Source organism: Mustela lutreola, chromosome 13, assembly GCF_030435805.1.
Source record: "Mustela lutreola isolate mMusLut2 chromosome 13, mMusLut2.pri, whole genome shotgun sequence".
NCBI lineage: Eukaryota > Metazoa > Chordata > Mammalia > Carnivora > Mustelidae > Mustela > Mustela lutreola.
Window position 1 is genome coordinate 550198 of NC_081302.1, and position 240373 is coordinate 790570.

At 58.1% G+C, this 240373-nt stretch overlaps 9 protein-coding genes and 1 long non-coding RNA gene across 25 annotated transcripts; 6 read left to right on the forward strand and 4 right to left on the reverse strand.

Annotated features, from left to right (window-relative positions):
* Positions 1-9730: 9730 nt before the first annotated feature.
* TMCO3 (transmembrane and coiled-coil domains 3) lies at positions 9731-45655 on the reverse strand. 7 transcript variants are annotated; one of them, XM_059144634.1, is made up of 14 exons: positions 45415-45654; positions 44153-44263; positions 39433-39953; positions 37323-37502; positions 35749-35940; positions 34708-34836; positions 31646-31738; positions 26714-26900; positions 23657-23774; positions 21201-21396; positions 17520-17670; positions 13412-13491; positions 12160-12309; positions 9731-10361 (listed from the first exon to the last, which is right to left on the reverse strand). In XM_059144634.1, the coding sequence occupies exons 3-14, from the start codon at positions 39874-39876 to the stop codon at positions 10248-10250; spliced, it is 2034 nt and encodes a 677-aa protein (XP_059000617.1). In that variant the 5' UTR covers positions 39877-39953; positions 44153-44263; positions 45415-45654; the 3' UTR covers positions 9731-10247. The 7 variants fall into 7 exon arrangements, with proteins under 7 accessions (XP_059000617.1, XP_059000618.1, XP_059000621.1 ...); XM_059144635.1 differs by lacking the exon at positions 45415-45654 and adding an exon at positions 44903-45018; XM_059144638.1 differs by lacking the exon at positions 31646-31738 and having other exon boundaries at positions 45415-45655.
* Positions 45656-45789: 134 nt separating this feature from the next.
* DCUN1D2 (defective in cullin neddylation 1 domain containing 2) lies at positions 45790-71667 on the forward strand. Of its 3 annotated transcripts, XM_059144644.1 has the most exons (7): positions 45793-45965; positions 51491-51856; positions 54594-54762; positions 61344-61474; positions 66811-66893; positions 68626-68722; positions 69753-71667. In XM_059144644.1, the coding sequence occupies exons 2-7, from the start codon at positions 51802-51804 to the stop codon at positions 69830-69832; spliced, it is 615 nt and encodes a 204-aa protein (XP_059000627.1). In that variant the 5' UTR covers positions 45793-45965; positions 51491-51801; the 3' UTR covers positions 69833-71667. The 3 variants fall into 3 exon arrangements, with proteins under 3 accessions (XP_059000630.1, XP_059000627.1, XP_059000628.1); XM_059144647.1 differs by lacking the exons at positions 68626-68722; positions 69753-71667 and adding an exon at positions 62718-62847 and having other exon boundaries at positions 45790-45965; positions 66811-66883; XM_059144645.1 differs by lacking the exons at positions 45793-45965; positions 51491-51856 and adding an exon at positions 53051-53234.
* Positions 71668-73067: 1400 nt separating this feature from the next.
* LOC131814035 (inactive ADP-ribosyltransferase ARH2-like) lies at positions 73068-86953 on the forward strand. 2 transcript variants are annotated; one of them, XM_059144642.1, is made up of 7 exons: positions 73068-73486; positions 77502-77666; positions 79512-79637; positions 81359-81499; positions 83549-83676; positions 84893-85025; positions 85821-86950. In XM_059144642.1, the coding sequence occupies exons 1-7, from the start codon at positions 73177-73179 to the stop codon at positions 85976-85978; spliced, it is 1161 nt and encodes a 386-aa protein (XP_059000625.1). In that variant the 5' UTR covers positions 73068-73176; the 3' UTR covers positions 85979-86950. The 2 variants fall into 2 exon arrangements, with proteins under 2 accessions (XP_059000625.1, XP_059000626.1); XM_059144643.1 differs by lacking the exon at positions 73068-73486 and adding an exon at positions 73741-73910 and having other exon boundaries at positions 85821-86953.
* Positions 86954-88056: 1103 nt separating this feature from the next.
* LOC131814091 (nascent polypeptide-associated complex subunit alpha, muscle-specific form-like) lies at positions 88057-100878 on the forward strand. The gene is made up of 5 exons (XM_059144777.1): positions 88057-88156; positions 91252-91500; positions 91945-92079; positions 93307-93427; positions 93853-100878. Exons 1-5 carry the CDS (start codon positions 88057-88059, stop codon positions 98099-98101), a joined length of 4854 nt encoding a protein of 1617 aa, XP_059000760.1. The 3' UTR covers positions 98102-100878.
* Positions 100879-109194: 8316 nt separating this feature from the next.
* GRTP1 (growth hormone regulated TBC protein 1) lies at positions 109195-127246 on the forward strand. Of its 5 annotated transcripts, none has more exons than XM_059144828.1 (8): positions 109195-109352; positions 109583-109734; positions 114971-115129; positions 117533-117657; positions 119420-119516; positions 124397-124623; positions 124709-124894; positions 126902-127246. In XM_059144828.1, the coding sequence occupies exons 1-8, from the start codon at positions 109315-109317 to the stop codon at positions 126989-126991; spliced, it is 1074 nt and encodes a 357-aa protein (XP_059000811.1). In that variant the 5' UTR covers positions 109195-109314; the 3' UTR covers positions 126992-127246. The 5 variants fall into 5 exon arrangements, with proteins under 5 accessions (XP_059000811.1, XP_059000813.1, XP_059000809.1 ...); XM_059144830.1 differs by having other exon boundaries at positions 124451-124623; XM_059144826.1 differs by lacking the exons at positions 109195-109352; positions 109583-109734 and adding an exon at positions 114689-114831 and having other exon boundaries at positions 126905-127246.
* Positions 127247-128364: 1118 nt separating this feature from the next.
* LAMP1 (lysosomal associated membrane protein 1) lies at positions 128365-146139 on the reverse strand. Of its 2 annotated transcripts, none has more exons than XM_059144824.1 (9): positions 145885-146139; positions 140253-140371; positions 138432-138648; positions 138128-138286; positions 131793-131980; positions 131053-131178; positions 129969-130035; positions 129721-129891; positions 128365-129344 (listed from the first exon to the last, which is right to left on the reverse strand). In XM_059144824.1, exons 1-9 carry the CDS (start codon positions 145934-145936, stop codon positions 129205-129207), a joined length of 1239 nt encoding a protein of 412 aa, XP_059000807.1. In that variant the 5' UTR covers positions 145937-146139; the 3' UTR covers positions 128365-129204. The 2 variants fall into 2 exon arrangements, with proteins under 2 accessions (XP_059000807.1, XP_059000806.1); XM_059144823.1 differs by having other exon boundaries at positions 140253-140374.
* Positions 146140-147358: 1219 nt separating this feature from the next.
* On the forward strand, positions 147359-150879 carry LOC131813874 (uncharacterized). The gene is made up of 2 exons (XR_009347020.1): positions 147359-147587; positions 149207-150879. It is a non-coding gene; the product is annotated as an uncharacterized LOC131813874 (long non-coding RNA).
* Positions 150880-156349: 5470 nt separating this feature from the next.
* CUL4A (cullin 4A) lies at positions 156350-199142 on the reverse strand. The gene is made up of 20 exons (XM_059144659.1): positions 198703-199142; positions 197936-198051; positions 189407-189511; positions 184146-184214; positions 182620-182693; positions 180666-180828; positions 180211-180300; positions 178946-179028; positions 175925-175992; positions 174670-174788; positions 172213-172405; positions 170807-170911; positions 170389-170499; positions 170223-170308; positions 169716-169823; positions 164990-165103; positions 163627-163732; positions 163270-163442; positions 159463-159615; positions 156350-157951 (listed from the first exon to the last, which is right to left on the reverse strand). Exons 1-20 carry the CDS (start codon positions 198839-198841, stop codon positions 157856-157858), a joined length of 2271 nt encoding a protein of 756 aa, XP_059000642.1. The 5' UTR covers positions 198842-199142; the 3' UTR covers positions 156350-157855.
* Positions 199143-199243: 101 nt separating this feature from the next.
* On the forward strand, positions 199244-219144 carry PCID2 (PCI domain containing 2). 2 transcript variants are annotated; one of them, XM_059144660.1, is made up of 14 exons: positions 199244-199383; positions 204462-204551; positions 206059-206132; positions 207727-207792; positions 208701-208742; positions 209690-209744; positions 212595-212698; positions 214753-214828; positions 215251-215392; positions 216385-216485; positions 217292-217365; positions 217463-217588; positions 218364-218487; positions 218654-219144. In XM_059144660.1, exons 1-14 carry the CDS (start codon positions 199348-199350, stop codon positions 218741-218743), a joined length of 1200 nt encoding a protein of 399 aa, XP_059000643.1. In that variant the 5' UTR covers positions 199244-199347; the 3' UTR covers positions 218744-219144. The 2 variants fall into 2 exon arrangements, with proteins under 2 accessions (XP_059000643.1, XP_059000644.1); XM_059144661.1 differs by lacking the exons at positions 199244-199383; positions 204462-204551; positions 206059-206132; ... (1 more) ...; positions 208701-208742; positions 209690-209744 and adding an exon at positions 211740-211901.
* A 6470-nt stretch (positions 219145-225614) lies between these two features.
* Positions 225615-237878, reverse strand: F10 (coagulation factor X). Its single transcript, XM_059144498.1, has 8 exons — positions 237734-237878; positions 235732-235892; positions 232486-232510; positions 231457-231570; positions 229930-230061; positions 228931-229181; positions 226951-227068; positions 225615-226220 (listed from the first exon to the last, which is right to left on the reverse strand). Exons 1-8 carry the CDS (start codon positions 237801-237803, stop codon positions 225637-225639), a joined length of 1455 nt encoding a protein of 484 aa, XP_059000481.1. The 5' UTR covers positions 237804-237878; the 3' UTR covers positions 225615-225636.
* Positions 237879-240373: the final 2495 nt, after the last annotated feature.

The following is a 240373-nucleotide window of genomic DNA, read 5'->3' on the forward strand; positions in this document are numbered from 1 at the left end:
CCGCTTTTGGTTTCACTGATTTTCTCTACTGATGTCCTCCTGTTCTCAGTTGCATTGACATCTGGTCTAATTTTTGTTAATTTACTTTCTTCTGCTTAGTTTGGATGTAATTTGCTCTTTTTCCAGTTTTCTAAGGTGAGAACTTAGTTGACTGGTTTAAAATCTTTCTGCTTCTTGGTTGTGTGCACTCACTACTGTCCGTTCCCCCCAAGCACTGCTTTCACTGCACGCCACAAATGAGGTAGGTTGTGTTTTTATTTTCATGTAGTTCAAAATACTTTCAAATTTCTCTTGAGATTTCTTCCTTCATCCATGTGTTATTTAGAAATGAGTTGTTTATCTCCATGTATTTTCAGATTTTCCAGTGACAATCTGATTTCAAAATTTATACTTAATACCAATACCTTGTAATATTGAGACAATCTTGAAGAACAATACTGGTGAAGGACTGGCATTACTAGATTTTGGTCCCACATTAAGACATTGTGATGTGGCACAGGAAGAACAGATCAAGGAGAGAGACTAGAAAATCCCAACAGACCCACGTGTTTACAGATACTTGATTTTCAGAGAAGGCATCGATGTAATTCAACAAGGAAAGGAAAGTCTTTCCGATACACGGTGCTGAATCGCCAGGATTTCTATATGGGAAAAAATAAACTTTGATTTGCACTCATACGAAACTCAAAAAATAATTTCTGAAAGCTCAATTCAAATTTCCCAGAAGAAAACAAGACCTTGACAGGCAGGGTTTTTAAACAGGACAAATGCGGCACTAACCACAGAAGAAAAAAATGTGTAAATGAGACTTTATCGAAAGCTAAAACTCTTGCTCATGGAAAGCAAGTTTAAGACACCCATGGTGGGTGAGTCTGATTAAAGACATATCCAGAATGTGCAAAGAACAATGACCAATCAGTAAATAAAACGTAGAGAGCTCTGTTAAAATTGCCACGAACTGTAAGCTTACCGTATTAAAGAAGAAATCTGAAGGGTTAAGAACCATTTGAAAGTGTTCCCAACTTCCTTAGCAATCAGGAAAATGCAAATTAAAACCATGGTAGGATACCATTTCACACCCAAAACCAAGGGGCTGGTAATAAAACCTGTTGATAAAAATGTGGTAAAACTGGGACTGTCAGACCTTGCTGCTAGGAGTAAAATGCTAAAATCTCTTTGGAAAACTGCCTGGCATTTTCTCATGAAGTCGAGCTTACATGCGCTGTGTGACCGGTAACTGCGTTCCAAGGACGCATCTGCGATGCACAAGCACGTCGGTCCCTGGAGACATCGAGAGTGTGCCCAGGAGCCCTGTGTATAACGGCCCCAGCGACGTGGGCCCAACGCCCCTGAACAGATGGAGAAGCTGCAATATAGGCACACTTGGGAGGAGCGTCCATGACCACAGGTGACACTTGGGTCAACTTCCTCACACTGCATTGAGGAAAAGCCCCCCTGACCAAAAGACTCCATTTTGTGGGAGTCCCTTATGACAAAGTACCCAGTAAGCAAACGGAAGCCAGGTGACCTGTGGCTACTCGTGGGGGCAGAAATGAATGGAAGAGGGGCGCCTGGGAGGCTCAGCTGGTGACGTGTCCGCCGTGGGCTTGGGTCATGATCCCACGGTCCTGGGATCGAGGCCCGAGTCAGCTCCCTGCTCAGCGGGGAGCCCGTTTCTCACTCTTCCTCTGTCGTTCCCCACCCCTCATGTGCTCTCTCTCTGCTCTCTCTCAAATAAATAAATAAAGTCTTTTTTTTTAAAAAAGGAAGAAAGGGGTCAAAAGCATTGCATGGAAGAGAAGACAGCTCCCTGCACGGTCTCTGGGGGCTGGCCGGGCACTTCCTGAGCTGCTGTACGTGAAACAGGTGTGTTCGGTGAAAATTCATCAAGCCGTAAACTCGTGATATTTGCACCTTTAAGTAGGTGTGTTATACTACAATGGGAAGCTTTTTAAGGTGCCATTTAGGAATAGATAAAAAATGTAAAATACCCAGGAATAAAGCTAATGAAACCCATAAGAGCTCTACACGGAAGGTCCAGCAACCGCAGAAGAGTTAAGTGGGAGCACCCACTGCTCAGAGACCGGCCGTCAGTCCGGAGATTGGCCACTAGACACACATCTGATGGAGGCTTAGTCATTAACGATCAGGGAAAAGGAAACGAAGACCCCACGTGGAAATCGGTTCGTGGCCACTCGATGTGCGGTCTGAGGGTGTCTGACCACCCCGTGCCGGGAAGGCTGCGGACGGGGCGTCCCATCTGCACAGCCAGCAGGGACGGGAATGGAGGCCCTCGCCTCTGAAAATGACTTGGCATTATTTCAGCAGGTTGAGCATTCCCATAGCCTCTGCCCAGCCAGCTGCCTCTGGGGCGTACCCAGGGCACACTCGGCATCCGGGCTTACACTAGCAGAAGCCCGAAACCGACAGGAGGAGACCAAAGTGACGTGCATCCCACAAGAGGACAAGTGGCCCCGAGCGGGGATGAGAACACCGTCCTTCATGGCCACCGGCTGCCAGTGGGGAAGCGCCAGACCTGCGGGAAGAGAAGCTTCTCTGGGGAGAGGGAGTCCTCCACAGGCTGGGGCGGTTGGCGAGGAGAGAGCCACGGAGTCGGCCAGGGCTCAGCCTTGTAACGGGGCACCAAGGTGATGTTTAGATTCTCACTTGCTGCCCAGGCCTCACGGGGGTCTGCCCCAAACCACAGAGGGCGACTGGCGGGGGGAGGCTGGGGTGGAGCCGGAGCCAGGGTCAAGGTCAGGCAGGTCTGTGGGAGCCGCGGCGGGCAGCAGCGGGGTACCTTCAGACAGCCCCAGGCCGAGCCCAGGGCACCTTCCCTTTCTCTGACTGGGAATGGCCCCACGGCAAGAACACGGCGTGCGCTCAATGACCACCTAACCCCCACCGGGACGGCGAGGGAACCCCCAGCCTCCCAGGCAAAAGGCTTCCGCACAGCCCCCTGGGAATACGGGGGCTTTAGCCAGGGGGCCTCAAACAGACCCACCTGCTCCGTGTCCTTCTTTCCACACGGCATCTGGCAGGTGATGTCCCCAGAGTCCCCAGACCCAGCAGGGCTGGTGGCCAGGGCTGCCCCCCACCCCATCCCACTAACCCCTGCTGACCACGGTCTCAGAGCCTCAGGCTGTGGGGAGGAAAGGGGTCCCCGAGCCCCCTCAGCAGCACCCTCTGGGGAGCCAGCCACAGAACCAGCCCCGACTGGTGACCAAACAGGGCCTTCCGCCGTCCCCCATGTGGCCGGAGAGAGAATGAGCTGTGTGCTGGGTGGGGGCCCTGGCCTCAGCTCCAGCTGACGGGAACTCAGCCGGGGGTCCGCCGGGGGCAGCAGGGGCTTGAGCCCCGCATGGCGAGCGGCACGGGAGGAGAAGGCGACCGGCTCGGCTGTAGCCGGGGAGGGAGAATGCTCTCAAGTGGGCTGTGTGGCAGCTGCTTCCCCCGACCCACCTCACCCTTTAGCACAAACGTCGCCGGGTCCAGGCCGAGAGCAGAGGTCACTAGGGTTCAGTAGAGGACTCCCAGGAGTTCCTAAAGGTGCTCTGGGCATTCAGCTGTTAAGGGAAGTAAAGGTGCCTTTTTAAACCCACGAGTACAGTCACAGAATAAAGTGCTTTTACGCATTTATTCTGACTGGAATGGCTGCCGGCGGCTGCTTCTGCAGACCCTCCGGGCCCTGGTCCCAGCTGAGCCTGCAGGTGGCTGGCCCTGGTCGTCCTGCAGCCACGCAGATGCAGCGCCCAAGAGGGGAGCCTGTGTCAGTGTCCTGGGGCCACGGTAACAAGGCAGTTCACTGGGAGGCAGGCCGAAGCTTGAGCCCACACGATGGGAGGAGTTCCTAGACCTGAGGAAGCCCGCGGGGATGTCACACACTTGCCACCGGGCGCTGCTCGGAGCCTCAGTGGCCCAGTCTCCCCCTGGGGGGGTCATATTCTCTGCGAGTGAGTCCAGCTGTGGATGTCAGACCAGAATAAACACGGACGACCGAGAACCGTCAGCGCGAAGCGGACGTGATAACAGAACTAGACCACCACAGATGGCAGACGCAAGTGGATGTGGGGACTGATAAGTGGGTCAAACACACCCGGGAGAAGTCAAAAATGGAGCTGTCGTCTTTCAGTGCTTGCCAAGAACTTGTTCCTGGTGCAACGAGGTGTCAGGGGACGCACAGCCGGAACACCAGAGGAGACCCTCACGGGACAGAAGGCGGACACGAGCTCGCGGGAGCAGCCGGCTCCTCTCTCGTTCCTCTGGGAAGGCTGAGGGGAGGCAGGAGCCCCGACAAGCAGGCAGGCATCACAGCCCTTGGCCCAGCCCAGAAATTTCCTTTTTGCGGGGCTGCTGTAGGTACTTTCTGGAAGTCCCTGGGGCTGGACGACAATGCGTGGCGCGCTCAGGACCACGGACGCACAGGCGGCAAAGGTGCAGGCCCCCCGTGATCCCGGCAGAGCGCGCCCCCACCCGCTCCCCCGGGGCCCAGCTCCCGGCCCTGTGGCAGCGCCAGGGCCGGCGGGCTTCCGGGTGTCGGGGGTGGAGGGCCGGTGGTCTTGCGAAGTCGTGGCTGCAGCAGAGCAGCGGCGGGGGAAGGCGGGCCGACCTGCGGGCTTCACAAGCTCCAACCGTGAGGCCAGACGCCTGCCGACGCGCCGACCACCCAACCGCCTGCCTCTCAGGCCTCGGGGGTCTGTGTCCGTCTTCCTTCTCTAACCCTGGCGTTTCTAGTAAGGGTCTGCGGGAAAGCAGCCGCTAGAAGAGAAGTCTGGAACTGTGCCTGAACCTGGAAAGGGTAATGGCCGGACCGTGGGCTCGAGCTGGCGGCCAGTCCCGGGGTGACAGACGGCCTCCCTGACCAGCCCCCTATGGTCCTTGCCCATCCACTGAGTTTCTGGGAGCTTTCCTCTTATTCTTGGGTTTCCTCCTCTCCGCTCAGGATGCACAGGGTCACGGCCGGTGTCCCGAGTCATGACTCCACAGGCACGTGGGGTTCTTCCCGGGGCTGCTGGGTCCCATCCTCTGGCGCACATGCACAGTGCCCCGACCCCCATCTTGATGCGCAAATTCACCTCCTTGTACCTTCTCAGTAGATCCTCCAAATTTTGGGGGACTTCTGTAAAACGCCAGGGAACCTGCATGCCAGTTCTGTCCTCCGGACTGTTGTGATTCACCCTGAGACCCTGGAGTCCATTTTGAGGCAAGAAAAGGGATTTTAGGGAAGGAAACACATCTCAAAATATTGTCCAACCCCCCATGTGAGGAATCCACGTCGAGGCAACACTTTGATCCCTAAAGTGGGTTGAGGCAACAGTGAGTCCGTAAAATGTCCCCACGGGACGTCCCCCAGGGACTAGCTGTCCAGGACCCATCAAGCCTCCATGACGCAGGGAGAGCACAGGGCCTGGCGCGACGGCCTCCCTCTCAGACACTCCTCGTTTTGAAATCATGATGCCCTTTTGTTTAAAAACATTCTCTCCTTTCCTCAAGCCTGCCTCCTCTCCCCTGTGTGCACGTGCTAAGTTCTTGGATCATTCCTCCACATTTAATTTTATTCATTAATCATGACGTAGTCTGAATCAACTAAAAGAGCCTGCAGTCAGCTGCTTTGTCCCGACAACTGGTGCTCCCGCAGTGGGCTGCCCGTACCCCCCACCCCAGTCCGGACGGGACACAGCTGCACGCCAGCCTTCTCTCTGCTCTGGATGCCCACGGTGGTGCCCGCCTAGCACCTGGTTGGGGCCAAAGGTGATGGAATCCAGGGTGTCCTGAGTGCTGGCCTCCCTGGTCCCCCAGCTGCTCTCGAGGTCCCATGGCCACCCCACCCCAGGAAATACCTGCTCTCTGCCCTCCTGGACCCTCTTGAGAAGAGAAAACCCCACGAACTCTCTGCCCGACACGCACCTGGGACATGCGTGTGCGTAGCGGAACCAGAGGCTCACTGTTTCCCGGCTGGGTGTCCGTGCTGCCGCGGCCCATGAGCCACTGCTACCACTGCTGCCGGCCGGACGCTGCTCGGTGGTCTCCAGAGCCCAGTGCTGCAGCGGCTCTGTTCCAGACTCTGTTCCCGGCTCAAAGGCTTTCATCTTCACCATGTAGGTTCACGTGTGCCGTCAGCAAAGGCCCAGCGAGGGCCAGCACGAGCTGGACGGCTGCCTCCCCCACGTGCTCCCGGCCCAGCAGCACCAGCCCTGCCTGCAAATGCGTTAGAAACACTCATGTTCAGGCCCCAGTCCTGACTGACAGGGACCCGGACTCCATCTGGGCAGGGCCGTGCTGGGTGGACAGCTCCCAACTTGTCCTGGACTCATGGACACCACTGGGCGTCCGCACAGCCTGTCCGTGACACAGCCGCACCCCACGGGTCCGGCACTTTCCGATGGCTCCTTACACTACCTCACCCCTGCTCTGGGACTGGCACCTCAACACAGGCCCTCGAAGAATCTTCTGCAGCTCGTGAGCGACCCGCGGAGGGGTGACAAAGACCCACCACCGCCAGGTTGGTGCAGACGTGGCACAGAGACCTGGGCCCACACCTGCGCCCACAGGAGCGCTTCTGTGTCTCCCTGCAGGAGTCAAAGACCCCGAGGCCGTGTGTGAGGAAGCCCTGCGTCTTCCTCCAAAACTACTCTGTGGTGACAACATGGGGACACCGGTGGTGACAGAAGCTCCCTGCGGCATCTTCCCGGAAGGGACGATCGCACAGGGTGAGGATGTCTGCCTGAGACTCCGCGCAGGATGAGTCAGAACATGCGGTCGCGTCAGAGCCCACAGAGCACAGCCTTCTGCGAAAGCGTTCAGGCCACCAACGGCTCCTCAGGGAAGGCAGCGAGCGACCGCGGTGAGCTCAGAGGGGCGAGGGCTGCGGAGGGAGGGGTGCCCCGGCAGCGACACTGTTTCCTGTGGCGACCACACCCATGCGGACACGGCAAGGTGTCTACAGTCAGCCCGGGCGTGGGGCCAGTCGAGCTATGGTCATGAGGGCCTCCCCCGCACTCCCCCAGGTACGTTCGCCCCAAATTTCTAAATAACGTGCATGTTTCTTGATGCTTCAAGCGACACCACTTCATGGTGTCGGCAGGTCCCGCAGGCGGGCAGTCAGGGTGCAGCCCGAGCCCCCACGAGCTCCTGGAGCAGCTGCGGACGGGCCCTGTCCTTGGCCGACGCCCGCTGGACCCTCAGCACATCCCTCCCTCGCGTGGTCCCTCCCTGAACCCAGCAAAGCCAAGGCCTCCTCACTCTGGCCGGGCGAGGACGGCTGGAGGCCTGCGGGGCAGCTCCTTGCCCCGGGAAAGACATGCCTCACTCTTTCCGGATGTGAGCGGAGACCGGCCTGCTGGCTTCCCACCATCTCGTGCGCGGGGCCTGGACCTTCCAGAGCCGAGCTCGAGGCCCAGAGCTGGCAAAGGTGCCCCAGCAGCAAAAAGCCTCTGGCAGCCAGGGACCGGGGCCCGCGGGGCAGGCGGGGGAGGAGGGAGTGCGGCCACGCGGGCGGGCCAGGCTCAGCATTAGTGAGGACACACAGAGGGGCTGGGGCTGCCACCAGGCGGGAGGGACGGAGAGCTCTGGGGCTCTGGCCCACAGGCACAGGCAGTCTGGACTGGGAGCCACAGAGTGGTGGGCATCCTGACCCTCACGCTGAGGGCCAAGGGCGGGCAGCAGCCCCATCCCAGGACCGCAGGGAGCCAGCAGGAGCCCCAGTCGCACACGGGAGCCGCCGCCCGCCCCACGGAGCCCGCGCCTGGCCTCTCCTCTCCCGTCCTCACCTGTGTGCTCCTCACCTGTCACCTGGAAGAAGCCCAGGGGGTCTCGGCCTCGCCCAGGGCCACAGCCCCACCATGCCTGTGCCCTGCAGGTTCTGGGCACCAAGGCCCCCACGCCCGCCCTGTAGCTGGTCCCGAGCCTGGGCCTCACCTTCATCCTCCCGGGCTCTGACGTACCATGACTGTTCTGGGCGCGGGAGACATGGTGTCCAAAGCGGGGGCTGGCACCCTCTGTGGGGGGGAGACACGAAGCCTTGCGGTCTCCCCATTTGGGCTCGGACAGCACAGATTAGTGCTAGGAGACAGACAAGGCCGCCGCCTATCCCCAGGGGGCTCTGCTCTGCCCCATCTGGCGCCTGGGGCCTGGCAGCGGCGGGGGAGGCAGCCTCACACACTGACCTCCGGCCCCTGAGCACGGCTAGCCCAGTGCCTTGCACCACTCCAGGGCACCCCTGACCCACTTGCTTTCTCCTGAGCGCTTGGCCGTCCCCTGGCACATCTCCCCCACGGGCCGCGAGCTCTGCCTCCACTCGGCACTCTCCCCTGCCTGCTTGTCCGCGGCCAGCAACACACAAACGCTCTCCTGTGTCAGAGAAAGGCCACCTGAGGCTGCCAGCAGGTCCAAAGCTGCGCAATACACGTGGGGACCAGAGGCAGGAGGAGCTGGAGGTCGGGTTAGCAGCCCCGGTGTGCCAGGTGACCACCCAGGTGACGTGTGGGGGCCCGGCTAGGCGCTCGCTGTCAGCAGATGGTGTCCCCACCCTCCCTTCTGCCTTCAGCTCTGCATCTCAGATGTCAGTCCACTAGGAAGACTCAAACCAGACACCACGCTCTAAATCCAAGGTGAGGACATCCCTGGCCAGCAAGAGGTTGAGTGGTCAGGCTCACGTGTCCTCTGGCGAACGGCCAGTGCACGCAGAGGACACGCTGGCGGCGGCAGTGGCAGGGGCTCACAGGAGCGGGGAGCAGAGAGCTGAGCTCCCCAGCCTAGATGAGGAGGGAGCGTGAGGAAGGGGCGGACACGGCTCTGTGGCCTCGCCGCATGGCGCAGCTGTGGACGCTGCGCCCTGAGAGGCGAGAGGAAGTTCACGAGGCCACGCACTGCGGCCGGAGCCCCGCGGGGGGCGCCCGCACACCGACGCCTGCCGAGGCCCATCCTTCTGGCGACTCCGCTCACCGTTCTGTCGGCGACATTCACGCCGTGTCCTGGGGACAACTCGGTCAGCACATCAGTTTACGTTCCCTCTCATTCACCACGACTGCGAGCTCCCGGCTCTGCCCTCAGGCGCTGGGGATGCAAAATGGAAGAAGAGGCGCCCCGAGGCCTCCGGAGCGCAGGCCGCCTGCCGGGCAACAGGGGCTGCGCAGGTGAGAGGTGTGTCCTGCCCGCGCGTCCTCACCCGGCGGCAGCGGGAGGGGAGGCACAGAGGTGCTCAGAGATGAGGACCGCCGGGCCGCAGCACTTGTCATCAATTCTCTGCGGACCCGACGCTGCTCGCTCACTCCCACAGGGAACGCACATGGTCCCGTCTGCAGGTCGTCGCAGGGGCCCCAGGCGGCTCCTCTGCGGTAAGGACGCTGGTCGAACTGCTCAGCTGCTGAAGCCCATCCTGACGGGACACTCCACTCACGGCGCCCCCCGGGGAGCCCTGTAAGGGTCGGATCTCCCAGCCCTGGTTTCTCGGAAACGGGCCATACGGGAACAAAAACATACTTTAAAAGTCAAAGTGACAGCTTGGCTTTGCAAATAGCACGGTATTCACGTGGTCTCTTAGAGAAGGACGTGGCAGGGTATAAATGATCCTGATCTTTGAAAACTGTCAAAGATTAGTTTAACACGAAAATCTAAAAAAATTCCAAAAAATATCAATTAACTTCTTTGATCATAAATGATCTTTATTGAAGCACGCATATCTTGTGATTCAAAACAAGTATTTTAAAAGAACGACATCCATAAGACAAACTGACGTGAGTGTTTTATTTAAGATTATTGTAATGAAAACAAATAGACATTTGAAAGATATTTGTTATTTTAGAAAGCAGTAAGGACTAGAAGTAACTTCCCAAACTCACTGCCAGAATTAAAATTTCACATCACAGAAATGTTTGATAACAAATATTGGCCAACAGATTACAACACAAAAGTTGAATAAATAAAAAACCTTTCTGATTTTTTTATACCAAAAAAATCATGAACTGATGAAATAACAATAGAAAATGAAGATTAATTTCAGAAAAAAAGGCACATCCAGGCAAAACCATCAAGGCGATCCGCAAAACGCAGCGTCCTACGTACACGGTGCGTGACTGACGACGCAGCGTGCTACTCTGGAAGGCCCGAAGCCGCGGTGTGAGGCCGGCCCGCCTGGCGGACGGGGAGCCCCCTCCACGGAGTGCTCAGTCCCCGAGGCGAAGGGCTCCCAGGGATGGGTGGCCGCACACAGGTCTCCCTTCTGAAGCCGCGCGTCCCCGCCGCTCCCCTCACGGACTCGACCGTCTCTCCGGCCGCGGCACACACCTGGTGAGGACGGCTCGCCACAGCACCGGGGCCAGCAAGAGGCTGAGTGTGGTCACGCTCAGGATGAGAAGGTACACCTGCAACAGGCAAGGCTGTTGGCGGCCACACGCGGGACCAGGAGGTGCCCCGCACACCCCACAGAGCCGGGGGCGCGTGCACACGTGGACATGAGCGGCAGGGAGCCCTGCGCCCTGATGGGGTCCGGAGCCCAAGGGCTCAGGCCGCCAGCGAAGTGAGCACGTGGCCTCTGGGCAGGTCTCGGACGAAGCCCGGGCACAGATGCTGCTCCTCAGCCCTCGCTTCTTCAAACCGAGCTCCATCCCACCCCCTCATGCGCGGGCACGAGGGGCCAAGCTCGGAGGTCTGAACGCTTACAGCGCGTCCCAGGCACCCGGAGGAGCTTCTGTACTCCCTTGGCCCAAATCAGGAGGCGGGTGTGCAGAGCCGGCTACTGGAGGCGGCTGGTGGCGGGGGGAAGGGGGGCTCACCGGCAGCAGGTGCCCACGGGAGGCAGGCTCGCTGTAAGCGGGCAGCAGGCACACGCCCGCCCCGGTTCAAGGCCCCACCCAAGCGGCTCACACAGGTGTGCACAGGAAGGATGAAACTAAAGTCAGGTGCGGGGGGGGGGGGGGCTGGGGTCCCGTGAGGTTTGAGTGAACTACTGAGTAGAAGCTGCCATCCGTGAGCCTGGACGTCCACATCCCCAATGGGAGAGCGGCCCGTCCCTCAGCGAGAACCGTGGGCCTGGTGAACGGGCCCCGTGGTTCCGATGCATGGGGAAGCGTGTGCGGGCTCCTGGCCCCTCCTCCACCATGACCCGACATTCACCCATTCATCGATGGCAGAATCCCTTCAACGTCCACCCTGCATCCACCGGAACAGCAGCGTCACCGGTCCTCAGATCACTCGGGGCTCACACGGGCCCTGCTCTAAAGGACCTGCCTTACCACGGTGGACGGCAGACTGTGGCCCACTGACCCTGGGGTGGGGGCCACAGCCCACAGGCCCCAGCCAAGCACCAACGTCCTGCTTGCCAAATGTAAAGTGACAACCAGGGGTCATGAGAGGGTTATCTATCGAGTTCTAACTCACGGCCAGTTTTCCAAGGGCAAACGAACGAGACTGGAAGGGAGGAGAGGCAAGAGCACAGCAGCAGCGGGCGTGCGCCCAGCCGGCCGGTGAGAAGGCCAGGCCCAGGATGATCGGACCAGAGACCAAGGGGAAGGAGGCAAGTGGGGGTGGGGGGCTCACCTTGCAGGCACCGCGAGGGGGCTCAGCACCCTGCACACTTCAGACTGTGGTGGGGAAGGAGGGAGCTGAGCAAAGACACCCCAAGCTTTTGGATCCATTGATACGCAAGAAAAACCTCCATGTATTTTATACATAGGAAGTTTCTCATCATTTCTATTGAAGTTTTCATTCCAACTCCCTAAAACTTGGAGACACGGTGTCTTCAGAAGCATCTCTCACAGCAACCCAAACTCACCTTTGACGCAGAGGCAAGTGTTGCAACGTATTTTGTGAAAAAACCCGAAACAGACCAGGGACTTCCGCTTAACAGCGTTCCAGGTCTGCCTTTTCAGCAGTCTCAGGGTTCAAACCCGAGTTCTCAGACGTAGTCCCGGGAAGGCCGGGGCTCTTGGCTGGGCTGACAGCTGTGCACGAGCTAGCGGGGAGCTTTCAGACTCAGTTTTTCTCTTTTTGCCAGAAATACCAAGGTGCCGGGGCAGCATCAAAAACGGCGTCAGCGCTCCACGCCAGGGCAGAGGCGGCGCGCCGGCCCCATGCCAGCGGCGGGAAGGGTGCTCAGACACCAGGGTCGGGTGTGTGGGCCGGGGCTCCCCAAACACACACAGAACGTGGGTGCAGACTCACCTCCCGAGAAATGATGCCCGCTCTGCGTGCTCTGCTCCCCAGCACGAAGGAGAGCTCGCTGACCTGCGCCAGCCCCGCGGCCACGATCCACTTGACGTACTGCCAGCTCTTCGGCAGGAGGAGAGACAAGACCAGAGCTGCCAGGGCAAACTGCCAAGATGTCTGGGTCACTGCCTCGGCCACGCAGAAACCAGACGGGAGCCCTTGCGTGACTCACTGGGGACACATGCAGAAGAGCCCAAGGGACAGAGACCACGCCGAGTAACACCAAGGTTCAGGCTCACTAGCAGACAGCTGGGCTTCCCCCAAACGAAGTCAACAGCAGTAGATACCGGGCAGCCCTCAAGGACACCTCACTAAGGACAGCACCGTATCTGTCACATGAGCAAAGTCTAGAGCAGCCCGGAACCCGTGGGGCAAGCGCCACAATCGCCTGGGACTCGGGCTCCTTCAAGTCAGGGGTGCCTGGGCGGCTGTGGGTTCACTGTCCGACTCTTGATCTGGGCTCGGGTCCTGATCGTGGGCTCGTGAGATCAAGCCCCCGTGGGGCCCCTGCTGGGCAGCGTCTGCCGCGTGAGATTCTCCCCCTCTCCTCCCATCCCCGTTCACAAAACCGGTATCTTCAGTCAACGTCTATCATCTACAGAGGCAGACAGCCACCGGACAGGTCCCGGGACCCCCAAATGAATGTTAACGCGGCAACTGGAGAGTCTCCCGTCACAGGGGACCGGCAGCCAGGAGGGAATCCTCAGCGGCTGCTAAATGGGACATTCGTGGGGTGCCCGGACAGGCTTGGGTGGCCCCTGCCCCGCCCCAGGGCCCTGCCTGCGGCACTTCTTCTAGCTGGCTGTTCCTGAGTTACAGCCTCCTACAATAAACCACCGATTTAGTGGGCAAAAATCTTACAATAATTTGAAAACACAGCAACAGTGAGACGTACACTGGGGAAGAACATCCGAGGCCTGGGGCCTCCTGGGACGTCCGCAAGTCACGTTCCTGGCTCTGCTTTCGTGACTCCCCATATCAAACATACCCGATTCTGAGGCCAATAAAGGAAAACAAACCCCAAGGCCCCGGTCCTCCCCTGCCCAGTGCCCAGAGTGCTGGAAGGCAGGAGGGGCTCTGGGTAAGTGGCCTCATTGGAGCTTTGCAGACTCAGTGTCACTGCGGGTCGGAAGTTAGGCTCTGTGACCCATAAATCAGAAAATGACGGGTGCTGTGCCTGCCGCAAAGCACCCAGGAGACTCCATACCTTCATGATCACCACCGACAGCGTGAGGACCATCAGGACGGTGAGCTCGTACACCACGAAGGTGGGGAACACGTGCAGGCCTGCGAGGGCAAGGACAGACACGGTCACTCTCGCGGGCCCGCCCGCCTCATCCTCCAGTCCCCAGGCCGGGACGCTCAGGTTCCTTTCTCCTCGACCCAGACAAAGCCACCCGGTGAGTGTGACCCCACGGGGCCCTGCACGCATGACTCACGCTGCTGGCGGCCCCAGAGCCGGCGGGCCGCGGGGACAGTGGCCCCGGTGCCGAGGGCTACCCTCCAGCAGACCTCACCGCCAGCACTCGGCAAAGGCACAGCAGGCAGCGGCCGAGTCACCTTCATTTGTGAAAACATTCCACGCCAGGTGCAGACACAAAGGGAGAAGAAGCCTGGCCACTTGCAGCCGCTTGCTGCCCTGACAAAACCCCCGAGAACAGTTTTCCCGCCGCGGCTGTGCCTGCTGGGAGGCTCTGCGTGCCGGGGAGCCCCTCCTCACTCGGCGGCCGGCCCCACACCCCTGAGGGAGGACCCTGGAGCTCACGTCGGAGCAGGAACACACGCGGCCCCTCAGCAGCCCACGTCTCCCCGTCTGACTCAGAAACACAAACCCAAGAAGACAGCCTTCTCGTCCCTGGAATGCAGACACCTCCGCCCCGGACAGCCCTGCTGCACCAACCGGGGCGGCTGACGAGCACCTGCCCCACCCCCTTCCCAGCAAAGTCCCTCTTCGCGGGTCTGCCTCGGCCTCCTCCCCAACCTGCGGTGCTCCCTGCGCGCCCCCGCCCCCCCCCCCCCCGGCCCAGGGCGCACCCAGCAGGGCAGGATCTGATTCCGGGGTCTTCGGCCCACTGGCACGACAGGTGCGGACCAGCTCTGGCTGCACCTGTGCTCCTCCAACTCGTCACAGTGTCACCCGCAGTAGGAATTGACCGGCGTGAGCACTCCTGTGCCCGCTTCTCCGACCATGCCGGCCTCAGATCGGGGAGCGGAGCCCTGCCCGCCCATCCCCCACCAGGCACCCTGATGCTTGCGCTGCTGACTTGCCTCAAGGTTCAGGGGCCTCCCTAGCCCGAGGGTAAGTGTGTGCTGGGCCCAGGCACACAGGCCAGACGGCAGAGGCTCTCCACTCTGGTGAGGACACTACCCACTCAGGACCTCCGTGCTGGGAGCAGAGCGCCACGTATACAAGGCTCGGGGACAGAGACAAAGTCCATGCTGAGGCACGCAGGCCACCAGTGCTCCTGCTTACGGCCTTTCACTCATTCATCCTCTCAACAGATACCACCCACGCTCCTGGGACAGCACAAGGGGCACAGGCTCCGCACGCCCACGCCAGGGCCACCCCCAACAAAGCATGGACCCCCATGAGCCTCCCGACCTCTCTGCAGATGTGAACTTCGGGACGAATGAGCAAACACGGCATGGGAACCAGAATGTGGCACGTGGTCTGCTCTTCAACACCAGCCCCACAGTCACCTCACGCGTGCACTAGGCCCGCCGATGTCAGGCGGGGCCGTCCCACCCCACCGGGGCCCACAGCGGCCTCCAGGGCACCTCCGAGAATGAGGAGGGGCCGTGCCCACTTCTGGACTCCTCTCTGTGTCCCAGGGAGGGATCCGAGAGGCTGAAATCCTTGGCGAAAAGTCTGGAACAAGAAACACGTTAAAAAAAAAAAAAAGGACACCTGGGTGGCTCAGTTGGTTGGGCAACTGCCTTTAGCTCGGGTCATGATCCCGGGGTTGTGGGCTCGAGCACCGCGTCAGGCTCCCTGCTCTACGGGCAGTCTGCTTCTCCCTCTGACCTCTCTCATGCTCGCTTTCTGTCTCTGTCTCAACAAATAAATAAAATCTTAAAAAAAAAAACCCATGTCCCGGGCTTCATCCGTAAGGTGAGAAGTGACAGGGACTCATCACTGTGGTCAGGCAGGTGGTAGAGGGCCACACGGGCCTGGTCACCTCCACTCCGCTCTGCCTCTAGAGCTGCCCTGACCAAGCTGCCCCAGTTCATATGCTGAGGCCACAAGCCCATGTGACTGCATCCGGAGACAGCTTCCGGAGGTACTAAGGGTGACAAGAGGTCACAGGGTGGCTGCCTGAGCCGGCAGGACTGGTGTTCTCGTAAGGGAAGGGGACGCGGGAGTCCTCCCCTGCAGCCCTTCCTTGGTCTCCATGTGTCTATCTCTCCACCACCTGTCTGTCCCCGAGCACACTGTGTCCCAGGAAAGGACACATGGGGACCCAGCAAGCAGACAGCCACCTGCAGACCAGGAAGAGGCCTCCTCAGCTCTATGGTCAGCCGGACGCTGGCAACCGTTTGGGCAGCCAGAGCCATGGCTCAAATACTCATCAACACAGCATGGACAAGGACGCTTCAGGGGCTCAGCTGGGGAAGCGTCTGCCTTCGGCTCAGGTCTCGGGGTCCCGGGATCGAACCCCGCATCTGACTCTCTGCTCAGTGTGAAGCCTGCTTCTCCCTCTCCCCCTGCTCGTGCTCTCAAATAAAGAGTCTTTAAAACAAAGCAGCACAAAGAAAAGGGTCCAGGGTCTCTCAATGACACAGGGATCACAAAGTCAGGTACCAGCTGTGCCGTGATGAGGAACGGAGCCAGCGTCACCTCGAGCAAGAGGGACACCGGGGCGGAGTCTGCACTGCCCCCCACCAAGCGCACCTGGGGCCCTCCTGCCCTCTGAGGGTCCCGCCATCTGGACTGAACCCCCCTCCCCGAGCGGCTGCTACCTCGGCATTCAGCCCTCGGGGGGCCCTCATTCACTCCAGGCCCCAAACTGCCCTTTGCTGGTCACACTGGTCTCACTGCTCAGAGCTCGGTCAGGCCCCTCGGTGCCCCCGTTGTGGTTCTGGGACCCCAGGGTCACTCGCCCCGCCCAGAACGGACTGTGGCCCATGGGCCCTCCAGTCCTCCAGCCCCCACAGGGCCTGACGCAGGGCAGGGGTCAGGGACCAGGTTCGTGTGCACGTCACTGAGGCATCGTCCCAAACAGAACATTTCCGTGTTGCTTAGAACGCTAAAAAGAAAGGCTCTGTCCCGAGTGGGGGGGAGGGTGCACACGCTTCTCGGCTGAACGTGATGCATCAAAGCAGAAACATGCGGCGCCATCTCGTCGTTGGGCACCTGCGATCTCTGCGGGTCAAGAGCCCTAACGTGAGGAAGAGCCCAGCGTGCCTGTCGGAGCGCGTCTGCAGGACTTCCTCATCGAGCCAGCGCACGCTGCCGCAGCCCCGCAGCCCCGCAGCCAGGACGCGAGCCACACGGGGTCAGTGCGATGCAGCCCCGGGGGAGTGCGGCCCAGGACCCAGTCAGAGGGAGCCGGCACCTGTCGGCCTCACGGGTCCTCACCGAGAGAAGCAGCGGTCGGAAGGAGGGGGCAGGATGCGGGGACCTGGGGGCAGGAGGGACAGAGACACACAGAGCCAGACACCAGGACAGCGGACAAGCGATGGGGTGGGGACGGATGGGGAAGGCAGCGTGAGGGGCACGTGTGGGCGAGAAGGTTCTCTCGGAACACCGCGGACACCCATCCCCTACAGCAGCGCGAAGGGTCTCATCTTGCCGGGTGACAGGCGGTCTCCTACCCTGCACCCTGCTCTCAGGACCGGCCGCCCGTGCTCTTCAAGGTTCTGGGTCTCGCTGGGGTGGCCCCGAGCCCGTCAGCGGGTACAGGCGTGGTGAGGAGCTTCCTGGCGGAAGGCGGCCACTGCATGGTCACGCCAGGTGAAGGCGCCCGACAAAGGGGCACTGGCAGAGCAGCTGAGTTTTCTGGCATCAAAGTTAATCTTCCCTCCCTAATGTCCCGTTTTGGTGCTGACTTTAAGCTGCTAACCTGCTGGGCACCTGTGCCTTTCCCACGGAGTTGAAGGTGGGGGTTGTCCTCCCCAAGGGCATCTGAGCACCCCCGGAGTATGGCCGCTGACCAACAAGTTAACGTTCCCGAGTGCAAATGCCCCCTTTCTAATAAGATCTCTCTGCAGACCCCAACTACTCTGGAGCTGTTCTGGCTGCACAGACAGAAATACGTGAGTAGGAGAAGTCTCACAGCCACCACGTGACTGTCCCGGTGTGCAAGGGCGGTTACCTATGGACGCGAAGAAGATGATAACCAGGAAGTCGCGGATGGGCTCAATGTAAGCCACGACCTCCTCGGTGACCATGTGGCCTTGGGAAGAGATGAGCGCGCCGGCCAGGAAGCAGCCCAGCTCCATGGAGATGTTCAGCAGCTCCGTGACCTGGGGGAGACGGAAGGGCCACATGTCACTCACAAACAGGGGGTGGGTTCACGCCCAAAGGCAGGTGTGTCGTCACAGCAAAGGCTCATCTTGAAGTCCCCAGAGGGGCCTCTGTGGGGATGAGTGGAGACACACAGAGCAAGTAAATGTGAGTTGAATCTGCCATATACAGAAAAAAATTAAAATATTTGAAGTAATCATTCAAATTTTTGAATGACAATATTTTTTAAAGTTTATTTTAAATATTTGTGGCAGATTTTTTTATCCTGACTCTGACTACCCAACTATGCCAAGAAAACAAGTTCACGTAAACCGTTGCATCTCCAGCCAAGGGCATGTCGAGGGCAGTGTGGCCAGCAAAGCCCGAGGGCACAGGACCCCAGACGGGGGCGCCCGCATGTCCAGCGGCCGGGCCGCCGCCCAGGTCCGGGTTCCAGGGCTCCTGCTGACAGCCGTCATATGCAAAGCTTCGGGTGCGCTCCTTTGCGAGGCGATCCCGACGCAAAACGGCCTGAAAGCAGCCGCGGCGTCTTCCTCTGCGGAAGCGAAGCCACACACAGAGGCCGGCAGCCAGCAGAGAGGGACGGGAGAGAAACTCGCTCCGCAACCACACCCGGGACGAGCCCCACGACAGAACGCACGACCTCACACCAAACACCACGAAGCCCAAGAAACCTGCGCAGGAGCGGCTGTGCATGGGGCGCTCACGGGCCATGGCTCGCAGGCCGGGGCCCGGGCTCTCCCTGCACCTGCACCCCTGCAGCAGCGGCTCAGCCGAGCGGACTCTGAGACCTCGCGGCTGCCGGAGAGCCCCAGAGAGCCTGGGGAGCCGGGCTGCAGGCGGGGCAAGTGGAGAGTCAGACACGTACAGGTGGACCTGCATGCCTGTGCTCACTCACACTCACACGTCCCTTCACACGAGCACACGTACAACCACACACTCGTACACACGTGTGCCCACACTCATGCCCCTGTGCTCACACCCACGCACTCACACGCCTCTTGGCTTCTGACAAGGTGACCTGCGCCCCAGTGCGGCGTGGACAGCCACATGCAGCACCAGACGTCGCACACGGCCCCGCACCCCATGTACCCCGGCCCCCCGACGGCCGCAGCTCTCTGGCGAGCAGCAGAGCAGCACAGCAGCACAGCAGGCCGTCCTGCAGGAGACACGGCCTCCGACCCGGGAAGACACAACCTGCGGGGGGCCGCCGAGCGCCATCCGTCCACCACCTGGAGCTTGGAGCGTAGGAAAACCAAGAACTTCCGTTTATTAAAAACGCTACCAAGAGAACGGACAGGACAGTCACGGACGAGAAGGTTCTAAGCAAACACACAGGACAGAGAATTTCGGCCATAAAGGAGCAGAGCGCGGAAACCCAGGGTGCCCCCTCAGAGCAGGGACGCACGGGTGAGTCCGCGTGTGCAGAAAGCAGGAGCGCGGTCACTGGGCCCGGGGGGAGGGGCGAGCCTGGGGGAGTCCGGGTTTTGGGGAGCAGTGACAGAAATGTTCAGACAGCGCGGACCGGCGCACGGTGCTGTCAACATGCGGAAAACTTGTACGCGTCCATTAAAAGGGCTAAAGTGGCTGATTCTGTTATATGTACTTTTAGTACAAAGAAGCAAAGACAAAGTTTCCCAGAATATGTTAAAAATTCCTACAAATGAGTAAGAGAAACAGCCAATGCAACAGAAAACGACCCGAGGCTTCTGACGGGCCGGCCTCAAGGAGGGGCGTCCACCAGCTCGGGAGGGACGTGGAGTCAAAGCCTTGAGGAGACACCGCACGGGTGCAGGGGGGTGCGGAGACCCTGACTGCTCCGCGGCGCGGGGGGTGGGGGGACACAGCGCGACCCTGGCGGCCTGGCGCCCACCTCAGCACCAGCAAGCCGACACCCACATGCCCAGCCGGGAGCACGCCAAGGGGAGCCGTCAACGGGAACCAAGCCCAGCAGCCAACAGCAGAGGAGGGGCTGTGTCGCACTATCTCAGGGCACCGAGGGTGTCTGAGCTGTAAGACCATCTCATGAGCAAGCCGGCCGGCACCGGACGCGCGGGGGACCCGAGCAGCTTCTCAGGAGGAAAGCAGCGGAACCTGCGCAGCCGCTGGGAAGACAGACGGAAGTCGTCCGGGCAACACGGCTTTGCCGGATGTCATTGTCAAGATGAAAATTTTTCCAGAATGGACAAAGCAATGTAAGAAAATGAAACACGTCACGTACGTGAGCAGAAGCGAATCTTAGACTTCTGCCAAGATTATAAAATACGAGTAGACGATTAAATCATACACGAGGAAACAGTTTTTGCTGAAGTCCTTTAAATTAAAATTAACCTTTTAAAACTAACCTTTTAGTTTTGAGGGAAGTGTCGATTCACCTGCAGGGTCAGAAACCGTCCAAGGAGATCTCACACACCCCTTGCCCGGGCCCCCCAGTGGTGGCGTCTTCCTAATCAGGGCACGAGATCACAGCCAGGCTATGGACGCAACACGGTGCTGACACACGCAAGGGTCCGTGACAAGGATCCTCCCCCACCCTCTCCTCACCTCCTGGCAACCGTAAGCTTCCCTCCATTTCTGAAATTCTGTCATCGTAAACGTCACATGAGTAGAATTACACAGTATGTGACCTCAGGGCTGGCTTTTCCTGCTCGGGATAATTCCCTGGAGACTCATGCACCAGCTGTTTCAGACCTGGGCGGTCCTCTTGGTGCGGCCGGACCACAGCTGGTGGAACCGGGCACCTGCTGGAGGACCGGGGGTGTCTGGCTGCTGTGAAACAGCCGCTGCGCACATTCCCAGCTGAGCTTCTGCGTGAACCCGGTGGGGAGGGCAGCTGCGGGGCTGCAGGCGACGCCCGCGCTGTGGACCGTCTGCGGGGCTCTGACAGCCTCTCCCCGTTCTCTCACTAGGAGCATATCCTTTAAGTAAGAATGCTGCTTCTGAAATGAACCTATTTTTTTTTTTTTTTTTTTCAAATTTTCACATTAAGGCAAAAGAAGCTACACTGCTGACCAGCTTTGTCGTCACCGGATGGGCCTAAAACCTGTTGTAAACGGTAGATCCGATTTCGGACACAGCTGTCCCAAAGTCTGGGACAGCGTAACGCGGGTGATGCCGGCAGTCCACGCGGCTGTCGAAGCCAGGCCGACCTCCTGCAGTCCCACACCTGAGGAGCCCTTTCCACCAAGTGCCTAATGAACGGGGGCAGCTGGGACGTTCAGTCCGCTGCTCAGGTCACGACCTCAGGGTCCTGGGATTGAGTCTCGCGTCAGGCTCCCTGCTCCACAGGGAACCGACTTCTCCCTCTGCTCCTCCCCGACTCATTCTGTCTCAAAAATAAAATCTTGAAAAGTATGGGAGCAAACAGGTTTAGCTTGTTGAATGAATACTGAGGGAGAGGAATGACTGTGCACACAAGAAAAATACGGCCACGTGGTTTCAAATATTTCAAGTACATTAAAATAAAAAGATAAAGAACTGGTCATAAGCTTCCCAGTCCGTACGTAAGTAACAGGTATGTGAGAATTACCATCAACATTAAAAAGATGAAAGCAGAGACTCCTAAGATAAGGATTTCTTTGTTTCCTTTGCCTTCTACGCGCAGTCTCCGGTAATACGGCCCAACGAGGTAAGTCTTTACAACAAGACACAGAAGACAAGCGGCCGCCAGCGAGAAGAGGATCTGACCCACCAAAGCCAGGATCCGCAGAGTCTCCATGACAACGCTAGGAGAGAAGAAAGGGGTGTTATTTCACCTCCGGAACACCCTCCCTGACACCCGACAAAATGGTTCCACTCGTTTTTCCTTCATGTTACTAAACAAACTTCCCAAATCATTTTTATTTCTAAATACTAAAAACCTATCAATCCCATTAATTCTAAACAACTTGGTTCAAATTAATTCTTTGAATCAGATATGCAAGCGCGACTGCTTTGCCATCAACTTTGAAGCAAATATGTGTTATGGGGCATGAGGACTCCTGACCGCAGCTCACACGGCTCTGTGACTAGGGACAGAACTCCTCAGCAGGAACTAACCCCCACTCGAAATTCCTCCCGGGGCGACCGTCACCCTGCAGGCTCAGCCCTCGAAGTCCAGCCACAGGACCCCAGCGACCTGCCGCCCAAGAGCCCCTTGTGGCCAAGCCAGAACCCTGAATTTCCTGTCTGTTACTTCGTCGCAGAGAACAGGATTCGGGGCTGAGCTCCTATTAGAAGACGTATTTACTTCTCGGAATGTATTCTAGATCTCAGTCAAAAAACTCCAAAGAAAGGCACTACGGCGTGTTTATTTTTACAAGAAGAACGCATATTTTTAACTTAATTAAATTTATTTTTGAGAACTTGGTTCATCGTATTTATGAAACGATTTAGTCTAGAATCCTGGTTTAAAAGTTCTCAGTGGAAGAACACCGATCTGACTACTAGGCGGGGATTCACCGCTAGTCGAAGCTTACACTTGCAGCCACGGGCACAAACGTCGAGTGGCACACGACCGATCACGTGAGGCAAGGAGCCCCAGCCGGCTCGAGCGCCGACCCGGTGGAAGGCTCCTGGCGGGCTCCCACGAGGGAGGCCAGCGTAGGGGCCGGCGGGCTGAGCCCTGGCAGCCCGCACACGATGCACATTCTGTTTCCGAGGGACTCCGACCATATCGGAGTCCAGAAGCCCAACACCCGGACAAACTCAGCAGAGGTGACGTCACACACAGCCCGTCTGCTCCGTGACCACAGTGGAATCCAACCAGAAACCAGAAAGACAAGAACAGGAAAACCTCCGAGAACTCGTGCAGGTAGCATCGGACTTCGACGTAAGGCCGGTCGGAGAGGAAGCATCGGAGGAGATGCTCTGCGGTGACTGAGCCCAAGGGGGACAGAACCGCAGTAAGTCACCGTGCCAGACCGCGGCTGCCGCCAGCCGCACGGAAAATCCGCAGCCCCGGTCGGGCAGAGGAGGGAAACGGCTGGAGTCGGTCACCGACGCCACGGCACGAGAACCTGGAAACAACCGCGAAGTAACCGCAGAGTGAGGGGCACCAAGAGGAAGAACAGGGGTAGAAACCGGCGGAATGAGAGCCGGAGAAGCAGCGGCCCGAGGCGGCCGTCGGGGGCGGCCAGAGCGCAGCGCCCGGGAGCGGCCGACGGGCCGGGGAGGACGCGTGACCGGGGGCCCGAGCGCCGCAGCGGCACGAAGCAAACCGAATCCGTCATTTAGGGAAAATCCCCGCAAAGATCCGCACAGGCTTCCGCAGGGACCCCGCACCCGCGCCCGAAGCGCTACCGCGGGACCCGGGGGGACACGCCGCGGCCGCCCGGGGTGCAGGGCTCGGCCGTGCGGACCCTCGACGGCGCCCGCGGCGGGGAACGCGCAGCCCCGGGTCCGGCCGCACAGCCCGGCCGGCGGCCCCCGGAGCCGAGACGCGGGACACGCTCCCGAGACCGCCCGGCGGGGCACCTCGCGGCCGACGCAGCCGAGTCCGCGCCGCGGCCCGAGTGGGGCAGCAGCGCGTCCCGCGGAAGCAGCGGAGGACGGGCCGGCGCCGCGCGCTCCCGGGGGCTCCCCGCCTGCGCGTCCGTCTCCGCCGCGCGACCTCCCCGCGCCCCGCGGCGACCGTACGGGCCGGACGGACGGGAGGACCCGGCGACTCGGTACCCGCGGGGACGCGACCCCGGAGCCACCGCGGGGCTAGCGCAGGCACGGACACGCCCACGCGGACACGCGCACGCACCAGCCCCTCCCGCAGGCCGCCCCCACACCCCCGTCCCCGTCCCCTGCCGACCCCGGGCCGCTCTGCCAGGCGCGCCCCCCGCCCGCATGGACGACAGCAGCGCGGGCCCGGCAGTCGGGCGGGCGGTGGGGCCGGGGCGGGCGATGGGGCCGGGGCCGGGCCGGGGTGGGGCCGGGGTCGGGGTCCGGGTGCGGGGCCGGGGCGGGCGGCGGGGCCCGGGGCGGGGTGCGGGGCCGGGGCGGGGCGGCGCGGCGCACCTGGAGTGGGAGCCGGCTCCGGCCTGGATGAGGGTGGGCATGCCGGCGATGAACAGCCCCAGCTGCACGTCCTGCACCACGAGCATCCCCAGCAGCACCGCGCCGTAGTCCGCGTCGCCTGCCGGGCGGAAAGCCAGCGGAGCACAGGGTTAGAGCTTAGGGCCCGAGGGGAACAAGCACCGCGCGGCTCTCCGGGAGTCCGACCCGTCCTGCCTGCGCACGACTTCGGGATCTCCCGGACAGCAAGCACGGAACCGTCTTACCGACTTGCTGCGGAGGAACCTCCACTGGACAGGAACCACCTTCCACTTACACAGTTACAGAGAAAACCATCGCACGAGGACGGCGTGGACACAGGAATGGGACGGGCCGGATGGCCAAGGTCACTCTGCGTCCCCAGAGCTCGGGCTTCTAAAAAATGCCTTTTTAGTAGAAGTTTTGCAAGGTTCCATGTGTTCAGTCTATCGACATTCTTTCTTTTGGGTTCTGCATCTAGAGTTCAGCAATCCTTTCCACCCTGAGGTCACGGGGCAGCGGCTCTGAAGTTCTGCCCTGCACATTGAGGGGTTAAACCCACATCAAGCTGGTCTGGTGTTGGGCTCCAGGGAGGGCTCTGATTCTCTTCGTCCTTGCGCACAACGAACTCCCACCCATCCAGCCGCCCACACGCTCCCCGTGCATGTGCGCGTCTGGCTGCCCATCCCCCTCCTGCCCCATCTGGCCTGGGCACAGGGAGCTGCCCGAGTGCAGGGACAGGACCTCAGGGACTGCCATCTGCTGCACAAGCCCCACACTTCAAATCAGTATTGGCTATTCTTGGCCTTTGCTCTTAATAAATAAACTGTAGGCTCAGCTCACCAAGTTTCAAGAAAAAACCTGCCAGATTTTCACTGAGGTAGACGGGAGTTTATAAATTTGGGAGTAGCAACGTCTTTATGTATCAAGTCTTCTCATGAGCACAGGCTCTCTCTTCAGTAACATTTAATACTTTTGTCCTCAAAGGTCACACACACATCTTTTCAGAGATTTATTCCCAAGTTATGGCCACGAAAAATAACTTGGGAATAAATCTCTGAAAAGATGTATTTTTCGTGGCCATTGTAAGTCAATGCTTTTCTTCCCCCAAATGACATTTTCTACGGGCCCTGCAGGTACTGCGTGTGAGCCTGTGAGCTTAATTATAAACATCCACAAAGCCCCAGTCTGTTGGTATGTCCACCCGCCTCCCAAACCTGCAACCCGGGCAGCACCCCCGTTCCCACAGCTCAGAGCTCCAGGCCGGCCTTCTACAAGGTGAGAAAGCCTGCCTCCTGACAGCCCCTACATAAAACAGAGGGGGCACGCTCTGGGGGAGGCGAACGAAATCTGCGAGCCCAGAAACACGCGGGACTGTGCTCCTCTGCCCTCCTCGCCCGGCGCTCAGTGCAGGGAGGGACGGGCCGCCACGCCCTGGAGCCTGTGCGTGTCTGACGACAACTTCCCTGCCACCGGCTCCTCGGTGACAGCTCTGATGGGCATGACCACCGGGCGTGGAGGAGGTGTGCGGGTCACCTGTGTTCTTGGGCAGGCGTCAAGCCCTCCCCCTTGGTCCCTGGAGCTCTGCTCTTGTACTGGAACGTGCCAAGAGCACATTCATCCTCCTGTTTCCTGCTCGGTTCTGGAGCGCGACGTTCAAGCTCCCACAGCTGTCCAAGTCTGAACGCTGACGGCGGTTTCCTCCTCTCTGTGCTTCCTGGACCACTACCGGATCCATCCTGAGCCTCTTAGCGCTTCTCCCCGCCTCATCTCGTGGCTTTCTTTTCTACGTCTTCTGTCCACACTGTGTCCTGTCTTTGTGCGAACTGAACAGGTGCAACTCCTTCCCTTACGTCTGCCTCCAGCATGCTCAGCTTACAGGGTTAGGAGACCTGACCGCATCCTGACTCCGGCTGTCCCGGGTCTCTCCTGGCTGGCGACAGCCTCACACACACCGGCACCCGGCGTGCGGGCCCTGATGCACGTTGTTTTCATCCGCCCACTTCACCACTGTCACGTGGGTCTTGTGAGGGGTGGTCCTAATCACGGGGCTATGGGGACATGGGGCCTCCGCAGACGAGACCACCAACTAGTCCAGTTCCAAGCCAGGAGGCTGTGTCCATGACCCGCTGGCTCACGAAGCAGCAGCAGACACGGGACTATGCATGTTTCCCAGCCTCCGGTGGGAAAACCCCCGGTGTCAGGCAGTGGGGTGTTGTGTGTGGCCGCAGGTGACCAGGAGCCCGTAGCCCCCAACCAATTCCGTGTACGGTGAGGCGGGTCTTACCAGAGAAGCCAGCCCCACAGCTCTAGTTTTCCTCTTTCTTATTTCCCTCTCACTGCTGTGCTGGTGCAGGCACATATCAGTGTAAAGTTACTAGCACGTTGTAACTATTTTTTTTTTTTTTACTTTTACAAAACAAAACCAGTGAACGTCACCGTAACGAGTTCACATGATGTACAAAATGGCGGTGCGGTTGAAGCCGGGCTGTGCCGCCGTAAGACAAGCTGGAACGTTCATCCCTCAGCTTCTGGGCCGGTCTGGCCTCACCACGTCCAGTAACCATCAGAGGCCAGTGTCTCACGCACGGAGCCAAAGCTGCTGCCTTCGGCCACCACTGTCACAGAAACGCGTGAGCCCCGAGGCCCAGCAGGACGAGCATGAGGCATGATGTCCGAGAGCCACTGTTTCAGGCCGCAGGTCCCAGACATGCGTGGCGACCCCACACGAGCGCAGCGCTGACCGGGCGTGGGTTCGGCTCGGCTGCGGCACGCTCACCTCCTAAGCCACTGATTTTCATTTTCCGACATGGATTTGTTTCTCTTAACCGTGGTCCTCAGACTATCCTAAATGGACAAGCACGGAAATGCCGCTTTCTCAGTCCAGTGGAGACTGGAAACGCTGAACACCATGACTGCCAGGAGCGCCCCTCGACAGGGCAGAGCTAGGACTCTAGGCCTATGAGCTAGGCCTTCGGAGTGAATCCGAGGCAACGACCCACCGGGTGCTCCAACATATACTTACAGCCCGGCCCCACCTACCTTCTTTCTCGCCCCGGGCACTGCCCATGAGGAATCTGGACACCAGCGGTGTGCTGGACAAGGACAAGCAAGTCGAGACGAAGACGCTCTGGGTGGGTCTGATCTGCAGCAGGTGTCCCCAGAACAAGCCGAAGGCGATCATCAACAGCGTCATGTAACATGGTCCCTGGAAGGCAATCTTCCACACCTGGAAGAGAACACGTCCATTTACACACGTTTAGTGACGACGTGCGGAGCACACACGCGCTGCTTGGCCACGGGCCTCGGCTGTTCAGGGAGGGGCTGTGCCCTAAACACGTCATCAGTCCCATACCCAAAGTCACGATCTGAACACAGTAAAAACACTGGCCACTCCTGTCGGCTTCCCGACTGCTCACTGCTGTCACAGGGACGAAACACGCCTCGCTCCGTGTGATACGAGTCTGTGCACATATCACTAACCCTCTCAGCGCGTCGCCACGTGGACAGCACCACCCCCCCCCCCCCCCCCGCTCCCTGCATGGAAACATGAGTCCCAAGGAAGCCAGCTCGGCTCAGTACCCCAACACTGACGAGTACCTCGGTGTTCCCCTAGCGCTGTTAGACATGATGGAAACTGTGGGAGAAATCAGGTTTGAGTCAAACTCTCGGGTTTTCAGCTGCGTGGAGGAGACACAGTAGTAAAGGGGATCTGACATTGACGCCAACAGGAACGGTAAATACGGACAAAAATCATCATCCTGAAACCCATCCTATCCTACTGGACAGCACCTGCTCATTTTCTTCTCGCCCCACACCCTCTCAAGCCCTCCCGCACCCAGGCCCTCGGGCAAGGGCACAAGGGGGCCCGGAAGAGGGGCAGAGGGGCTCAGCACAGAGGCTCTGAAGCCAACGCCCGAGACCCCACGGGCCGGCCAGCCTCGTCTGTGTGAACACACTGTTCCCCTTTTGGGGATCTGAAGGATGTGGCCTTGTCCTCCGCTGCTCTGCTTCCTGACAAGAAGCCGCACTTCCCTCAAAATCACAGCACCATCTCCCAGCCGGGAGGCTCTTCCTGAGGCTGGGCACGGACCTCCTACCACGGCTCTTCCCACGGCCGCAACCGGCAGCCTGCTTGTCCGCCACAGATTCCAACTTCCCGAACGAACTGTAAGAGCCTCCTGGCACCGTGGAGCCCAAGTCAAATGGTGGGAGACTGATGGAGGCAAAAGAACTGGGCTTCAGCCCTGAACACAGAGCCAGTCAGCTCTCTGCCACGTGGCTCTGGCCCGCCCAGAGAATGCTTAGCCCCTGAGGCTGCCTCTCCAAGGTCCGGACGCCACACTCCCTACTTATCCTGCCCCTGGCAGTGGTGATCGCTGTCCTAGCTAATGGCCTCCCAACAGCTCTCCCCCTTCCTGTCACAGCCAGGAGCGGTGGGACAGCCCGGGCGCACCTGCAGAGCTAGCCACAGCTCCTGGGGAGGCTGGCGTGCTGGACTGTAAGATTTCCAAGTTGTTTTTTTTATTTTTTTATTTTATTTTTTTTTTTTTTTAAAGATTTTTTATTTATTTATTTGACAGAGAGAAATCACAAGTAGATGGAGAGGCAGGCAGAGAGAGAGAGAGAGGGAAACAGGCTCCCTGCTGAGCAGAGAGCCCGATGTGGGACTCGATCCCAGGACCCTGAGATCATGACCTGAGCCGAAGGCAGCGGCTTAACCCACTGAGCCACCCAGGCGCCCTCCAAGTTGTTTTTTTTAAATATTGTATTTATTTGAGAGAGATGGAGCTAGCGAGAGACAGCATGAGTGGGAGCGAGGGGGAGAAGCAGACCCCCCACCGAGCAGGGAACCCAACGCGGGACTCCATCTCACGACCCTGGGATCACGCCCGAGCCGAAGGCAGCGGCTTCACCGACAGAGGCCCCCAGGCGCCCCAGCGCTCCCAGTTTCAGGCAGCCCCCCTGTAAGTGGCAGGGATATTCCTGCCTGCAGTGGAGCCCGGAGCTCAGGCTTGACTCTGTCCCGGCCAGCCAGCTGGCTGCGCACCCGGGGGAGGGAATCGTCTCTACCCTGCGTCGTCCATCTGCAGACGAAGGCCGGGCTAATGATTTCTGAGGTCACTACCACACTTTGGTCCGGAGGATGGGTATCCATCTGCCCAAGAAGCACGGTGAGCGGGGACTGTGGGAACGTGAGCAGTGCCCACAGAGGACCCCTGCTGCACACAGAGCATTTGGACCGCCCTGCGCTCCCACACACAGGCCCTCAGGCCGCACATATCAGAGCTGGCGACGCCGCAGGGTCCCCAGGCGACTCCCCGCACATCTGCACCGCAGACACACACCCCCTCGAGCTCCGTTTTCATGTCTCTGTCCACAACCCACACATGCTTCTGAAATCCCAAGAGAGGAGGCCCACAGAGCAGGGCTACACAGCTGAGCACACGGCCTCACACTCAGCAGCCACCAGCGTCTGGAACAAGGGTCTACCAAGGGGACAGATTCGGAGGAAAAACGGAGAAGACGCGGCTCGCACACAGAGACGGAATGGCCGGCGTGGGAGACAGGTGGGGAGCCGCACACTGAAGGCCGAGCCAGCGGGAAGGGAGCCAGGACACGGCCAGGCAGGGACGCAGACACTTGACCGGCCACGCGGTCAGGAGACAAAGACCGCAGCTTTGCTCAGCGACAACTACGAAGACGTTCCCAGGCCTCGGTGCCTGCAACAGCTTCTAATCAGACTTTCAGGTGGTTTCACAGGAGACCTAAGGGGGCCTTCCAGCCATTCTTTCAAAAACCTACTGAACGATTTCGCACCCTGACAGGGCACTTGGGTGACCTGAGACGTGCTGGCTACCTCGGGCTGCCCTGGAGCTACGCCCGTGACTTCCTCCGCAGAACAGGAAAGCAAACAAACGGGTCACTTGACAGCGTCCTTTACTAGGCAGAGAGAAACCTGCAAGCCCGTTGCGGGCGGCCGCCAAGCGGGGCTTCGTGTGAGAGAGCCCTGGCTGCCCCTAGACAAGGTCCCCACACAGGGGCCGGGCCCGTCCCCGTGCCCTCCCACTTCTCACACCACATCCCACGACGACCGGACGCTCCCACCTCTTCCTCCAGAGCCCTCCCCGGGGCGCCCGGCCCAGTGTGATGGTAAACCCGGCGCGCTGCAGGCCAGCCACGCTGCCGAGGGCGTGCGGCTCCGGGCTGCGCCCAGCCATGTCCACGTGCCGCCGCAGGTGGCTAACAGCAGACGCTATCGTGGTGAAAGCCAGAAACTATGAAAACGGAGAGCCCGAACAAATGAATTTTTCAAACCCCTGACCGCGCAGGAGGACACTGAGGTCCAAGGCACGTGGTCCTGCACGGAGACGGCCAGGCTCCGCCCCTCTGTCCCAAACCTCCAGAACCACACTGTTCGCCACCAGCTGCTCTCGACCGCACACCCGGAGCCGCAGAAGCCACGCGAGCGCCGAGCGGGACGGCCGTGAGGAGACCCTTCCTGCCCATGGAACCCCGGCTCCTTGCAGACCCAGCCGGTCCCCGCCAGGCCGCGGCCACACAACGCACCCATCAATACAGTGGGGGGGTGGGGCGTGCCACTGTCCTCACAGCACCGCATCTGGGACGTCCACTGCGCAGGTCAAGCCAGAAGCACACAGACACGAGACACCTGGAGAAAGTGCTACCGTGACCCGGAACAGGCCGCAAGAAGGCGCGTCTCGAGAAGCACATTAGAGGAAGCGACCGGAGGACGGGCCAGCGGAGCTTTCCCCAGGGAAAACAAGACAGCGGAGAAACGAGAGGTCAGAGAGGGACAGGATGAACCAAGGCTGACACAGAAACACAATGGCCACAATGTGGAGCCTGACACCTCGTGTGGGTTCACATTTCCAAAAACTTGTGCTTGAATCTTTCCCTTGGACGGAGAGGCAGCATTTGCACCAGCACGTTAAGGCTCATCAGTCACCCTGCTGGGCAGGCCTGGCATGGGGTCCTCGGGCACTGCAGTGGCCTGCCGGCCCCTCTGTCCCCTCCCTCCGTAGCGGGCTGCTTTCTTCCTCTGCGAGGGAGGAGCTTCTCATTAGCTGCCTTCCCCTCTCCGTCCTGGCGGCCCCCGGAGCTCAGGGCCAACGCGCTTCCCGGTTTTCATGTTTCCACACACGCTCAGTCCCAGTGGCGACCGGCCTTACAGGTACTGGCACTTTACAGGGATCACAGTTTGCCACTCGTTTAGGAATTGAAGACCTTCTTCTAGGGTCACACACTGAACATCTGATGCTTGTGGCAGTTCAGCCTCGAGCAGTGTCTGACCTTTTTGGAAGGACCCCATTATGTGATCTCAAACACGTCACTTCTCAGGCTGTTTATGAAATCAGCCAAACGGAAGCTAATTTTTTTTTAAGATTTTATTTCTTTATTTGACAAACAGAGATTACAAGTAGGCAGAGGCAGGCAGAGAGAGAGGAGGAAGCAAGCTCCCTGCTGAGCAGAGAGCCCAATGCGGGGCTCGATCCCAGGACCCTGAGATCATGACCTGAGCCGAAGGCAGAGGCTTTAACCCACTGAGCCACCCAGGTGCCCCACAGAAGCTAATTTTTATGCATTTAATTTTTCACCTCTTCTAGCATTTTTTATCTTTCTGAATAGTATCAAACTAAAACCTACCCTAAAATGTTTAATTTCAGGAGTGCCCAGGTGAATCAGTTGGTCAAGCATCTGCCTTCGGCTTGGGTCAGGATCGCAGGGTCCTGGGATCCAGCCCCCTCTCGGGCTCTCTGCTCAGCCTGCTTCTCTCTCTCCCTGGGCTGCTCCCCTGCTTGTGACCTTTCTCTCTGTGTGTCAAAATAAAATAAGTCTCTAAAAAAGAGTTTAATGTGCTAACCCAATCATGAACCCACACTGAAAGGCAACAAACTGAAACCGTACGAGGATTAAATTGGGGGCAACGTCACAGCCTGATGAAGCCATTACCTTTCTCAGCCTTTCCGGGGAGAACTCCAGGCCAACGAGGAACAGAGTAAAGAACACACCGACCTCTCCCAAGGTCTCCACCTGCACAACAGACTGCAAACACAATGGTAAAACCACACAATCTGATGTATTTCACATGGGAAGTATGTGTCATAGAATAAGCTGATGCTAACATAGCCAGTGGGACCATCCCTACAAAGCACAGGGTGTTTTTTATTTTTATTTATTTTTTTAAGATTTTATTTATTTGACAGAGAGAGAAAGATCACAAGCAGGCAGAGAGAGAGGGGGAAGCAGGCTCCTGGCTGAGCAGAGAGCCTGATGTGGGGCTCAATCCCAGGACCCTGAGATCATGACCTGAGCCGAAGAGGCTTTAACCCACTGAGCCACCCAGGTGCCCCACACAGCACGTGTTTTAAACCGACTTTGAGTGTGGTCCGCGCCCGAGATGACCTGACCTTCCTGACTGCACTGTTCTTTTCCATTTCCTCGACTAGGGAAAGACTCGTATCTTTCTTCCTAAGAACTGGCTCACGAATCCCGTTTCCAGGCTCAGGAGCCGCTGCTGCTCTCTCCATTTCTGCCTGCGCTCTCCCTGGAGGGTGGCGCGGCACCGAGCCCCAAGGGCCTGCTCTCACGCGCCTCTGCACACGACTACGTGGCCTTACTTTCCCCGGGGCGCCACAGCTGGCCACGTCCCACAGGTTTCGAGATATCGTGTTCCTGTGTTCCGTGTTTGTTCTGGTTTTCCATCTGCGATTAGCTTTCTAGGACGACACATGGTAGCCGAGAATGTTTTCCTGCCTGCTCTACTCGACACCACCTACATCCCTTACACCGGTGGTTGCCGGTGGAGCTACAAACCAGACGTCTGAAAGCAAAGCACAGGCCTCCCCGCGTCTACACGCACCCTGAGCCTCCGCGCAAGGTTGCGCACACCACGCGTCCGCCAGCCACGGACAGGACGCGCCCCACCCTCTCTCCCGCTGCCGTCTCTCTGCTTTCTCTTCAACTTTCTTACTCAGTTTCACCGAATCCTGCTTATGGTACATTTTTCCTGACACCACCAGAAACTTGTATCTTTCGGTAGGGAAGCTGATTTCACTTCTACTCATCGTGGTAACTGATTTCTGCTCCCACTCCTTCGTCTTCTGGCTTTTCCTTACTGCTTTTACTTTTCCTCCCTTTTTAAAACAAAGCTGTAACCTATGGCTTCAGATTAACACACTTAAACCTGTTCTTCTACCCATAACGAGCACAAGCTTATCAACTTCCTACTATTAAAAGACAAATACTCGGCACCATCACACTTCTTCCGTGAACCGCCTCCCACTTCTGACTGGTTCGCCCCGGGTCTTCCCCCTGGTCTACTGTAATGACACTGTTTCCCAAAGTACAGCACGTTTGTTAGGAACTGTAGCATTTGTAGCTTCCAATGTAGTTTTCACCTTACTTAGCCTTTACTTACTATTTAGGCTCAAGTCTTACAAGCAATCCTTGCTATGAAGAAAACATTAAAAGAAATGCATCTGTATTTGCTATCGTTTGTAAAAACTCTGAGAGGGAGGGATAGGACCAGGGCAGGAAGAGATTTTTCATTTACAAATAATTTTTTTTTTTTTTTTACCCACACCATTTTGTTCTCCAACACATGGAGATTCCCTATTCTGAAAACTGAATTAAAACCATTCTTTCCAGGGGCGCCGGCTGGTTCAGTCAGTGGAGTGTCCAACTCTTGGTTTTGGCTCAAGTCACCATTAGGCTTAGTCACGATCTCACAGATCGGGCTTTGCACTCAGTGGAAAGTCAGCTTTACTCCTTCTGCCGCCGCCCCCACTCCACGGTGCCCTCTCTAATACATAACTCTTTTTTTTTTTTTAAGATTTTATTTATCTATTTGACAGAGAGAGAGAAACATCACAAGAAGGCAGAGAGGCTGGCGGAGGCGAGGGGAAGCAGACTCCCCACTGAGCAGGGAGCCTGATGCGGGGCTCGATCCCAGGACCCTGCAATCATGACCTGAGCCGAAGGCAGAGGCTTAACCCACTGAGCCACCCAGGTGCCCCTCTAATATACAAATCTTAAAAAAAAACAAACAAACTCAAAATCATTCTTCCCACATGCCACCCTGCCACGCTGAGCCCAGGCCATGAGAGTACCTGCCATGAAGGTCCTGGGCTTTGAGCCCGAGCACAGCCCCCATGCCCCTGCCAATGAGACCCACTGTTAAGATTACTTGGGGATGAGGACTTTTTTCACATCTTCTACTGTTGTCTGGTCTAGAGAAGCTGCAGCACACCTGCCCGGCAGGGTGTGTCCATTAGCCGCAGGGGACAGGCCACTAGTGGAGTGTCCACACCTCTCCCTGCCTGCCTGCCCCTGTGCTCCTCCTGAGGGCTCTGCCCATTCCTTACCACCCCATACGCTCCTTCCGTGCGGGACACATGACACTCCTTCTGGGCATTCTCTGTTCCTTTTGTCTGAACTGTGTGTATCTAGACGGCACACTCGGGAGTCCACAGAGTGCCGGCGACACAGGCTGAAGCTCACAGCCTCTACTGCCACAGCCCCTGCTACAACAGCCTCTACTGCCACAGCCTCTGCTACAGCCTCAGCAACAGCCGCCTCTACCCCAGCACTCACAGTCTCCCGGGGCTCTCACAACACCCCACATTTGGCTTGTTAATTTGTCACTACTTTACCAGCTTCACCATATGGTACAAATATTTGAATTACGTATTGAATCCAGCATTTTGAGTTGTTTTCAGTGTCTGAATGATATAATTCATACTATTACTGGACACAAATTCTGAAACTAATAAAATTTAAAGACCTGTAACAGGATTTTTTCTCTAGTCAAGTCATCCATTCACTAATGAACAAAATTACTTCCTTATGGTTTAGAAATTTCTTATGAAACTATTTTATAGAGCATCTTCTTCAACATGGTTGATAAGAAACTGCTATCTTTATTAATTCAAGTTCAAAACGTCAAAACCCTTTAGTCCACGCTTCTTCGGTGTTCTGTTAAAGGATACTACACAGTTAGACTCTGCTCTTACCTTAATACTGTTCAGTCCCGAAGGCCCCAGAAGCACACCACAAATGATATAACCGAACATCGTAGGCAGCCCTATTGTTGTGCACAGCCAGCCACAAGGTAAAGACAGCATTCCTATGGTAACGATGTCCTGGAGGGGAAGAAACAAAAAACAGACACAGACACTTGAGATAATGGTGGGCAGGACAAGAAGGGGCTGGCGGCCGAGAAAGCAGGCGCCCTGCGGAGCCGGCCCCTCCCAGTCTCCCTTGGCGGCAGCGAAGGCAGGTGACAGCTGGGCGGACTTTCCAGGTTTGAGCCCCCCCACCCCAGGCGTCAGCCACTCCCAGCACTCCTTGGGGGTCAGGGACCTTCCTCTCAGTGGGTGCTGCCATCCTCCTGAAGAGCAGCACGGATCCGGCACCTGCGAGGCCGCTGGAGACCCAGCGGGGTGTCCGGAGCCCAACAGCCTTCCCTGAGCAGACTGCGCCAGTCACTCCTAACCGGTCACCCTCGCTGGTCCAAGCCCAAGCAGCGATGTCCACCCACAGCACTGTCAGCTGCAGATCTTCCCATAATCCCGTCTCTTCTTTACCCCACTGGCTGCCCCAGAGGGCACAGACGTGAGTCCAGCTCAGTCTACAATGCCTGTCACCTCTGGGGGAGCCGGACCTCACCCCGCACCCACGTCTACACGAAGCCGCCCACAGCGCCGGAGCCGCAGCCTCCAGGCCTCATCCCAATGCTCCCTCTCAGGGCCGAGCTGGAGCCCATCAGAGTAGCTCCTGACTTCACAGACTCCCAAATTCCCAAAAGAAAAATTAATTTTCATTTTAAATATTAAAATGCCTTATTCTCTTATTCTTTTGGGAAAAAAATAAAGATGAAGAGAAGCTGCTTCAAGTCACAGAAAACATGGAACGCCAGTGAAGTCTCTGTGGGGAGGAAGGTCGTGCATCCTATGGTGACACTCGGGAAACAAAGCTCCGTCGCACTTCACGGGAACACCAGGAAGCGGGAAGGAGGAGTGGGGTTGTGAGAGGGGAGAAGACAGACAGACGACCTTCAGAAAGTGGTGATCTGCGCGTGGGATGGTGGCGTCTCTGGGTTTGGTCAGGATGTACCGGTTGTTCTGGGAGTCGATCAGCATGCTGAGGCCCAAGTCATCCTCCGCTTCCCGCTTTGTGAGGTTCTGCTTGGGATTAGCCTCGTCTTCCTCCACTCTGAGCACCGCCTCAAAATTGACCCCTTTCACCTGCGAGGATAATCAACACCGTGTCACTGGAAACAAGGAAAGGGTCTCAACTTTTAGAGCAAAAGTTCCATAGAGAAGTGACAGGAAACGTCTCGAGTATTCCGTCGTGTGATGAAACACGGACACGTGCTCGTGAACACATGTGCGGAAAATCACTTCAAGTACAGATGATTTGAGGCTGCAAGTGTTTAGGGTTTCTACGGCTTCCAGACACCTGCTCTACCTGACTCAGGGTACACCTGTACCAACAAACTGGCATTTGGTGCTCAGCCCCCTTCCTGGACGACCGTGCCCACAACCCACGTGATTTCCTACGTGTGAGGAGAAACAGGAGCACCTCGCGGGTGCTCCGTAGCCTCACCTAGCTCAGGGCAGTGGGGTCATTTTTAGGAAGCCACTAGATCCCCACAGGACAGGGCTGCAGGAGGGAAAGGAGCGAGAGACTGAGCTCATCACAGGCCCACACGGGGCGGCTCCCAGTAAACCCTGACGTGGGGGCTCGGAGAGCATCCGACTGGGAGGAGGGAGCCGCCCCGGCGAGCGGGCGAGTGGCATCCACTCTTCACCCCTAACACCTGGCTGTTCCTCAGCTGCGTCCTTCACAGTGCCACCGTCACCCAGCAAAGACACTGTTTTCCTGGGCTCTGGGAGCCCGAGGAGAGGGCTGTGGGACCTCCAAGGTGAAAACCTGGAACCCGTGACGGACCTCTGAAATGGGGGAAGGGCTGGGCTGAGCCCTTGTCTGCAGGGTCGCACAGACCCAAGGTGCCGGGGGCAGAAGTGCACTGGAGGGGCATGGCAGGGACAGCCCGATGGCCAGACACGGAAGACGTCCCTCCAGAAGACACTCACGCCCCTCCCTGCCAGGGCCGGCGATGTCCGAGAGCGGCCTGCGCCATGCTCACGCCCGGAGCGGGGTTCCCACCTGCTTTCCTACCACACGCTTTTCAACGTCCTTCTCAGGACTCACAACCAATTTTTGGCATTAATGTCATTTTCCCCAGAGAATCCTCAACCTGTCACAGCAAGCGAGATGTCTGAGAGCCTGCGTCGGATACGCTTCCTACAAGGACTTGACGGCTCCCCTGGGCAGATCCGCACTGAACCTGACTGTCCCAGCACAAGCTTTCTTGAGACCAGAGTCCCAGTCCCTCTGAAGGCAAAAGCGGGACAGAGACAAGCCACTGGTGGGGCACTGACAGAAACGCACGGCGAAGTCAAGGGTTATCTAGCGGACTCCCACGTGACACACCGGTCTCCTTCTGAGCCCGGCAGGTGTTCGGGTCCCGTCTTCACTTCCAGTCCACACCGCGACAGGTGCGCCGGCAAACTCAGCCGCACGCAGCCGAGCGGAGAGGGCCGCGACCTGGACTGCTACTCACTGACTTGTTGTCATCGAAAGCGTGTTCCTCTATTTCCTCCTCGAGGCGATCGGCGGCCTTTCTCACATCCTCAAGGATTTCGTCAAGTATGGATAAGCTTCTGTTCTGATGCTGCATGTTTTTGAGAGCTTCGACCTGATGTTTTTCCGCTGCCAGAAGTTCCACATACTCTGTCTCCTCCTGTTTGTTGGTGAGAAATGAAATCTGGGTTTAAGAGAGAGGCCAGGCCAGGGGGCGCCTGGGTGGCTCAGTGGGTTAAAGCCGCTGCCTTCGGCTCAGGTCGTGATCCCAGGGTCCTGGGATCGAGTCCCACATCGGGCTCTCTGCTCAGCAGGGAGCCTGCTTCCTCCTCTCTCTCTGCCTGCTTGTGATCTCTGTCTGTCAAATAAATAAATAAAATCTTAAAAAAAAAAAAAGAAATAGGCCAGGCCAGGACTTCCCTCCGGGTGCCTGGCCTGGCCAACGCCACCCAACATGCTCTCGCTGCCAAATCTGCTCGTAATCGTGTGTGTGGCTCCGGCCCGTGAGAAAAGGTCGAGCGCCCAACATCACTGGAACGTCAAGAGCTCAGCAAAACGTCAGGGAAAGCGATGTGATGGACACACCAACGAACATGCTACAGCCCTGGAGTAAATTCTGAAGGTCATCTACTCACGCAGAGCCCCTCACTGGATAGACTCTACCGCAGACGCCACGCCGACCACGTACGGACGGCCGCACTCCAGAAACACCTGCGGTCCTGGACCACTGGCAAGGCAGTGGCATCCGTTCAGATGAGAGCATCGAGGTCTGTTGCCAACATACAGTCAAACACGCTAAAGACACATGCTCCTGCGTCAAGGGGGCCGAAAACCCTGACCCTGACTCAGCCATCTACCCATTACCGTGTTTCTACCAACTAGACCGTTGGTAAAGAGAATTCAATAGTCTGTACCCTCTCTGCTGTTCAAACTGCATGTTAATACCACACGCTTTCTATGAAAATGAAGTATTTCACATACCAATGGTCTCTGACTTAGGATGGCTGGACGTAAACTCCTGACCTCTTGGTGTGTGAGTGACGCACGCTCAGTAGAAACCGCACCTGGCATTCTGATGTGATCTTTCCTGGGCTACCCACAGGCAGCGGGATCCTCTCTCACGATGCTGGGCCACGGCCTGGGGCCACAGCTGCCCACCAGCCAGCCACCACACGGTGCACAGCGGCCACAACGACAAGCACTGTGCGTTTCCGCTCAGTACAGAACCCAACAGAGCACGTGACGTGCTCAGCGCATCACTGTAGAGCGGGCTTCACGTCAGGGAACACTGCCACAGCTCTGGGCAGTTCGGTGACTTAAATGCATTTCTGACCTGCTGTATTTTCAACTTGCGACGGGCTTACTGGGACAAAACCCCATCATGAGTCAAGGAAGATCAGTATTAAAGTGTCTGACATAACAGACAGCGTGAATAACGGCTAAAAAACCAGACAGAAATACCACATCCCACACAGCAATGGTTTCGTCTCTCTGTTTTAAAAATACACTTTGTCAAGGGGCGCCTGGGTGGCTCAGTGGGTTAAAGCCTCTGCCTTCGACTCAGGTCATGATCTCAGGGTCCTGGGATCGAGTCCCGCATCGGGCTCTCTGCTCAGCGGGGAGCCTGCTTCCTCCTCTCTCTGCCTGCCTCTCTGTCTGCTTGTGATCTCTGTCAAATAAATTTAAAAAAATCTTAAAAAAAAATACACTTCGTCAAAATGCTGATTTCAAATGCACATATTGTTGAAAACGAACTTTAGTATTTGAATCTTCAGCAGATAATACTAAAGACAGCCAACGTTCACACTAAAAAGAACTGCCGTCAAACTCAAATGTTGACTGTGGTTCCAAATCTACTTACTTCCACGTCGGTTTATAGTCACTGTTTTAATCCCCTGGGAATTTCCAGAACAGAGAAAAGCACCAGAACAAACTGCTGGAAGTCCTGAAAGGGAGCTGTGCTAAGATGTCCCCCACAAGGAAGGGACACTTCCCGCACACGCTCTGCTGCGAACAGGGGCCCGAGCAGCCACCGCCCTCTCCCCGGACCCCCACTGGCCCTGCCCCCGGCTCAGAGCGGCCGCACTGACCTTGATGGCGGCCTCTCGCAGCGCCTCCAGGCGCTGCCTGCTGCTCTCCTTCATGTTCACGACGTCCCGGTAGTCCCCCTGCAGGGCTCTCTGCAGGCCGTGGATCGCCTGGAACACTGAGTTTTCACTTTCGTTCAGCTCTTTTTGGAAAATCTCGAACGTGTGCACCTGAAACAGCTTCTCTTCATCTGACAGGCTGCTGTCTTTCTCCACCGCTCTGATCGCACTTTTCAGTTTGTTAAGAACCACAGTCTTTTGGCGAAGAAGCCCGGAGAGCTTCCTGCAACCGTCCAGGACCCACTGCTTCCTCTGTGCGCTGGCGGCTCCCCGGCCTCGGTGTAACTTGATGGCGTGCTTCGCCACCTGTCCATGTTCCGCAGCGCTGGCCGCCAAACGGAGCAGTGCAAGCAGCATCCACAAGTAATTTCCTTCCAGCACCTTCATGGTCCAGTTTTAGAGGACAGGGCACGGTCTCAAGGCCTCCGCCAACGTGAGCTTGCATTTTACACACACATTTTCAGCTGAAGAAGAGATTTACTGTCACATATAGTTGAACAACGACTCATTCCCACTGAGATCAGAGTGAAACGTATTAAATAATTACATCCAGAAAGCTACCACTTTTTTGAAGAGGTTACTTTGCCTAGATAAACAGTAATCCCTGAACCTAACAGAACTGAACACTCAAGTACGGCGCCTGGTAAAGAACTGGGAGTCAAGGTTATGCCAAATTTAAGGCAATTTTTCTTTTTAGAGAAAACTTAGCTTCATATACCTACTAAACGTACTGTGTGCAAAACACAAAACCCAACTCGACTTAAGAGGGTCCACATATTAAAGGCCAGAAAATGCCATCAACTTCCGCTACCTCAGATCTGTGAATCACGTGGAGGAAACACGCTCCACATTTCTGAATGAAACCCTCTGAGCTACTGCTAGCTTACTCCAGCATACTGTGTTCTTACCAAAATCATTAGATATTTTGCTGAATTTCCAAAGTCACAGATGTCAAATGCAGAAAAAGAAAATCACAAAACACCATCACACCTGGATCGATACGGCTTTACTAAATGTTCAAACATTCTCTATGATCCAAACGTAGGCTCCTTCTCTCCCTCTCCCGAGGAAGTGCCCAGGCACCCCGAGGGCACTGATCCTGGCCACGGAAGCACAGACAGGACCGACCGTGACAGGCGCAAGTTTCACCACAGGCTGTGCCGTGGGCAGCAGTGGGTACCGCGGCGGTGCTTCCCGGTTACACCAGGAGGGCAGGGCTGTGTCCTCCAGGGGAGCGAGTGGTCAAGAAGCAGTGTCAGCAAGACCACCAAGAAGAAATCACCTCGGAGGTAGGAAAACGGAGAACAAAGGAGGAAAAAGTAACAAACACAAGACAGGCCAAGCAAGCTACGCCCTAAAAAAGCAACCACTGAAACCTGGTGACTAGATCACCAGGCACAAGTGCTTGCTCAGAAGAGAAAACAAACCAAACCTGCCCTTTACACAAGCCTCACAGTTTAAACAAAACGAAGCACAAGTATGAACGGATCGTCCATAGCAGCATCCCACGGGCCATTCCGTCCCGTGCCCGTCGCCTCCCTTCCTGGGCATCTGCCGACTCCAACACGCCGCTGTACCTCAGTGTCACCGGGAACCCCACCGCTCACTAGCGTAATCTGCTTTCCCAGGCAAAACAGATCAGAGGCAGCCAAAACGAGACTGTGACGTTTCTGGAGGGAAAATTCTGGCGATACCAAGAAAGGAACGCCAAGCCAAGGTGGAGACCCAACAGACCTTCTGAAAAAGCAGCGCAAGAGCTCTGCAAAAACAAGCCCCCCAGGGGTTCAGTGAGGGCTGACCCGAAAACACCACTACTGGAGGACGGGAGGGACACCTGCCCATCAAGTCACCAAAAAAAATTATATTCTGGCCAGAAAGTCAGGAAACTTCTCAGTTTCAATACATTTTTGAATCCCTCAGCTCCTGAGGTCACATAAAAATCACGTACCTACAACAGTTCACTTCCTTCCAACGAGGCAGGACACACGAGAACGTGCCACTTAAGTCACCCAACTTTAGGTTACACTTTTAATGTAACTTTAAGTAAATGTTACCACCTTAAAAGTAAATAAGTGATTAGTCATGGTAATGCCTAGCAACGTACTTAATCTGTCATTTCAATGACTCATTTTCCGGCTAAGCTTCTATTGTCCCAGGGGACAGAAAGAATTCAATCACTACTTCAGAAGCGCATGCTTTTTCAGAATTTTTCAGAACCAAGAGAGAGATTTCCAAAGCTCGTCAGTGTTTCCCATTTTCCCTGAGAGATCTAAGAAGGCGATTCCTGTACGGATTCCAACTGCAGGCAAATAACCGGCCGCACAGTTCATGACCGACGCGCTTCGCTCATCTCTGCTTCCTTCCCCAGACCAGTTGCTGAGGTTAAATAGCGTGATTCTACCCCACGACACGGGACGGGCTATTAATTTTTATGAGAAATCATGGAGAATTTTAGTTGTGGTCATACAGTATTTCCACCAAAACAAATCTGTATCATGAACATGGAACTGAAATTATTTAGACTCCGAAAACATAAATCACTCCTTCTTCATAAATTCAATTTCATCTAACCTTCAAACGCGGCTACCAAGTCCTATGCACTACTAAACTGCCACACGCTTTTTCTTGAGTAAATAATCAACATTTTTATCTCCAGTGTTTTATTATACTACCTTCAAATTATAAAAGATACACTTTGGATTTATTATGTTTTTAAAATGAATTTCTAGAATTTCCATACTTTTTTTAAAGATTGTATTTATTTATCAGAGAGAGAGAGAGAGAGAGAGGGAGAGCACATGCAGGCGCACGAGCAGGGGGAACAGAAGAGGGGCAAGCAGACCCCTCACGGAGCATGGAGTCCAAAGCGGGGCTTGATCCCACGACCCTGAGATCATGACGGGAGCCGAAGGCAGACACTTCCCCGACCGAACCCCCCAGGCGTTCTAGAATTTCTGTATCTTGATTCACTGATCCAAAGTCAGTGGATCTCAAGAGTGCGTTGAGGACAGCCTGTCACACGGGCCTCATGACTCCTTTTATACAACACTGCGGAGTGACACTCTGCGGAGGGGGAGAGCGGACAGGGGCTCTCCGGGGTCGGGGAAGGGAGCGGAGGGACCCTGTGGATGGAAATGGTCTGTGTCTTGGCAGCGCCGGTGGCCCCGGGAATCCAGGCGTGACAGAGTCGCACAGATCTGAGCGCACACGCGGGTGCACCAGAGCGCGCCGTCTGCGTCGCTGGGAGGATTGGACCAAAGCCGCCCTCTACTTGCACCATAGGGTTTGTCAGGAGCTGTCGCTGGGGATATCTGGTGAAAGACCTAGGGGACTTCTCTGTATCAGTTCTTAGAACTGTGTATATGCTCTCAAAATACTTATCTCAAAGTAAAACTCTAAGAATTGAACGTAGAGGCTTACCCTTTCCCACTAAACCCTCCTCATGTTTAATGATCACCATTTATGCCGCAGAACAAGGAAAATGTATCCACAACCAGGAAACACCCTCAACCAGAGCCAACGGTTTTTAAGATGCCTCTGCTGCGGTAAAACACAAGGCCAGTTTTCGTTCAGAGCAACACCAGAATCCGTGCTTTGAACACGGCCCACCCCCAAAGGTTTCATTTATACATATTTCAACTTTAATTACAATGTATCTGCACAGCCTAGCCAAATTTCTAATGGGTTTGCTTGCTTGATGAATGCGGAACACAATTCCCAAAACTTATCTTAAAATTCATGAGATTACTTGATCAAGAACACAAGTACTTAATAAGGAGTTATTTATTTAGGATGAAAAGGCAAAGGGATTCACCAGTAAACCCACTCAAAAAAATCAAAAACAAGAAAAACTCCCAATATCTTTAGGGGTGCCTGGGTGGTTCAGCATCCAACTCTTGGTTCTGGCTTAGGTCAGGATCTCAGGGTGGTGGGGCGGAGCCTGGTGTGCGCATGGCGGGGGAGTCTGCTTTGGACTCTCCCTCCCTCCCCCTTGTCGCTCCCCCAGCACGCACCACTCTCTCTCCAATAAATCTGCTTAGAAGTATTTCTGATGCCTTTAATTCACTGTCGTATGAAAGTCACTTTACTCGCTTCCACTTGAAAATCTTCAGTAATTTGTAAATGCTGCATCATTCACTGGATGAAGAGCTCAAAAGCAAAGCACCATGATGTCTGAAACCAGGCTTCGTCAGAGCTGAGTCACCCGAGCTGAAGATTTCTCCCACGCGCCCCTAACTCTGGGCTCCACGGACCGCAGGTACTAGAGGGACCACTTCCTCAGACATGGATGTGAGACAGAGCCCTAGAGGCTGGGGGTTGCTCAAGTCCCTCCGGGGAATGGGCTGGGGAGGCAGATGGGGAGGGGAGCTCCTCTATTCTCTTCAATGTTCTACGAGGTCTGAAACGTGAGAACCTCAGAGCTCTGCCTCCCAGCCTCCTGCTCACATGCAGCGCAGGGTGCCGCATCGTCCTCTGGACCTACCGGACCCACCTTCTCCAATTTCCCTGATCAAACAGCCGAGAATCTCGTCCATTCACCGCAGCAGTACAGGGGGCCGCTGACTGTCCGGCCGAGGTCACCCCAGCCGGGTGACAGCCCTGCAAAGGAACCAGCCTCGTCCAGTTCCCCCGAAACCGAGACCTGACCGCGGGGCGTACTGACCTGGTCCCACAGGCAGTGCCCGGAGCCACAGGCAGGAGATCCCAGAGCGCGCAGTGCAGTGCGGGGAGGCGGGAGTCCAGTCAACCGGTCCCTGCGGTCATTCGGCTTTTTCTGAAAGAGGAAAACACGAGGATCATTTGTAGCGAACAGTTTATCATCAGAATCTCTTCTCTTTCCTTCTAGACATCACGTATTTATTCCCCCCCCACGGAGGTCGCCAGCAGACGGAGGGCAGCAGGGTCCCCGCCGAGCAGAGAGCCGGACGCGCGGCTGGATCCCAGGACCCTGAGACCGGGGCCGGAGCCACCCGGGGTCACCCTGTGACACCAGCGACACTTCCCGATGCAGCATGACCAGGCGCCGCGCAGGACGGGAAAGGTCCCAACTCCCCGAGGGCAGCAGCCGCCGGGGTCCGCGGGCGGCAGCTCCGGGCGCCCACGGACGGGGCGGCGGAGGCCGCTGCTCGGCCGACAGCACGGACGGCCTCCCGAGCAGCACCTCCGGCCGTCGGTGACCTCCGCGGCTGCGTTCCCGGGCGGGCAGCGAAGGGAAACCCGCCGCCAGGGCGCGTTCGCCGCGGACCTACTCCGGCCGCGGACGCGCTCCTTCCACAGCCGGGGCCACGGGGGCGCCCGGGGGCTCGGGGCACGGTCTCAGGGTCCTGGGACGCAGCCGCGCCGGGCCCCGGCTCCCCGCACCCCTGCCCGCTCCCGGCCGGCCCTGTCGCTGCCAACGAGCAAAATCTCTTACAGGAATGATCGAGGACAGAGCTCGAAACGAGTCGGGGTCGCAGAAGGGCGCTCGGAGCCCGAAGACGCTCCGACCCCGGGGCGACCCCACGAACCCTCGCCGACGCGAGGCCGAGCCGGCGCACGACCCGGCGAGCCCCGAGGGCAGTGCTTCAGGAAGGCGCCCGCGCTCGCGGGGACGCGACGGCCGCTCCGGGTCCCGCGGGGACCGCCGGCCGGCGGGGGTCGCCGCCCTGCCCCGATCCCGGGCCGCAGGGACGCACGAGGGGCTCCGGCCGCCGCGCGGGGTCTGAGGCGGGAACCTGGGAGCCGCGCGGCGACCGCGGCGGGACGCGAAGGGGCCACGCCCCAGGGGGCCGGGCGTGCGCGCGACCCGGGACGGGGGAGCGCGGGGCCCCGGCGGAGGGCGCGCCCCGGGGCCAGAGAGCAGCAGCGGCCGAGGGGCCGGGGAAGCGCAGACCGCCGCGGACCGAGCCTCGAGGCCCCCGCGCCCCGGCCGCAGGCGCGGCTCACCTGGGCACGACCCGGCAGACGGGCGTCCTGGGCCGCGCTCTCCGGCGCCCGCAGCGGAGGAGCCGACAGGGGCGCGCCTCAGCCGCATCCCTTTCCAGGGCGCAAGGCCGCCCCGGGGCGGGGACCCGGACACGGTCCTGCGCGGGGAGCGTCCCGACGGTCCGACCACCCTCCGGAGCGCCGCCGCAGAGGACGCCGCCGGCCGGAGGGGCGCCCGCTTCGGGGGGCGGAGCCTGAGTCCCGTCGGCCCCCGGGCGGCGCAGTGCACGTTGGGATTTGTAGGAGAGGAAGCGCTTGGGTCCCGTAGGATCCCGGGCGGCGCAGTGCACGTCGGGATTTGTAGGAGAGGAAGCGCTTGGGTCCCGTGAGCCTCCGGGCGGCGCGATGCACGCCGGGCATTGGAGTTCGGCCGAGTGACCCGTCGCGGTCCCCGGCGCCCTCTCCGGAGCGGGTGTCCGGGCGCAGACGCCGACGACCAGGACCGCTCGGCCGTGGCGGGGCGCGAGCGCAGACGGCCGGGCCGGCGGACGCCGGAGGCGCCGGGGAGCAGGGTAGGTGGCCCGCGGGGTCGCCTCCCACCGGCCCCTCCTGCGCGCTGCGGCCGAGGGAGCGCCGGGGACTGGGGCGCGCGGGTCACGGGAGCGGCGGGGTCTCCGGGCGGCCTGGGGCCGGGGGACTCCGCGGGGCGACGCCGCGCGGGGCCGGGGCGGAACCGCGGGGCAGCCGTCGTGCAGAGGTGCGGCGGGCGGGGCGGCCGGCAGGGGTCGCGGGGGTCCGCAGACGCGCGGCCCGGGGCGGTCGGAGGCCGAGGACTGCCCCGCAGGGCTGAAGGGGGGGCGCGGCGACACCGGGGCCCGGAGCGGCCGACGCAGGGGGAGCTGGCGGCGGGCGGGAGGCCGCGAGGGCCGGCGCGGAAGCTTCTGGAACGAGACGTGGAGGCGGGGGCGGCGGGGGTCGCCCGGGTCCGGCGAGTTCGAGGACGCGCGGACGCCGGGCGGGACGGACGGGCCGGGGTCGGGGCCGGGACTCGGCGGGGCCGGTGAGGTGCCCGCGGCGGGCGGAAGCCTCGGGAACGGGGGACGCGGGGCGCGGGCCGGACGGTGCGGGTCAGCGGGGCGCGGGGACCCCGGCGGGGGCGGGGGCGGGGACGGCGCGGGGACCGGTCGGGCCCGGGGCGCAGTGTCCTCGGGGCGCGCGGCCGGCGGGGCTTTCCGAGCGGCGGCCGCGGCCCCGACGGCCGTGCGGGGAGGGTGGCGGCGTGAGGGCGAGGGAGGGAGCCGCGAGGGGGACCGGAGAGCCCCGACCGGGTCGCGGGGCTTGGGACCCGGCGGGCGGCCCCGGACGGCCCCGGGGCGGCGGGAGCGCGGCGCGCGGAGGAGGACGGAGCCGCCCGCGCCGGCGTGAAGACCCGGGAGCGCGTCGGGGGCGCGGACCGACTCCGCCCCCGCCGGCTGTCCGCGCCGAGGGACCGGTCGGCGTCCCGGGCCGCCCCGCCGCCCCAGCGGACGTTCTGTCCTGGTCAGAGCCTGGGCGGGGGCGCCGGGGGCTCCGTCGGGGAAGCGTCTGCCTTCGGCCGCGTCATGATGTCGGGGTCCTGGGGTCGGGCCCCGCGTCGGCCCCGCTCGGTGGAGAGCCCGCTTCTCGCTGCCCCTGCGAGCCGCTCCCCTGCGTGTGCTCTCTCTCGTCAAACGAATAAAAACCTTTAAAAAAAACAAAAACACCTTTTTTTTGTTGTTTTTTTTTTTCATTTTGTGTCTGGGCAGTCTTGGTGCCCGGGTTCTATAGATGATTTTTCACAGTTGAAGCGTTTTAGACTTTTCCTATACTTCAGAGATTTAAAAAAAATCTTTATTGGGTTGTCGCTGTTTTCACTCGGGAGTTTTATGTACCTTGACAGAGTGAAACAGAGGAGCGCCACGACCCCGAGACGCTGCTGACCTTCCTCGACGGCCTCGGGAGAGGGCTGTGAGCTGGAGGGCAGGCCTGGGCCGGCTGCCCCGGCCGGTCAGAGCGCGTTCTGTCCCTGTCATTTTCTAGCTTATGAGACGTTCTTTCTTTCTAGAAAGCTTTATGCCGGTTCCTCTTTCGACCAGCTGCGACGTGTGAAGCCCGCGCGGTCTCTGTTCGGAGCCGCCGGGCATCGTTTTAGTGGCCGCGACTTTCTGGAGAAACCTGGGAGGCGTGACTCGCGCTGCTGTCCCTGTCGTGAGAATCCCTTTCCTGTTCCTTCTGGCAGCAGACGTGTTACGGGCTGAGCCTAGACCCAGGGCGGCTGCTGCTCACACCGAGCCAGTGCCCTGTGCGGCGAGGCACTTGGGATGGACGGAGAAGGGCGGCTTGTCTGGCTTGCCCCCACCCACTTGGTAACAACACAGTAACGATTCAAGCCACTTGGCGGGGCTGGGTCTGTGTCCTCCTGTGCCTCTTTTTCTAGAGTGTCCAGAGTGTGTTGTTCTTTACACCGTTGGTACAACCGTTTGGTCGTGTGGTACAAGTTCTAAGAGGTGTTAATCAGGGAAAGTCCCTCAAGACCAGACACGAGATCTTTCAGGCGTCTGCCAACATTTACTTGGTGCAGATCCGTCAGCCGCGTGACTCGGGTGCAGCACGCTGGCTCCCTAACAGCGTGCCGGACTGTTGATTCGTCCTGGAGGTTCTAAGAGTGCCACACTGAAGGTTTTGTGGAAGCAGAACCCACATAACATAAAATCGGGTACTTTCAAGTGTGTGATCCAGTGGTCTTGAGTTCACCCACAGTACTGTGCTACCGCCACCTCCGCTGAGCTCCAGACCACTTCACGACCTTCAGGGAAACCCCACACTCATTGCGGGGTCACTCCCCACTCCGCATTCCCCGCCAGGCCCCGGACAGCCACTGCACTGCTTCTGTCTGGAGACTGGCCTGCCCAGGTAGTTCCTGTAATGGACACAACATCTGGCCCTGCAGGTCTGACTTCTTTCACTTGCTGTAACGTCTTCAAACTTCGTCCACATCGTAGCGTTTTTCAGTATCTTGTTCATTTTTATGACTGAGGTTCATTGTTTATGGGCACCAAATTTTATTTTACAACCATGACAGAAATTTAAAATCTAGCGCAGATGCGATTTGCCTCGTACTGATGCTACGAGCGTTGCTAAGTGGCGCGCGGGGTGGGTGTCGGACATCGCTCTCCACTGCGGTTTCTGAGGGCCTTGGCATTACCTACGCTCCGTCAGGGAGGCCGTCGCCTTCAGCAGAGATGCCGCTCTCCTTTTGTCAGCCTACTGTCAACGCATATGAGATCTGTCCTGATTTAGCTAAATTCGATTGTACCAGAAAATACAACTTCAGGCTCTTTGTCTAGTTCTTTCCGTTGGCTCAATTTCAGGAAATAACGTACAGAATATATATTCTATATATTTCCCTAGAATCTAGATTAGGGTTAGAAAGTATAGCCCACAGACTCATTTCCCATGTGTGTAAATGAAGTTTTTTTGGTACACGGCTCCCCGGCCGTTGGCGCGTTGCGGAACTGGGTAGCTGCGACAGAGACGAGCCCTCATCTGCCTTACTGGGCCTTCTAACTTAAGGCTCACCTCCCTGCTCCTCCGAAAAACCAGTCGACAGGCTTCATTGCTCTGTGAAAAACCCCAAGTTTTATGCAAAACCACATGTTTTGCTGGAGAGAGGATCTGAGATTTTCTCCAGTTTCCAGAAGGGACCCAAGACCCCAGGTGACCAACAGCCCATGCTCCAGGCGGCCCGTGTTCTGCCTCCTCGGTGCTTCTGAGACCTGCTAGAACAGGGTCCTCTGGGTACGTTAAAAAATTGCTGGAGCCCAAAGACTTTTTGTTTACGTGAGTTGTAGTCATTGGGATTTACTGTTTTAGAAGTGACAATGGAAAGTTTAAAAACATTTGTATATTTAAAAACAACAATAATCAGCACAATAACAAAATAATAATCACATATTTGTGTTACATTTTTGCAAAGATCACAAGTCACACGTGGTCTCCACTGTGTTCCAGCGAGCATGAGAAAGGCAGATAATGACTTGGGATTGTTGTGAAGGGAGTTTTGTCTTGGTGTAAACCCCACGATGCCCAGAGCGGACCTGGGCAGCTGCGTGGTATTCTGCTGAGGTCCTCTGCTCGAAGAAAGGGGTCCTGTCCAAAGAGGCTTTGGAAGCTTGCCGTGCCATTGCGGGGTTGGCCTGGCAGAGGGGCTGTTCTGCTGCAAAGGGCGGGAGGGGCACAGGGCGGTCACCCTTCCAGGAGTGACCACAGGGGCCACTCCTTTGGGTTTCAGTGCCGGGAGGAGCTGGGTCACCTCTGGGCCACTGACAGATTTCTAAATCTTAGGAAAACAGAATCCTGTTTTCATCTTTGGTTTGGCAACTGGGAAGCTCAGAGCCAAAGGGTTTGCCTGCGCTCAGCTCTTGGATGTGCTGTGTGTCTGAGTCTCACCCGACTTTCCACAGCAGAGCGCTGTGAGCTGTCCTTCACTGTGTGGCTCTGCAAACCCTCCGGTCCTTAGCTGAACAGGAGTAACTGTTGCAAGGACCTATTTAGCAAGAGGTTTCCATTAAGGTTAAACAATGACCTTGTGGAACCCTTCAACTGTCGCTGCTCCCCTTCCCCCAGGGGACTTAACAACAAGTCCTGGAAAGCAGCCCCAGGTAACAAAGCTGGAGTAGAAGGGTGGGTCAGGGGGGTGGAGACATCGGATCAGTGGGGGCACACACTGTCTCCCTAGCTACCAAGGAGTATGGGCCCCGCCCTTTGGGCACCTTTTGGGCACCGATTCTGACCAAGGTGATGGGTTGGTTCAAATGTCTACTAGGGTAAATTGTAATTCAGTTGGTCACCGAGCATGACTGTGCAGCTTTCTCTGCGTGTTACAGTCTCATTGGCCACCTGTGTGCGGCCAGGCCCAACCGCATGGCCTTTGCCCTTAAAAGCTAGTCTGTGGGACACCTGGGTGGCTCAGTGGGTTAAGCCTCTGCCTTCAGTGCAGGTCGTGATCCCACGGTCCTGGGATCGAGTCCCGCATCGGGCTCTCTGCTCAGCGGGGAGCCTGCTTTCCTTCCTCTCTCTGTGCCTGCCTCTCTGCCTGCTTGTGATCTCTGTGTGTCAAATAAATAAGTAAAAATCTTAAAAAAAAAAAAAAAAAAAAAAAAGCTAGTCTGTGAAACAGAGAAAGGTCACTCTCTCTTGTAAGAGGCGTGGCCCTGAACGTTCTGTTAGATTCTTGATGCTTGGCGCGAAATACAGCGTTGCTTGACCTTCGCTTTATATTAGTCTCGCTCCTTTAATCAAGGACCCATTTTGGGGGGGCATAACTACTGTAAATCCGTTCAAGTGAAACTCTCCCTCCCGTATGGCCGGTGGAGTGTTTCAGAGCACTGGATCTGGTGCATTCGCATCTGTTGATTCACGAGGCTGGTGAGTCACTTTGATTACTGCTGTCCTTCCCCCCGGTCACCTGAGACAAGCCCAGACCTGGCTGGCCCTCTCTGGAAGTCCGGGCGCGGTCTTCCTTCCTTACGGTCTAGATATAGTACAGAGACTCGGCAGTTCTCTTGCCTACAACCTCCCACAGCCTCTGCCCTGTTTCTCCGTTTATCTCTGCTTCACGTGCTCAGATGTTTCTGCGCTCCGTATGGTCACCTTTAACCCTCACGGGCTTTTTGTGGCCGCTCAGGGACCGTGGTGAGCAGCGCCCACCACTGTGGTCAGTTACCTGCGTATGTTCTCAGCACTGTGGCTGCTGATCTTAAACAGGGAAGACCCAAGACACTGATGTTCACACACTGTGCAGCCCTTCTGCTCAGTAGAGCCTGGAATCAACCAACGCTGAAGAGGACCCTACAGTGGGCTTTGGTCAGGGGCCAGGCCTGGGTCCGACACCCACCCTCACTGCGTCCCCGGGGCTCCTGTGTAAAGAGGGATTTTCCCGAGACTTAGGGAAAAAATAATGTGTTTTGTACAAATTGAAGGGTAGAGATCAAAGTGTACTTTGTGATAAAACACTGAATCTCATAATGGTTTGAAGGTCGCACTTTGCATATTTGTCTTTCCGTGGCTGTCATTTCAGTCTTCAGAAGACCCTGTGGTCTTCCCAACTGATGAAGAGCGAAACGTGTCGTCCCCGAGTTCTGTGGTGAGGCTGACACAGGGGAAACAGCCAAGTCCAGCAAGAGCACCAGCAGCAGTCATGGGATGCTGAAGCTCTGGTCCGGTGGAGTTGGCTTTCCTGCTGCGTACACAGAGGTCATCTCGGAAGAGCAGGGGCCCGGGTTTATGGCATTTCCTCCCCGTGGCCTGCCGCATAGCGCAGGATGAGCGGAAAGTAGACGTGGCCACAGACGACTTTTTGCCGAACCAGACTCTTGCCTCCAGGCACCCATGAGAAGCGGGGTGGACAGGAAGAAGCTGGAGCAGCTGTACGACAGGTACAAAGGTAAGGCGGCCGGGGAGCGGGGGCAGGCGGCCGCAGCTCGCCCGGGAACGGAGGGTGTAGTCTGGCTTCTTGTGCTGAGTTCTCAAGACCTCCAGAAGGTTCTTCCTCCTCTTTCTGGACTCAGCTGCAGCATCCAGCCTGTTGGAAAGGAACGTGGACCGGTGACGGAGAGCGGCGGGGCTGGGGTGATGGGACAGGGGTCTGGCGGCGATGGGGCCGTCCTGGGCGGGGTCCGTGGCGCGCGCGACGTGCCGCAGCACCGTGTCCTCGCCGTGCGGGGTGCTGTCCCGGGCACACTGCTGTGTGAGCTGGAGGGTTCTGGGGAGGAGGCAGGTGAAGAAGTAACTCCGGCCCCAGGGTAAAGTCACCTTTCTGCTCACACGTGCAGCCGCGCCGTGGTCCCGGAGCCCCTGCACTGTTGAGGAAGCGCAGGGGAAAGCTGCTACCAAGGAAACGTTGGCGCTGTGCATTGGGGACCGGTGCTGTTTCTTTGAAATCAGCACTTGGAGTGGAGCTTTCCCTGTCAGAGCACGACTGACCGTGCTGCCGGAGTCGGTCCCTGCCACGGGGCTGCTCGCGTCCGAGCCCCCGGCGGGACGTCAGGTGGCGTCTCATGTGTCCGTCGGCACTGGAGTCCGTGGCAACAACTAGCCAGGGTTTATCTGTTTTTCTTTCTACTGGTTCCTGAGGTTAACCTTCTATTAACAGAATTTAAAGACAAAAACAAAAACCTCATTTAAACAAGTATTAACCCAAACAGAATAACTCCTGGGCTTTAAATTCTTATTTATGTATTCTTTTCTTATTTATTTATTTACAAAGATTTATTTATTTATTTGACAGACAGAGATCACAAGTAGGCAGAGAGGCAGGCAGAGAGAGAGGAGGAAGCAGGCTCCCCGCTGAGCAGAGAGCCCAATGCGGGACTCCATCCCAGGACCCTGAGATCATGACCTGAGCTGAAGGCAGAGGCTTGACCCACTGAGCCACCCAGGTGCCCCTCTTTTTTTTTTTAAAATCCTTGGCACAAAAACATACTCTGATAGACCAGATTTGTTTGAAAAATGAAAAATCATTGTTTTTAATAAGCTTTAATATGCTTTAAGTTTTTTTGGCTAAGTTAATTGTGGAGCTAATTTTGTGAATCATGTGCTATGCAGATTCCTGAAGTGATTCATTTTTTTTTTTTTGACAGAGAGAGAGAGCACAATCACAAGTAGGTAGAGAGGCAGGCAGAGAGAGAAGAGGGAGCCCGATGCGGGGCTCGATCCCAGGACCCCAGGATCCTGACCTGAGCAGAAGGCAGAGGCTTCACCCACTGAGCCACCCGGGCGCCCCTCCTGAAGTGATTCAAATATGTCTTTAAAAGAAATACTTAGTGAGAGCTGCTTCTGTAGTTTAAGCAGCATCTTTTTATCATTTAATTTTATTCATGCACTTTCATTTAAAGTAGACACATTATGCAGTCATCTTGGGGTCTAGAAATAAATATGTTGTTCAAAGACTGGAGAAGATGAGTCCGTTGTTATGTTAATGTATGCAAATGAGCGAGCATTTCCGCAGCTCCTTTAACATAGTTCACAGTGCACCTGAGATTTACCAGCGGCACTGAGGGCAGGTGTGCCCTTGGGGGCATCTGGGACTGTGGGAGCTCTGGGCTATAGGAAGGGTGAGGAGCAGAGGCCGCAGGATGGCTGTTCTCTCCTTATATGGGCAACAGGCTGCAGGAAGCCTGTGCTCTCGTTTGTTTAAATTACAGCATACCTTTTATTTTATTTTATTTTATTTTATTTTGGTGACGACATGTTTATAAAAATGTAGCATATAGTGCTTAAGTGACCACAGTTAAATTTTGTATGATGGAAGAAAAGTGTATCACATTTAATCTTCATTTGAGCAAAGAAGCTACAAATTTTCTATTGGTACCTTCCGTACAGCTAACAGAATTAACACGTGAGTCATTCTGTTGGAAATTACTCGTCCTAGTTTAGTGAGGTCTCACTGAGATTTTTCTAAGAGATTTTACTATTTGATTTTCTGATAAAGAAACTCTAAATTCCTTAATTTCATTTCTAAACCAGAAATGGGAAGTGAGGAAGTCCTGAGTTTCTAAGCTATTAAATGTGGATGCGTGAACTAAATGATTTTGCAACCTAAATGTACAGTAGCACTAAAATTATAGCAAATGAAATCACTTTAAAAAGAAAAACATCAGTTTCTTGTTTTGGCAGTGTTGTGGCAAAAACTTCCAATATTGTAAACACTTTATAGATGCAGTATTTTTTTTTTTATTGCAGATTTTTAAAAATTTCTAAGTAATCTCTGCACCCAGTGTAGGGCTCAAACTTAGGACCTTGACCTAAGAGTCACAAGTTCCCCACCTCGGCGCCCGCAATGCAGTGGTTTTGGTAGAGTTTGCCTTTGGGCAAACTAGAATTGTGTAAACCGGAATTTGTATTTTACTTTACGGAAATCAAATATTTTTGAAATGATGAAGTCTTCTCAAAGAAGCTGCAGTACTCTTTTTTCCTTCTCCTGAGTCCAGTAACCTTGATGTTTAAAATAGGGCTTTTATCTGGGTAAATTACTCTTTATTGCTGTTCCACGCACAGTAAGAAACCGTGTGCCATCGGTTGACGTCTCCCAAGACACGCTTGCTCGGGCTGGGACTCCAACCACCCGTTAGTGCTACTTTTCAAAACAGCACAATTTCTTTCTCTCTTGATTTTAACTGTAGACCCACAAGATGAAAATAAAATTGGAATTGACGGGATTCAGCAGTTTTGTGATGACCTGAGCCTAGATCCTGCCAGTGTCAGCGTTTTGGTCATAGCCTGGAGGTTCAGGGCGGCGACGCAGTGCGAATTTAGCAAAAAGGAGTTCATGGCCGGTATGACAGAGCTTGGGTGAGTAAATTGGTCTTGGTTTAAATGTTTTTAAAAAGGATGGTACTTTCAACATTATTTTTCAACAACCTATAAACATTAATTTCAAATTAATTTATTTTCTGTGCGTATCTTATAAATTTTTTGTGCCTCTAATCTGTTCTATTAAGCCTTTCCAAGTAAAGTTTTATTTAATACTTTAATTCAGATTAATCCCTTTTGTAATTTACTTTTTTCTTTTTAAATTTTATCCTTCCAGTTTTGAATGTACAGCAGACATCAGGGTGTTTTTGTTTGTTTTCAGCCATTCATTTCTGGATTCTGTGTCCTAAATGTATTATTTGTGTTGCTATGTTAATCATCAATAAAATATCATTTTGGTTTTTTGCTTGTAACACTTCTCTGTTCTACTCACAGGGTGGGAATAAAAACTTCATAATAACTTAAGATGTTTCTCACTTGTCAGTTAAGTCGGAGAAGTAAGCGAAAGCATGTGACACAAATGTCTTCTGATCGTTAAGCTTACTGAGCTATCTCATAGGGTAGTATAAATGCCAACGTGCTTGCCTTGCTGATACTGTGATATTTCAGTGTTGACAGCTTAAACTGGCTTATTTTTAGCTGCTGAAGGAGCTGGAAAGTCTAAGTTAAACATGTTCTTAAGGCGTGGATTATACAGCATCCCAGGGGAAAAAATAGAACATTCATTTGTTCTACTAAACTGATGCATGTGTGATATTTCTCAGCCTTGTCTGTGAGATGACAGACATTTGCAGGACTTACCCTATTGCCGCTGGTTGTGTAAGACCAAGCCGAAGACGTCACGGTGACCCGCGCGACAACATGTGGCTTATTGTTCTGTGCGCCAGGAACGCCGCGGAAGACTCAGGGAATGTTGGGATGGAAACACCTGTTAAAGCAGCATTCTCTCGGCCGGGCTGCCCTTTATCCCTTCTGCCGGGAGCTCCCCCAGGTGGGAGATTTGGGAATTAAGTGCTTCTTCTGGAAACACTTACTGCCATTTCTTAGGCATTATCTAGAAATACGTCGTACAGGTAAATTTATAAAAGTCCTATTATCCTACTAAGTGTTAAAAGTTAAAAACATATTTTAAAGATTTTGAGTGTGAATCTTCCCAAAACGTGTTGGACAAATTCATGCCTCCCTATGCGGAGTACACAGAGTATGACTGAAGATTGTAAGTTAGCACTGAGCAGAGGGGCTGTGCTCCGCGTCTCACAGGGCAGGTGAAAGGGACGGCCCTCTGTAGGCCTCTGTAGACCGTGTGCGCAGTGCAGTGCTTAGTATGTCGTAGAGACATCCTCGGTGCTTTTAGGGATGTAAAAGGTGGTTGTCATCTCAACAGCACTAAGCCTTAAAAAATATTTTGGGTTTACGTCGGCTCCGTTACTATTTTTCACACATTTCCAACAGTGGTTGGAACACCTGCATTTAACAGTTGATGCTACATCCTTGCTCTGGAGGCTTGCAGATTCGTAAGTGATCTGAGTAAATGTTAAGAGATTCCTTGACGTCGTCGTGAAAACAAGAAGTGGACGCGCTGTGGACCCGCTTCTGGACTGCGTTGTACTCGGTGGGCCTCCCCGTGGCCCGTGGCACACGGGCTTTGCTCCTGTGGCACTGCACAAGTCTCGAAGCAAAGTCGTGGAGTCTTCCTACTTCCATCTGAAGATTGCTTGTCGGTGTTTGTCATTCCGATGGGGAGAGAAGATTCCTTTTAGCCGCTGACACTGAAGTTACCGGGTGAGCCTGAGACCATGTCTGCTCGGGCCCCACATGCAAGCCTGGGCCATGGCTAGAGATCGTGCGGGCTGGCTTGCACTCCTGTACAGGACACGGAATGCTCTAAAGTTTTCAGCAAAACGTGGGAGAATGTCTTTATTAAAACCCAGATCAAGGGACAGATTTTTAGAGAAGGGATAACAAGCACTAGCCGTAACGGATAAATGGCTGAGTTGGGCTTCGGCACAATTAAGAGCTCTCCTTAAGAAAAGACACTATTAAAAAGGCAGAACAGTGGGAGAAAATACTTGCTCTCTTTGTGTATGTTACAATCATTATAAAAATGGTAGTGTGTAATTTATGTCTAATTCCTAACAGAGTAAGAATAAAGTGATAAAAAATTCAACCCAGAAGAACATGAGATAAAGAACATAAGGAAAATCAGCTGCACGTAGGACAAGCAGCAAACGCACGGCGGAATGGAGGCTTGGAAGCTGATGGGTCAGCATTTACCTGATCGCATGAAATGTGGGTGAACTAAATCCTGGATGGATTTTAGAAAATAACTATTGTGGATACGTTTACCATAGATGTGGTTAAAACATCAGGACACAGAACAATTTGAAGGATAAAAGTTGATGGAATTTGCAAACATTTAAGCAATAAAAAGTGGTGTGGCTATGTCAATATTAAAATAAGCTTTAAAACAAGAAGTAATTCTAGGGATAATGAAGGACGTTTGATTATGGGGAAAGGTCTATTTCACATGGAAGGCAATGAATTATTTAAAGCAAAAATAAGCACTAAAGAGAAAGATACAAATCTACAATCAGAATGGGGAATTCTCACACACATCTTAGCAACTGATAGAATGAGGAGTGAAAAATCACTAAGGAAATAGGAAATTTGGGCAGCGCTACCAATGGCCTAATGGACATACTTGGAACATGGCTTTTGATATTGAAGAACACATACTCTTTTCAGAAGAGGAGTAGACAGTTTATAAATATGGATTACAAACTGTACTGTAAAACAAGCTGCAACAAATTTCAAAGGATTAAAATGATACAAAGTATGTTCTGACCACAATACAGTTAAGGTAGAACAAAAAGATAACTTGATAGGTTGAAGTGTGTGTGGTTATCCTATAGTCCTGAACAACCGTTGGGAGTAAGAAGATATTACAGTGGAAATTAGAAAATACTTTGAATCATGAAGAAAATGCTACACGTGAAAACTTGCAGGATTCAACTTCTTAAATGCATATTTTAGAAGGAAGAGTTGAAAATCAGTAAGAAAAGCATCCATCTCAAGCAGTAGAAAAAGAACAGGAAAATTAAACCCAAAGAGTACAGAGGGAATTAATTTTCTTAAACAGGCAGTAGTTTAAGGAAATAGAAATGAAACTAAAAGAATCTATAAAGCCAGAAGGTTTCCATTTGAAAACACTTACAAAAATATTAGGTAACAAATAACCAACATGGAATGAGAAAGGAGACATCCCCGTAGATCTTATAGATGGTGCCATGTAAGAATATATCACCAACAGCCCTCTGCTAGTGAATGTGAGAAACTGGGTGCAAGAGAGGAGTTCTCTTAAAAATACAATTTACTGAAATGGACACATAAGTAGTTCTGTAGCTCTTAAATTTGAACTTGTAATTTAAAACCTTCTCAAAAAGAAAACAAATGGCCAGGATTGGTGCACCAGCACATCCTACAAAACATTTAATGAAGAGAATACCACCAACTTTGTCATGACAAAGTTTGTTATAGCCCAGGATTGTGAGACTTGTTTAACATTACAAAGTCAATCAGTGTCATGTATTAACAACAGAAAAGGGAGAGTTATCGCAAATCCATAAAATGGGTTTGATAAAATTCAATTCCATTCATAATTTTTTGACTTGAAAAATTGAAAAAAAATTTTTTTAATTTAAAAAAGAGAGAATTTGGCACAAACCAGGAATACAAGGGACTGTCCTTAAGCTGACCTCCAATTCCTGCCAGATCCTATAGGATATATATGTAACTGGAACATGAATGCCTACTTTTATCAGCGTTGAACAGGAGGAGTTAGCTGGTCTGATCCATAGGTAGAATGTTCGAATCAATAAGTGAGTTTACCCAGACTGCAGGACCAAAGATCAGCAAACAAAAATCAGTCTTATTTTAAGAATGCTGAATGCAACAACACAACGAAGCAAAGTGAATGTAAAAAAATTTTTAAATTGTTTTCAGTAGCATCAGAAATACAAAACTCCTAGGATAAATCTGATTCAAGATGTGTGCTACCTCCAGAGAATAAATAACTCACTGAGACGCAGGAAACCTGAATGAATAGGGACATGAACTCATTCGTAGATTGGAACAGTCAGTATTTTATCCCTAAATTTGTCTTTGAACTCAGTGAACTATCAGTCAAAAGCCCAATAAGTAGTAGTTTGTGTAATTTGACAGATGGATTTGGAATGTGTATGAAAATGCAGGCAGGACTAGTCAGCAGTTCTTAGCAAGGGGAGGGTTTGCTCTCTAAGCTGATTAGGACTTTTCAAGCTACAGTAATTAAGACTACAGGGCACTACTGCGGAGGTAATTGGGCCAGTGGGACAGGGCAGGGAACAAGAAACAAATCCATGTACACAGGCACCCAGACGTATCGCCAAGGCAGCACTTCAGAGCAGTGAGGAAAGAAACCTTTTCAGTACACATTTCTGTGAGCCTTGGCTACTCACGCGGAGGAAAACTTACCCTGATCCCTACCTCACGCCGTGTGTAAAAAATCAGTTCCCAGTGGATCGTAGTTGTCTGTGTGAAAGCCTAAAGGCAAAAGCCAGAAGCCTCTGGGAAAATCAAGGAGGAGACTATCTTTGGTGACCATGCTATAGGGAAATCTGAACACAGCAAGCAGACATTGAGGAGAGGAAGACTGATAGGATGGACGCTAGAAGAAAGAACTGATCGTCAAGAAACACCACCAAGGAAGTGAAAAGGCAGTCCGTGTTCTGGGAGAGAGAACTTCAACCAAGCTTAGCTGACAAAGGCTTGTATCCTTCATATGTAAAGAAAGCCTGGGAAACAATAGGAAAAAGATACCTAACTGAAAATGGGCAGGAGACTTGAGAGGCACTTCACAAAAGAGAATTTCCAAGTAGCCAATCACAGCACAAGGCTTACTGACGTACGGGAAGTAGAGGTTAAAACTACAGCCGACTGTGAAACGGCTAAGGTAAGACACAGTCACACGTAACAGCGGGAATGGGGCGAACAGGAGCCCTGCTGTCCTGCTGGCAGAGACGTGAGGCGGACAGTTTCTGGAGACAGTGTGATACCACATCCCTGGAGGTTTGTGGACCTGGTGACCCAGCTGGCCCACTGGGGTTTGTGCCTAACCCAGCACATGTACGTGTGCACCAGGATGCATGTACGGAGACCCTTTTAACAGCCAGAAAACTAGAAACAGCCAGAATAGCTACCACCAGTGGGACACGTAAGTTAGGAAATCTGAATGCAGGGCCGTGCGCCTCAGCACAGAGAAGGACTCCCCTGAGCCGGCAGACTGGGGCCTCACAGACTCGGCATGGAAATCACACCGTGAGTTCCGTGACTGACAGTGTCGGGGCAGCTAACTGTTAAGCACTGCTCGTTTGGGGGTGATGCAGGCACGTGGGAGGGCCTGGAGCAGCCCCCCAGAGGGAAGGTCAGTGCTGGGAAAGGCGCTGCCCCAACCACCCTCCTTGGGGGTCCCGGGAGCTGTAGGCCTGCACCTCCTGGGCTCATGGCCACTGCCGTCCGGCGTTCTGCCCCCTGCGAAGCCCCGCCAAGTGGGGCCACGCATCTCCGCGGCCTGCTCGTACTTTTCTGTGCCAGGGAGTCAAGCTACAAAGACAGATTTTACGGTTTCTTATTCTAGACTTCTGCTCTAAAGGCTTTTTAATTCTCTTATAATTAAAAAAAAAGATTTTGTTTATTTATTTGAGAGAGAGAGACATGGGACAGGGAGAGCAGGAGTGGGGGAGGGGCAGAGAGGGGGGAAGCAGCTTCCCGCCGGACAGGCAGCCCGATGCGGGGCTCGATCCCAGGACCCTGAGATCATGACCTGAGCCGAAGGCAGACGCTTCACTAAGCCCCCTAGGCGCCCCACTTTTTAATATTCTTAAAGGTTGTTGACTTCTTGGAGGAAAATCCAGTTTTATTATTTATCTATTTACTTATTTTAAGGGAATTTATTTTTTAAATTCCAGTCTAATTGATGTATTGTTCTAGTAGTTTCAGGTGAACCATGGAGCGATTAAACAGTCGTGCACCTGACTCAGCGCTCCTCCTGATAAGTGCCCGTGGTCTCACCCCGTCGCCACCTGGAAAAGCCAGTTTTCCAGCAGTGGCTCTGTGTCCCATCATGCTCGGAGTTTTGAGCTGAGCCGGAAGGAAGTGACCCCAAGCGGAGGAGCTCGAAGGCCGGCCCAGCGGCTCGGTGCCATGGGTGGGCGGGGGCAGAGGGGTCCGCCCGAGGTGCCCCTCTGTCGTCAGGGCCTGGGCCTGCGTGTGGGTGAAAGCGGGCCTGTGCTCCAGCTCGCACAGGGAAGGCAAGCAGTCGTGGGCTTTGTTTTTTCCTTTATTTCTAGTTAGGGTGTAACACGTAGTGTAGAGTTCGTCCACTGCCGCCTACAGGTTGGAGGGTCGGTGTCTGAGCAGAGCTGTGTGGCCGTCACCACAGGCGGTTCTGGAATGCTGGGGTCCATTTCGCGGGGTCAGGAAGCCCGCCAGCGGTCTGCCTCCCCGACCCGAGCCTCGGGCCGCTGCAGCCCGTGGGAAGGCGCGGCTGCCTCGGCCACAGCGCGCTCTGTCTCTCCCCGCAGGTGCGACAGCACGGAGAAGCTGCGGGCCCTTCTGCCAGGACTGGAGCAGGAGCTGAAGGACCCGGTCAAGTTTAAGGACTTTTATCAGTTTACCTTTTCCTTCGCTAAAAACCCCGGGCAGAAGGGTTTAGGTGAGTGTCATGTCCACCGTCACAAGAAGTCACATCCTCGTGAGACCGAGAGGGGTCCGACCAGCCCCGTGTCGGTCCTGCCCCGCAGGGCTCTGCCGTAGCAGTCTCCTCCTGGCCCGCGGGGCCGGGGCACCCCCCACCCCCGCCACGCGGTGGTCACTCTCCACTTCTGGGTGTCAGTGTTTAAATGTCAAAATGTAAACTGATTTGCAAATGCTCCCTGTTCTGTTGCATTGACTCGCGGGTCAGAGAAATCAATCGTGTTGACAGAGTGTTTGCCTCAGGAGGTGCGTGACCTGCAGAGTCCAGGACCCAGGAGTCCTGTCCTGGTCTGGAGGCAGAACACGGTTCTGATGGGCCCCGGGTCACATGTCCATGCTTCTTGCCGAGTCGAACAGTTGTGCTGTAATATAACTTATTTTGGGAAATTCCTAACTTAATTTTCAGTCTGTTTTGGTTTTTTTGAGGGCTTTATTCTGCTTATTTTCATTTGATTTCCTCCTGAGTACCATATAATTTATTTCTGTTTAATGTAACAGATATGGTTAGTTCAGTAAAATGTCTTACAGGTTTAGAGTGGGGCCTTACGTGGTCTTTAAATAGGCTTCAGCAGGTGCATTAGAATGTTTTGAAGAAGCTGCTCTCAAATATAAAGCACTATTATAAAGTAACCAGATTTAAGTAGGAAACCAAAAGAGGCTTGAGAATCCATGGATAGAAAATCCCACTGGAAACCGCTGATCTCAGGGCCCAATTTCACTCGTGCACCTTTGCAGGCGTGTGAGCCGTGTGCGTGTGAGCCTTCTGGCCCCGTGCGTGTGAGCCTCCTGGCCCCGTGCCTGTGAGCCTCCTGACCCCGTGCGTGTGAGCCTCCTGGCCCCTTCTGTCTCGGACGCTCTTCCTCTCTCAGCACGTGAAATGCAGGTGCACGTTGAGAGGGTTTCTGTCCCAGAATGGGGGGCGCTCTTCTGTGCCAGAGCCAGGGTGGGGAGCAAACTACTCTGTCCCAGAGTTGGGGAGGGGGGAGGCTCTTCTGTCCCAGAATGGGGGTGGCAGGCTTTTCTGTCTCAGAACAGGACGGGGCGGGGGAGGGCGGGCAGGCTCTTCGGTCCCCCGGGGGAGGGGAGTGGTGTGACTTTGGTCAAGCTCACTGTGACCATTGGATGGTTGGAACATGGTCTTGCCCTGTGCGGTGGGGTCTCGATGACATCAGCCCCTGCCTTTTGCTCTCGCTCTGACACAGACAACGTTCGCCTCCTACCTGCCTGCCTCAGAGCCAGCTGGAAAGACTCCGTCCGTGGCCCTGGCTGTCTGAGGACACTTTGCACCTCCACTTTGCTTTCGTCTGAAAGATCGCGGCTCTGTTCCCAGCGGTACAGACTTACACACCCGGAAAATTCCGTCCTCGTGGCTGTTACCACCGTGGCACCGTGGCAGGGTCAGGGGGCCGCCAGGGAAGGCAGTGGGGTGTATATGGACGGCTTCCGAGGTGTGCATGGCCGTCAGAGGGGCCGTCTGCAAAAGAGGCAGAGGCGGGGCGAAGGCCAGGGGTCCCAGGCCGCTTCCTGAATCACCTGCCCTGCCATCTGGGCTAGCAGGCCTGGACGGCCAGCCTCTGGTTTATCCAACAGAAGGAGTAGTGTATTTTAATTATGTTAGGACAGCTAAGAAAAATGGGTAAAACATTAACTGCCTCCATGACACCCCATAAGGTGGCTGGTCCGCTGTGCGGTGGTGCTGGTGCTTGCCTGGGGCTGTCCCAGGCCGGCGCGCGCCTTCCGGCCTCCGGGGAGACTGTAGGCCGTGAGGGCCGTCTGCGTCGGCTCGCCTCGGCCAGCTTCTGTTGGGGACGCCCGCCGCTGCTTCTGTGACTGCCCACATCCGTCTGCCCGCCGTGGCCACCTCGGTCGTTCTGTCACGTCTGACGTGGAGGACGCTGGCGAGGCGATGCGTCACTCCCAGCGGCACGGCTCATCTAGGGACGGCCGGATAAGCGCTTGCTTCTGTGCCTCTTTCCCAGGCCGAGATCGCGGGCCGCTTCCCCGGCGTCCTTGGGAAAAGCCTCGCGGCTCGCGGCTCACTCTGCCGCACGAGCTGCCTTCCCCGTCCGCCGCTTTCCCTCGAGCCACTGCCCGTCGGGCCTCCTTGCCGGGTCCTCCTGTCCTAGCTCTTTCCGAAGCCGCCGCTCCCGCTTCCGGTTCCCGAGCTTCGTCCTCGCCCGCGTCTCCGCGCACGTGGCTGTTCTCCGCGCCGGTCATTTCTGGATCTCTGTGCCTGCTTGAAACGGAAGGTCTCGCTCTCCTGGAGTGACCATCTGTTTGCAGTATCGTGTTTTCTTGGGATGAAGTGTCATGCTTTTTGCTCGCTCATTTTTATGTGAAATTACTTTCTTGGGCTTCTGAGATGCTGGTTCAGGGCAGCTGTCGTCACCGAGGGAGCGCCAGACCCCTGCCCCTTGGCGCCACCTGCTCCCCGCCTGGTCTGTGCGGGGTCGACTCACGGCGTGTGACCTTTTGTGGCTCGTTAATTGCTCTTACGATAGTGTTCTCCAGACTCCCCATGGCTGCGTGGTGTCCCTCCTTCTGAGGCTGAAAGACGGTCCCCACACACGCCACGTTTTGCTCACACACTTCTCCACGGCGACACTCGGGTCGCGTCCGACTCTCACCCGCCGTGAGGAGCGCTGCCGTGCACGCAGCTCGTCGCTTGGCTGCTCGAGTCCCTGCTTCTCTGCTCCGGGCCTTGTTGGCACACGGGTGACTGCGGGCTGTGCCACGAGGCCATGCTGAGGTTCCCGAGGAGCCTCTTGACCTTGACGCTGGCCGAGCAGTGGCGCCGTCTCCACGCCTTTGCCCTCACCGGTTACTTTCTGGGGGTTTCGATGTGGGGTTTTCCCAGTTTTTACGGTAGCCCTAATAGGTATGCCCAAGACTACTCTTTTATGGGCTGACATTTTACTTGTGGAACTAAAACTTTCGCTTTACCATCTCTGTTCCGATCCATTCCTTTCTCGGAGGCCGAGGCGAAGCAACCGTTAGAGTTTACAGACTGTGGCTAGCGGTGCTGTGAGTGCATCGGGCCCGGCGTTGCCGGGCTTTTCTGGAGACCGACGCTCGGTGCTGGAGGGTCTGGCTGGGCTCATGCTCTGCCCGCGGGCACCTGTAAGAAGGCCCCTCGATTGGGAAGGACTGGCGCCCTTTCTGCTGTCGGGCAGGATTTCTTCCTAAGCTGCTTTTCTTCTCCTGACTTCTCTCTGTTTCCTGCTTTTCCCTGTGTCATACTCACCGGAACCAGAAATGCTCCTTCCACGCTCTCCTCAAATTTGGCTAACTCAGGTCTGAGCTAATTATTATGCTTCCAAAGGGAAGCTTTGGTAGTGCTTTGTTTTGAGCAGCTTAATTCTTGGATCTTATTTCATTTCGGTTTTCAAAGTGATGATTAGTTTGATCCAAATTTCAAAATGGCAGCAGTTACTCTTGGCCGTAAAATGGTGGCCCTTGTGTCTGCTTCATTCTGTCACCGTAGGGTCTTCAGCGTAGCTAAGTTTCCGTTAGAAATGTTTACTTGTGCGTGTTGATACTTTGCAACATACGGGATTCTTCCCTTTTGATGTTCAAAGGAAAACGGCTGCGTTCACGGGCAGGGCAGGTGCTGCTTGCGAGAACGTCTGTCTGACGATTGCCGGGCCACCTTGCCGGGGCAGAGAACCAGGACGGAACTCGCCCAGCGTGACTTTTTATCTTGGGCCGTGCACAGCGAGATCCACAGACCCGCAAGCCGGCATCACCTGGGGGCCCGCCGGGAGTGCGGGCTCTCGGGCTGTGCCTCACACGTGCCCAGCTCCTCAGAGCGTGGTGGCCTCCTGCAGCGGTCATCTCTTGTTCCGCCGGATTCTCTGGGCCACAGATTTAGGCAGAACTCCGCCCACGGCTCTTCTGTGCCAGCGTTGGCGAGGAGTTCACGGAGTGGTCTCCTGGCTTGCAGGCCCTCCCCGAGGGGAAGGGGCAGAGATGGAGGCAGGGCAGGGCCCGGGGTAGGGGGGTGCATCTCTGTTGACAATCTTTCAGAGTCACGAGGGTCTCCGTGTTCGACCGAGGGCAGCAGGCAGGGCTAGCAAGCCATCTCCTCTGTCCCGTGCGGCCAGTCTGCAGACTTCCTGGCCATCTCTTTCTCATTAAGACTCCAGCGTATTTAAGACTAAGAAAGTCTGTATTGACTTTAAACGGGGGGAATGTAGGCTTTTTATTTAAAGTTGGTGCTACTCATACTTTGCTTTGCGTCTCCTGGGCACCTCAGGTGACGGCTTCACTTTCCTGTCTGACTCTTGTTTAACCCTGCCCCGCGCGGCGCTCAGACTCGCAGCCCTGAGACCAGGAGGCGCACGTTCAACCGACTGCGCCGGCCAGGTGTCCCTGCACTCCCGCTTCAGTCAGTTGCCAAGTGGGGCCAACCAAGAATTAGATGAAAATTTTCTGAAAAGTGGCTAGTTGGGTATTTTGCATTTAAAAGAATCCGTTACCTTAAGTTTTTATTTGTCTGTTTTTCACATTAGTGCGTCCTGATGTTTGGACGTAAACACGTAATTAGGAAACCGTTTCATCACGACTGTGCTTTGTTGTGCACCTGAGATGAAAGGTTGTCCGCTCCAACGGGCAGGCTCAGCTCAGCCTCTTAATGCACTTGCTACGTCAAGCGTGCAGGAAGAAAAGATGTTTAAGTTACAGTAAGCAGAGAAGAGTCAGTATCCAAAAACTGGGGCTTAGGATAGCATTTCCTACAGTCCTAAACTTCAGCAACCCTGTTCCGTAAGACACCGTCTTCCCCGGAGCCGTGCAGTGAGGGTCCGTGTCAGGGAAGATGGACAGTGTGGACTCTGATACCCAGGCTGGAGCTAAGTGTCCGTCAGTGGACATTTTCTCCCCAGCCGTGGCCTTGAGAAAGGTGGAGACCTCGTAGCGCGCGGCTGACCTCTGAGTCTGACTCTTTCTGCTCCTGTGGTGGCGAATGGCAGGGCCACTTGGGAGGTCCTGGTAATAAATGACGCGTGCAAACGGTGTCCAGGCCGGTGTGAGGAAAGCCTGACGTATACGAGGATGCGTGTCTCCGGCACCGCTGTGATGACCGTTCGCACGTCTGAGTCACGGACGCGTAGACCCCCGAGCTCTCACATCACCGTTGCAGGAACATCTGTTCCGTAGGGGTTGGGCCTCATCTCACCCTTGGGGGAGAGTGCGGCGTTTTAGTGATTGAGTACCAGTGTGGTAGGAAGTGGTCATGTTTTGGGCAGTGGAAAGAGAAATTGGAATTTATTCACTGCTCTTTCTCTTTTTTGCCAGATTTAGAGATGGCTGTTGCATACTGGAATTTAGTCTTACCTGGGAGGTTTAAATTCTTAGATCTCTGGAACTCCTTCTTATTGGTAAGTGTCCTCCTGGCCTTTGCTGTGTGTGCCCAGTGGGAGGGGTCAGCCGATCACGAGGCTGTGTTGTCTGATCGAGGTGTTCCGGACGGGTGCTGGGTCATGGGAGTTCCGAACAGTGGCCACAAGGCCACGCTGCCATGCAGAGCACCATGGCCATGGAGCTCCAGGCAGGGCTGTCCCAAGGTCGGTGTCCGATCAGTTCAGAGAGCCACGCACAGACGCCCCAGGCAGGCTTTCAGATGCTCTACAGACCTGGGCTGTCCCCCACCCGCCACCTTTTCTGAGGGGCACCAACTAATCCTGTGCTTCCTCCGAGAAGCCTGGAATTGCTGAAGAACGCATCAGGCACACACGCCCTGGACGTTGACCCTGGCCCCAGACTGGGCTGTTACCCGGTGTGCAGCACGCTCGTAGTCTGACACTTTTTTTTTTTTTTTTAAGATTTTTTATTTATTTATTTGTCAGGCATAGAGGGAGAGCGAGCGAGTGAGCACAGGCAGACAGAGAGGCAGGCAGAGGCAGAGGGAGAAGCAGGCTCCCTGCCGAGCAAGGAGCCTGATGCAGGACTCGATCCCAGGACGCTGGGATCATGACCTGAGCCGAAGGCAGCCACCCAACCAACTGAGCCACCCAGGCGTCCCAGTCTGACACATTTTTAAACGTGGTTTTGAAGCCCAGAAGGAAAAAGGAGGGCTAGCGGGCCCCTTGGGAGACGGCCTGTCTGTGCTGGAGGCGGGCCTCTGAGCAGCGCTGGGCCTTAGCGGGGCGGCCTCTCCTCGCCAGGAGGAGCACGGGAAGCAGGTGTCACGGTGGGAAGCGTGTGGAGCCTGGGGTCTTGCTGCAGGATAGTCACATGACGTCACTGTGCCCAGACCTACCGTGTCACTTCCTCCATGAACGTGTGAGGGGGCGGGCCTTCTTGCAGCACAGACCCCGGCCCAGCCGGGGCCCAACCTCCCCTAGGGGTCCCGTGTGATTAGGGGCCTCCTTGAAGCGGCGTGGGGAAGCCAAGGCGCCCATCACGTTGACTCTGCTCCGCCAATTACTAGTTTGGGGCCCGCAACCTCCATGGCCGACGTTCCCAGAGATGGGGCGGCAGGCGGCACCTTAGGAACGTGCCCAGAGCCCTGACAGGAGAGCAGGTAGAATCTTGGTGGAATGCTCCCAGGGCACGGGGGCTGCTGCTGAGTCCAGGCCTGACGTGTGGCTTTAGAGAAATGCACAAAGACGGGGTGAGCAGGGTGCGGGGTCCCTTGAGAGGGGAGCGCTATGCAGCCCGGGGGGGGGGTCAGAGAGGACCATGCCTGCTGGGCGTGTGGGCAGGACCCCCGGGGGCCGCCTGCAGCTCAGGTATTGAATCTCATGCTTTTAGACCATCCCCCATCCTGGCATAGAGGGAAATAAATCGTGTTCAACTGCAGTTGCCTCTTGTCCTGCCACTGGGTCTGAACCAGTGGGCGTGAGGTAGGCATGGAAAGGATCTGATTGAAATATAATCTTGGCATTTTACATGTTTATTCTGTTTTTAAATAAGTCTACTCTTGCCTGTCTGCCCGCCGGCCCTGTGTAGTTCCAGATTCATCCGGAAGCCTCCACTGTCCCTAACACCCAGCAGCGCGTGTGGTGCTGCTTGGTCCGCGCCAGACTGCGGACCCGGCCAACTGGACGGTCGGACTCTGGAGGGTCAGGTCTGTTTCTCACATCTGCGGTTTTTTCTCTCACGTATTAGGAACATCACAAACGATCAATCCCAAGGGACACTTGGAACCTTCTGCTGGATTTTGGAAACATGATTGCAGATGACATGTCTAACTATGACGAAGAAGGTACGGGAAGTCCTGCGGTTTCAGATGGTGGCCAGAACCGCAGCCGTGCGGGCTGCCCGTCCCTGCCCCCGGGGTGCCGGCCAGTGCCCCCCCACCCCCGGCTCCGTGCAGTGGGGGTGACGGCAGTAATGATAGCCCCACTCTTGTGCGTCCGTCAGCCTCACAAAGGAAGAAGAGGGCTTCAGATGCGGTTTCAATCCAGAGGAGAGCGTCCCCTAAACTAAAGCATTTCCAAGGGGGCCGTGCGGGGGGGTCCTGTGGCCAAGCTGCACCCCCCCCCCCCGACCACCACACCATCCTGTCTTACCTCCCCTCATGCTGCTGACGTGGGTCTAAAGATTCCAGCGGGAACTTGACACACCCACGACTCCGTATCTCGTGGTGCCTCCGCCACCTGTCTCAGGACAGCCCATCAGGGAGCGCTTGCGGGCCCGCCATCCTGGGTGCCGTGCCACACTGGGGAGGGATGCACAGTCTCGGCGTCCAACCTGGGGGCGGCCTCTGGGGCACCTCCTCACGTCCCTGCTCTTGGGGCTGCTCAGTGAAGGCTCACCGCCCAGGCATGCATGTCTGGTTGTCCTCTGCCCGGGCACAGAGCGGCCTCTTGTCGACCGTGTGTGAGTGGACGGGTGCATGGTTGGCCATAGGCAGAAGCCCAGCTCCCGGGAGCTTAGCTGCGGTGGCGAGACGTGGCTCGTGTGCAGAGAAGGAGCTTACAGTGAGTGCGTGTCTGCCGGCGGGGGGGGTCCCAGAATCTGGGGTGGTCCGGGCCACGGGGGATGTGGGGGCGGCCCGGGCTGGAGGGGGATGGCCCCGGGAGAAAAGGACACCCAGCTCTGGCCAGAGCAGGAAAAATGGGTTTCACTGGCCGATTCCTTCAGAGTAACAGGCTGGGACACTTAAAGTCACTTGAGCTCTTGGAATGCAGACATCGACTGTAAGAGAATGGTCTGAATATAGAGCTGTTGGTCTAAACTGTTGATTTAAAAAGAAAAAAAAAAAAAAAACCTGTGTGTTTGCTTTCGTGTAGGAGCATGGCCTGTGCTCATCGATGATTTCGTGGAGTACGCACGGCCGGTCATCACGGGCGCCAAGCGCAGCCCTTTCTAGGCAGAAGATTACGATCCGTCGAGATCCTGAGAGGAGGTGCTTCCCACACGGGGACGCTTCGCCGGTCACTGTGCCCAGGACGCTGGCCCTGGCAGTCTCTCTCGCCAGCCAGGGCGCTCGATTGACCTCCCCGGGCTGCAGAAAGGGCTGAGAAGGAGCACCTCAGAAGACGCTGCTTTGGACGCCAGCCGTGGCGTCCAGCCCGCTTTAGGAGTCCAGTTAGTCAGTCCCCGTCCGTCTGATGAGGGGACCGCTGCATGGTCTGTATGCTACTTGAGAAAAAGGAACTGGAGCTGTTTGCAGAGTGGCCAGACCTTCTGCTGTATTCGTGATGTACCATATTGCCAGCGGTGACCGCGGCTCCTGCCGGCTGCCCGTCACCCCCGTCACCTCCTGAAAACATGCGACCGTGTCCTTGGTGGTGCCGTGCACTTCTGCTAGTCAGAGCTGGTGCCCGGCTGCCCTTACGAGCCTCTGGCAGGGCTGCCAACATTTTATAAACCTACCTGGTGCCGGGAATTCAAGATTTCTATTTTCTGAATTACCAAATATCTAGATTTATTAGATCTATTTTTATTCTAATTCCCCACAGATGCTCACGTGAAAGTCACTCGGTGGTTCTTGGTGTGTGGCGGTTTGTGCACTGACGCACACGTGGGCTGTGACTCCAGGGATGCAGTTGTCAACTGCTGACAAGTCGTGGGTCTTTTCCTTCCAACGTCATTTGAATGAGTTTCCTAAAAAGTTTTGTAAAGTATGTTTTTTAAAAAAATGTATTTTATAACATTTAAAAAGACATTTTTCCATATAAATTTTTTCTTTCACAAGCAATGGGTTATACGTTGGAACGGCACGAGGGTTGTTTCCCTGCAGCGGTCTGGGAGGCCCGTTGCCCACCCCAGGGCTGCGTGCGTGTTGCCAACGTCTCGTCACCTGTCACCCATGTGGAGACCTCCACCTCGTTTCCGCCAGAAGCCCGAGCTTGGCAAGCGCGGTCTGACTCTTCGTTGTCTGCTGGCAGAGGAGACTGTCCCACGAGGCCCACAGCCGGCCGGCCGAACGTGGAAGGCCCGTCTGGAGAAAGCTGCGTGTTCTAAAAATCACGGTGTGGACCCTGCCTCGCGCAGAAGGAGCTTCACGTCACAAGTTCGTGGGGCAGACGAGTTGGTGTCACTTCACAGGAGGGAGGACATTCACTTCGGGTCTTCCGTATGTGGACAGTGTCCTGCCATGTGTGCTTGAATTGGCGTTTCCAGAAGCATCCGGGCCAGCGGGGGTTTGCACACCCGCTGTGTGTGGACTGGGTGTACTTTGGGAGAGGAGTCTTTCACAGAGACAGCAGGCTGTGGAGGGGAGGAAAGAGGGCTCGGGGCCTGGATGCCAGCGTCAGGGCCGGGGTGGCCCCTCGTGAGACTCACGACCGAGTCATGCAGCTTCTCCTGGGCCTGCACATCTGCCGCTGCACGGGGACAGACAGGGTCGTCTCTGCTTGTGAGCCGGGGTTTCTGAGAGAGCACTGGTTTTGTAGAATTATCACCTCCTCAAGTTTAAGGCATCCTTTGGGGTCGCGGCTTCCTACCAGGTAAATGTTCTGCTCCGACGAGGCCGCGGAGCATGGTCATCTCGCACAGACCCTGGGTCCACGGCAGCTGCTACTTCTCAAGACTCAGTGTGGCAGGGCTCCCGTGGCTGCTCGTGGGGACGCATCCGAACCCTAGGACTCAGGCAGAGGCTCTGCAGAGAGCTGGCTGCTTTTTCTTCTGTGTATTTTAAGGCATGCTGTGTGCAAGTGCCAGGAGCTTCAGAAACATTAAAATAAATTATTTTCTCTGGTGTGGGGAGGTCTGTTCTTGGTTGCTCAGATGCTGGGTGCCCCGGGACCCCCAGGAGCCCAGCCCCTCTCAGGACACCCCCCGTGTGCGGCCTGCACCCCTGCTTAGATGGTCGTGTCCCACAGCGGACAGCCAGGCCAGGTGCTCCCCTTTCTGTCACCAGAGTGTGCCCACTAAGTGCTTGTTTCCATTGAAGATGAGAGAGGCTTTCCCTGAGCTATGGGCTCCTGTACCAGAACCCCGGGAGCGTGGACTGTGAACGGACGGGAATGCAGCGAGCAGCCGCGTGTAAGAGGCGTAGTGAAGACACAGAGGACACGGGCACGTCTTCCCAGTCAGAGGCACTACTGAGCGCGGCAGTCCGGCTGCGTGGGGGGCGCGTGCCTGCGGCTCCGTGAGCTGCCGCAGGCTGTGGGCAGTGCCCACACGGGCCGGACAGCGTGGGGCCACTCCTGGCCGCTTCACAGAAGGTTCCCACGGCCTCAGAGCCAGCAGAAGGGAAGGGCCACAGACCATGCTGCCCTCTAAGGACGTTCCTTGGCCTGCATGTCTGGGATGTCCGGTCCCGCTAGGTAGGGAGCACACAGGCTTCACTCCCCAGGACCCTGCTCGCTAGAAGAATGTTCCACAGCCTCCTGGGTCCCAAGTGCTGACTGAACCGTCCCCGGGCTCAGGTGCGGCTCAGCGTCTTGTTAGTGGAAGGAGTGCTCTGGTTCTCAGACGCACTCCTTGGATCCAGGGCTGATGGGCCCTACATCTGGTCTGATGACTGACCTGGTCCCGGGGCCAGCGGCGGGCGGGGACACTGCTTCTGAACTCCCAGCTTCAACCCCAGGGCCTGGTTCGCACACTCACACCGCAGCCTCCCCTCCTGTAGTGCATCCGCCCCGCAGACCTGGGCACGTCTGCGCACAGGCTGGGGTCTGGAGCCTGGCCGCCGCACGAGAGCCAAGGGCGAGACCCACACCCACAGACATGCCAGGCGCTTCTCTCCTTGGCCTGCACATTCCCTAGGTTTTCTGACAAACACTGTGTCATCAAAACAGTTTTCCAAAAAGTGAAACTGCATGGAAAGAATGGAATGCGACGTGATGCCATCAGGCCACAGAGTGCACGATTCCATTTCCCTGAAATGCGAGAAAAAACCAGGCTGTCGGGGCAGAGCCCGCAGGAGCAGGTGCACAGAGCAGGAGGCTGCCTGCCCAAGCCTGAGCCTGGCGCGCCCGAGGCACTGCCCTGGGACTCGACCCCAAGTTGTGGAGGCCAGTGCTCGCCTTCCCCAGCTCTGGCTCCGGCTGAGCACGGAGAGTTGTCGCTCCGTGGGGAGGCGGCTGCAGCTGTCACGGCTCAGAGCTCCTGCCCCCCTGACGCCTAAGGGAGGGCTGTGACCACGCGGCTCCTGCACAGGCGCCCGGAGCAGCAGGGCCGGAGAGGTTCTCATTGGTGCCACCTGCCGAGACAGAGGGGCGTGCCTGGCCATTCGGGGCTCCTCCCAGCGGCACTGTGACCACCATGCGGGGCGGGGGTTGGGGGGCACTGAAGGCCACAGCCGTGAAGCACCAAGGCTGGGCGTGGGGCAGCCGAACCGCCAGAGGAGCGGCCTCCGCGATGGAGAAGTTCAAGGCTGCGATGCTGCTGGGGGCCGTGGGGGACGCGCTCGGACACAGACATGCCCACAAGGACAACAGTGCCTCCAGAAAGAAGGTCCAGGAGGGGCTGCAGACAAGCGGGAGCCTGGACCAGCGGCCACTCTCCCCAGAGACATGGCCAGTGAGTGACAACACCATCATGCACCTGACGACAGCCGGGGCCTTGACCACAGGTAAGCCGGCCACCCGCCTTCAACCGCAGTCCTGCGGGCGCCGAGCGTCTCCACCGCGACGACCCCAACCCTGGCCACCAGCACCCCTTCTCGCCGCCTCTCCGGGTTGTGTCACTCTGCCTGTCTGCGGTCGGCCTCCGAAATCTGACTCGGTTCACGTCTGTAAACGTGTCTCCAGAGTTAAACCAACTGAATGTCTCGCTTCGGGCTGTTTCGCGAGAGGGTCCAGCTTCTCCCTGTAGGCAGTCGGCCCTCCAGTTTTACTCTGAAGGAAGAGAAAAACAATAAGCCCACTGGAAATTTGGGCCCATTAAGATAACATTGTTTGGGGATTACTTATAATCCCAAAGAGTTTGAGTCTAAATGCCATCTCCCAAAATAGGACTCAGGTATCTGCCTAAACCGCTTGTCGGGAGGCGACGCGGTGAGTCTGGCCGCTGGGGCCGGGGGCGTGACGTGTTCTCTGGGCAGCAGGTGGACGGGGGTGCGTGTCTGCACGACTTTCAGGGAAGCAGCGGGGGGTGAGCACAGCTCCTGGGCCGGTTCCGGCTAACAGGGTGCAAGTCGGGCGGCAGAGAGGCAGGGAGGCCTAGGCCCCGTGCCGGGGGCTCGCCCAGCTTAGCTCTGCGCTCACCGGGCAGGAATGCCGTCTGCCGCTGGATCCAAAATAGCCCAGGCGAGGCCTGGAGCCGCACAGATAAGATAGCTCAAGGGCGCCGAGCGGGGGGCACCTCCCTGAGTCTGTGCAGCGGGGACGTCCGGTGTCTCCGTGTCTCCGGTGTCTGTCCTTGGGCTGACCCGGAGCAGGACGCCCACCCTCCTCAGGAAGCCGCGCCCGAGCCCAGCCCCGGCCCCCGGGTTCGGGCGGCGCGGCCGGGCCTTGCTCCCAAACGCGGCTCCCTCCGTGGCGTCTGTGGCCGGGCGCCCCGCACGGTCCCCGTGTCCTCTCCGCGCCCACCCCCGTGTCTCGTGACGGTGGAGCCCACCCGCCGCGCGTCTGCAGCCGCCCCCGGACCGACGGGCTCTCTGAGATTAGCCTGAGCCCTCTTGACAGAAACGGCAGAATCTGCCTGATGTGAAATGGAGGAAGTGGGGGGGCGTTCGGGGCTTCGTTTCTGAGCCGAGACAAGCCCCCGCCTCCGGCCGGGGCACCGGGGGCCGCTGCGTGCCCAGCACCGCCTGGCCTGCCAGTCTCCAGGGGTCGCTGGAGAAGAGCGCCCGACCCGGAACCTCCGCAAAGCGCAGCGTGGTTCTTGTTCAAGTCACTAACAATCTAAGGGGAAATTTATTCAAATCTAGTCCAGCAGCTGGATCTTTTATCAATGAATAGCGAGGTGTGGGGCGCCTGGGGGCTCCGTTGGGGAAGCGGCTGCCTTCGGCTCAGGTCATGATTCCAGGGTCCAGGGATCGGGCCGGGTCGGGCTCCCTGCTCAGCGGGGAGCCTGCTTCCCCCTCTCTCACTCCCCCCTGCTTGTGCCCAGTCTTCGTGAAATAAATAAAATCTTTATTAAAAAAAATAGCAAATTGAAAAAAAAAGAGAGATAAAAAAAAATAACAAATTGCAGCCAAAATGGAGCCTCTGAGGCCCGTCCACGGGCCCCACCAGCCCCGACGTGGTGCTGAGCGCAGCATGCTGTGTGCTGACCCCGCCTGTGTCACCGTCTGACCCTCATGTCACCCCAAAAGCTGACGTCCTTACCATTGCTCTACAAAAGAGGGACAGACGCAGAGAGGTCAGCTGACTCGCCCCAGGGCCCCACAGCCACGTGAGGTCTGAGCAGGGACGAGACCAAGTAACTCGCGTCCAACACACAAGTTCCTCGCGCCATGCCCTCCGCCTGCAGCCAGCGGCCGCACGGGGACCTCCAGGACCCTGTGGACGCTAATTCCTCAGACCCACACACAAACTGGGACCATGGGTTGGCATTTTCAAGTGCGTCCGCCATTCTGCGCTGTGGGGCCGCGAGGTCCTTCCTGTTGTCGTGAGGGAGACACAGGGTCACAGACGGCCTGTGTGACCTGCTCCTTTGGGCTGCGTCTCCGGAATGTGCGGAACTGGGTGAGATCAGTCCTGGCCCCCGAGCAGCGTCGCGCTCCCTGCAGGCCGGCGGGCAATCCGGTGTCCGCAGCACGCCGGCGGGCTCACGGCCCGCAGTCACCAAAGCTGCCTTGTGTGTGCAGCCCTGTGCCCGTCGCCCAAGGGCGCCTCGGGGGCCCTGGGACCTGCCACTCTCGGGCCTCAAACTCGTGAGCTTGGTTTCCCTCCTGCTCTTTGGGACGATGACGCCTCCGGCACAGGCTTACGTAGACGAGGTGGGGGCGCGGGCACGGGACGGGGGTGCGGGACGTGAGCCCACCGGGGACCACAGCAGGTGTCTCGAGCGTGTGTGTACCCGCAGGGGAACGGGGGGCCTGGCCCACGCGTGATGCACCCGGCCTGTCCAGACCCAGCTCTCTGTCCCCTCTGTCGCCGGCTCCCTGGTGGGAACAGCATTTTGAAAAGCTGACATTTTTACTACAAAACGAGTTGCTGTGGGCATTCTGTCTTCTTTACGCTGACGTGGGCTGGGACACGTGCGGGGGTTTCGTGAGTGGACTTGTCTTTGCAGAGACAGAGCGGGAAGGCGGAGAAGGGTGAGCCCACAGGCCGTGTCACAAGGTGGCGAGAGTCCGACGAGGCAGCACGGCGGCTCCGGAAAACCTGTTTCTGGTTTGGATTCTAGCCTGAAACACAAGACTGTTGCTATTTTGTTTTTAAGGAGGTTTTTTTTTCCTTCAGAAGGATGTAATTCCAGAATAGAACGGATTACCTGAGGGATTCTGGAAGGCCGACTCCCTCACCCCACTTCGAGTTAAGGAAGGCTATTTGTTTGTAAGGGAGGTCATCTGGATGACCCCGGCAGCTGTGTGCCCCGTGAAGCCCACTACCCCCCCAACCCGGCTGGCCACACACTCTCTACACACCCCACCAGACTGCGGCCATGCGTGGCGCGTCCCACAGGCCGCCTGCCGTGTGCAGCTGGGGGCAGGAGGACTGAGGACCAGGTCCCGTCTCGGAGCCACAGCTCGGGCGCGAGGGCGGCAGGAGCTTCCCTCCTGGCGCAGGGAGGGGCTTGCCGAGTGAACCTGTCTCCCTGAAGCCGGGGTGACCAGGACGGGGTCAGGGCTCCCTCCTGACACCACCCCACGTCGGGGTGTGCACCCAGGAGAGGGGCGGACATGCATTCTGGGTACGGAGTGAGTCTGTTGGTAGCTGTGCAAGTCCCACTGGCGCCTTGCCCCTGCCCAGCTGGCCTGGCACAGCGGCCTCTCCACCACCCCGCCCTGCTCTCTGATGGAACAAAGAAACTGGACCCCACATTTGGAGCTCTGTGGCCTCTACCCACCAGGCTGGGCTTTTAATGACAGCGGTGCTCAGACCTTGCCCTCGACCTCTGGTTACCATCATCTCTGGGCTCGGGCAGGTCACGTAACCCACGGAGCCTTCCCCATGACCCAACAAGACAAGCTGGCGGTGCTGGGGGCACCTGCAACTGTCGAGGGGAACGGCCCCCCGACAGCTGATGGGCAGCGCTTTAGTTACCCTGCCCTCCATGTCCGCCATCCTCAAGGGACGCCCTCACACACTGGGGACAGCTTGGGACAAGCTGGGGCTGCCCTGGGCTGCTTCCCAGGAGGGAGACGGCCGACGGAGTACGGAGGCTCTGCCTGCCGCACAGAGACACCGGCTCGCAGAAGCCCAGGGAACAGGCAGATTTCAGGCCAGTCCTCACGTGGGTAGAACTGTGGGTTTTGTCTGGACTCTGCTGTGTAGCCAGAGTGAAGCCTGTGCAGGCTATACATCCCCAGGGAGCCACGACTGTGGGCGGTAGATCGCCAGAAGCTTCCTCCTCTTCCGCGCACGTGGGGCCACGAAGCTTACTGCCACCGGCCTTGTCCCTGATGCCCTGGGGCTCACAAGGCCGCTGCCCTTCCTGCTCAGCCTGACCCTGTTCTCCTGCTCTTTCATTCCCAGACTACTGGTGCCTGGACGACCTGTACCGGGAGATGGTGAGGCGCTATGTGGAGGTCCTCGAGAAGCTTCCAGAACACTGGGCGGACCCGGCCACCCTGGAAGGCTGCTCGCAGCTGAAGCCAGATAACTACCTCCTTGCCTGGCACACGCCTTTCAACGAGAAAGGTCAGGGAGCGCTTTCTTCTCCCCATAAAGCGCATGTGGGACAGCAGCCTGGACACTAACCCGTGTGCCGTTCACTAACCAGCAACACCGCAGGTTTGCGCAGCACAGGGGGACAGCTGGGGCTCCCGGGTGCCACGGCCGACACCCAGGCGTCCATCCACACCAGTCCTGGGTTCATCTTAAGGATCACTCTCGACTGCCTTCCCTTTAAGCTTGTATTTCACCAAAGTCAGGAAAACACGTACTAGCAGCATGTGGTCTGTCCCCAGGATGCTCCAATGTGTTCAGAGGGGCCATATTTACGTGACCAGATCTCTGCCTCCACGGCACCAGCTCCTGGGTCCTGGGCCTGCCCTGCCAGGTTTATAGAGGACAAACGTGCCCCTTTGGGTTTATACTGGGGACGGACCCCACTCTGGGCTTATACTGGGGATGGGTCCCCCCATCTGAGCTTCTACTGAGGAGGGGTCCCCCTGTCTCTGCTTCTACTGAGGACGGACCCCACTCTAGGCTTATACTAAGGACAGGTCTCCCCATCTGGAATTATACTGGGGGACAGAACCCACTGTCGGCTTATCCTGAGGTTGGCATCTAATCATGGCATCTAACGCGGCATGAAAGAAAGGAAACAGAATCTATCACGGAGAGAAAAGTCAATCATCAGAACCCATGAAGCCTGAGGCAGCTGTTCGAGTCACCGAACGGGTGTAAAGCTGTAGGTACTCCACAGGCTGAAGCAGTTACTTAAGGACACAGATGGACACGAATCACATTTTCAGAAAAACATTACGACGTCTGAGTTTCTAAATGCACTGGGTGAAATTATAGTTTTCAGAAGAAAAACTTAGTGAGTCTGAAGGCACAACAGTAGAAACAACCCAGAGTGGGACACAGAGGAAAAAGAATTCGCGAATAGGAAAAAAGCACAGGCGACTTACAGTGACCTCATGTGCCTGTGGCAGGGCCCCGTAGAGCGAAGGGCAGCAGAGAAATGATGTGAAGGAATAGTGGTCAAGTCTCAGAGACGGGAGCAGACTCTTCTCCGAGGAGACTTCAGACGCCAGCAGACACGGGAAAAGTCGCTCCACAGCACTCGGCGTCAGGGAAACCCCAGTCAGAACCACAGTGAGATCCCCCCTCACGCCAGTCAGAAGGGCTGGAATTAAGTCAGGAAACGACAGGTGTTGGCGAGGGTGTGGAAAGACTGACCGTGAGGCCCATCGGGGGGACACAGGACACGACCACCCAGCTCCTTCCGAGGTGACCGCTCACTGCTCGGAGGAGCTGAACGGTCCCTCCGGGGTGTCCGCCCCAGAGAAAAGAAAGCATGTGCCGGGACCAAGGTTTGGTTAGGAGAGTTCACGCTGCTGTCACCACCCCCCACCGGGGGAAATGGCCCAGGCGTCCGTCAGCATGTGGGAGGGCAGTGCGGTGGCTTGTCGTCACACCCTGGGACCCCGGGACCCCGGGACCGCGCCCTCGCTCCGAGGCAGGCCGCTCAGCGGAGCTGGCTTCACAGCGAGCCAACGTGTCCGGCTACAGCACGCAGTCTCTGCGGGTCTGTGCCCAGCGTCTTCCCGGGAGAGCGCGGGAGTGCGTCCCAAGCCACCCAGAATTCTGTGTCCGATGCCGGAGCAACCTTCCGACATGCAGAAGCTTTGCCATCCACGTCCTCTCTGTGTGTCAGGCACTTGGGTCGTGGGCCTGTCTGCCACTCCCTTCATGAGACTGGATCGGTGCTCCCTAAGTGTGTGTCCGTGTCCGGTCACTCGTGGAAGTCCGGCTACCAGAGGCGGGGTTCTCGGAGCCAAGTCTGAAACTGGGTGTACTGTGTGTTCCTCCCAGGGTCAGGGTTCGGGGCCGCCACCAAAGCCATGTGCGTCGGCATGCGGTACTGGAAGCCAGAGCGCCTGGAGACACTGGTGGAAGTGAGCGTCGAGTGCGGCAGAATGACACACAACCACCCCACAGGTGACGCTGTCCCCGGGGTCGCTTGCCTGTCGGCCGGCACGCACCGCGTACGCTATGTGGTCGACCTAAGAGCCGGCTCGGCGTTGAACGTGGCAGCTCTGGAGAGGGTGAACCCGGCATGTGTGGCGCCGTGTGCGCCGGGGGGAGGGAAAGGAAGCTGCGCCCCGGGCTGACGTCTCGGGCGGACACTTTGTGTCACAGAGGTCGGGCATCTTCTGCTGAGCGCCGCGCCCGTCCCCAGCCGTGCCTCTGTTTCCCCACCTGTCGCGGGGATGACTGTGGCACTGGGAGCCAGGCCAACTTGCACAGGAGGACAGAGCATGGAGCCCCGAGCTCTGGGCTTGTCCTCCTGGAGCCGTGACGCCGGCTGCTCCCGGGGTTTCCCACCGCAGGTCCGTCACACAGCATGAGGGCAGGCGGGGCCCCAGCACTGACCATGAGTCACGACCTAGAAGGGCTGTCGGCTCCTAAGTTTAAGAAAGATTGACGTGGGCGCCTCAGTATCTCCGTCGTTAAATGTCTGCCTTCAGCTCGGGTCAGGATCCCGGGGTCCTGGGATTGAGTCCCTCGTCAGGCCCCTGATCGTCAGGGAGCCTGCTCCCCCCCCACTCCCCCTGCTTGTGTTCCCTCTCGATGTGTCTCTGTCAAGTAAATACATTAAAAAAAAAAAAAATGACATGAAACTCGCAAACCTGTAACCACGCATTAATCAGGGCAGGGGACGCGCCTGCCTAGCCCGCCGCTGCCCTGAGACTTCCCTCTTTCAAGGCCACTTTCTTTTTTCCTGAAAGACTTTATTTATTTGAGAGAGAGCAGGTGCGTGAACGGGGGAGGCAGAGGGAGAAGCAGGCTCCTCGCTGAGCAGGGAGCCCGATGCAGGGCTCAATCCCAGGACCCCGAGATCATGACCTGAGCCGAAGGCAGACGCTTCTGGAGCCCCCCAGGCGTCCTCCAAGCCACTTTCAATGTTGCTGTAGCTGGTGTGGCTGCCCTGTGCCCCCCTGGCAGCACCCGCATGGGGCACTCACGGCAGGCAGACATGTGGAGCGGCTGGCGCTGTCCTGGCCGGCTGGGGAGGGCTCCGTGCTGAGTGCCCGCTAGCCCGTGGTGCAGGTGGAGGCGGGCTGAGCCCGGGAAGCCTCCAGGCGTGACAGAGCCGAGTGTCTGCCGACAGTCTGAGGTCCACAGGACTCCAGGTCTGCAGTCCCGACCTCTACAACATTGGCTGATGGACTGTCCGCTCGTATGAAGGAAACGCGTGACACAGTGTGTTTCTGCGGAAAGCCCCGATGAGACACGGAGGGTCTGAGGGCCCGCAGGCTACTCCAGGAAGGCAGGGGCTCCTGTCCAGTGTTCCGGACACTGCGGGCTGCAGGCATCGCAGTCGGATTGCGGTGCCCGGCCTGGAGGCTGGATACCCCTGGGGGAGGGCCACGGCAGGGGGTCAGGATGGTGACAGGTCTGAGAACCGGACACGGACTCCCAGCCTGCAGCAGTGCCTCCCAGAGTGGCCAGCGAGCCCCAGGGCAGTTCCGAGACGGCCATGCCTCTCTCTGAGTGGTTGTCCTTTCCGTGAGCCTCGGGCAGGCCTGGCGGGCATTCCTGTGTCCCCACCACAGCCCTTTGTGCAGGAGATGGAAGGCCAGTGTGCCCGGAGCCACGGCCCAGGACCCCGAGCCCAGAGCCATGGTTGTTCTGTTGTTCTGCTCTCTGCCCCGCAGGCTTCCTCGGGTCCCTGTGCACGGCCCTGTTTGCATCGTACGCTGCCCAGGGCAAGCCGCTGGAGCAGTGGGGCAGGGACATGGTGCGGACAGTCCCGCTGGCCGAGGAGTACTGTAAAAAGACCATCCGGCACCTGGCAGGTAAGCCCAGCCCCTTTCCTGTCGCTCCCCATCAGGCGGGCCTGATGCACACTCAGGGCACATTCAGATCAGGTTCCCAGACAGCTCGCGGTTGGACCACCCCACAATGAGGCGGGGGCCTGACCCCGCCAAGCGGGCCAAGGCACCCCTGGCAGAGGGCGACACCTGCCCAGGGGACTCCTGTAGCCAGGAGACCAGGAACAGTCGAGCAGTTGGAGCTCCACACCCCGACCCCAGCGTCCTGCTGTCTGACAGCAGCCAGATAGACAAGAGGGTGCACACCGGGCTTCGGCATTCCGGATGGTCCTAAAGTAGCCCGTCCCTGGGAAGAGGGACGCCCACACCGACATCCACACTGCTCCCAAAGCTTACGGATGGCCGGACCCAGAGCCCAGACGGGTATCTGTGCCCGCTGGTGACATAAACACCCAGAAATGTCTGTCTGTCCCAGTTACCCAAACCCGTGGTCAGAAGACACCCCCCCATGGCTGCCCATGTGGCGTCCACTGGCTTGTCCGGCAGAGGCTCTCGGGATCACGGTGTCTCTGGCGTCGGGGAAATGGCACCTGACAGACCAGACAGAGAAGCAGGCGCAGGGCCAGAAAGCCCACGGCTTCTCCTCGGGCAGCTGGCCCCGCGCAGGGCTCTCTCCCTCTGGGAGGGCCCGGAGCTCCGCGTGGCTGTTCTGAAGTTGTACGTGTTCCTCCTGGGGCAGAGGGCCCTCGGGGTGTGGGTGCAGGAGCAGGCTGTGGTCTTCTGGGCTGCCCGAGGCCGAGGTCTTGAGACAGGAAACCCACTGTCAACCTTTGACAAGTGGGGACTCATTATAAATGCTTCTGGAGAAGCTTCCAGACCAACGTGACCAGGAGAGCTTTGCCTCTGCTTCTGCCAGCTCATAGAGCTGGGAAACTTGCCCACCAGCCCATTCCAGAGGGAAGCAGAGAACCTCTTGTCCACCATGAACTCAAGTGTCCCCTATAACCCTAATCATAGAACAGAGCTCCACACTTGCCTTATTTTGCCTGGCTTGAGTCACTCAGCCCGGGCTCTCTGCAGTGGCGAGGCTGCCTGGGGCCGCGTCCTTCCACAGGGAGAGATAGGTCAATGAGGCCTAGTGCGGGCCATGCGGAGTGTTCCCGCTGCATGGGGGACAGTCCCCAGAGCTCCCCAGGCTTTTCCACAGAGCAGCCGTCAGGGGCACTCCTGGTCAGGAACAGGGAGGACTTGGATCTTTCTGTTTAATTTTAAACGTGTTCAACCTAGAGTTTTATGACCTTCTAGGACACACACCCTTTTCAGTAGAAACCCAAAACCGTCTGGAGAAAATTGTGTACAGGGCTTTCTGATTAGTGGTGACAAAACCCGTGGGCAGTACCGACACTAGCAACTCTGTTCCCCGTCTCTCTGCTTGGACATCTGTCCCCGAACTTGCTGCCCAGCGGCCGGGAGAGAAGTGGCCCCACGCGGGCCGAGCCCGGGTGTCCTCAGAGCCTTCCTGTCTGGCCTGGTCACCTTGCCCCGGCCTTCGGTGGCTTTGCTGTTAGTTTTGTAAAGTGGACTCTGGCCAGCTTTCCTGGGAGCCTGCAGGTCCCTCAGGACCCAGAGCCCCACCAACACCTGTCCTAGGGCCTATCTGTGACTCCGAGCCGTCCCCCATCCCACGGGTGTCGGCTGTGCCCCTGAGCTGGGGGCTCCCCGAGCTGGCGAGGAGGTGCTGCGGTGTCAGCCGCCAGCCAGAGGGACGCCCAGGCTCACTGTCGTCACCTGCACCCCAGCTGCATGTGTCAGGGCAGGGGTACAGGCTCAGAACACACAGGAGAACAGTCTTGGGACCGCAGGCTGGGTCCTGGGTCCCAGACAGAGTCGAGCAAGGCTTAGGGCTGCTTTGTCCCTCGTCTCCACGTTCCTCGCGGTGGTTTCAAAGCAGTGGTGGACGCCAGCGGGAGCCACGAAGCCGTGGCCGGGTGGGCTCAGCCCTCCACCTCCGGCCGCCCGCCCGGCCCCCACCAGCCGGCGGCCCTTGGCACAGCGCACCTGCTCTCTCTGCAGAGTACCAGGAGCACTGGTTTTACTTTGAAGCTAAGTGGCAGTTTTACTTGGAGGAGAGAAAGATCAGCGACGACTCGGGGAGCAAAGCCGTCTTCCCTGACCGCTATGACGCAGAGGAGAGGGACAAGGTAAGTCTGGCGTGTCCAAGGGTGGGGACGGTCATGGCCGGGGTCCCCGCCAAGGGGCCACGGCGGCCCGGCTGTGTTCCGGCTGTGTGAGGAGCCCGGCCGGAGAGGCTCCCGCCCCGCCGGCAACGAGGGGCCCAGAGCAGCCATGGCGGCGGTGGGGGGCGCTGTGTGTTGCAAACCTTCCTGGAGGAAGCATGTTTGAAACAGATAAAAGTTCATCTTCCACTTTCTCTCACTAAAAGCACGGTATGTGCTAGAAAATTTGAAAATAGGGTTGTTAAAGACGTTCTGTTCCCCTTCATGTTCTCTGGGGTTACGACTTCAAGTCGAGGCTGATGAACAAGGCTTTGCATGCCATCACCCTGCCTCGGGCTGCCAACACCCCAGCCAGCGGACGCTGTCGGCATCGGGGGCGGTAGCACGGGGGAGAGACCTGAGTCCCTGCGGCGTGGCCGAGATCCGCACGTGTTGTCCATAGCTAAGCTGAAGCCCCTTGCAGTCAGGCACTGAGCACACTTGTGGGCGGCCCCTCTGCCTGCCGAAGGCACCCCTGTGGTCCCAGCCGGCTGCCCCAGCCCCAGCCAGCGCGTCTGCGTTCCAGGTGTGAGGACGATGTCAGGACGGTGTCAGAGAAGAGGGAGGGCCACCCTTCCTGCTCGGGTGTCCTTACCGCCCCTCTGTGTGCCCCCGTGGACCTCGCCTGGATGCAGGAAGGCCCCGGTGGGCAGTCCTACAGATGATACGGCTGCCCCAGACCAAGGCTGAAGGTCCCCAAGGCATGGGGCTGTGACAGCCCATCCCCCCCTCCTGGCCCCTGCCCGCTCCCTGCTCTCGCCAGCCTGACCACGTGCGGCACACCCCACGGGGCTTCATGCAGAGCCCCCACCCCACCCTGCCTCAGGGCCTTGGCGCCCGCTGGGCCCGTGCTTTGCTCAGACGAGGGCCGCGTAGGCTCTGTCACCACAGACTTGGCAGTTGCCCCAACTCGTGGCCAGGCTGGTTTGTCACAGGAAGGCCTGCATTCATGGGAGCCTCCAAAGATGAGTCTTTCCTGTGCATGGTCAGCCCAGCGCTGGGACCGTGCCTGGCAAACACACGGTGCCCCGTAAGTGCACAGCCAGCAGGTAAACACCTGTGACCTGGAAGAAACCGGGAGCTCATGCCCCAGCCAACACTGGTTTGCTGTCGCGTGACCTTGACCCCACTCTTCCTTCAGGCTTACCGGAAATGGAGCTCAGAAGGCCGAGGGGGCCGGCGGGGCCACGATGCTCCCATGATTGCCTACGACGCTCTCCTTGGAGCCGGGGACAGCTGGACCGAGCTCTGCCACCGGGCCATGTGTCACGGAGGTGGGACTGCCTTCTTTAATGGTCTTGGGTTCTGGGCGACCAGCAACCTGTTCTCACCCCAAAGTGTCCTCCCAGGGTCTCCAAGGGCCTGGCCTCCTGCCCCCCAGAATGTGTGTCCTTCTCTGGGCGGGTGCTGCCTCGCATGGCCGTTTTCCTGAGCTCACGAGGAAAGGACTTTTGGGGAAGACGGGGTCCGTGCCCCTCCCCTCCAATGCCACTGGGCGAAGAGTGGGCATCCTGCTGCAACAGCCCCATATGGTTCTGCCGACCCTGTGGCCAGACAGGGTTCTGTGGGACTCTGCATCAGCGCTGCGGGTTTGAGCCTCGCAGGGGCAGCTGTCACGGTCCCGAGGCTGTGCAGGATCTCCCGGCCCCCCGGTGCCCACTCTCTCCTGCGGGTGTGAAATGAGGGGTTCCTGGCAAACACCAGCTCGCACAGGGCACAGAGTCTCCATGGGCATCAGAGCCCCTCGGTTCCTGGTGCCGAGGCTGAGGTGGTGAGGGCCGGTGCCGCCCGCAAACGTGGGCTCCCGGGGCACCCGGCCCCCAGGACAGCACGGGCATCTGCACACAATCGCGCGTGTCCGGGTGTGCAAGGAGAGGGTGGGAGGGGCAGCAAACCCCTCAGGTTGGGCACCTGGAGAAGACGGGGTCGGGTCCGGGGAGCTGCCCAGAGGGTCTCTGACACGAGCCCTTGGCAAGGGGGACTGGTAGGCTCTGCTAGTGCCCGGTCCCTGAGCCATGGCTGCCTGCCTCGACCCCGAGGTCCCTGAGGACCTGTGTTTTTCGTTCCAGGCGAGAGCGGGGCCACGGGGACCATTGCGGGCTGCCTGTTCGGGCTGCTGCATGGCCTGGACGGGGTTCCCGCGGACCTGTACGAGGACCTGGAGCACAGGGAGGAGCTGTTGCGCCTGGGCGAGGCCCTGTACCGCCTGTCCACGGAGGAGAAGTAAAGCCTCCCACCGCCGCCGTCGGGGCCCACGGCCCTCCTGGTGTGCGCCACGCCTCCCCGGCCAGAATCACATCTAACCCTCCCCTCCCCAGTGTCAGAACCCCACCTGCCGTCCCACGAGGATGTTTGTCCTGCCCTCGCGCGGCCCCGGGACATCAGTGGTCCCACGCCAGAGGCCCCAAGCCTCCCAGCGCGGCAGCACAAACAGCCTCGGGGACAGTCGGAGTGTCTCACTGGGTGCACCACTAATGCTGCTGGCTCCCCGGTGCCGACCACACTAACCAGGACGGCTGCGCGCGGACCAAGCGCACGTCCCCGCCTGCTCCTGGCCTCGGCGCGGCAGCCGGAAGCACGCGCTTCACCTCCGCCGGCATTTTTAATCACACTAGATCTTAGATCTTAAAAAACCAACCCCTTTGGAACGAGTGCCTGAGAAAACCGGGAAATAAAGGGTCCTCGTGTGTCCCTGCACCTCCTTCGGTGTGGTCTGCGGCTGTCACGTAGCCTGCTGGGCCTGGCCTGGGCCACCGCAGGCTCCACCGGGCTCGCTGCTCAGGACGTGGCCGGTCCCTGCCCGCGAGCGCAGAGAACGAGCGCACCTGCTCCGGCCGACAGGAGCGTCCCGCACCGTCTTTCGGAAGTAGCATCTGGTGTGAATAAAAGCCGGGGGCGTCTCGCGCTTAACATGGCTTCGGCAGCTTGGCTGGGCCGGCCCGGCTGTGGCGGCGCTCTCTTCAGGGGGCTCCGGGGCCCGCGGGGTCACCCCTCGCTTCCCAGGAGGGCGCGAAGGCTTGGCGCAAGCTGGCAGGCGACGGACGCGGGAGGCGCTGGCGAGGAAGGTCTCCGAGTCACGGACTAACGCCCGCTGCCGCTGCCGCTGTTTTGTTTTTATTTTCGGGGGGAAAGGCAGGAAGCCGCGTGCAGGGGGCCTCGCGGCCGGACCGCCGGGAGCGCAGGCCGTGGAGGTAAGCGGGCTCGTCCACCGCGGCGGCCCAGGGCCGGCCCCGTCCGGCGCCAGGACTCTAGCCGTCCTTGAGGGTCAGGAAGGGGGTCTATTCGCAGCCCGCCGGCTAAACAGCACAGATTCCCAGGGCCCCCGAGAGGAGGAGACCGTGGCCCCGTCTTGCTGCAGAGACTTGCACGGGCGGAAGACGAGGCCACGGCCTGGTGAGGGGGTCTCAGCCCTGCGGGTCTGACCCGCGCTCCCGCAGAGGTGACGCCCTCGGCTTCCAACATCCCCGAGCCGTGCGCCCGGGGCGCTGTGTGGAGAGCCGGAGGCCCCCAGCCGCGGTCGCGCTCCCAGGCCCCTCACGTGGCCCTGGAAGCCGCCTCGCGCGTGTCCTGGGGGAGCGTTTCAACACGCGCACACACCCTTTTGGCATTTTGGGACCCCGTCCTTTTGGCCACTACGGTTTCTTGGGCACTGTGGTCCAGTCCCTCGGTAGTCCCGTTCCCGAGGCAACGCGGGCCCCTCCAGCAGGGACGTCACGTCCCCGGTAGCCCGCGGCTTCGCGCCCCTGCGTGCGGGGCTCAGGCAGGGGCGCGTCCTCCCGCAGTGCAGGGCGTCCCCTCTATGCTCCACTGGCACGGCACGTGGGCGCACAGGCTCGGAAGCGGGGCTCAGGTCCGCAGCCAAGCCGACCGTGCTGGGCAGCATCGGCAGCCCCAAGCCCTCGGGGACAGGCCCCGGCTCCTGCCGCTGCTGGCCTCAGGGCGGGAGCATGTCCCCTGCTCTGCTCACACATGTGGAGACTTCGGGCGGATCTGATGGATTCGTGTCCCCAGGCTCTCTGGTTAAGAGATTTTGGTTCAGGTTTAAACTCTTGTTCCCAGCGCTCTGCATCTGGAAGCCGGATGGGAGTGGGTTTGGAAGATGCACTGTCCCCTGACGGCTGGGGGTCGCTCACCCAGGAAGTCCCCTGGCGAGACTAGAAGGGTCCATTCAGGGTCCAGCTGCACCATGGCCTCAGCCGGGTCTTCTGGGACCCACCCCTCCGGCAGGGGATTTCCCCAGTCGGGGGTGGGACAGCAAGCAGGTGTGGTCGACGCCCCCGCGGGGCAAGCGGGGGGGAAGCAGTCATGACGGGAGAATGTAAACCCAGCGGCCCTGCCCGTCTGGCCCCACCTCCGAGATGCCTGCCCGGTGTCCTGACACCTGTCCCCAGCTCCAGGCCCACGGGTACCTTCAGTAGACGGCACATGAGGCCTGGCCAGGTGTCCGCGGAGAGAACTGGAAACACACCCGTTTCTGAGGAGGCTACTGGGGACCCTGGGCCTTCTCAGGGCACAGCCTAGGGGGACACCAGGGAGACCAGGGAGACCCCCAGCCCACCTGTCAGCCCTCAGCCCTACATCCAGACGGCGCCCATTGTAATAGCTTGTTGTCAAGTACATTAAAACCCACAAAAAGCCACAAAGTGGCCCCAAAGGTTCCCTTCACCAGCTGTTCACCCCAGGCCACACTTGCCTGCTTTCTCTCTCAGTGATGCGGACGGACGCACCCAGCAGTGGCCGTGCCCAGAGAATGAGGAGAGCACCTGAGGACCCTCGGCCTGCCTGCGTTTCGGGCCTCCATCAGCCACGGCGGGGCCGCCACCCCTCTCTCCAAGCAGCTGGCCGGGGGCGCAGGGCCCCTGACTCTGACTCCCACAACTTCTGCTGCAACTACCCCACGAGCCTCTGGGCAGCAGGACCCGCCTGCTCAGGGATCCGGTCCCCCAAGCGCCTGCAAGGGGCATCTGCAAGGGCATGGAAGGGCACAGGCTGTGTGCGGCCCGTGGGAGAGTGCGCTGGGTCGGAGGGCAGCAGGGGGCAGTGCTGGCCCCAGGCTTTCCTCTGAAGGGCAGGAAAGGGTGCGTGCAGATCACCCAGGACCCAGAGCCGCCGTGGAGAGGACAAGCGGGGACGGGCACTGTGGGGGTGATCCTGGCCGGCTTCTCTCCCCTTTCTTTCTGAGGATGCACTTGGCGGGGCCGGGGCGTCTCTGTTGCCATGGGATTTGGAGGTCTGCCATATCTCGCTGAGATATGGCAGACCCCATATCTCAGAAGAGGACACGGGGGCCAAAGGACATCCCCTCGCTGCCTGAGGACATGCTGACACAGCCTGACCCATGTCTGTTGGAAAAGCAGACAGTGAAGGCCAGGCACTGTCCACTAGAAGAGCCCCACAAAGACCCCCGAGGGACCCGGTGCTGCTGGCAAGCCTGTACCTGACACCCCAGCGTTGCTGTATTTCCAGGTGACCTCTCAGTAGCCAGAGGCACCAACAGAACCACCAGGAAAGCTTATCGCGGCCGTGCTACTCAACTGGCCCCAGAGAAATGTGTGCCGGTCCTGTCCTGGCATGGGCCTGAGGATGTCCGCCTGCCTCAGCCGTCCGGGCAGCAGCCCAGCACGAAATCTGGATCCCAGACCGCCTCTGGGAAGTGTTGAGCAGAAGGGAGCCACCTGGCTTTGAGGCACGAATGACTTACCGTCCCCAAACTGTCCTCCCTGCCGTGACAGGGCCCGTCTGTCCGGCATGCTGCTCAGGCTGGGTGTGTGGGGCTCAGAGGAGAAAGCACTGGCTGTCTGCAGGTCCGGGTTGCTTGTGCACCGTCCTGCGGGAGAACTCACGCCCCAGCCATTCTGATTCCGTGACTGCAGGCCTGCTGAGGGCCATGTTGGTATCCTGCAGGGACACAGAGGAGCCTCCCCAGGACCAGTAGGGGCAGCATAACCCGGCCACTGGGAAAGGCTCCAATGAGGAGGCCATTTGAATTGGGTCATGAAGGATGCATAGGAGTTCGTCAAGACTGTGGCTGTCGTAGGAGGGAAGGCTGAGTGTGGGGCTGGGACAGAGCACAGGTGGGAACTGAGTCATAGCAATGGGCAGGGTGAGCGAGAGCCCCAGACGGGGCCCCTCCATGGGGATCTGCTGAGTGTCTGCTCCTACCAGACCCCTCTGTAAGCCCCAGGAAGGTGCAGAACAGATGGGTTTCCCGCCCACATGGAGCCAAACCTACCCTGTGCTTGCAACGGCGCACAAGTCTCAGACGATGACGATTGCTTCAGTGACAGGGACCCCAGCCGGGGTACAAGGGCCGCAAGCTCAGGGACTGACCTCAGGAGGGTCCAGGTGAAACCCCGAGGGCAGGCGGTATGAAGCAGAGGGAACAGCTTGTTCCCTGGGATAGGAATGAGCTAGGGACCAACTGATGGCCAGTGCAGCTGGAGCAGAGTACAAGGTGGGGTCAGAGGGCCAGATGGGGCAGCTCGCAGCCTGAGCCCTGGGAAGTCTGTCCCCACAGGGCGGCAGGAGCCCAGCTCAGCCACGTGGTGAGGGCGCGCTGCTCAGCCATCCTGCAAACAGAGCTCAGCGTTTCTGTGGGGTCAGGGCCTCCCCAGGCTAGAGGGAGCAGGACAGAGAGATGGCGCAGGAGCGGGCGGGGGTGAGGAGGGTCCCGTGTTTGGGCAGCGGTTACACACAAGCTACCTACGGGTGGAGACCGCGTGGTCACCCTCTGTGCTCACTGCTCCCGGCGTCACTCTGAATCTTCATCCTCTTGTGTGGCCAGCTGGTCCTGGCAAGTCCCCGGGCATCAGCCCCGCCACAGGCTGGTAGGTAAACACAGTCGGGACGCGTCCTCACTGTGCTTCCTGACACGGAGGGGCGCTCGGTGTTGAAGTTCGGCGACCCTGGCGGGAGGAATCGGGTAGCGACGGCAGAGGCACGGGGCTGAGTCCACACCGAGCTGCCCTAATCTTCGCGCTCCTCCAGAGCTGCTGCCTGTTTAGACTGAGTCAAGGAAGCAGCCAGGCTGCACGAGGCCACACGGTGTGTCCTCGGGGCCTGTGTTCCGATGTCAGATTGACCCCACAGCTATCTTAGCCATCGAGGGACTCAACCTGCAGTCCTGAAGGTGAACGGAACCCCAGCAGGGTGGCCATGCATCCCACAGGCGGTCACCAGCCCCTGCCTGCACACCGGGGCCCTGGAGGAGGCTGCGCGGTGACGGCGTCCGCCCGCCGCTCAGTCCCAGCGTGAGCTCCACCAGCGTCAACGGGCCCTGTGCGCACGCGGCCTGGAGAGAGGGTCTGGACTCTGGTGTCGGTCTGGCTGGATGAGCGCCGCGGCCGGTGCTCCAGGGGGCTGAAGCTTCTGCGAGTGTCTTCCAGAGTGTGGGTACCAGCAGTGGGGAGCCAGCTCAGGGAGGCAGGAGGGCAGCACGGGGAGGTGGAGCCAAGAACTCAGGGCCACAGCCTCACCCACAGAGTTTGGACACCGTTCTAGACCTCGTGCAGCAGAGAGGTGACCTCGTTCTCAACCTCGTGCAGCGGAGAGGTGACCTCGTTCTAGACCTCGTGCAGCAGAGAGGTGACCTCGTTCTCAACCTCGTGCAGCGGAGAGGTGACCTCGTTCTAGACCTCGTGCAGCGGAGAGGTGACCTTGTTCTAGACCTCGTGCAGCGGAGAGGTGACCTCGTTCTCAACCTCGTGCAGCGGAGAGGTGACCTTGTTCTAGACCTCGTGCAGCGGAGAGGTGACCGCGGGGTGGAGGGAAACATGGGGTTGCCAAGCCCGGCCAGGCGGGCGGCGGCTGGGCCGTGGAGGCGCCGGGAAGGCCGCGTGGGTTGTGCCTGTGAGACCCTGGGCCGGGGGGAGGCACGGAGCTGGGCATCCTGGGCGACAGCCCTCCACACACACAAGCCACCTGGACGGCGATGCAGCCCCAGAGCCACGCTCAGGCCACGAGTCTGCCCAGTGGCGGGGAGAGAGCCAGGTGAAGCGAGACCAGCCGGGGCCCTCACAGGGCACCCAGCGAGGTCCACCAGGTCAACGGCAGAGTCTCGACGAACCACACAGAAGACATGAGGCTAGCCGGGCAGCCAACCAGCTACCAGCCAGGCTAGGAAGCCACGGACCGGCGCTCCTGCGGTGCCAGGGCAGCAGGAGTGGCTGTGCAGATGAGCCCCCACAACCGCAGCTCCTCCCTGTCCCTGGGTCCCTGGTCGCAGCGCCTCGGGCTGCCTCGATGGCGTGGAGACAGAGCCCGTGGCTCTGGAGGAGGCCTGGGTCACGGAGCCTGAGTGCCCCCTGACCACCCACCTTGGTGGGAGAAGTGAGGTTTCTGATGACCCTGCGGCTGGGTGTGGCAAGGATGTCCCTGCAGTCCTGGGCGCACGGTGAGGCGGGCGTGCCGCCTGGGCGCAGTCTGAGAACCAGAACGGGAGGAGCTGCCCCTGGTCCGGGGCCGGGGCGTAGGCGGCATGGGCGCCCCGTGTGCCTGGATGGGCACCGGTGCCCGTGCCAGACCACACCCCTCTGGCCTAGGAATGGGTTCAGGTTTCTGTTTTGGTTTAGGAGCTTAATGCACCAAACACACGGTCGTCTGATGTTGGGAAAGAGCCCGACCTATCCCGCGGGTTTTCAAGGTGGGGTCCCTGGGCCAGCAGCCGCCATGGCTCTGGAGACGCGTAGGAACCCTGGTGGATGACGGAGTCCGAGGCGGTCGCGGTGCCGCCCGCAGGCAGGGTCTTCACGGTTGTCTCGTGTCCGAGGACAACTAGCACTGCCCCTCTGAGCGAACTGACCGCACCGGGTGGACTGGAGGCTCTCGGGAGCCTGCGGGGAGGCGTGTGCAGTCAGCCTCCCGAAAGAAGTACTTCCCGGTGTGGGGACCCGCTGCTGGGCTCCGGGGCTGTGGTCAGGGTGCTGAGGACGGACCACCTGTGGCCCTGGGCACCTCCTCACAGCCATTTAAGAGGACGTATGTGGACTCTCTAAGAAGAGCCCTCTTCTGGGAAATGCATAAAAGCAGGAAAAGTAACGGTGTGTGCTCCCTTTCAAGGTGGCATCGAAGTCCACATAGGGCCGTGCAGCTGGCCGCTGCGCCCACGCCATGAGCACGTCCCGAGGCAGGACGACGCTCTTCCTCCCGCCGGGACCCGATGTGCGTGAGGTGGCCCTGCGCCGCCCATTTAGAAGCTGCCGACGTTTTACGTCATCCACAGCTGTGGGAAGACCGTCTGGGCGGGTTGTGGTCCTCTGCTGGGCATGGTGATCGTCTGCTTGGGTGGAGTCGCTGGACGGCAGAACGTCAGGGCTGCGTTCTTCCAGGCACCTCTTCACAGACGCGCCTCGGCTCACGGGGGACGACCCTCCCGTGCCAGGCTATGCAGGAGGCGGGCGTCCCACCCAGTTTCCGAGACCCCACCCCCAGGAGGCCCGTCCGTCGCTGGGTTGAGGTCGAGGGCCTGGGGCTGCGTGCTGATAGCATCTCCCCCGGGACAGGGGCTCAGGCAGGGACCTCCTGGAGCATTCGGGGGCGCCCTGTGGGCTGGCCCAGCCTCATCCACTCTGCTCAGCAGCAAAGACCACTTCCTGCAGCTCCAGGGGCCCACCGCCCTCCGGTCCCACCCCACGACCTTCCCTAAGGCTGAGACCCCCATGTCGGCCCAGGGCCTGCGGTCCGCCCACCGCCCTGAGTCGGGATATAACCACGACGATCACTTCATTTCTCACACTGGAAGTCAGAGTTACACAGAACCCGCAGAAAGTGGGAATTCTGTGCACTCACTCCCCTGTTTATACAAGCCTAATGTCTCTGCGACGGAAACCGTCGAGTCCCGCTCAGGTGCGCATCTGCGTTCCAAACTATTAACACCACTTTCCGAAGCCCGTGGAAGGACAGTGGGCTGGCAGTGGGCATGAGCGGTGGCCCGAGAGGCAACACGTGTCTCTCATCTTCACGTCTCCAGGCTCTCAGGCCTCTGTCCTCCCCCGGACATTGAGGGTGTTTAAAATGCGACTGCGCCACAGGAAATGTTCTATGGAGTCTCTCTGGAAAATACAAAGATAAAATCTGTGACGACTGATCTTTTTTTCCCTGCAGCTCCAAGCACGGCAAGACTTGTGGCAGCGAGAAGCCTGTTGACGTCCAAGCCCTGCGGAAGAAGGTCAGCAGTGTGACGTGCGGCCCGGCTGCCCGAGCCGTCCTCAGCAGCCTGCTGCTCTATATCACTGACCTCCAGGACAGGCCCCCGGAGCCGCTGCCTGCCAGGAGGGCAGAGGGCGGGGAGAGCAGGGCCAGCCACTCGCCTGAGAGCCAGGACGCCCACCGGCGACCCACGTGCTTCCAGCTCCTGCAGGCCAAGTTCATGGGCACAGGCCGTGAGTTCCGCCTCAAGAAGGCCCGGGAGGTAGGGAGGCTGATATCTAAGGACAAGCAGGGCCCCGGCAGGAGCTTGGTGACCGCTACCATCAACAAGCTCCTGGACAAGGCCCGGGAGGGAGCCGGCCGCCCCATGCAGGACCGGGAGCCGCCCCCCAGCCAGAAACCCCGGCAGGGCCTCCCCGCCGGGAAGGGCACCGTGAAAAACATTCTGAAGATATTCTTGGCCGCAGAGAAGAAGGAGGTCTGTGAGGAGCCCACAGCGGCCAAGGGGCCTCTGCCCAAGCCCACCAAGAGGGGCTCCATGCTGTCCAAGCTGCGGGAGAAGTTCGAGCAGAGTGGTTGTCTTTGCTCCGAGGCTGGCGTGCTGCCGCTCCGCACGGAGGGGAGGAAGAAGAAGAACCTGGTGAGGAAAAAGACGCACCAGCCAGAGACGCGCACGCTCAGCACGGCCACCATTGCCAGCACCTGCCTCGGGACGCCGCTGGCCCGCTTCCTGGCCTGCACCGCGGAGCCTGTGCCGGCCTTCAACATCGCCACTGTCGTCTGCGGCCCCCGGAGCTGGCTGTCCCACTGTGCCAAAATCAGCCATTCCCGGCAACGGCACGTGCTCCGGGGAGGAACAGGCACGTCCCCCAGCATGGGGGTCATAGGAGATGGACAGGGACAGCCTAGTGGGGAACCCACACAACCTCCAGCACCCTGGGCCACGGCTCTTGGGGACAGCCTGGAAATGGCATTCCTGGGTGAGGGGACCAAGCCCATCCCTGGGCTAGCCCCCTCTCCTGCCTCCCACAGGGGTGGGCCCCTTCCTGGCCATGAGCCTGCGGGGTCACTCCTCAAACCAGCCAGCCCAGCGCGTGCCAGGGCAATGGGAGGCGATGGGACGGGGAGCCCTCCTGCAGGGGACACTGCACAGCACACCATGGCGCCTGGGGAAGCTGGGCCAGGCCTGTGGCAGGAGCTCCAGAACACAGGAGCCGGGATGGCCCCCAAGTTTGCCCTGACGGTTTGCAGTTCTGAGGATGAAACAGAAGGAGTGGGTCTAGGCTCGGAGGAAGACCTCCAGTTCGCGCTCCAGGAGACTTTCCCGGAACAGAAAGAAGCGGGACATATCCCGCCACTTCCAGCGCCTGCGGTCCAGGCCCTGCAGGGCACACAGTCAGCCCTGGAGTCTCCCCAGATAACTGTCACGCGGCTGGTCACATATCAAGTGCCACCAGCACCTGCCACGCCGCCCCAGGCCGTGGCATCTCCCCACGTGACTGTCCCACGTCTGGACACGTGCCAAGTGCCACCAGCACCTGCCACGCCGCCCCAGGCCGTGGCATCTCCCCACGTGACTGTCCCACGTCTGGACACGTGCCAAGTGCCACCAGCACCTGCCACGCCGCCCCAGGCCGTGGCATCTCCCCACGTGACTGTCCCACGTCTGGACACGTGCCAAGTGTCACCAGCACCTGCCACGCCGCCCCAGGCCGTGGCTTCTCCCCACGTGACTGTCCCACGTCTGGACACGTGCCAAGTGCCACCAGCACCTGCCACGCCGCCCCAGGCCGTGGCTTCTCCCCACGTGACTGTCCCACGTCTGGACACGTGCCAAGTGCCACCAGCACCTGCCACGCCGCCCCAGGCCGTGGCTTCTCCCCACGTGACTGTCCCACGTCTGGACACGTGCCAAGTGCCACCAGCACCTGCCACGCCGCCCCAGGCCGTGGCATCTCCCCACGTGACTGTCCCACGTCTGGACACGTGCCAAGTGCCACCAGCACCTGCCACGCTGCACCAGGCATCAGGTGGTGGAGACAGAAGTTCTAGTCTTCTGAGTAGTGAAGGCAAGGGTCGGGGTGGGTTTGAAAATGCTCGAGGGGTGTTTCCCATGGGGACAGGAAGTGAGAACATCCGAGCAGCCAGCACGGTTGGAGGCCCCCTCCAAGTTCTGAGTGTCCCTCTGGCAAGGGGTGCCACCAGCATGGGTCAGGACCTCCCAGCGGCAGCCCCACAACAATGTCCCACCCAGGGAATGGCAAACACCCACGGTTTTGGGGATTCAAAGGAGCTCCAGCATCCTGAGGGTCGGGCAGGAGAGGACGTGTCTGAGCCGGCCTGCAAGATGCATCAGTGGCCAGCATCAGGGGACAGGCTGGTCCATGGCAGGGACACCCCATGGCATCATCCCATGACCTCAGGGAATCGACAGACAGGGGACAGCCCCTCAGTCCCTGACCATCAGCGAGAGCTGCCTACCCAGGCAGGACACCCAGTGGGTGTCTCGGCAGCTCTGGGGGCCACCCCCAGCGACAGAACCCAGTCTGACAGTTCGACCACTGGGGAAGAGAAGATCCTGTGTGGGCACGAGCTCGGAGGGCTGCCCCGAGGAGACTCCGCCCAGCCTGGCGAGCAGGCTACAGGGAGCACCAGTCCTGGCCTCGGCAATGACAGCCCTGCCCCCCTCATCGAACGTCCCCAGCCAGCTCCCGGAGCCCCCAGGCGGGAGGCAGCCACAAGGGCCACAGAGAGCCACACTGCACCAGCAGCAGGCAGCGTTCTGAAGTCTGTAGACAGCGTGGCCAGAGGGCGGGACCTAGCGCAGGAGCCGGGGGGCTGCCCCCTGCCAGCGTTCCCCAGCCTTGCAGCCGTGGCCCTGACCCAGGCCTCTAGCCCCCCGCACAGCTCCGTGCCAACCAGGTGCAGCGAGCACCTGCTCGAGAGTAGCACCCGTGTGGGTTTAGGGCAGCGCTGGCCAGAGCCCCCCGAGTCCCCGGCCGCTGTCCCACTGCAGGCGGCAGACACCCCGCTCAGACCGGCTGAGCCACGAGTGAGTGTCGTGGCTGAGAGCAAAGCTAGCGTGGTGGCAGGAGGCAGAGGGGTCCCAGTTGTGCACGGGAGCCCCTGTGGGGGGGTCATGACCCGAATCCCAGGGGGAGCTCCCCCCACACCCCTGGGCAGTGCTGCGGTGGAGCCTCCGCCTTCTGGGAACCAACAGGCCGAGGAGGACAAGCACGTCCTGCCCAAAGAGCAGGTTCCTCCTGGTGCTGGGGCTCCCTGCCAGCCTCCACCACCTGGAGCAGCAGGAGGGCAGTGGGTGGGTGGGGCACTCCAGAAGGGCCCCAACCCCCCAGCACACTCACCGTCTGTGTCCCTCATGAGGGCCGGCGTCCAGGACAGAGTCGAGGTTGGGGACAGGCATCAACCACGGGCAGGCCAGGGAGCACTGGAGGAGGGGGCTGCCGGGCCTGTGAGGCTGGATGGTCCTCCAGACAGGGGCGTGGCTCTGTGGGGCCAGAAGGCTGGGCCACAGGCTATAAAAAAGGGTCAAACACAGCCCAGGGAGGTGAAGGTGGGCCGTGGTGCTGAGGTGGGGGCCACCGAGGTGGGGACAGGTCATCCGTGCACTGGTAAAGTTCCAGAACATGCACAGGGGCAGAGGGAGAGGCCTGCTGAGAGACCCCCTTGGGGACATAGTGCCCAGGCTGGAAAGAACCAAGAACCATCCCCCGCAGAGAAGCCGGGGCACCCAGCACAGGCCCAGGCCGGCAGGACGGCACCCCACATCGCAGCAGGCCCCGCCGACAGCTCGTCAGAAGCAGCATCTGCTGTGGGAGGGAGGAGGAGGTCCTGCAGACCGGCCCCCAGGGGCAGCCAGGCGGAGGCCGGAGCCCCACACCAGGTGGCAGAAAGCCAGCCTATGGTGGGCAGGAGCCCGTGGTCTTCTGGCCCCGAGCCAGCGCCTGGCTCCACAGGGCCCACACCCAAGCCCGGGGGCTGCGAGATGCCCTGTGCCCCAGCCCAGGAGGGACCCCCAGAAGCCCCGGAGGCAGAGAGTGGTGCGTGGGAGCATGTGCGGTGCGGAAGGCTGGCGCACTTTGCCAAGTACAGAGCCCAGAGCTTCAGCGACCAGCGGTCCTTCGATCTGTCCTTCCGACCCACAACCATCAGGGCTAATGACACATTCGAACTCCCCAAGTGAAGCCCCGGCTTCCGAACACGGACATGCCCAGCACCTCTGTTCCTGCACCTCGTCGCGCCCAGACTGCTTCCCTCACACACGCGCGTCCAGAGCGCGGCGAGGAGGACCCCTTTCGCTCTTGGTAACTGGTCCTGGGAGGGTCTGCGTCCTCGAGCTGTGCAGCTCTGCACCATCTTCCTGGGGCCCACCTGGCTTCTCCTCGGGGACGGAGCAGCAGCAGGACCAGGACATCCAGGCACTTGTCCCCACGGGTCCCGTTCTTCACGGTGCTCGAGGGTGCCCAGGTGCAACTGCTGTTTCCACACCTTTGCGCTTGCTGCTGAGCCTGTGGGCGTCTCTCCTGTCCTGCTTTGGTGCCTCAGGCCACCCGGCCCTTTGTGGAGTCATCTGCCGGCCGCAGCCCCACTGCTCGGCACAGGTACAAGAGCTGCCCGTGAAGAGCCCAAGGGGTGGGCTCTGGTGGAAGGAGCCCCGGGACACCTGCCTCGGCCCCAAGGGAAGCCGCACAGGTGTGGATGTTTCCAGACCCACAGTCCCAAGGAAACGGCCCTGTGGGTGCCGCTGGCTGAGGACGGGGAACGTCCCTGGAGCCACATCCCGTGCCCGCCTGCAGGGCTTCCCGCCTGTCCCTCCGCGTCCATGTGTGTTCTTCCTGCGGTCCTCGGTCCCTAAGCCTCGGCCTCTGCTGCGTCCACCGTCTGGAATCGTCAGGCATCGTGTGGAAGAGCAGGAAAGGAAATAAAAGGCCCTGGTAGTCACGTGGCCTTAGGCAGTTTCTCCAACTGTGGCTGCTTCTCCCTCGCTGTCTCCACAGCACGGCCACACTGGGGGCACATCTCGTGTACGGTGTCCAACTCTCAACACTATCGCCCACCAGGGTCAGGGCCGTCAGGTGGCCTCGGGCCAGCCGCCAGCTCTGGTGCAAGGGGACAGCGGGAGGGCTGCCCCACAGGCGCTGCTCTCAAGACCCCCGGCCGTGGGAGGGGCTTCCCGCGCCTCGAGCTCGCAGTGCTGTCCGCTCTGCTGCGGGTGAGCCATGTTCTCAGCAACGTGGCTGGTCCCGTAACCAATTCACCTGGTCCCGTAAATGCTTCCTTGATGCCTCCGGCTGGAGCCGCGGAATGTGACCGTGGTGCACGGAGGGTCTCAAGAGGCTAAGCAGGGGCCAGAGGGTCCACGCGGCCTGCTGTGCTCTGTTCAGCAGTGGACACACTGCTAGCTGCCCACCCCTCAGGCCAGTGGTTCAAAGTCTGGCGGATGGGCACCTTCCACCACTGTGGGGTCACGAGTCCAGGATCCTCAGGGGTTGCCAAAATGTGCCGGGCCTCCTCCGTGGAGCAGCGACAGTGCTCCCGCTGCTCCGCGAGGGCCCGCAGCCTGACCCCATGGGACAGACAGTTGCCTGTGTGCCCCGTGCTGCCCATGCCCTCATCTGGGCACCTGCGAGCCCTGGGGGGCACTTCGCCTGCTGCATCTGGCTCCTACATGGAGTTGAGGGCTGGCGGGGGACAGGGGCCGTCCCACCTCTGCCGGAGGAAGGGGGTCCCTTCCTGGGGGTTTGCAGGCTGGGGGGTCTGGTGTCCCTGCCCTGGGAGTCTCGGGAAGGCTGCATCTGGTGGGCTGGCTTCCTGGAGCCACAAACCCCGGGCAGCGCCAGTGCCCACACTCGGGTGCGGGGCCCCACAGAGCCCGGCGTCCACATCTGCTCACACCCGCTGCCGCATCCTCCGATGGGGACCACGAGCCGCCACACCTGGCAGGGCACCACCTTCTTCACTGTCCATCCTCCTGCTCTGGTCCAGAGGATCTGAGGCCATTTGGCAAAGAATGTGATGACAGAAGAGATAAAAATATATTCACTGCGTGTTCTGTTTTTAAAATAAGCGGTGGGACTGTGTTGCTATTTTTAAATAGACCAGAAAGTCCGCTGGAGAAGGCTCAGAGCGGTGTGAGTCCAAGTGGGAACCAGAGCCTCCTCCAGATGCAGCCTCCAACAGTTTGCACACCCAGCTCAGCTCCACGCCTGGCAAGCGCCGCGGGCGACAGTGACCTGCTCAGCCGGGGTGCCCTGCTCCCCGTGCACCAAGTCCGGCCTCAGGTGCCATGCCTGTGCTGGAGCAGCTCGCCGTCGCGGGGGCTGGACGGAGCTCTGTGGGCGTTCCCGCTACACAGAGCCCACGCGGGCCCAGGACCCCCATGGAAGCAGGTGCCCCCACAGGAGGAAGGCCTCCGAGCCCCCATGCATCAGAACAGTTGGTGGCAGAAGGGGGGCCGCCTGGGCTGTGGGCATCGGAACAAGGGGACGTGTGTATGAGCCGGTCAGCCCAGGGGCGCGCTGCGCTCTTGAGGAGGCCGTGGACACAAAGGCTTGCTTCAGCCTGCATGGCTCCTTCTGCGGTTTACGGACGGCTCAGGTACCCAGCCTGCTGTGCTGTTGGGGAATTCCTGCTGGTGAAAACTCCCAGGAGCCCGCCCGGGTCTCAGGTGCGCCATCTGTGAGTGCCCGTGGTTAGGATTCTGCCAACTCAGTGTCTCTTCCTTCTTTGAGTTTCGATTTTGTAATTACGTGATTGTGTAATAACCCACAGCTGTTTGATTCCCTGTTCTGTTTTACCCCTTTTGTATACAAGTATCTCAAAAATGGGTTTCTCTGGAAAAAACTACTAACTATAATTTGTTGTATCTGTTGTGTTCTTTCCTTTGAATTTTTACCAACTTTATTCAGCGGGAGACAATTTCAAAAGCAGAAATAAAAGATGTTTCCTGTCTCAGCAAGGTGGGGCCATCTTGGGGCGACTGAGGGCACGACCCTTACAGCCCTGCACACGAGGGGCGAGGCTGTCGGCTGGGCAGGCTGGGCGTGGCAGAGCGGTCACGGGGCCACCACCGGGAGCCACCACACCCGGCGCTCTGGGGCCACAGGTGAGGCCGACCCAAGCGCCCTACCCCTTGGGGACACGGCTCTCAACGGCGCCCCCGGGGAGGGGCCTTTCCAGTGGCCGGGTGTGCACGCACAGGCTTCTGCAGCCCACGAGCTGGCCTCTGCGCTAGACCTTCTGGGGCTGCAGGACAGCCTCGGAAGGGGTCCGTGTGTGTGCTCGTGCACACCTGTGGGGTCCCTGGGCGGAGGCGGTGGGTGTGCGCGCACGGCCTGCTGCAGGCTTCTCCGCCCTAGACTGAAAACACCGCACCTGCCGCCGGTCCTCGTCCTCGTGGGCACCCAGTTAGGGCCTGTGCTCTCAGCGCTCAGCACCCGGCCCGGAGCTGGGCGGGCACTGGGGGGGCGGGGCCCGTGCAGCGAAGGGCGGGGCCTGCAAGGAGGCGGGGCCTGCAGTGGGGGCGGGGCCCGCAGCGGCGGCAGGGCCCGCAGCGGGCAGGAGCAGGGCGACGGGGCGGGGCCAGCAGTGGAGGCGGGGCCTGCCGAGGGGCGGGGCCTGCCGAGCTCCAGCCGGCAGGTGTCTTCTGGGGGCCCGCAGCGCAGGCCCCGCTCCTGGGTGACAGCCGCTCTCCGACGCTGGCCTGGCAGTCCCGGGCTGCCCGCCGGACACGCGGCGACGGTCGGCTCTCCCCGCGTGGACGTAACCCTGCTCTCAGCCCGCACTCGAGGCTGCGGGAAGGGCGTGGACGCCGCGCATCCCGGGGCCTCGGAGTCCAGGCAGGGAGGGTCACCCGGCGCGGGGCCCGCAGACGCCCGCACCACTCGTTCCCCGTGGGAGCGACCACACACGCGTCAGCGCCGCCGCGGGGCTCACCTGCCCCCGGCCTGGGGGCCTTCCGATCCCCCATCACCTCCGCGTGCCACCCAGTCTTCCCGCCGCGCGGCTTCCCCGAGAAGGTACTGCAGGGGCCGCGGCCCCGGCTGCGCGCTCGGTCCAGGAGAGCCCCCAGCGCGCTGTGCACGGACCCGCCTCTGCAAACGCGCTTCTCTTCTCTGTGGCTTCGGGAAGCGGAAGGTCCCGTTGGCTCCGAGGGGGCCTTTCCTGTCCCACTGTCGCTGGGACAGAAGACCCACGCAGCCCACGGAGCCCCTGGCCACGTTTGGCCCCCATTTCCCCCGGACCACACACGTGCAGAGAAGCTGCTCCCCACACAGGCGGGCCCTCCAGAACTGCGTCCCACAGCCTCAGAGGGAAGAGAACCAACAAGACTGCGTCTTCTGGCTAAACGGGCTCCACCTGGTCAGGACCTGGGCTCCCACAGGACCCGCAGGAGGTCATGTCAGGAGAAAGACGCCGGTCACAAAAGGAGCCCCGTTCACAGTGGCTGACGGCAGGAGGGCCCCAGGGGCTGGGGGCAGTGTCTATGGGGACTCAGTTTCAGTTTGGGAAGGTGAGAAAGTTCTGGAGTCAGACGGTGGTGCTGGCCGCACAAATATGAGAACGTGTTTAGGGCCCCTGGGCTGTTCGCTCACTTAAAACCGGGCCCAGTGTTCCGTTGTGCGTAATGTATATTTTAGCACAATTTTGAAAGCGGGAGAGGTTGGTAGGAGGCCTTGGCATTGGCAGGCAGGAGCAGTGTACGTCCAGGAGTGAAGGGATGGGGCCTCGGGGCGGCTCTGAGCCTGCTGCCGAGCTGCCAGCCGGCCAGAGGTGGCACCTGAGAAAGGTCAACAGGCCTCTAAAAATAACGCCCCACCCCCCACCTTCTGCCGCTCTGAGTGCTGGTGTATTCGCTGGGCAAGCAGCGCCTCCCAGCAGGTCCCGCAAAACCAGCGCCCGTGTGACCGATTCAGCTGCTCCAGTCCTGGCACTGGCGGAGTGTAGACACCTACCTCGGCTTACGCGACATCTCCCACAGGGCGTGGAGGCTCCAAGACACTCAGCTCCAAGCCCACCAAGCCCCTGCCGCTCTTCTCCTGTAACCCTGGGAGCTGCTTCGCTAAGACCAGGGGCAGCGTCCACTTCCCAGGCTGGCGGGGGTTGGGGGAGTGTTCTCCAAGTTCAGAGGGAAAAGCACAGAAACGAAGGTGTTCTTCCTGCAGGACAGACTCTCCTAGAAAGGTTCTCAGGGAGAAAGCATCTGGTTACCCCTGCTCATGGAAGCGTGGGGCCTGGTGTTTCCACTGCTCCCAGGCCCGGCCGTGCAGAAAGCCACAGAGAACATACGCGTCGGCTCCACCTCGGTGTCCGTGTGGCGGCTGTGTCCCTGCGTGTGTGACTGTCCTGTCATGAACTGGGACATCTTTCTTGATGCTATTGCTTTTATGCTCCAAAGTGGACAAGGCTGTCACTTTTCATCCACAGGAATGTTTCTGAACATGACTGTGTTTGGAGATCCAGCCTTGGAAGAAGTGAGCAGAGGTAAGACACATTGGTAGGCTGAGCCCTACATTGACCGGTGTCCTAGTGAGAAGGGGAGATCAGGCTGCACGTGCACGGGCGACCCCATGAGGACATGAGGAGGAGACAGTGTCAAACGTCCAGGGGCCAGGACCTGGAACTTCCCGACTCCAGGACTGTGTGGACAGGAGTGCCTGCTGTACTCACTATCCGGGCTGTAGTTCTTTGTCGCCACAGCCCGGCTAACAACACTAACACAGGCAGGGTCTCTTACAAAGGGAAGAATGGGAGAGAGGTGCCTGGGGGGCTCAGTCATGAAGCATCTGCCTCAGGGTCCTGAGATCAAGTCCCGTGTCCGGCTGCCAGCGTGGTGGAGAGCCTGCTTCTCCCTCTCCGTCTTCCTCTCTCCCTGACTGGTACTCTGTCTCTCTGTCTCTCCCCGCTCTCAAATAAATGAATAAAAGCTTTAAAACATTAAAAAAAAAAAGAAGAAGAAGAAGGAAGAACAGGAGAAAGAATGATGGGGACAGGCAGCAGCGCGCACTGAGCCCGGGGCTGTCCCGAGCTGGGGGCCTCCTGCCTCTCCTGCCGGCTCTTCTCTCCGTCGGCCCAGAGGCACCGGTCTCCCACCACCGGCCTCCGGAGGAGCAGGGGCTCTTGCACCGGCCTGAGGAGAAGCAGCTTCTGCCATCCTGCAGGACCTCTGGGGGTGAGGGTAGAATAGGTCGTATCACAGTATTTTTTCTTTAAAATGTTCATTTTAGGGGTGTCTGGGTGGCTCAGTCAATTGAATATCAGACTCATAATTTCGGCTCAGGTCATGATCTCAGGGTCCTGGGACGGAGCCCTGAGATGAGCTCTGCTCAGTGGGGAGTCTGCTTCTCCCTCTGTTCCTCCCCCGCTCCACACTGTCTCTCAAATAAATAGATAAATCTGTCTTAAAAAGTCCATTTTATCTGATTTTGAAATAAAACTTGCTTATGGGTAACAGTTCCTGAAAACAGTCTCCAAAACCAAACCGTAAGTTTCTCACCATGCCCAGAACGTGCCGGATACCTGACGTTCAAAGTCCGTCGTGGGGGAAGGAGAAAAGCCAGCGAACCCCAGGGCTCTGCTTCTGTCCGCCGCCCATGAGCCATGTGCTCCCTTCAGCGTCCTGGGCTCCCGCAGCTCTTTTTCCCCCGGCCCGGTGGGCCTGACAGCTCCTGTAAAGGGCTTCGGGGAGGGAAGATTGGGGTGACTCCCCGCAGGGTTCGCAGGACTTGCTCTCCAGGGGAGACGGATGGGAGACGCCGGAGTCTGGGGGGGTCCAGAACAGAAACACAGCGCCTGGCCTTTGCCGAGCGCGCTGCGGACCCAGCACCCGTGAAAACCCTCCCGCCTCCAGCCGGATCCCCTCCGGGGATGCGGAGACCCAGCCCTGCTGGGGTCACGTGCCCAGAAGTGTGAGCTGGGGACCAGCACAGCCTCCAGGACCCACGTCCTGTCCACTGCAGTCTCAGGAAGATGGCTCCCCCAAACAGAAAGGCCCACATCCATGGATCCCAAGACCGGGTGCACTGGGTGGGCCCAGGGGTCGCCTGCAGCCCCAAGAGGACGATTCCGCCACAGCCTGGGCCAGCCCTGCCCTGTGGGGTCGGGAAGCGCGTTTGCTGTGCGAGGAAAGTGACCCGAGGACAGGCCCCACACTTGGGCCAGCCAGGTGGCCGCTCACAAGCGGTGGCTGGAGACCTCGACCGACCCAGTTCCTTAATCCACCACTAACGCCATCGTATGTGCTCCTTCCGGTTTTGTGTGGAGGGCCCTCCCCCGGGCAAGCGGCAGGGGTGCAGGCTTTGTGCACCTTGACCCCTGAGCCCCAGTGGGCCTGGGAGGCCGAGTGCTGGCCGGCCCAGACCAGGAGGCAGGCCCACAGCCAGGCTGGTGGGGGGCATAGCCCACAGGGCCCGGGGGCCCTCCTGCCCCCACTGGGGTGGGGTTGTTACTCCTTTACTGGCTACATACGTTATTCTGGAAATTTTCAGACATGCAAACCCCTCCGTGGACCCAAGGCCCAGCCTCCATCTCTGCTGTGGCTTCGTGCAACAGCTCCTTTTTTCTCTCGCTGGAAGAGATTTCAAGCCAAGTCCAGACGTCATACCGTTTCGCCCATCAATAGTCTTCTTTAGTCAAACGAAAAACACATCGGGACTTCGTACTTTATTCGAAAGGATGGTGGTGGTCCCGCTTCTGCAGCCTCTGCTCACCCAAACTAGCCGCCCCGCGGCCCCCCGCGGCCCCTGTTGAGAGTGGGGTCACCGTGTCGTACAGGTCTGGGCTGTCAGAGCTCATGAGAGATGCAGAGTCTCCGAGTCAGGGTCCCCGCCCGGGTGCGTTGTCCCGGCAGCTGTCCACCCAGGCCTTCCTGCCCGCGCCCCACAGCCTCCGCGGGAAGCGGGCACGTGGCAGCCAGCTGCCGTGGTCTCCAGGGAGCGCGGGCTCAGGCACGGCTCCCTCGCCCTCCATCTCCCGCGGGAGCCATGACTGGCCAGGGGATGGCACCCCCAGAGCTAAAGTTCTCCAGCGGCTGCTTTTCCAGTCAGGCCCCAAGAGCCGGGGCTCCCGCAGCAAGAGGCACCAATGGGATGGTGTTCGAGACCGGGCTGGCGGGCCCCCCCTCTTCCCACAGGACAGCTGGCCACGGCCCTCAGGAGCTTCAGCCTTCCCAAGGGCATAGGGAGGAGGTGCTCCGGAGAGACTGGGAACTGGCTGGCCATGGGGTGCCAGTTTTTGTGTGCTGGACGACTGTGGCTGTTAGCTTTGAGCAGGGGGGCTCTGGCCAGTAGGGCCGTGCAGGGATATCAGAGCCCTCGGCGTGGGGAGGTGACACAGGTATCCAGCTGCCTCCTGCTCCAACATGGGGGACTCAGGCAGACGCTGGGCCGAGCAGCCGTAAACCCCAGACCCTCTGGCTGCTGACCATCTTGGCCACCTGGGGTCCCCTCGTTTCTCCCCTCCCCCACTTCCCGGGGTGGTCATTCTTACCGAGCGTGCCCCACACGGAATACTTGCTGTCTAGTTTCATTGGCCCCAAAATATCCTTGGCTGGGAAGGAATGGGATACAAGTGCACACGTCCCCTGGTCTGGGTGTGCCCTGGAGCATGAGCGCCAAGGTCCACACTGCTCTTCAAGGCAGCTGGAGAAAGTGCACGGCAGGGAGTGAGGCCGGGTCTTGCGCCCCACCAGGAGAGGAGGAGAACTTCTGGGAAGGAAGGAGGAGCGTCCCAGGGTGGCTAGGCAGGCAGGAAGCTGGGCTGGTTTGGGGAAACAGGTGCTGACTACTAAAGAAGTGGGGGCAGGAGTGTTGGCTCCCTGGTAGGCACGGTGATGGGAAACAGGAAACGGGGTTTGGACCCAAAGAAGACTCAGAACGGGTGGGGATTCAGGGGGTCATTCACTTTGGTGGCAACCTGCCAAGGAAGGAAGCGGCAGAGACAGGAGGGGTGGCTTGGGGAGGGCAGGGACAGGCACCCATCCAGTAGGTGCCGTGAGGGTAAGTCACCTCATCTGCGGACTTTGTCTCTGCAGGAGAAAGGATGCTTGTTTGTCCCAAGGAGGTCAGAGCACGGACGAGGGGAGTTGTAAGAAGGGACGTGGTCTTTCAAAAGCAAAACGTGGTGAACTCCGCTGAGCTTGAAGGGTTTCGCCAGAGCCAGGACCTGTAGCAGAACTGGCCTCTGAGATTAGGTGCAGGGGAGCACTAAGTTTCCTGCAGTCTTCCTGGGCCTGGAGAAGCTTGAGGATGTCTGGGGGCAGAGTGTGTCCCACTAGTTTCCTCTCTGGGTCCCCCCGCCGGGACGGACCCCCTCTGAAACACGTCAGGTGCCGCAGGTTCCCCGACGTCTGGGAAGACGGGCAGTGGGTGCTGTCACAGCTTCACCATGTCTAGACGTGGCCCAGAGGCCCTTCCCACCGGAAGGCGCTTGGGGCGTTCCAGAAAGACACGTCTTCAGGTGAGGCTGGCCGCGGGGGCCGTGGGCTCCTGCTCACGGAGAAGTTGTCTTTCTGTTCCTGCTCCTTTTTTCCAAAACAACTCTTGGGATGAGGAGGGCTGAGGCTGCAAAGGCATCTTTTTCTTTTCTTATGATTTTATTTATTGGAGACAGAGAGAGACAGAGAGTGAGCACGAGCAGGGGGAGCAACGGAGGGAGAGGGAAGAGCCGGTCCCCGCCGAGTCAGGGTGTGACTCAGGACTCCACCACGGGACCGGGACCTCAGGACCTGAGCAGATGCCAGAGGCTTGACCGACTGAGCCACCCAGGCACCCTACGAAAGTATCTTTTTTTTTTTTTTTAATTTTTAATTTTTTATAAACATATATTTTTATCCCCAGGGGTACAGGTCTGTGAATCACCAGGTTTACACACTTCACAGCACTCACCATAGCACATACCCTCCCCAATGTCCATAATCCCACCCCCTTCTCCCAACCCCCCTCCCCCCAGCAACCCTCAGTTTGTTTTGTGAGATTAAGTCATTTATGGTTTGTCTCCTACAAAAGTATCTTAAATCTGCCCCCCACTTCTCATCACCTTTCTAAACCAAAGTGCACAACAGCTTTGGCAAATTTTTGTGGTTTCCCCCATTTGACAAGTGGCCTAGACATGGTTTTCATGCCCCGATATTGAGATCTCAGGACAGAGTAAAGGGCCGGGGACCGGGGCTGCTGTGGAGCATCAGGGGGTGCCTGACCAGCTGCTTGGGGGGGGGGGGGACCGCTCTGTCCCGAGTAGCAACCACATGGAGCTGTGTGCCTACGTTTGCCTGAGCTGCAAACAGCGCCTGGCCATGACTCCCACTCCCAAGATTCTGACTCCAAGTTTGGGAAGAGGCAGCTGAGGAGGGAGCCCTGACTTCTGCCTCCTGTGGGGAGCAGACTACATCCCGAGCTGTTAGCCTCGCGTCACCCACCCCTGGCGCAATCCCACAAGGTGGTGCATTGTACCCCCATCTGCTGGGCCGCGGGAGCCCCAGCCAGCCAGAGGTTTTCCCAGGCCGGGCTCCCCGGGAGTCGGGCGCGGCTGGAACCCAGGCCCCAGTCTGAGTCTGCTGCGGGAAGGAATGGGGCAGGCCCCCAGGTGGGTGCGGGGATTAGGATCTCATCCATGCGCTGTTCTCTTGCCGTAGACTGAAAAAGAGCAAGCGCAGAATAAGACTCGCTCTTTTCTGCAGAAAGAAAGTAAAACATGGGTCGCAGGTCAGAACGCTGAGCTTTGGACCTGCCCTGCAGGGCCCTTTGGGGGTATCTCTGAGACATCCACCTGGATTCCTAAAGGGAGTGACGGGGACTCCTGATGGCCCACCCAGCCTGCAGGTGGGCGTGCACCCCATCCCACACCCAGGCCCCCCCCCCCCGCCAAGCACCCCATCCCTCCCCCTGGGTGCCCCCCACACCCCATCCCGCTCCCGGGTGCCTCCGCACACCCCATCTGGCGTCCAGGCGCCCCCCACCCCTGCCTACACTATCCGCCCCCCCCGCCCCCCCTCCCCGCCTCGTGCTCCCAACACACCGCATTCCTGCCCCCATAGACCCCCCCACCGCACCCCGCCCCAGCGTCCACCCCAACCCCATCCCGCTCCCAAGGAGCCTTGATCCCGCCCCCAGCCTCCCACCCCGCACCCCTCCCTCGAAGCCTAACCCCTCCCACGCTCCCGGCTCCCGCAGCTCCGGACACCGCCCTCCGCGGGGGCGGCAGGAGCAGGTGCAGCCCCGCCCCCGCCCCTCCCTCGCCGCCCCTCCCCCTGCTCATCCTTTGGGCCCCGCCCACCGCCCCGCCTCCCGCGCCCGCGGCCCGGCGGAAGGACACGCGCTCCGGTCCGGCAGGAGGCCTCGGCCCCCTGCGCCGACCCCGCGGTTCCTGCGCTCCTGGGCGCCCCCTCCCCGCCCTCCCGGCATGGAGTCCGCGGAGCGCGCCCAGGACCGGGTCCCCAGGTGGGTGCGTGGGGGCCGGACGCGCCTCGCCAAGCGTGGGGTGCGGGATGGGGACCCGGGGTTTGGGGTGCGGGGCGTGTGGGGCCGGGGTCCCCCCGCTGCACTCGTCCCCCGGCCCCACGCGCGCTGGCGGCCGCGTCCCCGCGGGGACCCTGGGCAGGGCCACGGGGCGCACGGGCCCGCGAAACTTTGTCTGGGGCTCATGGGTTCCTTTCCTCCTGGGGCCGCAGGGTGGACCCTTACGGGTTTGAGAGGCCTGAGGACTTCGATTACGCCGCTTATGAGGAGTTCGCTTCGGCCTACCTGGTCGTGCTCACCAGAAGAGCCATAAAATGGTCTAAACTTCTGAAGGGGAGGGGCCGTGTCCAGAGAAGCGGCACAGGTGAGTGGGGCCCGGCCGGCTGCCCGAGCGCTCCCCGGGCGCACAGCCGCGACCTCGCTAGAGCTTGCTCTGGGAAGGCACAGGAGACCCGTCCCTCGTCCCGGGGATGGGGACCCGGCTTCCTTCCAAACCGGGGACCCGATCTGGGGTGGGGGGCTGGCCGGCAAGAAAACCGCTGTCCTGCTCTCCAGGGAGCGAGCGCGGTTCTCCCTTGGCCTGTACCCACAGGGAAGCCTTCCCTCCCGGCTCCCCTCAGGGCGAAGCCCACCTCACCCCAGGCCTTGCTGCTGCCACCTGTTCCCCCCGCGAATACCTGGCCTGCGCTGGCCTCTCTGGGCTTCTCCCCTCCTCCAGGCTTTGACCAGGATGCCATCTCCCGGAGGCCCTCCCAAGCTCCTATCTGGGATGGCCAGTCCTTCCTGTTAAACCACACAGCCCCGCAGGCCTTCCCTCTCTGGCCGTGTGGCTGGGGCCTGTCTGCTTCGGTGTGTCCCTGCGGGAGTCAGGGTCTCTGTAATAGCTTCAGAATTTGTTGAAGGAGTGAAGGAAGAAGTGTTTGTCTGCCGGGTTCCCCAGGCTGCAGAGAGGGGCCGGGTGGGACCTGCGGCCGGCGCCGAGGGCGTTGGTAGGTGTGTGCTTCCCCGAGTTCAGATAAGGGACCTTCTGAGATAGGACTTTGTGACAAAGGAGAGATGAGGGCTGACGGCAGCTGCCGGGCCAGAGCCGTGTGACCAGAACCGGGATGGAATGCGAGCGTGCTGGACTTGGAACCAGGGTTCAGTCACATGACCAGGCCTAGAGAGGCCACCTGTAAAAGGGTTTTTAAGCAAGGGGGTGACAAAAACCATTTTTGCTTGTAAAGGGATTAGTGAATAGGGCGCAGAGTGGTCCCGGTGCATGGGGCAGGTGAACAGGAGGGTTAGCAGAGACACTTTGATCTTCGGGGGTGGGGGGCGGTCGTGGGGGAGGGAGGCTCTTGCTTGACACGGGGCTGTCCACCAACACGCTCCCCCCACTGGGCCCCTCTCCTGGCTGTCACCGATGGGGGAGGGTTTGGTAAGCACTGAGGTAAGCTGGCCTCATTCCTGGAAGGCTGGCAGGGGGCGGGTGCCCCGGCAGGGGTGGGGGGCTTGGGCTGGTCCCTGTGGCCCTGCCGTGCACTGTGGAGGCCCGTGCACTGTGTGCCTCCTCCAGGGGCCAGAATGGCCACCCCCTCCTGTCCCCTGTGTTACTATGTTTCCAGAGCGTATCTGCTTTTGTTTTCTTCTTTATTTGTTCTTGAAAGTTGACTGGTCTTTTGTCCTTAAAAAATGTACAAGTGTATGAAGTACACACAATTTATGGATGGGGTAAAACGTGCAGTGAAAGGTGTAAAGTGAGCCCGAGCTCCTCTCCAGGCCCAGACCCTTGCGTGAGGCCGAGGCAATGGTCAGGACAGCGCTGTGTCTCCGCGGGAGCCCGGTGCACACACACACGCGTGCCGACAGCCACACGGCCGGTTGGCCTTCATGCAAGAGAAGGCCTCTCGGCTGCCATGGCTGGCTCGCAGGGCTGACCTCGGCCGGGGTCCGCGCCCTCACTGTCAGGGTGTGTGCGGAAGCCTGTGTTCTCATGTGAAGCGCAAACGCACCTTCATCTCCTGATCTTTGGTTTTATCGTTTGGTTCTAGCGAGTCGCGACCTTCCCTTTGAACGAGCCTTCCCATGATGGTCTACGTGGCCTCCCGAAGCCACGCTCTGTGTCCCGTGTCTGTTTTCCAGCGTCCGTTCTCTCCAGCTGGAGCAGGAGTGAGAGCAGCCGGGTGCGGAACCTTCCAGATGCTCGTCCTTCTCTCGTGGTTCAAAGGTTTTGTCCCGATTTTGCTGCTGCCTCTTTCAGCTCTGGCACCTGTCGGCTTTAAGGATGGAAGTTGGTTTCATTGAGATACTTCATTTTTGCTTTACTGTTTCTTTGGCTCGATGACGTTAGCATGTGATTGTGCTGAGGAGGGTGAGCCGCGCCGCAGGTCCGGACGCAGGAATGTCGGGGTCCTGATGCGCCTGCTGCCTGGGCCCAGGCAGGCGGTGTCCGCGGCCTGCCGTCGTCGGGAAGCGGGGCACGGGCCGGTGCGAGGCGTGTGGGCCACGCAGTTCCGTCACGCTGGGTGTCGAGGTTGGCGCTGGGTGTGCGGGTGGGGAGCTGTCGGGCAGGAGTGGGAGCGCGTGGGTCCTTCCAACCGTGAGACTCGAGTTCTCCCACCAGCTCCAGGCCGATGGCACTGTTGTCGGGCATGTGGTGTCCCGGGGAGGCGGCGACGTGAGGGGACCGGCGGGTGCCCGTTCACAGCCCGGGAGCTGTTTCAGAGCCCCTCTGGCTTCCCCTGCACACCCACTTTGGTCCCGTCCTGGGACCGAGTTTTGTTTCGCCGTCCTGCCGTGGGGTGCCGTTTTGGACGACTTTCATCTGGACGCCAATCTTCAGGTCACCAGTAACACGGTGACCTCTGGATCTTGGTGTCAGGCACGTCTGCAGAGGGCAGCCCGGACTTCCGGCTTGACTGCACATTCGTGGATGTGACGGACGTGGTGAAGGTCTGTTTTGTGTTCGTTCCTTGTGGAGCAGATACCAACTGGGGACCCTGAGACCACTTCTTCCCCCTCTGCCTAGGAACGCGCAGTTGGGCGAGCTCAGCCCGGCCCGAGGCGTCCTTTGCTGCTGCTCCTGCTCCCGCCCACGTCCCTGGGCCCAAGTGCCGGGCATTCTTCTGCTTCCCGTCTTCATCCTGGTAGCTTAGAGAATCCGCAGCATCTCAGTCAGAATTAAATTGCAAAAACAGACTTTCAAAGGCAAATACCAAAGAACACGGGGATTTGCTGCACCTTCTTTAAAGAGGTGCTGCCTGCACTCCCCGAGGTCAGGGATGGGTGAGCCCCTCTGGGGAAGGTCAGGCTCTGGGCGCAGGGAAGCTAGTTTAATTTTCTGCTGAAGAAACAGTGTGACTCCAGAGAACACGCAGCAAAAGTGGCAGAAACTTTTGTCCTTGGAAACTGTTGCAACAGCTCCGAGCCCGTGACGTCCTGGCCGGACAGGGTGGCAGGTCCCTCCAGAGCCCAGTGTCTCACTCCAGGAAGGGGTTCACGCATTTTGTACTTGCTTTTCTTCTATTTAAAAAAAGTTTTAATTTGCAAGGAGAATCACTCTTACCTCTTTACACTTCTGAGTTTAGACAAACGCACAGAGCTCAGCGTCCCTCCCAGCAAGACTGAGAACAGTCCCCCCTGCTGCCCGTCCCTCCGGGGCCTCCGAGGCTGGCTCCTGCCTCGTGCTGCTTCGGTGCCGCGTCCCCAGTGCTGGGTCTGCTGGCGGTGGTTGGGTGTCGCAGAGGAACATTCCGGGTCCGGTGACCATGGGCTGTGCCTGGGTGTGGCGGGTGGTCGACGCGGGGGAGGCGACCGGCCAGCGTTGTAAACCCCGGAGCAGGGCTGCTGGCAACGGTATGGACTGTGCGGGAAGCTGCAGCCTTCCCGCCGTGGCCACCAGCCCAGCCTCCTCCCGCCTTCTCGAGCCGCGCCTGTCACCCGCTGCCTTGTGCAAAAGGCCTTTTGGCCTGTAGGACATCGCTTCGCAACTTTGTCAGAAAGCTTGTGTGGAGCCCGTTCTGGGTTTTGTGTCCTCTGTTCCCCTCCGTGTCTGTTTCCACTAGCCCCACATGGTCAGTGTTACCTCGAACTCGGGTAGGGACTCCGGCTTCCCCTCGAGGGGAGGTTCCCTTGTCTTTCCCCGGGACTTTCGGAACCAGGTCAAACTGGTACATCAGGTTTAAAGTTCCAGTAGTTTGTCGTTGTCATGTGTGTCTTTCCCTTTTGGGGTACCCCCAGTTGTGGGCCACGCCCCCGAGCAGGGCAGCCAGGTGAGGGCAGCTCCTTCGGTAGAAGGGGGGGTGACGCCCCGCCAGACCACCTCGTGCCTCATGGCCCGCGCGTCCGCTGTCCTGGTCCCACGCCGGGAGAGGATCCCGGCTTAGAGGCTGCTGCCTTGGCGGTGGATGGGGCTTCTGGTGGCCTTGGACTTTCACTGAGCAGTGTCCCTCTGTCCCCGGCCGTGGTCGTGCTCAGCCAGGAGGCGCCACGGGCCCTCCTCTGGGAGCCCATGCCAGGCGCGCGGTCGTGGGACCCTGCGGGACTGAGCCTGTGTTCCTCTGGCGATGCTTCCCGGGGCGTGCGGCGGGCGCCCCTGGTGTTGTTCTTCCCACAGTGGACGGTGGAGCTTCTTTCATTGTAGGACCTTTTGTTTTTTCTTAAAGTCTTTAAAAAAAATTTATATATTTTCAAGTGCGTTTCTTTTTTAATAATACTTAAGGTGCTTAAAACACACCAGGAGAGGAAAACAACAATGCTTTGAGTGTTTCCTTTGAAGGTGAGCTGTTTTGAGGGTTAAGTTAAGATCATTAACAGCGTGACGTGATGCCTCCGGTCACTGTGAGCGCCACAGGTCTTCCCACCTGCCTGGGAAATGGGGGTTCGTTCGGGTAGCTCCGGCTTTGGCTTCTTTTCTTGTGTTTCTTTGGCCATTAGAAAATGAGTGATTACTTTTTCACATACTTATCAGCAAAAATATTCCTCTCAAACCAGTTTTGCACTTACACGGAGCAGGTGTAGGATAGAGGGCGGTGACCGCTGCCGCCGAAACCCCCAACCCAGTGGGGCCATGCGGACCCCAGCCCCGAAACCTGCCGGGCCTTCTCCCTTGCTCTGGCTCACGCTCGTGCTTGCCCGAGCCACCATTTGACCTCGGTCCCGTTTCCCGGTCACCCCAGGGCTGGACCATGTCCCTGAGCTGCTGTCCCCGCACACAGCCTCTCTCTGACCCTTGATGCTCTGCTTCCTGCTCTCCGACCAGCAAGGGCCTCTCCTGGCCTCTGTCCCTTCACTCAGCGTGGCCTCTGTCCCTCCGGTTTCCCAGGTGTCCCCTCCCGTGTGGATCCTGGCCTGCATGGCCCTGAGCCAGAGCTCGGGGCCTGGCCTGCGGCGTCTGGCACTGTCCGTGCTGGTGAGGGGGGAGCCCGAGGAGCTGCCTGCATCGCCTCCCTGCCTGTTACAGCGTGGGACAGCCAGTGGGGTCTGTGCCACGTGGGGTCCCCGTCTTCTCCTGTTGAACGCGCGGAGAAGTGAGCATTCTTGGCTCAACGGCCTCTGCGTGGTTTCGGAGCCCGGGCAGCGCGCACCTGACCCCATGCAGCCTCTTCTCTCCGTTTCAGTGAAGCGCTATATCCGGAAAGGCGTCCCCCTCGAGCACCGGGCCCGCATCTGGATGGGGGTGAGTGGAGCCCAGGCCCAGATGGACCAGAACCCCGGCTATTACCAGCACCTGCTCCAGGGCGAGCACGACGACAGGCTGGAGGAGGCCATCAGGACAGGTGAGCCGCCCAGGCGGGGGTGTGGGGTGGGCAGCCCCCCAGGACAGTCACGTTCCAGAGGAAACATTGTTCAAGAGGCACCTGCTGCTTTGAAGTGGAAATTTTATTTTTCTGAAGGAAAACCAAAGCTTAAGCATTCCCAGGGGGAGAACAGTGGTTTCCCTTGCTTCTGCGAACAGCAGGTAGGGACCGGGGCGAGGGCAGGACCAGGTTTCTTCCGTGGGGAGCTGGAGGGGGGGCGTGGCTGCTGAGCCAGCGGTCAGGCCGGGGCCTTAATCGGTAATCGCTTGAGGGATTTGTGCTGACGGCAGTGCCCTTGGGCTTAGACACAGTGCTGACGTACGCCGTGGCGGCCCCGGTGTCATACTCCCGTCCTTGTCTGGGAGCTGAGGGGTCCCCAGATTTCTCAGTGGCACACCAGTTTGTATACGTGCAGAGTGCCCCAGTCAATCTAAACTGAATAATTAGATTTTGAGGGCGTCTCTCTCCCTTTCTTTGTTTTTGAGAGATACAAACTTAAACACCAAATCTTTCTAATTTTTATTTAATTGTTATTTATTTCAGAGAGAGTATGCATACATGAGTGGGGGTGCAGGGTGGGGAGGGGGAGCAGGCTCCCCGCCAGACAGGGAGCCCGATGCGGGGCTCCATCCCAGGACTCTGAGACCGTGACCTAAGCCGAAGGCACAGGCTTCATCGACTGAGCCACCCAGGCACCCCACAAAATGATTTTTTAAAACCCAGTTACTCGAATGTGCTGAGAGGTGAGGCTCCCTGGTGGAGTAAGGTTGGGCTGTGTGCCCAGCCCAAGAAAGGGGTTCCCTTAGCCCTCAAGGCCGCCCCCACACCAGAGCCTGGGGCAGGAGGGGCCTCCGGGCTGCCTCATGTTGGGGGAGGCCTGGGGTCCGCGGGAGGGCACGGTGTCAAATACAACAGAATGCTGCTGCTGTCGGTTTGAAAAGAGAATTTAAAGGCTCTGTTTAGTGACGGCATTTTTGGATAAAAATTTTTTTCCGTAAAGTGTAGGTAACAGAATTTACCGCCCCGTCTTCCCAAGCTGAAACCCCGCCCCCCTGAAACAGCTGCGACTTCTCCGCCCTGCCCGGCCCCGGCCGTCTGTCCCAGCTGACTGACGGACACAGGACACAGGCGGGAGCTGCACCGCTGGGTCGGGCTCGCTAGGCTCAGCCGGGGCGTCGAGGTCGCCCGTGCTGCCGCACGTGTCAGGGTGTCCTTCCCTCTCAGGGCTGAGTACCGTGGTGACGGGCGCTCTGGTCGCCGCCTGCTCGCGCGAGTCGGCTGTCAGGCACCGCTGTCCCAGGACACCTGCTTCCCGTTCTTCGGGGGACGGCCCGGAAGTGGGACTGCGGGGTCCTGCGGTCGGAGGGACCGGGAGGAGTCCCGTCGCGGGGACGGAGGCTGGAGCTCTCACGCCGCGTGCGAGCGCAGCCGGACCGCCCCTTCCACGCCTCCTCCCGAGATCGGAAGAGAAAGGTTTCAAAACGAGGTCAAGCTCCCAGTGGAGAACAGTGTCGAAGAGCCAGCACCGTGGTCACTGCAGAGTCCGGGTTAGTGAACGACCCCGGTCCTGGGGATGCTCGCTCCGGAACGTTCAGAATTCTGGAGCAGAAGCTTCCCTGGAGACAAACACACGACGGGGAGCACCGTGCACCGGGCGCTCAGGGCTGGGCTTGGACGAGCAGGCCTCCCGTTCGGGCGCCGCGGGCGGGGACGGCGGCCTTGTCTGTCTGCGGTGGGGACACTGGCACAAGCCGAGGCGGGCTCCGGGTGCCTTCGATGGCGCAGCAGGGGGCTGAGGGTCCGCCGTGTCTCCGTCCGCTCCGGCGATGCAGCCAGTGTGCCCTCACCCCACGTGGGAGAAAGACACGAAACCGCTCCCTCCCAGCCGTGTCAGGGCTGCACCCAGGGGCAGGTGTCGGGTCTACATGGGCCGTCCGGCGCGGGGGCAGAAGGCCGGCCGGGGCATGCGAGGGGTCTGTCCTCTGTGTTCACTGGCGTCCTTCAGCTCTGCTAGGGCTGCTCCGTGGGCTTCTGTGTTCAGGATTGGGAGGATATTCCAGGGCTTTGAGCGGAGCTCACCTGGCACCTGGGGTCCTGGAGTTGAGCAGCCCCTGGCTGGGGGGGATGTTGGGGGCGGCGGGACCAGCGCCCTCAGGGAGAATGTGCTGTTGGGGCCTCCTGGGCTGTGGGGCTGCGGCTGGACAGGGAAGGGGACCCCGCCGGCACCTTTGTCTTCTGTCCTGACTCCATGAAGGGCGGTCAGGGTCACCAGACGGGGTTTTAGGCCTCCTTGGGGGTAGACACAGCGACTTCTTTGTCCATCACGGGCCAGTGTTCTGTCTCTGCCCTCTGGATGATTCTGTGTCGTGAATTTCCCTGTAGATATGAACAGGACCTTCCCGGACAACGTAAAGTTTCGGAAGAGCGCAGACCCCTGCTTACAGAAGACCCTGTACAACGTGCTCCTGGCCTATGGGCGCCACAACCAAGGTGTGGGCTATTGCCAGGTGAGCGCCGGGAAACACGTGCTGGCGGGGAAGGTGAGCGCGAGCAGCGCTGCAGTTCGCAGTGGGGACGTTCTCCTGGGACGGCTGAGCGCGCAGTCCCGCTCCTGAGCCCCCGACGCAGGCTGTGCCGTTGGAATCCGTATCGCGTCGGTTCGGGATTTCTTCTGGTGCCGACGGTAGGGAGTGGTGAGGCTGGGGAGCAGACGGGAAGTCCCTTATGTGAGCAGACGTCCGGGCCTCGGTGCAGGGAGCGTGTGAGTGCACATGCCTGTGGGTGTGTGTACACACGCTCGCGTCTGCATGCACACGTGTAGCGTGCGTGTGCACATATGCACACGACGTGGTGGGAGACCCTTCCACGTTGCTCTGGCGCCCGCTCTCCCCAGTCTTCCCCGCGGCCACAGGTACCAGCTGGCCTCCTTACCCGTCGGTGCTGTCAGGCTGTGCGGATCTGCGCAGGAAGCAGCAGGCCACGTGTGGACCCATCCTTCCTCCGAGACATCTCTCTGCCCGGGGCGTGGGGAGGGAAAGAGAGAAGGACCCAAGGGCCTGTGGGGGGACACGTGGGCCTTCCCGCGTGGGCCTGTGCTGCTGGGTCGTGTGAGCGGCCCGTCGTCAGCCCGACACACGGTGCCCGCGGCTTCTGGCCTTGGAGGGGTGGTGCGGCTTCCTGCTTCCCAAGCTCCGGCCTCTGCCATGTCCTGGTCATGCCGGATTCTCGGGTGGGAAGTCGGCCTCGGGCGGTTGGATCGTGGACAGCCATAGGCGAGGCTCGGGTGGGGGCGGGGCGGGGCCTTTCGCAGAAGCCGGGGCAGAGGTGTGCCGGTTCTGAGCCTCTGGCCCTTGCTGTAGGCGATGCCGCTGGGGAGCAGGCCCGCCTGGGCGCTTCTCACCATCATCACTTAGGGTCTTGGACGAGGACCGGCCTGGAGGGGCTGTGGAGACCTCGTGGTCGGGAAACCACCCGTCCACAGTCTGGCCTCTGTTCTTGCGGTTTTTAGAAACGGCTCCAGACTCTGAGCCACTGGGCTGAGCGTGGGTGAGGCCAGAGCTCGCAGGCCGCCGGGTCGGGGTGTGCAGGAAGCTGTTGGAGCGGGTGGTGGGCGGGGTCCCTCGGAGGCCTGCGGAAGGCTGCTCCCAGCCCCCGGCCCCTGGTGGTCCCTGACGTGGGCCTCCCACGTCATGTGGCCTCTCCGGTGTGGGGTGTGTGGGTCCACAGTCCTCTCGTTGGCTGTGAGAAGTCGGAGAAGCTGACTGGTCCCCCGTGACCGGAGAGGGACATGCATTTTCGAGAGCGTGGAGACGGTGGAGGGGGTCGCGGAGGGCGGGTCTGAACGGCTGTCGCACAGACGCCGTCCGCGGTGGGCCAGCCCCGGCCTGCAGCTCGTGGCCCCCGTGACATCCCCCTCCCTGCCACAGAATGTGTCCGCACCACGTGTCAGGCCATGTTCCTCATGGTTTGGGGGAGACTCGGGTCCGGGTCTGGTTTCCTGTCTGATGTAGCCACGTGTCTGACCGTCGTAGGACCCGGTTGTGAGCCGGTGTCCCGAGGTGGAAGGCAGGCGGAGAGACCGCAGGCTTCCAGGCCAAGTCCCCGGAGCCCCCTGACACCGAGCGGTGTTCCCGCCTCTTGTGCCCAGTGTGTCACCAGAAGGCCACGGGCTGGCGCAGGTTTCAGGGCGAGTGAGGGACAGGCAGCGCGTGGTGAGCAGCTGAGGGTCCCGGAGCCTCCAGGGGCTCAGGAGTCCTCTTCTCCCTTCAGGGCATGAACTTCGTAGCCGGATACCTGATCCTCGCCACCCAGAGTGAGGAGGAGGCCTTCTGGCTGTTGGATGCTCTCGTGGGAAGGATACTGCCGGGTACGTGGACCGCTCCTGCCACAGGCCCTCCCCGACCGGGGCCCGCTGCCCTCACGGCGGCCGCGCTGGCTCGGAGGGGCCATCCGGGAGCGGGAGGGGCTTACGGGGAGAACGGGCACCGGTGGGGCCTGTGCCGCTTCTGCGCCGCGTCTCGGAGCTGGAATCCTCAGTGTTGGCGCCTGGCCCCGGGTCCCCGCCTGAACCATCGTGGGGAGCGGCATGCGGGGGAGGCCGCCTGGCCCCGTGCAGACTTGGTCCCAGTGTCGCGACCCGTCCTCAAGAGTCCGCAGCACTGCTGCTGTTACCGAGGTGGAAATCGTTATTTTCACACGTTTCTAATTGTCTCTTTATTAACTAATTTTAACTATTTTAATTAGAGGTGAATCATTAGTTCACTCGTTAATAGACACCACTGGTTTTGGCGGCGTGCGGTGTAGATGGAGCTCGCTCTGGGGAGAGCCGTGGCGGGTGGGGCAGGACCTGTGCCCTCCGCGGCCGTGACGGGGGTGGGGACCGCGCACAGCCTCCCGCAGGGCCGGGCTGTGGACTGGCATCCCCCCGGCAGAGCGGGTCGACCATGTGTCAGTGGGCGCTGTGGCTTCTGCCATGTGGCACACAGCATGTGTCGGCGCCAGGACAGCCGTGCCGCACGGCCTGGTGAGCGAATCCATTTTACGGATGAGGACACTTGAGGCCTCCACCCCATGGTTGTGAGACCTTGGCCCGTGTCTTAGGGAAGCGTGAACCATAGTGGCTTCGGGACAGGAAGGAAGCCTCCAGATGGGGCCTCCTCTGGCTCCCGTGCCGCCATCCATGAGGGTACCAGCACCCGTGCCGGTGACCTGCCGTGATGGGTCACCTTCGAGGAAGGCACGGGCCCTGGGCATCCCGGCTTCATCGTGGGGGTCTGCGCTGTGGGGGCAGGAACAGCGAGGAAGCTGGGGCAGGACACCCGATGCTGTGGTGACAGACTGCACCGTGAGGCATGTTTGTGTCCCGGACCGGGACGTCTGCACAGGTTTGTGGAGAACCCACCGCATCCCAGCGTTGCTCCGGGGGCCTGGGCTCGTCCAGGAAGGGAGCGTGAATGGCCTGCCCTGGCTCAGTGCGTCCCAGGAGAGCAGAGCAGGTGCCAGGAGGTGACAAGCACCAGCTTGGAGAACAGGAGGAGGCTGATCCTCTGTCAGCCCGTGAGGTCATTTCCTACTATCACAAGGTGCCGCCGAACCAAACCACAGTTTGCACAGGTCTTGATTCAAAACCAAAATATCCAAATAGAATGGCCAGGACGCAAGGGGACAGGAGGCGTGGTGCGTGGGCCATACAAGCTGGGCGGCTCCAACGCCAGCGTCCCACGAGGAGTTGAGGTGGCGGCGAGGACAGACTAGAACCTCGGCCCTGCCGCACGGGCTCCTGGGACGCACGCACACACGCGCTCACACGCGGACCACACAGTGAGGACCGGCAACACGGAACAGGAGCTGTCGGAAAGGTAAGCAGACACGAAAGCTGTTTTTTTGGAAAAGCCGACAGAACAGGCAGGATAGGCCCAGAAAAAGTGGGCGAGATACTTAGAAATGAAGAGTGCTGGAGTTTGGGATTAAGAACGCCAAGAGAGTGAATAAAACGAAGAGGCCGGATGGAGGACTGAGGAAACACTCCTCACAGAGCTGACGGAGGGGCCGAGAGCGTCTGGGAGAACCCTCGGGCGGACACGCACCGTCGCATCAGACCTCAGAGGAACGGATCATTTCTTCATCGGTTTTGCAGAAAATAGAGGAAGAAACGCCTGTCCGCTCCCGACACGGGGCCCGCACCACCTCGCCCGTGTCGGCCGACCTCGTGTGCGCACACAGCGGGCAGAGCGGCAGCCCGGATCCTGACGGGCTGCGGGGTCTCCGGATGCAGGAAGGCCTAACTGAGAAGCTCGAGCGCAGCGTGAAGCCACCCAGGCTGGAAGGAGCCCCGGGCACGCGTCCAGATGCTGTGATTGTGGGAACACTGTGGGGTCCGGTCAGCGGTGGACGGCACGGTGCCGAGGCAGAAACCGGTCTGCCCATGTGCAGGCCTGCGGGAGCCGGTACGGGAGACGGGTCAGTGGGGAAAGACAGGCCGTCAGCAGCTTCGTGTGACAGCCGTCTGCCTGGAAGGAAGCAAGGTTAGACCCGTATTTCTATTCCGGGTGAACCCAGGACGTATGTGGAGAAGCAAACTTGGACCTGAGAACATAGACGTACAGTGGCTTCACGATGCCGAGCACAAACGAAGTTCTTGCGCGAAATTCTGCAGAAGATGTGATTGATAATCTCAGTTACTTGAAAATGAAGAACCGATTTTGACACGAGACGTCATATGCCGAAGGAGGAGCTACAGTCTGGGGGAGGGCGTCTGTGCCCGTGAAACCGCGCGTGAAGACCTCCTGCGCTTCAGCAGAAGCAGCTCCCTAGAAATCCGTCCGTTGGCAACACAGGGGTCCGCGTGGCTGGCCGGGGTCTCTGGCAAGCACAGGGTGGGCCCGACGCGGACGGCAGAGCCTCAGCCACCAGCGGCCACCACCCGAAGCCAGTGGCACCCCAGTTTCGGAATTGGCGTAGGGTAGGAGTCGTGTTCTGGGACGCCAGTGCGAGGTGTCTGTGCGTACTCCGCTGGGCCCTGCACGCCCAGACCTGGCTGCTCACGCCAGCGACGGGGACACGGGTGGCCTCTTCTGGGTCGTCACCACTGAAACCCAGACATCCAGCGGGCGGAGGAGGGGACAGGTGGAGGCCTCCTGGGCTTGCAGCTCCCGGGTGCTGACGGTGCTATGACCTCGGGAGGGCGGGGAGAGTGCTGTGGCGGGGTGGTGGCCTCCTGATCAGGGCTGGCAGCTGTCGCCCCTGCAGGCACAGGCAACGGGTGGTTCGTAGCCCAGCGAAAGCGAGGTGGCCCCGGGGTGGACCCGGGCAGCGCGATGGGGAGGCTCAGGGGTCCCGGGGAGCAGAGGGGCGGGCCTGCGTCCCCAGTCCCCGGGATGAACACACCGGACGGTCGCCCCCGCTGCACCTTATGGGCTGTGCCCCCGCCCGCGGGCCGGGCCTTCGCTTTCTCATGGGGCCGGAGAGCACGGGTTTTGGAATTTGATTCTGTGTGCCCGGACCCAGCTCGGCCGCTCGCTCCTCAGCCGTTGTCCCACGGCTCTTTCCCGTCTGGGTGCCCGCCCCCCGTCCCCCCCGGCTCAGCCCTCCCATGCGCCGACGTGGCCATGAGGCCGTTTGCAGAGGCGTGCCGCCCCTGGGACAGCCTGACGCGGGGCTCGATTTCGGTCCACGTCGGAGGCTCCTCTGTTCCTGGCTTCACTGAGCGTTGGGTCTTCTGCGTAGACGGGCCAGAGGCACAGGGTCTGTCTGCCTTCACATCCCAGCACAATGCGGGGACGAGGGAGGGTCTAGGCGCTCCTGCCCTGGTGACTGGCCTGGGCCCGTGGCCGTCTGGGCACGTGTTCTGCGGCTCTATTTTTGGAGGCTGCTCTAAGCCTCTCCGGGGCCGGGAACAAGGCCACTGTGCTGGGAGCTGAGCAAACCCTCTTACCGTCCAAGGCTTAACCCCGGCTCCCTCGGGATGCGGCGCAGAGAACTGTGTCGTGAGCAGGACACCGGAAGAGACAACAGAGGCTGTGGTCGTCTCGCCGGGGGGGCCGGGGGGGCGCTCAGCCCGACGCAAGAGGAGGACGGGGCAGGGAGACCTGAGGACGCCTGGTGCTTTGTCACCGACTTGGCGTCTGTGAAATCATTTCCAGCGTCCTTTATCACACGTGGCCTGGCTCTGAAGATCCATCACGGGATGTGGCATCGTGTCCGTTTCATAGGGACCCTGTTTTCACCGGGCCGGTTAATGAATATCTCGTCCCTTCGCCATGGTGAACAGCCACGGGGCGCAGGGGCAGCCCGACCAGAAACTGGCACAGTGCCACGTTCCCGTATTTCACTATGTAGATGACCTCTGGATTTCAATAGCAAAACTAAGCATTAAAATAGAACCTGTCGCTTGACGAGCTAGGAAGGATGGGCGCATCCTGGGAAGACGTGCGGTGGGAGGTGTGGTTCCGTCTCGCGGCCACAGGTGCCCAGGCCCTGGGACGGCGGAAATCCCCGGCACGTGTCATGCTTTCTGGGCTCCTGTGGCCACCAAGGAATGTCTCCAACATCAAGCCGTCGGTTTTCCTTGGGAATGAACAGGACAGACTGTAGACCTCACGCTGTCCTTCTGTAGTCAGAGGGCTCCTTCTAGAATTCTGGGAAATGTACTGTCCTGGGCCCTCGAGTGTGCAGACAGCATGTAGGCCTGACTGTGAGGGGACAAGCCCGTCGGGCTCCATGTGTAGACATCTGTGGCCAGAGGCTTGTCCTCTGCGAGGCTGCCTGGACCACGGCTGCCCTGGCTCCCGGGAAGGGGCTCCCTGTTGTGCTGTCCCCAAGGGTGCCGTGGCCCCAGGCCTGCCCTTGTGCCCCACAGCCGCCTCTAGCTGGGCAGCAGGTGGGCGGGCCCCGGCGGCTGGGTCCGACTTCCTGTGAGAGTATGTTTGTTGAGCACAGTGTCCTCGTGGTTCGCCCACATGGTAGCAGGTGTCGGGGTCCCCTTCCTAAGGCCGGGTGGTAACCCACTGTGTGCACAGTGCACCTCTCTTCCCCGCTCCCCTGGGGGCAGACACGGACTTGCGTCCTCCATGCGGTGGTCGTGGGAACCACTGCTGTGAACACACTGCGGGGAGACCCCACAGCCAGTGGACTCTCGCTGCTGCACGGCGGGGCCTCGCGGTCCGGAGGGGCTGCTCTGGGAGCCACTCCAGGGCTCCCGGCGTCTTGCCGCAGAGGCTCCCTGGAATGCTCCGCTTTCCCTCCCAGCGGTAGGGGGCCAGGGACGCAGTGCCTGGGTTTCATCTCTGGTCCGTGCGGCAGATTACTACAGTCCCGCCATGCTGGGCCTGAAGACAGACCAGGAGGTCCTGGGAGAGCTGGTGAGGACCAAGCTGCCAGCGGTGGCAGCCCTGATGGACGGGCACGGCGTCCTGTGGCCCCTGGTGGTGTCGCGCTGGTTCATCTGCCTGTTTGTGGACATCCTGCCCGTGGAGGTGAGTGCAGCATGTGCCTTGCTGGGACCGGGGCTGCCTGGGTCGCCCCACCCCGCCCCATGACATGCCGCGTGTTTCTCTGCAGACTGTGCTCCGGATCTGGGACTGTTTGTTTAACGAAGGATCCAAGATTATCTTCCGAGTGGCCCTGACCCTGATCAAGCAGCATCAGGCCTTTATTTTGGAAGGGACCAGCGTGGTGGACATCTGCGAGAGGTTCAAGGCCATCACCAGGGGCAGTTTTGTGACCGAGTGCCACACCTTCATGCAGGCAAGTGTCTGGGCGGGCTCCGCTCCGCCGCCCGGTAGTCTGGGGGAGAGCCCATCTGCCTGTCCCTGGCCCCTCTGGGCCTCTGCCAATGTTGGCCCCTCAGACCTGTAGACCCACCTCCTCCCGGAGCCCCACGACAATGGCTGCCACTCTTGCTGGGCTGCAAGCCCCACGATGGGCTCCAGGGCGGCTGGGATCCCCGTTGGGCCGGCCCAGGTTCCCCGGGGTCGGAGCACAGTGCCTTCTGATCCGCTGTCCTCTTGGAGCCCTTCCCTTGCTGCTGGTGTCTCTGGTTCTGGATGGCTGTCCTTAGCCCCATTGGGGTCGCACGGTCTGTTGTCTGTCTTCCCCCCGAAGGGCAGTGCCCTCAACAGAGTCCTGGATCCGGTACGGCCGTGTAGACCACTCATCTGCTGAATGAGTGAAGCCAGAGCTCAAAGGACTGACAGGCCTTCCAGGAAGGCAGATTTGGGGTTTCCACTTTCCCACCGAAAGGATCATTGGTGCAGGGGGGTTGGTGGAGAGTGCTGGGAAGGCCAGGGGCCAGGGGGTTCTGCCCACCGCTCAGGAGGGAGCAAGCCGCTAGCTCCGCTTGGGGCACTGGCTCCTAGCTGTTGGGCGGCCTTCTGCAGGCGGAACGTCCTGGAATCAAGGATGCTGCTCACGCACCGTGTGGAGTCAGGTAGCCCCGGGGCCCCCTGCACAGAGCTAGAGGGCAGCTGGGGTCTCTGCCCAAGGGCTCGGAGGATGGGGGCCCCCGCTCAGGCCGGCCCCGAGGACGTGGGACGAGCTGCATGTGGCTGCTGTGCTGGGGACCCTGGTCACCAGGGGCTATAGCGTTTTCTGAATGGTGGGGTACAGATGGGGAACAGGATGGCAGCCGACCCACGGCGAGGCTGGTCACGTGGGACCAGATGCCTGGTCCAGAAGGGATTCTGGGTTGTGAGCCCTTTGTTGCCAGCATTCGGGGCAGCCAAGCAGCAGAGGGCAGGGGCAGGCGTCTGGGAACGAGTCTGCAATCTTGTGTTCTAGGAGCCGCAATGCTGTCCTGAATGGGGTGCCAGGGTTTTGTTTTGGAGTGAGATGGTGTCCCCCTTAACACGAGTGATGGCTGCGGGGCCTCTGGGGCGTTCCCGGGTGTGCAGCCATCACCCCTGCACCCAGCCAGCAGCCCCCCATGTGCGTGTGGGACTCTAGCCAAATACACACACAGACACACACACACATTCACACACCTGCTCCGGGGGCAGTAGCACGGGCATTCCCAGAGCTGCCCAAGGGCAGTGCGGACGCGCAGGAGGCAGGGGGGCCTGCTCCCCCAGTGTGCCCACAGGAACACGACACCGCCGTGCGGCCTCACAGAGTGCAGACACACCCCTTCGAAGGATGTCGTTGGGGACACGGCCCTGGGACAGGGAGTCGAATGTGCGTTTCTGCATTAAAGCACGTCAGCACGGTAACAGCAGCTCATCTGTCAGTCCGCACAGGGACATCTAGAATGTTCTGGGGAATAAAGTGGTGACCTCGCACCAGCTCAGGGCGGCCATCCTGGTGTGGAAACAGCTCCACGCTGACGTCCTGGCGCCTGGCAGAGGACGCACCTGACCCCTTTGGTAATGTGGCCAGTTAGGACGCAACACTCCACCCAGACCTTAGGGCTGGCTGAACATGCACCTGTGGGAGAAATTCTGAAATTTCTTTAAAAAAAACCTTTTTAATGTAGCCTTGCGTGTGGTCTAGTTTGTAACTGAACTTCTCAGCCGTAACCGCAGAAATAATCACGGAGCATAAAGGGTGTGACGGCCTGGCCCTCTGCTCCCCACAGGCTCGGTCAGGCAGGCTTGGAACTGCCCCGGGCCCTCGGGGTTCAAGGGTCCGCACGAGCGCCCCTCCCCCGCACAGCACGGCAGCAGGGCTGAGGCCCTCCACCACCGCTGGCAAGCCCTTAACCTGGTGGGTGGGGATGTGCTGAACTGGCTTCTTAAACGGACCCCATTTCTGTTCCAGAAGATATTCTCCGAGCCCGGGAGCCTGTCCATGGCCACCATCAGCAGGCTGCGCGCGAGCTGCCGGGCCAGGCTGCTGGCACAGGGCTGACTGGGGCCCCTGCCCGCGGCCACCACGAGGCCTCATTTCCAGGGCCCACCAGCTTCTGCTGCTTCCCTTCTTTAGTGCTGTGAATACTCGAGGTCTCTACACTTGGGACTTTTTTAAAAGAACGACTTGGCATAACATCCTTCTGTAACTCCGTTATGGCCCACGACGTCCTAAATTTCTAAAACTATTTTTACTTGAGACGTTCATCCATGAAACGTGAGATGTACAGATTTGTAATAAACTGTGGCAACACTGCGAATGTGTGATTGTGTCAGCTCGTCGGCTGACCGAATGTGGGAACGGCGCAGACTGTCGGCGGCGTCACTAGCGCGGAGTCCTCTGTCCCCTCCCTGGGTGCGCGCTGAGCGGTACCCGAGGTCTGTGCACACAGCATGTGACCGCTTTAGAGGGGAGATTGCTCAAAACGGCTTCTGGAGTTACCGCGTCCCGTGAAGAAAGCAGATGGAAGGTCAGCCTTGGGGACGGCGGAGGCTGCCTTGGGCCCGAGTGCCAGCTGCAGCTGCAGTCACCCCGGGTCCCTGGAGAAGACCCCTTTCTCCCTGGTCCCGACAGCAGCAGTGGCTCTGGCTGCGGAGAGAGCTCTGCACGGGAGACGGGGTACCTGTCAGCACCCCTGTGGCTGCGGGTCATCCCTAAAAGGAAATGCAGCCGAGGCACTGAGTGATGGCGGCTGTGCCATGGCAAGGGCCCGGCTGTCCTTGCTCCCAGCGCAGCCACAGCAGAGGCCCGGCGCTTCCCTGGTGTCACAGAGGACACTGCACTGGGACCAAACTGCACGCAGAGATGCTCTCATAGGGAGGACATGGTGGCTAGGGCAGGTGACCGGAGTCTGCGGAGTCCTGGAGGCTGCCCCCTGTGGCTCAGTCCAGTGCGGGCTCACCAGCGTGCGGTGGGCACAGCTGCCCAGCAAGGCCTGACACACAGCAGCTGCGTGGCCCCGACCCCCTCCCAGGAAGCAGCTCTGGGGCAGGCCCCGGGTGCAGGTGTGTGGGCGCTGCTCCGCGACGCTGTGGTCCCAAGGCTGCTTGGCAGGAAGACTGGCGTCAGCCTCAGTCTCCATCGGCAAGGTCCACGAATCCTTGGAGGGCACAGGTCTTTGCTTTAAAAAGAAAAATTAAAACCAACCTTAGGCTTCAGCTCCTGCTCTGAAAGCGCTGAGCACAGCGGAAGGGGCCTCCTGCGGCCACCACCCAGGGGGAGATTAAGGTGGCTCATGTCGGAAGGGGTGGGGCCGAGTGGGGCCGCAGGGTCGTCCTCGTGGTGTGGGTGGGATGCTGGGGGCAGGGCAGACACCTGCCCTCCACCGCCCCTCTTCGTCGAGACCTCGCGTGACAGCAGACAGAAGCACGAGGTCCAGACAAAGAAAGAAAGACACGTTTTATTAGCATTGTTACAGCAACGCGCGACGTGCAGGGTCCTCCGTGCACAGCCGCCGGAGCGGCGAGCGGGTAGAGCGGAGCGCGATACCCAGTGTTTACACAAGTGCGGCACAGGCTCACCCTGGACCTCCAACAGAAGACTGAGAATCACTGTACAAAAAGGTAAATAAAAATAACACCCATTTATCTATTTTAAAAAAGTGCCGGCTCTCGAGTGGCAGAGCACGGAAAGGCCGGAGGCGCGGTGGCGCCCATGCCCAAGGACTGAGCCGCACGGCCTGGGGGCAGGTGGCCGGGCCTGTCCTGGCTTCTACAGCTTAATTGAAGCGTTCCAGATTTTCACCTTTTGGAGTACTTCTGTTTTAAGATCTTTCTCTACTAGTTTCTTAACCAGCCTAACACTAGCCAGCCCTCCTCAGAGGCCCTGAGGTCGAGACCAGGGACCCTCCTTGGCAAGGCTGAAAATCTCAGTCAAGAACGAAGAAGCCAAACACCAGAATCTTAAAAAGCCAAATACAGCAGAGCCAGTGCCCTCTCAGAAAAGCACTCTGACCCTCCCCACCTTAAAGTTCTACTTTGGTAAATATTAACGCTGAACCATTAGCAAAATATTTAACCCAGTTAGCAAAATTAACACCGTCATTTCAGAGTTACTCTTGTGCATAGTAAATGTTGCAAGATGAACTTCACATTGGATAAAGCAGATTTGAAAATCAGTTTGCGAGAAAGTGTGTCTCCCTTAACACCCATCTAAGCTCAGGGGAACGAGCAGAGGCGCCGTGGCGGCGGCCGGTCGCGCCTCTCGCGGCCGCGCTAGATGGTCTGGTAGCCAGCGTGGCTCCTCTTCCTGCCGATGAGGTAGGCGATGAGGACGATGAGCACCAGCCCGGCCAGTGCGCCCCCCACGGCGATGGGTATCAGCATGCTGTTCTCATCCAGCTGGCACTCCTCCACTGCGGAGACAGGGAGCGCACACGCTCGTGCCAGCTGTCCCTGCGCGACCTCACAGCCCCCACCCCCCCGCCCCACCCCTGCCCATAGCCTGGCCGGGAGGACGGAACAGCACAGGCTCATCGACCACCACCCGGACACTGCAGGCCGTGCGCCAGCATTCCCAGATCCTGCTTTCACAGGGGAAGACACGTGCCAGCTCTTAACATGACCTCCGTTCCCATGGCACTCTGTGCCCACATCTGCGACGCTGGGCCTCTCAAAAGCAAGGCAATGCGGGAAGGGGAGTCCGCTCTGCTGAGTGCCTCAGCTGCCCACCCAGCAGCACAGCCGGCAGGCCCGTGCGGAGTCTGCAACGCTGACCTCGGGGCTACTCACCCGACCCGAACTTGTCGCCTTGCACCTGGAAAGCCTGGACCCACACTTTGAAGATGTTGACGGAAAAGGCGTCCGTGACCTGCACATGCTCCTCAGCGTTACACTTGTACGAATTCCCGATGGAGGCCTGCAGGGCCCTCAGAGAGCTGTTGGAGGCCTTAAAGGTGGGCTCTGCAAAGGCAGGGCAGAGTGAGTGCTCTGGGGCGCCTGGACGGGCCGGTGTGGGGGGTGTGCTATGCGGGTCTCACCTCTGGCATCAGGAAGAGTCATATTCAACTGGATTCCTTGCAGGAAATACCGGCTTGTACTCGCGTTCTTAAAGAGAAGACAAGAGCCCTGAACCACCCGCCAGACTCCCGCGCTAGCGTCCCACCTGAAGGGTCGTCCGGGGGTACACCGGAGCCTGCGTTCCTAGCTCCAGCATGAAGCTGTGGGGTACGCCGTCTGTTAAAGGCATCCCATGTCCCTTGAGAATGAAATCTTGATTGTTCCTTCGAGACCTTTTTACAGAATCAGACTCTGCTCAAATAGGGACTGCAAGAGTCCTAGTCTATAAAAGCAGGCTTTTCCCAATGCCGTCGAAATTATCAGCAGAGGGGCGCCTGGGTGGCTCAGTGGGTTAAGCCGCTGCCTTCGGCTCAGGTCATGATCTCAGGGTCCTGGGATCGAGTCCCACGTCCGGCTCTCTGCTTAGCAGGAAGCCTGCTTCCTCCTCTCTCTCTCTCTGCCTGCCTCTCTGCCTACTTGTGATCTTTCTCTCTGTCAAATAAATAAATAAAATCCTTTAAAAAAAAAAATTATCAGCAGAAACCCAACGGCCGCTTGGCTCATCTGCGGTGTGTGCGGTCAACGCCTGCCGAGGGCACGGCTCCTCCCCCGTGTGGTTCCGCTAACTTCACAGGACGCGTCCCTGACGGGCGTAAGGGAGGGAAGGGGCGGGACGCAGAGCCGCTGCCCTGCAGCCAAGTGCCAGGGGGCGACAGTGCGTGAGGGGGAGGCTGGGCCGAGCGCGGCGGGCTGCTCCCGCGTCTGCCGTGTGGGGAACCAGCCAAGATGCTCCTAACGGAAACAGAAGACGGGGGTGCGGGCGAGGGTCCAAAACACCAGTAAAAAAAAAAAAGGCAGCAGAGAAAGCAGACTCCCCTTCCTCACAAAGGCTGAGCTGTGGATTTCCGCCCCAGCCAGCGCACAGGGCCCTGGGCCCCGCCGCCGCGTAGCAGCAGGCCAGAGGGGACGCAGAAAGAGCCACAGCGGGCGGCAGAGCGCCCGCGGCCCGACCCGACCCGGTTCTGACACCAAAGCCTCCAGGCTGCGGGGGAGCGGAAGCCTCACCATTCCAAACTGGAAGGCCAGGAGGGAGACGCTGTCGCTGCGCAGCTCCAGGGTCACCAGCTGGGGGCCGCAGCTCCCCCCGGCGGTGGTCTTATTGGGGTTGATGCCGAACACTCTTGTCACGGTCTAAGTGAGGAAAGCAGAGGAGTTACCCTGCGGGTTCCTGCCCCGGCTCCTCCTACTCTGGGAAGGACAAAAGGAATCTTAAAACAGGAACTTCAAGGCCACAATCATTTTAAACAAAAGCAGAAGGAAAACATCTGAAGTTCACTCTAGCGCAGATTTCTGGGTTCCAAAACCATTGCCCCGCTCCTCCTGTTGCGCTTTCACAAGGACGCCCACCCGGCCCTCCGCCCCATCTCGGACAGCCGCAGGCTTCACACCCATCACAAGCCCGCACAGTCTGAAGACGTGGTTACCAGCAGAGAGAATCATTATTTCAAAAGAAAAGCATAGAAAAAGATTGGAGCAGTGAAGTTTAAAGCGAAATTTAACATTCTCTTAGGGATCAGTAAACTCGTCCCAAAGAATACGCCAAACGACACATGTCTTCCGCTTTGGGGACCCCCTACCACTCCCTGATTCTGTCTCAGGGAGCAGCAGCCCTGCGTGCGGACAGATGGGTCCGGCCGTGGCTGAGAAGCCGACCACAGCTGGGACCTGTCAGCCTCACACGCGGGGTCCTGCTGCTCACGGACCAACCCTGCACACACCGAGAGGGCTCCGGGGGCTGAGCCTACCGTGTTGTCCTCCTGCCTGTAGGTGACGTTCAGCTGCAGGCCCATGCTGGCCAGCAGGCAGGTCCCGTTGGCGCCGCTCACGTTGTACTTGTGCACGGAGGGGCTCTCGGGCGTTGGGGAGGGCGAAGGGGCGGGAGGCGGCGGCGGCGCCGTTGTTGGGAAAGGCCCGTCTTGCTCACAGCGCGTCTCTGGACAGACAAGAGGCAGAGAGACAAAGTCCCGGTTCTCAGAGCTACCGGGAGCGGCGGCCCCGCCGGTGCCCAGCGAGCCCTGTACGCAGAATGTGACTTCTCCATCTGCCCAGGGACGGCACGTGCCAACGCACGCTGCATGGACAGGACAGGTGGGCGCCGCCGTCCCACGGGGCCACCCTCACTCCTGCCACCGCACCATGGCTCTGACTGGTCGCTCCTTCAGCTCAGCCTCTGGGCAGCCCTGCCCTCACAGACCTAACCCTCTGCACGACGCAACTGCCATCGTACTGTGAAGTAAAGAAAACCTTAACTGTCACCTGCCGCCGGGAACCTCTCGGGCTCCGGAGGGACACAGACAGCCCCAGTAACATGCACCAGGCAAAGCCAGGGGTGTCAGCACGGTGCCCGTGGGAGACGAACCCAGGAGGGCCTGAGAGGAATGAGCGTCTGGTGGGTCCCTGCGGGACGAGACCAGCGCTGAGACCAGGCACCAGAGTCAGCCAGCTGCGGGGGTGATCTGGAGCAAGAAGGGGCGAAGGCACCCACAGGCAGGGAGAAGGCCCTGTCAAGTGTGGGTGGAAACTCCCAGGAAGGAACCGCCATCCAGGAGTGAGGGAAGCCGGAGCAGGACAGGCCTTGGAAGAGGGCACACGGTGCCCCCCGAGGAGATCTCAGCAGTTTAATCTGGGATTTACAACAAAAATCTATATTCAAAGCCAGGGCAGACGGAACCAAAGCAAGATAAATGAACGTTCTCTCCAGGTGCACCCCGGACAGACTGCTCCTTCTCTGAACCCGACTGGACAGTCCTCGGCGCTTCCGGGAGACCGTCAGTCCTGAACTGAGCTGTTCTACCACCCTGTTTCTGTGGATGACGGAGGAGTTCGGAAGAGAACGTCCACGACTGCCGCCCAGTTCCCGCCCTGCCCCCATTCTGCTCCGCCGAGCCAGGGAGCCGGCCCACTGCTCCCAGGGCCACGGCGCCCACCGGGAAGATGCCCAAACTTCCAAGCACCAGATCGCTTCTTGCGTCAAGCTCAAAGGAGGCTCTCTGCCACTTCCTCCTCCACAGCCCATCTACCTGGGGGCAGTCGAGCTGGGGGGAGACGGGAAAGTTCACCCGTAGGAAGACTGTGACACAGAAGTGGTTCCCCACGCCTTCTGGAAAGTCCGCACACGCGGCGTGTCTTCACACGACACAATCTCGTATAGTCGGACGCCTTTCCGGCCCGGAGGGGAAGATGGAAAGAGCGCCACGGACCGGGTGTGACCTGGGCTCGTGGTGGCAGGACGAATGCCGCAGGAGACGGCCCCCTCGGGATGTGCCGGCCGCACCGCCTGCCTCTCACCAGAGCTAAGCCGTAGGCTCGGGTGACAGCTGCGCGGTTCAGTACCTCACAAAGGGTCACACGTGACACAATTAACTGTGCAACAGCAAGAGCGAGAACAGGTGGCCTCCTGATCCTGCCCTCGACACGCACGGGGGAGAGCCACCTCCACGGCTCTGACCGGCGTTTTTACACACGACCACGGTGTTCACAGCACGGGGTGCAAAATGTCAGCCGGGGAGCACGGACGGCGCACCGTCCAGACCGCGGGAATCTGCACGGATACAGCGTGCTCCTCCCCCTGCTGCAAATGCCAAGTCCACGCTCCGGACAGCCCGTCCCGGAGCAGAACGATAGCCCTCCTCGCGGAGTGCGCCATCCACGACGAGGAAATCTAAGTAGGAGGCACGGCGTGTGCTAAGTGCTACCCGCGCGTGAAGCCGCCTCTGCGAAGACCCGGGGCCCCAGAAGCGCAGGCTGCGCGCCCTTCCACGAGCCCCGTGCAGTGATTTTCAAAGGCTCCCGGCCTGGAGGCCCCAGGCGACCCACCAGCAGCCGACCTCCAGGGAAGCCCGCGTGCTCAGGCTCGCGTGGGGACGGACACGTGAGCAGCAGCCCCTCACCCTGAGCCACGCTGGGAGTCACTCCCAAGGGAGAAATGCTGCCAAACTGGGCGGGAGTGGGTGGGACGTGAACTTGGGTCAACCACACCGAAAAGTCCCTATTCTGAACGAGCGGTCCCAGAGGCGTCCACAGGTACCATGCACCACAATTCAAGACGCCAAGACGAATGAACACAAACCCTCTGCGGGTCTGGGGCGGGAAAGGCCGCTCCCACAGAGGGGAACGCGCCCCCTGCCCCCTCCAGGCAGAGCTCTCCACACTGACCAGAACGATCACCACCCACCACCCTCGCAGAGGAGAACAGATGCTGCTTCCTCGGCGCTCACCTGCCCCAGCGAAACTGACGGGACCGTTCGGCAGCCTGGGCCTGTGCGCGATACTTAAACCAGAATCTGTCAAGCACAGGCTTCTCCGATAAGACAGCACACACGAAGGGGCAGAGTGAACCAGGGTCTCTGGTCCAGGCCCCCACAACACCACACTGCAGAGGAGCGAGGCCGCAGAAGCCTGACCCGACACCGCAGTTCATCAAATAAAAACTTTACATGGGTTTTTGTGACCGAAAATTTACTAATGTTTGGATGTTATCTTTACGGAACAATTCTCTCTTTTTAAAGATTTTATTTATTTGACAGAGACACAGTAAGAGAGGGAACACAAGCAGGGGGAGTGAGAGAGGGAGAAGCAGGCTGCCGGGGGAGCAGGGAGCCCGATGCGGGGCTCGATCCCAGGACTCCGGGACCACGACCTGAGCTGAAGGCAGACGCTTAACGAGTGAACCACCCAGGCGCCCCTTTATGGAACAATTCTTAATGAAGAATCTATGAGTAGAACAAACTACAAAAAGACAAAATATACTTAACATACGTAAAAGGGAATCTTTTCCCTGAAGAAGCTTACAATTTGGGTAACAGACCAAAAAACCAAAAACAAAAAAACTGTGCCTAGGAATTAAAGAAACAGAACTGGCACAAAATGAGATAAATGATTCAATTTTAACAGAAACCAAATACTTCTAGAAGCCACATATGCTGTCGTGATACGAGTGAGAGTTGCATCAAATCTCCTGCTTGACACGGGTCCCTTGGATTGCACACCACGGTCACAAACCGCAGCACAGACCAAGAGTGGTGTGACAGGGGCTGGCTAGCCAGGAGGCTCTCCGAAGATCAGATCAAGCTCACAGAGAGCTGAGGACAGTGGGACACGCGAGCAGCAGAGCTTCAGTATGGCTCAGGTCAGGTCATCAACTACAGCTGACCCTAAATGATATGGGGGAGGGGCATGGCCCCCACAAACTCGAAAACCCACTTTAACTTCTGACTCCCCCAAAAACTTAATCATAAAAGCCTACTGCTGAGCAGAAGCCTTGCCAATAACACCACCAATGAACACACATTCTGTATGGTATAGACACTGCATACTGTTTTCTTCCCACAGAGGTAGAGGAAAACGAAAGTGTGCGAACATGTTTACAGAACCGGGCCGCACGTCCTGAAGCAGGACCGCGAGAAAGTGGGCCTGCACGGCTCACCTGTGCTGCTCAAGGCGTGCCGCGGTCATTTCTGGGAACGGTGCAGCCCCTCCCCATAGAGCAGACACCCATTCTGGAGCTCCTCCCCGGCTACTCTGAGAACTCCCCCAGTCACTAGGCCCCAGGCTACTGGAGGTCCACATCCCCCAAAATAAAAAAGATATCACGGCGTTGGGGGTACATGGGGGGAATAGGGGTGGTCCCTGGAGCTCCGCCATATTTTTTGTTTGCTGGTTTCGTTTCTTAGCACGCCAGGTAAAGACTGATCAGGGGTGACTGTAGATAATGTGACCTGATAGGGACAGGAGCCCAAAAGCCCAATGGGGACTCCTTCCCATCCAATGAAGAGTAAGCAGGTGTGCCATGACCTCACCAAGCCCGCCAGCCTGTCACAGGGGCACGCCAACTTGTACGGGACACTGTGCATCTCGGGGATGCCTCTTAGCCCCTCTTCCCAGTGGAATCACTAGGACAGCGCTCCAGCGTCTTTCAGAGGAAGCGCGTCTCCTTTCCCAAGCAAACTGATCAGCAGAGGCAGCTTTAACATAAAATGGAAGCAAGCTCTGATGAACCACGGGACACAAGGGGGGTGGGGAGTGAGGCTGAACTCTGTGAGCAGGTTTCTGATCAACAGCTCACAGAGCACAGCAGGTAGCTTCCCCCCAGGCAGCCCTCTGCAGGACAGGACGGAAGGCCTCCAAAGACGGGGCCGGCGGCAGGGATGCAGGCACAGGAGGAGCCACCTCCTTCTGGCAGCGTCTCCATCTGGAATCACGCGCATACGTCCCCTGCCGGGAGCGACATGCAGGACAGCGACCGGGAGGGACTGTGTGCGTGTGCGGACAAGGCTCTGGGAAGCCTGCACTCGCTGTTTAATGGGGAGCCTCACACTGCTCTGAAAAATAAAATCTATTCAAAAAACAAAATAACCTTACAAGAAATTAGCCTCTCAACATTCTCGCGTGTGACTTTAGCCCAGAAACCAAGCCCTGCCCCAGGAGCGGGGCAGCCCACATGGGAGGCCAGGTCATCTCGGCCTGTGGCCAGAAGCTTTCCAAGCAGAAGAAAACCAGCTGTGGAGATGAGGAGCTCCCCCCCACGACCACCACCAGCGGCCCAGGCAGCAGTGAGCTCACTGCACGGAGCCAGCAAACCCGGACGCTCTCATTTCCCAAGGCCTCGGCAGTTTCCACGCTTCCGTTCTGCTCCAGGCAGGAGGGAGAAGACTGCTGGGGACGAAACGCAGCCACCACCCGGAGACCGGAGGCATTCTGCGTGACTCAAAGCCCTGCACGGTCACTCCTCCGCTTGAGCAGGTGCTGGCTGGCGTGCACACTTGAGCCTGCTGGTTGACACGCACACACACGGCGACCCCGACATGGGCGTGGAGAGAGTGCCCGCCTAGCCCGTCTCCTCCGCTGCAGGGCACACAGACCTCCCGCCCCTCCCCGCACACTGCTGCACGTGTTCTTCCCAGTCACCGACAGCGAACGTTCTAGATTCTGGGGCTGTCTGGTGGCTGTGCCGTCCCAGCTCCGCCATGGGAGCGTGAAAGCATCCGTAGAAACGGGTGTGTGAACGAACAGGGCAGTGCTGCAAGAAACTCGTTACAGGCACCGAAACTTGACTTTCGCGCCATTTTCATGTGCTGTGAAACATTCTTTTGGTTTTTCTTCACTTTGAACTGATAAACACAACATCCAGTTTTAGCTTACTGGCCTTAGAGAAACCGGAGGTGAGCTGGATGGCCTCTGCAGGCCAGAGCAGACAGGCCTCTCAGGAGGGCCGCACCCAACTGCACAGACCGCTAACCAGTCTGTCACGCCCCTCGGCAGCAGTGACTTGGTGCACGTCAGTCACAGGCCAGCAAGCACCTCCGAGGAGCCAGTCTCACCACAGGGGCGCCGCAACCCAAGGCTCGCGAGAGCTCGGCTATGCACCAGGAGGAAGGAGGCTTCCTCAAGGCCATCAGCCCCTCACCCTTCCAGACGACGACCGCAACTTGGAAGCTGACTGGAGGACTGAGGAGAGAGCCTTCTGCGGTCACAGCCTGATGACAACACGCTTTACGACGAGCTCAGAGCTGGGCGCTGAGATAAGCACTCGGCCTAAATTTCCATCTCAACCTGACGGACCTGCTAACATGGGCTGTTCTTACTTCACAAGGGAGGGAAACAACGAGGCTGAGCACCTTACCCAAGACCACAGAGCTGGGGGGCCTGGGGCCCTGTCTTGTTGGAACCCAGAGCCCACCAGTGGAGCTGGGCTGGCGGGTGCTTCCCTGGTGGGTCATCTGCCCAACCCCCTCCCCAAAAGGCACTCGAGATCCTTCCACCATCTGCCCCTCGGCCCGCCAAGCTGGACAGAAGTTAAGCCTAGGTCTTGGTCGAAACACACTTGGCTTGAACGGGAAGAGATCTTGTGACCCTGACAGGATGCAATTGCTTTGCCCTTTTAAATCAGTATCTGTCCAACCTCACCTAAAAAGTTACCTTTTCCAGAGAAAAACACGTTCAGCAATTCTAGCGCAAGCCCCCAGCTCAGTCCTGGCTGCACGAGCTCTCACACACGCGTCCTCCTCAGACCTGGGCTCAAAGCCATGTGAGCAGCCACCGGAGCTGGGACTGGGCACCCCGGTCAATGGCAGCACCCTACCTTCCTTGCTGAAGCTGCTGTTGGCAAGATACGCTTGGATGGTGGCATCGCGGAGTGTGACGGTGACGTTGTGCATGTGGACCCGATCGGCGCTCACGCATCTGTACTTGGTATTCATGTCCGCCCTGATGTCAGTGGCAGATCCCACAGTCTGGGTACCTGTATTTAAAAAATCAATCAATCAATCAATCAATCAATCAATTTTTAACTACTTAAAGTACTAACATTTTTAAAAATTTTGAAATATTAGATACTCTCCAATCCAATTTTCTTAACTTTATAACTGGTCGGTTTGGGTTCTTACCCTTGGAGCTTGCATTGGGGAAAATCTGTGTGTCAGATAAGTTATAAATAAAAGTCATCAGCCCAACACTGTAACGTGTTGCATTTCTTGTGAAATTGAGGGCCAGTGCATGTCCTCTTCCAAAAGCGATCCTGAGACTGGGGTCCGACGCATGCTCTCCGCCGCAGGAGCTGCTATTGGATACGGCTGCATCGGACGGCAGGTCGAAGGTTACGTTCTAGAGCAAAGGATGACAGACCCAGTCAGAACCCAGGTCACAAAACGGATTCAGACACACCAAAGACCGGCCTTCAGGAGGCTGGACCTCGGCCCCTTCTCAGACGCCACCATTAGCACATTCGTTTTTAACATAAATAAAAACATAAAGAAAATCAGTATTACGTGTCGGTACGTGAAAAGCAATGTTTAAGACAAAGCTGACAATTAATCAAACGTTCTTTGCTAACATAACAACTTCACAGCAGAATTAAAACTAAAGTCATGTTGTTACACTGAAATATTTCTTATCAGGCTTCACGTAAGCTGTGTTACTTTTATTTGACAAAACCACTACTACTTGTTTGCTAAAAAATGTCGAAGAAGTCAGTCTTCACGGGACAGATGACCACTACATGTGTAGTGGGCACAGACAGCATAAACTTGGATAAACTTGTCAAATCACGAAGTTACACACCTGAAACTGACACAACTGTGCGTCAACTGTACTTTACACACAGACAAGGGGGTGTTTGCTGCAGAACTGTTGAACTGCCCGCTGCAGGCAACACGAACTACTACAAAACCACCCAGAGACCCCCCCAAAGGAACTGCACCGACTAACCAAAGTGCAGCAATGCTGTCCACTAAAGCTGCTCCAAGAGGTGACGGAGCTACGGTGATAGGAGGGCACACTGCAGCACAAGGGAGATCCCATTTGTGGAACATAATCTAGATCACAATTACATTTAAAAAATCCAAACACAAAATAGTGGTAACAACCACAAGAGGTGTTTGGACCCGTCTCTGTAACTTGAAAGGCTTCTGCGGTACAGAAGCTGCCCAGACACTGCCTCTCTCGGGTGCAAGCACGCTCATGTGGAGGACCGCACTCACGAGCTGATGAGGCCTGACCGTGTGGCACAAAGCCCCGAGTGTTCCAAAGGAGTTCTGTCCCTCCCACCAACGCGGGGCCCCCTCCACCATCCCGCGGTGGCAGTAAGATGATCTGATGCTGTCAACATTGGGGCTGGGCAGGAAAAAACTGTGGTTTCAACAAAGAACTGAAAATATTTGGTTGAGAGATACATTTAAGAGTCAATGTTACACAGACAAGTGAAATGTCCACCAGAGTAATTAACAAAGAAAGATCTACAAATGCAGCCTGTGAGAAATGGACAAATGCAAAAGGCCTTTTTTTAATCCTGCAGGAGTACAAGGCGCTTTAAGAGGACAACTGAGGAGCATCTCAGAGTAGGACCGTGCTCGCAGGCGGCTCGGCAAACAGCAGACACAGCTGCGCCCGGAGCCCGAGAGTGTGTGAGACGTCCGGGGTCCCAGGGGGACTCCAGCACACCAGGCTGGTCAGCACTGTGACCAGACAGAGGAATCGTGCACAAGTCTGGGACAACTCTCCTACCGGACAGTGAGAGCAGAGGACAGGACGGCTTACTAGTCACGACTGCAGCTTCAGGGTACACAGAGCACGGGCGACGGCCCAGTGGGGTACATGCACACGCCAACCGTGTTACGGTGAGGTCCTTCTCCAAATGCTTATTTAAAATAATAATAAAGACACCTTCACACACACCGCACACACTGCACGAAGGCCCTGGCGTTTCCTACCTTAGGCCCGCTCCCGGTGTCATAGCTGGCCGTGAAGGCAGCGGAGAAGTTGGCCATGATGCAGGCTGTCCCGCTGGCATCCTTCACCACAAACATCGCCGCTGCGCCATGTACGAGGCCTGCTAATTCCAGGAAAGACAGAAATAGCCAAAGAGAGTTGTGAAAATACAAGTGGGTGCTTCTGTTGCCTCTAGCTGTGGCAACAATGGGCTTTACTAAGAGACACCACTGGGCTGCTTAAAAGAAAGAGATACACGGGTTACCAGGCTGGTTTCAGCTGGGTCTTCTGTCCTGTCTCTCCTAGATATGAGTTTGGAAATGGTAACTCTGAGTCCATCGATGAGCTTGCCAACCTGGCTGACAGCTCTTTAATGCTTGGTGTCAGGACACTGATGGGGAGAGAGGTCACCTGGAAATTCCCAAGTCACCCCTGGGCACACGCCGCTGCAGGCTCAGTCCTCAGAGGGCCTCCGGAAGACGCGCTTGTGTCCCAGAGGCAGGACTCAGCCTAAATACTGACCTGCAGAAGCCTGTGGGAGAACTGGTGCTATCCGGTGCCACCGTCCTAAACTATTTAAAGTCAGATCGTGTTACCTCTCATGGGCCGCAGGCGTGGCAGGAAAAGCCATGGGCTCACAGATCCGAGCTCTGGGCCCAAGTTCAGAAAGCTTCTCAAGAAGTCATTCAACAAAACCTGGACGTGGCCATGTGATGTTAGGACACTGGTCACCAAGTCTAGGGAGGGCTGCTATACCCCCAGAAGAAGGAGGGGACAGAATGAAATTCTCACAGATCCCTCCAGCTCGGCAGTGATGATGGCTATTTCCTCCTTAAATTCTCAGGGTCAGTGCCACGTCTGACTTCATGACACCCACCACCCCAAGCAGGCGATCGGTGGGCGTCTGCCGGCCCAGGCACGGAGCAGCAGCTGACTCCTCCAAGCCGCGTGTATCCGTGCGCTCAGCTTCCATGGCCAGCAGAAACAGGTGTTTCCGTTCGTCCTAAAGCCGAACCGCTGGCAGCCAGCAGCGCGCATTGCAGGGTTCAGCAGTGCCTCCCTCCTTGCTGCTGCCGGTCCCTGCACACCCTCTAGCTATCCGCTGGCCACTCCGAGTGTCGATGTGCCTCAGGCACACTCTGAAGGCACACTCTCCGCGGACACTCGTAACTCTGCATTCTAAAATCCCTGTCCCTAGCAAAGTGGATGACTCCAACAAACACAATTTCTTTTACCCTTCCAACTTTCACAAAATAAAATCTTTAAAGTCAACTATTATTCAGGCACAAAGCAAGATGTAGCCAGAAACCCCACATACCTTCCTGTAAGTTTGCGGTACGAAAAATACCGAACTCTGTGTTCACAAGAAGCTGGTGCACGAGAACGAAGCCAACTAGGGCAAATAAGAAACCTGCGCAGTTTGTTTTGCTTTGCAGAATTTTAACCTACATCCCAGAATATTCAGCTAAGACTAAACTGAAGGCAACTCTGATAAATGAATTTCCACTGTAAAACCTAGAGAAAATGCCACAGCTCGTTTCTGACTCAGTAAAGGCTCTCAAAAACCAAACAAATCCTCCTCATGCCTTCAGACGACAGGTTAAGCGTCCCGGGGACGCAGAGAGACGCCGGCGAGCAGAGCGTGTTAAAGCCCGTGCGCTGAGGCCAGGAAGACACCAGACACTGACCCAGATCAGGTGTACATCGGCTACTTCGTGCACCCGTCAAAGGCTCTCCTGGGCCTGAGGCCCTCACAGGTCTGCGGGGCTGGCTAACTACAGCAGAGTCACGCGTGGTTGCATGTACGTCACGGACATGGCAGGGCGCTGCCTCGCATGGGATCATGCACAGACCACTTTTTACCACGCTGCACTTCCACAAATGAGTTCCCGAAATCATCAAAACACTTTCTACTGACTCAAAGCACTTCATCAGAATATACTTAACGTTAAATAACTTTTTAAACACAGAATCTTTTCACTTAGTAAATACTCTGAGGATATAAGCCTTCAAAGTAAAAGAAGTGCTACCAAAACAAATTTAAACTTTTACCAGCACTAGATACCCACAATTATTCTGGAGGGATCCAGAAATTTTCAGTTGTTCAAACAAGAAACTTAGCCCCAGAAGCCAGATTTCAGTCAAGAAAAAGAGCTCTACAAGAGCATCAGAACATAAAACTCTAAATGTCTGTATGCTAATGGTCAAAAGTTTCTTTCTTTAAGATTTTTAATAAATGTATTCATTTGGAAGAGATGAGACAGAGCGCGAGAGAGCACAAGCAAGGAGGGGCAGGAGGAGAGCAGAGGCAGGCTCCTGGCTGAGAGGGAGCCCAGGACGCGCGGCTCGATCCCAGGGTTCTGGGATCACAACCTCAGCTAAAGGCAGACGCTTGACCAACTGAGCCACCCCGGAGACCTTTAATGGTCTGAGGTGTTTAAAAAAAAAAAATCTGTAACAGTGATAGCTGCTTAAGAAGAAAAAAAATCTTCAATGAATTAAAATGTCGCAGTGATGAGGAGCGGGTGTCCCTCTTCAAAGCCAGCCCCCGGCCCGCTGGCAATGGCTAACCGCAGCAGTCCTCCCCGCGGGCATGGACTTGGTCATGTCTCCAGGGGTCGTGCGAAGGAGCACGTCTGGCTTGTTCCTTCCGCACACTTCCACTGGTAGTGCCCCCACTCTCTCAAACAAGCACAGCCGTCAGCTGTCAGCAGCAGGACTACGAGAGACCACTCCATCACTTACTAGTCGTGTGACCTTGGGCCGGTAGCAACTGCTGCCTTCCATTTGTGTGCCTATGAGCTGGAACAGGCGTGCTGAGCCGCTGGGGCTATCAGAGTAGGAGATGAGCCCGTGTGTGCAGAGCATCAGCACCGGTTTCACGCGCACCGACATTTATTTCGATAGAACTATTTAGACTTCAACCACCGAGTTCATCGCGGACTCCTCAGTATGTGACACAAAACGCAGAGTGTTTGATTTAACAGCACTTGCTACGTGCCGGGCCCTGCTCTAAGCACTCCGCAGTTAATTATCAGGGCAACAGGGGAACACTGTCAGGATTCCCTTGCACAGCTGCGGACACTGAGACAGGGTCCTTGACTTGCTCAAGGTCACACAGCTAGTTAGTGATGCTGAGTAATCTGGAACTGGTGCCACATCCCAACCGCACTTTCTCTCCAACACTTGCCAAGCGAGCAATAGGTTTCCAATTGTGAAACACTCATTTCTGAAATGAAGACACTGCCCTCCGAACAAACACATCAATGAACTTCTACATTAAAATTTTTGTAAGAGGGGTTAAGCATCTGACTTTGGCTCAGGTCATGGTTCTGGGGTCCTGGGACTGAGTCCTGCGTTGGGCTCCCTGCAGGGCGGGGATTCTGTTATCTCCCTCTCCCCCCACCGTCCCCCTGCTCATGCGTGCTCTCTCTCAAATAGTAAATAAAATCTCAAAAATATTTTTTTAAAGAAATACTTCTAGTCTGCCTTGGTTTGATGCTTTTAAACCCAGTATTTTTTTCTTAATCAGTAATACATAATCACCTGTGAAGATTTAAAGAAAGAAGAAAAAAAGACCACGGTTCCATCCCTCACAGGGAATCCCAATCCACAGAGGCAGGGCCCGGGTGCAGACACTCTCGAAGAGCTGACTTTAGCGCGTCTGGTGAGGGACTGCCGCTGTAACCCGGGGCGTCTGTGCGCACGCAGGGAGGACTTGCTATGTGGGAGGCACAAGATGGGCTGTGAGATGAGGGAGACGTGTAAGTGATCACAGCACAACGGAAATGTCGTTCACGTCCTCTGGACGCAGACAGTCGGGAGTGTCTAGTAATAGGAATTCGAGGCCATGGACCCTGAGCACTTCAACTTCAAATACAGCTAAGAATCTGGTCACCAACCTAAGCAACTGACCAAGTCCCACAATCAAGAATACTACTAATCAGAATAAAACGTTTCAAGCTTCCTAAGTGACGGTTCTTTATCGGGAAAGGGGAAGGAAGTCGTCTAGTTAACACCAGCGGTTTAAAGAGTCACATTATGCAACGTCACCTAATCCCAAGTACTGGACACTTTCAGTTCACCCCTGGTTTTGCTTTCTACCAAATACTGAAACACAAATGAAGCTTTAAGAATCACTTAATTGTGAATGTACGAAGAATGTGTAGTTTTGAAGTTTGAAGTATTTTTTTAGAAAAAATGCTTTCTGGTGAAATTCTGCATCAAAACCAACATTTAAAAAAGACCAAAACCCTTGGTACGCCTGGGCGGCTCAGTTGGTTAAGCGCCGGCCTTCAGCTGGGGTCAGGATCCCGGTGTCCCGGGAACAAGCCCCACAGCGGGCTCCCTGCTCAGCCCCGGGCCTGCCCCTCCCTAGCTCCCCGCTGGTGCAGTCTCTGCCAAATCAATAAATAAAATCTTCAAGGAAAAAAAAGGATCTAAATCCCAAGGAATGTACCTTTTCCAAAAGTTGGATTTCAACGGAATCTAGAGCCCGGAGGAAGCCAGTGCGCCCCGGCCAGCTCAGGACACCCACAGCTCTGCCGGCCGGCACCACGCAGGGACCAAGGCCGCTCCTCTGCAGTTTCAAGGCGAGTTTGCAAACACAGAACTCCGACACTCCCCAGTTCGCGAGCCCTTCGAGAAGGCGCGGCGCTGCCGGTCCGAGTTCCAGCCGCTGCGCCGGGAGGACGCACGCCTGCCGGGCAGGGGCAGGGGCAGAGCCCGGGTCTGCCGCCCGAGGGAGGCCGCCCCCCGGTTCCTCGCGCGGCTCCGCCACTCGCGGCGCGCGACGGGCCGGACAGACGCGGGAGCCGGAATCCGCCGCCGCCGTCCCCGCTCCCAGGGGCGGAGCGCGAACCCGCGGGCGGGCGCCCGACGTCCGCTTCCGTCCCCGCGCCCCCTGCGGAGGGTCTTCCAGACGCGGCCGCGGGGAGAACCGCCCGCCCTGGCGGGCAGCGAAGGGGCCCCCGGGAGCCTCATCAAGGGCCCCTCGACAGACTTAAAACCAAGGCGCGCAGTGACCCCCGACAGACAGCGCGCGGCCCCGGCTCCCGCGGAGACGCCCCGCTCGGGGACGCCCCGGGCACCCCCGCCGCCTCCGAGGTCGGTCCGGGCGGAGGCCGGCGGCCCCCGCACAGCAGCGCTCTCTGCACCCCGCGCTAGACGCGGCCATTGTGAGGCCGGACGCCGCCCCGCGCCCGCCGCCCCGCGCCCGCCGCCCCGCAGGCGCCCCGGCCCGACCGAGAGGAAACCCAGAGCGCCGGGACGCCTTCTAGGAGGCCGGGGTCGCCCGCCGCGGCCCTTCCCGGGGAGACCCGCGTCTGCGGCAGGACAGGGGCCCAGGCAGGTCCCGCCGCCCCGCCGCCCCGCCGCCCCGCGCCCCCGGCCCCGGCCGCCCCCGCCGCTGTCCGAGCCCCGCCAGCCGCGGGTTTCCCGACGCGACGCGCAGACAGCGAGTTCGCCGACGCTGGGCGGCAGCGGCCCCCGCGGACCTCTCGCCCCACGTCCTCCAGCAGCGGCCGGACGGCTCCGCGCCAGACCCCGGCCCGGCGCTCGCGTGGTCGGCCTCCCCCGGCCGGCGCCCGCCCGCCCTCCCGCCCGCCCCGCGGCCCGGCCCGGCCCGGCCCTCACCGAGCAGCAGCAGGAGCAGAGACCGCCGCCGAGCGCCGCCGAGGGCCGCCATGGGCGCGAGGGCCGCCGAGGCCGGAGCGGGAGCCGAGCGGGCCGGGGGCGGTTGGACCGCGGGCGGGCGGGCCGGGGGCGGGCGGGCCGGGGCGGCGTGAGGGCGAGCGTCCCGCGGTCCGAGGCGCTGCCGCTGTGGCGCCCGCGGCGAGCGAGAGACCCTTCGGCCGGCGGCGCCCGTCACGTGAGTCTGCGCCGCGCCCGCGCTGTCACGTGACCCCCGCGGATCTCGCGAGAGCGCGAGGATACGACGTCTCCGCCCCGGCCAGCGCCCGCCTCGCACGTGACCCAAAGGCACGTGACCCAAAGGCACGTGACCGTGGCTCCACGTGACCCCAGCTACGGGCCGGGGAGGGGCCTGCCGGCTTGAAGCGGAAAGAGGGCGGGGGCGGCGCAGGGGCGTCCGGGTTCCGCGGCCGGAGGAGACGCGTGGCCCGAGGGGCGGTTCCCTGCCGAGGCCCGCGCCGACCTGGGCCGCCCGAGAGCCTCGACAGGGACCGTTTGCTCCCTCGGGGCCCGGCACTGTACCGGGGGCTCCTGCGGCCGCGGCGTCGAGCAAGGCGGGACTCGAACGCGCGGACTGGACGCTGCGATCCCCGTCGGCCCCGCGGAGGACCGAGCTGCAGGCGGACCGCGGCGGAAGGGGATTCGGAGGTGGCCGCCGGCCGTGACCCTGCTGGAGGGCGGGCGCGGGCGTCGCTGCTGCGGGGCCGGAGCCTGGTGCCGCCCGGGAGACGAGCTGGCGGCCTCCCCGCTGCCGGAGCCTCCGGGGGCCTCCCCGGCGCTCGCCCGGGCCGAGCCCTTGGTTTCCCCAGCGGCTCCCCGGTCTGCGCTCACCGCGGCCTGGAGCTCCGGCCGCGCGCCCTTCCCCTCGGCCGCCGCCCCGCTTCGCTCGCGCAGCTCCGCAGACCCGGGTGTCCCGGCCCCTCCTGCTCGGCCCGTCCTGCTGCCCCACCGGGGCCTCCGCCCTCGCCGCCTCTGGAGGTGTTCCTCGAGCTCGAGAGGCGCATGTGTCTACTGCCCGCACCGGACAGTCCTCGATTCTTGGGGCTTTTCCCCAGTTTCCCACGTGCTTGCTCGTAGTAAGCTCGTCTCGCCTCCTTGTCCAGCTTCTGACCTGTCAGACTTCCCGAGGGGCCTGCCGCGGAGGACAGCGGCAGGGCCAGCGACAGTGGTGTCCCCCCACCAGCCTCCAGACTCCGTTCTTTTTTTTTTTTTTTTTTTTTTTTTTTTAAAGATTTTATTTATTTATTTGACAGAGAGAAATCACAAGTAGTCGGAGAGGCAGGCAGAGAGAGAGAGACGGAAGCGGGCTCCCTGCTGAGCAGAGAGCCCGATGCGGGACTCGATCCCAGGACCCTGAGATCATGACCTGAGCCGAAGGCAGCGGCTTAACCCACTGAGCCACCCAGGCGCCCCAGACTCCGTTCTAAACCAGTTTTCTTTATTCATGCTCAGGAGCAGGACTTAGTTCTTAAAACTACCTTGGTTACGGCTGTTGGCAAATAAGTAGATAGTTTGCAGGTGGCCCCGGGGAGAAAGAAGTTACAGATGAGAAGCGGGCGTGAGACGCACCCTGTGATGCCGGGACTGCCATGTGCCTGGAGCCTCACAAGACGGACAGTCCTGGGAATAAACAGTAGATTCGCAAGGTAACAAGGTTTAGGCCGGACTGGCAGTGTGTGCCGGGGGCATGACCTTTGCTCTTGCCCGGTGGTTCATCATACGGGCTGCACCATTTGGTCATATTCCAGTTTCGAGTAAGATACCGGTCACTTCTCCTTTGCCCAGCAAGGCTGGCGGACCCCTGCAGAAGGGTGAGGGTGGCCAGCACCAGGCCTGGAGGAGGCGGGGAGCTGCGCGGTGCCCAATCCGTCACAGCTGGGTCTGTGCCATGCTGCTGTCATTTTCTACCAGACACAAGATTTTTTCACTTCTCTTCCCCAATTCTCTTGCCAATATACCTCAAAAATACTTACTTTGGCTTAGTAATGGTACAAAGGCAAGTAGATCACGGCTGGAAACTAATTTAAGTTACAGGGTAAGTCAGTGAGGAACACGTCAGGAACACGGGCAAACTGTCAGCTTGCAAGGGAACCATGTGCTCACGGTGGGGAGAGAAGGGAGAGTCCTGTCCCGCCCACGTATGAAGACCAGCCCTCTCCTTTAGGACACTTAGACTGCCTGTGCTTGTTTGCGGTTTAAAATAATGCCACTGAGAACGTCTCCACTGCACGTCTTGTGCACACCTCTGACAACAACAGTATTTCAAGATTCCTTGAAATACTCCAACCATGGTAGTCTTCCTTTCAGACGGTTATGAAAAAGGAACCAAAAACTGGTTCTTAAAAAAGAACCAAAACACTTGCTTTCTTGGAAAACGGAGTTAACTCACACAGCCCTAGTCACTTGCAGGAGTAACTGTGTAGCTTTAATTAAGTTCATGTTTCCAGCGACACACTCACCTGGTCGTGGCCTGGGGGCCCTGGGGTGTGGGGTGGCATCACCTAGGGCCTGTGCTCGTTTGAGAAATGAAATGTGGTTAACCAGAGCCCTTTCCTAAGAGTGGAGACACAATGGGAACTGAAATCAACACTGATATTTCAACATTTGTAACCCACAATGGTGCTCAGAAGAGATGGAGCGGGTCCCACTGTAGGACCACGAGGTCACCTGTGCACAGCAGAAGGACGTTTGGGTTGTTACCAGTAAAGCTGCAATGAAAACCCAAACCCACATCATGGGGCAGACAAGGCTTTTATTTCTAGTGGGTAAACACCTCGGGGTGGAAAAGCCGGGTCTTCAGGGAGTGCATGTTCAAGAAGAAACCGTCGGAGCTCTCCCATCCTTACCAACAGCCTTGTCAACACTTGGTGTCCCCCGTCTTTCCGATAGCTGTGTCATTGTCTTGTGCTAGTCGGCATGAGGACTGGCGAGATGGAAAGGCCCTTCCATGTGCTCATCGCCATTCATGGGTCTTCTTTGGTTAAGTGTTCAAATTTTTTCCTCATTTTTAAAGTTTATTGCTGTTTGTGAATTCTAAGTGTTTTTTAAACTGTATTCTGAATGTGCTACCTCCCTGTCTTGTCAACATTTTCTCCCATGATGCGGCTAGCCCTTTTATTTCTTAATAGTATCTTTCAAAAAGCAAAACTTAAATTTAATTAAAATTCAACTTCTCAATATTAGTTTCATGATTCATGCTTTTTGTGTCCTGACAAATCTCTGCATTTCCAAACATTACAATGATTTTTCTTATGTTTTCTTCTAGAAGTTTTATGCTTTTAGCTTCTACAATTGGGCCCATGATCAAGTTAAGTTTTGGGGATGGTGTGAGATAAAAATCAGAGTTCTCCCCTTCCACGGATGGGCAGCTCTTTGATGCAAAGACTAAGCCTCAGTTCCCTTGGCGCCTTTGCTGCAGGTGGCGCAGCTGCACGTGGTTATGCTCCTGCTCCGTTCGGCTCATCTGGGTCCGTCTCTGGCTTCAGAGCGAGTCTCTAAATTAGGGACACTTAGCTCTCCAGTGGCTCTTTCACAAGTTGCTTTGACTCAACTTCCATATGCACTCTAAGACGAGCTCACCGCTGTGTGAAGGAGACCCTGCCGGAACTCGTGTGTGGGACTGAACGCACCCATCAGGGGAAAAGAGACCCTGACCTGACGCAGCTCTTTGATTCTTTGAATTGTTTTCAGCGATACTTCACGGTTTCCGGCGTCTGTGTTTTTGTGCAGTCTGTAACTCCGGCACTCCACACATTCTGGATACTGTTGTGAATGGGGTTGCACCTTTGAATTTCATTCTCCAGTTGTTGCTTGAATGTGCAAATAGAGCGGACCTTGGTTTAGCCACCTCTGCTGACTTGGCTGGGTTGGCGTACCTGCTCTAGCGGTAGCTTTGTTCTACCCACACGCTCCTGTCCCGTGTGACCACTACTTCACATCTCCTTCCCACCTGTATGCGTTTCCTTTCTCCTTCCGGGCTCAGCACAGCGGCGACCGCCTGTCCTGGCTGCGGGGGGAGAGCTTTCAGTCTGTTACATTCAGCATGTCAGCTTCAGTCCGTAGATTGCAAATGTCCTTTCCCGGCTTAGGGAAGCTCCTTTCCATTCCTAGTTTGCTGGGAGTTAAGTCAACAGTGTTTGATGTCATCGATGCTGCTGTTTTTGAGATGATTATGTTTTTATTTCTTTTTTAGATTTTTAAATGTTAAGTTAACCTTGCACTTCTGCACCAAATTGTACTTGGTTTTGGTGTATTGCGGATTTTGTATATTGCTGGATTCAAATGGCTAGTATTTGGTGAAGAGCTACTGGTCATTTTCTTTTCTTGTAATATTTCTGTCTGGGAATAATGCTGGACTCATAAAATTGTTGTGAGGTATCCTGTCCTGTGTGTCTGAAAGACTCTAAGATAGGTGTTGCTTCTTCCTTAAAAGTTTAGGAGAATTCACCAGGTACACCCTCCAGTTCTGATTTTTTTTTTTCCCTCTGAAAGATTTAAAATGTCAGATTGAACTGCTTTGTTTCTTTCCGTGTCCATCTGGACAGCTTGTGAATCTCAGGGAATGTGGCCATACCACTTTTTACCAGTGTGAACGACTCACAGCCTTCTCCGTAGGTACAGCGACCATGTCCTTTCAGTCCTGGTATCCACAATTTTCGTTCCCTCTCCTGCAGCTAGTCTGACTAGAGGCTCCTCAGTTTTGTGGGTCTTCTGTATCTGCTCGTTTTCTAGTTCTTTAATTTCTACTTTTATTATTTCCTTCCATTTATTTTGGTCTTAAGTTGTTCCTCTCTAGTTTTTAAAGGTGGATGCTTACATCAACATTAATTAAACCTTTCATTTTTAATGTAAACGTTTGAAGCTATAAATTTTCCTGTAATTCTTTAGTTGTTTTTTAAAATAAACCTTTACATGGTGTGTTTTCCTAGTCACTCAAAATATTTTCTAATTTTATTTGACTCGGGTTACTTAAAGGTGTGCCGTTTACTTACATCATCTATTGATGCTAGGATTATTGGATTATTTGTTTAGAAGTGTATTGCTAGGGACGCCTGGCTGGTTCAGTGAGTGGAGCACGCGACTCTTGATCTGAGGTTTGTAAGTTCAAGCCGCCAAGGGTAGAGATTGCTTAAAAATAAGTTTTTCAAAAAAAAAAGAAAAAGAAAAAGCGTATTAATTTCCAAACATTTAGTTATTTACAGTTATCTTTGTTAGATTTCTTTTTTTTTTTTAAAGATTTTATTTATTTATTTGACAGAGAGAGATCACAAGTAGGCAGAGAGGCAGCAGAGAGAGAGAGGAGGAAGCAGGCTCCCTGCTGAGCAGAGAGCCCAATGCGGGGCTCGATCCCAGGACCCTGAGATCATGACCTGAGCAGAAGGCAGCGGCTTAACCCACTGAGCCACCCAGGCGCCCCTCTTTGTTAGATTTCTAATTTAGTTTGTGGTCAGATGACATGAGACTTGTTAATGTCCCACCGTAGGCCTCCCTTGATGCACATCCCTGTAACTGGCTGATCATGTTTTGGGTTTGTCCAGATTTTGTTTGTCGGGTGCTGATGCCCCCGACCACAGGCACAGCTTTGTTTGTCTCCTGTTGCTCCTCTCTGCTCTGTCAGGTTTTTCTCTGTGTGTTCTGAAGCTCTGTTCCTGGAGGCCTGTGGGGTCAGGGTTCAAGGGGACAGGTCTGTCTTTTCTCTTTCTAAAGGCGGCTCTTCGTCCCTGGGAGCATCCTTGTTCTTGGGGCTGCTTAGTCTGAATGAGGCCACTCCGGCTTTCCCGATCAGTTTTCGTGGTGGGTCATTTCTCACTGCCTGCTGTACCTACTTACCACGCCTGTCTGGTGGACGATGCAGACGTCGGTCTGAGTTCTCGGCCTGGGAATTGTCTCTGCTCTTGATCCCCGTCCGCATCTCCTTGCCCTCCTGTGGGCAGATCTCATCTGTGACATGCATCGACCCCACTCAACCTTTTGTGGGGGCAGTATGGAGCAGGAGAACCTTCGCACACGGTAACTCAGAACCAACCCACGAGCCGACTAGCATTATCCTCTTCAAGAAGACAAGAAAACTGGGTCCAGAGAATCTAAGTCGTTTTCGCAGGAGCACCCGGATGGAGACGGAGCCAGGCTCGGACCCCTGAGCCATCTGACTTCAAAGTTGCAGCCCGAAACCATCTCTCCACGGACTCTGGCGCTTCACGTGCTCCATCACGGAGAAGCAGACCCAGAACAGCACGTGCGCGGGAGAGTGCCAGGTCTCAGCCTGTAAAGCAGTGGACCTGATCCGTACGTCGCTGGTGACAAGAACCCTTACAAGTCTCCTCCGGTCTTGAGCCTGTGGCTTTGCACTTACCTGTGTCTGTGACTACGTTTCCATGGTGACCTGTCTCAGCAAAACCACGCATGTGTACGAACACACATACTGGCACACGTAAACACGCTCACACACACACGCCCCTCTCCCCCAGAGCCCCTTCCTACGAGTCGGTGCACACCTGCTCATGTCCTCTCCCAGAGGAAAGGCTGCCTCGCTGCTGCCTCCACCTGCCGCTGACTGTGCCATCAGCAGGGGCCCTGGTTACACCAAAGCTGGACGTTTCCCAGCTGCTGGTGCAGGGGCCCTCTCTTCCCTCAAACCCCCTCCTTGGTTCCTGGCACCCACACCCATGTTTATTCTCTGGCTCCATCCACACTCCTGTCTCGCGGCAGTGTCTTGGTATTCACTGAATGTGTACGGACGCCAGATGCATACGCAGGGCTCATGTGCCCGAAAACTCTCCTCAAGATGGATGCGTGGAGCCCAGGGACAGTGCCGCCAGAGCTGGGAGCCGAGGCCAACCCCGTGACCCCGATGTGCCCGGAAGGCAGATCAAGGGGAGACGGCACGGTGAGCACACACAGCCATGGAGCCGGAGCTCCAGACTGCACGGCCCTTTACCAAGCCCGAGAGCCCAACAACCTGGAAACTGGGCCTCAGAGGCGCAGGACTAGATCCCGTGGCCATTAGACGGTCTGCCACTCAGCTCAGGCACTCAGGAAACCAGAAACAACTGTGCAATGCAAAAGCACACACAGCAGTGCACCCTGGGCAGGGTCGAGGGAGGCTGCAGGGCTCGTGCCGTCTGCTTAGCGTTTCTCTGAGAGCAGGAGGGACGTGGGGCGTGCGCGGGAGGGTGAGCACTTCCCAGAACAGAGTCGGCCGGTCAGCACCCAGAACTCTGCAGAGAAGACTTCAAAAAAAAAAAAAAAAAGTTTTTCAAAAAGATTTTATGGGGCGCCTGGGGGGCTCAGTGGGTTAAAGCCTCTGCCTTTGGCTCAGGTCATGATCTCAGGGTCCTGGAATCGAGCCCCGCATCGGGCTCTCTGCTCCGCGGGGGAGCCTGCTTCCTCCTCTCTCTCTACCTGACTCTCTGCCTACTCTCTCTCTGTCAAATAAATTAAAAAAAAAAAAAAAAGATTTTATGTATTTGATAAAGAGACAACCAGAGGGGGAATACAAGCAGGGGGAGAGGGAGAGGGAGACACAGGCTTCCCGCCGAGCAGGGAGCCCAATGTGGGGCTTGATCCCAGAACCCCGGGATCCTGACCCCAGCCGAAGGCAGACACTTCACGACTGAGCCACCCAGGCACCCTGGAAGACTGCAAAATTTGGGGGGAAAAATGTCCAACAGGTTGGTTACAAAATGGCAGTGGACTTTGAAGTTGGACACTTACAAAGCCTTCACAGTTCTTAGGAAACGACTGGGGCCTAGAGTTTCCTCGGCAGTCCAGTACCCGGAGCAGGAGACAGGCAGGGGTCCGGAACGAGCCTCCCCCAGGCGCTCTCTCGCAGGGCGTCAGGGCGGCAGGCAGGGCTGCGAGGGGCCCCGCCAGGCAAAGGCGGGTGCTTGGGACATGGCCCGCCCCAGCGACAGGACAGGACGCGACACATTTCGTCAGCAGAGCAAGCAGAGATGGCAGCAGAACACAAAGCCACCATTGGCACGGTGACTGGGGTGGGGACTTGGGAGTGCAGGGCGTGCGGGCAGGAGCCGGGCGGTCTGGGCACCAAGTCCGGGTGCTGAGCCTTGGCTCTGGGGGGGTCTGTGACACCGTGACCGCCGGCAAGCATTTGGCGTCCACACAAAACATGCCAGGTCTACTAACACAAACACGTCAACGTACTAGTCTCCCGACCGAGCGCTCAAAGTGGGAGAAGGCGGTGGGGGGAAATTGCGGGCCTGATGTCCTTGAGTTCCTGGTAGATTCTCCTGAGAAACAGCCGATTCAGGGATCAAGGAAATGGAGGTTCGGAAAATGACAGGAAGTAAATGACCTGGCCACAGAGCTGGGGCCCATGACGGGGGCCGGTGGGGGCACCACTCAGTTTTTCTTAATTTGTCATTAATCTTACTTAGGGCTGTTTGGACAGAAACCCCGACAGTGCGAAGGGTACACGGTGCAGAGTCCCCTCTGCTCTGTCCCTCGCCCCCCAGGACGCCGCCTGCACTCCCTCCCTCACACACACATGGCCACGTGCCGGTGGACACGGTGAATGCTGTGGTGCGACTGCGCCGGGGTGGGCGACTGCCTAGAACTGGAGGGGGTTGGGTTGAAGGTGCGGGCGACTCCGAAGCTGAGAGACGCTTTGTAGGTTTGCTGAGAGACTGTGTCCGCACATCAGCACCGAGGGCCCGCCCAGTCGGCCATGCAGGGCTCCCCGCCGTGGCTGCCGGGACACCCCACGCTGCAACCTCTGCTGGCCCGGCGCCCACATCTGCACCGGGCCTGGCTCATCGGCTCCCGCAGGAGGAGCGGGAGGCAGGGGAGGCGGGCGGCGCACCTCCCTTCTCTTTCTCTTCTCCCCTCTGGGCAGCAGGGGAGCGACCGGGGATGTCGGCCACAGGCCTGCGGGCGGCAGCCCCCCCATCCCGGTGGCGTCTCCCCACCCGCACGGCCCCCCAGGCCGTCCCCGGGCCTGGCTTTCCTGCAGCCCCGCACCTCTGGGCCCACCATCGCGAGCCCCTTGCCCTGGGCCTGGAGACGGAGTAGGAGGCTTCCCTTCCATTCACTGCCTCCTGCAGACCCTGGCTTCTCGGAAGCGCACACCTCCTGTCTAGGCCGCGGTCACCCCAGCCCCCCCACCTCCGTCTGCCCCCGCCTCCAGCCGGACCCTTCCCGACACGCACAACTCCTCACCCGGCGGCCGGCCGTCGTGGAGTCGGCTCAACCCCAGGGGCAGACCCGGCGGCCGGCTCCTGCCTGCCTGGGTGGCAACCCCCGCCGCTCCCCCCCCCCCCCCCCCCCCGGCTAGGACGCCTCTCTCCACCATGCTGCCCAAACCTCGGGGAAGCTCTGAACCAGTATGTCTCCAAAGGACCCCTGGAGCCCACCCTGGCTCCTTTCCGGAAATCGCAGCGGGTGGGCGCTCGCCGCACCCATCTCCTCCGCCGTCCCCCACTTCTCAAGCTCACGCGGAGCACGCCACCCTGCTGCACGGGCCGCTGGCCCACGCGTCCACCTCGGAGCCCTACCCCGTGCCTCGCGGACACACTGGTCCGCACGTGAACTTTCAGAAGGCCACGTGTCACTTGAGAAACGAACACGGAACTTAATTCGCGGTTAGACGTTTCTCCAGTGAGAATTAGAAGAAAACGATCTCGTGCTTCCTCCTTCTATTTATGGTCTCATTTCTTCTAACACTGAACTCTCTGAGCTCCGGCACTTATGTCGGTGTCGAGGAGGGTAACCCAACTGTGGTTTTCTGGAGGCGGTGACTCAGCTCCTGCCCGACACCGCGCCCCCCATGCTGCCGCCCCCGGGCCTGCATCACTTACGGACGGCTCGGCGGCAGGAGGCCTCTGCGTGCCCGGAGCGTGTCGTGCCCTCTCCTGACACGACGCCAGGATGGGTTTTCTCCTGCGACTCTGGGGTCCCCTGGTCTGTGTTCGCAGGTAAGGCCGTGTCACACGCTCAGACGCCGCACAGACAATGTGAGAGCAGCCTCTGGCCCCTTCTTCAGGCTTTCTCTCTGCTCCCACGTCATTTAAACACGCTTTTCCGTTTCCCTGTTTGCCACCAGAAATTTCATCATCGTTCTGTGGCTACTGAAAACATGCTTTTCCGTTCTATCTTGGCTTTCCTGCTAGTTGTGTGTTCTGATAAAAACTTGTTCTTTTCTTGGTTCTCTCAGATTTTCTGGGCTCACCACCTCTCCAGTTTTGTGGCTCCTGCCCCCCACCCCCCGCCTTCCCAAACACCCTTTGCTGGGCCGCATTGGCCTTTCACTGCAACAACACCCTTGCCAACCCTGATTCGTGAGCGGACAGGTCAGCTCCACTCCTGAGAGGGCTGCCCCGTCTACCCACTTCCGTGTTTCTCTGTCCACCATCCTGGACATGGACTTTGAGTTGCTTAACAGGAGAATGTGTCGTTTGCATACCACAAGTTTTATTAATGTAATTTTAAGGCCAATTAAACTAATTTTATTCAGAGTTAAGTCTACATTAAATTACAAGATTAACAATTTCTAGAGACAATGAACGTAAAATTTAAGAAGTAGAAATCTATTTGGTCTCTTACAGACCATGTAGTATAGAACAGACAAATGAAAATTTACAAATATAGAAATAATACTTCAAGAGTGAAGATTTTCACATGGAAACCCATAAGATGTCGTATTTTAAACACGCATGTTTCAAAAAGGGAGAGATTTTTAATAATTTAGCACAAAATTAAATTATATAAACTTGGTATATCCCAGAAAATATTGCTTTAAACACTTATACCATGATCAAAATTCCTTTGGTAGCTTTTAATCAAAATGAAACATGCTATTATGTAAAATATAAAGTACTTTTAAATGTTACCAGAAAAGTATCTTTGTTACAGTTACGGCACTAACACCCCTGCCCCTGCTCAGCCTCACCTATATACACACAACGTGAAACCAAGGTGCCAACAAAATCCTTTTAATCTTTTGACAAAATAACCTCTGCTTCACAACAGCAAGATTGAAGTCTCCTAGAAAACTTTTTACAGTGGCCCCAGCACAGAGCACAACGGCCGTCCCCGTGCAGGGCTGTGAAACCAAACTTTATTCGAGCAATTAAATCAAACAGCAGCTCCCCCGACGCAAAAACAGGGGCTGCTCGACGCAATCTGTACACACACAAGCACAACGTCCCCCAAGCCCCTGAACAGAAAATTCACAACAACTCCGTGGAAGAAGAGCAAAGACGCGCGCGGGCTCCCGCGGCAGGCACGCTGGCCCGGCGCTGTCCTGGCACACGAGAGAGGTCTCACTGAGAAACCTCGCTCTGCTCAGTCGTGAGAGCGAAAACGTATGGAAAATACAGGAAACAAACAGATGCCAGTTTGGGCTGCATGATGGATGAGCCAGTGTCTGACACCGACCGCTTCCTCCGACCACTTCCTCCTCATGCTCGCCCGCGCAGGGCTCTCGTTTCTAACCGGGCGTCCTGTCAACTGCGAGAGCCTGCCTTCAGGAGTCCGCCTGAGCCCCCTGCAGCCCGCAAATGCAGCCTGGAGGGTCTCTGCCGCTGTGCATTCATAATCACACACACACACACACACACACACACAGGCCAAACCAAACCTTCAGCTTCCTGCCACAAGAGCAACATCTCACAAAGGAAACTCTTCTAGCCAACATCTTCTCGTCCAATCGCAAGTCACCCTGCAACCGAACGACAGAAACGATCTGCACGCCGAGAGAGTAAGGAGAACTCGAGGGAAAGCTACATATGTCGTTTGCAAACCCATGAACTTCGTAAAGGGCGACCCAAGAATCATCTCTTTTCCTTCTAATCCCAGAGTCTCCGTGCTGGCTCCATGTCAGAAGTCCTGGAAACAGCACGGTGGTGCGTCACTGCTCTGAAGGTACATTCTAGTGTCTTGCTGAGACAAAAACACGTCAGGCCACATAGTGGTACTGATTCGGATTGTCCTTGTCTCTCTCCATATAGTCTCTGTCTATAAGAGATTCAATTCTCTTTTTCAAATCTCCAGGCTGAAAAAGAAAAGCAAAATGCCTCCATTATAGCAGCATTAAATTTACAAACAAAGGGAACAGAACGTATGCAAGAAGCACATGGTTACAAGCGTGTGCATGATTACAGGAGATGTACGTATCCATACGTCAACGACCATTACAAGCCAATTACAAAATGAACCCAGTGGAAGTCCCTGCACTTCAAAGACAGTGCTAACATTCTCCCTCGATCCAAGTGCTCCCCTGTGAATGGTCAGAGCAGGCCCTGAGGGGTCAAGGGGACTGCGCTCTCGGCCAGCACACACGGACTCCCAAGCACGGCAGCCCCACTCTGGGGGCCACACGTTGCATTTGTTTGTCTCCCTAAGTCCCGTGCTGTGCGAGCGCGTCCTGGCGATCTATGCTTGGGCAGGGGGGTGCCCCAGACTGCGAGTGCTCCCGTGCTGAAAGCAGACAATGGGCTTTGTGGCAAGGCTGCCTGGGAAGGGCGCCCCCGGCCCTGCTGTGGCAGGAAGCACACCTGTGACACATACGCACCAGCTTCCCCTGTGCAAGGGCACACGGTCCCTATCCAAGGCCTGGCCACCTGTTCAGCAACAGATCGTACATTCAGAAGACAAGGGGCCGCCACACACCTCGCCCCCCGTTCAGTCCTTTAACTGCGGGTCTCTCATCTGCAAAGCGGAACTGAAGCCCCGCAAAGCTAGAGGCAGGAAAGGACCGCGCCCGCAGCAGGGTCTCGTGACCGTGGAGAATGTGCCGTCTCCCGTGTGCACAGCAGCCCTGTGCCCGCCCGGGGAGACCCCTGCAGCCGCGTCGGCGTCTGCTCACTGAGCCATCTAACTGGGCCCCTCGGAGAGGACAGAGTCGGCTGCTCCTGTACCAGACCAGATGGCACGGGATCAGGGAGCCTCCACCCCTGAGGAACACGGGCCGGCCAGGCGCAGGCACCGGAAAGCCAGGTCTCGGGAGGATCTCACACCTCTCCAGGTGGAGGCTCACGTTTTCAAGTTTTCCCTAATGTTTCCCTATCCGCTGGGACCCCACATACGCCCAGGACAGCTCTCAGTCCTGGACACGCGCATGGACAGAAGGGTTCAGGGTCGACTTTCTTACGCACAGAAACAAGAAGATATTATCAAAACAGAAACGCTCTGGTGCTTGTCGCTGCTGAGTAAATGAGCTGTCTGTGGGATCTCCCTGGGCATAATCTGGAGAGCCACACTACTACTGAGAGACACCGTCTGGAGCTGCGCCACAGGCCTCCCCTCCCCAGCAAGTACAACATCCCTGCAAGGGCGAGCGTTAGCGACCTCTCATTCCTGCGACGGTGACGGACAGCATTTGGGATGAAGACTCTGCTGTCCTCACCTGCCGGTTTTTCGACACTTGGTGGACGCAAAGGTGGGCCTGTGCAGAAACGAGGCCCCGTGACGAGGGACAAATGAGTCTATGGTGTTAAGAACGGAACACGTCTTTCCAATGTTCAGCACGACACGATACTTTTCATTAAGATAATATCCACTTACCTTTACTGGAAATTTCAGCTGATTGTACAATTCAGAAACTAGAAGGTTATGACCAAGAGTCTTTCTCATCTTCATTATCCTGACGATAGCCGCGTCGATCTGATACTGCCTGTCCTGGAACACGCGCTCCGTGGTGCTGACCTGCTCCTCCACCTGCACACGCGGACACACGACGGGTTATTTCAGAGTGTGGAGTTGGAGGAGAAACTTCTGATGCAAAGAAAGGCCAACCTTTGGGTAAATCCTGTTCTGTTACGCTAGCAAAACCTAGCTTCCCAAGGACAAGACGACTTCAGTACCAGACCTTCAAAAATAAAGTTATATTTCCCTCACAAAAAAGCTACAAAACACTATATAAATCCTACATATTCTGGATTAGATCCAGTAGCACAGTAAAAACAGCACAACAACTATCAGAGATCGCTCCAGAAATGTCAGCTTTGCTCATCATCCGGAAACCCACTACTGAAACTGAACATCTTCTTGATCTAAAACACATGTTAACATATAAGGAACAATTAAAAAAAAAAACAAAACCTGAACAGGATAAAAAGTTGGGTGATGGACACTGGGGAGGGTGTGTGGCTATGGTGAGTGCTGTGAAGGGTGTAAGCCTGACGAGTCACAGACCTGTACCCCTGGGGCCAATAATACATTATAAGTTAATTAAAAATAAAACAAAGTTATTTCAGAGGCTCTAGCTATGCACTAAGAGAACTTTACTGAAGAGGAGCAGACACATAATAATTCTTTGTAGATGAGTTATAAACCCAAACACCCAAGAAAATCAACTGAAGAACGACTGAAGACCATGAGAATTCTGTAAAGGGGCCGGAAACCAGATACAGCCGCGAAGACAACGGTGTTCACGGACACGTGCGCGCAGAATGTGCACCAGCGCGAGGGTCAGCGCTGCACGGGCCCTGCTTGCCTGCAGCCCTCGGTGCCTCCCCCCGGCCTTCATGGGTGTGACCTGCCTCTCCAGGCCTCATCCAGCTCGGCTCTGCCTTTGGCAGGAAAGCCTTCCCTGACCCTCGGGATTAGACCGGCCTTCCTGGACTTCTCAGTCATGACTCTGACCTCAAGTCTAACAAGCTCATTGGAACGTAATCATCTAGCACCTGTTGGCTCAAAGTTCCCCGAGACAGACACTTGGTAAGAATGTGTTATTGTTAACAGATGAATTCTCGGTGCTTCACAGAGGACCTGGCCCAGAGAAGGTGCTTGGTATTTGTAGAAAAATCCCATGAAGAGAAGAGATTTATATCCATATATATACAAACACAGATATAAATCAGACTTAGTATGATAAAAACGAAAACTGGAAATTTTAATGTAATGCACTGATTAAAAAATGTCCATGTTCTTATTCAGAGGGCTAAGACAAAGTAAAATTACTCTCAAGCTCCCTTGGAGAATATGTTTATAGGAACAGACATATCCATTAAAAGAATTTTGAGTGCTGGTCTTAAAACAGATCAATCAATGTCACAGAACACAATTGAGAAACTGACCCATAATATGTAAACTTAATAAATAAAGGGGACAATTCAAATAAGTTGTCAAAGAATTATATTTTCAATCCATAGTTTTAGAACAGGAAAAGTAGTTAGATTGCTTTTTGATATTAAAGTAATTTCTACATTGCCCAAAGAAAAACTTAAATGTAAAAACTACCAGAAAAATATAAGTAACTATTTTTTAAATGTTGGGGTAAAGGAAGGGCTTTGTTCCTAGGCACGACCCCCCAGGTCTGAGACCATGAAAGCAAAGACTATACTTAAGAACTTAAAAAGTACGATGTGACACACAAAAGTGTCACAAATGATAAAGGGTCAGTCTCTTTAATACACACGAACATTTCCTAGTGAGAACGAATATGCCAGCAAATGTGCCAGTGATGTGAACAAGGGATTAAGTAGACACAAAAGCCAACGGCTCACCACGAAACGGCCGCAGCGACAAACGCTGACAGGTGCTCAGCCAGGAGGCTTTGTCAACACCGCGCTAATTCACACAGCCTGTGGTCGTATTAGGTCTACTTTAAAAGATGAAGACTTGGGGATCAGAAAGACTACGGAATGTGCACAAGCTATGAAGTGGCATAGAGACGCTCCAGTTCCAGCTAAGGCCGGCCAGCAGGGTGGGCAAAGGCAGGTGGAGGGAAGCCGGCCTCCGCGACGCTGGACACTGGAATCTGGTGCAAGTCCTTCCGTTCGGCAAAGGCTGGTCAAACTAACAAAAGGACACGTTCTTTGACCCTGTAATTCAACAGGGACAATTTTGTTTTATTATTTTATTTTCTTAGATTTTAAAAGTTTACTTATTGGACAGAGAGAGACAGCGAGAGAGGGAGCACAAGCAGGGGGAGTGGAAGGGGAAGCAGGCTCCCCACTGAGCAGAGAGCCCGATGTGGGGCTCCATCCCAGGACCCTGAGATCGTGACCCGAGCCGAAGGCAGAGGCTTAACCCACGGAGGCACGCAGGCGCTCCGCAGGACAATGGCTTTAGACTGAAGAAACAAACAGGCCAGGATGTCTCATGGAACGTCATTTCCCGTAGAGACGGAAGGAGCTTAAATGCCTTTCAACACGGCTTTGTCAAGCTCCCAGATTCACACAACCAACTGATCTGCTTCTGTGAAAACCCACGTCCTGACACGGCAAGAAGCCCACAGTAAAGAGTAAAAACGGGTCACAAACGCTACATACCAATGGCATACACAGAGTGATCCCATTAGAACAAAGCTGATCTATTTACAGCACTGGAGAAAGCTGCACCAGTGCAAGCCGAAGCGGCAGGAGAGGTTGTCTCACGGGGAGCTGGAGGACAGCTCCACTTTGAGATCTGCACTCTAACACGGTGCACCTTCTACTCTATCAGAAATCCCTAATATTAAAAAAGATGGATCAAAGGACATATGCATTTAAATCTTTAACAAGTATGTCAAGTTGCCCACTAAAAGCATCTTTCAAGACAAAAACATAAAGAGAATGCCTGTTTTCTCACATACTTGCCAACTCTGGATATTATCAAACTTTTAAACATTTCCTACATTGACAGATTAAAAGTGGAATAAATTCCAATTAAAAACAATCACTGATGAGAATGAGTATCTTTTATATAGTTTACTGGCCTCTCGCGTTTCTGTGTGATCTCAACTTACTTCCAACTGGGCACTATCCGGACACCCGCGGGCAGGTGACACAGTCAGTGTCTCCACCTGGGAAGCCCCTGAGACCAACGGAAGCTGTCCTGACACTGTCTGAGGCGACCTCGCACCTTCACAAGGCCACTCCGCTCACACACACGCCCGGGGGCCAGCTGGACACTCCGTTCTGTACGTGGGAAGCAGGGGTGCCGCTGCCTTCCTGGCCTGCGTGCGCGACAACAGCCCCGGGGCGTGAGGGCGACCGCGTCAGGAAGGGCCTGAGGGCAGCGGCGCAGACCCTGCTCCGGACATGAGACAGCTGGTGTCTCGTCAAAGCTGCAGACGCTGCACCTGCACAGACCGCAGCAGCCACGTCAGTGGGCCTGCGACACCCACGACCCTCCGCACTTCCTCCCCAGGCCCTGGCCGAGGCCGAGGCTGAAGGGCGCCGGGCGCAAATAAGAAGGCAAGCGATGGGGTTTTGGACACGAGCTCTCGACGCTGACAGAGTCCGCCCGGCAGGGTCTGTTACCGCGCTCTACACGCGCTTGTCTCACGTCCAGCCCGACCACGAACACCAAGTGAATCGGTGCCACACCAGGGCGCACGACCAGCACCGTGGGCACCGGGGCCCCCGCGAGGAAGTTCGTACGTACGGTCTCCTTCATCTGGATCTGGTTGATCTTTATCCGGAACAACTTGTGCTTGAACTCCCCGTTGAACGTGAACGTGTCCCCGTCTTCCACCTCTTTGCCTTTCGGACTCTTAACCAGAACTCGGGCTTTGCCACAGGCCAGGGACTGTAACGTCCTTCGCAGCTCACTGTCCTCTGCATGGGGAGAAAACCAGGCAGCGGCCGCCATCAAAGGGAAGGAGACTCAGAAAGAGCGAAGGAGCCGCGCTCTCCGTGTGGCCAGCAGAGCCCGAGCCCACATCCTCTCTTACACGAGCACAGGTTTTCACAACAAGGACATGCAGAAACCACGCGTTCATCCAGACAGCAGGACTCTTACCTATCCCCGTGGCCATTTTTATTTCTTCAAAGCTGAACGCATCCCCTTCGTTGAACATGAGAAGCACCAGCGTCTGGAAGAGGGACACTTGGAACTCCTTCTTTCCCTGAAAGAAGACGGGCACGGCGTGTGGGGAGTGGTCCGCACAGTCTAAGGAAAAGCTGAAAAGGTTCCTTTTCTCTCTCAAACTGTGTGGGGTGTGGGGCTAGGGGACTACTGACCAGCCACCAAACAAGCAGCAGCAACAGACTATACGAGAATAAAGAGAAGCTGGGCCTTGGACCTCACAGCATCTCCCACTTCTGTTCACCAAGTCCCCACGGCAGAGGCCTGCACGCACACGCACATGCTGAGCACACACGCACACGCTAAGCATGCACGCTGAGCGAGCACGCACACTGAGCACGCACGCACGGAGCTCCATGCAGAGGAAAGCTGCAGGGCTGTGGGGGAGGGTCAGCTGTGCAGAGGCAGGTCAGGGTATGTGTGATTTACACGTCGTGTACATATGTTTGCCTCATCTGCAGGATACAATGCATTAGTACGTTGTAACAGCAGCAAAGCAGAAATTTTGTCAAGTCTTTGCTTAGTGTATTCCATCAAATCTTATTTACAGAACTGAAGTCACCCAGTAACACGAAGGCACCGTTTTGTGGCCGCCTCTGTCATCATGGTACGCACTTTCCTCTCCTATCGCGTTCCCTTTACTACTAGCACTGAAACAGACAGGCTTATTCCCTGCTCTGTGCAAACGTCCTGTTAAGAGGAATTTCCAGAACCGGCACTACTGTGACAAGGCCTGTGACGTCAGAGGCTGGAGAGGCGCTGCCAACGGCCCTCCCAAACGCTCCCACGCTCCCACTAGTGAGAGGTGCTGCTCCTTGAAGTTTTAGCCTTGATCAATTCTGCACTTAAAATGTGGTATTTTACTGCATTTTAATACATGGCCCTTTCACTTGCAGAGAAGTAGAACATATTTTCATCGAACCCGATTTTCTTGGCCTTGCTTTCACGAGCCACCTCTATCCTTTGCTCTTTGTAAAGCAAAGGATGCTTCGCGGACTTGCGTGTCATCTTCGCAGAGGCCGTGCCCGCTTCTCTGCTGTGCCGGTTCTGGTCCGCGCGCCGCCCGGCCAGCTGCCCTTTGCTCCTTTTTCAGTTAGGTGAACGCTTTTCTATTTTTATTGATCTCTTATTGACGTTTATTGGTTAGAGAATTAACCCTTCAAGTATTTCATTCTATTGACCCAGAAAAGCCAGTGCTGTTATACTGACCTTTTGTTTGTTACTGAAGCTCAACCACAATTTGAAAAATGCTAATAACATGTTTATAAAAAATAAGTGAACCAGACAAAGAACTTACTTCCTTAAACTCTGCTTTGAGAACAGCATGTCCCAGTGTCGTCTGCCACTGAAGTTTCCGACCACTGTGCTTTCCGAGATAAAACGTCTTAAATACTTCCTGAAGTTTAACCATCTGCCAAGTGCAGGAAAACAACACATGTAATCACAGTAACACCGCCATCGAAGACCACGTCCTGTGCAATTCACAGAGTTTTTACAGGTTTTCTCAGCGGAAGAGAAAGATCAGCTCTGTATTCTGACCGCCGTGGTTCCGGGCTCACCTACGGCGCTTGGAGCTGTGCGCCGTCCGGCACACCAGGGTCTCCTCCTGCCTGCAATGCTGCCGGAAGTGGTACCTGATGGGCGCACAGGCCGCACTTGGCAGCGCCCACACTGCACACTGGGCTCCCCCAGCCCGTGGCAGAGACCGTCAGCACCACTGGCAACAGCCCCAGAGACGCTGGCCACAGGCCCCGCGGCTGCACCAGCTCCTGGTGCTCCGCCCACACCCCCCCTGCAGGGCAGGGCTGGGAGAGGCCGGGAGCCTGCTTGCGCAGCCTGCGTCTGTTTCTGTCCTTACTTTCGGGGATTTCCTCACACCTTCCAGACATTCTCCCAGTTCTTTACCGCTGTGACCCTGCTTCCAAGCTCCTGAGCCCCTCCTCCTTGTCCAGGGGTCCATGCGGTCTACACCCCAGCACCCCACTCTTCCTAACAGACAAGCTCTCTTATGTCCCCGACAGCGTTTCCACACGTGCTTTCTGAGGTGCCAGACGCCCCCCCGCCCTCTCTGTGCTCGGGTCCCTGGATGTGCCCCACTCTGCCCAGGACAGCCGAGTGCTGCTTCAGGCTGCAACTAGCGGATGAGCCTGACTAACAGCTCTGCACGGACGGCAGGCAGCAGCCGCCCCTGCCCTCCATGACACTCGTCGCTTAGACCTCCGTGTCTGTCTCACGTTCGTCCTTCGGAGCCTTCCTCGGTTGGTCTCCCGCCCACCCCGGCCCCCGGGGCACCGTCAGTTTCTGGCCCTCCGTGTCAGCCACTTGGCTCATTCCGTTGTCAGCATCCTTGGCTGCTTCCAAGTTCCAAGGAGCAAGAGTGAAACCCCCCCGAGGCTAGCCAAGGTCCCTCCATCTGAACGGCTGACCGCGCTGGCCTCTCCTGGCCTCCTCCACTTGACTCGGTGCACCACGCCATGCCCCCTCGGGCTTCCAGGGGGAACCCACCACCACGCCCATCACCTGTGAGAACGCCTTCCTCACGGGTCTTCTCTGGCTGCTCTTGCCTCTGGCAGCAGTCACAACGACTGGACAGGGAGCCCAGGGGCAGGGCCGCACTGCCGCACGGCAGGCATGAGGGAGTGAACCGACTCCACCTGCACTCCTCCTGTGCGTTCCCTCCAAGACACGACGCCCACCGGCTTCGTACCCACGCGGCAAACCTGTCCTCACGCTTCGAAACTATCACCCAAACCCATTACCTATCATCAACGTCAAATCCCAAACGTGACTGTCATTTCGTTTCTAAGTTTTCTAGTATGTATCTGAAAGGCAGCAACTCTGAGAACATGCATCTGATACCGTACGACCCCCAAACAAAATAAGCCAGTCCAGTGACACGCTTCTTACAAACGTTTTCCCGGAGATTAACTCCCGGCAGCAGTAAGAAGAGTGAGAGGCTAGAGGCTAGCGGCTAATTCTGGGTGACTACTGTGCGCCGGTTACAGCCCCAGGATCAAAATGGACCAGAGACCTACATGTGGGAACTACAACCACAAAGGCCTCAGAAGAAAACATACGAGTGCATTTCCATGGCCCTGGGCTGGCCATAGTTCTTAGATAGGACACCAAAAAGTAACAACAGAAAAACAGATCAGACTCTACCAAAATTCTAAAATTATCTGCAAAAATCACTATTAAAAAAGGAAAAAGACAGCTTACACAATGGGAGAAGATATCTGCAAATTGCACACCCGATAAAAGACGCAGTGTCCAAATACATAGAGAACTCTGGCGATTTAGCAACAGGAAGGCAGGTTACACAGTGTCAAGATTGGCAAAGGACTCGCACAGAGGGTTCTTCCAAGAGCGACAGTGGCCAATGAGCACAGGAAATGACACTGAACAGTTTCATTCATTAGGGAGAAGCAGAACAAACCAAAATGAGACACTGCTTCTCTGCCTCTACGGCAGCTAAATGACGAATGTGGACACGGATGTGGAGACGCTGGAGGCCCGTGTGCCTCCGCCAGGAGTGGGAGCGGAGCAGGAGCCGCTGCAGAAACTGGGGGATGAGGGCCTTCACGCAAGCCAGCACTTCTGCTCCTAGGCATGAACCGCAAATGAACTGAAAGCAGGGACCCTGTATTTCCACGCCCGTCACAGCCGCGACACCTGCAGAGGCCAAAAGCCAAAAGCAACTCAAGTATCCGTGGACGGACGGACGGATGGACGATACGTGGTCTATAACACCCCGGAGTATCACTCAGCCCTAAAAAGGAAGGAGGCTTGATACAGGCTGCAGCACGGACGGGTCTTGAAACAGGAAGCCAAGAGGAAGCAGCCCGACACAAAGGCCACAACGTGAGGTTCCAAGGGTGTTAGTTCCAGAACAGGAGACCCAGAGATGGAGGGCTGGTGGGTGCCGAGTCTGGGCTGGGGGGGTGGGGCAGGAGGGAGCGTGACGGCTGCAGGCTCTGTCCACAGTGAACTAGAAGGTGCCTCCCAACTGCACAGCTTAAAGCCCTAAACTGTAGGTACACGTCACCTCCAACTGAGTTATTTCATTCATATTGTAGGCGTATTTTCTAAAAAGGCAGAGTATGGCCAGCCTCAAACATCTTTTGCTAGTACACATCTTTTGCTTGTGTACTGAAAAAAACACACAAGCATGTAGGACAAAGGGCCTGTAAGAGAGCCAGCCAGACACAGGCCAGCGTGAACGTCGAGGCAAGTAACCAGGGGTCCGTGAGTTCGTACAGGTAAAGACTGAGAAAGCCACTGCTCGTCAAGGTGAAAGTGGCCTCAGGCAGGAACTGCCCAGCAGGAGAGTCTGTGGGGAAAGAAGAGTATCATCTTCCCCCAGATTTTCACAATTACAAAAGGAAACATACTAATCAGTCAAGACACCAGCGAACACCGTAACCCAATAACAACGTGAACCACCACCAACAGACGGGTGGTGGCCTCCTGCCATAGCGCCGAGCAAACCCGGGTGCGATTCTGGCTGAACAAGCATGGCCGGAATCGCATCACACACCACACAGAGACAATTCAAGAGAACGGGAGCCTCAGGAAAGAAAGATGATGGTGCAGGGGTGATGGAGGAGGGAGGCAGCAGCTAACTGGGCGGGGTCTGGACAAACAGGACAGGGCTCCCCACGGGACAATCACTAGAGCAGAATCGGGGGTCTGAACCGGCAATGTGCCCACCGAGGTATTAGGGGCAGGAACCCATTTCTCGCACGGGCAGGAGCGTGCCGCACTTCCACGTAGAGAGAAGGAGCGCCGGCGGCAGGGCTGGAGACACGGGAAGTCACTTCTGGGGACCCTTCGAACTATTCTTGCAAAGTCCGTCCAAATCTTCACTTACCTCAAAATAAGAAGCAAAAAACTCGGCAGCATCCCAAGAGGCACACAGCCTTGGTGGACCCACCCAGCCGGCCTGCTGCACAGTGAGGGGTGAGGGGAAGCGAGGTTTGCTGCACGGGGCTCCGTTTGGGGTATGACATACAGAGGCCCCGGAAAATGTGGGAGCTGGGGAGGCAGGGGGTGCGTGGCACCTACAAGCAGCTTTGGACACAGCCTCTGCACCTGCAGACACAGTCGCACTCCCCACAGGGCGGGGATGAGAGCCATCTGGGGTGCTGAGCCCGGGAGGTCCAAGTGTGCCCAGGCTCAGGGATGCCCAGGCTAGAGTCCGAGTGCCTGCGTGGGCTGAGAAGGGAGCTGAAGGGCTCTGGGACCGTCAGTGTCTACAGCAGAGGCAGAGGACAGGCAGAAGACCGTGTGTAAACTGGGGCGACACCAGTACGTCAACAATTAATTAAAAACAAACTAAAAACTAAAACCACAAAGGCAACCAGTAGGGTGAGAAACAAGAAAATCCTGGAAGACATGGTCTTGGAAATAACACAAGCAGCCTTCAGAGGGACTGCTTCCAACCGGGGCTCCCAGCTCCCACTACTCCATGCCTTTTTGGGCCTTTCCAGAAGGTCCTCTCGTCCCTGCTCTTTTTACTTCCGGAAACACACCAGAAGCAGCCCTCTTCCCTGTCACCTGGTATTAATATTTAACGGGCCGACGTTACGTACCCGAGCTCAGGACCCTCCTTCCTACCTGCAAATCCCCAGCAGGCCCACAGCTGTGGCTAACCTACAGATCCCTGAGCAGTGGTGCCCACGAGACCCGCCGTGCTGACCCTGGGACGAAGGACAACCAGCAAGTACTGCCTCCTAGCGCCTGTGCTGCTGCCTTCTCCCCGGTCAGCCAGGGGACTGGGGGGGGGGGGGGGGGCACAGGGGACAGAAGGAGCCGGACAGGGACACAGGCAGTCCCTGAGCATCGCTGCTTTCCAGAGACTACATGGACACTGGATCTTTGAGGGCACGATTTAAAAATCCTCTCATTCGGTATCTGGTGATAGACAACACGTCTGAGCCTGGCTGACGTGCAGGATGTCTATGGCAGTTTGGTGGCGCTGACGTACGTACGAACACAGGGCAGACACTTTCTCAGACACTCGCCTCTGGCGTTAAATGCACCTCCATGGGCGTGTACGTTGGCCAGTAGCCCATCGTAAGTATGTTCACGGTCAGATCTATGGAGCCTGGCTCGCTCTGGTTCTGCATGTACTGAAAACAAAACAAGATAGAGTAAGTATTGTAGAATATCATCAAAAACAACGAGTTCGTGAAAAGGTAAACAGTGTAATTTTCAAAATACAGCTCAACACGCGTTTGTATTTAGTCCTAAGGACACATTCCACTGAAGCCACAGAACACTTGTTCCAAAGTCACTTGGGATATTTTTCCTGCTTTTCTGGTTATGTTACCAACACGGGATGCTATTGCACTTGTTTAAGTCATATTTTTGTTAATGAATTTTTAGGGATTATTCTTCTTTTCCATTTTGAATTTAAGTGACTCACACGCGTGAGACACGAGGTGTCGTTCTGAAGGCCGCGGGCCTGACACAACGTGAATGGGACTGCTTACGCACGGCTGTTCTACTTGAACGAAAATAGAGCTTGCCTGCTTAAACTGGACCATGATGTCCTTGGAGAGCTCCATGTCCTTGAACATGCCTTCCAGCTTGCTGGTGAAAGCGGCGCCGCACTCTGGGGCACAAGCAGAGGGCGTGAGTGGCACCGGGCACGGGGCGCAGCGCGGCGGCAGACGGGCCTGGCCCCACACTTACCATGCTTTAGCTTGGACAGCATTGATTTCTCAGCATCTACTGAGGCACTTTTCCCAACAAGAAGTCTTTTTGCCAAATCCTTTTTATAAAATGCTTCAAAGACATCTTTCCCTATTTGTAACCAATTGAGAACAACATAAGACATCAGACAGTTAACACGCCAACATTCCCTCCGACTGCGGGACGTCTAGGCGCTGGCTCTGCGGCTCTAACTCGGAAGCCTCCCCGGGCGCTGCCCCCAGAGAGCACGTGCACGGCCATCGATGGGCGGCTGTCCCTCCACCCCCTGTGCTAGTGCCGAAGTGGAAATGTCTCGGGCAAGTCTTCGCCAGGAAAGACGGCCCCAGACAGAAGTCTGGACAGGTAAGCTCCCCTCCATGCTGAGTGTTAACAGCCACAACGTGGGGGCGCGTCTCACCGTGGATGAACCTGAATATGATCATGACCTTGTCAAGAATCCTCTCCAGCTCCTCGTCCGTGGCTTCTTTATTACCCGCTCTCAATTTTGAATCAACATGCTTTGCTGTGAGATCAAGAGCTTAAATTATCTGAAGAACTGATACACTTTCTAATTACAGAAAAAGAACATCGTTAACTTCCATACACAAACAGCAGGTGGCAGCACTGGAACCTTTCCAAAATGACATTGATCAGAGACAAAAGGTAGATAATCTGATTTTCTAAGATAAGTACTCTCAAATCCTGTGAGAATAAATACTTGAATCACATGCCTGGGCTCCACAACACCACCACTGCAGAAACCGGAATGGCCTGCCTTTGAGGGATGCCGCACGGATCAACCACCGGACGGGGCTTGGCCAAGAGCTGAATATTGGTCTTTGGAGAAACCACAATCCATAAAGTGGTATAAAGGCCAAACTGAACTGCCTTGTGAATTTCTTTTGTTGCTTTTTTTTTTTTTTTTTTTTAAGATTTTCTTACGTAATCCCTCTGTTCAGAGTGAGGCTCGAACCCACAACCCCCAGATGCAGAGTTGCACGGTCCACCGTCTGAGCCAGCCAGGGGCCCCTCTTGCTGCTGCTTCTATTAGTTTTTTCTTAACAGTTTTTTATTATCCAATACCCTGAACACACACAGAGGCAGAGAACCGCATGATGAACCTCCGTTCCCATCACACACTCTCAACAGTAGTAGGAAGCCCAGTCCTGATTCACTACTTTGACTCTCTCTCTCTTTGCCCTCCACCTAAAAAGTTTCACTGACTGGTCTACAAATCTTGAAATATGTTTTATATTATGACAACGTAATTAAATAAACTGATCATTTAAAAACGGTTTCATCTTAAACCATGTTATCTTTTAAGACCTCATTCGATTTTATCCCACTTTAGTCCCGATGTGAGGACACAGAGGTAGGGACTGAGTATATCTTCATGCTGAATGCGCTCCACAGATCAGTCAGGTCACCCTCACAACCCTGAGACGCGGGAGTCGAGCAAATCCTCCTCACCCAGTTTCTGGGCACAAATTGCTTGCTGTAATCACGACAGAACCAAACACGGTTTTTGCCAAACATAGCCCTGGAGCTGCTAGTGCAGGACGTGCACGAGAGAATACAGTTTTGTCCCTTCCTTCTGTGACGTCAAGCTTCATCTTCACAAAATTACTACTGTGCTCACCCTCACAGAAATGTCACATGCTTAATACAAACGTAATGCACACGTTTTTAAAAACGAGTGTCCCAATGCGGTGTAACACCTCCCCTCCTTAAGAGGAGCTTAAACATTTGGGGAAAAAAAACATCTGCTTGAGTTCCGCCTTATTTTCCTGTATTTAAAAACCGCGTGGAAGGCTGTTTTCCTACCTATCAGCTCCGCGGGCTTATTTGGCCTCTTGTTGATGAACGTTTCAAAGGACTCCTTCATCAGGTTGATGAACTTCTCATTCCTCTGGAAGCACACTTCTATCACATGGTCTACCCGATCCTTAAAATCCAGCAGATCCTGCACCATATCTTTGTCTTTCTCAGGATTGATCACAATTGTTGTCCCAAAAGTCTACAAGAACACATACACAAACTCATCCACAGGCAATGGTAACACACTTCTGCTCTCAATCATGATACTTTCATGTAAATTAATTACTGTTGGTGTTAATCACCAAGCAATTTCAAGTTTCACAGATTCACCCCATGTTCAAAAGACTAAGCAAATATACAATTAATGCTTCAGTGTTAGAATTCTGCTTCTGGGAGAATTTATCAATTAGTGTGCCCAGTTTTTATTTACTTATTTTTTTTTCAAGAGTTTATTTATTTTTATTTAAGAGAGTGACAGAGAGCTTGAGGGGGGTAGGGGCAGAGGGAGAGGCAGACTCCTGCTGAGCAGGGAGCCCAATGCAGGACTCCATCCTGGGACTCCAGGATCACCGCCTGAGCCAAAGGCAGCCACTTAACCAACTGAGCCCCCCTAGCGCCCCAGTATCCACTGTTTTTAAAAAACCTTTTACATATGAATTCCTCAATCAGAAGTCGCCATCAGCCCCACACACCCACTTGGGACTTCCTGACTGCAGAACTCCTTCTCCCCCACTGCCAGCCAGCAAGAACTCAGCCTGTACCTCTAGCCCAAACATGCCCTATCCAACATGTAATGGCTGCCCGAGGCATTCACACCCCAACAGCACAGATCATGCGAATCCAAGTCCTGCTTCGTGTGTCTACGAAGACAGAGACGGCAGCCCCAAGTGCAGTGCCCGTGCCCAGCCGCGGGCCAGCAGACCGGGACGAACTGCCTCCCCTCCGAGGAATGGAGCCCGAGAACAATCAGCAGGCTTGCCAGCACGGAGAGGTCCTCTGCCAGACAGAGCCCTGCCCTCCAGAGGAAGGTGACCTTGCCACACCAACCGCCCTTCCTAGAGCATGGTCCTGTCCGGCCCCCTCCTTGCTTATAAACGTCTGCTGGACCGCACAGCAATCCGGGGCTGCTTTCTACCTGCTGGATGGTTCACTGCCCAGTTCATGAATCACCAAATACAGCCAATGAGATCTTCAAAATGTACTCAGTCGACTCCTGTCCTTTAGTAGAAGAACACGTATGTTTCTGGAAACGTGGCATTGGTACAACCTACACATGCACTTGGGTGTCACAGACATAGTGGACAGACACCGTACGGCCAGCAGGGCTGGGACTTTCTGCTCTGGACCCTTCTGTTCTGACTGCATTTAAAAATAATATACACGCACTGCCCAGGGTCAGCTTTCCTGTGACCGACACACGCCGGTGTTTCGTCACTGTGACTGCTCATCCGCGATGGACGTGCAGCAACGGACTCGCACGGCCTAGATAGACACCTGTCAAGGGGCACCTCCCATGTTCAGTCCTGCTCCCTGCGGCTGCTCACACACCCTCGTTCTCCAGCAGACTTCCCGGACCGCGAAGCCCCCATGCTGCGGTACACATCTGGGGAGGTACGTGTGTGCCCGAGCGGTCCACGTGGGCACAGATGTGCGATTTTCAGACTGTTCCACACAGCGGCATGAAAGCCCCCCATCACCCCTTCTATTTACCGAAGTTTTCCTTGTGATAATTACAGGTTCGCACGCAGCAGAGTGAAGAGAACCCTCATACACAGCCTACCAGCTGCCCCAGATGCTAACATGGGGCCCAACGAGAGAGCAGCACTGCAGCTGGGGTCTGAGCGCTGGTACCCCGCACCCACCTTCTCCAGACTGCCCCAGTTCCACTTTCCACTTGCCCCCCCCAGCCGTGGGGGTGTAACCTATGGCCAGGGTCAGACGCTGAGCCCTCCGACACAAGCACCCTCCTGCCACCGTCCTGTAACCACACGCCAACATGGCAAGAAACGCCAAAGTGTCGTGAAAATCGCAGTCCTGGGGGGCTAGGACATGAAGCGGCATACACACCGAAGGGATACACCAAAACGCGTAAGAATTCTCATGGGCGAAGGCATGGGGTGCTTAAAGAGCAGAGTCACAAAATTGGCGACCCTTGAAAATCATGGCTGCAACTGGACCTGGAGCTCAGGGAGCTCACGAAAGGCAGACCTTCATCACAGCTGGCTGTACGCGGTGCCTGCACTGCTGGCATCATCCTTACAGACAAAGGTTTGCGCCAGCAATCTGGAAGGAAGTGTAGGACTTCTGTCTACCCATGCAGCTGTCCCACGAAAACCATGGTGCCTGCAGACCGCCCAGCTCCTCTGCCAGGCGCCACACACCCTGGAGGTGGAGTGTCCGCCCGACGTGCGGCACAGCCACAGCCACGGCACAGCCACGCCCCGCCGAGACGGCCCCACGCACCTTGATGTAGTCGCTCCAGTGCTGCAGCAGGACCTGCTGGCCACCCTTCACGCGGCTAAATAGCTGGTACATCTGAGTGAGGTCAGGCACTCTGTTCTCGTCAAGCAGGTGGTCCAGCCCTGAGGCGGCACATCAGACAGAAGCATAGTCGGTGAGCACAAGTGACGCGCGGCGCGCACCGTGAAAACCCCAGCCACTGCAGAAGGCAGGGGCTGGGGCTGCTCTGTGCGCGCAGGCTGGGCTCTGGGCTCAGACCTGACCCTGTTGGGCAGGGCCGTTTCCTGAGCACCTGGGCAGCTGTGTTCCTTGATCCGTCAGGTCTCGCTCACACCACGGCCTGACCAACGCGCCCCAATCAGCCCCATGTTACCCATCATGTAGTTTATCGCTCAGAGAGTGGATCTGTCGCGGGGCGGGGGGGGGTTGGTGTGTGTCACCATGTCTCATCTTTTAGCTGATTGTTCATTTTTCTTATAATTTCTAATTTCTGTTTATAATTCTGGGCCTTCCCATGATTAAGCTTTACGGTCTCCAACATCCTGAAGCAGATCCTGTAGCTCCAAGGACTTCCAAACGGTAACAATCAGCACTTAGACGCACTACACAACGTGCTAGGAGACGCGAGAGCCATGCCCACTCGGACACCCAGGGCAGGAAGCACACTCTGAAGGGCAGGAGTGAGCCAGGAGCACAGACTGAGCCAATCCAGCAGCCCACGGTGGCTGTGAGTCATCGATCCCCCGGGCTTATGGGCACTGTGACGGATGTGGTGGGAGAGAGCACGGCCTGGTCAGCACTGCCACATGCTCGCTCGTCCAGGAGACCCAGGATGGAGACGCGCACTCTGGTGCAAGTCCCCAGCCACATGGCATCACCCACGCAGAGGGTGTGGGGAGGAAGTCCCCGCGACAACCCAAGGGCCTGTTCGAGCAGCCTACACCCGCGGTGCTCTGCACGGGCCAGCGCCACGAGCACGGGCCCGGTGACGGAGGACGAGCACCACACGAGGACCCAGCGCGAGCTGTCTGCGGTCGGTCTTGGCCGCTTAGGCTAAGGGCACCCTCCGTGGGCTTTCTACCACAGGCCGCTCACTACTTCCCGGAACTCATTTTCCTTGAGAGCCAACATGGTCGTTATTCTCCCTGACTTCCAGCGACTGTCGTATCACAACACGTCTTTCCCTGGCTACGTCGTTTGCTTTCTTAATGTATTAAGGACTGTCATTCGGTCTGACAGGACAGTTAAGAAAACCTACCTTTGTGCAGAATTGCTGTTAAATGTTCTCCTAACAGCTGCTTCTCCACACAAGCAATCAGTGGCTTCCTGCGAGAGCAAACACCCGTGTCAGAGATGGCGCATGGGCGTGACGTCGGGTCTGTGCCCCCAGACGTCCCGGGACTCCACCAGAGCCAGGCGGACTCCACGACAGCCACTCCCTCCGGCCGAGAACAATGTCCCCGCCGTCCCAGTGGGCTCGGGAGTCTTTCTAGAAACGGTCTACCGACTGACACCAAAAGACAGGGGTTCAGGGCGGAGGAGACACCAGCACCCACACAGACAAGTGCCTGGCGCCCCTCAGTTGGCAGTTTTCCAAAGGAGACTCTGCCCTTTGAGCGCAAGGCACCCTAGCTCCCTCCACTTCCACTGCACGGCCTGCCCCGCTCCCGGCCCCACTGTCCTCTGCATGGACAGGCTGTCCCCTCCCATGACCACTTGTCGAAAACCCTACTTCTGGAAGCTCTGACGTGAGGCTCACACGGCATGAGTGCCATGCAGAACAGGCTGTGCGCCTCCGAACTTGCGCTAAGTGGCCGCTGCCCTCACAGGGACATGCGAAACCACCCTCCCTGGGTCCGTCTCCCACAGCTGCTCTCGTCCTGGCTGTTTCCAAAGATCAGAACATGTGCTTTAGCCCCAGGGTTATCATCGGGGGCACTTTCCAGAGCCTCTGTTCATAAAGAGCTTCCCGACAGAGTACCGTGACCCTCGAGAGAGAGAGGAGGGCCAATGCTGGCTCCAGCCCCCAGCTCAGGCCTCCTGAGCAGTGGAGGGAGGGAGGAGGGGCCGGCCAGCACTTTCCCAGACTGCCTCCAAAAGGGGGAGCAGGGCCATGGGCTCTGGCGGTGAGGTCAGAGGTCAGAAGCAGAGCAGGGAGGGCCAGCAGCGTCGCCAACCCATGCCCGGCCGCAGCGGGGCCGTCCACCTGCAGACTAGGAATAGCGCTGCTGTGACTACCTGTAGACAAGTTTCATGGGAACGTATGTTTGCAGCAGAACAAGGACGTCGGAAAGGCCTGTACCTCTGCGGAGCCCTTGGAGGGCCTACCAGACCGTCCTCCCCGGCAGCTGCGCACTTCCCATGCCTGCCGCCGGGGCACGAAGCTTCCGTCCCCACAGTCTCGCCGAGGCTGCGTACTGCTTGCCCTCTGTAACCACAACACCGTTCTGGTGGGTGTGAAGCGAACTGTGCTGTGGTTTCGGTGTGCACTTCCCCATGACTGCTTAGCAACTCGTCCTCTGCTCACAGACTCCGTCTCCAGGCAGGGCATGGCCTAGACTGTGGTTCTGCAGCGTGGGGAACCCCATCACAGTTTTGACCCCGCCAGTCCCCATGATGCCTGCCCTAGCCCAAGTGTCGAGGCTGGTCCCGAGCTAAGGGCAGATACTACAGACTCCTTGTGACCAAAGGTTCAGTCCTGGGGAACTCACTGCCTTAGCACCCAGGTGCCCGAAGACTGACCTCATAATCCAAAGTGACAACTAACTGATTTGGTGAGAATTCCTGCCAACTAACAGGAGATCAGCTCCTTCCCACCCTGAGGGTCAGGAGTCCTGGGGGCACACAGACGCCCTCCCTGGGACAGGGGCAGCCAAGTGACCTCGCCATGCTGCGGGTCACAAGGTGTGGCAGGAGGTAACACCCTGCTGCTCTCAGGCTCGCTCTCCCGGGCGACCATGCACCACACTCAGACTGGAGGCGGGGGCCTTGGATGGGGCACTCTGAGCCCAGCCCTAAGGCTGCTGTGGCTTGCTTATCTATCCTCAGTCTCCCTCTTCTTGCCTTGACAATGACTTTATTCTGTGATCTCTGAATCCCGCAGCAGGCGGTGCTCCTACCCACCCATGCCTGGGCCTGGATCTGAGACACCCCGCACGGCCTTACTTGGAGAACTTACATACACTCTTCTAAGCAATGTTTTAAATGTATTTTAAATGTATTAATGTTTTTAATACATTTTAATACATGTTTTAAATGTATTAATGTTTTAAATGTATTTTAAAACTGGCACGAGCGTGCTCGCTTCGGCAGCACATATACTAAAATTGGAACGATACAGAGAAAACTGGCACGAGCGGTTTAAAATAGAGCCTACGTACAAGAGTGCACCAGCACACACAAAACAACAGGAGCCCCGTGCCCAGTGCTAGCCGTGCCAGTAGCCCCGCCGCCCCGCAGCTCTCTGACTTGACCTGCGCCCTCGTCCACTCGTCCTTCCTCTCTTAGCCCGCGCCTCCCTGCTGCCGGCTTCCAGCCCCTGCGGCGCCTCGCGCTGCCCCCCCCCCCCCCCCCCCCGCTGGGACTCTGTGTCCCTACAGCACCCGCACAAGGCTGGCCCGGCTTCAGCAGGACTGTCCCCGTCTGCAGGTGTTGCGCTCCCCGGCCCCTCAAATGTCCGAACAGACCCTTCCTCTCCTGACCCTCTACTTCCGGTCTGTGCAAAGCGCCGTAACTCGGCCTCTTTCACCCCGCCTGCCCCAGGCGAGTCCCCAGGCCGCACGCGGTCCCCTGCGGTCTCTTTTCCACCTCATTTCCGTCCTTACCTCCCCTCACTCGAATCAAGTATAAAGTCGATGTGCAGAGTGAGAAACACACCTTCTCACAATTTCCCCCTTTTTACTTTTCCCCAACTACTTTCCAATTTTCAGATTACAGCCAACAAAACTAGATGAAGAGAAAATCATGGGACTTAGTAACATAAACAAAAACGCCAGCTACTGCAGAAGTCTAACAAAAGGTTTACAATCCAAACTGTCCACCATTCAACGATACCCCCGACTTAATCAGATCCCGGTCTCTAAACTCGAAGGTTGCCAAGCCCCTCCGTTTGGGTGAAATCTCACGACGCAGCACCTGTCAGAACTCACAAGCGCGGAAAGGCCGCAAGTAATACAAGCAGGACACGTGAACAACAAAATCACCCTCAGCTCCTGCGCGCCAGGCGGGGAGCGGCTCGCTGCGGTCCGGCCGCAGGGCCGAGAAGATGAGCGGTACTCACTGTGTGCTGTGGTCTAAGTACGTGATCACGCGGTCTCCTTCTTCCTCTAAGCGCTTACTTACATGGTTAAGATACTCTGGAACCTTCCAAACACAACATTTAAGCGTGTCAGTAACAAAGACTCTTTTTTCCTTTTTTCTTAAGTAACAAAGATTCTTGGTATTACCCAAAAAGCTAAAACATTGTGGTCCTTACAAAAGTTGTTTTAAAAAGCAAAATATATATTCAAGCCAAATATGAACACAGAGGAGTGGGAGAAGTGGAAGTAGTCAAGCGGGAGGAGCACTGCAGGAGGAGTACTGTGGGAGGGGCGGGTGCACAGAAGAAACCTTCCTGGGACTTGGTTCTGGAGATCAAACTGGATGTCTAGAACAAGGGACCGGACTGCATGTCGCTGCTGTGTCCAGCTCCCAGTGCAGCTTGGGGACGAGGCCACGGGTCCCCTCCCACCACCAAGGCCCCTAGGGCAGCCCCTGGGTCGGCGGGTGCAGGCCGAGCGCGGAGCGCATCTCCGGCCCACAGAGAACAGGGTCAGCAAAAGCTAATCAAAAGAGTGCGTGTTCGCTCAAGGACGCCGAACAGCCTGGCTGCAGACCTCACAACGCACTTCATGCTTCCAGGGGCAAAGGGCATTCCTGCCCTCGCCAGATGGCACGGGAGAGGCCCCAGGACACGGGTCTCTGGCATTTGGACCTAGTGGCAGGGCAGGGCTGGGTATGGGGTGTGAAACTCCCTCTCCAAACCAAGAAGAACCGACGGCCGGTCTACGCTCCACAACGACAAGGGACCTCTGGGGACAGCCCAGAGGAGCCTCCTTCAGTCCCTGCTCTCATACTTTTGAAACCGTTACCAAGATTTTGGGTTTATATTACTATTTCATGTTTTTTCCTGTGGTTTTCCGGATAATTTTTTCAGTGTCTCACACAAAGGGAAGACTTGGGTATGACGTATCTTTCCTATTTCAGATTTAACTGTTATCCTCTTGCTTCACTTTGGGTCATTTTACACATTTCAGAAGCAACTTTACTGACCTTTTTTACCTGGGGCGGGGGACAGAAATAAACAAGTTTCTAAGTTAGAAGAAAAAAATTAAATCTTCACTGTAGTAGGAATGAAGCTCATTCCCCCGAGAATTTCAGCTAGATTGTGGCTTTCAGAAAATTCTAATAAAATGTTTATGTGGAAAGACAAATCTTTAGAAAGTACATTCAGATGAACAACTACAAAACCAAAAAATGTGATTTAAAAGTACTTCCTTGTCTCACCTCTCTTTCTTGCATTAATCGCTGGCCTTCTGCAGCATATAAACAATTAGTTTCTTCCAAAAATTTCAGTTCAAATGAATCTTTATATACCTAGGAAATGACCAAAGTTATTGATCGATTACAGGAAAGAAACCTAGCTCAGGAAGAGCTGACGTACCCGACTTCCAGGGAGCCCAGTGGCGGTGACCTGCCCTGACTCGCAGCCCCTACAACTGCATCCGGGCGGCAGGGCCGGCTCTGGGCTTGGGGACCTGGCAGCCCACACCACCGGACGCACTCTCCCCTCTGGGATTGCCGAAGGCCCTCGCCCTCTCCCTGGGGCGCTGGGTGTGTGTCTGAAGGGCTCTCTTCTGGGGCTGGTGACACAGGGCTAACTGAGCTTCGTATCCAGCCCTCGACCTCTCCTGGGTCCGCCGGTCTCCGCGGGAGTAGGTGGGCCGGGGCGGGGGCAGTACCTGCAGGTCAGACAGCATACTCAGCAGACTTCTCAGTAAGCTGCGGTCCACCGCCTCGCCGTTCCTCTCTCGTTCGATTAAGAGCAGAATCCCATCGATACTTTTACTCTGAACCATCTTGTCACTAATGATGTGGTTTCTGAAGAGTTCCAATCCCATGTCCCTGTATGAAGAGTAAAAACAAAACTGTACGTTAGCTTTACTTTTTAGAAGTCCGAGGTAAAGCTACGAGCTACAGTGACTCTCACCCTGGAAGTGTTGATCTAACCCCAGATCCCTGTGTCGAGCCCAGCTCTGCTGCATCTCCGTTTTCGGCTTTCTGTTTGCTCCTTATCAAGGCTATTTCCCGGGGTGGGTCAGGCTTTTCACCGCAAAGCCCATCAATCTTCCAAACACCGTGGCTCACATCCTTCTTCCCAGGGTGGACCTGTCGCTCTCCTGCTCTCTGCCATGGGTGAGCCGGACGTCCTGTGAGCCTCATGTCCCCGCCTCCCCCACAAAGCGCTCATCCCGGGCACCGCCCGTTCCCACACAGGCTTCCTTTTCTTCAGTACCAACTCCTTCTGCCTCAGCCACATCAGCACCCCCGCTCACTCTGCGACGCTCAGGCCCCAGGGGAGGCCGGCCCTCCCTGCCTGGGCGGCTCTCGCGCACCTGCAGCCCGAGTCTGGTCCTGCCAGGAGCAGCTTTCCCGCCTGCTGCTGTGGCCCAAGACCAGCATCATCCGTGCTCTAAGTGGAGTTTCTTGTCTCTAATGACATGATTACGTTAAACTGTGTTCATGAACCAACAGTTCAGACTAGGCAGCCCAAACAACCTGGGAACAGCAAATTATGGGCACTCCCTGCCTCAGTTTCTCCATCTGTGAAACGGAGAAAACGATCATCCGTCCAGAGCCGTACTGCAGACTCGGGATGCTGGCAGGGCTGGACCTCTTAGGACGGAACTTGCACACACCAGCTGCCATGCTGTTCATGGCGTCCCCAGCACAGCACCCTGTTTCTCTGAACAAAGGCTGCCCTCTCTGCCCGGGGCCGGCAGGCTGCAGGCCCCCACAGCGTCCAGTGCCTCGCATACAGGAGCAGAGGCTAGGGAGGGCAGAGCGGCAAGGCCGACAGCGGCACCGAACAAGGGGAGGCTTTTAAGGAGTGTCCGGAACTGCACAGACGTCAGGTACTAGAAAACGAAAAGCATCCATGGGCTCTGGCAAGCAGGGGTCGGTCAGGGAGACTCAGGTCAGGGGAACGGATGCTAAGGAAACTGGAAAAGCAAGCTGCTCCTTAAAGAACTTGGGTTGAAAGGGAACAGAGAAGAGCCCAGGAAGAGCCCACAGACGCCACGAGCAACCAGTCCAGTCAGGGCAGGCAGGGCTTTGTGAGGCAGCGGCGGGCACCCCGGGGCCAGGCAGCGTGGCGGAGGGCGTCTGCACAGGGTGTGGAAGTGGGTGACAGTGCGGCATCCCTGAAAGATGCCGCACCGTGCACAGGCAGACTGAAAGGAGGCCTCTGTGCGTGTGGCCGGTCAGCGGGCGGGAGGTGTGGGGGGGGGCGTCAGGACCCTGCGTCATGACCTCACCAGCCTCGGCCTTCCTCAGAGCTTCACTGGACCACTGGCTGGACCAGCTTCTGGATGGTCACGGAGAGCCTCGGCCCCTTGCTCCCAGCAGAGGGGAGTGGTGTGCTGCTGGCCCTGGACAGCCCTGACGCGCAGCGCCCGGTGACAGAAACGGGCCTCCCCACAGGGCCGCCACACCGGCCTGCCACCTCCATGGTAATGCTCAGCGCAGGCCGGCTGGGGGCCCGGAGGGGCTCCCCTGGTGCGGCCCTGCCCAGCTCTGCCCCCGGGACTAAGGTCCAGCTGGGTCTGGACGTGTGTGCTCGTGGGTCTGGTGGACATAAAGGATCGGCCCGAAAGGCAGCTGCAGAGGCAAGTTCGACCGCCCCCCGACACTCACCAGATAGAAGGAAGCATGGAATTCTGTAGGACGTACGTGCGGTCCAGAAACAGGAAGATACTTCTGATCATGATCTGGCGAGTAGAAAAGCATCTGTTTACGTCGCTTATTAAACATCCAAGATTAGGCCTTCCGAATCGTGACTATAGCAGCAGTCTCAAATCTAACTAACAATAACTGTTTCCTGATGTTCCCCACCAAGACCCTTATGACTGATTCCCCCGTATTTAGTTGTTCTTTTGAGGTTTAATTTTCACCTCTTTTATCCAGAAAATCTAATTACACAGATTTTAAACTATTTAACCTAAGGGATAACTTGGAAATCTGGTCATCTCTTGACTGATGTGCTGTATCTCATGGGCCTAAAGAGACACTTTAAGCTTCTTTTTTTTTTTTTTTTTTTTTTTTTTGCAGGTGACTTCTAAATTCTTTTTTTTTTTTTTTTTTTTTTTTTTTTTTATTTTTTTTTTTTTTTTTTTTTAAGATTTTATTTATTTATTTGTAAGAATGAGAGAGTGAGAGTGAGCACAGGCAGACAGAGTGGAAGGCAGAGTCAGAGGGAGAAGCAGGCTCCCTGCGGAGCAAGGAGCCCGATGCGGGACTCGATCCCAGGATGCTGGGATCATGACCTGAGCCGAAGGCAGCTGCTTAACCAACTGAGCCACCCAGGCGTCCCCACTTTAAGCTTCTTAAACCATCAGTCCTTATCACCTTGACACAAGGCTGCTGGTCACGTGTCCGACTCTCCTTTGCAAGCAGAGCATGGAGGGGACAGGCTCGTCAACGGCCCTGGGATTCTCCTGTCACAGCCACCAGCCCTGTGACTAGAGCCTTCTGAGCAGACGTTCATCTATTCTGACCACCTACCAGGTGACTATGCCGGAAAAGGGGCTCATTCATTGCCCCTTTTTACCTCACTGAGGAAACAAAAGAATGCCATCCACTCAGCAAAGCCACTGGTCCCGCTTCCACTTCCGAACAGGCCACATGAAGAAACTCATATACATAAGACCAAATTAGAATCAACACGTGCACAAAGTCAAAGACTTTGGCTTTCCAGTTCTAGTAGAAACCTCATCGGGCTTGACGGTCACGCACAAGGCAGGATAAGGAAAACTTCAGAGATCCATTCAGGATTCCTGAGCTGTCAGGCTGGTCTGAAGCTCACGGTAGCAGCCAGCCCGGCCCCAATCTAGAAAAGCAACTCACAGCCTGCTTTGCTCTGCTCTGCTGTCCAACTACATTGAGCTGAATGGCGCCATTTCACCCTAAACAGAACTTCCCTACCTCAGCCCATGGTCTGGCCCACACCGTCCCCGGGCAGGTAAGGGAAGGTGGATGAGGCCACACTTTGATTAAAAAGGAAAAAAGACGCTGCATTACAAGGGGCACATCCTCCCCGCTCCCCCACTCCCTTCTGTTCGGCTACACCGGAGGGTGAACAGGATCAAGAGGGCGCGCGCAGGGGAGACGAGGCAGCACCCCACACCTGAGGCTGGGTTCGTCGGGACAGTCAGTGCACTTACCATCTGTCTGCAATGATCCTGCCAGCACGTGTTAATCTTCTTTAAAAATAAAACACTATCTAGTGAGTCTGTGCAGATCTGCTAAGGAAAACATGCCCAATGCTGGCCAATTTACTTACTGCAGTTTTAGCCCCTTCACTGCCATTCCTGACACAGACACGGCCATCGCTGAGTTGGCAGAGGACCAGGGATGTGGGTTTTCTCCGTCGCTCACCTCCCCCCAAGCTGGTGATCAGCGCGGCCGCGTCCCCTGCCTTTCCCGCATCCCTCGAGGGGTCCTGCTGCCTGAACCCGGGCCCCAGGCCTCGTGGGTGTGGGTGGTCAGACCAAGGGAGCCGCGCTACCCCGGTGCACAGGAAGCCGGCCGACTGCTAATGGCGCCGGGGACTGGCAGCTCCAGGCAAGTGGCTGATGTCTGACCGAGAGCCTCAGTGAGAACGGATGGGAAACCCCATTCATGCTCCAAACCAGGACCACTCTCAGCTTGATAATTAGAACCTATTTTCTCAGAAAGGTCAAAATAGCGTTTCTAAGAAAAAAGAAGCCGCATTATGGGTTCCTAGAGCAAACCGCGGCCGAACGTCTGGAGCACGGCTGTCCCAGGTTTGTGCGAAGTTGGGGTCCTGAGCGTCCGCCCGCTGCTGCGTGGCTCACCAAGCCCCCTTCATGCGCGAGCTCCTCGGTCTCCCCAGCCGCATGGTGCAGACGGCGCTCGGTCTCTGCGGACCAGCACTGCAGCCGCTGAGGGGGGAGACCTGCGTCGCCTGGCTTCCGTCCCTGTGGTCCTAGCTCCAGGACACTCGACCAGGAATGAGCTTCCCTGGGGTTCCACTTCCTCAGAGACGGTGTGAGGTTAGACATAAAATCCACGGCACGTAAAGGAGAAAAAGCCCACGGCCAGCGTGTGACATGTCGAATCAGACAAACATCAGTGTCTTCAGTTGGCAGGGAGGTGTGCAGAGGGCGAGGCACAGCCAGGCCTTTGGGGAGGGGACAGAAGATCAACAGTGCCCCGAGGGACTGACGGGCACACCTGCATCTCTTCACACCAGCGAGGCGAGCTGACCACAACCACAGTGGTCCTGGCCAAGCATTTTACTTCTTTCTCTCGAGACTTTGCTAGTAAGTTTTTACACAGTCCTAGGAAAGAACTACTAGTTCAATGGTTAACACCCTGTTCTCAAAGAAGCATTTTACGACTGCCCACATTTACAGCGGCATACAGTATTAGAACCTTGCACAGACAGTCTGAACAAAGAAGAGTCACACGCCTTTTAGACAGGTGCCACTGCAGCGGGGACCCAGCAGCTCTGGCGCCTGCGGCTGCACATGGGCCACTCGAGGTGTGGCCCACACGAAGGCCATCTCCACAGGCCGTCTGTACCAGCTGAGGGCCGAGGCACCAGGGAGGCCGCCCACGCTGAGACACACACCAGCCAACCTGACCGCCCCGACAGCCCCCGTGCTCTAATAGGCAGGCAGCACCCCGCCCTGCACAGGGTTTCCTTGGCAGGGAGAGGCCCATGTGCTGAGCTCATCGAGAGAGGCTTCTCCTTCAACAGCTGGCAGAGGTCAGTAACTTCTGGCCACTCCCCATGGAACGCAGCAGCAAGCGGTCGGCTGGGCCTCAAGGGTGGCACACACAGAGCTCCAGCCCTCCAGGTGTCGAAACCTAGAGCCTCACACAAGCACCGCTGGGCCGCACGGCAGGCAGCTCGCACTTCACGGGTTCCCGACACCGTCCCCTCCTGTCTGGAGAAGGACCAGATGCAAGTGAGGGTTTAAGCAGCCTACCAGCCTCCAGACAGCAAACTAATACCGTGGCAACAAGCTGACACACCACATTAACAGCTACGTGTTCCCAGGACTGCAAAGATTAAACGAAGAGAAGAAATCAGGAACAGCGCTCACGCCGGAGTAGAAACGTGACCAGGTCTGTCTGTGCCGTGTCTCCTAAAGCAGGCCACTCTGCTCCGACCACAGAGCGCGCGGCCTCGGAGCTGGCCGGCAGCAGCAGACACGCCAGGTCCACGGATCCGCTCCACACGACACCAGTGGTTCGTCATGAACAGCCCTCCCCCAAACCCAGTCTGCCCATCCGAGGGCAGAGAACTCTCGCCTAATGGTTCCCAAAGTTCACAGGTCGGGCGATTCACTTCCTGCCTCCCTCAGGCCCTCATCAGTCCACAAAGCCCACAGAGGAAAAGCACACAGCGCCCACCTCTGAACCCCAGCACGAACCTGGGGCCACGCTCCAGCTCTGCCCCCTTCCAGCTGACGAAGAGGGTGCCGTGCCAGAGCAAGGGCCCTGCACACGGAAGGCCCCTGAAAGCGTGAGCACAGAGGGTCTTCGTAAAGAAGCCCCCCGTGGGGCAGGAAGACACAGGAAGTCGTGAAGCCGCCGACTCGTGCACCTTTCTGCCCTGTGGGCTGCGCTGCTTCTGTGCAGGATTCCAGCCCCAACACCCCACGTAGGGCCGCCAGGGCTCCTGCAGCTAACCACAGCTGTGACAACGTGCAGCTCAGACTCCAAGGACAGTCTGGTTTGCCATTTAGGAAGAGGCCCTCGTGAACCGAGCCCTGGTGCGTGGCACATCCCCCCCGGTTGCACCGTCCGCCGCCCAGGTTGGCACATGGCGGAGAGGCAGCGCCTGGGGACGGCCTCCGTTTGGGAGAAGGGAGTGGGGAGTGGGTAAGTGCAGAACTGATCACACGCGTGAGCAAGCACCTGAGGAGAACCGCAGGAGGGTCCCTTGGTCTCCCCAAGCACCTCTCCTGCTACAGGCCGCGGACGCAGAGCAAGGTGCAGCCCTTCAGTCAGAGAGCAACCCAGAGACTGGAGAAAGCCGGACACGCTGACCCCGACACACGACCGCCCCAAGTGTCTGGGCATCCGCGGCAGCTCTGCCACTGGCCCCTCGTCATGCCCGCACCTTCCTCCCGGCAGGCACAGCCCCTCCCCTGCATGACTGGCCGCCCTCTCCTCACCGTGCAGTTTCTGAAATGTGTATCCTCTGCTCCTGAGAACCCTCCCCCAACCCCGGCCCAGCGTTTAAAGCTTCGTCTTCCTGTCTGTTGCCAGGACTGGAGGTCGGGGGACACTGGCCTCCCTTGTCACGGGTCTTTTCCTGCTGGATTGCTTCCCACACCTGCGAGGGCTCTCAGATGTGCAGACGATGGCCAAAGCCTCTGGAGGTACATGCAGATTCAAAGCCAAGCGGCAGCCCTGAACGCCAGCAGCCCTCCCGGGGCCGGTCGAGCCACAGTGCTCTGGCTCTCTGCGTGCATCTCGTGGCCCACTCCTTCTGGCCGGCGACACCCTGCCCTTCCTGTCCAATGCGACTCGGGTCCCCTCCTCTGGGAAGCTCCGCCCAAGCCGGCCGCCCCCTGCACTGCCGCTCCTGCCCCTGATTCTAGCAACTCGGCATCTCAGAACTCAAGGGGCCTCTCCCTAGTGGAGACAAAAGATGGCGGAGCGTCACTTGAACTTTTCTCTTCTCTGAAATACTCGGTAATTTCTATAAGCACAGTGTGTCACAGCCTCGAGGACACGTGACAAGCCCCTTGCCTCGGTCACCGCGCTGTGACTACCGGGAGGGCAGAGAGCAGGTGCGGCAATCGTCTCCCCCGTGTGCCGTCGGCGGGCCGGGCAGGAAGGAAGCGCTGCTGAACGAGTGACTCAGGAACGCATCTGTGTGAGTCACAGGCAGGGTCAGCCGGGAGGAGGGGGATTTCATCGGGCAACCCAGCAGTCCCGGACGAGGTCTCTGTGAGACCAGCTACGTGAGGAGTGAGCACACCAGTTCTCCCTCACGTGTGCCCGTCTGCAAACAAGAACTTGGGGATCTGCTGGCGGCTTGTAGAAGCCTGGGTTCTAGCTACCCTTCAGACGCCAGCATCCTGAAGTGGGTTCCTGGACTCGTCCCCAGCCTCCGGGACTCCTGAGCTGTGGCACTGAGGCCGGAGGGGTGCCTCTGTGTACCCTCAGAAGACGGCTTTGAGATGTAATGCATGCTGGCCATCTTCCATAAGTTCAACGGTGTGGTCACCGTGGTCCTGAAGGACAGAGCTGCGCCAGAAAATACCGCAGAGCTGTAGTTACAGATGCCGAGGCAAGAGGATCAAAATGGACTCTGCTCACCCACGTCTGCAGAGACCCCTTGCTTGAGGCCGCACCGCAGGGCTTCACAGCCACGGGCAATCCCGAGCCCCATCAGCAGGCATCAGCACTACGGGGGCTGCCCTGAGGGATTTCCACAAGCTCTGAGAGCTCCCATTTCTCAAGGTGAGGGTACAGGACAGAAAAGATTCCTTTAGCTAGAAAACAAAGTCAGAAATGAACAGGTTCAGGCTACCGACCACAAACGAAGAGAGAGACCCAGAAAGAGCGGCCCCAGACAGGTGCCGCAAAGCGAAGCCCACCCAGGAGGCACGAGGAAGCTGCAGGGGCGGGCTGAGGCCAGACAGCAGAGGTGCACAGGGCCGGAGGAGCCCCGCATCTGGACACCAGCCAAACTCGAAGACACCCCTGTTCCCGTGTCGTAGCCTGTAACTCCCTCTCTGGACCCTGGGAGGGCTTTGAGCATGAGGGTCACATCACACAATCCCGTCCAGCAGACCAGAGAGGGGCCCTCTCCTGCTGGTTCAGATGAAGCAAACAACCCTGGTGCCTGAGAGGCCTTGCGGTGAGAAGCCAGGGCGGCCTCCAGGGGCTGAGCAGCGTCTGTCCCGCCACAGAGGAAGGGGAGCTCCGCCCCCACCGCGGCAAGCCTGCAAGGTGGCTTCAGGCGAGACCCCGACCGGCCGGCCCCATGCTTTCAGCCAGATAGATCCTGAGCGGAGAACCCACTGAGCCCAGCCGTGATGCCCCACACACGCAGCTGAGCCTACAGATGGGTACTGGCTTTCGTCGCCAAGTCCTTGGGAACTGGAGACACATCCCAGAAGACAAGATAAAAGGATGGCAGGCAGAATAAAATTAAGACACTTTCCAGAACTCACCCTAAATACTTCAACCAGACCCAATAAATGGACACTCTATTGCTTTAAGCAGATACGTAATTTAAATGTTAAAAATTCTACTTAAAAAAAGTCTTTTATATTAGACCACATGAAACTTAAGTTAGGTTTTGTTCTATAAATGGGAATTTTAAAAGCTGTTATTTTAATATTAAGGATACTCATTAGTTCTTTATCCTACTAATGTTTAGTCTCAAAGGATTTAGGTAACGGACAGAAACCCATGAGCCAGAAAAAGGATATTCTCTGAACTGGAGGATCTGTGCTTGGACGTGATCTTCACAGACCTGGCGCAGCTGCTTGTACAGCGTTGGGGAAACTTTGTGAGAACAGAGATTTTCAACAGCCTGAAAACAAAAGGAACAAGTGAATTATTCACCGTGAATAACAAATCAGGTCTTTAAAAAGCCCCGTGTGTACACACACTAAAGATCACAGCCGTCAGAGAGGCGCCCCGCCCCCCACACGTCCACAAGCACGGGCACAGTTAGGAGCCAGTGCAGGGCAATGACTATCTGAAGCCCGGGGCCCGGTCAGGGCTCGGCAGCAACGGTGACAACAGTGGCTGTGGAACACGGTGTGACAGTCACATGGTGTGAGCGCACCATGTCTGAGTGGCCACCACACAGCAACCTTCCAACCTGGCCACACACAACGTCACCCGGGGACATCAGAGGAAAGCCGGGCGCTCCCACTCACTCGTCTGAGGCGAGGGCGCAGGAGAGCTGTGTGAGCGTCACGTGCAACGGGCCGACCCTCGTGCCCGCCGTCCAAGCGGGGGGCGCAGCCGCAGGCCGTTCCAAGGAACAGTGCCAAGGCCCAGGTGACAGACCAGGTTGTGTCGTTTCCTATTTACCGTTCCTCAAGGTCAGTCAGTGATTTACTTACGTTTGTCTCAATGAAGAAACAAGTTTTTCAGGAAGAAACATTTTTTAAAAAATATTTTTGACACACATCAAAAAAATGTTTATATATTCCCTCCAGTTCCAGTAAAATTTTTCAAATCCCATGTACAATACCAACATCTCATTTACTCCAAAGGAGATACTAAAAGCAAACGTAATTTTTTCTGACTAGTTTTGAGCCATTTAAAAAAAAATTGGGGATACATTGCCTTGAAACACTTTGGAATCTAAATTTAACTCAAAAACTGTACTCTTGAGAAAATAAAAATAACAAGTTTTTATAAAGTTATTCACTGCAGTAACACTTAAAACATTAATAGTCCTCATACTTAATGTTACACAAAGTGCTACACATTAGCCTGCGTTGAAAAATACGGTAACCGTGATGTGGAACATACACATGTTCAAAAGACTACAAGAGAGCAGAGCGCAGGGGTGGGGTGGGGTGAGGAGGTGGGGGGGAGCGGTGGCGGGGGTGACCATAAAAAGGACGACTTCTTGGCAGGTTTATCATCAGGGTACCACCACCACCACAGCAAGGTGTGGTGCTTGCTATATAGGTGTGTCTTGCCATAGAAATAAAGCCTCGTGTACATTCAGTGCTGAAATCCCCCGACTTTTCTTTTCTTTTAAAGATTTTATTGATTTATTTGACAGAGAGATCACAAGCAGGCAGAGAGGCAGGCAGAGAGAGAGAGAGGGAAGCAGGCTCCCGGCTGAGCAGAGAGCCCGATGTGGGGCTCGATCCCAGGACCCTGAGCTCATGACCTGAGCCGATGGCCGAGGCTTCACCCACTGAGCCCCCAGGCGCCCCCCCCTGATCTTTCTTAAACTCTGCGACTCCTTCACTTCGTAGTCCGGTCGGTACAACTCAGAGATCTATCCTTTTCCTTCTTAAAAAAACCAAGATGACCTGATGACAAATGCTTCTGCTCCAGTAAGTCGATCATTAGGGGATCCCACAAACATAATTATCACGAAATGTTTTGAATGTAATACATAAAACGTATTTTGTTTGGTAAAGATCCAGAGAAGCTGGAACAAGAAGTCACTGAAGGGAACCACTACGAATGTTCTAGTTCCCGAAGCAGGACTCAGCGCCCTCAAAGCCCCCTCTCTCCAGCTGTGAGAGGCTGTCACTGTGGGTTTTCCAACACTGTTTCTCATCCTATCTGGACAGACTTGCTGTTCACCTGAAGCACACAGATTCGTTCTGTATTTAAGCCTGAGGACTTGGGGCCTCTTCAACCACAGGCAAACCCAGAGGAGCCGGGTTAGCCATGGGTGCTGTCCTTTCTCGAGTCTGCTGAGTCACTGCTAGAGTCTTACATTACAGGGAGCACAGAGGGCGGCCCCACTCACAGGGCCCTGGCAGACGTCTCTGCCCAGCACCGTCACATGGAAGCCCCTCCCCAAACCGAGGCATACTTTGGATTTAGGAATGCCTTCTCTGGCCTATAGAGTACTCAGTCTGACCTGTATAGGGGGTGAGGGGGATAGGGGGTGCCTCTGACATTCCCTACTCATCTTTTCAAGTGTCCTAACAGAGAAGAGGAATTTGCCTAATCCAACGATTAGAGGTGGGCAAGTAGCACCTGTGTGAGGATAAAGGCTCCGGCTTGGCAGCAGACACTGCTTGTCTGAACCGCCCACAGCTCAGCTCTCTAATCTAAGTCCTCCAGGCCTCCACACCCAACCCCTTCAGGCTGCTGTCCGTGTTAGGACAGCCGAGCAGGGCAGCATCAAATGCCTGTTTATTTGCAGGGCCAAGCCCTCAGCCCCAAGCGACGCTTGTCCCTCGGTGGCAGAATGCCCAGCCAGGCATGCTGCGGGGTGGGGACAAAGCCTGGCAGCCATGCAGTGCGGGCACGCGGTTCTGGCCGCTGATCTGCTTCCATAAAGGCCTTGAGGACCAAAGCTGAGATCAGAGAGAAAAAGGAGTAAAACATGCCACAGTGTGAAAAATCACAAAAGTGAGAGCAGGCCGGCACTAGGAGCTGTTTAAGTAGATGAGGGGAAAATGAGAAGCTCCCCCAGCCCTGGAGAAAACCACACCTCGGGCCAACCCCTGTAAGGAGAGTGCACCGGCTGGGGCTCCCGGCACAGCACACCTCGCACAAACAGGCACGCGCAGATCAGGGCGGAAGGCGGCAGCGACCGCCCCACGGTGAGCAGTAGCCGGTCTGGAAGACGGGCCCTAAACGGCAGCCCCACTGAAAGGTGCTGAGCTCACCACCTGGGAAGAAGGCACCGACAGGGCTCTACGCCCCCAGATTTCTACCTGTAAGAAATGAGTAAAGGAGGTAAAAACTCAATCCGATCCGAGTGAGGGAGATTTGAGGAACGGGAAGTGCCAGGGCCCGTGTGGCTGTGTTTACCAGCAGACTCCCGGTCCCAGAGCCAGCCACCTCCAGAAACAACCAGCCCTGTTGAGTGCTGAGACTGCTGGCTTACGAAATCCTTTCTTTTTTAAAGATTTATTTATTTGGGGGGCGCCTGGGTGGTTCAAGGGGTTAAGCCTCTGCCTTCAGCTCAGGTTATGGTCCCAGGATCCTGGGATCGAGTCCCACATCGGGCTCTCTGCTCGGCGGGGAGCCTGCTTCCTCCTCTCTCTCTGCCTGCCTCTCTGCCTACTTGGGATCTCTGTCAGAAAAATACATAAAATCTCTTTTAAAAATTTATTTATTTGACAGAGAGAGAGAGAGAGAGAGATAGCACGCGCACACAAGCAGGGGAAGCAGCAGAGGGAGAGCGAAAAGCAGGCTCTCTCTTGGGCAGTGAGCCTGACACAGGGCTCAATCCCAGAATCCTGAGATCAGGACCGGAGCTGAAGGCAGACGTTCAGCAAACACTTAAGCGACCGAGCTCCCAGGCACCCCCATGAAATCGCTTCTATTAAGCCAAATAGATTGAAGTTTGCAGATTTTCCTGTTTTTGAATAACTTATGTACTGAGTTCACTGTTGGTTAATTTGTTACTTTCTCAAATTGGGCCATCAAGTGATGTCTGCGCGTCTACTGTGCAGGGCTTTTCACTCTGTCGCATCTGTCCGCGCCGTCCTACTAGCGCTTTCGATACCCACGTCCGCATTTTCCTTCACTTGATTATCACCAGGCGGCGTGGTTTCAGACATGAGTCGGACTCGAGACAGCAGAGCCTTCCTCAGAACAACAGGTCCCCCATGATGGCTTTGTGTCTGGGCATCAAAACTGCCAGAAATCAACATTAGCCCTTCCCTGAAACTCTTCTTGAAAACGCAGCCTTCGGTTTTCCGTTGTTTCATTACGGTAACAAAGAGGACTAAAACGTAGAGACAGGAGACACACCAGATAAACTTTCTCCCACAGGTAGTGACTAGAAGGTCTAAAGCCCAGGTCTTTGAACAGACTAAAAAGTACTATGCACTGAAAACGTTCTCCTCATGAAGACTTGCCCATCACCACTCTTGGCACCTCCCTCTTCACTAAGCAGAGTGACAAAGAAATGACAAGTGGACTATAGCTGACACCCGGGGGTCTATCTGTGAAAGGGATGCCTTGATGGGGGGATAAGAGACCCCACGTTGAGAAACACATCAACACCAAACCATCTTGAAGACGTCCTCAAAAAAAACCCAAAATAACTTTCACACTTCAGTAAGAATTGTTACTTTTGCACGAGATTCTTCGGCAAAGTATACGCCACACCACCTCAGAGAACAGACTTTATTTCGAAACAAGAGGTCAAGTGCACTGCCTCCTTTATCCCAGACCAGGGAAGCACACAGTCAGTAACTGCACAATGACGTCACTTACTATTTCTGTCCTGCTGGCTGCCCGCAGATCTGAGCAGCTCACTCCACAGCCCTGTCTTGAACCGCGCGGGGAAGGTCTGAGTGGCCAGGAGTTTGCCTGTGCCCACACCCCTGGAAAGTCAGTCAGCGGACCCCCACTGGGCCCTCCTGCGGTGCCCACACAATGGAACGTGTGATCCCATTTGAGGGGTAAGCCCCTCTGGCCCTCAGGGTCCCAAGACACCACGTGGACACTCAGGGCACTTGCGGTAGTATCAGTGGAGACCCTCACGGGACATCCTGCTGGGTAAAAGCTACTGCGAAGTCACTCTACTGAGGAAAACAACGGGAAAGAAATACCAGATTGAATATCCAGGAAAAGAGGAATCATCTGCTCTACCTGTGCCGCATGGTATTTTCTTAAACTAAAAACCTATGAGGGTTTAGATGTTTGACAGGACTCCTGCTTCTGGTCAAGAAAAAATAGACTAGACTAGCCCTTCTCCCTGAATTTACCAAAAACCACACAAAATACACAAAAGGAGCATCTGTGTGGCTCCATCAGTTAAGTGTCCCAACTCTCGACTTGGGCTCAGGCCATGACTTCGGGCTTGTGAGATGGAGCCCAGTGTTGAGCTCTGCACTGGGTATGGAGTCTGCTCTCTTTAAGATTCGCTCTCTCTTCCTCCCCTCTGCCCCTCTTCGGCAGCACCCCTGCCAAAAAAAAAAAAAAAGAAAAAAGAAAAGCAGCATCCATTTTCAAAGCACTGCACGCTGGCCTGTGACAGACGGTGATCTCTGGGAGACAGAAAAGAAGCCCCAGCACCCCAACTTCTTATATCCCCGTTTCCAGGCTGCGGAGTGGGTACCAGGAGCTGAAGTTTGAGTCTCCAAAACAAGGGTCCAGAGGGAAGAGATGCAGCCAGAGAGGAGCTTGCAGATGAGCAAGGAGACCTCAAGGGAGCCCCCTCCCCGAGGATTCAGCAGAGCGATGACCAGGACCTACGTGTGAGAAACTGTCAGATTCAGAGACAACCGTGTCTGGTGCCCAGAGAGGACCAGGAATAGCACCTTCCTACAAGCCAGAGTGGAAAACCACATGAGACTAGGCACTAAATACTCATTCAGGAAGGGTTTGCCCCAATTGTGGGACAATTAGCCTTGGACAAAATACTGCTCTCGTCCTGCCCAGCAAATCTTAGAAACACGACTCTAAATGATTAAACTGTTCCCAAATAATTTAACAGGTCTGCAGGGAAGCTCAGAATATTTATAGAAATACAAAAATATCAATCACACGTCTGACAATCAAAGATTATCCGACGTGCAAAGAAGAAAACGCAACCCTTACTGGGGAGAAAAAGAATTCAAAAGTGGCCTGGAACCAACACTGAAACCGCTATTCTAAGGCCATTCCCTAAGCTCGGAAGTTACCCAATGACAGGGAAGGCACAGAAAAGATTCCAGTGAGCATCTGGAGAGAACACCGACGCACGCGACAAAAATCCCACCAGACAGCAGTCCTGGCAGATGCCGTGCTGCAGAAGATCAGTGACCCTTCCAGACAGGAGTGACCCGAACAGCTCTACGGACACTGAAGAAATGTGTCGTTCACGAGCTCCCGCTGAGAGCCGATGTTGGCGATCCACTGGGGGTTCTCTCAAACAGCTAAGGAAAAAATAATACCAATTCTATACAACCTCTTACAAAAAATTAAAAGGAGGGACTATTTGGCACTCTGAAACCAAATGCAAATACAGTACGAGAAAACACACCACCACCTTCTGTGATCACAAATGCAAAAATGAATACAGTGTTAGCAAAACGAGTCCAGCAACATATAACAAAATAAGACCCCACTACCAAGTCAGATTTATCTGAGGTCTGCAGGACAGTCCTACCGTCTGGAAAGCCAATCAATACGATAAGCTGAGAAAACGAGTCATACAATCACCTCAACAGGCACCGAAGAATTCACCAAAATCCAAAAGGTGCTTCTGGTAAGTTCTCAGCAAACTGTGAAAAGGAGGTCCCTCAATCTGACAATGGGCTTTTGAAAAAACCACACCTGACATCATACTCCGTGATGAAAGACTGAAGGCTCTTCCCACAGGAGCCCCACAAGGACGTCGGCTTCTACCACCTCTACTCACCATCGTTCTGGAGGGTCTGAACGGTGAGCAGAGGTAAGAGAACGAAACACAAGGCAGGAAGATTAGAAAGGAAGAAGTGTGGGGCACCTGGGGGGCTCCGTGGGTTAAGCCTCTGCCTTCGGCTCAGGTCATGATCTCAGGGTCCTGGGATCGAGTCCCGCATCGGGCTCTCTGCTCAGCGGGGAGTCTGCTTCCTCCTCTCTCTCTGCCTGCCTCTCTGCCTACTTGTGATCTCTGTCTGTCAAATAAATAAATAAAATCTTAAAAAAAAAAAAAAAAAGGAAGGAAGAAGTGAAATCATCTTTGCTCAAAGGTGACATGACTTTACGTAAAAAATCTGACGGAATCTGCAAGAAGCTACTGGAAGTAGCGTTAGCAAGAGAGCACCATCCGAGAGCGACACATAAACAGTCCTACTTCTACACACTAGCACGAACCGGAAACCCTAACGTACACCACCACCTGCAACCACCAGCAGAAACATCACACGCTTATGGGTAAATCTCACAGATGAGGTACAAGACTTGTACACGGAAGTAAAAACAACCGGAAATCGAGGAAGACTAGACAGACCCGTGCCTTGTGATCAGCTGGTGGGCATGGTGCCATCGAGGCATCAGCATCCGTCACACTGATCGAGAACCTGACACAATCCTCATCAAAATCCTAGCAGACATTTCTGCGGAAATAGGCAAACAGATTCTAACATCCATACGAGAATCCAGAGGACCACTACACATGTACTCAGGAGGCTAAAGTTTTTTAAAAATCTGAAAAAACAAGTGTGAGCAAGAACACAGGAAAGCTGGTGCTCGCACACCTCACTGTGCAGCACTAGACGGTCCAGCCACTCTGCAAACGGACGACTCCTAACAAGGTAAGTGCTCACTCTGCTCACGACTCTGAGACTCCACTTCTAGGTCTTCACCCAGGAGCAGTGAACATGTGTACCAGGAGACTTGGGTGTCCACGTCTGTAACAGCCAGACCCATGACCCCCAACTGGCGATCCCAATGTCTGTGACCCTGAGGAAAGGTGGCCCGGGTCTCCCCAGCAAGGAGCCGACAAATCACTGCCGCTCAACGGCTTGACCCTCCCCAGCACTACCCTGATGGGAGGACGCCAGGCACGAGCAACTGCAGGATACGGTCCCACCATGGGGACTCGGGACGGGCGGACAGCGACAGGAAGGACCTCCGTCACCTGCAAGGCCTGGGGCAGGGCAGGGAGCAGACGTGTCCAAGCGCTGTGAGTACCCACGCGTCCCTGCCACGCGGCTATGTCCTCCACATGTGCCGTCCCTAAGCTCTGCCCTGAGAAGTCCCCCGAGGACAAGCCAGACTCACAGTAACGTAACCCAAGAGAGGGCGGATGCCCTTCCAGCTGCCCACAGCGGCCGTCCTGGGCGGTGGGAGGACGGGTGGCCGTCGCGGTCCTCTGGGCGCCCGGCTGGAGTCCCCGCGGCTTTCCCAACAAACACTAGTGCAGGCTGACCTGGGCCGAAAGCACGGGCGGCGGCGGACCCGCTCGGGGCGCTCCTCCCGAGGGGACACCGGGCCAGCCGGTGCCGACCCGCCGACCCTGCCGAGAGACCCCGCTGCTGCCCGTCGGGCGAGGACCGGAACCGGCCGAAGGGCCACAGAAACCGCGCCCAGGTCCGCGCCGGGTGACCGCGCCGCACAGGCCGGCGACGGGCGCGGGACACCGCACCGGGGACGCCCGCAGCGTCCCGCGCGACCTGGGAGCGGCGCCGTCCCCCGCAGGGCGGTCACTCCCGACGCCCTCCCGGGGGGCAGGCCCGCGGCGGCTCCTGCGGGACGCACGTCCTCGCGGGTCCAGGGCCTGGCTCTCGCCGACGGCGCACCCCACGGCGGCCCGCCCGGCGCAGGCCGCGTCCCCCCGCGCGCTCCCGCGGCCGGCCGTGTCCCGCGCGGGACTCACCTGGTAGAGCTCCTCCAGGTTGTAGCGGATGGACGTGCGGCTCTGGATGGCCCTGACGGCCTCGTGCAGCTGCTGCCACGTGTCCCGCGTGTAGTTGTCGGGCAGCCGCGGTCTGTCTGCGAACGGAGGGCCGCGTCAGCCCCGCTGCGGGGACCCGCGCCGTCCGGGGACCCTGCGCCGTCCGGGACCCTGTGCGGTCCGGGACCCTGCGCCGTCCGGGGATCCTGCGCCGTCGGGGACCCTGTGCGGTCCGGGGACCCTGCGCCGTCCGGGACCCTGTGCGGTCCGGGGACCCTGCGCCGTCGGGGGACCCTGCGCCGTCCGGGACCCTGTGCCGTTCGGGGACCCGCGCCGTCCGGGGCGCTCGGCGGGGCGGGCGCGGGCTGACGCGGCCAGAGCTGTCCCCGCGGGCGTCGGCGGCGCCGGTCTCCGGCGCAGGGGCAGCGGGGCAGCGGCTCCCGACCCGGCCGCGGGGCCCACGACGGACACTTCCGGCGGCCGCGGATCCCGCCCCGCGTCGCCCCCCGCCCCGGACCGCGCCGTCCCCGCCCCGACCCCCGCCGCCCCGGCCCGGCACTTCCGGCGGCCGCGGGCCCTGACCCCTCCCGGGGACCCCGCTCGCCGCGGCCGGTCCTTCCGGCGGCCGGAGCCCCCGCCCCGGTCCCCCCGGGACCCCGCCCCCCCGGGACCCTGCCGCCCCCCGACCCCGCCGCCCCGGCCCGGCACTTCCGGCGCCCCCCGCGCCCGGCCGCCCGCCCCGCACCCACCTCGGAAATTCTTGATGACGAGCTTCTTGGAGCCGCCGCCGCCCGGCTTGGCGGCCACGAGGGACGCGGGCTTCGTGAGGCCGTTGGTGTGTCCGACGAGCGCCGACAGCGCGGCCTTCCCGGGGGCCTCGTCGGCCATGGCGGCGGCCGGGAAGCAGCGCGCGCCCCGCCCCGTCCCGCCTCCCCGGCCGCGCGGGCGGGCGGGCCTCGCGTCAGCGCCGCCCCGGCCGCCCAACCGCCGCCCCGCCGGCCCGGCGCGACCCCGGCCCCGGCCCGACCCCGACGCCGCCCCGGGCCGCCGCGCTGCGAGGGGCGCCGGCAACAGTCGAGCGGGGGGCGGCGGCGGCGGGGCGCCGGCCCGGTCGGGGGTCGGGGCGAAGGGCGAGCCGAGCTCCGGAGAGGCGCGAACGGGGCGTCCCCGCGGAGGGGCGGCGGCGAGTCGCAGCGCAGGGCCCGGCCGTCCTCAGCCTGGGCGCGCCGCCATGCCGGCCCCGCGCGCACGCTCCGGCGCGCTCCTTCCGCCCGGAACCCGCGTGCGGGGAAGGCGGGGCGGGAGGCACGCGGGAAGGGACGGACCTCGAGCCGGAAGTGCGGCCGCCGCGGCCGGACGCGCGGCCCCGCCCATTTCCGGCGGAGGGAGCGGCCATGGCGCACATCACCATCAACCAGTACCTGCAGCAGGTAGCGGCGCGGGCGGCGAGCGGGCGGCGGCGCTGCGGGGCGTGCGGGGGCGCGCACGCCGGCGCGGGTCTGCGGGTCCGCGGGCGGCGGCTGGACACGGTCCGACGGGCCGGGCGCCCGCCAGGAACGTCCTTGCGGCCCGCGGGCCCCGAGCTCCGCCGCGATCCCGAGCTCCGTCCTTCGGCGCCGGCCGGGGGCTTCGCGGTGTCGTCCGGGCGCGGAGCCTCCGCGCGACCGGCGGGTCCTTCACGCCCGCCGCGGGGCCTCGGCCGGGGCCGCCCGCGGTCAGCGCCGTGGGCGGAACCCGCGGGCCGTTCCCGGGACGTGCGTCCGAGCGCGCACAGCGTTGGCCGTGCCCGTCCGGGTCCTGCGCGCGGCTCGATGACACCGGCGACTCCTGGCGGGGTCCGTGGGTCAGAAGCGGCAGGGCCCTCCGGGAGGCGCCCCTCGGCGCCGAGCGCGTGACGGAGGGACGGAGGCCGCCCTCCTCTGCGACGGCCGCACGGCAGGCAGGACGGGGTCAGCAGCCGCGGCCGGCCTCAGGGTGCCCGGAGCTCGGACACAGGACCGGGCTCCCCGCGCGGGTCAGCGTCCGCGAGCGCGGCCCCAGTACGCGTCTTCAGTTCCCAGGGACTGCACGTCGCACGGCCTGGTGGCCCACGGGAGACCATTCGGATTGCGGACGTGAGGAAGGGACTGATCGCGACTCCGCACGGCCCCGGCGCGATCTGTCGGATCCTGTGCGGGAAACAGGGTTGTGGTCTCTGCCAGTCGACTGTGTGTTTCCCTCGGGGCAGCCCCGAGTGCCTGACGACTGTCCCGTATACCCCATGGGGAAGGGCTGCGGGCTGTCAGCGCCGGCCCGGCCCGGGCTAGACCTCTGCCGCCGGGGCTCCTGTGTTCTCAGAGGAGTCTCGTTGGACGAAGCAGCCGGGTGCCGAGCAGTGAGCACTAGGGCTTGTTGAACGCTCACTGAGAACCAGCCGCGGCCGCGCACCGGAGCTCGTCGTTAGCACTTGTAGGAGCTGGGTCTGCCGCAAGCCCGTTTTACAGAGAAGGTTCAGTGGCTTTCCACTGTCCCTTCAGACCAGGAGATCAGGCCTTACACATGCCCTTAACAGGGAGCTCATTGCCTCTGTTAGCCTAAATCTCAGCCTCCGTGTCCTGCCCTCGTCAGGACCTTCCAGAGTGCACGGTGTTGTCACAGGGGCCTCTCGGTTGGGGCACATTCCTTCTTCCACACTTCACAGCCCCTCAGCCAGCAGCTCCCTGTGGACACGTTGTAGGTCCTTCATTGCCGTTCTCTGTGATCACGTCCCCATAGCCGTCAGGGAAGGGGTTTGGTTTTACTCTCCCTTTAAATTTCTGAGTTCTCTTGTTTCTTGGATGCAGGCAGAACGCATGCATTCCTGGGTCAGAGACCAAGGGTCTGTAGCTCAGCTCAGTGCAGCTGGCCTTGAGGGGTCAGCCTGCTAGTTCCCTGGGATCCAGTGGGCCCACAAGGGTGCCTGTACCTGCATTCAAGAGAGAAACCCAGCATTTGGGGAATCAACATATTTAGTAGTAGGTGAGCAAGCCTGCTTTTTACTTGGGGTTAGGGATGGGGGGAGGGCACTGCTTCATTTCTCAAAGTTACAAACAGCCTGAACAGTGGCCCAAGTGAAGGGGCTAGCAGTCAGAGCCTTGTGGGGCCAGAACCAGTTTGAGAGGCCCAAGGAGGGCGGCCCTTCCTAATGGCTGGCAGAGGCCGGGATGTCCAAGCTCGGCGCTTCAGCACGCCTCCGGTTTTGTCTCTGTGTGGAGAGGACGGGTTGAATTAACATGTCCCCAAGTATTCTGCTTTTAGAAATTACATTGAGGAAGAGATTAGTTTGCATGTTCTGTCGGCCCTTGAACGATGTGGGGGTTGGAGGTGCTGACACCCCGTGCCGTTGAAAATGGATATAACTTTCGGCTCACCAAAAACTTAACTGGGAGTGCACTGTTGACTGATGACATAAACGGTCACTTAACTTGCTCCTTGTGCTGTGTTCTGCACTCTGTTCTTACAACTGAGGAGGCTAGAGAAAAGGAAACGTTATTGAGAAACTCATAAGGAGGCGGAGATGCACCTGTAGCACTCTGCCGTGGAAAGGCCAGGCCAGACCTGCCGGTCGGGGTCCACCGGGCTGCCGCACAGCCGGAGCTGCTCTGCTCCGGTCTCCCCGGGCGCTGCGCTGTTCGTGCCTTCACCTCGTTCTCGTGGGACTGAGGCTCTTGTGCTCTCCAGCTGGGGGGCCCTCAGCATAGCCGAGAGCCGTAGCATCAGTGTCCTCGGCTGGTGCACTCGGACTTCGCCTCCGCCACGGTGCTGTCCCAAGCTCTCTGTCACCTGTGGGTCCAGCCGGCTTACACTGTCACCTACAGGTCTGATCCGCTCACACTCCGAGCCAGGTGGTCTTGCTGGTCAGTCTCGCATCCGGAAGAGTCCTCCAGCCAGTTTCCGGGAGTGGATTTAGACCGTGACATTTGACGTTTCTAAAATGTCCCAGGCAGTGGACTCGTGGCTGTGCCACCGTCCACCGTTGAGTCCCGGAAGTCGGTTTGGGCGAACCGGGCCAGTGTAGGCCTCTTGCAGCGTCAGGAAGCTCGCCCTGATGCCCCTACCTGCCACTCCAGCGCCCAGGACCCTTCTCCTGTCGTATGGCTTCACGACTGAGAGCCCGTGAACATCCCGCCCCACACCCTTTCAGAAGTGCTTTCGTCCGTGGTCTTCCCAGCTGGGTTATTGGGTGCGTGTTCGCCAGGCGGTGGCTCTCGCTCCGTGTGTTAGTTGCTATTTCATCTGTTAAAAATGCTTTTCCCTGTGCTGCTTTTTTTTTTTTTTTTAAAGATTTTATTTATCTGACAGACAGAGATCACAAGTAGGCAGAGAGGCAGACAGAGAGAGAGGAGGAAGCAGGCTCCCTGGTGAGCAGAGAGCCCGATGTGGGGTTCGATCCCAGGACCCTGGGATCTTGACCTCAGCCGAAGGCAGAGGCTTTAACCCACTGAACCACCCAGCGCCCCACCTGTGCTTCTTTTTAAAAGAATCATAGATTGTTGTTAATTATTGTTAGTGCCAAGTTATAATCCAGAACCAATACAAGGTTACTCTTATTTTTTTCGAAGCTCAATTTATCCCAGATTTGGCCACTGAGAGCTCCTTCAGACTGGTTTCTGGGGCCTTTTGACACGTCTGTGTCCTTTTCTGAGATCTGCTTTGCTTTCCCGCACGGTAGTACCCGGGCCGAGCTCATAGGCTCGTCCTGTCCCAGCACCGGACCAGTCCTTTCTCCAGGGAGCTCTCGCTGCTCCTTGTGGGAGTGGCGTTTCGGAAATGAATCTGGTGCTGGCTATGCTCGTTGCCCCTGCTGGGGGCTGGGGAGGGGGCATTACTTCAAGGCCTTGTTAGCAGATGGAACTGGTCAATGTATTTTTTTAAGCATTTTTAAAAAATGCTTAAGGACACACGAGCATGAGCTGGTGGGGAGCAGAGCGAGAAGGGGAAGCAGACTCCGTCCGTATGTTTAAGCAGTTACATGTTCTGGGGGCACCCACCAGGCTCAGTTGGTGGAGTGTGCGACTCCGGATCCCGGGGTTCTGAGTTCAAGCCTTATGGTGGGTGTAGAGATTACTTTTTTTAAAAGAGAAACTGGCAAGCTCCAAGGGTAGGTGGCTTCCCCTCCCTGCAGCCTCCGTCCACCAGCTTATGCCAGGAGGCACGAGGTGATGAGCAGCCGTCTGATCCTGTGAGTGCTCGGAGCACCCGGGAGCTGGAGCAGTTTCTGTGGCTGTGTTTGCCCCACGTAGGGTTACCGGGCTGGGGGGAGCGCAGGCACGGGCCGACCCAGCCGCTTGCCACCGGCAGTGTTGGGGGAGCTCCAGTCGCTCTCTGTTGTGGGCCGTGACCTACAGCTCCTTGTGGCTGAGAGGTGAGGGGAGCGCCTGGCCCGGGTGTGCCGTCCGCCCCTTCTCCGTGTCATCCTGGCCCAGAGCCTCCTGTGGGCCTCAGACGGATGCGATCCCAGGGCCGCTGGATCACGCTTCCTTGCCCGTTCGGATTTCTGTGTTCTCGTTTGGTGAATAAAATCTTCACACCTCGTTAGGTTTCATAACTCCAGAGGTGTGCCGCAGCACAGGCTGCCGGGACAGAGATGTGGAAGAGCCCCCGGCCCCCAGCCGCACCGCACGGGCCCAGGGCCGGCGTCTCTACCCAGGCTCACGTGCTGTCTGCAGTTGCTCTGTCCCCGCAGATCAAGTTGGGACTTTGGGTTTGTCTGTTTGTTTTGTTTTGGGTTTTGTGTGTGTGTGTGTGTGTGTGTGTGTGTGTGTGTGTGTTTATTTTTGCTTAACAATAAGCACCTTGAGGACACTGGCACACCTTCACCAGTGGGGCTGTCTCCTGCTCGCGACAGCCAGGTGACCCGGGGTGCGACCACGACACCATTTGTTCAGCTGCTGCCTCCCCCGTTGCCGCTGAGGAGCAGAAAGTGGCTTTTAAGTTCTTTTTTTCCCCATAAGTTTTATAGATGAATTTTCAAGTGTCCCTACGACTGAGTAAAACTAAAATGACAGGCCTCCGTTAATAAGCAGTGGCTTATCCTGCCTGTTGGCTGTTTCTGACGCTGTCACCTGTCTCTTGGCCTCTGAAACAGGTCATTTTGGAACATTGCCCTGTTGGCTGCTGCCAAGAGCCCAGCTCGCTCCATGTTGTTGCTCTGGCTCCTCCAGAATCAGGAAGATGGATTTTCTCTTCCTTTTTCCTTTTTTTTTTTTCTTTTAAGATTTTATTTCTTTATTCGACAGAGACAGTGAGAGAAAGAGCACAAGCAGGGGAAGCAGGAGAGCGAGAAGCAGGCTCCCTGCCAAGCAGGGAGCCCGATGTGGGGCTCCATCCCAGGACCCCGGCATCATGACCTGAGCCGAAGGCAGAGGCTTAGCCGACTAGGCCCCCCAGGCACCCTGGGAGGATGGATTTTCGAGGCGTCTGACGTGTTGTTCTGCGGGGGCAAGGCGCTTTGTTTTCCACTCCACTTACCTCTTTTCAAATGTTCCAGGTCTACGAAGCCATCGACAGCAGGGACGGGGCGTCCTGTGCAGAGCTGGTGTCCTTCAGGCACCCTCACGTCGCCAACCCACGGCTTCAGGTGAGCAGATAGGCCGCGCTCATGGGCGCGTCTGAAGCAAAGCTCGGAGTTCGAGTCAGGAGGAGGTGAATACTGCTGCCTGTTGAAATTTTAAGTTCATTGTCGGTGTTTGGAATTCCAGTCCCTTTTCTGAGCACACACAGGCTGAGGTGCGCGGCCCGTGCTCTGCGGTCAGCTCCTACGCGACCCTCTGAGCCTCAGAGACATGCGGAGTGTAGCAAGGTCATCCAAGGTCCTCCAGCACACGGGACCAGGCTGTGCCCAGGCCTGTCTGTCCCCAAAGCCCACCGAGGTGTCCTGTTAGAGGTAAATCATTCATGGGGCAGGTTCACGTCTGCTCGTTCCTGTGCTGTCTGTGCCACGGACGCCTAGCCGCCTGGGTTGGCAGACATCTATGCCTGCAGAGCCAGTGGTGTTTACCATCTGGCCTTTTGCAGAAAGCGTTTGCCAAACCCTGCTCTAAACTGTAAGTGTCCTTGATTTAACAGATAAATGCCATGCCAGCCCCGTCTCCCGTAGAAAGTGTTCTTGGCCTTTTGGGAAGTCCCCTTTCCTCCTTCGTTCCCACTGGAATCCTGGACTGTGGACCTGGGGGCACTTTTCCTTCTGAAAGACGTAGGAGCTCCGTGTATTGGCTCAGTGTACAGGCCGCACCGCCGACCAGAGCAGCCAGTTTGTGGAGTAGAAGCAGCTCTTAACATGGAGCGTTCCTGGGTGGCCGTCCTGTGTGACAGTGTTGAAAACCATTGCTCTAAGGGGCCCGCTGGCCAGACGCTCCTCGGCCGGCGGCCTGTGCCTCCACCATGGGCAGATCTCGGGTCACCCTTTGTGATCCAAGGCCCGTCCCCGTGCCCCTCGAGGCCGCTTTCCACTCACTGCTGGCCGTGGTCTGCCTTGGCTGCACCGCCGGGGATGGTGGGACGGGGGGTTTCGCTGCTGCCGCTCCCTTGCCGCGTTCACGCACGCGGGCATGCGTGTGGGCTTACCGCATCGGCCTCGCGGACCCCTTCCGTTCTCTGTGCTGCGTGACCCCCGTGGCTCTCGTCTGACCCCAAATCTGGCCATCGAGAGGGAAGAGGACCTTGGAAATGAATGTCGGCTAGCCTGGCCTAGAGCGCAGAGCCAGTGGCTCTGTCCCCAGGAGGTGAGGAGGGGACTCTCACTCCCGCCGCCTTCCCCACCTGGCAGCACCCAGGAGCCGCTTCACCACACGTCTTCCCTGGCCGTCTGCTAGACATGGCAGTCTCCACAGAAGTGCCCTGAGTATCTCTTGGACTGCGGTGGGCACGGCTGGTGTGTTTGTGGAGTGCCCGCCGCCATGTCACAGGCCGTGGGCGACACGTGCGTGAGAGCACAAGGGCCAGTGTGCCTGCTGCTCCCTTCACTGTAAGGGCCGTGCCCGCTGCCCGCTTCGCTCTTTGGAGACAGCCGTGGTTCAGTCTCTGCACCATGCCTTCTTTGGCTGCCTTTTAATTTTATTTTTGTCATTTTTCTACTTACCATTTAGATGGCCTCTCCAGAAGAGAAGTGTCAGCAGGTTTTGGAACCCCCTTATGACGAAATGTTTGCTGCTCATTTAAGGTAACCCCCCCCCCCCCAGGAGGAAGAAAAAGCTAATCCGGAAATTGCTGATTCATTGAGGGATTTCACTGGACCTCGTCTTGGGCTTAGGGACACCTGGGTGGCTCAGTCAGTTGAGTCTCTGACTCTTGGTTTTGGCTCAGGTCAGGATCTCAGGGTCATGAAATCGAGCCCCACGGCGGGCTCTGCGGTCAGGCCGGCGTCTGCTTGAGGTCCCCCCTCCCTCCCTTTCTGCCTGTCCCCACTCACACAAACACACTTTCTTTCTAAAATAAATAAAAACTAACAACACACACACATACCATCTTAGACTTGAAACAATGGATGGTTTGCTTTGAGAAGAAAAGTGCGTTTGTTTTTGGGGGGAGGTTGGTACTATTTTTTTATTTAAATTCGGTTTTGTTAACATACGGCACAATGTTAGTTTCCGAGGAAGGGGCCGGTGACTCATCAGCCTCACATAACACCCAGTGCTCACCGCATCCCGCGCCCCCCTCACTGCCCGGCCCCCAGTCACCCCGTCCCGCACCCCCCTCCCCTCCAACAACCCTCAGTTTGTTTCCTGGAGTTAAGAATTTCTTATGGTTTGTCTCCCTCTCTCATTTCATCTTATTTTAAGAAAAGTGTATTTTTAATTTTCACTTTGCTAAAGCCTATGAAAATTTTCTGAAGCTTAAAGTACTTTACATTTTTTTTAAAGATTTTATTTTTTTGGCAGAGAGAGTACACACGGGGCAGAGGGAGAAGCAGACTCCCCACTGAGCAGGGAGCCCAACACAGGGGACGCCATCCCAGGACCCTGGGATCAAAGGCAGACGCTCAACTGTCTGAGCCACCCAGACATCCCTAAAGCACTTGAAATTTTTAATAAACTTTCTTTCATTTCAAAGATCACGTAGGTTTTAAAACATAAATAGTGGTCTTGCGGGTCTTGCGTAATTATATCACGCTCCTCAGGTTGGCGGCATAGCAGTCCTGTGTTCCGGGGTGGGGCTGGTGGTGGCTCACCACTGACATGTTTTCCACGATGCCTGTGTTTTCACCTCTTTGCCTTGACGCGGACGGGACGAGCACTGGGCAGAGCACACGGAATACTAGCTTTCCAGTGACATCTTGTGTCTGCTGTGTTCCCTTTTGGAGGGTGGGCTGGACAAAGCCGGCTGGCTGTCCCGAAGCATGAGACATTGGGCCGCCCTCCTGCCCGTGCACCCACAGGGCTTTGTTTTCCAGAGAAGTCGGGGTGCCGCTGGGCTCCTGGTAGATTGAGGCCGCCCGCTCTTTCCTGGCTCTGTGCGGTGTGTGTTGAGGCTCTAGATGTGCCAAACGGAAGCCAGAGGGCCGTGCTCTGCCATGACCAGGGCCTGGCGCTGAGAACCTGCTGCCAGGCCCCAGAGCGTCACATGGGTTTTCTCCTGCCCCAGCCCCTTTCAGTTCAAATCTCACCAGTCTGCTGCTTTTCCTCCTCCCGGTTCCCGTGGCCTGGGGCAGGAGGAGCAGCACGATGGCGCACCCCGGGTCAGGGGGGGGGGGGCACTTGGGGCTCACTTGAGGGTCCTGCTGTCTGTGTCCTCACCCTGGGACGTTGCCTTCGCAGATGCACCTACGCAGTGGGGAACCACGATTTCATCGAGGCGTATAAATGCCAGACTGTCATCGTGCAATATCTTTGTCGTTTGGGTTGTATTTATATATCTCAGTTATATTTGCGGTTTAAGTTCTGGAGACATTGGGCCACTTTCATTCATACCTTTAACTAGAAAGGAATTGGAAGTAACTTTGGGAGAGAAACTCGTTTCTCTGTTTATTTCACTCAGGTGCTTAAATGTATCCTGGGCCTTAAGACTGTCATCTAGTTATCAGTACAAGGACAAAGAACGCGGGTGACAGTTAAGGGTTTTACTTGCCTTTCTGTAAATCGTCATGTTTCCTTTAAAGTATTAAGTATAGCCACAGGAACTAGTTAGTTCCTTTGGCAAAATATGAGAACGGCATACTCCAGGCCTGGAGGTCAGGAGTGGACGCCGCACACCATCCCTGAGGTGTGGTCACGGAAGACCTTCAGCCAGCCAGTGTCTGGTTTCAGTCATTTAAGTCGTATCTTCTAGTTAAGGCCTCAGTCAGTGAAATGTTGATGTCTGGATTTTTAGTTTGCTTGTTTTTTAACTTTCTTTAAACATACAAAGGAGAGAGTTGGTTAGTAACTAGCTTAGTTTCCTTTGAATTTAAGAATTCCGTAATCAAGGAAATAAAACTTTATATTGCAGAACCTAAAGCCTATTAGATATGTGATTATCTAGATTTAGGAGAACCCAAAGAAAGGTTTGAAGTCGTCAGTTAAGATGGTGTTAACAATAATCTCTTACTTCGGAGAGCAGGTGAAAGTGAATACACTTACTGTCTTAACACCTAATGACGTTCAGGTATTTGTAGCTTGTAGGTCATTTCTTCCAGGACTTGGTTCTGTGATATGTAATCGTTTAAACTTAAAATGTAGAATCCTTCATGTCTCGTACTGTCGTGGTAGCGTCGCCTTAGATTCCGTACGTGGTGACTTCCTTAACACAGTACGTCGTTCCTGCGCGCGTTTCAAGCCCACAAAGAAGAAAACTGGTGAGTACGGACGGACGTAACGGAACTGGCAAACGGCAGGTTTGGTTTTTTTGGGTTTTTTTCCTTTCAGCAGAAGCTTTTTAAAACCTTAAATAAATGTGTTGTGTTTTCCGTGTGGATATTTAACGTCCCGTGTCGACGGAGGCTAGTGCCAGCGTGGGTGGTGGCGTGGCCAGGGTCAGCGGACATGTTAGCTGCGCCCTGGCAGTTTGCAGGTTTCCCGTAAATGTGGGGCCTTGTCTTTGTCTCAGACCTTCCAGACCCCGAAAGCTTTGTCAGTTGTCAATTCGGAACTGACTTCTGATTTTAACTCGGATAAAAGGGTGGGTGAGCACAGCTCCGTGACCGGAGGGAGCACGGGGGCGGGTTATTCCACGTCCTTGACAAAGTGCTAGTGTGACGACCCTTAACCGTAGGTAAATACTGAAGGCGCGTGTCCACGAAAGTAACAAGGCTCGTGAATACCTTTTACTGAAAAACAAAATCAAATACCTTCTTTAAGTGAAGACTTCTCTCACGTAAAACCAGTTCCAGCTAAATTAAAAAAAAAAAAATCCTTTCATGACATTCCGTCTGTTAGGATTTCTGGGTCCCATTAGAAGGTCTTAACTGACCTCATGCTTTAATGGGGCTGCTTGGAGAGTGGTTGAAGGGACAGGGAAGGTGCTCCGTGTGAAGCGGTGCCGTCTGGGGCTGAGGACCCCGCATGCACCAGGATCTCAGCCTCTGGGCGGGGGTCCAGGGCAGTGGGTGAGGAGCACCCCAGTGTCTGTGTTGGTCCGGACGCCCCGGGGCCGCAGCCTGCCCTGACAGGAGGTGAGGAAGGCAGCAGCCGCCGCCAGATTCCCAGAGGCATGGTGGCCCCCTGTGGGTGGACGGGAGCGGCGGGTGTCGGGAACGGGCCCTTGGACCCAATGGTCTCTTCCCACGTGCTTTCTGCCCCGCAGGGCCCTGCCTGTCATGTATGCTGTCGCGCTTGACCTCCGGGTGTTTGCCAACAACGTGAGTTCAGTTCTTGTCACTGTTTTAAAACTCAAACTCCGCTTCTGTCTGTTGTTCAATTTCATGTCATTCTTCAGTTTTGCGGGTTAGGGTGTGGGTTAGCACATACCTGGTATAGTGTGCAAGGGCAGGAGGTCGCTGGACCGGACTAATGCTTCTGTCCGGGTTGGTGGGTTTTCACGTTGTGGGCATAGAGGGAGTTTTCCTGTGTGTGTCCCCGGGGGCAAGGCAGTCGCGCCAGCAGCTCCACACTCTCCTCCACTGCTGAGATAGAGCCGGCCCCGTCTTGAAGACTCCCCCCGCCGTGGGTGCCAGGGGCGGCCGGGCGTCTCGCTGCTGTGAGGAGGTCAAGACGGGGTCTTATGGGTGGGTTTGCCCTTGGGGGTCAGCGTAAGTAGGCTTTGGAGCAGCAGTACTGAACTAACATGGCTTTTTGGTTTTACAAACTACAATTTTCCGTTCTGAACAAGGTGGAGAGGGTACCATTCTCCTTCCCATCCCGGTGGAATTCTGAGGCCAGCACGGCTTGCAGAGCAGCAGGGGGTGGGTCTCCTGCATCTCCTTCCTGCCTCCTGTCCTGCACGGGGTCCAAGAGGATCCCGGAAGATCCAGAAAGACGGACAGGCAGAGACGAAGAGGCCCCAGGGAGAGCAGGAGGGGCGGGCAGCCCAAGAGGACAGACCTCTGCCGCAGCCCCGCAGCCCCGCAGCTGCCGGTCCCCAGCCCTCCAGCAAGGCCCTCGGGGAGCCAGACCAGCCCAGCCGGCAGCAGCTCCCCACTGCCTCGGTGTCTGCTGCTGATGTGAGACGACCAGGGTCCACGTGACCTCAAGCCCGACTGTCACTCACAGAGAGTCTCAGCCCATGAGGAGAGATGATCCCCAAACACCGGATGGTGGCATTCCCTGACCAGCGGGCACCCTGGCCACCAGAAACAAGCCTCAGGGAGAGTCATGAACACGCTTGAAACAAATGAAAACACAGATGATCTCACAGAGAATGGAAGACCTAAGGAACTGTGATGGAAACGTCTAGAACCAAGAAATACAACCTAAACACAGATTATCGAGGCTCCACAGAACTTTGATCATACGTCTGTGTATCTACCTCACTAAACATTTTTAACTGGGATTTAAAAAAAAATACTCATCTAAAATAGTGAGCTTTTTATGTCGGGACATCAACATTTTTTTTTTAAATTTTATTTATTTATTTGACAGAGATCACAAGTAGGCAGAGAGGCAGGCAGAGAGAGAGGGGGAAGCAGGCTCCCCGCTGAGCAGAGAGCCCGACGCGGGACTCGATCCCAGGACCCTGAGATCATGACCTGAGCCGAAGGCAGCGACCTAACCCACCAAGCCACCCAGGCGCCCCGGGACATCAACATTTTAAGTAAAAAATAATTACGTTTTCCAAGTGAACAAAATGTGCTGAGAAGCTGGCGGGATTTTACATTTTAATCTTACAGAAGCTGCTCGAGCCCGTGTGTTCCACAGGCACGGTGCTGGGCGTGTGGTTCTGCTTGAATGCGTGGAGACGGCCTGGCTCACGCAGGTGTCGCTGGGAAGGAGAAGACAGTCGGGCGCTGTCCGAAGCTCCGAGTGTAGTTGCTGAGGGGTAGTTGGGTGCGGCCTTGGAAGTGTCGCACTGAGCGTCTGCTGTCGCGGTGGAATCCACTAGCGTGTCCGTGGATGGACCATGTGCTCCCGTGTGGTCCGGTGGCGTCAGACGTTCATCATCTGGAGGGTTTGGGTTCACCGAGTTATAGAGATGCTCGACGTGTGGACGTGATTCATTGTGCAAAAAAATGCCAAACCAGATCTCCGTTTGTTAATGTCTCCAGTGACCTCATCTGAAAGGTTTTGGAGTAATGAGATGCTGCCAAGTTCACGGTGACTGATTCAAGTGATCCGAAATTCTGTTGGTTTGGTTTTTTTTGAGAACACAGAGGTCGTGGGCCGCAAACCCTGTCAGTTGTGTGCTTGGGACGGGCGGGAATATTTCATTCACCGTCCAGCACACGGCTCTGCAGATGCCCTCGCCTGGCCCGCCGGCTCTTCCGTCAGTCGCCGGTTCCGCACTCGCCGGCTGCGCCAGCAGCCTCCTGCGCGCCCTCCTGCAGGGAACCGCGCTGTCATTTTGTCACAAGGAACGTTAGGTAGTTTCTGTCCGGGAACCGAGACTCCGTATTTCCTGTGTCGTCAGGGCAGTTTGAAGGGAACTTAGGGGTTGGCTGCAGGGCCGCACGGGGTGACGTCGTGGACAGTGTTGCCGCTGCACTTTGGTGTCGCTGGAAAGGCCCTGCACGGTCACCAGCCGCCATGCTCGCGTTGTCGGTGCGGGCAACGCTGCCGTGAAGAGATAAATACCGGCGGTCGGCGGGGCCGGGAAGTAGTTTTGACCGCGCAGGTCACCTGCATGTGTGTCGACGGCTCCCGAGGGCTCGTGGACCGTGCTCGGAGGGCCTGTGTTGGGTGGTGGGCGGGAGCCAGCGGGTCGCCAGGCCCTGGGAGGCCCGCGGTGCATGTGGGAAGTGTGTGTCCGAGGTGTGGACCGGCTGTAGGGCAGGACGTGAGGCCATCAGGAGGGGCTCCGGGAGTGGCGCAGAGCCCCACGCCCCAGACCTGGCGACGGGCTGGCCTCCTGGCGGGTGCGGTTGACGACAGTCGATTTGTGTGCGGGTCGGATCGCGGCCGGTGTCTCCCGTTTTTCAGCGCAGTAGCACCGGCCGGAGGGGCTCCCCGAAGCTGGGGCTTCAGCCCGGGGGGTCGCCAGCTTTGCTCCTCGCGGCGGCCGCGTCCTTCCCACCAGGGAGTCGAGAGGAAGTTAACGGTGTCTGTCGTCCCATCAGGCGGACCAGCAGCTGGTGAAGAAGGGGAAGAGCAAGGTCGGGGACATGCTGGAGAAGGCGGCCGAGCTGCTCATGAGCTGCTTCCGCGTCTGCGCCAGCGACACGTGAGTACGGCTCCGGGCTCCCCCCGCGCGCACCGCGGTCGTTCGCACGGGCTTAGCTGGCCGGCGGCTGTGTCCGCGAGCTGAGGGAGAGGCCGCGTGCGGCGTGTGCCGGCACGGCGTTTCTGGAGACTCTGGCTCCGGCGCCGTCTGGCCCGAGCCCCGTGATCTGGGAACGTGCTCTGGCGGCTTGTGCTGCGGGCGGCTCTGCGGACGCGCCGTTCTCCCGCTGTGCTGACTGGCTCTTCCTCCTGTGTGCGAGATGGAGGGTTCCAGACAGACTGCTTTTCCGGCGGCGGCCCGTGCCCCCGGTGTGGCTCACGCTCTCACCTCTGGCCACGCCGTTGTCTCACCGTGTCTCCCGCCGTGGGACCCCGTCCTGCCCTGAGCTAGAGCGGCTCGATCTCTGCGCTGTTTTGTTAGGTCCTCCAAGGGCGATTTTACGTCCGTTCTTCCCTCCGTTTCGTCCGCATTCTGTCTCGGAGACGCCAGACGCGCGATTGTTAGACTGAGTGGCCTGCCGTGGATGCTGGGACCCTGTGTCCCCCTTCCAAGCCGTACATGTGTGTCGTGGGCTAACTGGCTTTCTCGATGTGACACCCAAAACACAGTGACCTAAGGAAGAATAGATAAACCAGACTTACCAAAGTAGAAACTCGTGTTTTAAAGCGTGTCCAGCGAGGGGAAAACAACCATAGAATGGGGAGAACGCTTGCCCACAGCGTAGCGGACGATAACCTGTGTCCAGAATGCATGGAGACACGCCGTCCAGCTTACGTGGGGCACAGCCTGGACAGACATTCCCCCAGAGAAGGTAGACCCGCCAGCAGACGCTCGGCACCCTCAGCCAGCGAGGAGCTGCGAGTGAGAACCGCAGTGGGCCGCCCTTCCCGCCCAGCACCCCTGGGCTGCGGCGGGTGGGGGTGGGCACCCTGGCTTTGCAGAGCAGCAGGCAGGGCCTCAGAGAGACCCCTCGAGGTTGCCTCCTGAGTGTTTCCAGCAGAGTTCGGTCTCCGGTGTTAGTGTTTGTGTGTTTTCTGTTGTCTCGGTGTGGATTGGAGGTCACAGCGCTAGTGAGTGACAAGAGTCCTCTAGGAGCATCTGTCACGGAACGGGACTGCGGTTCTAAATGCTGATTGCAGGCTTACCCCGAGTGTTCTGCTGTGGGAGGACCGTAGGGACAGCCGGAGGACAGATTTCAGTGTCCTGACTAGCGAGCAGCCTGTGGTTCCGTACCGACATGTGTGTTTCCTGTGTGCTGGGATTTCGAGTGTGTGGGTGGCCTGCCTTGGCCCCCGCTCCCGGCCCCGCATGAGGGTGTGCGGGCTGCGCCCGAGAAGAGCCATGGCCAGGAGCGGATACGCGGCAGACTCCGCTGCGCGCTGTTTCCAACGTCGCGTCATGGGGACCCTCGGGCATGTGGCGTGCAGACAGACTTTCACAGGGACACGTGCGCCCCTGCCCTGTGCACCATCGGCATTTACTGTGCGTGCCGCCTGCCGTCCGTCCACGCGTCGTTCCTTCTGTGCGTCGAGCAGGTTTCTGTCTTCTCGGCGCCCCAGAGGGTGACACGTCCGCCAGTGGCTCCCCTCAGCGCCGCAGCTTCCCCTCTGTAGTTTGAGGTAAAACTTACCGCACTGATTCACACGGACCTTGACTGTGTTTGGACAAGTGTGTGCTCGTGTGCGACCCCTGCCGAGGCTGAGGACGGGGTCACCACGCCGTGCCCCTCCCGGGCGGGCCGTCAACACGGTTCCAGTCTCCCGTTGGTGGCACGTGCGCTCGGCCCCGCTCCGCGTTGTCGTGAGTTTCCGCGGGTGATCTTGTCCCCACGTCAGCAAGCGCACGTCCCCCCGAGAGTGTGCTCCGCGGTGTCGTCGTCACTGCGGTCGGGCCTCTGCTCTCGGCTGGTTCGGTTTCACAGGCGCGACCCGAGCCGTGGGCTTCTGGCTCACGGTGTTGGTTCTGTCTGGGCGTGTGTGTGTGTGTGTGTGTGTGTGTGTGTGTCCCCTAAAACGCTCATTTCCCGCGTAACTGGAAGAAGCCGCTCCCCACAGGCGGGCCGGCATCGAGGACTCCAAGAAGTGGGGCATGCTGTTCCTGGTGAACCAGCTGTTCAAGATCTACTTCAAGGTGGGGCTGCGGGGCCCCTTCCTCCTGCCTGTCTCCCCGGGTGCCCTCTCCGGGCTGGCCTCCATGGCCTCGCCGGGTCGAGACCCTCACCTGGCCGCCTCGAGCCAAGGGCTGAGCGCCTGCGAGGGGCAGGGACTGTCGCGAGGGTGTGTGCGTGGTCCCGTGGTCCCGCAAGGGGAGCTGCACCTCCCGGGGAGAGCCTGGCGCCAGCGTCCCAAGCCGGTGCCCACTGGGGGGCCTGGACTGTCCCGTGGGGGGTGTCGCCCTGTGGGGGGTGTCGCTGTACGACTGGTACAGAGCAGGTGGCGGCGGGCGGGCGCGGGCGGACGGGTCAGGAGGTCCTCGTGGCGCGGCGCGTGCTCACGTGTCTCTCGGGAAACGGCCCGTCCCGTGTTGCTGAGCCGCCGCGGGGGCCGCTGCAGATCAACAAGCTGCACCTGTGCCGGCCGCTCATCCGCGCCATCGACAGCTCAAACCTCAAGGACGACTACAGCACGGCGCAGAGGGTGACGTTCAGGTACTACGTCGGGCGCAAGGCCATGTTCGACAGTGACTTCAAGCAAGGTGAGTTGGCGGCCGCTGCTGCCCGTTCTCAAGACCCTGGGACCTGAGCCGTGTCCGAGAGCTCTCATGAGCTCTTGGCAGGACTGAAGGGGGCGACCGGGGTGCCGTCCCGCTGTCCCGCGTGTGTGCGGGCCTGTTTGTCCAAAGTGCAAGAAGATCCATGCTGGGCCTCTGGCATCCCGGCCGGGGTCGTGGTTACCGTGGCAACGTGCTCGTGGGAGGTGACTCGGCACTACCGTTCTCTGGAGCGGGCGTGATGGTCCTTGGTACTGTGCCTTCGTGGGGGCCCGGCATCCGGGACGGGGAGCCCACGGCTGCGCCACCAGCGTCTGCGTCAGACACCCCAGGGTCCGCCAGGGCGGAGGGTCGCCGCGCAGCATGGGGCTCGGGCACTGCCCGACCGAGCGGCGCTTTCCAGAAACCACGGCCCTGGGCGTGTCTGTGCTGACCTGTCGAGGAGAACGCAAGCCGCGGTGGTTCTGTACGGTTTCCCCTGCCGTCCGCGGACCAGACTTTGTAAAGGCTCGTCCCACGGGTAAAGCTGCTGTGCACACGTGAGGCCCGGGCCTGGAACGGCTTCCCTCTCCGTGTCTTCCAGCCGTGAGCGCTGCACAGCGGGGGTGGCCGCGCGGCTGCGGGGCGGGCCTGGGTCTCTCCTCCGTGGGCTCGTGCTGACCAACCTCCTTTCCTCCACCCGCGGCTTCTGAACAAGGCCGTCCTCGGCGGTTCTCTTGTCCTTTTCTTTTTCCCCTTAAAACAGGGAGTCTGAGAATAGAAGCCTTCAAGTTCTTTTGAGGATTCTGAAGGTGTTGATAATGTTTTTCCTCCGAAGATTCCTTGAGTCGGATTTTTGAGTATCTAGCACAGCGGCCCAGCGAGAAGGACCGGCCGCTCCCGTGGGAGTGGATGGTTCCTGAGACCGCGGGTGCCGGGTGCGTCGGCGGGACGCAGTGCGGGCGGGGGTGAGCGCGCGGCCTGCCTTGTGTCCGCAGCCGAGGAGTACCTCTCCTTCGCCTTCGAGCACTGCCACCGTGCGAGTCAGAAGAACAAGAGGATGATTCTGATATATTTGCTTCCGGTCAAAATGCTGCTGGTGAGTGACTTCACGCCGCTCCCTCGGCCCCCAGTGCTCCCCGCAGGGCCCACAGGTGGTGCGTGGTCACCGCGCAAGCACACCCAGAAGCAGACGGGGAGCTGCTCGGGGGTGGCCCGAACCGCCCAGCCCCGCGATAGGCACTTTCTCCTCAGAGCATCTGCCTCAGAAGACTGGCGTGTGTGAGATGACATAGTGCGTGCTCTTTTGCTCCTAAAGCTCTGAATTAGTAAAAACGGATTAAACGAGAAAGAAACATGTCTTGCCAGCCTGTGCGTAGGTCAGGCTATCTCATCTAGTCCCCAGAGGGAATTTAATACTGGAAATGACAAGCAACCAGCCAGTTAGTTGACTGAAATTGCCTCAAAGTGAGAGAGCTTTCTTTGCTCCCACTTAAAATTTTTTAAAAATTACCTAAGCTGTACACACATGCGGCCCGAACCCGTACGGCGCAGGGCCCCTTGTCACGGAGAAGTCACAGGCGGTGCCCCCTCCCCGCACCCGACCCTGCTTCCCAGAAGTGGCCGGTGTCAGTGGCTCAGCCGATCCTTCGGGACGGCGTTTCCGAGTTCCCGGCCCTTAACCGGCCCGCCTCCTGCCAACGCTTGCCCTTGGAGACGAGCCGTGAGGGCGTGAGGGCCTCGGGGCCGGGTGCCCCCAGGGCTCTGGCTGCCAGACCCACGTTGTCTTAGCTGCTTCCGAAGAAATAGGTTTTTAAGACGTGACTCCTCGATGGGGGTTTTGTGGCCGGTAATCCTGTTCCAAGCGAAAGGCTCTTACGCTGGGTAGCGGGCGCTCTGTCTCAGGGTCACATGCCGACCATCGAGCTGTTGAGGAAGTACCGTCTCATGCAGTTCGCCGAAGTGACCAAAGCCGTCAGGTATCGTGGCCTTTTCGCCAGACGCCTCCCACGTGTCGCGCGAGGGCTCGTCCTGGGCTCTGCGTTCCTGAGCGCGTGCGCGTCTCTCCCCACGCAGCGAAGGCAACCTCCTGCTGCTGAACGAGGCGCTGACGAAGCACGAGACCTTCTTCATCCGCTGCGGCATCTTCCTCATCCTTGAGAAGCTGAAGATCATCACCTACAGGAATCTTTTCAAGAAAGTGTAAGCCGAGTGCTTCCTCCTCAGTGTGTCTGAGTTCTTGGGGCGACTCACCCGCCGCACCGGGAAGGTCGATGACCGCCCCCCCGAGCTGGCGTCTGCGCCCGTGTGGATGAGGCCCCAGGCCTGCCTCAAGCTTGTGCACATGCAGTCAGACCTCCATGCACCGACCACCCCACGGGCATGCGCGCTGGCCTCAGGTGTCCCGCGTTCTGTCCCCACGAGTAGGACAGGGGCTGTCTCCTTGATTCTTATCGACTCAGCCGGTCCACTCCCCTGTTTGTCAGAAAGTTGAATTCTGGGGTGCCCAGGTAGCTCAGTAAGTTAAGCCTCTGCCTTCAGCTCAGGTCATGATCTCAGGGTCCTGGGATCGAGCCCCACATCGGGCTCTCTGCTCGGCAGGGAGCCTGCTTCTCCCTCTGCGTCTGCCTGCCTCTCTGCCTGCCTGTGCTCGCTCGCTCTGACAAAAAAAAGAAAAAGAAAAAGAAAGTTGAGTTCTGCATCGCCCCTTTCCCAGCCGTGGGCAGTGTGTCCAGAACAGCGAGGGCCACACGTCCTCAGATCCACAGGGTGCGGCTCGTGGCAAGGGGCGTCCTGATCGCAGGGATGTCGGACTGGGGGGTAGGGTTAGGGTCTTGGACTCTGAGATGAATGTGGGCGGGGGTAGACACATCCACACTGCAGTCCTGTTCTCCCTTGTGACTCAGGACACTGTCTCGGCCTTCAGAGTGCTCGCGTCCCGTCCGCAACCCGGTGGCCCTGTTCTTGTCCCTCCCAGGTACCTGCTGCTCAGAACACACCAGTTGTCTTTGGACGCCTTCCTGGTCGCCTTGAAGTTCATGCAGGTGGAGGACGTGGACATCGACGAGGTCCAGTGCATCCTGGCCAACCTGATCTACATGGTGAGAGGCCCCTCCCCGGCCGGCGGGGCTGCCTCTGGAGCCTCTCCTGTAGGGGCCTGAAAGCCACGGTGTTCGTCTGTCACGTTTGGGGCAGACCGCCGACGTGCGGGGCCCAGGTGGGGGTGCGCCGGCACGTTTGTCGTGACCCTGGCCCCTCTCTCCCCAGGGCCACATCAAAGGCTACATATCACACCAGCACCAGAAGCTGGTCGTTAGCAAGCAGAACCCGTTCCCTCCGCTGTCCACAGTGTGTTGACGGGGCATGTGGCCCGAGGACAGGCAAGCCGGGTCTCGTCTGGCTGTATCCTTGTGTGTGGACTCCGTCCCGGGCCACCACGGTGTTGTCTGCGGCCGTGCTCTCCGGGGCTCGCTGGCTGCACACGATGCCTTGAAACCTCCGTGAGGGCCTGCGGACAGCCCGAGCTGCCTCTGGAGAAAACGAGGGTGCGGCCGTTCCCTCTGGAGCGGGGGATGCGTCTGTGAGGGGCTCTCGGGCTCACCAGTTGTAAAGGTGTCTTTGTCAGCCTTTGTTGTAACTTTTTCTATAAAACGTCACCATGAGTTTATAAAGTTGGCATATTCTTTATTTTGTCTTAACATACAGCATTTTTATATGTTAAATCAGAATGTTTTACAGAATTAAAGTGTTTCACTTGAGGCTGCTTCTTTCAAAATGAATTTACTTCGACGGTTTCCAGTTTTCTCAGAGCACGTGCGTTTCCCTGTTTGTGCAGAACTTACTGAAGAAGGAAGCACCCTGGGCTGGTCCAGCCTCGCAGCCTCGTCAGGGCTGGGAGCTGCTCCTCCCGGGTGCAGAGAAGCTGCTCTGGGCCGTGGGTTCCTGCCCCGTGCGGGCTGAGCTCCGCTTGGTGGTGCTTCCCGACAGGCCATCCCCGGGCATGCTGGCAGGACGCCGGCATCCGCATGTGCTCGCGCGTCTATGCTGTGCTCAGGGCTCGCGGGGAGGTGACCCCGAGCTTGGGCTCCCCTCTCCAGTCCAGGGAGGCCTCACCTGCCGCAGCTTCCGCCTCCTCACAGCCTGGAGCAGGTTTCCAGAGCAAGTGTCCCAAAGGGACCAGCCCACCTCCTGCATCGTACACAGTGTCATCTCTGCCCCAGGCACGTCCAGACTCCAGCTGAGGGACGTCCACGCCCTGGAGGGCATGTGTAGGGCCTGTGCCGTGGATTTCTGGCCTCCGGGCTTTCGGCCTCTGGAACCACCGCTCCCTGGCCAGCTGCCAGAGCAGCATGGCCAGCGTGGCCACCGGGCAGGCAGAGTCACCACGTGTTTTCCGCATGAGGGAGGGTGAGCTGGTGCTGCTGCCCAAGGACACTCCACAGCCTGGTGTGCACTGGGGTTCCCACGGCCACGGGTGCTCCTCGGAGCCGTGAGCAGCGCCCCCAGGAGTGCACAGTTGACTGTTACTGCTGCGGAGGAGACAGACCTCGGTTCCGCGCCTCTGTTTGGTCTTGGCCAGTGTGTTTGGTGGCGCGCCTCGGGGGTGTGAACACAGAGCCCTGGGCCCTGTGGCTGCTCTGTGGGGGAGCGGGCCTCACCTCTGCGTGATGGGAGGCGGTCTGGCCCTGGTGATGGTCCCCTGTTCTTGAGCTGTATGGGACTGGTGTCTTGAACCCTGCCAGTAAGTTCTGCAAGAGAGGAGGGCGGGGCTGTGGTTCACGGGCAGGGCTCATGGCTGCAGGCCACACCGGCGGCCCCCGGGGTCTGTCTGGAGCCGGACTTGCCATGGGAGTGGGGCCGCGTGCTCCCCGCGCGAGCCCAGGGCTGCCCCTTCCTGGCTCGCGCTCTGCCGCCCTCGCGGGCCGGGTCTCCCGACTTCACGGCAGTCTGAAACCCCGCAGCCCGCCTGCTGGGACCGAGATGCGCCCGCCGCCCCGCCCGGCCGCCTGCGCAGGGTGAGCGCGATTGTTTCTGCCGGGTCCTTCCGGGAAGCGGGCCGGCACATCGGCGGATTGGCCCCGCGTGTCTCATTCTGGTGGGAGGCGGGACTGTCAGAAACGGAGAGCGAACGTGGTGTGTCTGAGAATCGTAACACTCGGGGTGCCTGGGGTGTGCAACACTTGCTCTCGGGGGTATGAGTTCGAGCCCCACGTGGGGTGCGGAGTTTGCTTACGTAAGTTTAAAGAAAAAATGAATCGTAACACTCAAAAGTCTGAACTGTGTTTGAACTCTGTATTTCACTCAAAAGAATATTTCAGTCAACATTTTTAAAGATTTTATTTATTTATTTGACAGAAATCACAAGTAGATGGCGAGGCAGGCAGAGAGAGAGAGAGAGGGAAGCAGGCTCCCTGCTGAGCAGAGAGCCCAATGCGGGACTCGATCCCAGGACCCTGAGATCATGGCCTGAGCCGAAGGCAGTGGCTTAACCCACCGAGCCACCCAGGCGCCCTTCAGTCAACATTTTAATGTCTTAAATCAGTCCTCTCTCCCGCAGGCCATGGTCCCCGGCAGTGCAAGTGCAGGTAGAGTGGGGGACCTGCAGCTGCCCCAGCCCCCCCTCTGGACAGGTGGGGGAGCGGAGGTCGGCCGGCTCCTGATGTCCGTGGCATTCCCGGCCCTTTGCTCACGGGGCCCATGTGGTGCGCTCCACGGGAGGGCCGGTTTGGGGCTGCACGGCGCTCCCGGCTCTGCCCGCCTGAGCCGTGTCCTCCTAAGGACGGCGCCTGTGGTTCTGTGCTCTCCGCTGTCCTTGGGAGAAGCCACTGTTCCCCTTTGGAGCCGGAGGCACCACGATGCCGCCGGCCCGCCGAGGGTCTCTGGGCAGCTTCGGGAGCAGAGCGGAGAGGCGCAGCCGTGCACCAGCGGCTTCCAGACCCGGTGGGAGGCTGTCCTGGGCACAGCCTGTGTAAGGTCCGCAGCCTGCCCCCCTCGTGCTCGGGAGCCTCGCTCTAGGCGGTATTGCCCTGGGGTTTCGGGTCTGTGTGGCTGTGGCGCAGCTGCGGGGCCTTGGAGAAGCAGCCCCTCTGGGCAGGAGCTTCCCGGCTGTCCTGGGCTCCGCAGGCCGAGGACGGGTTTGCGCTCTGCCACAGAGCTAGTCGGGGAAGTAGCCAGTTTGGCTAAAGCCTTGTGTGCATGGGGAGGCGTGGTGGGACAGGAAGCTGGCCAGCTGGCACGTACCTGCAGAGCCCCCTCTCCACACCAGCGTCTGGCGGGTGCTGGGAGTCGACCAGGAAGCCAGACCGTCCGGGGCAGCCAGTCGTGGGGCCAGGACCTCACCAGTCACCGCGCACAGCGAACCAGGGCTCCAGACAGGGCGCATGTCCTGGAGCTGCAGAGAAGTCGTCCGCCGGACACCAGAACTAGAAGCGCCGTGGCAGGGCCAGCAAGGGCGTGAAGGTGGGTCGGCGCCAGCTTGGGAGCCAGAGGACGGCAAGTGGGAGCGTTCCAGACGGAGGCAAAGGACGGCAGGGAGCCGCCTCGCAGGTCCGAGACCAGCGCTGGGGGCCGAGGGGCGGACGAGGGACAGGAGCCCCTGATTTCCAGCTGGGTGCCTGGTGCTGAGGGCGGCCGTGTGGCCGAGGACTGGCCGTCAGGGTGCAGACAGAAGGGCAGGCTGCAGCTCCTGGGAAACTTCTTACAAGACGACTGTTGTTTCCCTCCCTCCATCCTGCCCCCTGGGACACAGACGTGATGGCTGGAGCTCTAACAGCCATTCTGGAATACGAGGATAATAGCCGGTTCGTGCACGGCTGAGCAAGGACAGCTTGGGTCGAGCTCACCTTTCTCTCCTTTTATTTTGTCGCTCCTCTTGATTTCCCGTCATGACGCCAGCCCCATGACGCATTTACCAAAAGCGACATACAGTGTGTGTTCATTCCCCGCTTTTGTTAAAGGGATTTGTGGCTGCTTGTCTGATCCACGAGCCCCTGTGGCTGTTCGCGATCATGTAAGGTTGTGCACCTTGCCGCAGACGGTCTATATCACGCATGGGTCTTGTACAAACCACACTTGCCCTGGTGCGACACGGCAACGGTTCGGACGATGCAGGGATGGGACCCTCTTGGTGCTCCCCGGTTGTGCTACTTGCCATGTGGACGATGCGCTTGGCCGGGCTGTCCGGGAGTCAGAGACGTGTCCCCGGGGGTCAGAGACGTGTCCCAGCACCGCACTGAAGCATCAGCAGAGAGAGGTTGAAGTTGTTTTAACCATATACTTATCTAACACAGTAGACCCCAAATAGTGTCCCTCCAACATGCGGTCTTCTTTTGCACATTATTGGTTTGGGCTCATGCTCCTGATTCTGGGTATGCGGGACACTGGAGCTGCTGAGAGCACAGGGCTGCGGGGTTGAGAGGTCGAGTGTGCGGGGTGGTGGCCATGGTCAGGACTGGCTGTCAGCCTGCTGCCGGCTGGACGCTGTGCCGCCTGAGCGTCGCTCGAGGAGGGCGGCTTGGACCCTGCAGGCCATGCTGGAGAAAGATCCCCCCTCATGCCGCCCCCGTGGCTCCAGGAACAGCCGAGTCAGAGAGCAGGGCCTCCTGAGGGCTCCGATGGGCAGGACAGGGAGGCCCAGGAGCAGTGCCGCACGGCCGCCAGGCAGCTGCCCACCGCCGCCGAGAACGGGTTTGCAGACACAGGCCCGAGGCCACGGGGCTGCTGCGAACGTCCACGTAGGTTGCAGATGAGAACTAAACTGGATTCGCTGTGTCTCCACGTCTGCTCCGCCCCGTGTCTACCCGTCCAGGCGAGGAGCTGAGAGTGCCGCAGCCGGCCGGCCTCCCTGGAGCGAGGTCGCGGGATACGGGGGCAGCCGGTGACATGCACACAGCCCCCCGCGACAAGGCTCCGGCTGCCATGTCAGTGGCTCTGGGCGGGGAATGCAGGCTGAGCATGGCGGTCGCCGGAGCTCAGCTGCCAGGAGCCTGGGGGCCACACCAGAGGGCAGGAAGTCCCCACGAGCCCCACTGCCAGCAGGAGGACAGGTGGGGTGCAGCACGACGGGGCCGGCCTGGGAGGAACCCACAGCCAGCAAGCGGCCCGGAGGGGCTTGGACTGACCCCGGGGGCACAGAGAGCCACCCCGCGGGCACAAAGGGCCACCCTGAGAGCACAGAGGGCTGGCCCGAGGGTGGTGCCTGCCTGAGCCCCGCGTGGAGGCCAGAGTGGCAGGAGGTGTCCCTGGGGCGGTGCGGTGAGCGTTTCTGGGGCCTCGCACCACACAACCAGTGGACCTAGGTGGCGTTTCACAAGAACCGAGTGTGTCCTCCAACCTGAGAACTGCTCTCAGCACCGCGGGGGACCTCACCGTCCGTCTGGATCCAACCACATGCCCCCCCACCGCCCCGCACCGACTCCTGTGGGTGCTCTGACTCCAGAGAAAGCCACCTGTCCCGTCTGGGATGAAGAGTCACTGCTCGCCGGTGCTCGGACACAGAATACTGTGCTTCTGGAGGATGTTCCCACAGGGGTTGGTGTCCTCGGGGACCTGCCTTGACCAGCAACTCCTGGGGGAGTATCTGGGGGGCTGCCCCTACACAGAACCCTACTGATGAGGCTGCTCCATCCCACCTTTGAACTCGGGCTCAGCTGCAGAAGCCCCCCGTGTGGGGGGGCAACTGTGACCCTTCACAGAATGGGGGGGCGGGTGACAGAGCAGGCGGGCTCACTGGGATGGTCTTGCGACCCCCACCTCTCTCAGGGCCACACTCATACCCCCTGTTCCCCCGTGGCCCGGGGTCCGCCCGGGGTCCACCCCAGCTGCTCGTGTCCCGCAGGGGCCAGCCTGGCTGAGGGCCATGCACGCGAGGTGGTTCCTTTAGCTCTGTCCCCCGGCGACGGTGACACTCGGGAAGGGGCTTGGTGCCGGGCATGGGGGCCAACAGATGGACCCATCGTGTCCCACCATCTCCTCCAGAACCTCACTGATCGGAGTCTACTTCTGGATAAGCCGACCCGGGGAGACTTATCCAGAAGATAAGAGAAGGGGCTCCACCTTCGCCCATCCTGCCTCAGGCTCCCCCTCTGAGGCACAAGTGAGGTCGCCCTTCGGCGGCCAGCAGCGAGAGATGGGAGCCGTGGCAGGGAAGGCAGTTTTCACCCGTGGGCCTTCCGCCCGTTCTCTGGTCCCCAGACCACCTCTGACCTCCGAACCCGTGCGGGGCGTGCCACTGCACCGAGCAAGGGGACAGCTGTCTGCGGCGGCCAAAGCCTCTGTCCAGGAGGGCCTCTGCCCCACGTGGCCCTCGGCCTTCTCTGACCGGCTCGGGGAACCTGCGTACCTGGTCACATTGATTTTCCGAACCTTGCGATACCCACTGTTTACCAGACACTCTGCCCAGCTTGTGACGTTTGGGGGCGTCTTCGTGCCCGAACTTTGAAACTTTGCTTAGCGAACTTACGCAAAGCACAAACTGTGCGGGGCCGTTTGGAAAAGGCCCTGGCGGGTCTGGGCTGCCCTGCCGCGTTGTCCGAAGCACGTTGCTCCTCATGACCGCTTCGGCTGGGGGCATGGAGCGCGCGGACGCGGACGGGGAAGGCTTGCCGCGTCCTCCCTCGGCCCCACCAGCACATCGAGCACGTCCGGGGTCCCTGCGCGGCCGTGTCCACACTGACTGAATGCCGAGGCTGGGGGCAGCTGCTCCCGGGAGCCCAGGAGCCGCTCAGGGGACAGCGGTGGCCCGGGCCGAGGCCAGCATGAGGCCAGGAGGGAGAAGCAGCCGCTAGGTCCACGCAGACGCGTCCCTGCCTGGAAGAGGCTCAGAGAGGCTCCCCCCGGGGACGCATTTCCATGCTGTCTCAGCGCCGGGCCCCCCACCCCACCCCGGGCCATGGGCTGCCCGATCCCTGCTCCCAGCACCCAGTAATTGGAGAGTCCTGAGCCGCGCCACAGCAATCAAACCTCAGGGACCCGCTGTGCCCAGGAACGGCCCATCGCGGTTCTGTTCATCCCCGGGGTCCAGACTCCTATCCCTCAAAAATAGCGTTTCCCGAAGCAGCTCCCCAGCCCGGCGAGGGAAAGGCAGGGGCCTGCGTCCCGAAGAAACGTCTTCAGCTGAGCAAGAGGAAAGCAGCGCAGGGAACTGACCCGGACCGCGCTGTCCTGGACGGGAGTCGGGCTCCGGACGCGCGGCCCGTGTGAGCACAAACGAGACACCAGCGGCTGCCTGTGGGTCTTGAGGGGGAATGACTTTAATGAGGGGCGGGGTCCCCCGTGGGCGCCGGGGCTGTGGACTTGGCTTTCATGGACCTGTCGATCCACTTGAGGAAGTTGGTGACCTTGGTGTAGATCCCGTACTTCCCTTTGCGCGCACAGCCTTCTCCCCAGCTGACGATGCCGGTGACGAAGTAGGTGTTCCCGAACCGAGTGACGTGGGGGCCCCCGCTGTCCCCCTGGCAGGCGTCCTCGAGCTTCGAGTCGTAGCCGGCGCAGAACATGTTCTGGGTGATGCTGAAGCTGCTGGACAGCTTGCACGTGTTCCTGTCCACGTAGGGCACCTCCATCATCTTGAGGGTGCTGGACAGGCGGCCCTTCTCGTGGGTCTTCCCGAAGCCGCTGACGAAGCCCGTCTTCTGCGTCATGAGCGTGGACTCGGCCCAGTCCTTCTGGGGCAGGCAGGCGGGCGCCACGTTCATGCGGAAGGTGATGGGCGTCCTCAGCCTGATGACGGCGATGTCGAAGTCGTAGGTCTCCCGGACGAAGCGGTTGTGCCTGATGACCATCTCCACCTCGTGTGCCGCCTCGTTGCCTTCCTCCTTGTCTGTGTTCCGTTCACCTGCGGGGGGCGCGGACACGGAGGGGCTCGGCTCGGGGCGGGCCGGGCGCTCACCCACGGCGCTGCTCCGAGCGGCCCTCTCCGTCCGTATGGGAAGGGGGTGCGGCCACCGGAAATCTGAGCAACAAGGGGGCCTCAGAGCAAAGAATGACCTCCAGGGTCGCTCCCGGGACAACCGCAGGTCACATTCCATAACCAGGGCCAGCCCGTCAGGCACACGTGTCCTGGGACTGCCGGGCCGCGGGGGCGCCAGCTCTGGACCAGGGACATGCCGAGTGTCAGTTCTCAGACGGGGAAAGAAAACACAAGCTCAAAAGGTCTCATTAATACTTCTAAAATTGATGACACGTTGAAATACTACTACCATCGTTTCGGATATACTGGGTGAAGAGACGTCACTCGACTTACTCCACCTGTCGGGGAGAGCTAACGATCGCAGCACGGCCGCGCTTGTGGCTGGCCCTGCGGGAGGGGCACACGCGTAACAAAACATGCTGGCCGTGCGCTGGGCCCTGGAAGCCTTCCTGGAGGAAGGGACGCGGAGGGGAGGCTCGCAACCCTGGGCCTGGACAGGCATGCGTCGGGGACACCCCCCTCCCCGCTCCGTGGCCCCCCTACCTGCGCCTCAGGGTCCCCTGTGTGGAATAGTGTTTCTGGCTAGCGGCTCCAGAGGTGAGGACGTGACGAGGCCCCACCAGGCAGGGGGGCAGGGGGCTGTGTGGCCACTTACCTACCCTCACCGTGAACTTCTTGGCCTGTTGGAGACAGTGAGCCGCGGTGAGGACGTAGTACTCGCTCAGGATGGTGCCGCCGCAGAATCCCTCATTCTCCTCGTTGACGAGCAGAGCCTGCGGGGGGGCACCGCGGTCAGGTGGGGCCTAACACCAGCTTCCTCCACATCCTCGCCGGGGCCGCAGCCTCCCCCTGCCGCCCTCCCCGCTGAGACCTGCAGACTGCCACGGCCTCCCTCTGTCGGGCTCGCGGTGGGGGTGCCCCTGGGGGGTCCGGTCAGGTTTGGGCAGCTCCTGCGCCCGGAGCAGACATTTGCTGACGCCCACGGAGGGCCCGGCATGGCACGTGGGGACGGTTCTGCCGCGCTTCTGCGGTTTCCGCACCCGGACCACGGGCTCCAGGGTCAGAGCGGCCGTGTCCCCTCCAGAGCTCTCACAGAAACCTGATGTCCCATGTGAAAACCTTTGCTACGTGGCTATGAAATTCAACCAAGACCAGGCAGGCGCGTCTTCAGGGAGAAACCAGCAGTGTCTGGGGCAGGTCGTCCCCAAGGGGCCACAGAGGCCCCCGTCAAGGGCTATGTCCTTGGCATCCACGGGCTCCCCTGGAGGGGACGCTCCCCCTGGCGGGATGAGCACTGGGGGGCACGGCGGACAGCACCCCTTCCCCCAGAAAGTGGGGCAGCGAATCCGGACACGGAGTGCCTGCTGCCTCTCCGGGAGAGTCCTCGGGGTGCGAGCCGGCCTTCCCAGCTGGGGGTGTCTGCCGGCCCGTGGGATAAGCAGCAATCCGGGGCTTGGAGAAAGCCCTTGAAGACTGCTGTGATGTGCGGGAAATGACACAGACACCCTGTCTGTGCATGACCCTTGAACCACGAAGCCAGCCTGGGTGGCCAGTGAGGGACAGTCTTCCCGTACCCGGACCCCAGCTCCTCCCCTAACCTGGAGGGAGGCCACCAGGCCGGGCTGGGGAGCAGGAGTCAGGAGTCCCCCAGACAGGATAACCGCTGCCCACGCACATCCCAACACCCTCTCCGCCTACGGAATGCCGTCCAGAGTCACGGCCTTGCCGCCTGGGCTCGCAAGTTGAGGTGGGGGGGGGGGGGGTACGCCACCGGCTGCCTCCACGGAGCTGTATGTGCGCCTAGTGGGGGTCCGTGTCCCACACCAACTCCAGCTGGGGTGGCTCGGCTCGGCTCGCGGCCCTTCCTGGATCTGGACGTGCCCACGCCCCACGCCCGTGCCACATCGGACCCACGCTGTTCTCTCTGAATGCGCCCCGACCTCCGGATAGTTTAGGCAAATGCACCCCGTTGCGGAGCTGTGAGTCGGGGCACGCTGAGCCCATTGTTGGGGTTTTGCTTGTAGGAGAAGCCGTGTTGGCTTGGGGTCCTGAACGCTAAGCCCTGAGTTAGGATTGCTAGAGGTCAATCCTAGGATTGACAGAGGACACCCAGTTCAACCCGAATCAGATAAACAGCAGTTTTTTGTGAACGCGTCCCACGTGGTCTTTGGGACACACTCACGTTAAAAACTGGTCCTCATTTATCTGAGGCTCCGAGCACAAGTCCTGTGTTGTTCTGTGCCAGATCGGGTGACCTTAGTCCAAATCAACAAGCGGAGAGGGGTTATTTACCTCGGCGGACACACGACGCACATTCTCCGAATCACTCTCTGCCTGACCCGGGTTTACACGTAGCAAGTACACGAGGGCAGCGAGTCTCCCGCCGGGGGGCGAAGAGCCAGTCCAGGGCTTGGCGCCACCGGGCAGCCCCCCACCCCGACCCCCGGCTGACCCGAGCCTGCAGCCAGAGCTGGTCGGGGTCACAGGACTACGTCGTCTGTCTGTCTGTCTTTCATGGGTGCACAGTGGGGGGGACGGGGGCTGGGGACAGGGCCCGCTTTACATCCCTGCACCGTGCGCCTCGGAACCAGAGGGATGTGCCCCCCTGTGCCGCCCAGGCCCGCTGCATGGTCACCTGCCAGGGGCATTCGCCGTCTTTGCAGTCCTGCCCACCCACGATCCGGATCACGCTGCTCGAGTCCTCCCCGGGGCTGCGGTCTGTCTCGTTGAACGGCAGCAGCAACAGGGTGCTCTGGGTGGCGGGCAGGTCCCCAGGGTCGTACTGTTCCTGCATGCCGGCCTCGGCCTCTGAGGGACCCTGGCCACTGTGGACGATCACGGACCTTTTACTGCGCCCCATCGTGGTTTTGCCGCAGGGGAAAGGCTCTGGAAGGACACGGGCTGGCTTCAGCAGGGGGAGACCCTCCCTGTCCCACATGCGCAGCTCTCCCAACCCGACCTGGAGGAGGGTGTGGGAGCAGAGCGGACCCCTGAGAGCCCGGGTTACACAACAGAGGCCACTGCCACAGGCCGGGGACATGCCCACCTTCTGGAATGCCCAAGACTCAGCACCCCAACCAGAGCTGTGGGTCAGACGGGGTGCCCGGCTTTGAGGAGCACGTGAGGCCCCCGGGAGGCCCCGGGAGAAGCAGGTGGAGTTAAGAGAGAGGGGCGGCCTCTCAGAAGCTCTCGCCCAGGGGGGTCCTCGGTGCGGCGGGGGTCCTGCTCATGTCCCCTCCCTAGGCCGTGCCCTCTGAGAGCCTCCAGGCCAGACTCAGGGCCCCGCTTCCATCACAGAAAAGGAAACTAAAGCCCATCGCTGGGCCTGGACGACCGACGCCTCCGTGGCTCCCCTTGCGGCTCTCTGCACCTGGCCTGCCGCGTCCCCGGCCCTGAGAGTCAGCCCATGCTGCCCCGCACCCACTCCGACTCCCGGGGCAACGGGGCATGCCGAGGTCACAGGCAGGTCACGGTGCTTCAGGGTTGGCTGGGAGCCAGGCACCACCCCCGTCTTCACCGGTACCTGGGGAGTTAGGCAATCCCGCTGGCCCGTTCCTCAGACGGTTCCCAGAAACCCTGAGTCTGTCGCCGCCCCTCGTGGCCCCCGGACACCGGCGGGCCCGCCTGCTCCTACCTGTGGAGACGCAGGACTTGCCGTTGTCCGCGAGGACGTAGCCGCTGGCGCAGGAGCACACCACGGAGCTCTGATCCTCCCTGCAGAACTGCTCACAGTCCCCGTTGTCCACACTGCACAGCTTCCGCGTGGCTGCGGGAGAGGACGGCGCGGGGGAACCGAGGCTGCGTCAAGCCCGGGGACGGACGGCAGCTCCAGCTGCCCAGCCGCCCACCCCACAGTGGACCTGCCAGCTGGAGCAAGGGGCCAGAACCACGGGACTGAGCCCCTCAGTGGCGCCCAGGCCACAGGACGCATGTCCAGAGCAGGGGCCAGGGACCACCCCTCCGTGTCCACACCGATCCAGCCCTGCCGCTCCCCAGACCACGTGGGGACGGCCCGGCGTCTGCAGGGCCCCGGGCGCCAGACCTCCAAGAGATCCTGCAGAAACCTCAGCGCACCCTGGGTGGGCCCTGGAGGCTGGCAGGTCTCAAGTTCAGCCCTCAGAAGGGCATGCGCCCTGCCCCACAGCCACAAGCCCTGTGCACACAGGCCCCGGCAGGAGGACGGGCCAGGGAAGGGTCCTCAGGCTGAGCTGGGGTGGGCAGGGTGGCTGCGAGCCCGTCCACGGAGGCTGGAGGATCCCCTACGATGTAGAGGAGCAGGGACGCATCTCAGAGCCTGGGGTCTGGGCGGGGGTGTGCCCTGGACTCTGGCCACCTGGCCCATCAGGGGACACTCTCGGCACGGAGAACCTGTGGGGCTTCGGGGGCATCGAGGCTAGGCCGAGGGGGTCCCCCGTGGGGTGGCCTGCTGTCTCCAGCACACACGCCACCCCCGACCCCCTCCTCACGTCCCCGATGCCGCCATAGCCGACTACGTCACGTTCCACCATTTGGGTTTTGGTGGCGAAAGAATGACAGTGAGAAGACCCACGTTAGTGCCACTTTGGAGAACACGCACGGTGGCCCGGGGCTGTGCCGCGTGGTGAGCGGCAGAGGTGGCGCGGGCGGGCCCGGCGGGGACGGGCCCACAGAGGCCCGAGCTCAGGGCCCATTCTGCAGATCACGAAGGTGCTCTCCTTGGGGGAAAGCAGCTAATGCAGATCTAATGTTTATTACATTAATCACCAAATCAGGAAAACTCTCAGTGACTTCTCCATGTAGAATGCATTGAAGGTATCATGTTTCTAAAACTGGACGATCCCGGAATTTGGAATTGACGTGCGTACTCAGAGAAGTGAGTGGAAGGTGGTGACCCAGAGCCACTGCCGGGACCGCAAAACCGTAGCTGGCGTGGGGTGGGGGGGCGCCGGGAGAGTAGCTCCTCTGAGTTACGGGCCCCGTGCTCCACAAACGTGCCATGGCCTCTCAGAGGAAGAGACGTGGCTGTGTGTCTGTCACCTAGAGCCGAGCAGACCATGGGCCACGTGGGCTCTGCTGGCCCCACAAGGACACAGCGCATGGGGGCGTAGACTTGAACCTACGAGGCTCGCTCCCGCCCTGCCGGGCGAGCCCGCGCCGAAGGGACCCCGGGCAGAGAACTCACACAGCTCGCAGTTTCTGCCTTCATAGCCTTCCAAGCAGGCGCACGTGTACTCGTCGAGGCCGTCTTTGCACCGGCCCTCATGCTGGCAAGGGCTGCTCTCACACTGGTCGCCGTCTGCAGACATGGGGTTTGGGAACCTCAGCTGGCCGGCAGCTCCCACGGCCATGGAAATGGCTTTGCTGTGTTGATCTTGGCCCATGCCGTTCGGGTGGCCGGAATGAACCCGAAATCCCTCCTGTCTCCCCGTGCGCGTCTCCCATCTGGGCCTCATTTTACCCCCACCTTTTGCGGCTCTAGCTACGTGATGCTCTGATCTAACCGGGCTGTTGATAAGCTTTTCTGTTCTTGCTGGGAAGTTGGACGCTGTGTTTTCAGCAGCGTGAGGAGCTCGGGGCTGGTGACCGTGTGGGACCGGCTGGGAGGTCAGAAGGCAGGGGTCGCCGGACACCCGCTGCCAGGCGCAGCACGGACAAGACCCGTGTTTGGGGCCTCATCCCGCACGGTCTGGAGGAAAGGGCGAGTGCAAAGGTCACGGTCCGGCACGAACACGGGGCGTCCCGCTTCTCCGTGCCTGCGGACCGTCTGCTGCAGAGACACGTCCGATGGGCATCTTGAGAAATTCGGAGAGTGTTACCAGAATATAACACGACTCGTGGTTTGTGCCGCTTCACAAGCCGCAAACATCCCGTCTTCCTAGAAGACCTAACCTTTTAGACCCTGCGCTTTGTTTCTGCCTAATGCCTTGGGTTAAGGAAATCATCATAGAGTTGGGTACTCTGCAAGTGAGAGTGAGCTAATTCAGTGTACATTTAAGTAAATAACAAAACTAGAATTAGCATAAAGTTAAAAAAACGATTTCGCAATATCCATTAGGAAAACACACAGAGAGGGAAAGTCTCAGGTTAGTAAGAAATAAGCAAGAAGAACGGAAAGGAAATTGAGGAAGAATTTTCAAAACTCAAATATGATTTCTGCCTATTTCAGTGTCCAAACGAACCCCACCCGATATTAGAATAGAAGGCGTCTTACCTGCGTATTTATTCCAGAATTCAGTCTAAAAGGGGAAAGAAGATTTTAAAATACATTAGGGAGAACACCGACGTCTCACACGACCACCGCACTCAGCCTCAGTAGGACCCTTTGCCAAGCGGAGCCCTTCCCTGGTGCCTTCGCTCTGGGGCTCCTCGGCCTGTGAGGGACGCTCAGACCTGCGCGTCTGACAGATGGGGCTGCCGTCATCCTAGAGGCACCGGCTCTGCTAAGCTTGGAAAATCTATCTCCAAGTTCATCACCAAGGAATGGATTGTACCAGAAACGGTTTACTCTGTTTGCTACACCCACGTAGGTCAACGAGTGGTTCTGAGTGAAGTTATCTGTGTCAGAGAGTCAGTCAGGGGTCAGATGCTTGGAGAATGCTCATGGTAAATTGAGGAAATGGTAACTGGTCCTTAGATTAAAACAGGCCACCGAAAGCCTGTATCACACTAAGAAATGTTCATGGTCTGAAAAATCAATTTTGCTGCGTTCGTCGTTTGAGCTGACAGTGTCCCCCCTCCCAACTTCAGGTGTAACCTCAGAATGTGGTCTTCGTGGAAATAGGGTGTGGGCCGATGAGATTAGGGCTGGAGAGGAGAACCCGGCTCAGGGCCGACCCCGAGGGCTCAGGAGAGACGGAGAGGGCACGAGAGCCACGTGTGGAGACAGCAGAGGTCTGAGGGCTGAGTCCACGAGGCCAGGAGGGCCCAGGATGGCACGCAGCGCCCGACACTCAGGGAGGGGCGCCGAGCTCGCGCTCCTGCAGACCTCCAAAGGGAACCTTTCCACTCTCAGTGCTTGTGGTCCGGCTCCTGGGCGCCTGGGGGAGCTACGCTTGCCCAGAACCAAGGTCAGAATGACCCCACAGAACCTCTGGGGCACAGGCTCTGCTGCTGCCCTGAGTGCACATTGTACGCCGCTAGCAGATAATTGAAAGGAAACGTTTCAAACTAAAGAGTAAAGGTCTCCTTCGGGCTCCTGGACAGCTCAGGCGGTCAAGTGTCTGACTCCTGATCTCAGCTGAGGTCTTGATCTCAGGGTCCTGAATTCAAGCCCTGTGTTGAGCTCTGTGCTTGGAGCCCATTAAAAAAAAAAAAAAATGTATAGATGGGGTGGGGGTGCGCCTTGGGGGTTCCACGGGTTAAGCCTCTGCCTTCCGCTCAGGTCATGGTCTCAGGGTCCTGGGATCAAGCCCCAGTCGGGCTCTCTGTTCAGCAGGGAGCCTGTTTCCCTCTCTCTCTGCCTGTCTCTTTGCCTGCTTGTGATCTCTCTCTCTTTGTCAAATAAATTTAAAAAATCTTAAAAATATATATACATAATATATCTGTATAGTTAAGAGCAAATGAATGCCTCTCTAAGTCCCCACACCTCTAAAGCCTGCAGCCTTGCACGTACTAAAGGCATAAGGTACAGTTTGGAATTCCTGGAAGGTTCTTCATGATGGTTTGTAATTCTTGACGTAACAGGAAGAATATATAATATTGCTTCCCTGGAGCTCTGGCTTCTGTGGGAAGGTTGTCTCATGGGCAGCCGGCCTCATGGGCTCGAATAAGACTATTCCTTTCCATTTTTAAAGGGTTTGTTCATTTTGTGCCGACACCTGCTAACATCTTGATTTGGACTCACGGCCTCTGGGGCTGTGAGAATGAATTCTGGTCATTCTGTGGTTCAGGCCAGAAGCCTCTGGAAACTCAGATGCTGTCTCTTTAGAATTCCAGTGAGAAAAGAATCACACAGCAAAAATGGCTGTTTTGGTGTATAAGCCTGCGAAATCCAACGCAGGCCCAGTTGTGTGCTGCCAGTGGTGTGGTCAAGACACAGCCACTCCGGCCCCCGACATTCACAGCCCGTAGCAGCGGCCCCCCAGGCCCACAGATGTGCCCTTGGTCCCAGCCATGACTTCTGAGTGCCTTGCACAACCTGCGAGGGGGACTAGCTCCTTCACTGGGACACCCTGGCCCCGAGGGCACAGCGGCATGTCACCTCCCTGATTGGAAGGCTGCCGGTCGGCCCAGTGGCCATGGCTGCTTGTCCGGGGTGATGCTGACCGGAGTCATGACAGACGTTCACACCCAGGCATCCGTGTGAGCAGGTGCACACTCAGGAGTGGGGTTGCGGGGTCAAAGGGCAGCAGCTTCCGGGTCCCGTCCATGGTTTCCAGCCTGCGGTGGGGTTCGAGCACCCGTGAGGGCCCAGCAGGCTGCGAGAGCTGTGCGCACTTGCCCACCGTGCGTCCCTGGGACGTGTCTGGTCACATCTTCTGCTCCGTGTGGCCCGTTGGTCACTGGCATTCTCCCGCTGGGCTGGGCGAGTTCCTCATATCCTCTGAGTTCAGATCCTCTGCCGGTGTGTGGTCGGCAAGCATCTTCTCAGTTAGTAGCTTGTGTCTTTATTCTTCAAGATTTCTCACAGAGCAAGTCTCAAATCTTGAGTAAACCTATTAACCTGTTTTCTGTTTATGGGTCATGGTTTAGGTGTGTCTAAGAAATACTGCCTAATTCCATATCATGACCATTTTCTCCCTGAAGGTTTGTGTTCTACCTTCAGATCTAGGATAATTTTGAGTTAGTTTTGTACACGTAGGCCGCCATGGGAGTTGTGCCAATACCATCAGTTGAAAAAGACAATTCTTCCTTCATTGGGTTGTTTATGAACACTTGTCAAATATCAATCTGCCTTATTTTTGTGGGTCCGTTTAGGGACTTCATAGTCTGTCCCTTTCCCGGAACACACACCAATGGCTCTGCGGTCAGTGTGACTTCATGGGGCGTCTGTAAGGCACGGACTGTGACTCCTTCTCTTTCTCAGACTTGTTCCAGCTGTTCTGATGTCTTCGCTTCTCCGTATTTCCACATCTGGATCCAGCTTGTCTCTGTCTGAGGGGATGTTCACCGATGGTACCTTAACTAGGCAGGTGCCCACGTCAGTTATGACGGCGGCCGTGCATGTGGGCAAAGGCCGCCAGGCTCCATGTCCCCGTGTGCGGCCCAACCCATGGAGGTGCGGCCGAGGCCTTGAATCGTTTCTTAAATGAACACTTACATTGTAGAGTTGGCTTAACGAGGCCTCCGGACGGCCTCACGACCCTCCCTCCGGACAGGACCACAGCCGGCCCTCAGTGCCCCCACCGCCCCCGCGGGACAGCTCGGGGGGCCTGGGCTGCTCGCTGTCCCTGGCAGGGGCCCGGGCCGGCCTCCACACAGGGGCGCAGCGGCAGGACGCCCGCCCGCCAGCCCTTACCGTCTTGGCGGTGTCCTCGAAGACTTCTCGGGCCTCCTCGAAGGAGCACGTCTCCTCCATGCACTCTCTTTCCAGGTTCCCTTTCTTCATCTCTTCCAGAAACGAGTTCGCCCTGCGGACGCGCCCCAGGATGCTGCTGGCGCGCTCCGGGCTGAGGAACACTAGTGGACAGGGAGGGCCGTGTCTCCCGAAGGGCCTCGGCAGCCTGCTCTCCCCCGCACCAGGCAGGACTGCTCTTCCCCACGCAGCAAGACTACCCCTCCTCGTGCCCTGCTCCCTGGCGACCCCAAAGTGACCAGGCCCCAGGCACCCTTCTGTGTGGAAGCGCACGCGCCCCGTCCCGCTGCCCCCAGCCTCTTGCCTGTCCTGCAGAGCTTCACGTGGCCGCCCGGCCCTCCTCACCTCCCCTTGCTCTGGAGTCCTGGGGCTGCCGCCTCCTGGAGCCCCACCTGCACCCAGCCCCCTCAGGGGCTCACATCCCGGTAAGGGGGGAGCGGCAGGCTGCGGTGAGCACGGTTATGAAGTCCCGGGACACGCACACGCGCACACACGCACACACGCATGCACACGCACACGCACACACGTACACGCGCACACTTTCAAGAAAAAGTACTTGTTACAACATTTTGACTTGATTTCTGTTCCATTTCACTTCAAAACCCACTGAGTCGGTCTGTGACCCTCGAAAGCCCCCTGGCCTGCCCGCTGAAATGTCCCGGATCCGAGAGCCTCGGGAGCTGCGTCTCCCGCTTCCCCCTCCACTGCCCCGCTCTCCCTGGAGGCCAGGGCGCCCGGACGCTTTCTCGCCCGCACGCCCCTCTCTGCCCTCCTTCCGGCCCTCTCAGAGGCGGCCTCCAGTTGCCGTCCTGGGTCCTGGTCTCCCCGTGGGCAGGCCCTCAGCTCAGAACGCCCCCACACGCAGCACCGGACCCTGGACCAGGGGGCGCTGGGCCGCCGCGCCTCGACGCAGCTGGCTCCCCTGCTCCTTAAAGCTGGCAGGGGGCCCCTGGGTGGCTCGGTTGGTTGGGCAGCTGCCTTCGGCTCCGGTCGTGATCCCGGAGTCCCTGGATCGAGTCCCGCATCGGGCTCCCAGCTCCGCCTCTGACTTCTCCCCTCTCACACTCGCTCTCACTTGCTCTCTCTCGCAAATAAATAAATCTTAAAAATAAATAAATAGATAAAGCTGGCAAATGGGGCTCACCCGCCCGCGTCTCTGAGTTGCGTTAGCTCGAGGCGGGTACACACTTAGCACTCAATAAATGCTCGCTTCACTCCCAGCTCAGGCTGCTTTCCCGCCCGAGGCAGCGTGGGCGTCACCCCAAGTTTGACGCCAAACACGAACTTGTCTGTGGACGCCCCTTCAGCCCAGATCCGCCCGCTCCTGAGCTCGTGGGTCCCTCGCACTTCCGTCTTCTCACTTCCCGCCACCTCCGTGGCCCCGCACACAGGGTCCCCTCCGCCTGTCCCACCGGACCCGCTCATCCGGGGCATGAACAGCTCCCAGGCCTCCGCCTGCCCCAGGGCCACTGCTCCCCTGCCCTCTCCTCTGGCTTGGTTCTGCTTCCCCTTTATTCGGCCTGGAAGGTGCAGAAAACCCAGCTCTGTCCAGCCTTGAACCAGGCACCCTGTGCCCCTGCCCAAGCCAGCCCGATGGGGGAGGCTTCCATCTCATTCTCTTTCTGCCACTGAAGTTCCTCTCTGCTGTGACCCCTGGGCCCCCCAGCTCGCTCTGGCCGTGGAGGGGGGGGGCACGTCTCTCTGTCTCTCTCGGTCTCTCCCTCCTTCTCTGTCCATGAGCTTCTGTGTGTGACCCCTGGTCTGCCGTCTGACTCCCCACCTGCACATGGCGCCCGGCTGCCCTTGGCTGAGGCCACCAGGCCTGGCCGTGTCATACCACGGGAGGCCCCCGTGCCTCACTGGATTGGGGGCATCAGCTGCCCCCTGCCCCTCTCCTTCTCCCTGAGGGCCATCTCTGCAATGTGCAGGGCAAAGGGAAGCTTACCGCTGCCGCCGGGGAGCAGGAGGCCTGCCAGGGAGGCGCCGAGCAGAACAAGACACAGTGGGCCCGCCATGGTACGGCCGAGGACAGTGCGTCCGTCCTGCCGTGACAGGTCCCCGGGGCAAGGTTCAGTCGCCCTGGCTCCAGGCAGCTGGTGGCCTTTCTCTTATCACTGCTTCCTGATTGGAGCCTGGGCTGCAAGGGGGCTGGGGGCAGGTGACCCCGCGGGCTGGGGCCACCCTGTCGCTGGGGCCCAGGGAGGTCCCGGGAGTTCATCCTCGTCACTTGTGGCCCCCAGGGGGCACGGGGACTGTAAGGAGACGATGAGCGTCATTCCTAGCTTCCAGATGTTCCGTCCGCTCTGGGTTCATCCTTAAGAGTGTGACGAGAGCCGAGTGTCATTGCCCGTCTGTCCTCTGGGTGTAGACGGTCAGCTGTGGCCGCCTGACGCCCACGTGGGCCTCGAACCGGGACCGGCTCATGGCCTCTGTCTCTAGGTGGTGTCCACAGTGCACAGAGCCCCAAGGGGGTCCTGGTCCCCATTCCGCCTGCACATCAGGCTGGTCCCCTTCCCCCCAAGTCCAAGGGCTCCAAGGGGCAGGCGTGTGCGTCTGGGCCATGGGCTCCTGCACACACAGACTTCGGGGAGGACCTCCCCTGCCCACCGCAGCCCGTGCCAGTCAGATGAGTCAGCCCGAGCTCTCCGCCCAGGCACCAAGCTGTGGAGGCACCTGCAGGCATGCAGGCGGGCGGGGGGGCCCGGCTCCTGACCGGGGCTTCGCCTTGCACACCCTCCAGGGGGGCCTCACAGCACATCTGCTTCTCTCTCACAGCAAGGCCTGTCTGGCCACCGGGAGGGGACATGAGGACCAGCTACCCCCCGGCCTGTCCACAGCCCCTCGGGAGGCACCCGACGAGCCCACTGCCCGCAGTACGTGGGGGCCTCCCCTGCTTGGCTTTCACCCTGGGGTGGTCCCACACCAGGGGCTCATGCCCTGGGGACACACGGCAGCACCTCAACAGCTCAGGTCTGTGCCCATGGGAAGCAGCTCAGCCCACGGTGGTCAGGCTGGGGAGGGAGGTGCGCAGGCTGCACACTGGGTAAAGGGCCCCTTGATGGGGGGGTGGGGGGTGGGGAAGAGACAGGGAGAGAGACAGGGAGAGACAGAGACAGGGAGAGATAGAGAGACAGAGACTGAGACCGGGGCAGAGATGGGCAGAGAGGGACAGAGACAAGGAGAGAGAGGGTCAGAGACAGAGACTGAGACAGAGACAGGGCCAGAGAGGGCAAGAGACCACCGTGCACCACAGCGCCCGGGACGCCTGATGCATTCTGCACATGGCGAGTGGCCACCGATGCCCATGGTCGCCCGGACGTCAGCCTCACTCTGTGTGTGTCTGCCGGCTCCTGCTCTGTCCCAGGGTCTGCAGCGGTGTCGGGCACACAGCAAGTGCTCAGCAAACTGGACAGACTGAAGGCGCCAGGGCCAGGGCCGGTCTGCGGGGCCATGGCCGCTCCATGCAGAACCAGGGCCCCGGAGAGCCTGCCGGGGTGACACAGCCTGTCTCTATGTGTGCGATGTGGTCCCTGGTGCGTTCCACGTGCTGGGAGACCGGGTCTGGGGTGACACCCTCCCTGTCCCCAGCCCCCGGGGGACGCTTGAGGACGTGAGACCCATGCGCGGAAGAGGGAGGTGGGGGTAGCCGGCCATGTGTGGGCACGTTGGGTGGGCTCGACTTCAGTGATTGTCCGTTGTCGCTGGCTACCCGTGCCGTGGCAGCTCTGTGAAGCGGGGCCCGCACCCCCCACCGATGGCCGGGGAGACCGAGGCAGAGCCAGCAGCCCAGGATCCCTTTTAGCCCTGTGTGCGTCTGGATGGGCTGACGGGCTACCCCGGGAGCTCCCTTTTCTTACGCCGGAGGCTGAGCTCCCCTCCGCGTCCGCAGCCCGAGCCGCGCATCGGAGGACGCCAGAGGCCGGCGGACGGGCTTCCCCGGCGTGACGTGACCGAGCCCTCCCAGGAGCCTCCTTTCCCGTGCCCGGGACCCGTCCTGGTGACTAGTCAGGGCTCCCATTCGCAGACCGGGAGCCGCAGCTCCGAGCGGGAAAGCGGCTTGGCCACGCGCCGGGGGCAGAGCCGGTCTGGGACAATGTGGCACACGCCCACCTCCCGAGCCCCAGCGATGTCTGCCTCTGGGGACAGAGGACGGTCTCTGTCCTCACAGCTCTGTGCTGCCATTCTGAGTGGCCAAGGACGCCATGTAAGGAAGGCGCGTGCCCCGGTAACACCCTGACAGACCAGGTGACAGACCCAGTGGCTACAGCGTGTCGCCCCTGGTCCTCCCTGCACGGAACACGGCTTGACCACTCAGCCCCGCGGGTTCTGGTGCCTGATCATACCGCTGCTGAGCCCTGGTGGTGCTCCAGGGACCGTCCCCCAGGTGTGTCCCAAGAGGGGGCTGGCACCCATGGGCTGTGTTCTTCCCCCTCAGTGCCTTCGGGGGCCCCGCTGCTGCGTCAGCTGCCCCCACGGACGGGTTCTTTCTCAGTCCACAGCCAGTGCAACTGGAGGCTGAGCAGGTCCCACTCTGAACGGCTGATAATACGTCACTGGGTTCTTCCCCCGGTCGGGTGCACGGGGT

What these genes read in the sequence shown, in the direction of transcription:
- LOC131814091 (XM_059144777.1), top strand. Translation starts at nt 88,057, where the DNA reads ATGACGGGAGAATGTAAACCCAGCGGCCCTGCCCGTCTGGCCCCACCT. An exon ending in CACCCACCTTGGTGGGAGAA is followed by an intron (nt 92,080 to 93,306) that starts GTGAGGTTTCTG and finishes GGGCTGGCCCAG; the next exon opens with CCTCATCCACTCTGCTCAGC. An exon ending in ATGTCGGCCCAGGGCCTGCG is followed by an intron (nt 93,428 to 93,852) that starts GTCCGCCCACCG and finishes TTTTCCCTGCAG; the next exon opens with CTCCAAGCACGGCAAGACTT.
- PCID2 (XM_059144660.1), top strand. Translation starts at nt 199,348, where the DNA reads ATGGCGCACATCACCATCAACCAGTACCTGCAGCAG. An exon ending in TCCGGGTGTTTGCCAACAAC is followed by an intron (nt 209,745 to 212,594) that starts GTGAGTTCAGTT and finishes TCGTCCCATCAG; the next exon opens with GCGGACCAGCAGCTGGTGAA. An exon ending in TGGCCAACCTGATCTACATG is followed by an intron (nt 218,488 to 218,653) that starts GTGAGAGGCCCC and finishes CTCTCTCCCCAG; the next exon opens with GGCCACATCAAAGGCTACAT.
- GRTP1 (XM_059144828.1), top strand. Translation starts at nt 109,315, where the DNA reads ATGGAGTCCGCGGAGCGCGCCCAGGACCGGGTCCCCAG. An exon ending in TGTCCAGAGAAGCGGCACAG is followed by an intron (nt 109,735 to 114,970) that starts GTGAGTGGGGCC and finishes TCTCCGTTTCAG; the next exon opens with TGAAGCGCTATATCCGGAAA. An exon ending in AGTGCCACACCTTCATGCAG is followed by an intron (nt 124,895 to 126,901) that starts GCAAGTGTCTGG and finishes TTTCTGTTCCAG; the next exon opens with AAGATATTCTCCGAGCCCGG.
- LOC131814035 (XM_059144642.1), top strand. Translation starts at nt 73,177, where the DNA reads ATGCGGGGCGGGGGTTGGGGGGCACTGAAGGCCACAGCCGTGAAGCAC. An exon ending in CACGCCTTTCAACGAGAAAG is followed by an intron (nt 77,667 to 79,511) that starts GTCAGGGAGCGC and finishes TGTTCCTCCCAG; the next exon opens with GGTCAGGGTTCGGGGCCGCC. An exon ending in ACGCAGAGGAGAGGGACAAG is followed by an intron (nt 83,677 to 84,892) that starts GTAAGTCTGGCG and finishes CTCTTCCTTCAG; the next exon opens with GCTTACCGGAAATGGAGCTC.
- DCUN1D2 (XM_059144644.1), top strand. Translation starts at nt 51,802, where the DNA reads ATGAGAAGCGGGGTGGACAGGAAGAAGCTGGAGCAGCTGTACGACAGG. An exon ending in GCTGTACGACAGGTACAAAG is followed by an intron (nt 51,857 to 54,593) that starts GTAAGGCGGCCG and finishes TTTTAACTGTAG; the next exon opens with ACCCACAAGATGAAAATAAA. An exon ending in TCTGGAACTCCTTCTTATTG is followed by an intron (nt 66,894 to 68,625) that starts GTAAGTGTCCTC and finishes CTCACGTATTAG; the next exon opens with GAACATCACAAACGATCAAT.
- F10 (XM_059144498.1), bottom strand. Translation starts at nt 237,803, where the DNA reads ATGGCGGGCCCACTGTGTCTTGTTCTGCTCGGCGCCTCCCTGGCAGGC. An exon ending in TCGAGGACACCGCCAAGACG is followed by an intron (nt 232,511 to 235,731) that starts GTAAGGGCTGGC and finishes TTCCCCTTTTAG; the next exon opens with ACTGAATTCTGGAATAAATA. An exon ending in CAAGTCCTGCGTCTCCACAG is followed by an intron (nt 229,182 to 229,929) that starts GTAGGAGCAGGC and finishes GTGTCCTTCCAG; the next exon opens with AGCCTTTCCCCTGCGGCAAA.
- CUL4A (XM_059144659.1), bottom strand. Translation starts at nt 198,841, where the DNA reads ATGGCCGACGAGGCCCCCGGGAAGGCCGCGCTGTCGGCGCTCGTCGGA. An exon ending in TAAGCCCGCGGAGCTGATAG is followed by an intron (nt 170,912 to 172,212) that starts GTAGGAAAACAG and finishes TTGATCTCACAG; the next exon opens with CAAAGCATGTTGATTCAAAA. An exon ending in AGCTGAAATTTCCAGTAAAG is followed by an intron (nt 157,952 to 159,462) that starts GTAAGTGGATAT and finishes TTTCTTTTTCAG; the next exon opens with CCTGGAGATTTGAAAAAGAG.
- LAMP1 (XM_059144823.1), bottom strand. Translation starts at nt 145,936, where the DNA reads ATGGCGGCCCTCGGCGGCGCTCGGCGGCGGTCTCTGCTCCTGCTGCTG. An exon ending in CCCCAATGCAAGCTCCAAGG is followed by an intron (nt 138,287 to 138,431) that starts GTAAGAACCCAA and finishes TTTTAAATACAG; the next exon opens with GTACCCAGACTGTGGGATCT. An exon ending in ACAGGCAGGAGGACAACACG is followed by an intron (nt 131,179 to 131,792) that starts GTAGGCTCAGCC and finishes TTCCTCACTTAG; the next exon opens with ACCGTGACAAGAGTGTTCGG.
- TMCO3 (XM_059144634.1), bottom strand. Translation starts at nt 39,876, where the DNA reads ATGAAGGTGCTGGAAGGAAATTACTTGTGGATGCTGCTTGCACTGCTC. An exon ending in TGCGAGAGGCCGCCATCAAG is followed by an intron (nt 37,503 to 39,432) that starts GTCAGTGCGGCC and finishes ACCAACAAACAG; the next exon opens with GAGGAGACAGAGTATGTGGA. An exon ending in GGAGCCGGCTCCCACTCCAG is followed by an intron (nt 21,397 to 23,656) that starts GTGCGCCGCGCC and finishes CTTCTCTCCTAG; the next exon opens with CGTTGTCATGGAGACTCTGC.